Here is a 231,543-nt window from a genome sequence, read left to right on the forward strand (position 1 = left end):
TGGCCAAGGGGGCCATGTTCCAGCCCCACCACACAGAAGAACTGGGCGGCTTTGGCCATGTGGTTCTGGCATTAGAGTAAAGAATACAAGAAGCAGGGTTGGGGATTTAGCTCAGTGGTAGAGCGCTTGCCTAGCAAGCGCAAGGCCCTGGGTTCGGTCCTCAGCTCCAGGGGGGAAAAAAAAAAAAAAAAGAATACAAGGAGCTCTAGAAGCTGCTGTCCGAAAACACCCGGGAACTGGAATATCCACTGTTCTGCAGTGTTCCTCATTAGACCCACTATAGCCATGGCTGCATTTGAGGCCACTTTCATGGCTCAAGAAAAAGGAAATAAGAAATTTAGAGGGTGGAAGGCTTAACAAAGACCTGAGACTCTAAATGGCATGGTTTCTTCTGCCTGCCCCCTCTGCAGCCAGACATTAAGCAAATATGTATTTCTCTATACAACAGAGAGAACTTTCTAAGTTTTACAGAGTACAGTCTCCTTACAACCTCAAAATACTTAAAGTAATTCCCCAGTTTTGCTTAATACAGCTTTGAATAGATTGCTGTTACCCATCACCAGAAAATATTCCTTTCATATTGTTTTTCAAAATTCTGTCCAACATTTAATCCTTTATATGGTTGGAGGGCGGTGCACTCCATGACAGGAGTGTTGAGGTCAGAGGACAATTTTCAGGAGTGGGTTTTCTTTCTGTCTGTCCCAGGATTAGACTCAAATCATCAGATTTGGTGGCAAAGCACATTTACCTACTAAGCCATCTTGCTGACCCAGAAAATGTTCTTAAATGGTATATATATATTTTTTATGATCCAAGCAAAGCAGTATATGCTTGTAATAGAAGCACTCTCAAGGCTAAGGTAAGAGGATTAATTCTGAGTTCAAGGCCAGCCTCACCTATAGAGGTTGTTTTTGTCTTTGTTTTTGCTTTGTTTTTTAAGGTATGCATTCCACATAGCAACTACACAGACTAGAACATCAGAGCATAGCAGAGTAACAGGACCTACCTGATCCTGATAAGTCAGGGGTGCCTGCAGTGGAGGAATGAAGAAATGCTCTGGTACCCACTGAAGGCAAAAGCTAGTCTGACACGAATGGATTCAGTAGTCAGCCATTTTGTCATTGGCTGTATGAAGAGAAATCCTTTTCCTCAGCTAAGAACTGGAGTTATGGTTACCAATGTTCTTCACACCCATGCTCCTAACAATTTCCTATTAGGGCGAAGACAAACCAGTTTGAGTTTGTTTTAATGCAGTCAGAATCCTAGACGCTGAGATCTTGTTAACAGCATGTTTCAAGGTCAAGGGCTTTGGGGAACTAAAGAACTCTCTCAGGCCTTACTTATCCAAACACACAAGGGACCCAAGAGAATATGCTTTCATGCCGTTCTAATGAGATAGCAGAAAAGACTGAACTTGGAACAACAGTTAGGGAAGGGGGTGGGGGGAGTTTTAGGACGTGAAGAATGCTAAGCTTAAATAAGTCATGTGGATTGAGCCCAGAGCTCAATGGAATTATAGATTCTGAAGACTTATCCTATTTCTGTAGAAATAGAGTCCAAATTTCAGAAGTGACATTTTCTAACGAACGTAAACCCTACTTTAAGTTTCTGCAGCTGCTCTTGGTACAAAAACCTCAACGTGTGTTTGAGTCACCAAGCGCCTCTCTGATGGGCGCATAAACAGTTGCAAAAGGAATCTCATCTCAAGAATCTGAAAAGAGACTAAAAGTTGAATTGGAATTTGAGAACTGGAATATGATGGACGAAATTGTCCTAAATGTTAGCCTGCAAGGATTTCTTTCATAACAATACTGAAATTCAGGCAGAAAAGAATCATGCTGTCAGTAACAACAACAACAGAAAGTCTAAATTCAGCTACCCACCACCCAAACACAGTTCAGACCCCTCAACAACTGTTCAGTTGGGTCCATAACTACAGTGCCCCAAACACAATACATCAGCCGAAAGGTTCTGATTTATGATAATGTTTTTCAGGATCGGAAGTGCTCTGCGCTCCGTCATTAACCCTGTGAAAAGAGTTCTTTCCAGATAAGCAGACACTTGGGGCTGTGGGGAGTGGATACTGGTCCCAGTTTGCTACCAGCAATCCCAACTCAAGACACAGGTGAGCCACAGAATTCTAGAGTCTGGGCTCGAGGGAAGATGTGGGGAATAGTTAAACATTGGGAAGCCTAGTATTTTATAAGGAGTAAACAGGTAATAGAAGCATACTTGATCCATCCTTTGGGACCCTGTAATTTTCAATGTATGTTGCGGTATAATTAAAAATTACTAGGCTCCAAGTAAGAGCTAGCCCAAAGTATGATTTAACATTGCTACACCATGTTTTTAGAAACATGGTCAACAAGCCATTTTGAAAGACTTTTTATTTTACTCTAAAAAGTCTGTAATTCTGAGTAGGATACTAAGGAGAAATTTAGGCTGCATGCATGTAGATTTCTAATTTTTCCTAAAATACAGACACCACTACTCTGAAGAATTATAGAGGAGTCACGGCATGAAAATGTCAGGGTGCCTTACTACCCCTCTGTCCATATTTGGAAATCATTTAAGAGAGGGGGAGAAAAAAAAAAAAAACAACTCCCGTCCCTTGAGATCAGGAAACATTTCTCTTTTCTCTTGCAAACTAGGACACCAGCATACTGCCCAGCTTCCAAAACACGTATGAATGTTGACAAAATCAGCTGAAGTTTAAATAAAGCTGTGTGGGAGAAAGGAGAGAGCAAAGACTCCCTCAACAGCAAGAAGATTCGCTGGAGAACACAAGCCAGTGTAACTCCTGGCTGGGAGTTTGGCTTGATAGAGAAATGCCCACTAAGCAAATTCAAGGCCTGGGGTCTATATCTGCACTACAAAATAAAATAAAATAAAATAAAATAAAATACAGAACAAGTATAAAGCCTCAAGGATAAGAGACATCTTGAGGGGTTGGGGATTTAGCTCAGTGGTAGAGCGCTTGCTAGGCAAGGCCCTGGGTTCGGTCCCCAGCTCGGGGGGGGGGGGGGGGGGGGGGGGGGAGCATCTTGAGGTATAGAGCTCAATTCTCCTATTACCCAGGGCTGCAGGAGTTCCGGCTCATGCTGGAAACTCCTGCAAAGAGCGGGTGTAAGAAAACTCAGTTGGTTTGATGATGAGAAATAGAAGGTAATGCAAATATATAAAGATACTTGGAGGAAAGGACCTGGTTCTGGTTTGACCGTGGTCCTCAGGTGGCCGCTCTGCTTCGATGAAGCAACTGTGGAACGGGCCCTCAGGAGGAAATGGGTCACTTTTACAGCTCTCTGCTCCCTGAATTGTCAAGCTGTGAGCAAGCACTTCCAAAGGCAAAGCCTCCCAGCCCCAGCGATGGCCGGCATCCCTGCAAACGGGGAGCAAGATAAACCTCTTTTCTCCAGATGCCTCCATCAGGTGTGCAGCCTCAAAAAGAGAAACCATGGCAGAGCAAAGCAACAGACAGGAGTGTTATCATCGGGAGCATTTTATGCAGCAGGATGAAATTTTTGAAAAATATCTGTCCCCAGGTTTGTGGGATTGGGGAGGTGGTGGGGAGGGGTGTAAGGAGATGAAGCAATCACTTCTATTAAAAGCCCACAAGGCATACTCAGCTATTAGAAACAATGACTTCATGAAATTCTTAGGCAAATGGATGGCACTTGAAAATATCATTCTGAGTGAGGTACCCAGTCACAAAAGAACACACATGGTATGCACTCACTGATAAGTGGATATTAGTCCAAAAGCTCAGATTATCCAAGATACATTGCACAGACCACATGATGCTCAAAAAGAAGGAAGCCAAAGTTGGGAAGCTTCAGTCCTTCTTAGAAGGGGGAACAAAAATATTCACAGGAGGAAATACAGAGACAAAGTGTGGAGCAAAGAGCTGAAGGAAAGGCCATCCAGAGACTGCCCCACCTGGGGATCTGTCCCACATGCAGTCACCAAACCCAGACAATGTTATGGATGCCAAGAAGTGCTTGCTGACAGGAGCTTGATATAGCTGTCTCTTGAGAGACTTTGCCAGAGCTTGACAAATAAAGAGGAGAATGCCCACAGCCAACCATTGGACTGAGCACGGGTTCCCTAATAGAGGAGTTAGAGAAAGGACTGAGGTGGTTGAAGGGGTTTGCAATCCCATAAGAAGAACAACATTATTAACCAACCAGAGCTCCCAGGGACTAAACTACCATTCCAAGAGAACACAGGGATGGACCTATGACTCAATCCGAGTATGTAGCAGATTACCTTGTCTGGCATCAATGAGAGGAGAAGCCCTTGGTCCTGCCAAGGCTCGATGCCCCAGTGTAGGGGAATGTCAGGGCAGGGAGGTGGGAAGGAGTAAGGGGGAGTGAGGGAGCACCCTCATAGAAGTGGAAGGGGTGGGGGAATAGCAGGTTTCTGGAAGGGAAACTGGGAAAGGGGATATTTAAAATGTAAATTTTAAAAATCCAATAAAAGGGGAAAAAAGACCATAAAGCAGAAATGTAAGTCATGGAAACCATGATCAGATAACAGGGGATGGAGAAATGTAGATGAACAGATTCAAAAGAGTTGCAGTAGAAAAATATAAAACAAATAAAAATCACAGGAAAACAAAAACTAGAAGGGCGCTGTAAAAGGCTAAATACACACAGAAAACAGGTCAATGTCTTGTTTACTCTCCTAAATTGCTTACTGGACATGAATTTTATAAGTATCACTAAGGTTTAGCAGGAACAATGGTGCCAGGGGGAACTGCATGATGCATGCTGAGAGCCTCCGAGAGGCCCATGTGCCTGCAGATGTCATGCATCTCCCTGCACTCCAGCACTGGATTGGTGGCCCACTGGGCATCAGGATTTCTTCTGGTAGTCTGTGGAGTGGATGATTGAGGATAACCTTAGAATTTATATGTGGACGTTTCTCCAAAGGTTAAGGGTAGAAGACTCCGCCGGGTGGTGATGGCACATGCCTTTAATCCCACCACACCAGAAACAGAGGCAGGTGGATCTCTGTGAGTTTGAAGCTAGTTCTAGGACAGCCAGGGAAAGAATTCAAGACTCTCCTCACAGCAAATTGAAGGTTTCACCAGACTTTTTCTGGTTAATGCCGCAGTGAAGGGTATTGCCATAAATCGGAACTTGTAGTCACCACACTGAACAGGTATGCTTGGTATGATGACATAAGCTTGCTAGGCCTTGCCTCCCAGCCTGCATACATTATCCAGCCAGACGGGACAGGAAGCCCAGTGCAAGCCAGCATCGTACCCTGGGAAGAAAGCTACCACATGGGTAAGGCTGCTTCTTCCCCCATAGCTCTTGGATGTATTTGTATGCACTCATCACGGCAAGCATGAAGAAGCCTTTTCAAAAAAGGCCTTTGTATGGAACTTTAAATGATGCCCCAAAGAAAAATATCCAAAATCACAAAACAAACAAAAATATAATAGAAAAAACTCAATTAAAAAAATACATATCGGGGTTTGGGGATTTAGCTCAGTGGTAGAGCGCTTGCCTAGGAAGCGCAAGGCCCTGGGTTCGGTCCCCAGCTCCGAAAAAAAAGAACCCCCCCCCCAAAAAAAAAAAACCATATCTCCACTGAAAGGACTGATACAATTAAGATACCTTTTATCTATTGCAGCTCCGGACCATGAGCAAATGCCTCTGGAGAGCTTGGACACAATCAAATCACTTTTCGAGGGGCACTGTAGGGATGGCGATAGATTTCTACACAGGAACGCTCATCCCAAGAAGGCACGGAGGCAGTATAAGGTGCAGGAAGGAAGTGGGCACGCTAGACAGAAAAGTCTCTCCGAACTTGTCTTCCCAGGAGAAAGGCTACAGGCTGAGTTTTAACTGCCCAACCATCCGGGCACCTTTGCTTCTGTTAACCCTTTAAAGCGAAGGAAACAAAACCTACTAAAGGATTAATTTTAGGCCACAAAAGGTAACTTGCCAAACAATCACAAAAGAACTGTTTGCAAGTGTTCTGTGTACCCTTCCTCTGTGCCCTCTGATGTTCAGCCAGCCACCCTGAAGCCACCAGAAGTCACGACCAGTGTACACACGCGCACACACACACAGACACCTTGTATGTGTGGGTCCCAATGCCAGGCCTCATTAATATTCAGACTTTTCCCATTCTTCTCCTGCAGAGCCCCATCTTTAATGCTCAGAGTAAGCGACTCAGAAATGTTTGATTTTTTCTATCATGTCGTGGCCCCTCTGCCAGATTTTAATATTTCTAAATTATAATCACCTACAGTCTGATAATCTCTCAGTTTAGTCATCTCAAAACTTCAATAAATATGGAAAGTGGTCTCTCTGTGCCTGCATGTTTGTGTGTGTGTGCATGTGTGTGTGTGAGTGTGTGTGTGTGTGTGTGTGTGTGTGTGTGTGTGTGTTGTCAAGGTCTCTTCATGCAGCCCTACTGACCTCCAACAGGGCTCATGATCCTCTTACCACAGATTTCTGAGTGCCAGTGTTATGGTATGTATCATGAAATCCAACAGATAGGAGATCCTCAAACAGCACACAGTCTTTTTCTTTCCAACCTCCCCCTCACAGTTTGCTGTCTTCACGTGTACTCTAGCTTTTCTTTCCCACTACCCTTGCCCTGGCAAATCTCATCTCTGAGAACGATAGGCATTTCATCTACTCCTGACCCAGCTCCTGTCCTGGAGCACGTGACCACAACACCCAACGTGAGGATTGTGACAATTGTTCACGTAGCACAAAGGATAGAGTTCTCCAATAAACTTCCCTTCCTGGACATTCCTTCCTGCAAAAGGTATTTAATCTGAGTAAGTTATATCCATCATTTTCCATTACCAATAAACAGTTTGGACAAGGACTGTCTCTCTAATCAGCAACTGCCATGGGGGGAAGAAAGCCTTCATCACACAGAGGTGAGACACCTGAGTCTCCTGCAGAATGCCCCTCCACCCTCCTGACATGGACCTCACCCCGGAGCTAAGCTGGATTCCCCTTCTCCCTGGCCCCCAGGCTTGTTGCTGGCCAGAGGGCCCTGTTCCCAGATGCCACAGGGAACCTCCCTGGAGGTTCCCTGTGGCATCTGGGTATTTAGGTGTCCAGGAATTTTGGAAACAGCCTCCGGGACCCCCACATATACACCTCCACATCCCCCTATCAACTAGATAGGGACCTGGTGTCAACTAAGAGACATGCCCCAGGGCAGCTCTGTGAGGGCATTCCGAGATAGAATGAACTGAGGAAAGAACGCCCGTTCTGGGAGTGGACTGCAGGAGAGATGGAGACAAAGACAGTGCTGCCTGTTGTCAGCCTTCCTCTTGCAGATGGATGCATCTGCTGCTGCTGCTGCTGCTGCTACAGTGACGGGGGCGGCAGCGGTGGCGGCGGGGGCGGCGGGGGCGGCGGCGGGGGCGGCGGGGGCGGCGGCGGGGGCGGCGGGGGCGGCGGTACCGCCACTTCTAACACCTTCCACCCTATCAGACTCAAGCCCTTCAGCTTTCTAGAATGAACTTAAAGATCACCTACTCTCAGGAATGCCTTTAGCAACAAACTGGAAAAGCTGAGGCGTCCAGTTTCATAGACTGAGAAGCTACAGGGTTGTAGGGCTCTCTGGGGTAGAAATGACTGCTGCTGGATTCCCCAATCCCTATCCTAACACACACACACACACACACACACACACACACACACACACACACACAGGTGGGGGCTGGGGGTGGGGGCTGGGGGTGGGGGCTGGGGGTGGGGGCTGGGGGTGGGGGCTGGGGGTGGGGGCTGGGGGTGGGGGCTGGGGGTGGGGACAGTTCTATTTCTTTAGTAAACACTGCCAAAAACAGATGGTGGTTTTTAAAGTTTTGGTTCTATGTTTATTTATGTATTTACATATGTGTGTGGTACGGGCAGATGTGTGCGCATGTGTGTGGGTGACCTGCTCGTGTGTGTAGGCTTGAAGACCTGTCAGGTGTCTCTCGTCACTCTCTACCTCAGTTTTGTAACATGTCTCACTAAACCTAAAGCTTACTGTCTCAGCTATCCTGGCTGGCCGTCACCTGCCTGCTTCTACCCCACCCTTCGCTCTGGAGTTACAGGTGAATCCTGGAGAACCTGGCTTTAAATGAATGCTGGGGCCTGAACCCAGGTCCTCAGGCATGCATAGCAAAAGCTTGACCTCCTAAACCATCTCCTCCATCCTCTCCTGTAAAAGATACAAATAACTCCAGAGTCTAAGAATACCAAAATTCTAAGCCTTTTAGATTTTTAAGCCTTTAATCCCAGGACTCAGGGGGCAGAGGCAGGTGGATTTCCATGAGCTTGAGGCCAGCCTGGTCTACAGAGTGAGTCCCAGGACAGCCAGAGTATGATGGTTTTTATATATGCTCAGCCTACAGAGTGACACTATTAGAAGGTGTGGCCTTGTTGGAGGAGGTGTGGCCTTATTGGAGTAGGTGTGGCCTTGTTGGAGTAGGTGTGTCACTGTGGGCGTGGGCTTTAAGCCCCTCACCCTAGCTGCCTGGAAGTCAGTATTTTGCTAGCAGCCTTCAGATGAAGATGTAGAACTCTCAGCTCCTCCTGCACCATGCCTGCCTGGATGCTGCCATGCTCCTGCCTTGATGATAATGGACTGAACTTCTGAACCTGTAAGCCAGCCCCAATTAAATGTTGTCCTTTATAAGAGTTGCCTTGATCATAGTGTCTGTTCATAGCAGCTAACGAAGACACAGGGCTATAAAGAGAAACCCTATATCAAAAAATAAACAAAATGATAATAAAAATTTAGGCAATCATTGAGCTCAGAGGGTACACTTTATAATCAGTGAAAAATAGGTCTAGGGGTGCAAATCAGTGGTGTAAGTTTTGCTCAGGTTACTTTCTGTGAAATTGTTCTACCATTCAAAAGCCACAAAATATATCTCCCAATATTGGAATGTTGTCATTAAAATATAAGTGTTAGAATTATAATTATAATGATAATTATAATTATCATTATAATTATAATGCTTTTAAGACTTCAGAAACATTCTCCAACTCATTGCACTCAGAGTCAAGCACCTTTCCAGGTTCGGTTACATTATAATTTTGGCCTCTTTATTTATACCAATCAATATATATTTGAAACAATTCTATGTAGAATTTTCTTTTCTGTCTCCACAGACCTACATGACTTAGGGTTTCAAATGCTGTTTGAGACACCATGACCACAGCAACTCCCATAAAGGAAAGCATTTCATTGCGTCTGACTTACAGTTCAGAGGTTTAGTCCATCATCATGATGGGAAGCACAGTGGTGGGCAGACTCTGTGCTGGAGAAGGAGCCAAGAGTCCTGCCTTCCAATCTGAAAGCAACAGGAAGAAAGAGTTCATCACTGGACCTGGCTTGAGCATCTGAAACCACAAAGCCCACCCAGAGTGACACACTTCCTCCAACAAGGCCACACCCACTCCAACAAGGCCACACCTCCTAATAGTGCCACTCCCCATGGGCCTATGGGGGCCATTTTCATTCAAACCTCACTAAAAAAAAAAGTTATTAAACTTTTCTGGGTAAAAGAGTCAGAAGCAGGGGTTGGGGATTTAGCTCAGCGGTAGAGCGCTTGCCTAGCGAGCCCAAGGCCCTGGGTTTCAGTCCCCAGCTCCGGAAAAAAAAAAGAAAAAAAAAAAAAAAAGAGTCAGAAGCACACTAGAATGAAGACTTTTTTTTTATTTATAACAATTACTCTCTGACATCAGTTGAGTTTTAAAGTGAGGGTAGTTACTAACATTAGGGGAAAGGTGCAAAAGAAGAGAAAAGGTAGGCAGTGAACCCAAGGGGAGCAGGTTTTGAAGACTGAGGAGAAAGTGATGTCTAGAAAACAGGAAAATCAAGTAGGACTTCTGTTGCTCTCCATCAGGGGTCAAAAAATTTGAAACTGTCAAAAATGTCAGGGCTTTAACAAGAAGCAAACACAAGATTCAAAAACCAAACATTCTTCCTGAAACCTGTAGGGTTTTTCTTTACAAATGAACACTGTCTGGAAAAGCACACTGTCACCTGCCTCCCGACCTCGTCCCCACCACTCTGACTAATTTCATCCCCCTAGATGATAAAGCTCCCAAACTCAGTCAGGGAAGTCAGAATTCACCGTTCATCTCTTTACTTAGGTAAGATCATTATTCGCCGACAAAATAACTCAAATGGAAAGGCTGAGCATATGCAAAAAAAAACAAAAACAAAACAAAAAAAACCCCAAAAAACAAAAAACAAAAAACAGGGAAAAAATAAATAATCTCTCCAAGTTGGAAGCCTCCTGGGAGCGAAGTGAGTCCTTATCAAAGTTACAGACCTCCATTTGGAAAACTCAAACTGCCAGCCCTCCCGCAGGGTGCAGTGGTGCATAATTAACGCAGTCCCAGACACAGGTCACTTCTCCCCCCCCCAACCCCCTAACCCCTACTCCCACCCCCCACCCCCAACTCCCCTACCCAACCCCCATCCCCCCACCCCCGTGTATGTCTGGTTTTCAGTAAGGCCAGTCCTTTGGATCTCCGCTTAGGACTTTGTATTTGTTCTCCAGGAAGCCTTTGCACAACCGGGAGAATTCAGAAGAAGAATCTGAATGCCTATCACTAGAAAAAGGCAAGTGTTTGGAATCCTAGGTATTTGGTAAAAAGAAGCAAGCTTGGTCACAAGATACTGGTATAGTTGTAGCTGATGTTGGTTTGGTTTGGTTTTGCCTTTTCATCAGGAAAGCAAATAGAACAAGGTTCATAATGTTCCAATTCTGCAAAACTTCCATGTTTCAAATAAGTCTTTGTCCTGAAGGTCACACCAATGCCCTCCTCATACCCTCGCTGCAGTACGCGCTTTGCGGAGTTCCCTGAGCAGGCTGCAGTTTGAGTTTGAACCCTGGGCCTACGGGTGCACGGATGCTATCAGCGTTGATATGTCCCTCCCACTTCCAGATTTAGGTGAAATGCCACACAGTGGAGCGCAGTGACTGTCCAAGGGCTGTTAATATGAGGAGGTACCTCGTGCCCGCAACCCCCACATCCTGAGCGCGCCCTCTGGCGGGGAAGAGTCTTGACCCTAGGAGAGATCAGAAGCAGAAGAAACCCAAGAAAACGCCCCTCCCTCTGTGCTTGAGGAGACCTACTCTGAAGTGGGATTTCTTCTTGCAAGCTTTTCTAGAAGAATCCTGCATGGGAAGTGGACACACCTACTGAAACTGGCAAACACAGCGGCGCAGCCCAGCACTTCACGTCTTGCTTGCATCACTTCCGGGTGTTGTTGTTGTTGTTGTTGTTGTTGATGATGATGATGATGATGATGATGATGTTTTTAACTCTTTCACCAACCTCGCTTGTTTTTTCCCAGATAAAATGGAGCCCAGTAGTCCTTGCTGTTCCCTCATTCTTCAACCTCGATGAGCCAGGCTAAGACCGAAAGCAAACTAAGAACTGAGGCTGTTTATAACGGTGAGTGGGTGCCTATGGGAACCCTTAAGCCTTTGTAAGCCTGCAGAAACGTGAGGGGCACCAACACGCCTAACAGTGCCTGCCTTTGCTGCCTTCTTTTTTTTTGTTTTAATGAATATGCTTTGTTTTGTGTATTTTATTAAACAGTGGTAGTTAAATGCCTTTGCAGTAAGCCTCACACGGTGTATTTCTCATGTGTGTGCTTTGAACCTTAAACATTGCATGCCTCAGGTGAAATTGTGAAATTGAGACTTTAGGGGTCTCTGAGACCCCTAAACTCTTCCGTCCGGGTATGGCAGTGGCTCTTGCTCGCCCGCCCGCGCGCGCGCGCGCACACACACACACACACACACACACGGATGCACACTCATGCCTCTCACGCATGTGAACACACAGCCTTCTTCCTTGCTAGAAACCCCAGTTTTGTTTGAATTCGCTCTTTCCCTTTGCCGTCTTGGGATTGTAGGGGAAAATTCAAAAGAAATAGAACCATGATATATTAGGTAACTGTGGGGATTCCTACATCCAAAGGTTTGGCTTCTAAGATTGTAAATATGTTCACACTTTAAGTTAGCTGTTATATTAGTTGTCTTCAAAGACTCCTGACAACGCACACATACATCAATCTATTCACTGGAGTGTGGAGTGTGAATAATTCCTTGTGTCATGTGTGTCACTGGAGATTGACAATAATCATCTCACCTTCGTAGTCCCAACTCCTAACATTCATACACAGTAGGATCTCAACGAACACCACCTGGATTGGTTCATTCATCTCAACCTGCAATTTACATATTATATGTATTACACACCTAGTAGGGGGCTAAGTAAAGGAGTGTCAAAAGGGACCAGAAAATACGGCTGGACTTACTTATGACCCAAAAAACTGAAGGCTGTAAAGAAAGTTAGCAAGCAAAACGGACCGTCAAACCGATTAAATCCCCATGGTGTTCTCGGACCACAAGACGGCACGCAAGTGCCGTCAGAGCTGATAGATTCTTCTGCACTGTGCTGCATCTCCGTGCAAGCGTGCACGAGAGAAAGTATAATCTGTTCTTGGTAGACTATGCCTTGGAAGGAAGAGTGCCAGCTAGACGTCAAACTCCGCAGCAGACTTCAACAAGTCACCAGTGGAGACTGGCAGGGGTGGGATGGGCTGGAGAGGAGCAGTTGCGGCCATTCTTGGCCCCTCTACCTCGATGTCTTAAGCCCACGGTCTAACTCTACATAAGAAGGTTCAAAACTTAGCATGAAGTCTTGGGGGTGTTAAGTAATTTACCTAAACTCAGTTTGGAGCCAGGACTTCGCCCAGCCTACCTTTATTCCAATTCCTCTTATTTTTACAGACAAAGGATGATTTCCCTTAAGTGGGGAACACTTCTGGCAGCTCTCATAGTTTCCCAGTCAGTAGCTCTAGTCATACCAGCAATTATCTTCCTCAGCGGCTGTCTGTGTAGGGAACACATGAAGGAAGGTTCTAGAAACCTAGTGCGTTCAAGACATCCAAACAGGAGCATGCAAAGTCAGGTAATCATGGCTAGTGCGGGATGAGAGCCCCTGTAAGCTGACGTTACTGCAGATGGCCCCTCAGAGGATATGGACCAAAACTGACCTTAATGGGGTGAGTTTCAACAGGTCTGTCTGCAGCGGGCCCAGCAAACAACCCTGGTGTCCTAATGATTCCTTAGGAAAGTGTCGAAGCAGACTTAAGTATTAGAAGCTGCAGAGAATGGGGACATGGAAAAGCTGGGACCAGAAGGTACAGACATCTCTAGAAATTCTGGATTATAATTTAGCTTTCAAACAAATAATTAGTGTGTAAAGAGAAAAAAAAATCCTCCTCACATAACCCCGTTGGAAATTTTTCTGCAACCTTCTAGTTTTTTCTTCTCAGTAATTCTAACCACTTATATATTTATTCTTCCTTTATTAAAGGTGGTTTGCAGAAATTTTGAGGGAAAAATAAAGTCTAGCCACCCCACTTGGAATTCACAAATCTATTTTTCAGAGCTCTCCCGGATGACTCTGATGATCAGACAGCCTGTTTCTACCTGCCCCTCCCTGCCACCAGCCATCCACACACTTCCTTTGTGTCAGCTCACCCAGAACTTGCTCACTGCATTCCAAGATGGCGCTTCGAGCTCGAGTTTATGTGTGATTTATTTTAATGACTTCATAGTACTGAGCGTGAGATGTTTGTGGGGTTTACAGACCATTTTCCCGTGTGGTGACCAAATGAGACAGGTGGGCCAGGTTCTATTCTCCTTTGCTTCCGAAAAGACTAACCCTTTAAAAAAGGGACATCTTTTGTCCAGGGTGGCCAAACTAGTATGAGCAGCCTTGACAACTTAACAACTCTCTCTCTCTCTCTCTCTCTCTCTCTCTCTCTCTCTCTCTCTCTCTCTCTCTCTCTCCCTCCCCCTCCCTTCCCCCTCCCCCTCTCCCTCCCCCTCTGCTTGGGAGTGCTGCTGCTTCCTTGAATGTTTGAGCTATTATTGTCTCCAGGTATTTTTAAAATGTTTAATTTAACGGCGACAGTGGAAAGGCTGGGCTCCTGCACAGAGCAGTGAAAAACATCTCCCAGGACAGGTGGGTCTTGGGTATCGAATGCACCAGATCGACTTTCTTTTCCACCTTCAGACAGAGCCAATGCTGTCAGAATCAGTCTTGGGTAACTGATAAGAACACAGATTAACTCAAGGTAACACAGCCGCTGGGCCCAAGCATATTGGCATCCAGGGTGCTTTCTGTCCCTTCCAGGCCAATTGCTCCTCCACTCCGTACACAGGCTGCTAGGAGCCCACTGGCCCTCATGCCTACCAGTCACGCCTTCGCTCATGAGGCAGCATCCAGATCAGACTCTGCCTGATACTGTCGAAGCAGCCATAGACCTTGCAGTCTAAACCAGAATCATCCAAGACAAACGAGAGGAATACTGGACGACCAGTATGGGTCAGCATGGGAGTCCTGAGCAAGCTCAGAACTGGCTATTACTCCAAAAATAAGAGATTTACAAATACTTTTTAATTAATTAACTAATTAATTAAATTTTAGTATGCTTTTCTTTCTTTTTTTTTTTTTCCCCCGGAGCTGGGGACCGAACCCAGAGCCTTGCGCTTGCTAGGCAAGCGCTCCACCACTGAGCTAAATCCCCATTTCTATGCTTTTCTTTCTTGATGGGTCCTTGGTAAAAAGTATCAGTGTGCATTAATGTATGGTACTCCATACAGAAGAAGTCCTGAGAAGTTGTGTAATGCAATTTCACTTGCATGGTGAAGCTAGCTAACAACATTGCCCAAGGAAAGGAAAGAAAATGTTTTGGTTAAAGAAATCCTTTCAGAGGTGCGGCAGCATGGCTCAAGAGCTAAGGGAATTTGCCACCCTAGGTCTGATGACCTAGGTCTGAACCTGGAACCAAACTGTTGAGGGGGAAAATACCAGAATGGAGTTACATGGGTTGTTCTCTGACTTACACACACACACACTCTGGCAATCACCCACATGTGACTGTACAAACACACACACACACACACACACACACACCCTCACAGGAGTTGTCCTCTGACTTCCACACCCATGCTATGACACTCACTTTCCTGTGAGTGTACACACACACACAGACCTGTGAACACACACATGTACACACACACACACACACACACACACACACACCTCACTAAAGTTGTTCTCTAACTTCCACACACATGTATGGCGCTCACCCTCCCCTAAGTGTATACACACACACACACACACACACACACACAGCACACCAATAAATTAATAAAATGTTTTTAAAAAAAGAAAGAAATGTAATCATTTCCTAAAACAGCTTCTCATCTTTTATGTAAGGCATTAACATTTTGTAACAGTTTCTTAACATATGGAAATACATTGGCCATCCTTACAAACAATACAAGCTTAGTATTCTCATAAACCCTGTAAAGCAGCGAAGTGTGGACTTATGCTCAGACAGAAGCTGCCTTAGCAGAGCAGACGTGGGGGAGACGCTTGCAACAGACTCCTTATTCCCAGCGAGGTACTGCCCTTTTCACATTGTAAAATAACATAGGCTCATTATGGAAAAAGTTTAAATATAGAGAAACAGCAAAACAAATTTACCCACAGTCATCAGCTCCTCAGGGTTCAACTGGCTTTTTTTCCCCTGTCCTTCCCTTTTTGCTGTGTTTGTCAGAACCTCAAACAGGCTTCCAGCATTCTTGTGCATTTTTTCCCCAAAATATTTGTATTCAAATGATTTTTTTACTTAGTTAGTAGGGTGGATATTTGTTTTATTTTTATGTTGTTGAGACAAGGCCTTGCTGTGTAACCCTGGCTGGCCTGTAGCTTGCTGTAAACTAGGTTAAACTCAATCACAGAGCTCGGCCTGCCTCTGCCTCCAGAGTCCTGGGATTAAAAGTGTGCACCACAATAGGCTCACACTTAATTGTGATCATGTTCTATAAGAAATATATTCCATTTTCTACTTGTTATGAAATATGCATTTCCACATAACATTATACATATCTGTATTTATTAATTATAGGGAGAATTTTAAGTGACTGTGCGATAATTATTACATAGGAGATGTCTTGTTTACTTAGTGGTTCTCAGGTTAGTGCATCTAGAGTTTCCTAGCTTCAAAGAGTTCTCAGTGAGCAATGGAACATCCATGCTGAACAATTCCATACTGAAATTCCTTTCAAAGGTTTATTTTATCTCCTGAAGCTGGATCCCAAACTGAAACTCTCTTACAACATTAGAACATCTTTAAAAGGTTCGTTACATATTAAAAGTTTGCCTTCCAACAGGTTCAGCTCATATGTAATTACGATCCTGTCCAGTCTAGATGCTTTCAGATGAGAAACGTAGTATACATCTGTAACATGCATGGCTTGATTTCTAGGGAAATCAGCTGTTGCTACCAAAAGTATAAATCGTATCTGTGAAAAAAAAAATTGGAGAGAGGGAGGGAGGGAAGTGTGAGAGGACAATAGACCTTGCAAGTTCATGGGACAAAACGGGAGCTGTCAGATGCCCAGGTGCCCCAATTAGATGTAGGTTGGAAGTACTAGTCGGGATATATGATTGCCCCAGGTTGGACCTGATGGAAAATATGTTATCCCTGTTGTTCTGTCCTTTTTAATTAAGCCTCTGCAAACAGTGACTTGTGGCCATTTCCAGGGGACCCAGGAGTGGACACAGACAGACTCCATCATCCTGGTCATTTTTTAATTAAAGCTTGCTTCAGACTTGGCTCAAAACTATGGAACTTTTTTTCTCATAAACCTCAGGATTCAAAGAAGACAGGATTGGAGAGATGTCTCAATGCCCAGGAGCACTCGTTTGTGTAGAGGACCCAAGTTCAGTTCCCAGCACCCACAGGTAACTTACAACAGTCTGTAACTCCAGTTCCAGAGAATCAGCTGTGTCCCCGTGGGTACAGCACACGTGTGGTGCATAGACATACATGCAGTTAAAAAAAAAAAAGAAAGAAAGAAACCACTCATACATATAAAACAAAAATAGATCTTCCCACATTCAGCATGGCTCTAAAGACTTACCCCTGACTGAAGCAGCAAAGAAATGAAAGAAAGACAGGCAGACATATGGACAGACAGACAGAGAGCTGGGTCTGGGTGGGCTTAGCTCTGATGGTAGCTTGGTTATTATATAGAGTGGAACAGAACGGTCGGGCTATTGCACACAGTTGTACAAAAAGGTAGGGTCATTGCATCCAGGCAGACAAGGAGGTGGGATTATTACTTGTAGATAAACAAAGAGGCCAGGTTTACTGGATCAGGCAGGGTTAGCTAATCTCAGTAGGGTCGGTCTCTGTAGGGGAGCAGTTTTTATGTTGTGTATCTAGGGGGAGAAAGCTACAGTGACGTTCTGAAAACACTATCACCGTGTGCACATGGACCAGAGGAAGGCTTTGTGGATGCCTTTTGAGCCTCACCATCGCCGCCCCTCCGCCCCCCGCACACACAGCCGAGGGGCTTGGCAAAGGCTTTGCTGTTCCCTCATTGGTCTGATGCTCTGAGGTCCTTGGAATGCCCACGCCTGTGCCAGCACCACACATTCTCTCAGGATTTCCCTCACACAGGCCTCCTCTGTTCTCCACAAAATCTTTTTTAATAAAAGAAGGAAGGAAAAGAAGGAAATGGGGAAATGGTTCAGTGGTTAAATGCCTGCCACAGAAGCCTGCAGGGAAAACAGGAGACAGGAGAGTCCCCTGAAGCTGGGGGGCCAGTTGGCCTGGTTTACACAGCACTGAGGAGACCTGGCCCCGGACAAGGCAGAAAGGCAAGAATCATCACATCACAGAGGCTGTCTTCCTCCACAATATGGCCTCAGTGGCCTCGATAAATGTGCTGTGGCATGTGAACACCCACACGGAAACATACATCGATTAAAAAAAAAGAAAGAAAAATTCAAGCACATGCTTTCTATCTTTTAAATTTAATTTTGATGTTTGCACACATTTAATCATTAAGTTACTCTGTGGTGCTGGGATAGAACCCGGGGCCTCACACACTGAGCAAGTGCTCTCTGCACTGAAATGTCCACCAGCTAAATTATAAATATCCCCAACAGCTGGGTTCAGTCCCCACCACAAGCAGAGGTGACACATACCTACCTAGAGTCCCAGTACCTGGGGAAGTAGAGGCAGGAGGATCTCAAACTCTAGAAGGGCCTCAATTACTCCCTTAGGTACTTAGTTACTTAGGTCCCGTTGCTACAGTGAGACATCTGACAGAAACAGCTCAGGGGAGGAAAGGTTTCTTTTGGCTCACAGCTCAGGGTCTTTCATGGTGGCAGAGGCTTGAGGCAGCTGCTAACATGGGACTCACGGTCCAGAAGCAGAAAGCAGTGCTTCCTGGGGCTCGCCTCTCTTCCCCCTTCTTACTCAGTCCAGGACCCCAGCCCATGAACCGATGTTTGCTACACCCCAACCTTCCCACCACAGTCTAACCTGCTTAGACTGGCTCAGAGATCTGTTCACATGGTGACAAATCCCATCCGATTGACACAATTAGGCATCACAGCTACTTAACAAGGTCTGCGCTAGCCCAGGCTGCATGAGACTATTTCAAAAACAAAAGCAAATTCTTAAGGCGTTCTTCATATTTCAGCTTGATCTTTTTTTTAAAGTCTACTAAAGAGTGTCACGTGGGCTATAGAATGAGGACAAGGCCCAAATGTCTAAAGACAGAAGCTATAAACAAATTAACAGAGCCATTCTGTAAGTTTCTGCTATGAATTTCCATCCTCACTGAGAACTGTCAAAACCCCAAACCTGGGAGACAGCTAATGGATCGATCCTCCTGCTCAGTGTGGGTCACATGCTGTGGTCATGGCCTGAGTCCCCTAATTTCCGAGTCTGTGCTACAATGTACAGGCTTGTCAAGCCTTTGACAGATGCAGAAACAGTTCTCAGTACCAACTAAACAGGCAAGGGACCCAGCCTGGCAAAGACCTAAGAGTTACTCAGGGTCACACAGGTAGTAAGGAACTGAACCCTTTCAATTTCAAACACCTCAGCTTTCCTTATTTGGTGCCTTTTCCTGAAGCTAGACATCTAAAACCAGTGAAAGGAAGAAGTTGATTCAAACAGCACCTGTGGGGGTAAGGGATGCCTCAGAGGGCTGCACGGACCTCCAGCAACATGAAAGCATTTGTTTTCTAAGCCGATTTTTTACTTTTAGACTTTTAAAAGAACACCTACTTACCCACAACCTGGTTCTTCCAGGCTCTCTTATGCCTGAGATGCTACAGCAGAGTGGGTGAGCATGCAGGCTCCCGAATCCGCCGGTCTGGATTTTAAATAGCCCATGCACAAAGCACACAATACCATTGTCTGTATCTGCCTGCTTTTCATGACAACCTACTCCCATACCCCCTTAGTAATGAGAAAACTAAGGACACACTAATTAGGAAGACATAAGACACTCTTCAACCCTTTAAAAAAAATGTGATCTCCAGCTATAGACATAAACCAAACTTAAAAACCGTGATGCTTCAGTGAGATATAAAAAAGTTAAGGGAGCACTCAGGAAGCAGAGGGACAAGGATCTCAGCCTGATCTATAGAGAGAGTTCCAGGTCAGCCAGGGCTACACAGAGAAACCCTATCTTGAAACACACACACACACACACACACACACACACACACACACACACACACACCCCTGCAAAAAGAAGTTAAGGGAGATAGGCCATATTTTATATTCGAAAAACAAAATTAAGTAAGTACTTTAGACACAAAAAGGTTTAACAGCACCAAGTGAAATATATATTTTTTAAATGAACTCCTTTGTACCCGGAAGCAGTCTTTGGGAAAATGAGCACCTGTCCTAGAACTCTCGGGGATGCTAGCAGATGACACAGCTGCTCTTTGTGCTGCTTACGAGGCACTGAGTCTGTTCCTGACAGCTCGAGGCCTTGGCTCTGGATGCCCTGTGACTTACTGAGAATTAATATTGTATTAAATGATATTTCATATTATCAGCCTACCTTTCTTTTTAAAAGGGCACATACTCTGCATATTTTTCTCTTAAATCAATCTTTCCTGGGGAAGATTGCACCAGAATCCTAGGGGAAATCAATATAACTAGAATGCTTTCTCGAGCACCGCCCTTAAGAAATAAGATGGCTGGGGGTGGGGGGAGAATTTTATCTTCCTCTTCCCAAGTACAAGAGGAAAACTTAGCTAAACGGTGGTCTTGTGGAGGGTCCCAGGAACCTGGGTCAGCAATGCAGGAGGCAGAAATCAGAGATTATCACAAATGCGGAGAAATTCAGAGATCTAGAAAAATGTTCCCGGCGGAGAGCAACCCAGAGGCGAGATGTTCGGACAATTAAGAGACAGACAGGCAGGAAAGAGGAACAGGCAGAGCTGTGGGAAGACGGAAGGGAGACAGGAGGGGCAGATTCACCTACTTCAAAAGGGGCCAAGCTACCGAGGAGACCCTTGGACTGTGGCCCGGATGAAAGAAGTGATTGATCTAGAAACACTGAACTTGGGTTAGGCTGAGTCAAACACTGTAGAATGTAACATTAATAACAATAATAATAATAATAATAATAATAATGATGATGATGATTATAATAATGGAAACAGTCACAATAGCAAGTTTCTGAGATAATCTACTCCCTTATAATCACAGTAATCACACCATCTCTCACACACACTTCTGCCATACATACACTTCTAACACACGTCTGACACACATACACTTTACACACATACATTTCACACACACAAACACTTCACACACACACACACACTTCTGACATACATACACTTCTAACACACATTTCTGACACACAAACATACACTTCACACACACACTTGACACATACACTTCATACACATACACATAAACTTCACACACACACTTCTGACATACATACACTTCTAACACATTTCTGACACCCACACACACATACACTTCAGACACACACACTTCACACATATATTTCATATACAGACACATACTTCACACACATACACACTTCACACCCACACACATACAATTCACACACACATATACACATACACTTCACACACACACACACACACACACACACACACACACACTCACACACTTCTGAAGGCAATCTGCTTATTTACATATGGAAGCGTGACCTGTCACTGGAATGAGTCATCGCTGAGATGTTTTTTGTTTCTAAACCTGAATGAGGATCACCCAACAGCCTATGTAGTACGTGGCACGGTGCAGTACGTGGCTCGCTCGGTGCAGTACGTGGCTCGGTGCAGTACGTGGCTCGGTGCAGTACCTGGCTCGGTGCAGTACGTGGCTCGGTGCAGTACATGGCTCGGTGCAGTACGTGGCTCGGTGCAGTACGTGGCTCGGTGCAGTACGTGGCTCGCTCGGTGCAGTACCTGGCTCGGTGCAGTATGTGGCTCGGTGCAGTACGTGGCTCCGTGTATTCTGAGGGCCTTTTCTTTTGAGAGGGGTATATTTGGATGGTTGGTTGGGTTTGGGTGCACATTAGCCTCCCGGATTCCTTTAAACTGTCCCAGAAAACTTGACTTTCAGGTTAGTCTTAGGACTTCCAAGAAACTGAACAGTGTGGAGGGAAGAGAAGATTGAAGTAAGTGTGGGATGGATGGCTGTGTGAGGGGCCGATTTACTAAGTCACCTCAGAGACGGTGTCTCCATGCACCTCACCCGCAGCCCCCACCTCACCCGCAGCCCTCACCTCACCCGCAGCGCCCATCTCACCCACGGCACCCACTCACCCTCAGCGCCCCCTGAATCCCTTTCTGTTTCCTGTTTCCCTGTTACTAACACTCATTCCAGCAGCCTGTGATCTCTCCCTGGCCAACAATGATTTCTTTGTGTACCTGTCTCCTCTAGAGACCAAATTCCTCGCAATCGGCGTAGACTCTCAGACTTCCGTAGATCTCGAGCTCCTAATGCCTGACTCCCTGTTACTCCGAATCTTTTGTTGAATTAATGGAGTCAGATACCTAACCTGACCCACCCCTTTATTTAACCTTATTAAATATCTTATCTAATAAGCCATATCGGCTTATAAAACTTTCTTAAAAGCTTTAAGACAATGAAGAATACATTGCTTTATGCTCCCACGTCTTTTCACCTCTGGGTAGTGATAATGGAAGTTTATATAATCTGATTATTTAATATTTATCATTAAACCCTTAGAATTGGCCATAAACTGGAGGATGGCACAGTAATTGAATGATCAGGAGATCATAAGGTGGGGGTTGGGGATTTAGCTCAGTGGTAGAGCGCTTGCCTAGCAAGCGCAAGGCCCTGGATTTGGTCCCCAGCTCCGAAAAAAAAGAAAAGGAAAAAAAAAAAAAAAAGAAGATCAAAAGGTACTTTGCACAAAAGAGCAACTAATACCAGTTAGTTTAATGGTGCTTAGAATTTCACACGTCTTGGAAGTTACCCTAAAGTAGAGGCTCTTAGGGTTCATGGATCCTTAGCAGGTCCAATGATGAACTCTGGGGTGGAGGTGGGGCACGTCAACCACAGCGAGGTTTGTGACTACGTACATGAAAGAGAAGTGACTATAACTGTCATTAGATCCTCAAGGAGTTCCAGAATGACTCAAAATAGCAAAATGACTTCAAAACCTTAAAAGAAATATGCACAAGACGCTTACCAAAGCATTGCTCAAGAGAGAGGAAAATGGGAGACAATCTGAGTAGACTCTAATGGGGCAGTTAGGGACCTACGGAAGACACGTAGAATGTGCAGCACACAGATCACAGTGTCCTGATGAATGACACTGCAGGTTGCCGCCACCTTCTCCCTTTTTCTACATGAAAAGGTCGTTTTCATTTATTAGACAATTCATCGAAATTGCTTCTAAAATCCCAAAAGGTCCTGTTCTTTCTTCCCATTGGTCCCTGCATTCCTTCCTGGTGTTTAGGTCATCTTCGTATTTATGTTAAGATAAAAACCCGACTGACTGATCATTCCCCCCTCCCTTGTAGACATGAGATTCTGTATCTACCAAGTCTTGGGCCTTGATGGCATCATCATCACACCTGAACAACGGATGCTTGAGAGCTTCCAGCCAGGCTCTTTGTTAACTTAGTGGTATTTTGTACTTAAAATCTAATGACCTGATTATCTTAATGTTTAGATTCTGAAATGTATTTCCTTGCCATCTCTTAATGCTACAAGAGCTGGTGATAGCAAAAGGCAGGAGATAATTGCAACTGAATACACATTACACTCAGATAGCATCTTTGAGAAGTAAGCAAGAAACCTTTTAGACTCTTAGGCAGCCAGATCTAATCTCTCTGTCTAGACTAAATAAAAATCTATAATTATAGAATTCATGTAAGCTAATTGTGATAAGAGGTACGGTTTGCTCTTGTTACCTTTCAAAAACTGGAAAACAGAAATAAGTATTTGTGTGAAGAAAGAGGAGGAAGGAGAGGAGGAGGAGAGGAGGAGGAGTCCCCATGTTGTGTAATGAGATCTTGTGGAAAATTTTTATCAAAACAGTAGCAGCATTTTTCAAGAATTGGAGAAGGTATTTGGAAAACCACAAAGAAAGCAAAGCCATTGGGAATCAAATGTCACTTGAAAGCTGTGAACCTTAGCATTGGCACCGTGGAGAGGACTCAGCTCTCTAGGTACTTAGCAGAGTGGAGACATCGTAAGGCTCCCTGAAGGGCAGCGTGTGGTCTGGTCCTACTTTTGACATGTTTAAAGGGAAGTCATGTCCGGCCTTGGAAGCTCCTAACTCCACCTAGCTTTTGTGAACTGGCTCATGTGTGAGGACACAGACCGTGAACAAGAATGAAGTCACACATATAAGACCTTGAGATAATTGTATATTGTCAGCAGTGGTTGTGCCTGTCAGCCCAGTATGTCCTATAACCAGTTCCAGGAAGCACTCAATTCTGCTCATCTGAAGCAAACTAGAACCATCTTTCCTCCTGGGTGGACAGAGACCCACTCTCAAGTACAAATGGGAATTGATTCATTATGAAACTCACACCCTTCTCAGGACAACTGTGTACTGTGCACATCCGCCAGGAGTGACCTCGGCTCTTCTCAATAATTCTTAGAGTACCCCCCCCCCAAACACCATGTCCTGTCACAGTAATCCAAAAAGCTATGTGTTTTCCAAGTCGGTTGGTGCCACCAAGATTTCATACCCCAGATTACAGAAAATGAGTGAGAAGCAAGTTTTCCTTTTGTCAAGTGGGAGAAGGGCACTTTGGGAAGGAGAGAAGGCACACTGGGTCTGAAAGAGAACACAGATCTGTCTGAAACCCCACTTAAAGTAAACCCATCCTCACATACCCTTAGACACAGCATCATATGTGTGTACCGTGGGTCCTAGCATCAGCCTGGGAGCATCAGATGAATGGATAGAGTGTGCTATATCTACACACGATGGATTTTAATCCAGCCACAGGGAGGAAAGAAAGCACATCGGTTACAGGGCAACAAATAGAATTGGAGATGGCTGTGTTAGTGAAATGTTCCAGACCAAGAAAGATAAATGTGGAACCTGAGTGTTGTGTGCGACTCTGTGTGTGTGTGTGTGTGTGTGTGTGTGTGCATGTAGTGTGCATGTGTGCACAGAAGGGGGTCAATGGAGAATGAATATGATCAAAGTCCATGGCATGGTTACCCCAAAGCATCATTATGAAACTCTGCTTCCTACAATATACACTAATAAAGATCTTTAAAAAAAAGTAGGGGTTGGGGATTTAGCTCAGTGGTAGAGCGCTTGCCTAGGAAGCGCAAGGCCCTGGGTTCGGTCCCCAGCTCCGAAAAAAAGAACCAAAAAAAAAAGAAGTAATCATATCTACCCAGAAGAAAGGAAGCACCAGTCTTAGGCCACCCCATTGACTAGTATGGAATTTGAGGCCCTGTTATTGGCCTGGTCAACTCAAGAACCTAGGTCTTCCCACAAGCAAACCAGTGAGTGTCAACTTTACCAAACTGCTCTTCTTGTGCTCTTGGATGAATTTCAGATGCTCATTTCCATTTATAAAGTGAGAAAAGTCAGGTGGACGGTGCTTTCCTTGGTCCCTCCGCATACACTCTCCCGCCTGCTCTGCACGCGGTAGGCCCTGAGGTAGACAAGTTTAAACCAACATCTCACTTCCGGTTGGTCAATGGAAGGCCCTAGCAAGAGCTCCGGAGGTCTGAGGCAGTGGTTTTCAGTCCCTTCACAGAGGCCGCATAAGACCTCCAGGAAACACTGATTTTATATTATGATTCGTAAGGTGCAAACTCACAGCTGTGGAGTAGCAGTGACCATAGCTGTATGGTTCAGGGTCACCGAAACTTGAACTTTATTAAAGGGTCAGAGCATTAGGTGTGGTAGAGCAGGTGAATTTATTCAACTGGCTCCCCGTCTGGTTTCTGTGGGTAGATGTATCCTGCCCCTGATGCCTCCGACCCTGCCTAACATTCATTTGCCTTCTCCAGGTACTGGTAATTTCCTCTTTGGCTGGAATGGAATTTCCAGATAACCTCGCCCCACTTCATGGTAGACCAAATTGCAAGCTGAAATAAATCCTTTCCTCCTCAACTTGCTTTTCTGGTCACGACTAAGAAAACAGTCAAATTTTCGAGAGGTTTTGGGGGGGTTCGATAGATTGTAGAAAAATAAGGTTGAGGCATTGTTAGAGGAAAAAAAACTTATTATGTCTTGAACTTAGTATTAAGGCATTTTAAGACAGAAATGTTACAAAAAAAAAAGCACATAGTTCACAAAGATTCTTAACCTGATTTCACATACTGTTGATATCTTACCAACTGGTGCTATGATCAAAGGCAGGAAGCTAGCTTTGATGGTATGGTGTTTGACTCTCTATTTGACAGTGCTGGGGTTGGAACCTAGGCTCTCACACATGCTAGGCGTATGCTCTACCAGTAAGCTGCAGCTCTCTACTGGCCGGGTTTTATGTGTCAATTGACACAAGCTGGAGTTATCACAGAGAAAGGAGCCTCCCTTAAGGAAACGCCTCCATGAGATCCAGCTGTAAGGCATTTTCTCAATTAGTGATCAAGGGTGGGTGGACCCAGGCACTTGTGGGTGGAGCCATCCCTGGGCTGGTAGTTTTGGATTCTATAAGAAAGCAAGCTGAGGGGGTTGGGGATTTAGCTCAGTGGTAGAGCGCTTGCCTAGCAAGCGCAAGGCCCTGAGTTCGGTCCCCAGCTCTGAAAAAAAGAAAAAAAAAAAAAAAAAAGGCAAGCTGAGCAAGGCAGGGGAAGCAAGCCAGTAAGCAGCAACCCTCCATGGCCTCTGCATCAGTTCCTGCTTCATGGCCTGCTTGAGTTTCTGTCCTGACTTCCTTTGGTGATGAAGTAATATGGAGGTGTAAGCTGAATAAACCCTTTCCTCCCCACTGGCTTCTTGGTCATGATGTTTGTGCAAGAATAGAAATTCTGACTAAGCCTGACCTGGAGCTAAGCCTGCACCTGGAGCTGACCCTGTGCCACAACTCTCTCTACCCAGATCCCTCTGAGAGAGAGCTGGTCTCCCAGTAGTGCTTACACACAGGTAACAGGAGCATCAAGTCACTCTCAGAGACAGAGTTAACACTAGAGAGAAGCAGATGGTGAGAGGCAAGTGTAAGAACCTAAGCAACAGAAACCAAGGCCACTTGGCATCATCAGAACCCAGTTCTCCCACCACAGCAAGCCCTGGATACCCCAACACACTGGAAAAGCAAAACTTTGATTTAAAATCACAACTCATGATGATGTTAGGGGACTTTAAGAAGGACATAAATAACTCTCTTAAAGAAATACAGGACAACACAGGTGAACAGGTAGAAGCCCTTAAAGAGGAAACACAAAAATCAACCAAACAGGTAAAGGAATTGAACAAAACCATCCACGGGCTAAAAATGTCAATAGAAACAATAAAGAAATCACCAAGGGAGACAACCCTGGAGATAGAAAACCTAGGGAAGAGATCAGGAGTCATAGATGCATTACCAACAGAATACAAGAGATAGAAGAGAGAATCTCAGGGGCAGAAGATACCATAGAAAACATTGACACAACCGACAAAGACAATGCAAAAGAAATCCTGACTAAGACGACCCCCAACCCTGATTGACTCTGTTAATTAACCTGCAAACATTATCAGTTCTACCACTTATCTCATAAGTGCCCTAGCTAGACCAAGATCCAGTTGTCATACTCCTTCCTGTCCTCCTTTCTTCAACATCCCATAGACTTTCTTTGCTTGACTCTCAAAAGCTACTGGCCTAACATTCTGCCAACTCTAGAACGCGCTATTTTGATAATATAACCCAATCAACATATAAAAGAAGTGCACGAAAACTATAATCTAGCCAGCTAGCTCTCCACAGAGGTTATTGGTTCTGTAACTACTTTACACATATCCCAGGACCGAGCAGATAAATCCTTTGGAGAAGTGGTGATTCCAAGGAAATCAAATATTTTTTTGTTGCTGTCGTTGCCAGAAAACAAAGCGTCTAAGAGTCTGTCGCCATAGCAGAAGGTCAGACTGGGTGCGTCATAAAGAAAAAGGTCTATCAGGAAGGTGTGAAGCTTAAGGGGATGGTGCTGGCACTTGGCAAGGGCCTTTGTGCCGTGGCACACTTCGTGGCAGCAGGACAAGCCAACTCATGCAAGGGAGAAACCCTAAGGAGTCGGGCTTGGTTTTCTAATGACTCTCTTTCATAGCTACACTAAGCCACTCAGAAGGGCTCTGCCACCCGACACTCTGACAGTGAGGACTAAGTAGGCAGCTTGCAATGTTGGGAGGCATGACAAACTGTAGAGTAAGGAAGGGGGGAGCAAAAGCATCTGCTTATGTATTTAACTGTGCATTATTAGGACTCAGTCTAATACTGTGTCCATTTAGCAGAATTATAGCAATAGTTCTCCTCTAGGACCTATGACCTGTCTCACCATAGGTTCTTTGCCTGATAATGGCATTGGGCCTGGGTTTTGTCTTGAAGTAAGATTTAAATTCAATCAAAAAGTGGTCGGTTCTGGCCACTGTTGCACCGGTGGACATGTCTTGCCAGCCCAGTAACTTTCCTAGGCCACAATGTTCACAGCATGTTATGACTGGTGGTTACTTTCCTTGTCTGTTAGTATATACAAAGTATCTTCTAGCACTATAAAAGCTAGCCAATAGGGATGAGGCATCCTGGTGAGTATCAGTTCGATTTCTTACCCTCAAGTTCTTGACTGAAACCAAAAAACAAGGTCAACAGCCTATAATGCCTTAGCGTCTATGAAACCTCACTGTTCCTGGGGCCATAGGGTGATCTTTAACTTTCTGAGGAACCACCAATACGTTCTCTACAGTGATTATGCCAGCATTTGCATTCTTGCTAGCAAAAATATAAGGATTTCAATTTCTACTTATCCTCACCTGTACCTGTCTGGCCAGTATGAAGTCAAACAGTCATCTGAGGCGGGGAGTGAGGCTGACGATAGGAAAGGTAGAAAAAAATACAAGAGACAGGTGTGGGAGGGCAGCAGGTCGTTACCACATCAGCAGCGAGTGCTCTCTCTCATGGCCGTCTTATACTACCGTACTGTGGGGAACGAAGCCACAAGTTGACAGAAGCAGTTTCTATACACATAAGATATTTGCTCTCACCCAAAAAACCTCCCTGTTCCTTCCACCAAGGTCAATAAAATCTCCAGCCCCTCGCCTTGAGCCGCAGATCCAGCTCCTTTTATGGTTCCATGCTTCGGCAGGCCAGGAAATCTGCTAACAGACCCTGACCTGCCGTGGCTCTGCTTCCATTGATTTTTTTTCCTGGAGTGGACTAAAGTTTGGTGATTGTCCTTTGGTCATGGGCAAGATTTCAAAAGGTGTTTTCCTTCGTGTACACAAGTATTCTAGCCTTGAGATTTGTGGGCCAGTGGGTAGTCTACTTCACCGAGGAGACGGTGACGTACATAATCCTCCTGACCTTGCAGTAAGGTTGAAGGACTCTCCAGGTGCCTGAGCTGCTAAGAACGCACTAGGGCAAACGTAAAAGAAGTGATACCAGCTTTAACAGGTGACAAGCCCAGCTTACCCTGTGTTTTATATTTTTCAATGTATTGAACATTTTTCAATGATCATGAAGAGAAGAGTCCAATGTGGCCCAAAATTTAAGGGGACAGATACAATTTGGGGACAGAAATGCCACACATTTTATTTCATTTCAGTGCCTATGAGATATAAGTAGGTATCAGTGAGGAGTGAGTGAGTGTGTATGTTGTGTGTGTTTGTGCTTGTGTGTGGGAGTGTGTGTGCGTGAGTGTGTGTAAGATTCATTGACTTTTGCTTTATGTGCGTGAGGATTTTGCCTGCATGTGCATGCAGTACCCAGAGGGGCCAGAAAAGGGCATCAGATCCAGTGCTGGGAACCAACTTCAGGTCCTCTGCAAGAGCACTAAGTGCTTTCTCTCTCTGGACCCCAAAGTAAGAGGAGTTTTTGTTGTTGGTGGTGGTGGTGGTGATTTGGTTTTTGTGTGTGTGTGTGTGTGTGTGTGTGTGTGTGTGTGTGTTTGTTTGTTTGTTTGTTTGTTTTTTAGCAAAAACAGTTTTGGGGAAACTGGAAAGATGGCTCAGCCAGTTGAAGGCAAGGCTCACAAAACAGCTTTCTAATTTCTACAAAGTAACCTAGGCAACTGTTAGAGATGTCCCACGAGGTCCCATGAGCTATCTGCAGCAGAGCTGGGATGCAAACAGAGTAGGACACAACTGCGTGACCCCCCAAACCCCGTGATTTTTTAAAACACATCTGCAAGCAACAGTCAAGGTTTTCCTTTGATAGACTGTCTGTCCTCTGAGTTGATTCTTAGAGCTTCTCCAGAGCATTTCTGAGGCTTTCCATAGTGACAGTCTCCCCTAGCCTGTGTGTCATGTATGTGGCCACATCAGATGTTTTGTGGCAAGGCCACTAAGACCACACATTGACTAGTAACAGGTTAAAGACCAAAGTCAAAGGGGTCGGGGATTTAGCTCAGTGGTCCGAAAAAAAAGAAAAGAAAAAAAAAAAAAGACCAAAGTCAATTTGCCTTTTGGCCCCTGAGGGGGTCCTTACCCATCTCATTCAGGGGCATACTTTACAGAAAATGGAATTGCCAAGGGCAAAATATAAATCTATATGTGATTTCATTACATATTAATAAAGTTACCAAGGAACATTCCTGATCCTCCTAAACCATCTAATGGTCATCCCTACTTAGCTTATAATAAGATCACTCTGCTGTGTGTCAAAATAAACTGAATGGAGCAAGTATGGAGCAGGGGGCCAATTGGAAAGCCACGAGTAGAGCCCAGGAGGATGAAATGGCAGCTCTTGGGAGGTGGAGGCAGGTGTGTGGGGAAGAGCGGGTGGGGGGGGGGTAGAGTAAATTTTGAAGGTGGCACCAATAAGAGTTGAAGAGTTGGTAAAAGGTTGGGCTGTGGTGTAAAGGGATTATGTTTGGGACCTTTTGTAAGGGAGGAATGCTTATCAGTTATGATGTACACTAGCAGGTAGGGCATTCTTCAGGAAAAAGATAGATCATACAGCACATTTACAGGAGTATCAACTTGAGTTGGACTTGTCATTATTTTTCTATTGCTGTGGTAAGACACCATGACCTAGGCAACTTATTTTTAAAAGGCATGTATTGGGGCTTATAGTTTCAGAGGGTTAGAGGGTTAGAGCCTATGATTATCCTGGTGGGGGAGCATGGCTCTGGGACAGTAGCTAAGAGCTTATTATATCCTGATCTGTAAGCACCGGGCAGAGAGAAGGGAGCAAAGGGGGGGAGGTTGGAGAAGAAGTGGAGAAGGGGAGGGGGATGAAAGGGGGAGGGGGAGGGGAAGGGGAAAGGAAGAAGAAGGGAAGGGAAAGGAGGAGGGGAAGAAGAGGGGGAAGGGGAAGGAGGAGGGGAAGAAGAAGGGGGAGAGAGAAGGGGAAGGAGATGGGGTGGGGGAAGGGGAGGGCGGGGGAGGAGAGAGTCTGTGAATGGCAAGAATCTTTTGAAAACTTAAAGTCCCCCCCCCACAATGATACATTTCCTTCAGCAAGACCACACTAACCCTTCCCAAACAGTTCCAACTGAGACCAAGTATCCAAACATGTGAACCTAAGGAGGCCGTTCTCATTCAAGCCACCACAGAGTTGGGCTGAGCTGACAGTATCAACCTGGAAGAGGTGATAGTTAACTGTTTCAGCTTCATGGGGTTTAGAATCAGGGTAGAGACAAACCTCCAGCCCCATTTGTGAGACGATTTCTAGAAATAAGTTACTGAGGCCAGAGGACCTACTCCCAGAGTGAATGGTACAGTTCTGTGGGCCGGCGTCCTAGGCTGCAGAAAAGAAGAACACGGAATTCTGGGATTCAGGGTTCACTACTTCCTGACGGAGGGTGAAACTGACCAGCTGCTTCCTGCCCCTGCTGTCGTGGCTTCCCTGCCGAGATGGACTATATCTGTGGAACTGTGCGCCAAAATCAACACTTCCTTCCTGGGGAGTCTGGTCAGAGCACCGAGCAGTGGAAGTGGACACAAAGTCCTACCCCTGGTGGAGAAGCCATTTCCCACGGATACCTGCTGGTTTGGGGAGTGACAGTTTACCAATCACGCTCCATGTCAGGCCCCAAGCTCGGGCGTGGTTGGCTAACACAAAGCAGACTCCATGTTTTTGTGTGTGCTTTTGCTTTGTTTTGACTTTAAGGGTTTCTTTTCTTTGTTATCATTTTGTTTTTGTTGTTGTTGTTGTTGTTTGTTTGTTTGTTTTTCTGAAATAGAAAAAAAAACACAAAGTGGATTCAGGGAGACTCTAGGAGAAGTTTCGGGGAAGAGAAAGAATTTAATGAAAACATATTGTATGAGGGGAAAAGCCAATAAAATGTTTTTAAAATATAGATAAAGGGTTGGGGATTTAGCTCAGTGGTAGAGCGCTTGCCTAGCAAGCACAAGGCCCTGGGCTCAATCCTCAGCTCCGGAAAAAAAAAAGACAAAAATAAAATATAGATAAAATAAGAATGTTACCTTAAAAATAGAGTTTATATGAGGCAAAACCCCAAATTTTCTCTTTTACTCCCTTAGTCCAAATCCAGTACTCTCCTGGGCAGGCTTAGGTTCGAGAGCTACTATAAGCTACAAAATTTAAAAAGATGTCTGAGAACTGTTCAGTCAACCAAATTGGGGGACCAGAAGCTATGGGTGCCTCTCATTTCCACCTGAATTCCATCCACCACCTTTGAAACAGGGTCAAATGTATCTCAGACTGGTCTTGAACTCACTACGTGACCATGACCCAGACGACAGACCTTGGACCTTCAATCCTCAGGCTTCTAAATACTGAAACTATGTGTGTGCCACCACACCTGGCTTATCCCACTATTTAAGGGTAAAATTTCCCTGAATCTTCCCCTTTACCCACACGATAATATGATTTACAACCATGGGCTGTCAAGGAACAGAATTTCACGGCTGTTTGAAATGAGCAATGTATTTGAATTTACTTGATTTTGGTGAAACTGGACAGATTTCAATTCTTTTTCCCTCTAGCAGTCCGGACTGTGAGCGGATTGGTGTCATCTACTTAGGAAACGTCATTGATTATTGAGCACAGAGTACGCTGTCAGCACTGCCTTCATAATTCTCCAGACTCAGAGCTTTCATTTCTAAAATAGAACCAAGTTTCCACGGCGTCCATTTCAAAAAAGATCACCTTCAGAACCTGAGCTAATGCACTTCCGTTTTGTTGAGTTGGCGTTTTGTCTCAGCTCAGAAAGGATGATGACTTCTCAAATATCCCATCTCCTCTGGGTTTAAAGCTGACCCTTTTGTAAAACAAACTATGTTTCTAGTTCTCCGGGTTCACGACTGCTCCCCGAAATCAAAGAAAGCCTAATTGAGGGAGTTTCCCACAGCCTTTGGCTTAGTAAGGGGCAGAGTTCTCCATCCAGTGCCATGCATCAAACCTTACACTCCTGAAATCTGTGTGGCTTACCCAGCCAGCTGCCTGGTTTGGAGCCATAGACGCCATCACAGAAGCCCTAAGCTGGCTTATTCCACCAGAGATGGACAAAAAGGTCTGGGTTCTCAGGACACTTAACCATCTGGGTGGTCAGGAAGACTTTATCCGTAGGGTAAGAATCACTGTGAGTGTCGTTCACAAATCGACAGAATTGAGAGAATCTGAGGTTGAGAAATGATGAGCTAATGGAGCCTGGGGAGACACTCAGTCAGTAGACCGCTTGCCTCGGAGACTCTGAGTCCAATCCCAAGCCTCCACATGGAAAGCGCTCAGTGTGGCGTCTCGAATTTGTGATCCTAGTGGTGCTAGAGAGGCAGAGACAGGTGGATCGCTGGGGCTCACTGGTGGGCTAGCCTGGCCTACTAGGAGAGTTTTAGCCCAATGAAAAGTTCTGTCTCAAAACCAAACAACGGATGCTATGCACAATAACGCATTTGAGATTTTAGGCTTTAGAGTTTTGTTTATGCTACATAAGCTTTGACCTTAGTCGTGTCTTCTTCTGTCTCTAACGGCTTGTTCGTGTAGAGATTGTCTACCACATCTTTTCTTCATGTTTCGTAGCAGAAAAAGAACACTACGGGATATCTGATGGCGCTCGCCTAGGCTTAAAAGTGAGACCGATCCGCAATGCTTATACCGTGCCCGCAAAGCATGCTGGTCTCCTGGTTCTCTGTTAAGACCGCTGCAAAATACACTGTTTGGGGGGCCGCCACACATCCAGTCAGAGAAGGGAGGTATAGAGCCTGCACGGTTTCTCTTTTGTACACACAAGGGCTTATAGAAGCTCAAACTCCACAGCGTTCACCAGCCCTGAAAACCTTTCACAACATTGCTGGTCTATGCGGCCACTCTCACCGCAGCACAGATGTAAGATGTGGCATCCTGTGTTTGCATTCGGCATGTTCACAACTCCCCACGGTGCTCACAGCTGTGGAAGCCAGGAAGACGTGTGATAACCAAATAGTAACATGAGCCAGTATCTGTTAATGGGGCCCAGGGGTGCGATCAGTTAGCACACAATTACTAAGTGAATATTCATTATTTACAGGGCTCTGACCTGAAGTTAAGAACAAGAACGGGGCAGAAGAGTCAGCAACACCTTAAACTCTGTCAGGACTCTAAAGCACTTGCAGTTTGCCCAAGTCAGCAGCACGCACATAAAATTTAATAATTCTCTAGAAATTTCATTTTCATGTATTCCTTTTTATTTTATGTATTCTTAAGGGCTTTTGGGGGGAAGTATCCATTTGCTTATTTGTTTTGACGCTATCCTAGAACTTACTGAATTTCCCAGGCTAGCCTTGAATTCATAGCAAGTCTCCTGCTTCAACTTTCCAAGAGATAGGAATATAGTCATGACCCACCAGGCATAGCCTTGATTTTTATATTTTATTCTACACGTTTCTCTACAAAAACCTCTTTTTGTTGTTGTTCTTCTCTTTAAGTCTGTGGTGCAATGGCTGGTGCAGAAACTACTTCAGAAAGTTAGAAGTGTTTGAGGAAATGATCCTCAGAATAATTACTCTATCTCCTACAGAACTCAGATAAGCAGTCTCCTTTAAGAAAGAAAATATCTACTATTATAAACCTGAAAGAAACCATCTTGAATAACTTAAGTTTCCCTAGTCAACCAGGCAAGAAACATAATAAGTTGGGGTGTTATGACTTTTTACTACGTCACATTATCACATGCCAGAATTCTCTGTGCACTTCTAAAACACACACCACACACATATACACCACACACACATACACCACACACACACATATACCACATGCACACGTTCACTCCATACTTACCATACATGCACACAAATATATGCACATCCTAGACACACATGCATGCACACACATGTGTACATACACACATATACACTACACACATGTACACATAACTATATACTTCACACATATACACCACATATACTACATACATAGTACACATGTACATAAATATACTCATATCCTAGACTCACACACACATGCACACATGGTGTGTGTGCACACACACATATATACTATATACACACACACACACCTATTTACCACACACATGCACACACATATACCTATACGCTACTTACAAATACATACACATACAATATATACTACATATGCATTTGCATACAAATATACTCACATCCTAGACACACATGCATGCACACACACACAAATGCACACACATATCCATAAGCGCACACACACACATACACTTGCTGCTTTTAATGGAAGAGCATTCTCAATTCCTCTCAGAAGAGCAGGATTCTTGTTTCTATTCCTGTCTGCCCCAGTGTATGGCTTCATAAGAATTTATTCTTCATTTCATGCACAAAAAGACTACCCTAATCCCCTCTTTGGCTACTGGAGTATGTCCAGACCTTTTCAGTAGAAAAGGGCCTTTCTTCCTTGATCCAGGCTAGAGTTGAAATGTATCTTAACTGGACTTAAATGGCCTAACATCCTCACGTCACCACCGACTTCTTGTTCAAAGGGGTACTTTGGGCGGCAGGTGGAGTTATAATTATAGATTAGAGAAAAGCAGCATCAGCAGCTGTCACTTCTGTTTGTCCCCAGCTATAACTGTCATCAGTGGGCAAACTGGCACAGACAGGCCTCTGCAAGTGGAAAAACATTTAACCCTGGGCTCGCTCGCTACTCGCCGGATTGTCACAGCAGCCGGAGAACAGGAGGAAACCCGCCTGGACACGGGTGAAAGGTGGAAGCCGGAGTGCCTCTTTGGGAACATTCAGACGAATGAAGATTTTTCTTCCCTTGGGAGACTCCATAGAAATAGGTTAGTGCACAAATCGGCTTCCGCACTTGAACATGACCTCAGTGCTTGGTGGGTGTAAGGTTTCTGACAGCCTAAATAGAGGGTGAAGGAGTAAAGGGAAGAAAGGGGAATTGGTTAGAGACTGTCACTTAGCACGAGAACAGCTTATGACACTGCTATGCTCCTCTCCCATGTCCACTGAGTTCTCCTGAGGCAGAGAGACAAGGTGGGGATGGAAAAGTGAAGCCTGTTTTAGGGCAGGCACCCCACCCTTCCGTAGTGCCATCTACTAACTTAGGCAAAAGGCCCTGGTGTGTTTAATTGAAATCATAACCTTGGAGGATAAATCAGTGATTTGTTGTAGTTGCTGCAAATATCTGCCAGCCCTTACTTCCTTAGAGAAAACGGACAGATGACAGTCGGATGTTTGCCCGTCTAAATGGAACATTTTCTTACTTGCGATAGAATGTGTGATATAGATTTCTCTACAGGGAAAAACTATGCTCTACGGTTTGTGTGTGTGTGTGTGTGGAGGGAGGGGGCATTATAATTTGTGTCTGTGGGGGGGATATGATAATTTGATATAAAAACTACATGTTTTCATTCTAAGTCACTCTGTGAGAAGCTCTTTGTGGTTCCTTTGGAGAAAAGTTACCATTTTAAAGAGATCTCATTTTGTTTACGTGTGACCTATCCTATCCGATTAACTGAGTAAGATTTCCAAACAAAGGTCAGTGTTGAGCTATCTATCTGAAGTCCAAAGGCACACCTCAGGGAGAGGCAGAGGTATTCCAGAGAGCTCAATGAAAATTCAGATTAGGCCCCATTCTCATCCTGTGCACATCTGTGGAACGAATCTAGAACAAGGAGTTCTAAATAACCAACACACACGGGATGTAGCCCACTTGGGAGAGTGCTTGCCTAGCATACACAAGACTCCATGCCAAGTAAAACTAGGTACCGTGGCCGGTGGCGCAGTCCTACAATTCTGGCGTTCACTGGAGATTGAACAAAAGTTCAAGGTCATTCTTGGTCAGATCAGGTTCAAGGTCAATATGGGATGACCTTGTCTTACAAACAAACAAACAAACAAACAAACAAACCAAAAGACTCATTTTGTTCATCTCTGAGTATTTCGGAGACTTTCCAAGGGGGAAGTGTAGCTTTCTATGGCTCCTTTCGAGAGGTACAGAACGCCAACTGTGCACCCCGAGAGCTACTGAGAGAGGCTCACATCCCAGTAAGAGCCCACTCCCCAGATAACCCATCCGTTAAACTGCTCTGGGTGGGTGGGTGGGGCTGGCTTCTTCCTGACAATAGCTCTGGTTCCCAAGAAGGGATCAATAACTTTTTCCTCTTAGGAAGTTTAAAGGTGAAATCGATACCTCTTTAAGGATTTTAGTAGACACTGATCCAAACAATGAGTATGGCCACTGCTTTTATAAACATCATCAGTTCAGCAAACCAACTTCCTAAATCCTCCTGCAACTAAGAAGTGGCACGACAAAGTGTCTAGTATGTCTCGTGTGTTAATGTTGATCATTTAATGAGCAAGAGAGCTACAGACTGAAGCAATGCTTATCAAATACAGACATTTCGGGGCTTCTAAAAACAGTCTTCGGGGAGACCATCTTCTTCCCCTTCTGAGATTCTAAATAGTGATACAGTGTTATCTACAAGGTCTAAGCTGTAAAGAGAGGCGGGTAACGCATGGGGGTGGATCAGTTGATTAGGTTTTGGCTTTAGTTTCTTTCGGTTAAGAGGAAAAAAAGTGTATGCCTATGTTGACATCCAACTTTATTTTTCACCCAGGTTTTGTCTTCTTGCTCTTCTAGAACAAAACTATCCAAGATGACTGTCACTTACTCCAGTAAAGTAGCAAATGCGACTTTTTTTGGATTTCATAGGTTGCTCCTCAAGTGGAGAGGCAGCATCTACAAACTGCTGTACAGGGAATTTATTGTTTTTGCTGTTCTTTACACAGCAATCAGTCTGGTGTACAGGTACTTCTGTTTTGCATGTCTCCTCAAATGGCCCTCAGGCGTTATGTAAGAATACAGTCTCAAAAACTGGATCCCCTTGGTTGCTGCTAGCCTCCGCATTACGTAACCTCTCCCTCTGCATGAACCTCTCCGGCGTCCTCTCTTCAGGATAGGGTATTTTAATCCACACCTAGCCACGTATTTGGAGCAATCAACAGCCACTGTTCAGACAACGGGCTCCAATTCCAGTCCCACAGAGACTGATCCAGATGCGGTGTCGGCCTCGTTGCTTTAGGCATATTATACTTACATCCTTATCTGTGTGCCAGCGAATGGCAGAGCCCACAGACAAATGCTTTTGTGCTTCTCTCAGTGGTGTCATTGGAGTTTGAACTTGTGATCTCACAGCTTGCTGCAACTCCATATGGAGTTAACATATGGGTGAATAGAATTTACCAGACAGCTTTTCTTCCTTTAGTCTGGATGGTAAGCTCTGACCAGGGATGGTGTCCTCCAACCAGTGCCTCCACCAAAGAATTATGGCCAGAAGAATAATTCGTTCTCTTTATGTCTTCTGATTTCAGGATATCATGTTTACAAAAGGAGGGAACCCTTTGTAACATGGGGACCCATCAGGTTCATACTTTGAAAGCTGGCATATACACCTCTCACAATTGAAAATTACAGTCTTAGCAACATTTCACCAGTGTGACTAAAGAAAAAAAAAGAGAAACTTTATGAATCAATAAACTAAAATTGAATCACACTGAAGGAAGCTAAAAGGAAAGCCTAAGGTTTTTGAGGCTGTGTTTCCACCTTAGCTAGGTATAAAATTTTTTCTTCCACTGGAGATGAACTAACTGTGAGTCACCATCTCACCTACATCCTTCCACTTGGTAGAGAGGGATATTCATTTAGTTGGCTGATCATTATCAAAAGCAAACTGTGAACAACTATCCATCAGAACTTCCAGCCTAAGGCTGAGGGTGTAGCTCAGTTGGTAGAGTTCCTGCCTAGCAAGCACAAAACCTGAACTCAGTCCCCAGCACCACCAAAAATGGGCACGGATGGCATACACCTGTAATCCCAGTAAGGGGGCAATGGAGACAGGAGGATCCTGTCTAAGATAAAACACTACCATTCCTTACCAGAGTACATGTTAGAATAGATTTTGTGGGACTAAGAAATTAGCTCAGTTGTAGAATGTTTCCTAGCAAGTGGTGGGCCCTGGGTTTAGTCCCCAGCTCAAAAAAATCAGAACGAAAAACACCAAGGTAAAAATCACAAGAATAGGTTTTTGTCAAATATTCTTAGAGACTTCTATTATCAGATATCTTCTATAGTACCTTAACAGCTGACTTATGTGTCCCTTGAACATTCAGAGTATGAAATGGTGGCAGATTAGTGGTGTTCCAGGACAGCTGTCTCATTAGTTTGTTTTTTTTTTTTACTAATGTGGGTTTACTGCTGCTACTGCCACTTAGAATATTAAAGTCCCTAGAGCAGCTGCTGTTATTCCGGGAAATGGTCCAATATCAAACTTATACCCCAAAACTCTACACAGCCTTTTGTCTTTCCAAAGATCAAAGTGCGTATACATTCATGGCCATCACTTTAACTTGCTTTCTCCTTCTTTTTAAGTCTCATTGTAAATTCTTATAAAAGTAGATCCTTTTTATCTTAAATATTTACCAAGAGCTGTTGGATTAATAGGTCACAAAAAATCAAGCAGACCTGGAAATATAACTGGAGTTTGAGCTTTGCCTGGTATCGTTTTCAAGTTCATCTCTTCCAATTTGGAGGAATTTGACAAAATACTCCCTGTGGTATTTTCTAACTAAGAAGATTCATATTTATTTGGCCAATTAACATTAATGCCACCCATCTGGGTGCTATGTCTGAAGATATTCAGTTGCTTTACGGTTATCTATGTAATTGATTTTTTGGTTTTTACAATACCATAAACTAAAAATAAACCTGAAACTCCTAGAGATTTGACAATATACTCAGTCTAAATCTAGGGCGGATCTGGTCTATACCTTGACCTGGCCTAACTGATCCTAAGAGCTGTGCTTTCTACATTAAATACTTTGTGTATAATTAAATACTTTGCATATCAGAAAGCCGCTCTGTGACTTGTCATCAACAGGGCCCTCCCTGATTCCATGAACTTGGCTGCCTTGTCCAAAGCTGACACACAAACTTCCACACCCCTACCCCAAGTTCTGTATTCACCAATACCAGCTCCCGACAGTACTCTATCTGCAGCCCCTGCGGCTGGACACTGCTCCCCTGCTTCTCCATCAAAGCTCCACTCACCCAAGGGAACTCCTGGCACCTGCTCTGAGGGATCTTTCCTCGGGCTTATTACTCTTTAGATGAACTGCACTATTGATCTATGCAAATTCGTATGTGGCTCCTCTTCCCACATTTTAGTAATTATCACTAACGTGTCTCTAGATTTCTCCTGGCTTTGAATTCCCTCCCTGAAACATAATAATGATCTCATTATGGGCAGGTGTGTTTAGCAATCTCAGAAAATAAGTTTGGGGAGGTAAAGTCGGACCTACAAGAAAAGTTTTGAGCCCGTGGCCAAATGTAACAATGAAAGTTTCTGCCTTTTGGATTAAATCAGCTTTATTTATGTTCCAAGTAATTTCCAAGTATTAAAGTAAACAATTACAATATTGCCTGACATGTAATATACGCATGATCTAGAATGCATTAATTGGCCTGGTTAAATTAGTATGTCCTGGATTAAGGTCAAGACGTTTAATGTTATTCAATAATGACTTAATAATGCTTACCCACAAAATCAATGCTCTCATTCTTTTAAGTATTCCTAATGAATAATTTAAAAATGGAAACTAAGCCTAGTGGTGAAGGCCTATAACCTCAGCTAATCGAGTGGTTGAGGCAGGAGAATTACAAGTTCAAGGCCTGCTTGGTCAACAGCAGTGGTTCTCAACCTTCCTAATGCTGCAATCCTTTAATACAGTTCCTCATGTTATGGTGATCCCCAACCATAACATTATTCTGGTTACTACGTCATAACTTGCTACTATTGTGAATTGTAATGTAAATATTTTTGGAGCTAGAGGTTTTCCAAAGGGATCACAGCCCACAGGTTGAGAACCACCGGTCTATAGAGTGAGCTCAAGCCAATCTGGGCAACTTAAATGAGTGAGACCCTGTCTCAAAAAAGGAAAGAGTGAACTGCTGGTGGAATTCAGTGACTGGCACACGTATGGCCCTGGCTTTAATTCTCAGAAAGAAAAATAAAAGTCTTTTGTAACACGTCTTTCTCTAAAATCCAATGAGCCAGTTATATAAAACTTTAGAACTATAAAGCTTTAAGAAACAAAGTGGTGACCACCAGATTTATGGGCTAAAAGCTTTAATACTTGAAGCACAAAGCATTTTTTTAAAACTTTAGAGGCACATTAGTTTAAGGAAAAAGAAAGTAAAAAAAAAAATTAGAGCTCCTTAAAACAAAACAAAACAAAACCCAACTGAGGTTAAGATTTGTGCTTACTTGTTTGCACTTGATGTCTTCTGCTGAGCAGGGGCAGAAGTACCGTATCATAAAGGGCTATGCGTTTTATTTTTGCTCCAGATTGTTACTTACAGGAGCCCAAAAACGTTACTTTGAAAAATTATCAATTTACTGTGACAGATATGCTGAACAAATTCCAGTAACCTTTGTGCTTGGTAAGTATAGGTCACACGCAAAATGCAGCCACACAGCTGTCTCCGTTAGATGACACAGATGACTGCATGAGAGTGCTTCCGGGCTGTGAGGCATGCCGGGAAAGCCGCTGCTTGCAATAGCACACAGCGGACCCTAAAGTTCGCCTTCAGGGATGCTTCTGCTAAGTTAACACGGAATAGTTTGAGGTCATAATCCGCTGTTGGACAATTAAGCTTTCTCTTCACTAACCCTCCATATTTGCAGTCAGTATTTGAGTTCTAATACCCACTTACTGGGTGCCCTGCCCTTGTCAAGGCATATATTTTCTCCCCTCCTGGAGGGCAAGATCGTAAGGTATGGAGGATAACATACTTTCATATCTCGAACCCCTAAGAAAGCTAAAATCCTGCTAAAAGTGTGTCCGTTGAGATATCTGCTGCAAGAAACTGCACGATGACGTCTGGTTATCCCAACAGGGTTTTACGTTACTCTGGTAGTGAACCGATGGTGGAACCAGTTTGTGAATCTGCCTTGGCCAGACAGGCTGATGTTCCTCATCTCCAGCAGTGTCCACGGGAGCGACCAGCATGGGCGCCTGCTCAGAAGGACGCTGATGCGCTACGTCAATCTCACGTCCTTGCTCATCTTCCGCTCGGTGAGCACAGCGGTGTACAAAAGATTCCCCACCATGGACCACGTGGTCGAAGCAGGTACGTGCGTGAGTGCGTGTGTGCATGAGTGTGTATGTGTGTGTGCGCACACATGCTTTTTCTCATGGACTCTTGTCAAGATAGGGTTGATGTAGGAGCCACCAAAATGCGTTTGAAAGTACCTAAGCGTATTTATTCAAGAAACAAGGCGGAAGCGTTCTTAAAGGGCAAAGATAGGAACGTTAGATAGGATTCCTACCCTCAAGAAGTTTACTTAGGAGGTAAGAGGACAGAAGTAGCTGAAAGCCAAGGTGCCTTGAGATAAATACACTGATGATGATCAGTCATTAAACAAATTGCTTGTTTTTTGTTTTGTTTTTTGCTTTGATATTGGTGTTTGTTTGTTTTGCTTTGCTATGGCTTTGATTTTTGAGACAGGTTATCACTGTGTAGCCCAGGCTAGCCCTGAACTCACTGCTATCCTCCTGCCTTAGCCTCCCTGGAGGTGGGATTACAGATGTGAGCTACTGAGTCTACTTTATAGCTATTTCCGTTAGGTCTCAAGACGTCCTGAAAACAGTAGAGGGTTAATTTTAAGAGATTGCAAGCTATCCTGAATCGCTAGTTGCAGTGTGGACGGAATGGAATTAAAATTCAGGCTCAGAAACACTATAATAAAATATGTCTTGAAGCCAAGTCAGTTCTGGAAGGAGGTGGCTTGCTGTCAGTTTTCATCCAGGTGAATTGGCTGAAACCCTCCTCCCCGGATGTGGTAGTGAAAGGTTCTTTCAGGGTGGACCTGTTGTCTCTCCTGTGTTTCATGAGACTGTAGACATAACTATTCTATGTAGGTTCCTGGGTCATTTGGGGGTCTAGAATGCTGAAAATGAGTCACTCGTGAGGTATGGTGCTCTCTGGTATGCAAACATTTATTGAAGAAGCTGTTAAACCAGCCTTCAGTGGAGCAAGGGTTGAGTGAGGTCATTCCCTGGCCCACACCAATGATCCAGGAGCTCAATTCTGCCTCATTTAGGCTGCAAAGTAAGCAAGTCAAATTGTAATCTCCATTTTCCTTTTTCCCCCAAGAATACTGGAGGGTTTTGTTTGGTTTAGTTTGGTTTGCCTTTTAATTTTGTTGTCTTTCTTCTTGTTTTGAGGTGGGTGTTGTTGTTGTTGTTGTTGTTGTTGTTGTTGTTGTTGTTTTGGGATTTTTTGGGTTCCTTTTTTTGTTTTTTTGGATGGATGATATAAATAATATCAAAGAGTACACAGCACCAGGGTTGAAATTCTGACTCCACTACTCACAAGTCACATGACAATGTTTAGGTACTTAGCCTTTCTGTGCCTCTGTCTCCACAGCTATAAAATGGGCTTATGCTAGCACGTATAGGTTGTACACCTTGTAGATTCAGTATGAAGACTCCTTGTGTCCACAACATCCCAGATCTTCCAGATCTATTTTCCGCATGTGATTGAGAAAGTTGGGGTGGGGAAAGGAAGCAAGGATGTATGTATGTGATAGGCCATTTCTCTGCCTGTGAAAGGAGCCAATTCAAGCCACACTAGAGCTTAAAGGCAGATTTATTGGGAAGCTGCTGTAGGGGGAGTTCACTAGGCCCAAGGACTAAGATCAATGAAGTCACCATGGGGAGGGGGCAGGGGAGAAAAAGAGAGAAAGGGAGAAAGGGTGTATGTACAGAGAGAAGACAAAGAGAGAGAGGAGGAGGAGGAGAGGGACAGAGGAAGAGAGAAAGGGGAGAGAGAGAGAAAGAGAGAGAGAGAGAGAGAGAGAGAGAGAGAGAGAGAGAGAGAGAGGTCTGGATTATATAGGGAAAAGCCTTTAGAGGAAGGGCAGCCCAGCCCCTAGGCTAGAAAGTTCAGGATTGAGGGCAAGGTATGTGAGGTAGGGACTAAGGGATGCTGGGAGAATCTGGAGGCCAGATCTACCTTGGTATGTAAAATATGCAGTCCCTTGTCCCAGGGTCTGAAATCAAACTGTAAGAAAGTTGTGGGGTACAAAGAATTAGTGAAGGTTCCAGGCAGAAGGTTGCCACCTGACAAACGCAAGTGTGTGATGCCTGGACCCAAAACCGAATTAACTGCCGCTGTCCTCCAGCGTAGGACAGCTTCAGAATGACTAACCTGAACTGCTCCTAGGCAACTTCCGTTTCTTACCCTACTACCTCAGTTGTTCATCTAAAGTACACCGGCCTGGACCCCACTTTGAATCTACTGACCGTAACAAACCTAAACCTTTAGATGTAATGCTTAGATCCCTCAGTTAGACATGCTTCCATGTCTCTCCCTCTGTCTTTGAGACAGGCTTGTCACCTAGCCCAGACTTGTCTCACATGAGATCAAAATGGATATCCCCATTCCCTGCTCTGTTGTGTGTAATATTAAAAAACCAGTCCACGGTAACTCCGGCTACGCTCTGGCTCCGGCTACGCTCTGGCACCAGCGATCGATCTCATTGCATCCCTGGCTAACCCCATGCAGTGGCTGCCCACCTAGAGGACTTGCTGCAGAACCTGCTCACACTCCCAGCCATCCGCCCTGTGGTTAGCTGTCACAAATCCCCAAAACCCAGTGAAATCAAAACTCTAGAGGCTTGTAACTTATCAGTCAGATTTATACATCAGTAAATTCTCAACCCACAAAACGCCCACACAATGAACTCAGAGCCAACTGATACCGACACAAGCTGCCCACCTAGACTGGACAAATTGTCCTATATTATTCTATCCCTTCTAAGATACTCATAGCTACCTGTGGATCAGAGTCGTCCCCTTCTTCCCCCTCTTTCTCCTCTCTCTGTCCCTATCGGTCCTGGATCTGCCACCTGGACTAACAGCCTCCAGCCTACCTCATGTCTGCCTTGCTCCTGCAGCCCAAAACACAAGTTCCTCTCTCCGGTGTTCCCTCTTCCTCCTTGGGCCCGGAAGTCCCACCTCCTCCTAGCCCAGTGATTGGCTTCTTTTCGGTAGTCCCTATTATCTAGTCAATTAGGGGGAAATTCTGCTACATTTCTAGGTCATTTTTTCACCCATGGAAGTTGAGAGTACTTAATCTTTAAAGGGACACTGTCAAAGCAAACAACAACAACAGAACTCTTTTTCTGATTCCTGGGCAAAAACCAAGAAAGGAGAGGGCATAGGAGTTATTACCACTAACAAAGTACCAACAAAGAAGACAGTAGATTCAGACCATAGCCTTCCCGGGGACTGAAGAGTTCTAGGTCGTGCCCTCAGGCAGTGAGTCTGAGTGACTTGTTTGTGCATAGCTAGCATAGTTCTTGGTTTTAAATGGTTAGTTTCTTAGGACTGGCTGAGCAACAAAAACTGAGAGATTAGATGGAGCCAAATCTTTCTTAGAGCTCATGAACCCATGATTCATAACAGCCATAAAAAGGTCCCATTGATCTTGGGAGAGCAGGGAATACTGGAGGTTGCAGCAAAATGGTTGTCCCAAGTCCAAGGCCAACCTGAGCTACAGAGTAAATACCTGGCCAGATAGGACCACATAGCAAGACCGGTCCTCAAAGGGAAAAACAGAAATAAAGGGCAGGGTGTGTTTTATAAAAGGGGCAGAGGACACAGCTCGCCTCTGAGGAGTGTAAAGTGTGTGCACAGCTTGTGTGCAGTGTAGAGTCCCTGTGCTGGTTGGAAGAGCAAAGGCTCCAAGCTCCTGAGCTGCAGGACCAGCCTCAGGCCAGCACTTCCTGCTAGCCCAGCCAGCACCCTCTGTCCATGGCAGCGCTGACTCATGCAGCCTCTGGCTCCTTCCCCCATAGAGAGGGCTGACTCAGAGTCTCACTCAGGCTCTGTTCCCAAGGTGTCCCAACTGGACACGTGCCTCTGCCACTCCCTGACTGTCCTTTGCCTGCTTGCGCCAAGGATTCTGGGAAGAATAGGAAGTTGGAGATAGTGGAAAATATTTGGCAGATGTCCTGAGTCTAGAGCCAGGACACCTACTCCTGCCTGAGGGGATAGAACACTGGTAACTATGCCACTATGCTGTACTGTGGGGGCAAAATAAGTGTGTAATAACAATTACAGAAGCACAGCCACACACACACATATACATATGTAAATACACACATATAAACATATATACACACATACACATACATATACATACACACATATAAACACACACATACACCCATCCACACACATACATAAATACACATATATAAACACACATACACACATACATATACATACACACATATAAATACACACATGCATGCATAAATACACACATATAAACACACACATTCCTATACATACACACACAAACTTACATACCCATATACATAACATACAAACACATACATATACACATGTATACATACACCTACACACATATACAAACACACATATACATAGTCAGACATAGTCACATATACTCACAGAAACATACAAACACACACACACAGACACTTTATCTATCGACTACCCTACTTAAAATCACCTGTAAGAAAAAAGTATATATTTCAAATTTGAGTGTCCCTCAGCTAATGTAAAATCCAATGTTGAAAGATGTCTGTATCTAACAAGGTCCTAGGGGTAGTGGTAAATGGTCCCTGAATCACAGGCCGAGAGATACTGAGAGCTAAGCTTGCTTCCTCAGAAGCTCTTCTCCCCACTGCTTCGTGGAGGGCTCTGGCTTGCAGGCCTCCCTGAGGGGCAAGAGGAGAGGGTGGGAGAATGGAGACCAGCGACCTCCTCTGAATGTTCAGCTAAGTCAGACAAGCCAGGCCTTCCTGCCACTCTCGGAATTTTCTTTTTTTTTTTTTTTTAAACGAACCAGTCAAGTTTTTATTATTCTGAGGAGTAGTCAGACCACCCTGCATTCTGCCAGAAAGTTATATCTGATTTGTTATCACAGGTTAAATTTCTCAAACTAAAAATAAAAAGCTTCTATTTCTGCTTATGCTAAAATCGAACTAAAACCGCACTCAATTATGCTACAAAGTCCCTGAAGTGTGGGGAGGCAGTTATTTATCAGAGACTACAATAGACTCTGCTACTTTTCCTGTTGACTCTGAACTTGTTCTGGAAAATTCTAGTCATTCCAATCACCTGCCCTGGAAAATGTCACTCGTCCTAAGCCAAGTGCATAATCCTGGTTTTTTGCTAACTCCGGTCATGACCTTAACTAAGTGTTCATATTTTAGAACCAAGCTGAATTCAAATCTTTACCTAATACTTCACAAGTCTCAGAGGACAAAATAGTTCTCTGCAAAATAACGCATCAGAATCGGAAAGATGGAAATAGAAAATTACCAACATACTCTTGAAAGAATAAACTATGAAGCTGGCAACAGTCACCAGGCACTTGCTCATTCGATAAAATTTCATCGGGGTGGGAATGGAGTTGGTTGGTAGAGAGCCTGTCCGGCATGCACAAAGCTCTGGATCTAACCCCTGCCCTCCTCGCCCCCCCCTCTTTCCCCCCTGCACTTAGGAAAGCCAGACGTGGAGGCTCGTGCCTCTAATCTCAACACTGGGCAAGTAGAGACTATTGGAGCAGGAGTTCAAGGTTATCTTTAACTACATAGTGAGTTTGAGGCCCACTTTGGGCATATTGAGAGTCTGTTTTAGAGTTGATTAATTAATTAATTTACAAATAAGAGGATGGAAAGATGGCTCGGTGATTCAAAGTGCTTGCTAATCTTTTGAATTTGATTTGGCCTGGGTTTGATTCTTGGCGCCACATGGGAGCTCACAACGGCCAGAACCCCAGTTCTAGGAGATCCAATACCATCCCTGTGGATCAGTAGCAATTATTACAGCTTTTGTTCTACACTAATCATCGTCCAGGGCGAGACACATTTACAGCTGAATTTCATGTCTCTACCTTGCGGTTCCTCTCTCTCTCTCTTCCCCTAAAGCGAGTGTTTTCCTCTTGTGCCCAGCTAATAAGAACATTTAAACATGATCACCTTTAAAGAAAAGTTCCCCATTACTTTTCTTGAAGCCCTGGGACCTTAAATAAAGTTCTCAGAGCTTCTCCTGGGACTAGTGGAGGGCTGGTGAGTCTCCTCCAGAGTTTTCAGCCTCTGACTCACATGATATAAATGCCAGTGAGCACTGGGCCTCCTGGTAACTGCTTGGTAGAAACCTAAGGTAAGATGCACCAGCTGCAAGACCAGCCCTATTTGTGTTTCTGGCTTAGCCAGATCATGTAATCCAGGATCTCTCCCTGAGAAAAGCACTTGGATTTTGTATATTTATTCCTGCCCCTCAGGTGGCTGTCATTTGCTTGGGTGTGTTCCTGGTTCTCAGGCACCTTGGGCCTCTTTAAGTGCCTAAGTGCCCTTGGAGGAGAGATGGCCAGAGGGAGCGTGGTATTCACACCTTGCCAGCTTCCTCCGCTGGCTGAACTTTTAGAGGCTGAGTCAGTTATTCCTATATTCTCACATGACGAGCCCGGACTGACAGAATGTCATCCTGTGAGGGAAACCTGGCTCGCTGTGTGCACTCCACACGGGAGGCAAAGCGCAAGGCAGAACTGGCCCTCCTTGAACTCACTGTAGGCCAGTAGGCAGCCCCCCGGTCAATGAGTAGAGCGGACATCTGTTCACTCAATATTTCTGGAAGTATGACTATTCGAAGTCATTGAATTGTAGAGGGACTTTCTTTTCTTTTCTTTTTGTTTTTTGTTAAGACAGGTTTTTTGCTATGTGTCCCGGCTGTATGCCACCATGCCAAGCCAGGTTCCTTTTGTATTCGTTGTCTGTCTGTCTGTTTTCTTTGTTTGTTTGGAAACAGAATCCTACAGTGTGGTCAGGGTTAGCTTGGAACTCACTGTGTAGCCTAAGCTGACCTGAAACTCAAGGCCATCCTCCTGCTTCAGCCTCTGAATCTAGCAAGAGAACCCTTACACTTTGCAGGATCACAGGCAGCCTAGGGAGTATGATGCTCTGGGGCTTAGGCACAGTATTCCAGAGATTCCGCTCAAGGAAGTGAGCCAGAACACTGCAGGACGTCTGGCTTCCAAAACACTGAGCCCCCGGCCTCCAGACCATTTCCCCCTAACTCTGCTGCATGTTTTGATCACTGAAGAACTACTGAGTTCTGACGTCAGAAAGATGCTTGATACCGGAAGCCGACGGCCCGGATTTGATCCCTTGTTCTCACAGGTCAGAAGGGAAATAGTTCCCACAATTATTCTCTGACCTCGTCATGTAAGTCATGTATGCTGTGGCATGTGCAAGCTTAAAACTAAAACTAAAAGCATTACTGATGGCCAGTTCCCACTCTCAGACACGATTCAGTGCCAGTTTAACATGCAGCGAACCTTAGGGAATGCTATACATTAGTTCTTCCCGTTGCAAATTGGCTCAGACCTGTTCAGTGAAGGTAAATGAAATCCAGAGCATCCACTTAGACAAGGAGCTAAAAGCACCATTGTGTGTATGTCATTTCTTGCATGCATGTCATTGCATAGAGTGCAGTGACTTGCCAAATGGGGTGGAGAGATGGATGACCACAGATACTTTTGGTTATGTAAGGATACAAAAGGATAACTCTCTTCAACATTACCACCTCTGATGCTGACTTTACTCTCCTGTATCCTATTCAAGACTTTATGCACTGTAACTCATGGTTGGATTCTTAAATCATTTTAAAAGCTACCAAGAGCCATTGTTAGTGGGATTAAGTGCAAACGCAGGATAAACTAGAAACAATGCTATCCTGTGTGGCAGTCAGAGACACACAATGTAGAAGAAATGGCAATTACTTTTTAAACCATGTATGTCTCCTGCTGTGCTGCCCTGCAACACTGCCTCCGTATGTCCCCTCTCTGTCTCACTTTTCAGCTTCTGAATACCCACTGTTGACAGGGGTCCTAAGCCCCTCCCACTGTTGACAGGGCTCATAAGCCCCTCCCACTGTTGACAGGGGTCCTAAGCCCCTCCCACTGTTGACAGGGCTCATAAGCCCCTCCCACTGTTGACAGGACTCATAAGCCCCTCCCACTGTTGACAGGGCTCATAAGCCCCTCCCACTGTTGACAGCCCCTCCCGTTATATTTAAAGAGCATCCCCAGTTGAAGTGGTGGCTCTGTTGTTTGTATGCATTTGGAAATGAGCCAGGGACATCAAACTCCTCTTGAAAACACTGTCCCGAGAAGGCTCAGGCACTGATGGCACAGCTTTCTCTTAGAGGAAGAAATGGTGTCAAACCCACTCTGCCTTTGAGGTTGGAGCTGCACAGTAGTGGTCGTCCTGCTAACAGTCTCTCTGGAAGGCCAAAGACACCTGCCTCTGCTTGAAGCCAAGGGAAACCAGGCCAACTACACAGCAGACAGATCTGTGACGGCAGAGATCTTGCCTGGCAATGGATTTAATTAATCCTTTGGCTTAAGGGCATGACACATTTGCCTTCCAGTAGCAAATCCCAGTCCATAGAACTACAATGAAATTTAAGTCAGTGCTAGCATCCATCTCTAAGGATAGGAATGTGGATATCTTACCCTGATTAGACATCGTAAAGAATGCTGTTTTCCTGACAACCGACATAGGCATCACTGGCAGAGCTGAGCCAACCAGAAGAAAAGGAGACATTGAGAGTCATTCGAGGCATAAGCAGATACGCAGTAGCCTGCCAAACCACAGGTGGGGCCCGACAGAGAGAGGGATGTGGCCACAGGGTGGAGGCAGACCAGCCAAACTGCAGCCCATCCGTAACTATAATTAATTTGCCTTAGAGATGAGGATAAGGAAACATTTTTAAATTTTAAAGCGTTGATGTCTGGGTATAGTGATGTGAGATGCTAATGGAGATAATTTCTCTCCATAACTAGTGCCCCCTCGATGGGTTTGACCCCCCACTCTAGAGATTTTCTTTCAATTGATCATCAGCTTGATTTCCAAAGTAGGGTTACTTGAGATGTTTAGGCCAGCAGGGATGCTGCCATCATTCTGACCGTATCCTCCTGAACGATGCCTTAAGTTCTGCCGTGTCTCTCCTCTCTCTCAGCACCTATTAAATTATCAACAGTTTTGGGCTGAAAACTTGAAAATCACCAGCTTTCTTCACTCCATGTGACCCCTCTAATCAATAACTATCCTTCCCAGAGAGCAGGACCCAGCTCTGGTTTTAGCATTGGCACTAAACAAACCCTTGCACTGTGCATTTGCTCTCTGCTCAGATGCCAAGAAAGGACTTGCTTAAACAACTTGATCTACACTCCTGAGTAAATAATCACAACAGCAACAACAACACAACAACAACAACCAGATACAAGGTTGTTCTGTGGCCAAGTCACAGAAATTGCAGCCAGTAGGGACCCAGTGGGGTCTTTTTTTTTTAAGACTTGCACTCTAAATCCCAAGATTCTAAGTGTTAGACAATCTATATGGAACAGCTGAGCTAGACTTCCAGCTAATGGAGGGACACAGGTGTGTCTTCCCACCTCAAGCTCTGGGTCAAAAGTCTGTGTCTTCCCACCTCAAGATCTGGGTCAAAAGTCTGTGTCTTCCCACCTGAAGATCTAAGTCAAAAGTCTGTGTCTTCCCACCTCAAGATCTGGGTCAAAAGTCTGTGTCTTCCCACCTCAAGATCTGGTCACAGGTGTATCTTCCCACCTTAAAGGTTTGACCTCAAAGTGGATTCACCCACCAAGCAGAAAAATCTCTCACAGGCATGCCCTCCATTTCTGGATTGTAGTTCATTCCTGATATAGTCAATCAAGAATAGCCATCACGGGGTTGGGGATTTAGCTCAGTGGTAGAGCGCTTGCCTAGCAAATGCAAGGCCCTGGGTTCGGTCCCCAGCTCCAGAAAAAAAAAAAAAAAAAAGAATAGCCATCACATGCAACGACTTTGAGTTTTATTGAGAGACAAGCACATAATCATCGGCCTTCTTTAACTTCCAGAAGTCCCGTTCCCCAGGCTTGAGCAGAACCTTCTAAGCTGTATGAACAACGTGATGTAATTCTAACCCGGTGTCTGGAAGGAAAGTGTTGGTTCTGCAACCATCACTATGAGTTTTTCACACACTGGATGGACAGAACCTTCTTCCACAGGGCGGTGCTCTTCAAGCCTTGTTTTATGTTAGAATTTCCTGCAGGTCTTTGTAATCATGCAGCTGCCTGGTCCCTGTTTCAGTAGGTCACCCAGGAAGAGCTAGAGGGCCCCTAACCGTCCCCACTCAGACCAGCTGAAGCAGAATATCTGGGGACGAGGTGGTGACATTTCTAAAAGTATCCAAGGGACACTAGCAGCAGACCCGACTTGGGAACTCCTGCCTGCAGGTGGGGCCAGACCTACCCAACTTTTCTAGGCACCAGGAACAGATTCTGAGATCAAGGGCTTCTGTCTGGGACCTCACTCTTGAGAACACTGGCCTACGTCATACCAGACCTAGGAGACCTAGAGAGCTCCACTCTCTGAGGAGTCAATGACTAGCAAGTCATGTGTCTTACTTCCTCTTTGGCATATTTTTCTATTATAATTTCACCTCTTAAATCTTACATGATAAGGAGGGATAATAACTTGAAGTAGAAAAACCAAGTTTGTAAGCAGGCTATAGACCAAGATGTTACATTAAGGCCAAGTTGGTTTTTACTGGAATGTCATCAGCACTTCACTAGCAAATGATTACAATTCAGAGACAAAGATATAAACCACGGGACTGGAGAGATGGCTCAGCGGTTAGAGCACTGACTGCTCTTCCAGAGGTCCTGAGTTCAATTCCCAGCAACCACATGGTGGCTCACAACCGTCTGTAATGGGATCCGATGCCCTCTTCTGGTGTGTCTGAAGACAGCGACAGTGGACTACTCATATACATAAAAAGTAAATAATTCTTAGACTAGAGAGCTTAAAAATATTTTTAGAAATAAACCACAATTAATATCTAACAAAATTAGTTGCACAGATAATATTTCATTCAGAAAATATAATTTACACTAAATCAAACATTTAGAAGCCACTCAGAGAGTTAAAGGGCTAGGAACACAGCGTCATTGTGATATTGTCTTCACTAACAGAACATTAGAACCAGGGCTGAGCATTTAGCTGAAGAGGGAGAGAACTCACCCAGCATGCACAAGGCCCTAGGTTCGGCCCCTAGAACCACAGTAAAGAAGGCCACTATGGTTAAAGGTTAGACACAGCCTTCAATATCTATTCAAAGTGGAACTAATTAACATTGTAAACAACTACCAATTAATGTTAGTAGAGAGCAGTCATTTAAAGCAGCCTGCTGTCCTCTGTCTATTAATTTTTAAATCTGTAATATACAAATATAAAATAGAAGTCAATTATAAATATATATACAAATAAAAATAATGTGTGTTTAACAAGCAAGTACATACAAAATTCCGTGTATGTACAAATTCCATATATCATGTAACTGTACAGTTACATGATCACAGTTTGATTGGAGCAAGGTGGTTAGGGAAGAAACGAGGGCTATTTTCTCCATTAATATCCATTTGGATTTTTTGAATATTGGTTCTGTTCGAGTTAGTTAGCCATCTTTTTAAAAAAAAAAAAAAAAAAAAAAAAAAAAAAAAAAAGGTAAAACCCAAGCATAAAACGTAAGCTCTTAAGATACACTTCTTTACAGGCAGATATTAAGAAAATGGAGAGATGGTCAGCAGTTACCGGCACGCGCTGCTCTTGTAGAGGTCCTGTGTTCAGTTCTCAGCTCTCAACCAAACGCCTCTGGCTTCCAAGGACCCCCACACACGTGTGCACAAACACGTAACTCAAATAGCCCAGCAGCGGTGGTAATGTCTTTAACCCCAGCGTTCAGCAAGTAGGGGCAGATGGACCTTTGTGAGTTCAAGGCCAACATGGTCTACATAGTGAGTTCCGGGACAGCCATGTCTCCATAGACTCTGCAAATAATAATAATAATAATAATAATAATAATAATAATAATAATAATAATAAACCTCTTTCGATGTTTATTAAATAAGCCTACCACCCTGTTCCCCTTCATCCCTTGTGTGGGGAGAGATGAAGGTGAAAGAAGAAGCCAGAGGAAGTGTCCACCATGCTTTATTCCTTAGCACTGAACTCTTCCTGTACATTTAGCATCTCAGGTAACACACTCCCTCCCTCGTGGGCCTCTCTGATGGGCAGTGCTGGCTTCCAACACGATAGGCAAGCACTTCCCACCGAGCTGTATCCCCAGGACCATCCTTGTAAAGCAGATATTAATTCCAGAGGAAACCCCCAAGGCTCAGGGGGAGGTCACTGCAAACTCAAGCTAACTGCATTTTATACACACGCATTTCAGAAATTTGTGCAAAATAGTGTGGGGACTAAAAAGAGTAAGGTAGTCTTTGTATTTCATTATGTATAATATCACTCCACTACAAGTCGAGACAGCACCAGATGGTAACTCTAAATTATAGCAGTCCCTGGGAGGGAGAAGTAAGAAATAAAAGGCTGCACCACAGAAGCAGTCGTGAGCAAGCAGGAGGTTGACAGGAGAAGGTGGGAGGCACAGAGGAGTTGAATTGTGTTCAACTCTTAACCCTAACAATCTAAGTATTATTGTGCTAAATCTATAAAGGAAAACTCCTCTAGACAGTCTAGATCAGGGATCTTAAACTCTTTCCACTCACCAACCCTCTTTTATGGGAGAAATGTTTATGAAAACTTAGGCAATATGAAGTACGTAGAAAATCAAAGAGCCACACCTGTGTCGTTAACGGACTCACTCTGGCCTTGGTGCACTCTGCACTGAGCATAGCTTGTCGCCACGCAACACCTCTGATTCATGGTGTGCTTGATTTCAAATTGATCTTTGCCCATTGTACGTTCAGAATTTGTACGTTACCATTGTACATTACCAATAGTTGTGATCCACATTTAGCTATGCTACCCCATACAGGGCTGTGCCTCACGTTTTAAGACCCTGTGTCCCGGGCTCATGTGTCTCTCTTATCTTCCCTATCAGATCACCAAGATGGTGAACTGCTTCACATATCAGTGTATGTGTGTGCACCTTGTGTGTGTACATGCACACACATATACTTGTGTGCAAAACTCCTCTTCGCTAACACAAATATAAACCACCGGAGACAAGAATCTTTGCTTCTTTAGCATCCTCCCCTAGCTGAGTATTCTTGCATAGACTATGTAAAAATATGGTGACGCGTCAGTGCTCCACTACGTGTGTATGAGATCCCCATTGCTCTTTTGCATGAAGGTTTTATGACGGCAGATGAGAGGAAGTTATTCGACCACCTCAAGTCGCCTCATCTGAAATACTGGGTTCCGTTCATTTGGTTTGGAAATCTTGCAACCAAAGCCCGGAATGAAGGCAGAATCAGAGACAGCGTCGATCTACAATCACTGATGACCGTAAGTGTGCGTGAACCATGAGAAAAGGGCGCTAATCAGAGATCAAGAGGGCCCTGATGTAAGGGGTCAGACCAAAAAGTCTGCTCTATTCTCTTCAGACTCCAAGGAGCCAGAAAGCCATCACCAAAACCAGTGTGTGCAGGACAAAGAGCAGGACTCCCTCAGGCCCCTTGGAAGCGTTTGCTGCCTGCACAGCACACTCTGTGAGAGGCTTATGGGAAAGTGTTAAGTCAGCTTAATGTGTCTGAAGAGACACATTGCCCTCAGGCATTTGCTAGCCCTTGCTTATGAATTCTAGAGTAAAATCCTCCTTTTCTTTCTTTCTTTCTTTTTTTCTTTTTAGTGATGGGATGAAACCCAGAGGGCCTTTTGCACACTAGGCAAGCAGTCTTCCTCTGAGCTTCAACTCCACCCGACCCCCTGCCCAAATTTGAATAGTTTAAACTTAAATCAGCCTTTAGTTACTCCAGGGAGTAAAGCAGTGTCTGGGTAAACAAAGGAGATCAGGATTCACCGGAGAGATTTATGCAGGGACTAGATAATCACCAGAGAGATTTATGCAGGGACTAGATAATCTCCCACGATAGCTCTGATGGTCTCATGTGTGGACGAGGCTAAAGTGGCTAACGGTTTTCACAGGTAATATTAGACTCCTGTCTCATACGGATAAAGATAGGAATCGATGACCCTCCGGCCTTCCTGTTACAGATATTTGCTGTTAATATGGACACTTTAAAGTTCCAGATTGTTGGGCAGAAAGCTAAGCATTTCTATGTCTTTTCTAATATCTATAGCAAGAATGTTTTTAAGGAGAGAAAAAGTGCTTGCCAATTTTTTTCCTACCAAAATAACCAGTATTCACTTATTTAAAATATTAAGGTTCTTGGCTTCTCATAAGCACCTGGGGCCAGTCTATACATTGAAGATTCTGCGTTAGGAAAATGGGTTTTATCCTTCCCTAAAACATTCCATCTTCTCTTAATATTTATAAAATGATATCTAGACATCCTCGACATTTATTGTTTTCTTTTTACAAACTGCTCCATGGAACCTTCAGTTTCTCAGAACTTTCTATTCACAGGAACCTCTGGGGCCAGCTTACCAGTCTCACAAAGGTGGCCTCAGAATTTACCAACGCACTCATCAGCGGCGTGTGTGTGTGTGTGTGTGCGTGTGTGTGCGTGTGTGTGTGTGTGTGTGTGTGTGTGTGTGTGTGTAGAGGGGGTTGTTCTGAATCACAGCTAATGTTCATTACAGTGGTTGTCATTTTAGTAAAGTATGTTTTTTTGTTTTTTTGTTTCTTTTTTTTATCTGTTTTTGGCTTAGGAAATGAATCGGTACCGCTCTTGGTGCAGCCTCTTATTTGGTTACGACTGGGTTGGCATTCCACTGGTTTACACACAGGTACCAAATACTGTGCATGGGACTGCAGTGGGGATGGGGACAGGAGATTAGGAACCCAAGGTCAACCTTGGGTGTCCATCCCCAGGAGCCCTGGGAGCCATCCACTTTATGCTTTCAGATAAGATCTCTGAGACCTAGAACTTTCCATCTTTCATTTAAACTTGCTGGCCAGTGAGGACAGCGATCTACCTATGTCCACCCCTTGCCCAGCACTGGACCTGCTGTTCTGTCATTTTACCAGGGTGCTTGGACTCGAACTCAGATCCTCACGCTGGTGCTGTAAGCACTTTATTGACTGAGCCATAGCCCCAGGCCCATGCATGCGGGGGTTGGGGGGTGCGGGGTTTGTTTGTTTGTTTTGTTTTTGTTTTCCCACCCACACACTTTGCACCCGTGGATGCCAGCACTGTGCTCTCACCCTGCCTTCTCTGTCCCAGGTCGTCACTCTCGCCGTCTACACGTTCTTCTTTGCATGCCTGATCGGACGGCAGTTCCTGGATCCCACCAAAGGCTACGCGGGACACGACTTGGACCTGTACATTCCCATCTTCACCCTCCTCCAGTTCTTCTTCTACGCAGGATGGCTCAAGGTAGTCCACAACCTCAGTGCCCAGACACTGCAACAACCCCCTGCCTTTCAGACTGTCCACACAGACCCTCCTCTGAGTGTTTGACAAATAATCAATAACCCAGGGGTAGACTTAATGCACACTGGCTCAAAGACGTGAGTGCTTTTCCACCAAGATAGAAATGGTGAGTTCAGAGGCTGGACTGCAGTGGTCCGAGGCAGTTCATTATGCAGAGAGATGAGAACACTCCTCTTACCGCTGTGGATTTTTCTCCAAGCCTCTGTGCGCTCCCACTAGGATTGCGGTAATGTAATTAAAGTGGGAACTGCACCTGTGTGGGTCTCCAGGCACAACTGGGCAGAGGAAATGACTGTGAAAGCACCAAGCCTTTGAGAGCGGACCTGAGCTTAAATGCTGTGACGGATGCTGGGTTCTGCTCCACTCCGTAAATTATTATCTGTAGCCCCCTAAGTTCCACTAGCTGCCACACGGGGGGAGGGGAGGACACATTCCATTTTCAAAACAACTCATCTGGATTAAAAGCAGAAACATCAGGATTAGCGATGACATTTCCTTTTGCCTAAAAGCTAAAAGCGTGTCAGAGCAGTGAGAGAAGTTTGCCCAGTCATGAGTGTGGAATTGTGTCTGTCCCCACCACCACCACCCCCACCACCTCCGCCCCTCCCCAGATGTAAGTCTGTAAACATCAGGAGCCTGATGTGCCATCACTCTCAGGATGTGACAGAAAAAAAAAAAAAAAAAAAAGCCAAAGGCAACAGTTCCCTCAGTACATTGACACCCAGTAATACTTTCAGGGAGATTAAAGAAACAAAGTTTCCAAATACTTGGCCTTTCAAAGGTCACACAGGTGTGGTCAGGCCTTTGGGTTGGGACAGACTCCTTTCAAGTAGTGCTTCTTTCATTGGCTTGGATCTTCATAAGTATGTTGGCATTTCTTTTTTTTTTAAAGATTTATTTATTTATTAAATATGAGTACACTGTAGCTGTCTTCAGACACACCAGAAGAGGGCATCAGATCTCATTACAGATGGCTGTGAGCCTCCATGTGGTTGCTGGGAATTGAACTCAGGACCTCTGAAAGAGCAGCCGGTGCTTTTAACCACTGAGTCATCTCTCCAGCCCAGGCTGGCATTTCAAATCGGACTCCAGTGACAAGTAGCATGTCCTTCAAATGGCAACAATGTTTTTAACCAGATGGTCATGATTACTAATAACATTTACTCACTTTCTTGGAGTGAGAGAGAGCAAGAGAGAGGGATGGTTCTGTTAGACAGAAAAGTGGGCTTTACCCTTTTCAGCGTAGTCACCACAGCTGACCCCAGTGCTCAACCACACCATCATCACCCTGTTCCATTGTTTGGTTTGTCCTTTGTCATTGTGCCAAGCTTAATTGTCTGTGTGTGTGTGTTGGTAGTAAGTGTTCAGTGGAACCACAAAGAGGTTAATGGCTCCTTTTTCTGGTGAGATGTCTAAGTCCCTTTCTTCTACAAACCATTTTTAGAAACACACAAGTGTGGCTCTGTTCAAGATAAGCCAGTGAAATAAAAGTGTAGTTCCCACACCTGTAGACTGTGTCTCTGTTTCCAAAGAACCGCTCTATCCAAAGTGTAGGAAGCACACCTCGATCTTTCTTACTGCAAATGGTGCTCTCTAGGAAAGTAACCCTCATGACCTACTCAATGCACAGATGGGTCATTTTGACTCTGAAATATAGTCTGCAATAACATATATAAGACTGATGTATGAAACTGAGAAATAGGAATAGAACAAAAATATTCATAGGGCTGAAATAATGGCCCATTTAATTTAAGCAAAACCTTGAGCAAGCAGAGGAAGACAGCCCTCACAACACAATGAAGGACTCTCACAGTCTCTATGATGAGACATCCTCTGCCCAAGTGGTCTCTGCTCTAGCTCTCTGCTTCCCCACCCTGGCCATGCTCTGAGAACGTCTGAGAGCTTTATTCAGGGCTGTTGCCTGGGTCCGCCCTCACTGAGAGTAAATTAGAGTATTTGGGGGAGGGACCCAGGCATCTGTTTGCTGGAGTGTGTTTTGTTTTGCTGATTTTTGTTGAACTTCAGGGAGGGTGATTCCCATGAACAATGGAGATTGGGGATAGCAGCTAGGTGTTTTAGCTTAAATGCTGAAAGCCAAGAAGATACAGTTTCTTATTTTTTAGTGTGTGTGTGTGTGTGTGTGTGTGTGTGTGTGTGTGTGTGTATGAGTGTGTGTATGTGTGTATGTGTGTGTATGTGTGTATGTGTGTGTGAGTGTGTGTGTGTGTGTGTGTGTAGTGTGGTACATGCATGTGAGTGTGCAGAAGTGTGCACCGTACTTAATGCATGTGGAGGCCAGAGCACAGGTTGAGTGTCTGCCTCTTCCTCTGTCTCTCTCTACCCTATTGCCTTGAAAGATTTCTCACTCCATGGCCAGCTTAGCATTCTACTAGGCTGGCTGGCCAGAGAACTCTCAGAATAGAACCCTCTTCATCCCTCCGTTGCTGGTGTTACAAGTTTGCTCAGTCAAATCTGGCTTTTCACACGGGTGCTGGGAGGTTGAACTCAGGATCCTGGGTTTGCAGCTTAAGCACTCTTATCCAGCGAGTCAACTCCCTGACCCCAAGTGGGTAGAGTTTCTACCAAATGGTCTCAGAATCTAGAAATTAATGAAACACTCTCCTCTCTCTCTCTCTCTCTCTCTCTCTCTCTCTCTCTCTCTCTCACACACACACACACACACACACACGTAAAAAAAATCAAAGAAAACTGTTGAAAAAGGTTATATTTGACATCTAAGGCTCATGTTTAAAAGGCCATTCCATTCAGGAACGTGGTAAGAATAGTTACTATTGACCCAATATTAGATGATATATCTAACCAGAAACCAGCTAGATGTCTCCCAGAAGGACAGCTAATGTATTAGACACAGTTAAATCTCCACCCTGTTTCCATCTTGCCTCTGGCTCTCAGGTGCGGTCTAAACGGAGCAGTTGTGTCTCACAACAGATACTGTATTTCTATTGCTTTAATGTGATTTACCTTTCATTGCTGTCCGACCACACATTATCAACTGGGGCTCCCCGGAGCTCCTGGCTTCCCTGGGGTAGGACAGCACCATCAAATAAGCAGTCAGGTCCATTTGCAGAGAAGGGCCTATGAAGAGGCTTGCCCACTGGTAAACATCTGTAGAATAGCCCACTACCCATAGGCTCCATATTTTAAAACCGACAGTGAGCAATCACCTGGGGTGGGGTGAACCGCAAGCTCCTCAGTCTTCTCCCGAGCTGCTTCCAATCACCCCGTGTTGTCAACTGCAGGTTGCCGAGCAGCTGATCAACCCTTTCGGGGAAGACGACGACGACTTCGAAACAAACTGGTGCATTGACAGAAACCTGCAGGTTAGAGGGACTCCTCCATCCTCTGTGAACAGTAACCATAAATCACGCGTGAACAGACCACACGCAGGTCCCCTGGCTTGAGAGCGCTAGGCAAACACTGCATGCACTGGATGTTCCTGTGGGAACCTGGAAAGTCCCGGACCTCATCTCCATTGCAATTAAGTCGCTTTTCCCTGTGAGAAACTGTCTGCATAATCTGCCCTCTTCCATCCAGTACAGAGCAACGTCTTAACTCATCTCCTTGCCGTCTCTGACTTGTCATCTAGAGAGATTAGCAGCGACACAGACTGATATACAGACATGATCTGTGTGAATTCATGAACGTAACCCACCAGCCCCCAGTCATCAGATGTGCAGGGTGCAGCCTGAGCTGCACTAGCCTCTTTCTCACGTGTGCGGTCATGGTGGAGCTCCTTAGCCCACCCCGCTGCTCACGAAGGCTGGAGGCCATTCTCTTTCTATGGAGGGCTCCCTTCAGAACCTCTGTCTGAAGCCTCCACCCATCCATCTGTTTGAGGCCCTGCCAGTCTGTCAGGGAGGAAGCATACTGTTTCCCTCTCTGTCAAAACCGGATTCCCAGAGGCTTAATAGTTTATCTGTCACTCTGTCTAAGCCAAGGCAGAGAGGCCGTTACTGCTGCACGGGTCTGCTGATACACTGCTTTTCCAAGTACACGAATGGAGCCAGGTCCAGTGGCATATGCCTGCAACCTCAGGACTGGCTAGGCTGAGAAAGGAGATTTGCAAGTTCAAAAGTAGCTGGGGACACAGGCCGAGACCCTGTTTCAAAGAAAGAGAGAGGGGCTGGGGCCGAAGATAGGACATATAGGAAGCAGAAGAAGGTAGAGGTGGTTTGTGGGGTCGCAGAGGGAAGGACATTGAATGTTCATCTCTATACTGCCTGGAGTTGAATGGTGGCTGTCAGGGAGCCACTGAGACAGTACTGTATCTGGGGAAAGAACAATGAGAAAGGAATCTTGCAGGTGACATGAAGTGCCACGCATGTGGACAGAGGGTGAACAGGAGCTTCCACAGCTCCATTCACACCGGTGCCCGGCATTCATAAACAGGAAAGAACATGCACACCTTCCCGCAGAGACCTGCGTGCAGCAAGTCTGTCTTTGGGCTTTCTGATTTTCCCTCAGACCCTGCCCTGTTCTCCAACTCCAGCTCGAAACTCCTCCCGCCTAGGCTGCTCTAACAATCCGACAACAATTCCAGGTCTCTCTTCTGGCTGTGGATGAAATGCACATGAGTTTACCCAAGATGAAGAAGGACATTTACTGGGACGACTCTGCTGCTCGGCCACCGTACACGCTGGCAGCGGCTGACTACTGTATACCTTCCTTCCTGGGCTCAACAATCCAAATGGGGTAAGCATGGTTTTAAAACCTTGGCTACTCTGGAGAATTTAAATTTTTACTGTATGTATATATGCATGTATGCATGTATGTATGTATGATGTGATAGGCACATGCCATGTTGTGTGTGTGGAGGTCAGAGGGCAAGTCTGTAGGGTCAGCTCTCTCCACACACGTCCATATGGATTCCAGAGACACTGGGATCATCAGGTTTACGTACCCACATGATACAGACATGTTCCCAAGGCCATCTCTAAGCTGAGTTCCATACATATATGCAGTGAAATATGATCTTATCCACCCCCAACTTCCCCTCAACTTCCCCAATATCTTCCCCAAAACATCTGCCTTTTAACTTCATTGTTTCTTTTTCTTTCTTTCTTCTCGTCCTCCTGCTCTTCCTCCTCTTTTTCCTCCCTTCAAAATCTGATTAATGCTGTCAATATATGTGCTAAATATGGGAAACACATCAGGGGCTCAAAAAAGGATGATTCTCCCCCCAACACACACAGCTCAACAGTAAGGGGTGGGGCCTTAGAAGCAACTACCACCCCACCCCCACCCTGGCCATCGCTGCTGCAATTCAGGCCGGCTTTATGCTATGCAGGTCTAGTGATTTTGAAGCAAGTTGCTAGTGTGCGTTCTCCTGCTCCAGCAGTGTCCTGGCCCCGACTCCCCATGCTCAGGTATCTAGTTTCTGTCCTCTACCTGTAAAGTTTTGCTTCATCTCAGACACCTCCAAATCCGAGTTCGTAATGGGCCCCTGTTCCAAAAGGGCCTCTGAAGCCAAAAGCCCTTTGAAACCCAAAGCAAAGGTTGGCCGTGGGAAGTGGCATTTCAGGAGCTGAGGTAAACAGTGAGAGAGATCCAGGCAGCAGGACAGTGAGGTAGGTGCCCTCTTTACAGAAGGTTGCTCACAACAACACAGACTTGTTTCCAAGGCTGGTCTCTTCCATTGGTCCAGGCCAGCATGCTCCTCCTCCTTCCCAGCATGCTCCTCCTACTTCCCCCAGACTACCGCTCAGTCCTGAGGAGGAGCAGCGGCCTGTTGCTGGCCCTCCTCAGCAAATCCAGTTCCTTCTCAGTCACAGAGTGTCACCGCCATCTAGCAAGCCTCTCAGTTTCCAAAATCAATAACACGTTTTTCTGTGAGCTTGCTTTTAGCTAATTAAATATGCTCTGTCCTTTCCCCAGCTCCCTCCACGGAAGAACACAATGTATCTGAAGCTCTACCTCACAGAGTAAAGGAGACAGACACTAGAGCCAGAGTCTGGGAATCTGCTCCACACTCTGTGCCCCTTTCTAATGACCATTCAGTTGTTTCTGCACAACGGTTAAAGTTATTGAAGGGAATGCAAGAATTTTGTATGATCTACATATTTGCTCTGATCATAATTTTGCCAACTCCTCAAAAGGAATTAAATTGTTTTTCCTATTCCTAAATTTGGAAACATAGACAGTTGACAAGATCTTTGAGACGATGTCTGCTCCAGCAGATGATGGGGAATAATAAATGAGATTACAACTATAAAATACTGTAGACATGGTTACAGAATACTATTGTTATTATCAGTCAGGCCTCTGACTTGTGGGTTCCAGACTAAGTCACAGAAAGACTAAATAACTCTTAAGTTCTTTTTCCTATTAAATCAACTGTAGGGACAGAAAATAAAACAAATGGGAGAAAAGCAAAAGATGTAATATTTAAAACTGTAGAAAAATATCAGTTGTCAAAGAGAAGGCCTCTCATCAAAATGACTGACTTATCTGCCTTGTGGAGAGGGGCACAAGGGAAAGCCAGCAGAAGCAAGCACAGTAGAGTGGGAGGAGGACAGTAGATACCAGACTGTAAAAGATCCAGCTGGACTCCGCTAGAACCGACTAATCAGAGAAACCATTAGACAACGGCTCACCTGCTCTGGCTTTCTGCAAGAGTGAGGGCCGTGGAAGGAAAACTTCACACTCCAGAGAATTTCCCTGTGGGAACACAGGCTACAGGAGGTCAGGCCTTCACAGAACCACATTTGTGCGCCATGATTGCCGATGCTTCCTGTGGTTGTGGTACTTAATGTTTCTAGTCACCTGAGACAGAGAAAAGTGCAAATCAATGGACATAAAAGGGGACACTCTCGGGTCCCACCTAGAAACTAGCCGGTTTGGGGGAATGACTTACTCCAGAGGTTTGGGGGATGTGAGGGGTTTAAGGTTGTCTAATCTTTCTCTTCCTGTTCAGGGTCTCTCTACCAAGGCTCGGTTTTCAGGCAGCCTCTCCTCAAGAAGGCAGCTAGCTGCTCCAAGCCTGTAACCCCCACAATCCCACGGAAAGGGTACACGATTCTTTCCAACTTTCCAAACTCAAGTGCTGGTTCACCACGGTTGACTGGGCTCGACTAGCATATCCATTCTCAAACGAACAATAGACAGAGGGAAGGCACAGTGATTTAGGTAGCCCAGGCTGGCTCATGAGTCCCTGCAGATGAGTATATGAAATCCATTCTTCAATGAGGAAAATTTTAATCAGATTCTGTTAAAAGCAGCGGTTCTTGACCTTCCTAACACTTTGACCCTTTAATATAAGTCTTCATGCTGTGCTGACCCCCAACCATCAGATTATTACGTTACTACTTCATAACTGTAATTTTGCTACTGTGAATTATAATATAAATATCTGCTGTACAGGATGTATTTTCATTGTTACGAACTGATCCAAAGGGACTGAAACCCACAGGTTGAGGAGTACAGTCCAGATACATTTAATTCAGAATTCAAATTTGGCTTACCTCTTTATATCACCTTTTCAGACGTGTAGTCACAATTCCCGTGAGCCAGAAATTCTAAAATCAAGAAAATGTCCTTGAACGCGGAGCCAAAGTACCACACAAGGGCAGGCTGGGGAACTGTTCTGCTCCTCTTCAACACAGTCAGAATGACTTCCGCATTCACACATTACGCACCTCCACATGAAAAAGAGTTCCCTTTGTTGTCGGTGTTAAACACATTCAGACCACAGGTTTTCTTCCTCCGTGCTAGCTATGCGTAATGAAATGCCACCCCCTTAAATCCGCAGTACAAACTCACACTATGCATTTGCTTGTACCATCCCATATAGAATGCATTCATTCATTTACCCAAGTAAGTTTTTTTTCCAGATTCCTACTAGGTAGTAAATTGTGTGCCAGATGCTAATCATAGGCGTAAGAAAGAGTAGGGAAGAAATCGGGAGGGGATGTGTTAAATGTCATCCAAAGACATGAAGTCCTAGGAGAGTGGAAAGGGGGTCGGGCTGGCCTAGGAGGGGCGAGGTTGGGTGCCATGAAGGAGGACCGGGTGGTGCCTGAAAGGCTCACATCGTCCAGCACCATGCTGTTTTAATCCAGAGGCAGCCTTGGCAAAGCCCATCTGCCTCTTTTCAACCAGATCTAAAAAGTACTCTTTAAAAATCCTGTTTCGAAGATTCTAATATCAAATCAGTCCTGATGTTCTATCTTCCAACTCTGTATAAATCGTGTTTCTTAAGAAGCTTCAAAATCAAAACTTGTAAGTCCGAAAAAAAGAACCAAAAAAAAAAAAAAAAAAAAAAAAACTCGGAAAGGAGGACTGGGGATGGGGAGACGGATCAGAAGTAGCTAAAGCTCTTACCGTGCAAGCAGAAGGACCCAATGTAGGGTCCCCAGCACCCAAAGACACGTAAAGACACCTGCAGTACACACACCTATGATCCCAGTGTTCCCACGGCAAAACAGGAAACACACAGAAGGATCTCTGGCAGCTCCAGAGCCAGCTGGACTGATGGACACGGCCGTGAGGGACAGTCTCAAGGACTGGAAGGACCAACACTAGGTTGTCCTCTGATCTACACACACACATACACACACACACACACACACAGCGGCACTTATACACATGAACACACACATACCCAGAATCTGAATGAAATACCCAAATTAGAAATGATTGTTATATTTAATAACTCTTCATAATTGTCATATAACCACCAATCTCTATTTGGCAAGCCACCCCGTGAACTAACTGAACAATGACACAGTCCTTTTCCATGTTTGAAATCTCTCCATTATCTCACCTGAGGTCAGTTTAGTTAAGTTCTTAGTTTGCTCTTTTGTCCTGATAGGAGAAGTTTCTATTTTAATGAAGGCATCTTTGTTAGTTTAACCACAAAGACACTATCAACCAAGATGAAGAAAACTTCTGAAACCAGCCAAAAGAAGAACTGTCCACAAAATGCACAAGAACACACACCCAAACCCTAAGTGAACAGTGGTCTTGGCAGGGCAGTAATAAAGACTGACAAGCCATGTCTGCAATCCCAGCACATGAGGAGTTAAGGCCAGCCTAGGGCTATAGAGTGAGGAGACCCAGTTTCAAAACTAACCAACTAGTTAATGAGAAAATAAAACAAGATCTGTCCCTAGTGTGATGCTTAAATATAAACACTGTTTGTTTATATATATATGTATATATATGTATATATATATATATGTGGAGAATGCTTTTATCGTCATGTGACAGCATCATGGATCACTCTAGATTTCCATTTTTATTTACTTGACGTTACCCATTACACAAATATTGGAGATAATGAGGAATATAGTGTACGGAAATTGAAATATGAGACCTTAAGTCTCATAACTCCCTTTAATCCTTTCATGAAAATCAAAACAACAGAAAAAAAGAACCAGTAATCCCTCAAGAGTTTTAGAAGAACACCAACGAGCTGTCCACTGTGACAGATGGCTCCAGCCTTGTGGAGTGGAGCCCACAGCGTATCAGCAGTGGTTGTTTTCCTTGCAACTGACCTAAAGTATGCTCATGCATATGCATGCAGACTGCTCACAGCTCTCATTTAAATAATATGCCACTCCTCCAAACATTTGTAGTAATTTTCTAGAAGGATCCATGTGGTAAAAGGACCTACTTAGTAAAGGGGAAAAATAGCCCAGTCTGCTAAGAATTCCTTCTAGTTAGGAACTTATTTTGGAAAACCTCATCATTTGTATTGAAAATGATGACTCATTTATCTGTCTTTCTGGCAAAACTTCTAAGCATGTTTCCCATGCCATAATCCCCACCTTATAGTTATACAAACTTACACTCAATGTATACAAAGTGTTCAGGCTGGTACAACAGATACTAATTCTCACACCAGAAAATGCATATTGTAGCAGGCAAAGGTCTTGCTAAAGTTCCTTAAATGCATTTCTTTTAATTTTTTTCTTTTCAATAATTGTATTTCTAGACTGGTATTTTCAGTAATCATTTCTTAGCCAATATGTTCAAATGGTTTCTTTTAGCTTTATAAGAAAATACATAGTCTGGTAGATACAATTTCATGCTTATGTTATAAACCACTAAAAATAGCTCAAGTTCCAAATCACTAACTTCCTCAAAAATGTGCTCTTGGCTCATTGATTTCCTTCCCCCAATGGACCAGAGAGGATGGAGTGGCCTTCCAAAGAGTATGAATGTGCACTGTTCACCATTGCCATGGGGACTCTTCCGCCTGCCAACACGGGGTCACCTTGGGCGCTCAGTTCTCACCTTTAAATAGTATCAGGTGTGCACGGCTGAATTATCTTTGCCAAGAGGACATCTGCAGAATACAATAGTGTTAGGGGGTGAGGGGGCTGGGCTGTAGTGCTTCCATCAAGCCGTGGGGCCTGTGACGTCATAACCGAGGTAGTATCATGCAGTTAGATATGCCTCAGGAAAGGTTTGGAAGACCAAATTTGACATAACTCTTGGTCTGAACTCTTAAATAGATCACAAAGAGGTGGTGGGAAGGTCGAGGCTCTAGGACAGTTTCCAACCTGAGTGACTCCCAAGATGCTCCACACACAGGAACTGTCCACCAGAAGGCTGGGTATTCACAACATTGTGGTCATTAACTTTTCCTCATAACCCTTAGCCCCTTGTCTCCCAGTTCAGCATGAGGGTTACTGGTCCATTTGTAAATCTGTAGTTACAGCTTTGGCCGTCATTCTACCATGCATGAGTGCTACAGCCCACCCAGAGGAGTGTGTCAGCAGAGGGACCAAGGCTTGGATTTCAGGTAGAGAACAGATTGAGCGCGACAGACAGACACAAACTTGAGGTGTGTGTTGCTGCAAAAAGCTTTACTTCTTGGCACAGATTTAAGCAGTTAGAACAGGTACATCATAATGGGCAATCATCCAGCTCTTATTCATCACCCCACCAAATGTCCCTTGCAAGGAGGAAAGCTGAACGTACAGTTCAGGAAACAATTCTCAGCTGCAAACAATAGTTTAGAAAACTGCAGTTATGGGGTTGGGGATTTGGCTCAGTGGTAGAGCGCTTGCCTAGCAAGCGCAAGGCCCTGGGTTTGATCCCCAGCTCCGAAAAAAAGAATAGAAAGAAAAAAAAGAAAACTGCAGTTATACTGCCAGACTTGTGGGCACCAGATATGCATTCAACATTTACCTTTATTTTAATAAAGTTTAAAGTCTATGTTTATGGCCCCCCAAGATAATATGGAAACTTTTGTAACCATTCTATAATTTCTTTTATTTCTTGCTCAATGTTAGTTTCTTTTTTCCTTCTAGTTAACTCTTGATGTTTGCTCAACTTGTTGGGACTTATCCATGATCTTTCTAAAAGAGTCACTACTGTTCTGAATCATGCTAAGCAAAACTTTCCCAAAGTGGGGGAAAGGCTTTTCTGGAACAGTCATGTTCTTAATAGCTGCAATTTCTCTCCTATTCGCTGGGAACTAATGGGTGCAGCCGTTGAGTTTATCAGGATCATGATGGTGTGAGACGTTTCCGTCTCTGAACTTTCAGTTCCTGAGACATCTAAAGGTACATGGCCATCTTCTCACACTGCTATTTTTTTTTTTTTTCGGAGCTGGGGACTGAACCCAGGGCCTTGCCCTCGCTAGGCAAGCGCTCTACCGCTGAGCTAAATCCCCAACCCCTATATTCTTAAAATCAGATATTGTTGACAGGCTTAAAGTTGCTAAGATCACCAAGGCTACAACACAGAAGGCACCTCCACTGCAAGCGTAGACCCTAGTCATCGTCTTTTTGTAGGGAGACTGCCAGGACCTCCAGGAGGCCAAGCCATTCCAGGCACAGGCCTCTGTTCTGGATAGAAACGAAGCACAAGAGCTTCCTCACACAGACTCCACTGGAGTGGGTGTTCCGGTCGCTCTGTTGCCTGGGTCTGACTGCTCCCCTGCATGTGCCTGGCAGGTTCTCGGGCTCCTCCCCAGAACTTGCCGGTGGTGTAGCCTCCCCAACATTGAGAGCGCCACAGTTTCAAAACAGTCAAGCTGACAGGAGAAACGGAACTCCACCTATTAAGTCCCACTCTCCTAACCTCCGAGTTTCAATTATGTTAAGAGGACTTTTTATTATTTGAATTCTAATCGTCAAAACACCACTCCAAAAGTGGAAAAAGGAAGGCCAGTGAGGTGGGGTTTGTCTCTCAACTTCCCAAAGCTCTGTAATTACACCATGACGATAGTGAGGACAGACCTGCTTTGAAAACAGAACAGAAGACATGAAGTCTTCCAGGTCATTTGCAGGGGCCTGCTCTGGTCTTTATACCCTGCACACACACTAAGAAACGGGCACTGTGCCGTGGCCTTTGGAAGCCAGGCTCTTGTGTCTTCATTGTTAAAGTAACATGGGATGGAACTTATTCTGCACCGTGAACAGACTTTTCTAGAGTCGACACTGCTCATGCCCTTAGTGCTTGTGTCTGACGGTTTTGTAGGTGTTCAACAGACATTTTTAAATGCCAGGTCTTGTTATCCTTTTTCAACATTGAATATGAAATCAGCTCCCACTGAGACATCTCCCTGCTTTGCCCTTTGCTTTCCTTTTATGCTTCTTTCAAAAGTGTCCATATGGGACAACCTTGCTCATTCCCATGTGTCCTGTACCTGTGTATGGGTGACTCACAGAAGTAGCAATGTATAGCTACTGGCAGAGACAAATAATCCTGAAAGGCCAGGGCAGGACAGAGAGGTCTCCTAGCTCATGTAGTCAGCACTGGCTTCCTGCCCTGAATTTCCCAGCTTCTGCCAGCCCTTGTACATCCTCTCCACACCCAGCCAGTGCCCCAGTCTGTTAACTAGCTGCTAAGTCATCCTATCTAAGGTTTTCAACTATCTGGGGAAGCTCCCAACTGCAGTGACAGTTTTTAAAGAACTCTTTCAAAGAAGAAAAAGGCCTTTACTGGCAAGTGTTTTTGCCACTTGCTCTGGCCCCTGGGGACCGCTTCTAAGAGTTCCCAGTGACTGACAATCCCTTTCACACCCTTTGTTCTTCAAAGTTCTCTGATGTGTGCCACCCTTTCAACTCCAAGAAACATAAAAGGCAGGTAAAAATGTCACAGCTACCAGTTTGCCCTGTGTGGTGTTAAGTCACAGAGAGCCATGCGAGTCTCCCAACATGGCAGGGCTAGTGTCCATCCTCCCCCTCAAATTCCCAGAGTTGTTTGTCCTACATGAAATGACTCTTTCTCTCCACCTCTCTAAACTGGTGGCTTCGTGGCACCTCCTGGGAATGTCCTCCTGTCTTGAATTGCCTGCCTATCTTGATTCAAATGAGTTCTGAAATAACTGGCTGTTTCAGGTGATCCTCCCTAACAGTGGGAATGTTTCTGCCCTAGCATGTAATGCTTTGGCTGTGGTTGCTTAAATGCTATCATACCAGGGCCTCTGGCGAGTACTAAAAATACACTTTAAAAGTTAAATGTAGCTGCTGGTATGCTCAATCCCCAACATCTCACCAACCAGGTATGTACTGCAGTATCCCGGTACTAGGGAAGTGGAAACAATGGATACATCTGAACAAGCAGATACATCTGAAGTCTCTCTGCATAATGAGATCAAGAACAACTTAAGTGGGGCTGGGGATTTAGCTCAGTGGTAGAGCGCTTACCTAGGAAGCGCAAGGCCCTGGGTTCGGTCCCCAGCTCCGAAAAAAAGAACCAAAAAAAAAAGAACAACTTAAGTACACTGGACTTTGTCTCAATGTTTTTACCTACCCTCTAATCTTCAGGCCATTCTGGTTTTTTGTTTTTTTTTTTAAGATTTATTTACTTATTTTATGTATGTGAGTACACTGTAGCTGTCTTCAGACACACCAGAAGAGGGCATCAGATCCCATTACAGATGATTGTAGCCACCATGTGGTTGCTGGGAATTGAACTCAGGATTTCTGGAAGGGCTGTCAGTGCTCTTAACCACTGAGCCATCTCTCCAGCCCCCATTCTGTTCTTAAACCGAGTTTCTGCATATCAGAACATCAAAGCACATTGTACATACACACACACACACACACACACACACACACACACACACACACACACAACATACAGACACAGGTCATGGCTTTTAGAGAAAGGAAAGGGTAGGCATTGAGTGTCAGCAAAATTCTTTGGTGCAGCCCGCACTTAGAAGAAAGATCACTCTTCTAGAATAATGGAGACTTGTGCTGTGGCTCAGGCCTGGCACACGGACCTCAAGGACACCCCTCATTACTCTATCATGAGATCCGTGAGACCCCTGGTGTCCCACTAAAGGCCCAGTTTCAGGCCAATGGTGTGAGTCCCCTCCAAGGCGTTTTTTCTACCCTATGAGCTCATCAACATCGCTGTCCATGTAGCCTTTTCAGTGCAGGCAATAGCAAAACCAGACAGTTTCAGCCTGAGAGACAAAGCCCGGACCCTCACAGCACACCTGAAGACTGTCATCCCGGCCAGGACTAACACCATCTGTTTCACACCACCTCAAACGCAGGCTAATTCCCGCACCCTTGTTCATCTAAGTCACTGCTTTCTCGGGAAATGTCTCATGTCTTCTTCATCTACGCAGGTCTAATTCTTTGTTGAAAAAAAATCGCTGGGGTTGGGGATTTAGCTCAGTGGTAGAGCGCTTGCCTAGGAAGCGCAAGGCCCTGGGTTCAGTCCCCAGCTCCGAAAAAAAAGAACCAAAAAAAAAAAAAATTGCTGGCACAAAAACTTAATTTCAAGCGTAGATGTTTGTATCTATGCCTTCTTCCTCCTTGAAAATTGTAATAAGGCATATGATGTAACAAATTGTTCATGGCTGAGGCTTGATAACGTTAGCCATAAAACTTAGCAGGTAAATCCTGTATCAACACCACAGTCTTAGGAGGCAGGGAAGTGTCACCCAGCGGGTCTCCTCAGCAGGGCTCTGCTTGCTTGAACTCAGGATTTCTGGAAGGGCAGTCAGTGCTCTTAACCACTGAGCCATCTCTCCAGCCCCCATTCTGTTCTTAAACTGAGTTTCTGCATATCAGAACATCAAAGCACATTGTACATACACACACACACACACATACACACACACACACACACACACAACATACAGACACAGGTCATGGCTTTTAGAGAAAGGAAAGGGTAGGCATTGAGTGTCAGCAAAATTCTTTGGTGCAGCCCGCACTTAGAAGAAAGATCACTCGTTCTAGAATACTGGAGACTTGTGCTGTGGCTCAGGCCTGGCACACGGACCTCAAGGACACCCCTCATTACTCTATCATGAGATCCGTGAGAACCCTGGCGCAAGGCCCTGGGTTCAGTCCCCAGCTCCGAAAAAAAGAACCAAAAAAAAAAAAAATTGCTGGCACAAAAACTTAATTTCAAGCGTAGATGTTTGTATCTATGCCTTCTTCCTCCTTGAAAATTGTAATAAGGCATATGATGTAACAAATTGTTCATGGCTGAGGCTTGATAACGTTAGCCATAAAACTTAGCAGGTAAATCCTGTATCAACACCACAGTCTTAGGAAGCAGGGAAGTGTCACCCAGCGGGTCTCCTCAGCAGGGCTCCCCACTGTGGGTCTGCTTGCTTATCTGTGCCCCCCCCCCCCCCCCCGTCTGACTTAGGAGCTTATTGTGATTGCTGTAGGTCAGTGTACCTCTCCACCACACTAGTGTTCAGGTGGAGTTTTTAATCCTTTTTCACACTTACTTGGAGTGTGTGTGTGAATGTATGTGTATAAAGTGTATATATGTGTGTTTGTATGTCTAGTGTGTATAGTATATATGTGTATTTGTGTGTTTGTATGTGTATGAATGTGTATATATGGGTATATGGGTGTGTTTCTGTATGTATTTGTGTCTATACATGTGTGTGAATGTATGTGTATAAAGTGTGTATATGTGTGTTTGTATGTCTAGTGTGTATAGTGTATATGTTTATGAATGTGTATATATATATGTGTGTATATATGTGTTTGTGTTTATATTTGTGTGTGTATATGTGTGTATACGTGTGTGTGTGTGTGTGTGTGTGTGTTGAGCGTAACAGGCCTTTGTGTATATATGGAGTCAGAGGATAACTTACCAATACCTACCTGTTCTCCCCTTCCACCATGTGGGTTCCAGAGATCAAACTCCACCCATCAATGTAGGTGGCAAATGCCCTTATCTTGCTGGTCCATTTTGTTTTGTCTTGTTTTGTTTATTTGATTTTTCCTTTTGAGTCACGAAGTTCCAAATCAATATTAATACAGAGTTTTGTTCTAGAAGACAAACTCTTGAGAGTTAGGGTACCTTGGATGTAGTTAAAGGGAAACAAACCAAATGAATTGTCAATGTCCCAAGAAGAGAGTATATGCCGGCCTGTAAAGAGTATGCTAGCATGACCTCCTGTCCTCAGAGCACCTCCGGTTGTAGGGAGCGACTGTATTTTCCACTCCTCTGGTCCTCCCCAGCTAAGTAGATTGCTGTAAAGTGTGACTAATTAGGTCCTGTGAGCTGACCTAATGAAACCCAAGGAGCAGGGTCACTGGGGCCACCAAAGCATGAGTCTGCATCTCCCCAGGAGATGTAACAGGATCCACACTGGCTCCAAGAGAGGGCCAGTAGACTATCCGGTGGCCAAGGACACTGCTGGGACTTCAGAATAACAGCACAAGGCTGTAATCAAGCACCATCCCGGGGCATTTAGCTGGGCGATCCTCTCCTCCATCTTTTATTCATAAACGCAGGAGCACACTTTCTCTGGCAGTTCCCTCCGCACTCTCACCTGCATCCTTTTCCTTCACACACAGAAAACACACCTGGCATAAGGCATGTTGTCACCGTGTGATCAGCGGCCCTGGACTGGGACGGCTGGGTGGCTGCTGCTCCCTGAGCCAGTGCAAGCCACTGGCACATCAGGGCAAGTGTTTAAGTTGCCCTTCAAACCCAATTAAGGCCGAAGCTGACAGAGGTGAGGGACAACCCTGGGCTTCCTTGCTTCATTTGCAAATCTTATTTAACCCTTGAAGGGGATCCAAAAGCATTCCCATGAGAAATTCTTGGCCGTGGCAAATCCATCAAACCTACCTGGGGAACCCCAACCACAGAGAGAGCCCACCCCACCTCCACATATCCTATCTGTGTTCTGGCTCCTCCTGGCTGAGCCCTAACCCAGTAGCTGAAGTGTCAAGCACTTACCAGACATTTCTCAGCTCCTTCCGAGGAGGACTGCGTTTTACTCTATACTGTGTGGCTCTAGGGCCTTTTGACACCTGGGTGGCAGGCTTTATGTCAAAGGAAACAGTAGCAAAAGCATTGGAGTAAGACTTACATTTGAGCTGCACCAGGTCCTCAGACATGATTCTCCTCCTGGGCCTCACTCAGGCCTCTAGCGTTGGTAACAGTAGCAATATGAAGGGACATCCTCATCCTGATACTTAAATGAGCTTTAGCTGTGTGCATTCCCGCCCTCTTGTTTAAATTTATCTGGGGGAGGGGCCACACGAGCGCACACAGGCAGTATGAAGGCCAGAAGACAACCTCGTAGGGTCCTTTCCTGTGGGTTCTTGGGATGAAGCTCAGGTTGTCAGACTTAGGCGGCACTATGCACTGAGCCATCCCACCAGTCCTTGAAGTCTCTTAAGTTTAGCCATGACCCATTATTGTTTTTATAAAGTCGAGGGGAATGATGGGTCCTGGGGGACAAATTTTGAACAGTATACATTAACATTCAAGTTGCTAGGTCAGTAATTTTCAAAGTGCAATCTGGAAACCCCCGGAGGTCACCAAGACTCCGGAAGGGAGTCCATGTGGCTAAAACTATTTTCATCCTAACACCATGGTGCCGTTCCTTCCCACCCACGCTTTTATAAGTACATGAAAAGCCTTTCTGGTCTGCCATTTTGCCTCCACTAGTTTCAGTTACACAGAGTCAACCACAGCCCAAAGATATTAAATGGGAGGTTATGGAAACAACTCACAGATAGCGAATTGCACGCCACTCTGACCGTGTGACAATATGTGGAGCTCTGACAGCACCTCATCTGGCTGTGAACCCCTCGGTCTGGTGTACACGCCCTACCTGCCCCTAACTTCCGATCCAACTCAGTTCTCACATTGACGATGGTACCTGCATTGCAGTACTTGTGGTCAGAAAGATACCTTAATTTATTTTTCTGCTTAACAATAGCCCACAAGAGTAACAACACTGATAGTTTTGGGCTCTGTCTAAGAGAGGTTGTGAGATGTGTCCCTTGCTCGTGAAAAGTGAACATTCTTGATTAATGAAAAAATGCCATTTATTAATATGGACAAGAATGCATCAGCCCATGATATCATTAAGAATGTGAAGAGAGGGCTGGAGAGATGGCTCAGCGGTTAAGAGCACTGACTGCTCTTCCAGAGGACCTGAGTTCAATTCCCAGCAACCACATCCCAGTTCACAACCATCTGTAATGAGATCTGATGCCCTCTTCTGGTGTGTCTGAAAACAGCTACAATGTACTTATAAATAAATAAATAAATAAATAAATAAATAAATAAATAAATCTTTAAAAAAAAAGGAATGGAAAGAGAACCCAAGAACCCATGATACTTTTGCTGCCACGCTCAATGCTGCAGAAGTTATGGAAGGATAGACCAGATGGCTGTGCTGGTAAAAATAAACTTGCCACAGAAGCCTGATGTCCTGAGCTGGATCCCTGGAACCCACACTGGAAGGAAAGAATTGACTCCCAAAAGCTGTCCTCATTGGAGGCCACTCCACTGTCGCTCCATGACATGCATGTGCCCATACTCATACACATGCACCATACAGAGATGCATAGTTATAATATCTTTTTAACGTAAGTTATTTAGCCACATAGCCACGTATGGCAGCACATGTCTGTAATCCCAAAACTTGGGAAGTGGAGGTAGCAGGATTAGACGTTCAAACCCTCCTAGGCAGTATAGCAAGCTTGAGGCAAGCCTGGGATAAGCGAGACTCTAATAAGTAAGTTATAGCCATGAGTGGTACGTGTTTAGATAATATAGGAAAGGCGCTCCCATCCACACTCTGGTACCACTATCTGGAAATCCACCAGGGACCTTGGAATGTAGCTCCCAGAGAAGGGGAGACGTCTATTCAGTGGAATTTCCCAGAGGTGACTAGATATAAAATGATGTCATCCCTTGGTTCTTAATGGACCATGTGCTCATATATTCTTGCCTTCTACATTTCCTCAGTTATCGTTTTGGATGTGTAAGTAGCAGTTGCTATGACTCACCTCTTAACTCTGTAACCTCCCCACCTTAGTCCTGCAGCTACTCTGTCTTCTGTCCTGTGCTTCCTTCAGGCTGTCCGGGTCCGACTTTCCCGCGGAGGATTGGCTGTGGAACTATGAGAAGCAAGGCCACCGGCACTCGGTGATGAGGAGGGTCAAGCGTTTCCTGAGTACCCACGAGCACCCCGGCAGTCCCAAGAGGAGGAGGAGTTTCGGCAGGCAGGCCAGTGACAGCTCCATGTTCTTCCCCCCAAGCCCAGCTCGGGATCTGCTGAATGTGCCCTCAAGGAACCCCCACCGAGGCTCACCTACCCGGAAGCAATCCCACTCCCAGGAGGGCAGCCCTAAGCTTCACTCCAGCATGGGAGAATTGTCCACCATCAGGGAGACCAGCCGCACCAGCACTCTGCAGAGCCTGAGCCAGCAGTCCAGTGTGAGGGCCTCCCCTACCAAAATGCCCCAGGTCCCCGAGGTCCTAATCACTGCAGCCGAAGCCCCGGAGGCGGCGTTCGCATCAGACAACCATCAGCGTGACTCCACTACCTCCATCTTGAGCCTCGAGTTCACTGGGGTGCAGGCGAGCGGGACTGAGCAGCAGGAAGACCCCTCGGGGAAGGTGACACCTCCTGGGGACCCCGAACCCCAGACTATTTCAGCCGGGACTGAAAAAGACTTGTTCAAGTTTGAGGAAGATCTAGATGATGACATATTCCCCAAAAGGTGGAGCCTACCAGTGTTTCGGGAGTCCAGGCACACCTCCCTAGGAAACTTAGGTCCGGATCCTGTGAGTCCAGAGAATGCTCTTTTACTTGACACAGAAACATCCTCAGAGACCAACGGAGTCCATCCTGGGGCTGGCTCTGCCGTCTCTCCCGACATCCTGTATTTAATGGAAAGTTTGGATAAGGAAACGGACATCCTGGAGTTTAACAACGAGCACACTGAAGAACCCCTTAAGGGAACACCGCCGCGCCCCAGGACCTGGTTCTAGCCTAGCTTCCTACTTTATATAAAGCTGTGCGCACTGACCCAGGGGGAACAGCCCCCAGGAACTGGCCAGCATTTAGAGAAATGATCCTACTATACAGGCTACTTCGAACTCCTTAGGGCATTATGTTGCTGCAAAGCTCAAACGCATCCACATCGTCTAGCACAAAGGGGCTTTCGTGAAAATTATACAGCCCAAAGTGGATTACTGTAACCAAATGAGGGACAGCATACAAATGTATACACCTACATCTGATTAGCTTTGGAGAGAGCCATAACAGATCATAGTCCAATCCCATAGAAAGCCCAGAAACAAAGGGCCCTGTTCCTTTTCCGGCTCCTTCCTGTACCGCTCTTTTTTTTTTTTTCCTTTAGCTACAGAGACAAGAAATAGGCCATACCATGCCCAGAGGCCTTTTTCTTATAGTTGTTCCACTGACTTCCTGACCATCTCACACCCACCTTCTATAACTGGTGTTTCTGTAACTCTTAAATTCCCTCAGCACCAGAAAGTTCCTTTTCTCTTCAAGAACGATCTCACTGTCTGATCTTCATTTTTCTCTCTCCCTCTTTACTTTCTTCCTCCATTTTTCCTCGTCCCTCCTCCCTCGTCTAGCTCCTCCCATGACTCTAATCTGTCCCCCTTTCCAGGTTACAACATTTTTCTCTTTCCAACTCGGTTGCTCATTGCTTGTCACATGTGCAAACTCTGGGATACTGGGAGGGGAGACTGACACACCCAGCCTTTCATGCTTCCAGCCCTGCTGTAAGAGGTGTATGTGGGTTGATGGTGTGTATGTGCGCTGACGGTGTCCGCCACTATCGCAAACACTCCGTTCCTGTTCCTTCACCTTAGAAACCGGAGAAGAAGGAGCTGGGGATTTAGCTCAGTGGTAGAGCGCTTACCTAGGAAGCGCAAGGCCCTGGGTTCGGTCCCCAGCTCCGGGGAAAAAAAAAAGAACCAAAAAAAAAAAAAAAAAAAAAAAAGAAACCGGAGAAGAACGAAGCTAAGAGGATAGGAGTACAGCATAGCCGCGTGCTACACCACCGAAGGACGACATGGTTTAGATCTGCTGAACGCAGTCCTAAGCAAAACCATCCCAATTGTATCAAAGCATGGAACCACTTACTGTTTCTATGGGGTTGTTTTATAAGAAGACATCAGAGCTGCGTAGATTACAGGGTCCAGAACCGCACAGTGAAAACAGAGTTGCCAACCACCTTTTCAGAAGCCCGCAGGTTATATTTTGCAAGCTCGCAGCTTTGAAAAGCTTTGCTTCCTGAGCGCTTAGCCTTTCCACCTGACAGGTCACGGAGCTTGAGAGGGTGGCTTCGGAAACAAGAAACTCTAATAGCAGTGACACTGATCGGGTGTCTCCGTGCTCCTTGCAGTCACGTCTAAAGTCCACAGATGAGCTCAGAATCCTTGAAGAGGCTGAGGAGACCGACGTACCATTAGCTCCACTTTAAAGATGACAACAGACGCATCAGAGAGCTCATTTTCCTGAACTCACACAGCCAGTCATATCTGGCTCACGAGCCCACACTTCCTTACTATACCATGCTGTCTGTGAAGCCCTGAATCGGCTAGCACTTTGCCCCATCTTCTAGAGGATGCCCCAAGGCAGCTAGTCACAGGTTTGTGCCAATCCTCTCCAGCCCTGGAGACCTCTCTGGATCTTCCCTGCTCAGGACAATCTTCAGCCACAGAGGAGAGCAGAGTTTCTGCCTTTGAGCCTTAGCCACTGTCTTTTTCATGTGTCATTATAGAAGAAAGCTGGTAAGAATCCCTATTCCTTCTGCTGTCACACAGTCCTGATGTGCTGCGTTATAAGGGGCGCATTCCCAGAAGACCCCAAATCGCAACAGGCCTCGAAAGGGGCAAAAAGCAACAACCCCTCCCTTAACCGGCTTTTCTTAAAGGACTGAGATGATAGGCTGTTAGAAGAAATGCTGTGTACAGATGGTTCTCTACGTTGCTCCTCACCGTTAGCTCCCAGGAAAGGACTGTAATCCCCAAAGCATTACAGACAGGCTTTGGGGCTCAAACCCCATTACTTTGCTAAAAGGCCAGAGCCCCAACCTTTCCCAGTCACCACCGCCCTCAGACACTTTCCTTGAGTACACATCTGGAGGGGGATGATAAGTCCCCTCATCTTCTTCTCTTTAGTTCCACCTATTGTTTAGATACAAGTAACTTTCTACTTTGAAGGGTAATCAGTTTTCATTCTTAAATCCAAAGCTATCAGCTGCATGCAGAAGAGTAGCTTTATGAAGAGATGGGAGGTGTTCATTTATCTCTATTCCTGTGTATCTCTTACACAGCTTTATCACTGAGAATTCGTTAAGTTCCTCAATATTTCCTCAAATTGTGAGACTGTCTCTGCTTTAGTTAAAGTTCCTATTGCTGTGCTGAAACACCGTGACCAAAGAGTAAGCTGGGGAGGAGAGGGTTTCTTCAGCTCACACTTCCAAATCAATAGTCCATCAATGGAGGAAGTCAGGGCCAGAACTCAAGCAAGGCTGGAACCTGGAGGCAGGCGCTGATGCAGAGGCCACGAAGGGGATGCTGCTTACTACTGGCTTGCTCCACATGGCTTGTTCAGCCTGTTTTCTTGTAGAACCCAGGACTACTCTTCAAGGATGGCCCCACCCACCATGGGCTGGGCCCTCTCCCATTGATCACTAATGCCTTACAGCTGGATCTCATGGAGGCATTTCCTCAACTGTAGCTCCCTCCTTTCTGATGACTCTTGGTGTTGACACACAAAGCCAGCCAGGACAACTGACCCCATGTCAACTTGACACACAAACACTCACTCTTAAGCCACAACTCTCCCTTTCTTATTCATCCCCAAGATCTATAACTTTAAAAGTCTCACAGTCTCTACGAATTCAAACACATTAAAATTTCAGTCCCTTTAAAATATCTAATCTCCTAAATCCAAAGTCTCTTAACTGTAAGCTCCAGTAAAATACTTTGCTTCAAGAGGGGGAAAAAAATCAGGGCACAGTCACAATCAGAGCAAAGCAAAATCAAACTCCAACCAACCAATATCTGGGATCCACTCATGCTCTCCCGACTCCTTCCAAGGACTTGGTCACTTCTCCAGCTCTGCCCTCCGTAGCACAGAGCTTATCTTCTAGGCTCCGACTGGCTCCAATCCGCTGCTGCTGCTGTTCTTGGTGGTTGTCCCATGGTACCGGCATCTCCAAAACCACCGAGATCACAGGCTACACGTTCACCAATAGCCTGTCATAGGCTTTCTTCCTGGTCCCAAGCCTCAGCTTCTCGGCATAACCTTTTCAGTCCCAGGCTCTCAACTGCCACTGAGGCTGCATCTTCCAATGGGCTCTCCCGACCGCCCCCTGTGCCAACCCTCAGTGGCTCCCCATGACCCCTTCATCCCTGCAAAACCAGTACCACCCGGGTGACTCTTACGCACACCAAGTGTGGTTGCCAGCATGAGTTGCTGTCTTGGCTGCCTCTGGAACACAGCTTCTCTGTGCTCTCAGGAAACACTTCCCGGAAGATTTCACCTCAGTGATGCTGGTCTCTTTTTAAACCCTGGTAATTTCTTAGCTCCCGCTGACCCAGCATTAATAGTCCTAGTTATGCAAAGGTTTCCCTTCAGTAGTTCTGGTCTTGTTAATCACAGCTGATTCTTCAGCCCCAGCTAACCAAAACCACAGAATCTTAAATCAAAACCGCAAACATTCTGGATTGAGTCTTTAATCTTCCCTCTGAAATGTCACAACCCAGGCCTCCATCTTCTGCACTGCTCTCACCATTCTTATCTTCCAAGCTCCCACAGAGCACCCCACTGAGTTCTCAACTCTCAATGGGTTTTCCAGCACAAAGTTCCAAAGTCCTTCCACATGCTTCCCTAAAGGATAGTGGGGTCTGTCACAGTGATACCCCACTACACTGGTACCAACTTGTCTTAGTCAGGGTTCCTATTGCTGCGATGAAACACCACCATCAAAAAGCAAGCTGGGGAGGAAAGGGTTATTGGGCTTACAATTCTAGATCATAGTCCATCAATGGGGGAAATTAGGACAGGAACTCACACAGGGCAGGAACCCAGAGGCAGGAGCTGATGCAGAGGCCATGGAGGGGTGCTGCTTACTGACTTGCTCCCTGTGGTTTGCTCAGCCTGCTTTCATATAGAACCCAGGAGCCCCAGCCCAGGGATGACACCACCCACAGTGGGCTGGACCCTCCCACATTGATCAATAATTGTGAAAATGCCTTACAGCTGGATCTCATGGAGGCATTTCCTCAACTGTAGCTCCTTCCTCCCTGATCACTCTAGCTTGTGTCCAACTGACACACAAAGCCAGGCAATACAGCCTCCCATTTGGTCCTCACACTTAAAACCGAATCGTGAAGTGCTCGATGAACCCAAACGAGGAAAGTCTCCATCCTAAAATGAGTCTTTATCCCGCATGGCCAGGGCTCCAAAAATAAAGGATTTATCCTCTCTGCCTGATTTTCACCTGTCTAGATTGTTTTCTCCCAAGCTCTACCTCATAGACAAATAGTCCAATGTCCCCGTGCTGTGACCAATCAAGAACAGGCTTAGCCTAGTTGTGTTTTGACATAATCTGCATATCAGAGCGGTAGTGAGGCCAAGCCTTTGTTTTCCTCCAGATCCGAGAGACAGCACTCCCCTGACTCTGAGGTTCAATCTCCGTTAAACACCCATTGACTTTTCCTCTCCTGTCCAAGTCTTTAAGAGCCACCCGCTCTTTCTCCTTCATTGTCCCATCCGCCCAGTCCGTTGCTTCCATTTCTCCGGCGTTCACTTTCAGCCTCCTCCAGCCAAAGGATAGAGAGCATGGATGACTGCAATGGGGAGATACAAAACCTACCATCTGTACGAAGAAGAATCAGTGAATCACCTCAGAACAACTTCAAAAACTTGAACGAAGCCATGCATGGCGGCACATGCCTATAACCCCAGCACCCAAGAGGCTGAGGCAGGAGCATTGAAAGTTCAAAGTCAACTAGGTCTATGTGATGTGTCTAGCCTGGGCTATATAGCAAGATCTTACTTACCTCTAAAATCTAAACCAAAACAAGCAAACAACAGCAAGACGTTGAGAAAGAAAAGGGCAGGCAGGAAATTGAACAAATACATGTCCTTGCAAACATAGATTCTCGTCTAGAAAATGGACTGCTCACTAGGCTCCACAGCCCCTCTTAGCCATTGTGAGCATCCAAGGAAAAGGCTAGGAGCCTCAGATTGTCCTGTGTGACCGGCAAGCATGACTGTGACTGTGTTCCAGGGACTTAGCACAAAGCTCTCTTCTCACTATGGCGATCTGTTCTTTGGGTCCCCCCTTCCCCTTGGGATTCTCATCCCTGTTGTTTAGAAAGAGTTCCTTCTGTCATTCACAGCATTAAGCCTCTGACTTAACTGTCTTGTCAGTCTCTTCCTTCCTTGATACTAGTGCTAAAGTTGATATCCATCCGCATGGTCCTTGGACCTTACAAATCCCAAAGGGAAATAACTTTTCAGGATGAGAAAACACTTTCAACAAAGATTCAGCTCTTCTGTTCCCCAAATTAAAAAGGAGTTGTGATTATTTTCGTATAAAGAACGTGGCAAATTTCTGAATGGCACATTCATTTATCCGCCTTCAGTCTGATGTTTTCCAGCTGGCCTCAGTTCAGAGGTCTGTGTCCACTGCACCCTGAAAGAAGAGAAGGGGGATAATGCCCTCCCCGTGAGTGTGGTGGGATTCGGACTTCTGCTTCCCTGTTTTGGGGATAGCCAGCCCCCTTCTATTGGGGCATAACTTGCATTCCCTGTCATTTTCAAGTTGTGTGTCGAATGCTCAAAAGAGCACTTGACCCATTAAGACAGACAGACAGACAGACAGAGAATGAAAATAAAAGAAAGATAAATAAAAGCAAGTTAGATCTACACCCAAAGCACAGAGCCTTCAAGTCTCAATCTAATGTGGCCACACACCTAGCTGTGTGGTTTCAGTCAAGCTACCTGAGTATCCAGGACACCGGTGTGCTCCGTCCCACAGAGAATGGTCAGCACTGCCCTCAGAAGCAAGCGATGCACTTGCAATGATGCATAGAAAAGTAGCGTGTGTGCAGAGGGGGCACACACAAAATCATAAATAACACGGCATGGATGCTTGAATGGAATGAGTCTCGGCAACATCTCTGGAGATCCTGCGCACGAGGGAGGGGATATCCAATGAGCACCAAAGAAGCAGGTTCAAGTAGAGAGGTCACCGGAATAACAAGGCTATACAGTACTTGGCATATGTCGGGCATGCTAAATGCTTCGTTTCCATTGGTCTTCCATGTGTCCATCTCGGAGGAGGACTGGAGAAGCTCATCAGTTCACACACTCTCTAACAATTAGCATAGCAATTAAAGTCTTAACTGGGATTGAAAAGCATGACTCTTGGGTCCATCCAAAAGGACAACTAGGATTGAGAATGCAATGGGCGAGCACCTACCAGCACAGCGCGCCGGAGCCACTCGACCTCCTCCACTGACTTACCTTCAAATGTGCTCTGGGAGCCGGGAAAGAGGCATTCACTGGATGTCTGCTGACTGTGCACCCAACGCTATGGTACATGGTAGCCGTTCGTTATCCCACTCAGTTCCCAAGTGGGCATGCCCCTGTCTGTGTTTGCTTTACACAGGAGCAAGCTCCGGTCCAGAGGTGAAGAGGCATGTCTAAGTCACAGAGCAAATGGGCAGCCACATCAGGAATCACCATCAGTCAGGAATCACAGCAGCTGAGTCTCACGCCAAGCCCTTGGCAAAGATACTGTCTCCACATTGGATGCTCCAAATGGACAGCCCGTTTCTCCATAAATACACATGTGACCAAGTGCTCTTTGCAGTTCCGTCCTCAGGAGCCCTTCTCCCCAGGAGCCTCCATCAGCAACAGCCTCGGCTTTTGATTACTGTGAAGGACTCTGTCATTAGGCAAAGCTGGTTTGGATGCCGAAGCAATCCTTTGGGCCCTGCCTGTGATCTCCCATCCTCTCTTCCTTGCACAGATATGAAGTTTTAGGATTAACTGCCATCCTTTGAAATAATAGAAACAATATTAAATGTGTGGTGAGTCATGTGAACTTCAGTAGGGCACTCTGGCAAAGGAAGGGAAAATGTGTAAGCATTGTACCTATTTCCAAAGAAGAAAGGAAGAGAGGAAGGAAAGAAGGAAGGAGGAAAGAAGAGGGAGGGAGGAAAGAAGGAAGGAAGAGAAAGGGAGGGAGGGAGGGAGGGAGGGAGGGAGGGAGGGAGGGAGGAAGGTAGGAAGAGGGAGGGAGGAAGGGAGGGAAGGAGTTCTCAGTTCTGCCCCGCTTCTGAGTGAATGGATGGAAGGTGTAATCCCCATTCAATCAGCCTTAAATGCGAAATGCTGAGCGATTTTGACATCTAACGTAGACTAGAACTTTTCAAATAATATGGCGTCTGAGCAGAAGTCATCCATTTCATCCGCTGCCCAGTGGAAAAGTTCATAGCTGAGCAGCATCCAAAACGGGGAACCCTGAAAGGAGACACTTTGTCAGTGCTCAACACGGTGCCTCTCCAAGAGGGTCACACTGGTGGTTTTCACTCTACCAGTTTTCTCCTGCATGGTGATTTTAGGGACCAGCCATTGCAAAAGGTCAACATTCAGCAGCCAAGACCTTTGTCTTAGTTAGGGTTTCATTGCTGTGAAGCGACACCATGACCAAGACAACTCCTATAAAGAAAAACATTTCGGGCTGGGGATTTAGCTCAGTGGTAGAGCGCTTACCTAGGAAGCGCAAGACCCTGGGTTCGGTCCCCAGCTCCGAAAAAAAAGAACCAAAAAAAAAAAAAAAAGAAAAACATTTCATTGGGGCTGGCTTGCAGTTTCAAAGCTCTGGTCCATTATCATCGTGGCAGAAGATGTGGCAGAGTCTAGGCAGACATGGTGCTGGAGAAGGAGCTGGGAGTTCTATTCTACATCTTGATCCACAGGCAGCCAGGAGGAGGCTCTGGTTCCACGCTAGGCAGAGCTTAAGCCCGCCTACATAGTGACGCACTTCCTCCAACGAAGCCACACCCACTCCAAGAGGCGACACCTCCTAATAGTGCCACTCCCCATGGGCCAAGCATTTAAACACATGAGTCTATGGGGGCCAAACCAATTCAAACCACCACAGCTTTCTACTAGGGGACCCCAGAAGTGTAAGTTCCTACGAAGGAAAGTGTAACAGAAGAATTGAAGGCAATCTTACTCACCCTGAATTTGTCTTGTTGTGTTGTGGTTTCTTGATTGGATTTTGTCTTTTGTCTTTTTTTCCCCCCTAACTAAGCAAAACAGTGTTTGCTAGGAATCTGAACCACAGACACACAGCCCTGTTCTGCAGTGAGTTAACTGGTGGCTCCCAGCATGCGTCTGAGTTCAGCATCCCCCAGTTTACCACAGCCTCAACCGCTCCCCATCGCTCTCCCCACACAGGAGAGCACTTCTTTATTGCTGGCATGGCCCTAGTTGTTATTTTGAGTTTGCAACCCCATTATTTGAAATACCAGTAGCTTCATACAGACGTCAGTTGCTGGGAGTCATGCATACATAGGAAGAAGGAAGAAGAAAATACAGAAGCTTGTACAGTGCCCACATAAAAAAGAGTGAGGCTACAGAGTATGGTTCAGTGGGTAAGAGCGTGTACTGCTCTTACAGAGGATCCACTTGGTTCCCAGCACCCGTATCAGGAGGCTCACAGCTGCTTTTTACTCAGCTCCTTGGGCATCCAGTACCTCTGGCCTCCTTGGTCACAAACCCATACACAGAGCCAGGCAATGCCTGAGTTCCCTGGCCGGCCAGCCTAGCCAAGTCAATGAGCTTCAGGTTCAGTGAGAGAAAATGAAAGTTGGAAGCAGGGATGGAGTCTGGCTTATGGGATATGAACACTGGTCGCTCTTCTGGAGGATCCAGGTTCAATTCCCAGCAACCACACGGGGATTTAGTCTGTAATACCAGTCCCGAGAGATCTGTCACCTTCTCTTGGCCTCCGTAGGCACTGCATACACACAGACACACAGGCAGGCAAAACACCCATAGAAATAAAATAGTAAGTAAATAAAGATGGCGGCGATTGAGAAAAGACACCCAATGTAGAAAATCTCTTTCCTCCAGACACATGTGCACATGCTAACAAGTACACACACACACACACACACACACACACACACACACACACACGTCGAAGCCCAACAGTCTTAGATCATCATCTCTGTTCGTGACTGTGAGTCCCTCGCAGCCCATGACACCACTTAGACATGTTCCCCTCTCTGACCTGCCTTTCCCAGGGTGCTTTATGACACTGTGACATCTACAGTCTTAGCACTGGCTCGAGGACAGTGCGTATCACTCCTGACCAGGCCTATTGGCAGCAGGCCTTGCAGGGACACCAGATCAAAGACAACCCAGGAGCGGGGTGTCACGGCTGTGTCACTGTGGTTAGAGAAACTTGAACCTTCTCACTCAAGCTAGCTGGGCCACGCTGCTGCTTGTGGTACCCGACAGGCTGGCTGACTCTTGCCTTGGACCAGGGCAGCCATTGTACTATTGACACCCAAGGCTCTGAGGTCAGCTCTAGAGCACCTGGCACTGAAAATGGAGACAATGCCAAAGGGGGGGGGCATGAAATGCTCTGGGACTTTTGAAGTCAGCCCTACTTCTAAGAAAACACACAGCTCAGTTCGCAAAGGAAAAACAAACAGCTGAGCCAAGGCTGGTAAAATGTTAGGAGAGAAGGTAGGGAAAAGCTCTGACTCATTCACTTCTCAGGAGACAGTTTCTGAAAGAGGCAGCAGGGAGCTGGAGGCTGGTGAGAGGCTGCAGGTCACCAAGTACCAAGCAGAAGAGGCAGGGCTCTTTCTTGAGGGACACTGGCTTAGTGTAGAGCTATCAGGAAGGCCAATCCCTGTCCTCAGAATGAGACCCAAGGGATACTCAGAAAGCCAGTGGTAAGAGCCCTAAATGAACACAGAAATCCCCACATGTGCTTGGTAATCTCTTCAGCTGTCTCATGGGGTCCTGAGATTTGGCCTCCTTGCAATTCTCTCTAGCGTCCCAGCTTCCATTACCTAAGGTGAAAGTGATCAATACCACCTGTTCGTGCAATGCTTGAATGTCATACTCGGCTATGCATCTGTGATGGCTTGTATATTCTTGCCCCAGGGAGTGGCACTATTAGACGGTGTGGCCTTGTTGGAGTGGGCGTGGCCTTGTTGGAGTGGGCGTGGCCTTGTTGGAGTGGGCGTGGCCTTGTTGGAGTAGGTGCGTCACTGTGGACATGGGCTTAGCTGCCTGGAAGCCAGTCCTCTGCAGCAGCCTTCAGATGACGTTCCTCCTGCATCATGCCTGCCTGGATGCTGCCATGCTCCTGTCATGATGATAATGGACTGAACCTCTGAACCTGAAAGACAGCCCCAATTAAATGTGACCCTTATAAGACTTGGTCATGGTGTCTGTTCACAGCAGTAAAACCCTAAGACAGCATCCCAATGAAGCATGCATTCAAAACGTGCATTAACATACAGACGAACCCTAAGGATCAGATCCAGGGCTGTCCAGTGTTGCCAGAGACATCGTGAAAACACACACTCACACACACACACACACACACACACACACACACACACACTGAGTGCACACAAGTCCATCCCCCACCTAAAAGAGCTGCAAGGGTTTTACATAGGCAACATGACACAAATGGACCACTGAGGGTCTAGTCTGGAGGGAGCATGAGGCGAAGATAGGAATGTAGTCAAGGATCAGCATGACTGTCCTAAAGGCATGGGTCAGGGAGGGTGCTAAATGGAGACCTCTTAAGTAAATGGTCAGTTACTCAGCTGTTACAGATGCTAGGAAAGGAGTAACATTCCTCTCAGAGAGAGCAGGTGAGGAAATGTCCACTGGATATGTGGGCTCAGGTGCTTTACTATAAAGTGGTTTTCTTTTTAGATTTATTGTTTTCTTTTTTAAATTATGTGTATGTGGGTATGTGCATATGAGTGCAGTGCCCAGTCAGGCCAGAAGAGGGCGCTAGATCCCCTGGAGCTTGAGTAACCGGGGATTCTAAATCTGGGTGCTGGGATCTGATCTCACAGCTTGTGAAAGGCGATCTCCCACACGTGCTTCCAACATGTGCTCTCAACATCTGAACCTTTTCTCCAGCCACTATAATAACACTCGTGGGAAAAGAAGTGGCAGTCATATACACCAAACCCATCCTGGCTCAAGGACCACAAGAAGCCCTTGAAGAGACAGCCTCGCTACTTTTTTGTTTGGTTTTAGAAGCACAACATGATGCAGCCTGGCTGGAACGTCTGCATGGAAAAGGAACGTGGAGCTGGGTTTTTCTTTCTCTTTTTGTTTTTTTTTTTTTGGTTCTTTTTTTCGGAGCTGGGGACCGAACCCAGGGCCTTGCGCTTCCTAGGTAAGTGCTCTACCACTGAGCTAAATCCTCAGCCCCTTTCTTTCTCTTTGTTGACTGTCTTGACACTGAATTAAATGGATAAGCAACATAGGAGGGAATGGTGTCAACTGGAGCCTAACCAAAGATCAGGGGTGAGGCCCTGTCTGGGCCCATTGCAGGCCCTCAGCCTCACCTGGCCCTCTCTTTTAAATCCATGGCAAATTACAAGTTCCCCACCTGCAGGACATCACGGTCTTGACCCCTGAGCTGCTGACACCACTGACCTGGGTGGGCCACTGACTGGAACTGTCCTCAGAGCATTGAGGTAAGCAGGCAGTGTTGGTACCAAGTTAAGAACTTCATGCATGACATGATTCCCCCGATGGTGTCCTTGTGAAATTCATCCACTGCAAGGCAACTCATCCTTCCCCCAGGAAACCCACTGCAGGCTGGGATATCAGATGGCCTTCTCCATCGTGGGCCAAAATCAGCCAGAGACCCCTCTAGCAACCAAATCACACTCTTTCTCCCTTCATCTGGTGCCTCCTTCTCCACTGTCACTGGCTTCCATACATGCATCAGAGACAGACAGACAGACAGACAGACTCGTAGTTAGAGCTGCAACAAAACACCATGACCAAAAAGCTAGTTGGAGAGGAAAGAGTTTATTTGACTTACACTTCCATAGCACTGTTCATGGAAGAAAGACAGGACTAGAACTCAAACACCAAGATTCTGGAGGCAGGAGCTGATTCAGAGGCCACGGAGGGACGCTGTTTAGTGGTTTGCTCAGCCTGCCTTCTTATAGAACTCAGGACCACCAGCCCAGGGATGGCCCCACACACCATGGGCTGGGCCCTCCCCCACTGATTGAGAAAATGTCCTACAGCGGGATCTCATGGAGGCATGTCCTCCTTTCTCTGTGACGAGTCTAGCTTGGGTCAAGTTGACACAAAAAGCAGCCAGTACAGAGACAGACAGACAAAGAGACAGAGAGAGACAGAGACAAAGGAACAGGGAGACACAGAGACACAGAGTCAGAGACACAGAGGCACAGATAGAGACTGAGAGACAAAGACAGAGAGATCTTTTTATGTGTACCATATATGCAGAGAGAGAGAGAGAGAGAGAGAGAGAGAGAGAGAGAGAGAGAGAGAGAGACTTTCACAGAGACCAAATCTTGCCAAGCCAAGAACCAAATTATTCTTCACATCTCTTCATGAGGTCCCCCAAACAACCTGTACCCAGAAGCAAGCACAGTTCCTTCCGTCCATCTGTCTGTCTATTGTTTGCTCAGATGTTGATGCTGGGGTTTGCCAGTGCACAGAACAATGCATGTTACAGACATCCAACTTCTACACAAGAGGCCGGTCCATGATGCCAGGGGGAGGACTGCTCCACTGAATACAGTGCCACCCAGAGAGCAGTCTACAGGGCAACATGGGATAGGAGGCGGGGTGGGTGGGGATGGGGTGCAACGTGGGACAGGGCGGGGAGGAGGAAGAGCAGTGTCTCATGGGATGGTGGGCACTAGAGGAAGTCAGTTTGATACAGTTTCACTCTTAATTTGTTTCTCATGTGGTTGTAGTGAATAACTGTTGTTACTATTAACAGTCAAAAGGAACGCAGGGACTTTGCAATCTGGCATGAGTCTGTGGGATTCGTTGCTGGCCACCTCTGGCAGGGCCAGTTCATTGTTCCCCCCAGGATTCCTAGGGGTGGACACATAAGGCAAACAATTGAAATGAAAAAATATGAATGACCCTCCAGAGACCCCTTTTTCTCTCTTAAATTTTTTTATTATGTTTGTATTTATTTATTTAATTCTTTATTCATTTTGTGTGGAGATGGAGGGTACACATGTGGCGTTCAGAGGAAGACGTACTGGAATCAACTCGCTCCTCCCACCACGTGGATCCTGGAGATCCAACTCAAGCCTCTAGGCTTGGCAGCAAGCACCCTCACCCACTGAGCCGTCTCGCTGGCCCATCACAGTGTCAGCCTCGGCCACGCTGCCTTTACAGTGATATCCAGAGCCTGCTGTCAGCACCGACATCACGCTAAGGCCTCTTGGCACCTCAGCGAGAACCCTGAGCACCAATGTCAGCCTCTCTGCTGACATTGGGAACATCGACAGTTTGCCATCCTAAAGAACTCCAAGGCTTGAGGCCCCAGAAGTCCAAGGCCGCACCAGACTATCCAATGAGACTATAATTTAAATTTAAAAAAAAAAAAGCAGAGGAGATGTTTCAGTGGAGAGAAAGAGTAGCCACAAAGGCCCAGATACCACAGAAAAAGCTGGAGAGATGGCTTAGAGGTTAAGAGCACTGGCAGCTCTTCCAGAGGTCCTGAGTTCAAATCCCAGCAACCACATGGTGGCTCAAGACCACCATAATGAGATCTGGTGCCCTCGCCTGACCTGCAGGCAGGCACACACACAGGCAGAACACTGTATACATTAAAAAATAAATAAATCAGGGGTTGGGGATTTAGCTCAGTGGTAGAGCGCTTGCCTAGCAAGCGCAAGGCCCTGGGTTCGGTCCCCAGCTCCGAAAAAAAATAAATAAATAAATAAATAAATAAATAAATAAATAAATAAATAAATAAATCGGTGTAGCCGGGAGCTATCGCTAGCTCGCCGCCACCATGAGTCGTAACTACAACGATGATCTACAGTTCTTGGACAAGATCAATAAGAACTGCTGGAGGATCAAGAAGGGCTTTGTGCCCAACATGCAGGTTGAAGGGGTGTTTTATGTGAATGATGCTCTGGAAAAGCTCATGTTTGAGGAGTTACGGAATGCCTGTCGAGGTGGTGGTATTGGTGGCTTCCTGCCAGCCATGAACAGATTGGCAATGTGGCAGCCCTGCCTGGAATAGTTCATCGGTCTATTGGGCTTCCTGATGTCCACTCAGGCTACGGGTTTGCCATAGGGAACATGGCTGCCTTTGATATGAATGACCCTGAGGCAGTTGTATCCCCAGGTGGTGTCGGATTTGATATTAACTGTGGTGTCCGCTTGTTAAGAACCAATTTAGATGAGAGCGATGTACAGCCTGTGAAGGAACAACTTGCCCAAGCTATGTTTGACCACATCCCTGTCGGGGTGGGATCGAAAGGTGTCATTCCAATGAATGCCAAAGACTTGGAGGAGGCATTGGAGATGGGTGTGGACTGGTCCCTGAGAGAAGGCTATGCCTGGGCTGAGGACAAGGAGCACTGTGAGGAGTATGGAAGGATGCTCCAAGCCGACCCCAATAAGGTCTCACCCAGGGCAAAGAAAAGGGGCCTTCCTCAGTTGGGGACCCTGGGAGCAGGCAACCACTATGCAGAGATCCAGGTTGTAGATGAGATTTTCAACGAGTATGCTGCCAAGAAGATGGGCATCGACCATAAGGGACAGGTGTGCGTGATGATCCACAGCGGGAGCAGAGGCTTGGGCCACCAAATAGCTACAGACGCACTGGTAGCTATGGAGAAAGCCATGAAGAGAGACAAGATTATAGTCAATGACCGGCAGCTGGCGTGTGCTCGGATTGCATCCCCAGAGGGACAAGACTATCTAAAGGGAATGGCTGCCGCTGGAAACTATGCCTGGGTTAACCGCTCGTCTATGACCTTCTTAACCCGTCAGGCTTTTGCCAAAGTCTTCAACACAACCCCTGACGACCTGGACCTGCATGTGATTTATGATGTTTCTCACAACATTGCCAAAGTGGAGCAGCACGTGGTAGACGGAAAGGAGCGGACGCTGTTGGTGCACAGGAAAGGGTCCACCCGCGCTTTCCCTCCTCACCATCCCCTCATTGCTGTTGATTACCAGCTCACTGGACAACCAGTGCTTATCGGTGGCACCATGGGGACCTGTAGTTATGTTCTGACTGGCACTGAACAAGGCATGACTGAGACCTTTGGAACAACCTGTCATGGAGCAGGTCGTGCTTTGTCCAGAGCAAAATCACGTCGTAATTTAGATTTCCAAGATGTCTTAGACAAGCTGGGAGACATGGGAATCGCCATCCGGGTTGCGTCCCCCAAGCTGGTTATGGAAGAGGCTCCAGAATCATATAAGAATGTGACAGACGTCATGAACACTTGCCATGATGCTGCGATCAGCAAGAAGGCCATTAAACTGAGATCAATTGCTGTTATTAAAGGATTGACCCGAGACTGTCAGCATCTCTGAGGTGCCCATGGACTGAGATCCCTAAGACACCCACTCGAGGCCTGACAAGATCCGAATGGCAGAGCTGTCACTATGCACACCACAATGGCTGGTGGAGAGGCTGCCGTCACACACAGGTTGGAAGATAGCCTTCCAGAAGACATGTATCTCTGTTGGGAACAGTCAAGTGAGCCTGTCCCACGGGGTTCTGTGACTCTTGGGGTGTGGGAAGGGATCAAGAAATGCCCTACGTGGGGCTGGGGATTTAGCTCAGTGGTAGAGCGCTTACCTAGGAAGCGCAAGGCCCTGGGTTCGGTCCCCAGCTCCGAAAAAAAGAACCTAAAAAAAAAAAAAAAAAAAAAAAAAAAAAAAAAAAGAAATGCCCTACTTGGTCATACAAGTCTGTAATCAGCAGAGTGGACTTCTTTACACCAAGCTCTGTAGCCCAGTAGGTATCATGAAAACATTCTATTAAATAGGTTTTTGAATGTTAAAATAAATAAATAAATAAATCCTTAAAAAGTCTGGATTCAGTTGTGCACAGATGTAATCCCAGCATTGCTCTGTCAAGATAAGAGGTAGACAGGAACCCTCCTGTCTGCCTGGAAGCACATGGGCCAGTTAGCCTGAAGAGGTTTTTGGCCTTCCTAATGCTGTGACCTTTAATACAGTTCCTCCTGTTATGGTGACCCCAGCCATAAAATTATTTTCATTGACACCTCATAACTGTAACTTTGGTACTTGTCTCAGTCAGGGTTTCTATTCCTGCACAAACATCATGACCAAGAAGCAAGCTGGGGAGGAAAGGGTTTACTCAGCTTACACTTCCACATTGCTGTTCATCACCAAAGTAAGTCAGGACAGGAACTCAAGCAGGTCAGGAAGCAGGAGCTGATGCAGAGGCCATGGAGGGATGTTACTTACTGGTTTGCTTCCCCTGGCTTGCTCAGCTTTCTCTCTTATAGAACCAAGTTGACACACAAAATCAGCCCAGTACAGTACTGTTATGAATTGTAATGTAAATGTCTGTGTTTGTCTTAGGTGATCCCTGTGAAATGGTCCTTCAATCCCTAGAGGGGTCGAGGCCCACAGGTTGAGAACCACTGCTTTAAACACATGAGGTCCACGTGGGCTGCAAGGTTCAGACTCCATTTCAATCCCTCTCACACTAATCACAAACGGTTTCTTCCTTGGACTCTTTTCCTTCTGTCCTATTTTATTTATTCTTTGTTTTGTCCTATTCTGATGTGTCTGTCTTGTCTTAATTATATTTTATTATATTATTATTTCTTAGAAGCCTGTTAGCTTTCCAATGAGAAAGAAAGGAAGCAGATCTGAGTAGGAGGGAAGGTAGGGAGAAGTGGGAAGTGTAGAGAGAGGGGAAACTGGATTCAGGATATATTATTTGAGGAAAAATATATTTTCAATAAAAGGCCATTCCCCTCACGTTAACATGTCCAAGATTGGGGGGGGTCTACCAATAAATTATGTCTTAGAAATAAAAATAAATAAAACACATCGCAGGAATTAGTGGCATTGCCCTTCAGGGAGAAGGCAGGACTATCTGGTTTAAATGGAATTGCCCTTCTACAAGTGGTCGGGTCAGCTTCTGCTCCGCCAGGGAAACCAGCCAGTTCCAGCTCTAAAGATGATTTCTTTTTCAACACTTAATTGGAGGCTTCCAGATCCGCAAGCTTTCTCACATCTGTCTACCCATGAATCATAAAGGCCCATGCCCGTGTGGACTCCCAGGGCCAGGAGCGCCCCCTGGTGGCCATATGACTAACGTAGTTCTCTTCTACCGGGGACTAAAGCTAGTAGGCATTCCCAGCAAGCTGTCTGGTGAGCTACATGACTATCTCCCCCGCCCAAATGATGATGACTAGTAAGCGTTTACCATGATCTAAATGTGTCATCAAAATGTTACTCAGACTGTCCCCTTTAAGGCTCGCACAAATTCTATGAAGTCTGTTATCCTGCAGTTCACAATTCAGATTGCTCAACTCTGGGACACCCAGTCCCCTCTTAAATATTTTAAAGATATTTTATTTATGTGTATGAGTATTTCACCCATATATACATATGTGCACCACGTTTGTGTTTGATACCTGCAGAAGAGGGTTCTGGATGCCCTGGGACTAGAGCTACAATTTGTGAGCTGCCATGTGGGTACTGGGAATTGAATCCTGGTCCTCTGGGAAAGCAGCTGAGTCAACTCTCCAGCCCAGGAATATTCTTAAAGATACTTTCCACCAAACACTCTCTACCTTCCATTCTGACCCACGGTTCATCTCTGATTTCTACAGATTTGCGTTTCCAGCAACAGGTGTTTGTTTCTTAGGACATCCAGGTCAGCCAGACCTGAAGTTTACGCCAGCATTTCATTCATGTCCCAGAATGCCTCAGGGCACTTCCCAGAAAGAGCCAGGGTTTCTAAGGAATAGGTCGTGTTGGACAGGTCAGGTGGGGGTGGGAGGACAGTCTGAATGCACTGCTCTCCCAGCAGGAAATCTAGAAGGAGCAACTGGGGACTTGGGGCTTACAGAACTTGTTATTACAGAGCCTGGCCTTAGGCTCAGAGCTTGGTGAACCCCAAACGGCCAGAAACCAGGCCTGAGATTCTGGGTAAGTTTTGCTACGGACACCAGAGGATGTGACTCTCTCCATAAATCTTTCCACTTTTCTTCAGGTTCTTCAAAAGCATCTCCCTCTTGTTGAAGTCTCTGGGCCTCACATCCGGACTGAGACACCTGCGGAGGCAGCCACTGTCCGTACAGCTGGTAACGCGGAGACCTCGGCCGAGAGCCCACTCATCTAGAGTGCCCAGCTGCGGCTTACCTCAGAACTTGCAAATGAATAAAAAAACTAATGAAATAAAAGGAGAAGGACATGTCTACTTCTCACTATGGAAAATATTTGTATTGTATATATAAAGGAGAAAGTAGGCCAGTCTCTGTGGTGTTCCAGTTTAACGTCTGCTGCGGATGTTAACACAGGATAGCCACTTTGGAAGACAGTTTGGGAGATGGGTAGGTTCTTCAAAATCCAAGTGTATTCCTACTGTATAATGAGCAATCTGTGTTCATTGGTATTTATCCAAATAAATCAAACACTGACATTCACACACACACACACACACACACACACACACACACACACACACAACTGCAAACGAGTGCTTATGTTTGCAACAGCTTTGTTCATGACTACCACGATTTGCAAGTAGCCAGGGTGTTGCTCAATAGGTAAGAGAGTAAATAGCCCACAACATCCCAACAGTTTCCATTCAGCGTGAAACAGAAATGGGTTGGCAAGCTGGGAGCTCTTGCACCAGGGGTGTGGGGGCATAAATCACATATCCGAGAGAAAGGGGCAGTCTGAACAACCCATACGATTCTAACCGTATGATGTTCTTAGAAGGGTGATACTATGGAGATAGAGAAAAAACATCAGGGTCACTATTGTCCTGATGGAAGAAACAAAAGCAGCTTGAGGAGGAAAGGGTTCGTTTGGCTCCCGTTTCCACATCGCTCACTGTTCATCATTGAAGGAGTCAGGACAGGAATTCAAACAGGCAGACACTTGGAGGCAGGAGGCAATGCAGAGGCCATGGAGGGTGCTGCTTACTGGCTTGCTCAGCCTGCTTTCTTATAGAACCCAGAACCACCAGCCCAGGGACAGCCCCACCCACAGTGGGCTGGGTCCTTTCACATCAATCACCAGTTTTAAAAATGCCCTACCGGCTTGCCAACAGCCCAATCTGTGGAGGCATTTTCCCAGTTGGGGCTCCCTCCTTTCCAAGGACTCCAGCTTGTGTTAAGTTGACATAAAACTGACCGGCAGAACTGACATTTCCGATAAAATATACCTAGCATTTGTTAAAGCTAAAGTCCCAGCAGGAAATGCATGCTTCCTAGCTTGATGGACTGTTAGGGACACAACCCTCTTCTTTCCAGATGAGGAGAAAGAGATCTCAGAAAGAAAGCAAGCCAATAGAGTTTAATGAGACCTGCAGAGTCCAAGCCTAGGACCCTTCTAACCACATTACCCCACACATGGAGTTCAAGTGGGCAGTGTCCAGCGAAGATCAGAACCAACAGACTCCTGAAGCAGAATGATACTGAACCGATGCCAAATCTCCCCTCCCCCTGAGTAAATGAAACCGAGAAAAACAGCTAACTCACCCTGAAGCTCTGAAGGGGCCAAGTTTATCTGTGACACTTGTGAGCCCGATGTGCCCAGACAGCTTATAGTCTCTTATAACCTGCTCACGACAGTCACACAAACGCCCTCTGGTCATCCTGCTTTGTAACACACCTTCTAAGGGGAAGCAACAAGGACATCTCCAGCTGGTAAGACTCCATGAGCTGCTCCTGCTTCATAACGGTTACCTCAGTGGGGACATGCTTCAGTATGGGAAACCATAAGAATGCCTTCTAGATAGAAATCGTATCAAATAAATCCTGAAAAAAAAAATAGAGAAAATATCAACTGTAGTGGTAGAGCACTTGCCTGGCGTGTATGAAGCCTGGAGTTCAGTTCCTGAAGAAGAGGGAGGAAAAACACAGACAGACAGACAGACAGACAGACAGACGTGTGAGTTCATGAGGTTGGTCTCAATTCACGTGGATTTCATTCGGTTCATCCCAATATCAACCCAGCCGTGTATCGTCACAGGACATTTGAACCTGTTTCTTCAGTCCTTGGCACATACCTTTAATTTCTCTGGCTAGAATAAAGACACATCTCTAATCCCAAACAATGAAGGTAAAGTCAGTTTGTAGAAGGAAGCACCCATGTTTGAAAGTGGTGTCTAATTGAGTGGCAGACAAAGTGACGAATCAGAGAAAGATTTGACAAAATAGGATACGCCCAGCTCTCAGGAGAAAAGAGAGGAAAGGGAAGCTACTTAAGGGAGAGACAGACAGTACAGGAAGGAGAGAGTCCAATACAGGAATAGAGCAGAGTTTGTGGAGAGCAGCACTGTAGAGTTGAGAGGGAGAGTGGAGCAGCACAGTGAGGGAGAAGGAGGCTCAGGAGAGTTTTTACAGGAGAGTTTTACAAAGGCAGACAAAGAGAGAACAAGCTACAGATAGGTGAAAACAGAGTGAACCAGCAAACCAAGAAGAACCAAAAGATTAGAACATGTCGCCAAAGTTAGCATGAGGCTAAGCAGAGCAGTTCAGAAAAGGCTAGAAGAGAAAGGCCAGATTGAACCAGTTAGCTTGAACCGTAACAGCTGAATCCAGAAAGGGTGAGCTTATTCAGCAGTAAGCCTCAGAGGCTGCAAGCATTCTAGGCCTGGATTAGGTTGTTGGAGGCTAGAAACGTCTAGGCTTAGGCTAGCAGATGGAGATAGTAAGCCTCTCAGACAACAATTACACCAGAAAAATAAAAGTTACTGTTACAATGTATGCAGGCTGAAAGGTGACAACCAAGGAGATACACTGGCAGAAACTAAGAGCGTGCCAACTGTTCTACCAAGGAAGAGTTCTCATACCCCAATAGACCAGTCAGGAGCCGATCTGATGCAATCACACCAGGGTCTTTATTCACAAGCTCAAGATTGGGCGCCCCACCTGCCAGCTCTGACACAGCAGGATGGCTTTGATGGAAGAGTCCCCGAACATCTATGGAGTAAGGTTTTATAGAAAGCAGCAAGTGGCGTGTGAGTGTGTGTGCGTGTGTGCCCGCACGCTTCTAGCCTGCTGAGCATTTAATTGGAGAGCTACTATGGCCTTTAGCATAATTGGTGGTGCTGGGAGTCAAACCATAAACTTAACTTCTATTTCCCTCTGCATTGGTGGTTGTTAGATAGAAGGCGGGCCTTTGGGGTGTTATCATGGTAAGTCCAAACTAGTTGGGGGAGATTAACCTGGAGATGCTGGTCTTGTTGGGGATTAGCCTAGAAACTGGAGCTAGGCTTGTGTTTTGTTGGGGAAGAGGCGGCAGTAACTTGGAAACCAATGCTAGGTACCAGCCTGTTAGTTAACCTGAGTACAAATTCTCTAAAATGGAATCTGAATTTAAAAGATTTGGCCTCTCACAACCTCCCCTGATGTCCCCTCATCTGCAACCATCTAGAAACACACCAGCCCCAAAGATCTGCTTCACTGTTTAAAATTTGCAACCTCTTCCCACACACTCGAGGTTGCAATGGTTCAGTGACTCCCAAAGTTTCAAGGCTGCTCCGTGAATTCCAGGAGGTTCTAAGTTGCTGGGAGTTCTGTCGATGTGATTCAAGCTGCTTTCCGACTACAGCAAACGTCTGCATCCCAGAGAGACTCAGACACGCCTGACAGAGAAGGCTTGGAGGGCCGAGCGCAAACTCCTGATGACGGAGGTTGGTGCTGAAGTCATGTGGTGTTTCACACGAGGATTTCTCTCCTAACCCTGTCACCAAGATGAAGAGAGGAAGAACGGGTAAAGAAGGGACAGAGGGAGGGGGTGGGAGAGAAAGAAAGAGGTGGGGAGAGGGAGGAGGAGGGGGAGGGGAAGGGAGAGAGACTGAAGAAAGCTTGGCTTGGTGAGTCCTTCGTAAAACACAGTCAATTCGGGGTTGGGGATTTGGTTCAGTGGTAGAGCGCTTGCCTAGCAAGCGCAAGGTCCTGGGTTCGGTCCCCAGCTCTGAAAAAAAGAAAAACAAAACAAAACAAAACAAAAAAAACAGTCAATTCAAACTTCACAGGTTCAAATCCAAAACTTCCTTTACAAATTTAACCTATCAACCCACAGTTCATTAGGACGTTTCAGAAATATCAAGACTGCCAAAGGAAAGCCTTCTTTCTTAAACTCCAACCCCAGACCCCTGAGCACTGGTTGCTGGGACCAAATGCATGCACAACTACAATCAACTTCAACAAATAAGATTATTGTGATGTGGCTCTTGTTTATTTTTTTAAAGACTTATTTATTATATGAATACACTGTGTCTGTCTTCAGACACACCAGAAGAGAGCATCAGATCCCATCACAGATGGTTGTGAGCCACCATGTGGTTGCTGGGAATTGAACTCAGGACCTCTGGAAGTGTAGTCAGTGCTCTTTTTTTTTTTTTTCCTATATTTTTTTTTTTATTAACTTGAGTATTTCTTATATACATTTCAAGTGTTATTCCCTTTCCCGGTATCCGGGCAAACATCCCCCTCCCCCTTCCCCTTCCTTATGGGTGTTCCCCTCCCAACCCTCCCCCCATTGCCGCCCTCCCCCCACCAGTCTAGTTCACTGGGGGTTCAGTCTTAGCAGGACCCAGGGCTTCCCCTTCCACTGGTGCTCTTACTAGGATATGCATTGCTACCTATGAGGTCAGAGTCCAGGGTCAGTCCATGTATAGTCTTTGGGTAGGGGCTTAGTCCCTGGAAGCTCTGGTTGCTTGGCATTGTTGTACATATGGAGTCTCGAGCCCCTTCAAGCTCTTCCAGTTCTTTCTCTGATTCCTTCAACGGGGGTCCTATTCTCAGTTCAGTGGTTTGCTGCTGGCATTCGCCTCTGTATTTGCTGTATTCTGGCTGTGTCTCTTAGGAGCAATCTACATCCGGCTCCTGTCGGTCTGCATTTCTTCGCTTCATCCATCTTGTCTAATTGGGTGGCTATATATGTATGGGCCACATGTGGGGCAGACTCTGAATGGGTGTTCCTTCAGTCTCTGTTTTAATCTTTGCCTCTCTCTTCCCTGCCAAGGGTATTCTTGTTCCCCTTTTAAAGAAGGAGTGAAGCATTCACATTTTGATCATCCGTCTTGAGTTTCATTTGCTCTAGGCATCTAGAGTAATTCAAGCATTTGGGCTAATAGCCACTTATCAGTGAGTGCATACCATGTATGTCTTTCTGTGATTGGGTTAGCTCACTCAGGATGATGTTTTCCAGTTCCAACCATTTGCCTACGAATTTCATAAAGTCGTTGTTTTTGATAGCTGAGTAATATTCCATTGTGTAGATGTACCACATTTTCTGTATCCATTCCTCTGTTGAAGGGCATCTGGGTTCTTTCCAGCTTCTGGCTATTATAAATAAGGCTGCAATGAACATAGTGGAGCACGTGTCTTTTTTATATGTTGGGGCATCTTTTGGGTATATGCCCAAGAGAGGTATAGCTGGATCCTCAGGCAGTTCAATGTACAATTTTCTGAGGATTCTCCAGACTGATTTCCAGAATGGTTGTACCAGTTTGCAATCCCACCAACAATGGAGGAGTGTTTCTCTTCCTCCACATCCTCGCCAGCATCTGTTGTCCCCTGAGTTTTTGATCTTAGCCATTCTCACTGGTGTGAGGTAAAATCTCAGGGTTGTTTTGATTTGCATTTCCCTTATGACTAAAGATGTTGAACATTTTTTTAGGTGTTTCTCAGCCATTCGGCATTCCTCAGCTGTGAATTCTTTGTTTAGCTCTGAACCCCATTTTTTAATAGGGTTATTTGTTTCCCTGCGGTCTAACTTCTTGAGTTCTTTGTATATTTTGGATATAAGGCCTCTATCTGTTGTAGGATTGGTAAAGATCTTTTCCCAATCTGTTGGTTGCCGTTTTGTCCTAACCACCGTGTCCTTTGCCTTACAGAAGCTTTGTAGTTTTATGAGATCCCATTTGTCGATTCTTGATCTTAGAGCGTAAGCCATTGGTGTTTTGTTTAGGAAATTTTTTCCAGTGCCCATGTGTTCCAGATGCTTCCCTAGTTTTTCTTCTATTAGTTTGAGTGTGTCTGGTTTGATGTGGAGGTCCTTGATCCACTTGGACTTAAGCTTTGTACAGGGTGATAAGCATGGATCGATCTGCATTCTTCTACATGTTGACCTCCAGTTGAACCAGCACCATTTGCTGAAAATGCTATCTTTTTTCCATTTGATGGTTTTGGCTCCTTTGTCAAAAATCAAGTGACCATAGGTGTGTGGGTTCATTTCTGGGTCTTCAATTCTATTCCATTGGTCTATCTGTCTGTCTCTGTACCAATACCATGCAGTTTTTATCACTATTGCTCTGTAATACTGCTTGAGTTCAGGGATAGTGATTCCCCCTGAAGTCCTTTTATTGTTGAGGATAGCTTTAGCTATCCTGGTTTTTTTGTTACTCCAGATGAATTTGCAAATTGTTCTGTCTAACTCTTTGAAGAATTGGATTGGTATTTTGATGGGGATTGCATTGAATCTGTAGATTGCTTTTGGAAAATGGCCATTTTTACTATATTAATCCTGCCAATCCATGAGCATGGGAGATCTTTCCATCTTCTGAGGTCTTCTTCAATTTCTTTCCTCAGTGTCTTGAAGTTCTTATTGTACAGGTCTTTTACTTGCTTGGTTAAAGTCACACCGAGGTACTTTATATTATTTGGGTCTATTATGAAGGGTGTCGTTTCCCTAATTTCTCTCTCGGCTTGTTTCTCTTTTGTATAGAGGAAGGCAACTGATTTATTTGAGTTAATTTTATACCCAGCCACTTTGCTGAAGTTGTTTATCAGCTTTAGTAGTTCTCTGGTGGAACTTTTGGGATCACTTAAATACACTATCATATCATCTGCAAACAGTGATATTTTGACTTCTTCTTTTCCGATCTGTATCCCCTTGACCTCCTTTTGTTGTCTGATTGCTCTGGCTAGAACTTCAAGAACTATATTGAATAAGTAGGGAGAGAGTGGGCAGCCTTGTCTAGTCCCTGATTTTAGTGGGATTGCTTCGAGTTTCTCTCCATTTAGTTTAATGTTAGCAACTGGTTTGCTGTATATGGCTTTTACTATGTTTAGGTATGGGCCTTGAATTCCTATTCTCTCCAGGACTTTTATCATGAAGGGGTGTTGAATTTTGTCAAATGCTTTCTCAGCGTCTAATGAAATGATCATGTGGTTTTGTTCTTTCAGTTTGTTTATATAATGGATCACGTTGATGGTTTTCCGTATATTAAGCCATCCCTGCATGCCTGGGATGAAGCCTACTTGGTCATGGTGGATGATTGTTTTGATGTGCTCTTGGATTCGGTTTGCCAGAATTTTGTTGAGTATTTTTGCATCGATATTCATAAGGGAAATTGGTCTGAAGTTCTCTTTCTTTGTTGTGTCTTTGTGTGGTTTAGGTATAAGAGTAATTGTGGCTTCGTAGAAGGTATTCGGTAGTGATCCATCTGTTTCAATTTTGTGGTAGTCAGTGCTCTTAACCGCTGAGCCATCTCTCCAGCCCTGTGATGTTGCTTTTATTATCATCATTATCTTTATATTCTAGATGTGGGGTGGTCATGAAGTTCTGTAGCATATATGTAGATATCAAAGAACAACTTGGTCCTTTCCTTATATCCTGACAAGGGTTCCAGAAACCAAAGTCAGGTCAGCAGGCTTTTGCAGCAGGCAGCCTTATCCACTGAGCTATCTTCCTGACCCAGAATCCATAAAAGGCTGGTTGTATGTAGAGTATTTCAATACTAGCCCACCCACTGTATTAAATTGAAAGAAAATCTTCCCCAAGACTACAAACAATTTGCTCCACTTGAAAAATAAGATCCTAGCTGTTTAATATGCTGGGTGATTCGGTGATACAGACCCCAGCAAGAAAAGTGACTGGTGTTGGGGATTTAGCTCAGTGGTAGAGCGCTTGCCTAGCAAGCACAAGGCCCTGGGTTCGGTCCCCAGCTCCGAAAAAAAAAGGAAAAGAAAAGTGACTGGCTCACACTGGCACAAACAGCTAAGGATTCCTCAACCTTGGAACGAGATACTGGGGGGTAGATAATTCTTAGTTGAGGGGAGGGTCTGTCCCACACGCTGTAGACTATTCAGCAGTACTCAGCTCTCCCCACTAAACACTGCTGTCTCTCTCTCAGGTACGACAGTCTCCTCTCTGTGCGAGGTTGACCACAAGGAGCAGTTCAACTTAGGCATTTTGCTCCAGCGTATACAGCAAAGGTGTTTCTGTATCAAAACCAGACAAATAAAGTATTCAAATGTTACCAACCATCTCCTGGAGGAGGGAAATTACTATTAAGAGCAACCGGAATGAGACTGCCTCGTGTGGCTCTTGTTGAGGACCCAAATTTGGTTCCCAGAATCGCATAAGGTGGCTCAAAATTAACTCCCAAAGCTCAAAGAAATATACAAGGTCTGTTTTCCAAGGGTGTTAACGTCTCCTTAGCTGTTTACTGTTGAACCAGTAAAGTTTGTAAATCTTAAAATGGAAGCGTGGGGAGGAGGAGAGGACGAAGAAAGTCAGACAGGCAAAAGGTCCAGATTCAGATATCAAATGGTCTCCTTAACAGCCGTCTTTGCTCTCAATAATAAACTCTACCGCCACCTTGTGGACTGAGGGTGGTAGGAACCCTCTGAACTCCTCAAAATCTAACATAGAATATTGTAAAGCAGAAAATCTTTTAATTTTTTTTTAACTTTTAAAATCGTGGAATCAGATGTGTAGCGGTGGCGCACGCCTTTGATCCCTGCATTCCGGATGCACCTGCTCTTCAAGGGAGAGTTCCAGGACAGCCAGGGCTACACTGAGAAATCGTGTCAATAAATAAATAAATAAATAAATAAATAAATAAATAAATAAATAATAAATAAATGAATGAATGAATAAAGGAATCAAGCTAACCAAATGCCGCTCTGGCAGTGGCTGTTTTGGTGGATGGCTCTGGTTTCGGTCTTTACTGGTGGTATTTAAACTGACAGCTGATGTGTGTGAGTTGTACTTTTGTTTTTTCTTTCTTTCTTTTTCTTTTTTTCGGAGCTGGGGACTGAACCCAGGGCCTTGCGCTTGCTAGGCAAGTGCTCTACCACTGAGCTAAATCCCCAACCCCGTGAGTTGTACTTCTAACACGATTACAGTTGTGGCTCTGAACAAAACTGGATGCTTTTGGAGTCTTAACATTATAGACCTCCCACTGAAGACCTCTTCATACCTCGTGATTGTTCAGAAAACCACTCGGGTCCCAGCTCTGGGGAGTGGCACACATCCCATCCTAATTAACTCTGCTTGAATACACTGTTCACAACAATCACAGAGACACAGGCCGAGAAACCACCCTGCAGGATCCGGCAGCCAAGGGAGGAAGGGGGAACCCCAGGCCAGTTCTGGAGGCACTTGTAGTTCTTTTTGGCTGTGGGCACACAACTCGCCTTTGTATTTAACTCACCTTATCTTTAGGGAGCCCCTCGAATTGTGAATCTTGGAGCTGGAAAATACCTACTCCCCGCGATTGAATCAGAGACCTCAACTCCAACCACCCGTTTCAGCTGGGGTGGGACAAGAACAAGTGACTCCTCTCTCTGTGCCCCATTCTGCTGCTAGTGATGCAGGAAAGCAGGTCCCACCTCTGCAGAAGAGATAACCGGGGGCCAGGGCAGCAATGAGTACCACAGGTCAGAGACACAAGTCAGCAGAAAACGACTTCCAAATCGTGAGACTCGTGTCAACTACCCACCTTCACTTGGGGGTGGGGTGGGAGCAGTGGTAAAGTGCTGATTGGAAGTCCTGTGTATTGGAGCAAAGATTAAGGAAGTGCTCTACTCTCCCAGTCCCCGAGCATTCCCAGCCGGGGTGAAATGGTGTCCTCTGTTACCTGGTGGCTCCGTTGTTAACTGTGATCAGTAAGTATGTGACGTCATTATAAAGGCTCCCTGAGCCCCTTGTTTCTCGTAGAAGAAACGGAGTAAAACACTTATCTCTGTGTACGAATTTTAGTACGCGGCTCCGGGTTTAGCACTTAGCAGGCGCTCAGGAAATAACAGCCAGAAGCAATACCTCTATTGTTATCATTTCTAGGGACAAGGAGGGCACTGCTTTGTGACCATTTGTGGTCACCGCTGACTAGGTTAAATATAGAGCGCTTGTTACAAAACACAAACACCCAAAGCAAGGAGCGAGCTCAAGATAGTAGCCCTTGACACTCAAAGTCTAGCAAAGCCCAAGCCACCAGCTTTGGTTACAATCCCCTGAGTAGGGAATGAGCGGTGACAGGTTCTGCAGGCCACTCCAGGTCTCCCGGATGCTCCTGGCCTGTGGCTCTGCAGTGTCTCTTACAGGGAAGGTGTTGGAGAAGGACACCAAGCCAGGCCGCTGTTTCCAAACAGCAAGCAAGCGCGTGTGGGCCAGCTTCCTTGTTTGTCGGCTTAGTTTTACATTGTATTTTATTATCTTCCTTTTGTTTAGACAGGGTCTCACTCTGCAGGCCAAGCTGACTGGAAACTTACTTACTCAGGCTGGCCCTTAAATTTGCAGCAATTCTTCTGCTTCACGGTGTCAAGGACTAGGATTATGAGTACACAGGTACATCATGCCCGGCCGAGTTTTAATTTTAAAATAATATATGCCCTTAAAAAAAAAATTCTAACAGCACGAAAGAGTGCAAACGGAAAGTTAACATCCCCCATGTCATCCTAAATCTCCAGGAAGATTTCTTATAAACAATCACCATTACTTCTTAACAGAAATACTTACTCTACACAAGGATGTACGTGAAACTTTTCATAGATGGAAATCATGAAATCGTTCTGAATGTGGCTTGTGTTTTTACAGACTTCTAAGTATCTTCTCAAGTCCATATATAGATTTATCTGCTTCTCTTTAACAATTATCTATACTCTAACAAGGTACTGTAAGGAGGGGATCTAAAACAAGGTAATACAGGAGAGCTAAAGGCTAACACAGTAACAGGAGGACACTCATGACTTGGTCAATTAACTTTTCACCTACCCAGATTCCGAGGGGTGTTGGATGAGGCACGGGAGCTGTGAGGAGGGAGATGTCTGTTCAGAATTTATTCAGGCATCCAGGATGATCCAAAGTGCTGCCAGTTTCAGCATGTGATTTCCACATACTCCCCTGATTTGTAAAGTCACCTCAGGTGACAATACGCGCCAGCAAGTGGGGAAGAGCATGGAGGAGGGGGAGGGGCCAGTTTCCTGCCATATAGCAAAGAGCAGAGAGACAGTAAACACTTCTGCTTCCATTTCCAGTGGATAGATTTTAAAATTAACAGTTATATTTATTTGTGTGTGTGTGTGTGTGCATATGTGTAGACACACAAGTATGCAAGTCCCCACAGAGGCCAGAAGAGGGTGCTGGATCATCACCCCCCTCCCACCAACACACACACAAAGCTGCAGTTAAAGGCAGTTGTGAGCCGTCAGATATGGCTGGCACGGAACAAGTGCTCTTAACCTTTGAGCCATCTCTCTAACCCCCAGTGGTCAGACCTTGAAGGCCCTCGTTCTTGAGCAGTCCTTAGAATGTTCTGGCAGATCGTTGCTTTCTGGACTGGACACTATTACAGAAGAGAAGCACAGAGCTTTGATGGTGTTTAAATGCATCTGGCACAGCTGCCCCCTAGAGTTACAATGTAATTATCCATGCTTTAGAAGACGAGTTCAGGGGCTGGGGATTTAGCTCAGTGGTAGAGCGCTTACCTAGGAAGCGCAAGGCCCTGGGTTCGGTCCCCAGCTCCGAAAAAAAGAACCAAAAAATAAAAAATAAAAAAAAATAAAAGAAGACGAGTTCACATGGTGGCTCGAAACCATCTGTAATGAGATCAGATGCCTTCTTCTGGTGTGTCTGAAGACAGCTAGTCTGCTTCCCATTTCCTTCTTGTCCTTCGTCAGAGAAGGGTTTTTTGTGTCTGTTTTGGCAGAAATGGAAATGGATCACAGGACCTCACTTCTACCTCTAAGCTACACTTCCAGCTCAAACGCACCCTTTTAAAGTGTGGCAGGATGTTAGCTGGTAACAATGCAAGAACGTACAAACCGGAAGCCATTGCTTCTGATTATATATTGGCTCAGGCTTGTTGGAACTGTGGCGAAAATCTGTAAAGGACGTAAGCCTTTGGTAACACTTTCTTTTCTTTTTTTCGGAGCTGGGGACCGAACCCAGGGCCTTGCGCTTGCTAGGCAAGCGCGCTACCACTGAGCTAAATCCCCAACCTCTGGTAACACTTTCAAGGATGTGTCCTGAAAAACCTAGGGCATGTGTGGTTGTTGCTTTGTGCCACACTCAGAATTGAAGCAGGACCTTGCTTGGGTTGAGTGAGCCCTCTGCCACTGAGCTATGTCCCAGCCCCCACTGCTCTCACATGTGTGTATGAGGGTGTTTAGAACAGCCACACATTACAAGTAACTGACTGGTCCAGTGTGCAAAACTGTGTAAATCATTGTGCATATATGCAGAATGCTATTTGAGGACTTAAAGTAATTGCATATTTTATAGCTGCAAGTACACGGTCACAGTGTGACTTTTTAAATTCACATGTAAGTAAAAAAAATTAATCATTTGTAACAAAAGGAGACAGCTATACATTCAAATATTTACAGTGTTACCTACATAGTACAAATATAGATATTTTTCTTTTTTACTTCTCTACATGTGTTACAGTATTTTATCATTAGGGGAAAAAAATCAGGAAAGAATAGATAAGTGATTAAAGACAAATATGTGAGTTGGACATGATGTCCCAGACCCTGCCTGTCGGGCCTGTCACCAGACACTCGAGCTGCTATCAGGAGCACTTTATTCTGTCAAAGTGACTGGCTTTTGTCACAGAATTCCAGGTTATAAAGAGAGGGTAGAAGGGATCCTGAGCAGTGGGCAGAGCCAGCCTACGCCCTGACAGAGTTGGTGGGCAGGGGCTCGCCGCGCAGCCAGCTTCACATGGGAAACATCATCCGGGCCCTCGTGGCTTTCATCCCCACCGACCGCTGCCAGAGTTATGTGGTGGGAGACCTCCGAGAGATGCCTCTGGACAGGATGGTGGATCTGAGTGGGAGCCAGCTCCGTCGCTTCCCACTGCACGTGTGCTCCTTCACCGAGCTGGTAAAGCTCTACCTCAGCGACAACCACCTTCACAGCCTGCCTCCCGACCTGGCACAGCTGCAGAACCTGCAGATCCTGGCCTTGGATTTCAACAACTTCAAAGCTCTTCCCCAGGCGGTGTGTACCTTGAAACAGCTCTGCATCCTCTACCTGGGCAATAATAAACTCTGTGACCTCCCGGATGAGCTCAGCCTGCTCCAGAACCTCAGGACCCTGTGGCTTGAGTCTAACTGCCTCACCCGGCTCCCGGATGTGGTCTGTGAACTGAGTCTTCTTAAAACCCTGCATGCAGGTTCCAACGCTCTACGTCTGCTGCCCGGCCAGCTCCGGCGCCTGCGCGAGCTCAGAACCATCTGGCTCTCAGGCAATCAGCTCGCTGACTTCCCCTCAGTGTTGCTTCACATGCCCTTCCTGGAGGTGATAGACGTGGATCGGAACAGTATCCGCTACTTCCCCAGCCTGGCCCACTTGACAAATCTGAAGCTGGTCATCTATGATCACAATCCTTGCAGAAATGCCCCGAAGGTGGGCAAAGGTGTTCGCCGCGTTGGGAGATGGGCAGAGGAGACCCCAGAACCTGACCGCAGAAAAACTAGGAGATCCGCACTGGCCAAGGAAGAGAACCAAGAGCCGCCTCCCCTTCTTCCTCCCAGCTCTTGAGCAGCTGCTGTTGAAGAGCAATTCAGAGGACCCATCTGTTCCGAAGGCATCTCTTTGGAGCAGAAGGCATAGTCCTGGTTCATCCCAGGGCTGATGGAGAGCCAGTCGAGGTTATACAGGACTATTGAGAAGAAAGCATTTCCAGTCCACAGCACCTCTTCCTAAGGGGAAGGTGTGTGCTGTTGCTGACCTGGAACCCAGAGTGACTGTCACTCCTGTGCCAGAAGCAGCTCCTTCAGATGAGCTACTTGGAAACACTGGAGAGCAAGAAGGGCCACACACCACACCAGCCTTTTCCACTCTGCAGAAGTGGCTGGTCACAAGGCTAGTGAGTGCTTCGTATATGGTGTTTGTTAAAATAAAGAATGCTATCAAATGCTCGGGTGGTCTGTCTCTCGCTCTCATACCTACCTATTTCCTTACCATGAAGTTCCGTGTAGTATCAATGTACTGGTGTTACTAACTTGGCTCCTGAAAGGGACAACTCTACCTTGTCAGGCTTGTTTTAAAGGAAAAAACTGTGGTTACACAGGCCTGAGCGTCCCAGCACTTTAGCCCCTGCTGTAAACACCACAAAGCAGTCTTTCAGTGGAGCTGGGCCTTCTAACTTTACAGTGGCTCAAGCTGGTTCCACTCACTTTCCCTTGTAAGGTTTGAACTAAAGTCGGCTGAGTTCACTGTCATCTGAAAAACCAAACCTTTCTTCTCCTAGGCAGCCTCCTGATTCCTCGGGGGTGGGGGTGGGGGTGGGGGTCCAACCTGCCCTCCAGAACAGTCATGCTCCCCGAGAGTCATTCTTTGTTAAAGGTAGAATGTAAAAATCAGTTCGCCTAAAACAAGCATTTGAAGTTTGAAGTGGAAGTTTCAGCTTTTACCTTGACTTTTGTCATCATTTGTTTGGGTTTTTGTTCATAGGGTCTGTTGACAGTCTACAAATCTAGGTATTTGGGGCATTATTTATGAAAGAACATATCACAAATGCATAAATTCTAAAACGCTGTCAGTATATGATTTAATAACCTTTTCAAAACACAAGGACACAAATTGTCATCTTACTAAGACGAACTATATGAAGGTTTTATAAAGAACCATGGGAGGACTGACCATGGGAGGACAAGCACGGTTCTGGACTGTCAGAATCCTTTCAGAAATACTGCTGCTAAGTCAGAGGAGGTCCTGGAATATCACATAATACTGTCACCACCTCTCTGGTGCAGAGCACTTGCAGTCCAGTGACCAGACCGCCGCCAAAGATGCCCTTAATCATTAAATGTAGTATGTTTATACCCAGAGGGATAGATTTCTTCTTATAGCAATGAGCCCACATTTCTACTAGATTGCTAGAATGCTTTTTTTTTTCCAGTCTATTCTTATTCAAGGTGACTGACTCTAAACACAATTTGCAAACAAGAATTTGCCTTCCAAAGAAGCTTCTGCGGGGTTGGGGGTTTAGCTCAGCGGTAGAGCGCTTGCCTAAGGCCCTGGGTTCGGTCCCCAGCTCGGGGGGGGGGGGGGGGGGGGGGGGGGGGGGGGAAGGGAACAAAGAAGCTTCTGCTACAGTCTTCCCTCTCAAGATGAACAGGCGTGTCTTCTCTAGCATAAGCTGGTCTATAGCCCTGAGCTGAAGCTAACTAACATTTGGTGTATAGCCAAATTGTTTTTTTCTAAATCAGTAAGCTTGCAACATACTTTTCTCAAATGTATGCCAAAAAAAAAAAAAAAAAAAAAGCCTCTTTTAATGACGTCTATATGGCATTTACATTTCTTCTAGTTCAGTGGTTCTCAACCTTCCTAATGCTTGCGACCTTTTAATACAGTTCATGTTGTGGTGACCCTCAACTATAAAATTTTTTTGTTGCTACTTCATAACTTATTTTGCTGCTATGTATTATAATGTAGATATTCCTGGAAATGGAGGTTTACCAAAGGGGTCGTGAGCTGAGAGGCATCTTCTGGTGGTCTTGGAGATACTAAGATCTCGTTGCAAATAAGGAAGAAAGGCTGAAGCACCAAGTATTATTTCTTCCCTGGGTTTTCAGTCTGGAAACCTAAAGGACTGAGGGAAATCTGCAGACCATCCCAGGTAGGAATGAAGGCAAACTTTACCTACTGACCTCCCCTCAGTTTTTAGAGATGAGTAGTATTAACTTGTACCAGCTACATAGACGTCATCTTGACACAAGCTAGAAATCATTTGGGAAGAGGGAACCTCAACTAAGAAAATGCCTCCACCAGATTAGCCTGTGGACAAACTTGTGTGGCATTCTCTTGATTCATAGTTGAAGCGGAAGGGTCCAGTTCACTTAGGGAAGGTGCCGCTCCTGGGGTGGTTCTGGGTCCTGTGGGGAAGTGAAGGCAGCCATGAGAAGGAAGCCAGTCAGCACCTCCTCTCCATGGCTTCTGCTTCTGGTTCTTCTCTGACTTCCCTCCCTGGGGGACAGAGTTACTTTCTGGAAACTTAAGATGAATTAAATCCTTCTTGGGTTATGTCTTACCGCAGCAATTAAAACTCCAGGACACAGCTAACTTGTTTTCTTTTGAGACAGCCTCAACTGGTACCTCAGCTGAACTCAAACACTGTACTCATGCACTCATCTTTACCATATGGTAGAAAAACAGACCACCAACCTTTTCTATTTTGCCCTATGTGGCAACCACTGTAATTTGTAATTTTGCACTCAAAAGGCAGGGTTTGCCAGGATAATAGCACATGCCTGCAACCCCTGCACTCAGGAGGCTAAGGCAGGGTCAGTCTCAAAATCTCAGGGCTGGGCAAGGATGGCTTCTGCGTTCAAGTCAGTGAAAACAACTTAAGAGCACAGGTCACTGGGGTTGGGGATTTAGCTCAGTGGTAGAGCGCTTGCCTAGGAAGCGCAAGGCCCTGGGTTCGATCCCCAGCTGGGGGGGAGGGGGGAAGCACAGGTCACAGCCATCAGAGAACACTGCAGTACCCTGGCTGAGGGAAGAACCCTCCTCACTATCTGGACTCAATCCCCACCTCTGCCACTTAGTAACCTGTGTGCCTGGGTTCCACTTTCAGCAACACAAGGTAAAACCAAGATCTAAATCCAGCTTTCCTTTATTGCTCATGCTAGGGGTTTTAAAGTTCTATAGCAATTGTGATCCACAGAAAAGTTCCCACTTCTAAAGACATTAAAACACAGGAACCCGGCAAGCTCACAAATCCTGCATCGACACGTGAGTGCAATGGCAGGCTTACGAAGCATGACCAAAGAGGATGGAGAAAGGGCCACAGGAATGGAGATGGACCAACAGCAGCAGGCTGTGAGCCTTAGGGCTGAGTTCACAGGGAAATGCCGCTCACATCCACTTGACAGCCATGGTAGAACGGCCACTGGAAACACAGCTCAGTGATTAGGGGGCTAAGTTTGGTTCCCAGAACCCAAGTCAACTACTTTAGCTCCTGGGGGACCCAACTCCTCCAAGGATACCTGCACTCAGCACAAATGCCCACCCGAGACACAATTCAAAATACAGCTTTAAAAAAAAAAAGAAGAGAAATTAGAGCCAGATCTTGCAGAGTTGAAGTTACTCTGAGAATTGGGAAGAGAACAGATTCCCTCCCACATCCTGTTAGCACCTCCCAAGTCAAACAATAGCAGTCTAGTCCTCACGGAGGAGTCACACCCGAGAGACCAGTGCAGCCTTTACTGGATCCTAGAATCCTGCAGTTTTCTACGCAGTGACACTAGTCATTAATAGCTAGTAGCAATTTGTACTTTTACATGTATTCAATTGGTGTTTGGATCTGGACACCACTTACATATGAAAGTCAGAGGAAAACTTAGAGGAGCCGGTTCTCTCCTGCCATGTGGATTCCAGGGATTAAACTCAAGTCCTCCAGCTTGACAGCAAGCACCTGACCACTGAACCATCCTACCAGCCCCTAGTAAATTCCTGGTATTGAAATAGAGAGGCTAAAAAGATGAGTAAGTGACCAGTGCTCTGACAGAGAAACTGCGTTCAGTTCTAACATCCACATGGTGGCTGACGACCACTCTACTCCCGTTTCAAGGAATCACATGCCCTCTTCTGACCTCAGGCATGGAGCACACATGGCACAGACAGGCAAAGCACTCACACACATATATCTAAGCACAGGATCCTTTTCACTGAACCTGAAGCCCATGCACGTCAGTAACAAGGCTAGCTGTGACTAGCAACCCCAGGCACCCTCCTGACTTAGCCCTTCCATGATGGAGTCAGGTGTGTATCGTGAGCTAGGGATCACGCTGTGTGACAAACATGCTGCTGACTGAATGGCTCTTAGCCCTGTTACCAACTTTCACAGCCCCCCTTTCCCTGAGGGCACCCTGATGCTCTGGCAGCCAGTAAATCTAAGCTTTTCGGCAATCTTCAATTCTGTGCACTCTGCAATATTCTGATTAACTTTCGCATCTATGTCAAGTGTAAATTAAGCCCAATACATTTCAGTTCTCTACCTAACAAAACAGTCATACTATCATCTAAACAAACGCACTATCTTAGGAAGAAGTTATCTTCTTAAGGCACCAGAGAGAGGTGGACAGTTAAATGTCACTTTTCCAAACTTGAACAGTGTTGTCTAACGTAAATAAGAAAGGGCACTTATATTAAACTAAATCAGAACTGTACCTTATGGTACTTCTACTCTAAATTAATGTTCAGTAAAAGCTATGCATGACTGAGTGTGTGTGTATGCATAATCAATTACTTTATAAAAGGATAAAGTCAGGAATTGATTAGGCTGAAACAACTCTTCACCGAGGAATGATTGCTTCCATAAGTAGATTTCAAATAGGATATGATATATACAGATCACTAAGACATTAAGGACTAAGTAACTGATTTTTTATTTTAATACACAGTATGAGAAATGAACCTGTAAATCAACTGAACTGTATGGAAAATGAAATAGCAAATAAATTAGACCCATGTTTAACACAGAAGGTCAGCTAAATGTTCAAACTTAAGGCTGTCATGGACACAGCAATTCCATAGTCTTCTTTAAAGGGTGAAGTCTTTCAAATACAGCTTTGCTATGAACTGGTCCAGAGTTCAACAGCAAATGGGAATGCTTAACAGGGGTGGTGATCAGGGACACGTTTCCTATAAGAAAAAAAATCACATTAACAAAAAGTAAAAAAATGAGAAGTCTGATTTCAACTAGATTCTCAATGACTACAAATACAAGAACCTTTGTCTCACTAAAGTCACTGTGGGTCCACTTCCCATAAGGACGTAACACCACTCAATCAGTCACACTTTAAGAGGACACAGGAAAACTCATGCATCATGTAGGCCTGTACCCAACAGTTCTGTGTCTGACCCAAACAACCTACTTACTAAACAATATACCTCCCCCAAAAGGCTAACCTGGTTTTTGCTTTACTATATACCCTAAGACTAGACTTGAACTTGCAATCCTTCTGTCTCAGTTTCTAAGGAATATACTACTATACTTGGCTTACTTCATGTTTTTGAATGTCAGGATTAGGAAAGTTTACCAAATTCATCAGACAGATACATCAAATCAAAGCCAAACAACGACACAGGGGTCCTGGACGACAATCTACTCAGGAGCACAGGACTGCCCACAGATCCGCTAGAGCAGAGAACACACTGTGCCATAATCATCCCTCATGCCTAATTCTCCAGTGACCGCACGCACAGTGACGGAGACATAACGAACTGTTGCAAAGGGACGGCAGGCATATCAGTGAAATTTTAACTTTATATTTGTTTTAAAATGCTTTTAAACATTTTCGAATTATACAGTGTGAGAAAAAGTGAGAATTTTAAAAATCCACATATGTGAGATTCTGGGACAATTAGCGAGCACCCCCAGGAACTCTCCGAAGTTTCAAAGTTAAAGAATTTTAAACTTGCATCTAACAATCTTCCACTTAAGATATTTGGGCTTCCTTTAATGGCAGCTTCTCTGTTCACTTACAGAACACTTCAAAACTGCAACCTGCACTTCAATTTCCCCTTTCTGAGGGAGACTGTACTTTGAGTTTTCTTTTTTGAACCTTCTATAGGATTAAGTTTATCCCCACCACTCCACTAACACTGCATGTCAAACCAATGTTGCTAAGGCCCAGGTTCTAAGTAAACTGTCGCCACCTTCTTTTCACTTGGCATCCTGGGCACACTCTTTTCCTTTTCCTCAGTGGCAACTATTCTACCCCAAGGCAGTAGGAACTGAAACATCTAAATCTGTGAACCCAAATAAATCCTTCCGTCGTCACAATTTGACACAGCAACATGAAGCAGACGGATGCACTTAATTTAACCACTTCTGTGTGACAGCATTTTAAAGAGAACTTAGTTACTTTCTACAATATGAACCTGGAAAGGACTTGTCAATGGGTACTTGAGAATGTTTATGAGCCATGCATGTGTAGGGCACCTGCCGTCTTAGTGCTTGAAGCTCAGACACTCACAGCTCCCTGATCCTTGACTTTCATAAGCCTGGCTCTTTAGTCCTTCCAAGATGAGTGGGCCCCTGGCTACCCAAACCACTTTCTTCCTAAGCCTTTCTAATCTTAAGAACTATGACTACATATTTTAGATAGCTTATGTAACAGTCTACTAAAATAACTGTCCCGTTAAATACAACTATCAAGCTCCCTGGACTCTGTCTCAGTACACTGTCCCAGGAGTGCAAGCGCTCTAGTACCTTGGTGCCGCTTTGATGATGTTGTCCACTCGTAGAATCACCTCTGCTGCTTCCGCCGCACTCAAAAGAACCTGCCGCTTCACTTGAAAGCTCTCGGTTATACCCAGTACTGCCATATCACCAATGCTGCCTTCCTTCATATCTGAAAAGGCAGTTATTAAAGTAATAACAAAAGGCATTAAAACATCTTACCTGATGATTTGTAATAAAACTAAAGCTGTTACTGCACCTAAGTGCCTGATTTAACTAGGTCATCTATAAAAGCACTATTAAAAACCATGGCAAGAACAACTGTTAAGCCTGGCAGCAGAGCTGCAGGTCTAGAGGGCTAGGTTCATATGCTCAGAGTGGGGCTGCCTTGCTCAGAGAAGCTGCAGCAGACAGAGTCCGTGGGGAGCCTTGTGACTGGGGAAAGTACAGGAAACAAATGCCTGAGTGCTCGGCCCTCAACAGGTCTCTGAGAACACTGCAGTGTAGGGTAGAAGGAACAAAGAGTTGGAGGAGGAGGATGCTCTGGAGTGCTACCTTCTGGACCTGAGAGGCCCATTAACATTCCATCTATCATTGAGAAGAAAGGGGCTCCTACAGGCCCATCCTCACTGACAAGCTACTATGGCTGCTGGGGAAGGATGAGTCATATTCCTCAGGGTACAGCCTTGAGAAGGCACCTTTATCCAAGTAAATAACCTTCCGCCCATGTGAGCAGGAGAGGGATCTGGAAACAAAGGGTTCAGTGATGGAGAAAGGTGTTATGAGAACAAAGGGAAGGGGATATGACCAAAGTGCATCGTGTGTGTGTGTGTGTGTGTGTGTGTGTGTGTGTGTGTCAATAGAAATGCATATGTATAAAGTCCAAATATGCAGAAGTCCATTTGATTTCTTACCCAGTCCAGCAGTTATACGGCCTTCACTGTGAGCAGCTCGGAGCTGTGCCACCAGATCTGCACTGTCATAGCCTGCATTGTCAGCTATGATCGTTGGCAACTGCAATTTGAAAATGACAAATAACCACCAAGGACTACACTGTCTGTAACCTAGAAAGCCAGCTAAATGTATAGCCTTGAAGAACCTGACGAGCTCTTCCTATGCACACAGGGCTGGTCTCACATTTGAAATCCTGGCCTCGGGGTTGGGGATTTAGCTCAGTGGTAGAGCACTTGCCTAGCAAGCGCAAGGCCCTGGGTTCGGTCCCCAGCTCCGAAAAAAAGAAAAAAAAAAAAAAAAAAAAAAAAAGAAAGAAAAAAAGAAATCCTGGCCTCAACCTCCCAAGTGATGGGATTATAGGCAAACACCGTGCCTGGATGTCTGTTTCTTAATAACTACTCATGATTAGGTATAAAATGTGCATTCAAAATATAAAACATTGTGAACTACTGCATTTTTGTAAAGGCAAGGAGAAAAACACATTTAGTTTATATAAATGCCCATGAAGTGTTCATGGCTTCTCTTCCCAGCTTACCATTCTCAGGGCCTTAGCAAATGACTCCATTGCTACGGCTTCTTTTCCTGGGGTTCTACTGGCAAGCATTGTCACAGCATGAGCCATCAGCATCTCAGAACAACCTACAAATTTAACCCAAAAACTTGTTATGCACCCAGCTGTCTCTGTTTCTGTAGGAGCCAATACCTTCATATGTAAGTCAGACATAGTGTATGACAAGAGCAAAGTATGTAACATTCTCCAAATGCTTACCTCCTCCATAAACTGTTCTAGGATCTTTTACAGTTTGGGCAAGAACACAAAGGGCATCATGCAGAGATCTTTCAGCCTCATCCAAAATTTGCTGAGTGGCACCACGAAGTACAATGGTACAAGCCTCACCTAAAGGTAAGTGTAATACTTATCAACCAGTTACCATCTAGCCATCTACACAAAAGCATCTGCCTTCCAGTATCCATATGAGCGACTATTATTGGGTTTTCCTTCCAATGCTTTCTCTGCAAAAATCCATGCTCAAATATGTTCTGAATGATCAAGAAAAATTCATGCTAAATATACTCAATTCAAAAGGCAGCAAATATCAACCTGACTTCAACACACTGAAACAAAACATAAAATAGGGACTCTCAAAATTTACATTTGCCCTTGTAGGACACATCTATCCAGTCCACTTATTAATCCTTAGTCATGTGTGTATGTATGTGTGTGGATGTATGTATGCATGGAAGTCAGTGGTGAGATGGGTCTCTCCTTCTACCATGATGGTCCCAGAAAGGGAACTTAGGTCTTCAGGCTTCAAGCACTTCTACCCACAGGGCCATCTCAACAAGCTCACAGGATATAGATTTCAGCACTATAGCAACCATTAAAAAAAAAAAAATTATGTATAGGACTACACTATAGCTGTCTTCAGACACACCAGAAGAGGGCATCAGATCCCATTACAGATCATTGTGAGCCACCATGTGGTTGCTGGAAATTAAACTTAGGACCTGTGGAAGAAGAGTCAGTGCTCATAACTGCTGAGCCATCTCTCTAACACTACAACTTTTTTTCCACTTCCAGAGGCCAGCAAGGACTTAGGTACCTAATCCAAGAGTTACATAGTCACTCACCAAGGGCAACCCCAGAAAAGTGAATGAGTTTATCTTCCCCAATCATAACTTCTTCAATAAGTTTGCAACTTCCAAGCTTCACAAGTTCTGGATGATCAAAGGTAGAGGCAATTTCACCACCTATGAACATTAACACATCTGTGAGTTAGAGGCTGTTACTAAATTGATTCACTCTTTAAACATTTTTACCATTTGGGAAATAAAAAACTTAGAAAAGTTATGTTTAAATTCAAGCACAAGATACATACTTGACCCACTCTGAAGGACACAAAGTCGCCATTAAAGATTACTGTTAATTTTAACTCACATGGGGCACAAGGAACTAGTATTCAGCAAAACAAACTAGTTAAGACTTAATACTTCTCTTTTAAGCTCAAATTGGTTTATGCCTAGAAATTCAAGTCTTTATTTTTGTAAGAAAGAATGAGTTGTCTTGAAATGCCAAGAAAGGGGGTTGGGGATTTAGCTCAGTGGTAGAGCGCTTGCCTAGCAAGCAGAAGGCCCTGGGTTCGGTCCCCAGCGCTGAAAAAAAAAAAAAAAAGAAAGAAAGAAAAGAAAAAGAAGGGGCTGGGGATTTAGCTCAGTGGTAGAGCGCTTACCTAGGAAGCGCAAGGCCCTGGGTTCGGTCCCCAGCTCCGGGGAAAAAAAAAAAAAAAAAAAAAGAAAAGAAAAAGAAAAACCAAGAAAGAAGTCTATAGTTATGGTAAACTGTGTGTGTGTGTGTGTGTGTGTGTGTGTGTGTGTGTGTGTGTGTGTGTGTGTAAAATCTGGTGCACACTTTAAGCATCCCTAAGCTGAAACCCCAAATGTGCAACTTTAAGAATGAAAATGGCCCAGGTGGAAAAGTGAGTAAAAATGCAAGTCAAAAACACTGCATAAACTATTTCCCTGTGTAAGGTGTACACACCTAACATAAATACATTTCATATTTAGACTTGGTTCCTACCATATGTCATTTCACTGTACACTGTCAAACACTTTACACCCCCAAAAACCACAGTCTGAGAAACTTCTGAGTACTGAGTATTTTAAGTAAGAGAAAGTTGCATACAATAATAGAGGGACCAGTGAGACAGTGCAGCGGATAAAGGCACTTGCCAGAGAGCCTAGTAACCTGAGTTTAACACCCAAGACAAACACGGTGAAGAGGAGAGAGCATCAATGCTATGACCTCCACAAGCAAACCAGAGCACATATACACACGCACAATCAATCAATGAACGTAACTCTTCAAACAATGTTAAGTAAACTAAAGGGCATAATTCAAAGTATATACTCTTAGCTCCTTAAGAGGTTTCTTCAGATCCTTAATGCATTGCACAGTAACTTACTAGAAACTACTACGGTGTACACTTTTTCATACCTGTGACAAGAGCTAGGCGTTCCACACCTGCAAAATCTGCATGCTCAATAGCCATGACGCCAGCAGCACCGAAGAGTTGTTCAGGGTAATTATAAATTAACTGTCTGCAAATAAAATACACACTATGCTCAAAATGGCTACCTCTCAAAGTGAATCACATTAGAATGCAAAACCTGCAAGCATTTTTACTTCATCAGAAATAAAAATATCCAGCCTCATGATCTATGCTCAATCCTTGGGTCTCAAATGATAGAGAATGCACTCCCCGACAAGTTGTCCTCTGACCTCTATAGCATAAGCAAAAACAGAAATTGAAACCCCACAATATGTTCTACCTGTCTAGTAGTCAGTCACTCTCCATTAGATCAACGTTACCTCACTGCTGGTGTTCAACATTAACAGGGCTTTACACTAAAGCACAATACCCAACTAATATAGCCTTACTTCATACTACAGCAAGCACTGTATCCTTGTATGAGCACACGAAAGGTGAGTACAATAAAAATGTGTATAAAAGTACTGAGAAGAGCGCAATAAAAACGGAGGAACCCCAGAGCACACAAAACTTGCCTGGAAGCTAAGAGTCCACTGAGTGTCCTGACCCAATCAACTGCCTCCATCTGCAATCTTACGTAAAACCATGTGCAGCAGTTCCTAACAATAAGTAACTTGATAGGAAATACAACTTTTATAAGAAAAAATAACTTTAGATTACACAGACCTGTTAATAAAGCAGTTTATTCCATGCTTAAGAATACGTTCAACTTTCTCCTTCATCTTCTCCTTTTCTGCATGTTCTATCTCTGCAACCTTGGCTGTGGAATCAACTCTTACCCGAGAGCCAAATATCTAAGAATGAAGACAGAAAGGCAGTGTTAGGCTTCAGTCCCTTAGAAACAAAGCTCTAGCCACACTGTACTGCAGTGTTTCTACAGACAGACACTTCAAAGTATTATGGGGGTGTTATCTGTACATGGATTGAAGTTATTTACTTTGACTGACTCCTAAAAGTTAACAGCAACAGCATTTTCAGAACTGTAGTCACATACCTTTATTTTGTCTGTATCCATGCCAGTATTCGCAATAAGAATTTTAGCATTTTCAATTCTCTTTGGTTGATTTACTCCAATTTTTTTATCCAAGAGAAAACCTACAATAAACAAAGATGTGATAAATACTTTTAGGACGCATGTGTAAACCTGCAGTCGTCTGTTCACAAATTAGTAATCCAAATAGCGTACTTTAAAGTTCAATGTACCATGAATCTAAGAAGTATGTCATTATAGTAGTGATTCCAAACATTACCCTAGTATCTAAAATATACTTGACAAACAGAACCCATGGAGCTGGACACACAGTTCAGTGGTTTAGAGCACCTGTTGGCTCTTGCAAAGGACCTGGGTTCATTTCCCAGTACCCACATGTTGGCTGACAACACTCAGTAATGCCAGTTCTAGAGGATCCAACGTTCTAGGGGATCCGCAGGCACCAGGCACACACGGCAGACATATATGTAGGCAAAAATACCCATAAACATTATAAAGCAAATGACTAAAAGAAGAGAGTACACACAGGCAATCCTACAGCATTAGCACAGAAATAAAACACATCACCCTGAAACTTTTGATTGATATATGACTAGAGTCTATGGATTACAGTGTAGTAGCATTACGTTCATTTTTACTAGTTTAAAACCTGCAGGACAAAACAAGCAGTGAGAACTCGAAGTCTCTCAGAGACAGAGGCCACCTGTTGTACACAGCAAGTTCCAGGACAGCTAGGGCAACATAACAGAGACCCCAAAATAAACAAGACAGCTCGGCCTAGCAGTAACATGGACCACCATGGACAACACAACACATAAACCTGGTCCCAATCATGCTCTGCCCTCATGGCCAAGGCTAGTGTCAACCAGATACTCATGTAAATCATGTACAACTAAAGGCAGAGATGCTAATTTCCAGCCTTGTTGATTTGGTGCCATCCTACGGTCTGGAATTGACCGTCTGGAAAGACTTCTTCCAGACATGTAACAAACAACGGGCTTATTAAGCCTACCTTGTGCTTTCTGCTCTAGTCAGCTTGTTATCACTTAGCAGATGATCGGGAGTACTACGGGGCTAAGGCTCCATTATAATTCCTGGCATAGAGCACATATACAGGAATGGGAGCAGTATGAGCCACTGTTACAAGGCTTCCCCTACTTGGCAGACCACTAGAAACACTACAGAGCCTTTGCATATCAATGTAACCAAAATATTTTCAGAATTGTGAAATACAAATGGCATATGACACACATGAGAACCAGGATTTCAAATCACTTGTAGAAACAAGGTTACACAACATAACTTGCTTCTTTTGAACACTTTAAGAAAATGCCTACAAGGTCCACAGCTCGTTTGAAAGTAAATACAATGTGAAGAACTGAAAAACACATGCCCTACAAATTACACTAAGAAAAGAGCATCACTCAGTCCTTAAAAACTACATCTCTATACCTTAATAATTATTTGTCAACTAAAGAAACTTCAAAAATATTTTTTTCTCAAAAACAACCTGGAGAGATGGCTCAGATGTTAAGAGTGCTTATATTGCTGCAGAGGCCCTGATTTGGCTCCCTGCACCTCACCCCAGGGTGCTTACACCAGTCTGTAACTCCAGCTGAGTGGAGCTGCTACCTCTGGCCACTGACATGCACACACCCACAGAGACACAAACTTGCACAATTACTTAGCATTCGCAAAGCCCTGGACAGATCCCTCAGCACTACATAATCAAGAGTTTGGGAGACAACAGAAGGAACAGAGATGTTTAAGGTCATCCACCCCCCCCCCCCGTTTGTCTGTCTGTCTCTCATTCACTCAAGGCCACCACTAGCTAGACAAAACTCTTTAAAAACAACAGGGCCTGAAGAGATGGCTCAGCAATTAAGAGCACTTGCTGCTCTTGGTTCCCAGAACCCAAATGGTGGTGGCTCATAGTCATCTTTCTTTGCTTCAGTTCTAGGGGTTCTGGTACCTTCTTCTGACCTCCATGGGCAACAGTTATGAAAATAAGTCTAAATTTTTTTAAGTAAAAAAAAAAAAAAAAAAAAAAAAGCAAATGCCACACAAAAGTCAATAAAATATCAATCACGAAAACTCCTTATAACAACCTGCTAATTAAGTGATTTGACTTAAGAGATTGTTTGGAAAACACACATAATCCTAAAGAGTAGCACTAGGGATCAGCTTTGGGCAAAGCTAGAGTTTCTCCATCATCAGTAAGACTTCACCCTGTGTGAAATCGAGAAACTAAAACATGTTTAAGTAGTGTTAAAGAGGATTCATTCTGTCAACACAACAAATTGTTAAAATGACAAAAGCAGCTGAGTGGTCCTAACAGACAAGCTCTCTGATCAGTGGTTATGCTTGGCACACACATACCTTCATCAAGGTAGGAGTCTGCCAGGCTCCCACCTAGCTTCTTGATGACGTGGATCGCCTCCAGATTGCCAGAGCCTTTCAGTCTGAGCACAGCTTCTACAGCTAATTTAGTAAAGTGGTCCTTGTGGTGAGTAAGGAGTTTTGAGGATAATGTTGTTCCTGCAATATTCATTAAATCTTGCCAGAATTTGACTTCATCAGAACTAATAAAACCAATCAGACAGAAGAAAACGTACTTGTTATTAATTCATTAAGTATACTTTACTTTTCAAAGATTCATCTAAGTACCTGATCCTACTCAGGCCTTTAAGGTCATCAAAATCAAGAAAAAGAAAACAATGGGATCCTGTCTTCCCACCAAACTCCCAAACTCCCAGAGGCCTGAGCACGCAAGCCTATTAAATACTGTCACAGTGGGGAAGCTACTGTCTGCAACACACTCAGCACAAATAAAAATCGTCTCCGGAGGTTTATTTAGTAATACACATCGAAGTAAACTAAAATAGGTGGACTTTTGGACTCAGCAATTCCACTCATAGAAATATTTCTTGAGTAGCAAATTTCCTATATTATAAAGCTAAAACTTCTCAAAAATACAATATAGCTTAAAGAAAATTCATCAGTCCCGTATTAAAGCACCTCAGGACTAATGTCGCAGAGAACCTATCAATACCCAGAAACACACTGGCTAAGAATCATGTTAAAGGGATTAATAAAGCAGGTATGGAAACAGGCTTGTACTCCCAGCACTTGGGCAGTGAACTTGAGGCTAGTGAGAGCTAACTCTAGAGACCGGAGGCCGAGGGGAAGTGAAGGCCTAGCCAAGGTTCTTGGGTGGGTGGCATGGGTTTTAGCTGCTAGGATAGAGCAAGGTACCAAGATAATGCTCAGGGTTCTCTAGATTTCTTTCCCAAGGGGATTGCGTTATACCAACCCATGATCCACAGCTGAGCTCAGCAGGGCCTCTCTTGCTGCCTTTGTGGCTTCCCTCCAACCCGCAATGATGGTCTGTGGATGGATCTTTTTTGCAATTAAAGATTCCGCTTCCTGCCAATAAACAAGGCACATAAGAGTAACCGAGGATTTGACTACTGCTCAAACCACAGTCCCAGTACTAAGGTGGAATTGCCAGCCGCTCTTACCCGGAGTAGCTCTGCAGCTAAGACAGTAACAGAGGTGGTGCCGTCACCAACTTCATCATCCTGAACTCTTGACATATCTAGGAAAAAAAGCAAAATTATGCCTCCTTATCACTAAATTCTTTTACAACTTCCACAGCAAACCTACACTCCATTTATAGTATGTTCCAGATCTGACTTAAAGCTCTAAATACTTTAGCTTGAATGTACCTCACGAGTTCATGGAAACTAATCCCTGATCTTTTTTTGTCTCAGCACATTATGTCTTTTGTCACATTATGACAGAAAAAAAGACCTCACCAGAAAAGGGCCCACCGATCTTGGACTTGGCAGTTCAGCCAAAGACTCTTGTACCATTTAAAAACTACCTAGTCTGTGGTTGTAGCAGCCATACGGACTATGGATGACAATACTTCTGAATTTCATTTTAATACTGATAAATGCCAATATCTCTCATTTAAATAGTTAACACAACCTGCCGGGAAATAAATTATTAGAAAAGAATAAGAGTAAGTTTCAGACTCACCAACTAGAACTTTGGCTGCTGGGTTGTCAACACCGATGTTTTTGAGAATGGTGGCACCGTCATTGGTCACCATCAGAGAGGCATCCCGTCCACTGCTTAGAAGAATTTTATCCTGAAAGGAAATTTGTGTCAAACTAAGTACTTCCTGAAGAATACCTGCTGACACAGAAACCTCTGAAAGGTTCTTTGGCTACCACGTGCTTTGTAAACCTCACTGTGTAAAATCTTAGAAGTTCAGACAATACAAACTAGCTTTGCTACACCACAAGACTACGAAGCAGACAAATGTCCATCAGCAAAGTTCAAAGCACATCCCACAACATTATACGATAGTTAAAGTATAGCATACTAAAGAAAAAAAAATCACAATGGAACCCTTTCTGTATTAACCAAAAGATCAGTTAAAAACATTAGTACCAAGGCTATAAAAATCTGTTCACATAAAAGGAGGTAGCATGAACTCTGAAAACAGCACACTAAAAGCACATAGACATAAACAAAAAAATGGTATCTGTTATTTAAAAAAATGCATTGCAAAAAAAATGTAACATGACAAACTTATCTGTAAGTGAACCATTGCTACCAGGTTTTGCAAACGGTAACTCTTGCTGCCACTGGAGAGAGATGTGTGATTGGGGATGGTAATACAAAAGGACTTTTTCTAATTTAAAGTTTTAGATTCCAAAACATAAGGGGAAAAAATTATTACTAAATTTACACCAAAAGCTTTAAACCATTATTAAAACTTGTATTTTGGGGGGGTTGGGATTTAGCTCAGTGGTAAAGCGCTTGCCTAGCAAGCGCAAGGCCCTAGGTTCGGTTCCCCAGCTCCGAAAAAAAGGAAAAAAAACAAAAAACAAAAAAACGTACTTTTTGGCCAGCCACTACAACACAAGACCACAGGAAAAGCAAACAAAACTAGAAACAAAAGAAACTTCTAAAAATTTCTTATTTTTCTTACCATGCCCTTCGGTCCCAAAGTGCTCTTCACCAAGTCTCCAATGGCAATGGCACCAATAAAGGATGACTTAAAAAAGAAAAATCAGAAAAGGCGGTCAAAATTTACACTCACAAAGAGTTGGATCTTTCATTTAAAAGAAGCAGACGGGCTTACCAGGCGAGCTGTCTCTGCCCTCTCTTCATCAGCTCCAGCCTTGAAGATATTAACAGGTGCAAGGGAAAGGGAGGCCTAGAAGGAGAAAGTAACACACGCCGTTTGAACGCCAGTACTCGATAAGACACATCTAGGGCCTCTCACTAGATCGGTAAGGTTATCTAAAGGAAAACTGGTTTCCGATATAATTTCAGGAGTCAGTCGTCGGAGTGGGTATTTATTTAAATGGCGAGAGGGACGTTCTTGTAGGCGCCAGGAATAAGCCATCACATCAACCCACTAGTGTTTATGACAAAACTAAAGGCAACATTAAGGATGGGCAAGCACCAACCACCAGTTAGCTACCCTCCATCTTCCACAGGCCTGCACTGCCGCTCGCCCTTCAAGACCCGCCCCGAAGAGGGCGGGGCCGACAAGAGTAGCTAGAAACTTCTCCGCTAGGGCTAAGGCCGGGGGCTGGTCGAGGTACCCTAGATGAGAAGCTCTCATCTTACAAAGAGATGCTGGCTTAGGGCGCGCTCTCCCTTCCAGCCCCACGCAGAGAGCTTGGTCAGCGGGTCCCACGCAGGCCTCATGCCCGGTCCGTGCCATGTGCCGAGGGTCCATGAGACGGCCGCAGGAAGCCTGCGACTCCGGTTAGACAAGAGGAGCAGCGGGGAGGCGGGACACAGCAGGACCCGGGCAGGAGCCGAAGGCCTGGGCCGAAAGCTAGGCTCACCATGGTTCCGACGAATTCAGAGTAGAGGATAATCCCTCACAAGCCGCGCCGGGAAGCCAGCAGGGGGAAAGGAAGGCGGAAGTGACGACACGATCTGCCGCAGGGGGCGGAGCCGACCTGCGCGGGTTTCCGCCTCCTGCGTGGCGGGCTGCTCTCTGTAGAAGGGGCGGGGCCTCGGCTCGTGTTAGCCCAGTAGCGGAAATCATTGAGATGTGGGCGGGGCTAGGGGCGAGCTGATTTAGAATAGAACTGGAGAACAAAGAGACTTTGTACCGCGCGGGTTGCCACGGAAACGAAGTTCCTGCTTAACATACATTTTTAAAATTTAATCTTTCAAAATTTGTTTTAAGGTCAGTTGTACATTTTCAAGTGTTGCACACTAATCATTTCCATTATTTACTCGTCCCGGTAGCAACCATTCCATTTTTCGTGCTTTTTATTTTACTTTGGCAGGGTTATTTATCAATAGACTTCTAAATAATAATTTTTAGCATTATTATTATAAAGGAATCTTCATTTAACTTCTTAGACATGGTCTTACTGTGTAACTCTAGCTTAGCTTGGCCATCTGAGATCCTTCTACCCTGCCTCCACAGTGCAGGTATAAAAGGTGGGCGCCACTACTCCTGCAGTTCATTTAATTTTAAGACACTAATTGGATTTTAACTGCTCAGGACAAGCGCTAGTGAGTCTTAGCTGAGACATTGGCTCTAGTAGTCCAGTTCAGGTTTTCCTCATTTGTTTTCCCTCGGGGTAGGGGAGAGCCCATTATAACTCTTACATGACTTCTCAAAGATCAAGTCCGAAATATTTCAGCTTATTACAAATAGTTTTCTCGGCGCTGGTGAGATGGCTCGGCGCTTAAGAGCAGTATCTGCTCTTCCTGGGGTGCAGAGTTCAATTCCCAGCAACTACATGGAGACTCACAACCATCTGATGCCCTTCTGGCATGCAGGTAGGTGTACATGCATACAGAGCACTCATACATAAACTACATAATAAATCAGTTTTTAAAAAGTTTTCTCTTGGGGCTGGAGAGATGGCTCAGTGGCTAAGAGCATTGACTGTTCTTCCTGAGCAGAGGTCCGAGTTCAAATCCCAACAACCACATGGTGGCTCACAACCATCTGTAATGGGATCTGATGCCCTCTTCTGGTGTGTCTGAAGACAGCAACAGTGAGTGTACTCTTACACATAAAATAAATAATTCTTTTAAAAATATTAAAATGTTTTTCTCTTTGCTCTTGATACCTAAGGCAAAGCCCCAAATGATTGAAAAGAATGTTAGTTTTTCTTTTATCCATTGGTAACATTTCTCTCTTTGATCACTTAGTAAGTACCTAAATTTCTGATACTTGCCAACACTAAGGCATTTTCAATGTTTAGTTATATTTACCCTTAGATATAGTAAGTTCGGGCTGGCGAGCTATGGACAGTCAAATCTAGTTATCAACTGGTTTTTAAACATTATTTGTGAATGAGTACCTTGTTGCTGTGTTCTGACACACCAGAAGAGGGCATCAGATCTCACTACAGATGGTTGTGAGCCACCAAGTGGTGCTGGGAATTGAACTCAGGACCTCTTTAGAAGAGCAGTCAACCACTGAGCCATCTCTCCAGTCCTCCCTCAACAGCTTTTAAAGTCATAGGCACTTAAAATATATATATATTTTTTTTCTGAAGCTGAGGACCGAACCTCAGCTAGACAAGCGCTCTACCACTGAGCTAAATCCCCAACCCCATCACTTAAAATAATTATGTGTGCATATGTATGTGTACAAATGTAAAAAGCCAGAGGACAGCGCTGAGAAACCAGTTTTGTCCTGCCATCACATAGGTCCCGAGGACTAAACTCAGGTTGTCAGGCTCAATAGCAAATCCCTTTGCCCACGGAGACTTTTTTCTCTGTGTGTCTGTGTATTCACATATACATGTAGGTGCCGGGAAGGGGTAAAAAGAGGCATCAGAGCCTCTGGAGCTGAAATAGTAAGCAACCTAACCCTGTTGCTAGAAATTTGACTCAGGTCCTTTGCAAGAGCAGCAAGGGCTCTTAACCACTCAACAATCCTCCCAGCCCCCCATCAAATGTTGTTTATGCTACATGGGTCCACAGAGCCCACAACAGTCATTCTTTTAAATAAGTCTGCGTAACCCTGGTTTACACTATCCTAAGATCCAATAACAAGGAGTGTGTTCAGGACCAAGAACTTGGTTTTTTAAAATTAACCAGTCTTCTGTCACAGGGAAATTTTTCTGAGGAAACGGTCGTGTGTGTGTGTGTGTGTGTGTGTGTGTGTGTGTGTGTGTGTGTGTGTTTTGTTTTTTTCAAGACAAAGTTTCTTTGTGTAGCCCTAGCTGTCCTGGAACTAGTTCTGTAGACCAGGCTGGCCTCCAACTCATGGATATCTGCCTGCCTCTGTCCCCTGAAAAGTATTTTAATGGGTATATCCCAGGTGGTATTTGGAAGCAAGTCACACTAAGAAGCTAACATACCTGCCATTTTTTTTCTTTTTTTCTTTTGTTTTTCTTTTTTTCGGAGCTGGGGACCGAACCCAGGGCCTTGTGCTTGCTAGGCAAGCGCTTTACCACTGAGCTGAATCCCCAACCCCCATACCTGCCATTTTTAAAGGCTGCTGTTTTTATTGTGCACCAAGTCTACAGTGTCCAGTGGGTGGCAAGCTGGAGGATTGTGGGTGAAGGGTTACCAATGTCCCCTCCCTGTCAGACTTTAGAAAGATAGGCGAACATAAAGGCTTTGAACAGAACAGGGAGACAGGCCTGCCCTCCTGTAGATCTGAGCTGAGAGGCAGCCAGGAGTCAGTCCCCTGGAATGGGGCTCTAGAGACTGTCTTCTCCCCTGCGTCTTAGGTCTCCTCCTCTTACCACTCCCTTCACCTGGAATTTTGCTAAATGTACTTGAATGGCAGCTTGTTTTTAAGATGAGTTTTGTAATCTTGGGCTTCCACAGACGTTCTGAATTGACTGAAAGCTATTCCAAAAGTCCCACTGGCTGAATGTATTATCACTTTCCCCCACAAAATGTTTTATAACCTGTGCAGCAGTTTTGAACTGGGCATGTTACAGGGTCCAGGGACCCTGCTTATTCCTCTCTTTTACTCCTCAGGTTGTTTCTCTTGGCTCTCTTCATCCTGTCTTGTGACACACCTCCCCACCAACCCCCATCTAACCACCCTCAGTCTTTCTTCTCTATGGTTGGAATCCCTTTTGGTGAATTAACTGACTACCTCTAGCTACATTACTTCTGTGCCTCAATTTCCTGGTGTATGGATGTAATCAGAATATATAATCTCACAAAAGCAAGACTATCTTTCTTAGAGGGTGCCTGGGCTCTAGCAAGCTCTACTCAGCTTAGGTGTAACTTCAGTGTGGTTTGGAAAACATTGTTTCTGCAGTTGGTGTACTTGGATTGACATGCAAAAGCTCCGAAGTATATTTGCTAAGAGGTGACTTGGGGGAAAGAACAGTCATTGTCTAGAGCAGTGGCTCTCAGCCTTCCTAATGCTGCGACCCTTTAATACAGTTCCTCATGCTGTGGTGCCCCCCAGCCATAAAATGACTTTTATTGCTACTCCATATCTGTACCTTTGCTGTTCCGAATCATAATGTAAATATCTGTTTTCTGATCTTTGGAGACCCCTGTGAAAGGGTTGTTCAATCCCCATGACCATGGGTTGAGAATTGCTAGTCTGGAGAGATATAACTGAAATAACAAACAACCAGAACACAGGTAATGAGACTTCTTGAAATTCCTCAAGAACTTTCATAATTCTTATAGGGTAGTAGGACTCCAGAATCCACACCTACTCGGATTCTTACTGTGTGACACGACACTATCCTATCGTTCACCATACAGGGTGCTACTGCTTAATAGTCTGCCAATGGGGACAGGAAGCCTGCAAGATTAGCTGGGATCATCTTTTCTTTGTTTTGTTTTATTATTTATTTAAAGTGTAGGAGTGCTGCCTGCATATACACCTATATGCCAGAAGAGGGCATCAGATCTCTTTGTAGATGGTTGCCAGCCATCATGTGGTTGCTGGGAATTGAACTCAGGACCTCTGGAAGAGCAGTCAGTGTAGTTGAGCCATGTCGCCAGCAGCAGCCAGGATCATCTTTAAAGTACTCACTGGGGTGGGGGTGGGGCCGGAGAGATGGCTCTGCAGTTCCGAGAGCTGGTTCTCGCTGCAGAGGGCAGGAGTTTGGTTTTCAGCACCCGGATCTGGCGTTCACGATTGCGTGTGACTCCAGATCTGGAGCGTCAGGTCCTCTCTCAGGCTTCCAAGGATAGTTGTGGATACATATGCACACGCATACAAATACACACACAAATCAACATTTAAAAGTTTTTAAGTTAAGCAAGCTACCATTTGTGATGGTACCTGGTAATTAAGGTATTTTACAAGTCAAAATTCTAATTTCTATGGAAAAAAAAAACTTGTCAGTACTGAAAGAATATACTACATCGCGGTTGCTTTTGCTGTCTGTTTTTATAGGTAGCTTCTGGGCCCTGTGGTTTTTCGGTGGGGACAGTACTGACTTCTTTTGTAGTCAGTAGGGAAATTCTTTCTCAATATGTGGGACCTCTCTAAAAGAACCATCATTATACTTTTTTAGATATATTTATTTATTCATGTATATGAGTACACTGTCGCTGTCTTCAGACACACCAGAAGAGGACATCAGATCCCACTGTAGATGGTTGTGAGCCACCACGTGGTTGCTGGGAATTGAACTCAGGACCTCTGGAAGAGCAGTCAGTGCTCTTAACTCCTGAGCCATCTCTCCAGAGATGGGACATATTTAAGGAAATCTTGATAGGCTTCAGTACACAAGAAATGCTTTTTCCATAACCTATGTGCATTTTCTAGAATGCACTACTATTTATTAACTACATACCTGAAGAAAATATTCATAAGTAAACCTCCAGAACCTAAGTTCGTTACACACACACACACACACACACACACACACACACACACACCATTTAAAACAAAAATTACACCTTCCTCTATTTTGTGGAATTTGGCTACTGTCATTCTAAAGTTATAGAAGTCATTTGTAATATGCAATCTATGTCTTAGTGCTTAGTTCTTTGGAAGGAAAGGGACTGTCTTCTATTACTAGTGACAGCCTAACTGTAGATTCTTTTGAGAATGAAGGTCACTGTCGGTGACTAGCACAGGGCCAAATTTAAGCCCATCTGTTAAATAAGAACATGTGACCAGTTACTGTCCCCAAAAGCTCTTTGAAGGAGAAATGCATAAATAATCCAAAGAAGCTTTCATAGTCTGAGCACTGACACCCTAGTCTTCAAAGATGCTCAGCACACCATAACCAATTCCAGCATTCTCTAATGTGGCCCATGTACACACCCAACCATTGTGGCTTTGGCTAACCCCAATACTGCTTAAATGATTTCACCCCCATGTCTGCTATACTAGACAAGACTTGGCAATCTCATTCAGTGGCTAAAATAAGGGTTGAGTTCCCAGAACTGAGTGAGATAAACTGGAATGACCACGCACATTAGATACTAAAGAGTCTGCCAAATCAATGTGCAATCTTTAACGCAGTCTGTGTTCTCCTTGAAGACAGTCTGGCTGGGATGGCTCAGTGGGATGGCACATACTGGTCTTGCAGACGGAGGGCCACAGTTTCCCACCAGCCAGTCTATAGGGGATCGACTCCCTCTGCTGGTCTACATGGGCACTGCATACACTTGTACAGCAGCACTCCTCAACTTAAGGTGAATTAACACCTTTATCATAAGGTGTCAAGAAATATGTGGGATATCAATACAGTAAAACTTTACATAAGTATTCAAACTTTTATTTGGGTTTTATTGCAATCTACTTTTGGCAATAAGGGGAAAGTGACCATAAGAACTCATCAGATTTTTATTCAACAAAGCAGTTTTTCATGAATGCTTAAGGTCAGTGTATGGTCAGCTCAGCTTCCAGTATCAACTTGAGTACCTCATCATGGGTATTTATGCCAGAATGGTAACAGTATGGCACTGCATGATGCTACATAGTCCAAGATGAAACCACAGTTTACACATTGTAATTTCAGGATAGTGAAGTATACTAAGACAATAAATAAGAACATTTTAAAGTGTTGCTTAGCCCTTGTTGAACAAAATCCCATCACTAGCTTATTCTTTAAGTACTCCAGTTAATAAAGTCTTGATTGTACTTCAAGGACTTTGATTTTTCCAAAGATTAAAAACTAGTTATAACTGTTACATCAAGAACAAAGCTTTCGAGCACAGCCACACTTGTCCTTAGAGCATGTTTACATCATATATAACTTCTCACGCCTGACAACATGGCTTATATGGCAAAAGAGCCCCACACCGGGACGACGGCTATGGGTGGGCAGGCGGGCCTCCCACCCCCGTGCCCTGAACAGAGCCACGCTCTGCCTCAGTGTAAAAGGTCTGCTTTATTGCCATGCTACAGAACGTCTGACATTGGCACTGATGGGGGAGTGAGAACAAGGACAGGGGTGAGAGGGCCAGCGACGCCGTTATACACACAAGGTTTTATTGTAATTAACAGTGGTTACGTTTGCCAACCCAAAATTAAACTGCTGATATACAACAGCACTAAAACACAATTTATGCATAGTACAGTATCACGTCTTTCATTAGAGAAATATGGAATGTTTAGAAAAGAAATTAACCATAGGGGAAGATTTGTATCTCATATACAATTTGGCAATGGTAGTCCCACTGTAGACAACTTTTATAAAAGAAAAATTTAAATCTAATAAGCTACCTTTATACAAAGTTGCTATATTTATGCCTTTATGTAGGAAAAAAACATTTATAATGCAAATTAGAACATACAATAATCTTACATTATTATACAATGTAATGAAAATAGAAACATAACACAAAGTCTGTCCTTTATAAAACATCTATTTTGCATTTACTAATGCAAATGCGGCACCTGGTGACTACTGTACTATCTATACCAGCCTGTTTCCACATTGTCATTGTCCAATTGCCAGAGAATTTCAACAACAGGATGCTATGAAAGAATTGTGTTACACCCTGAAAATCAAGGACACAGGGATGGGAACTGGGCAGCGAGACGGCAGGGCGCTGGTCTGCGCGGAGCACACTGACAGGGTGAAAGGATCTGCTAACTTTTCAAGCCAAAATGTTTCCTACACATGCTGAAATTTTGTACCAATGCCTTGATTCAAATTTGGCAAACATTAAGGAAAAAGTAAATAGTACCATATATTTCACATCAGAAATATGAATGAGATGCCAATACATTACTTCTGAATGGTGTCTCTAAAGAATATATATATATAATATGTATATATTTATACATACGCACTACACATTGCACAAACACTTGGGTATTGTGGGTAGAAGACAGCACATGGGAGCTGGGAAGTACTTGTTAGCTCGTTAAACCTCTGCCTTGAGGCAAATACATGGTGGCACATTGCTGGGAGTTATGAGAACGTAAGGCCCCTGTCCCATTTTTAACAGAACTTTAGTGAGGTACATTTTATACGCTGTGCCACAGATTCGGGTGGGTGCAGTGGGAGCATAAACAAACACGTTTGACTTATAACACAGTGCACAGTGGAGGGGGCAGCATTAATATCTGTAATGGCAAAGATTGCCTGGCAAATGCCCTAAGTCGGAAATGCAGCCTATTGTGGAGATACTGAGAAGTGAAAAGCTTAGCATTTGCTGAGTCTTCAAGAGTAAAGTGCATGTCTCATCACCTCCACAGCAGCAGGAGATAAAGGAACGGCTTTCCAATCTTCTTGGAGAGAGGGAGGAAGGGAGGAAGGAGGAAAGGAGGAAAGGCACCATATTTTCACTTTTCAAAGGAAGATGAAACTGGGAAACACAACATTCAGAAAACACTAGTGATACCCATCAGTTTCCAGCCCTGGTCTGGAAAAGAAATGTTAAGATCTATATGGACTAAAAAAGGATTTTATATGGGGAGAAAAAAGGGAGCAGGGATTTTATTTCCAAAACCAAAAAGTGGGGTCACATGATCTAATCAACAAAACCAATTATCTAAAATTAGGTTTGCTTCAGAAAATCTGAGACATATGGCTACAAATACATGCCAGTGAAATGTCTCACTCTAAAGTTTACCAAATAGTAGCAGGTACATTCTTCCAGGGCCGAGCTCAATGTCACTGTGAGACGACTGTAAAGGATACAGGTATTCTGCATGACTGACTAAACAGAAACAAAGGTGGTTTCCAGAAGACATCTAGAAATTAACATCCCTGTTTACCTCTTCCTAATATTCATGCTGTACCCTAAAATCAAATTCTTAGCAGATGAAGCGGTCCCATTTGCACTCTTAGGCCATATACTACTTGAAGCACAAGTTGTAATGGTGGTATTGGTCAGCTAAAAACTATGACTCTAAGTTCAATCGGAAGGGAAGCCAGGAGCACAAAGGAAGAACAGAGCATCCAGCCCAGAGATAAGAGTCCTCTGAGGTGGAGAGTTACTCCTGTCTGGCTGCTCGTTACAGAGGAAGTCGTACGCTGTTCCCGTCAGTGTCCTTACCCCACGCCACCAAAACCACCAGTGAAATTTGGCACAACTAGCAAACTACTCAGGAGAAGGACAAACTACTCAGGAGAAGGACGAGTGGGGAACAGTGTATTAACCATGGAAACAGCACATGTAGCCACTACTCTCTTGAAGAGAACAGTCAACATTTTAGTTCACAGAGGGAAAAGGAAAAGGAAACGCCTGCTATGCTATAAACCAATGGCACTAAAGATGAGCACATGTAATTCGCTTCTCATGGCCTCAGTCCTATTCTGCTAATCCAGGCACTGTTCTGTGCTGAGTTCCTAAATATACTGAACGTCGGATGACTGAAACCTTTTTTTCAGTCACATCTGGTATAACCAGATCATAACACGAAACGTCCTCAACTTTAGAGAAAACAAGTAAACTATTTCATAAGGCTGCCTAACCTTCCATTTACTATACAGTGGTTTGGGAGTGTTCTTGATTTCCAAGAGTTCAAAATCTGGGATCACATCAGTTTATATAAACTTTATTCATTTCACATTCACGATTATGATATAATCGAACTGCTTCAAGACTTCCCTGTACCTGCTGTGCTGGCAACATTATCAGCTCGCCAACATCATGGATAAGAAGAGCCCAGCCCCACATGAGAGGACAGCAGAGCCGGCAGAGTGGGACTGCGGCCGTGGAGCTGGGACAACCCCTGCTAACATGCTGCACAGGGTATCCCAGAGAGGACAGGACCCTTGGTGGGGACCCAAACCTTTAAGAGTATCTTCCTTTTCTTCTCAGCTACTAAAGAGATTACCCATGGACACAAATGAAATTCAAAATCCAAATGATGCTTTTGTCAGCAACTTGGAAAGTAAACAGCAGATGAATAAATACTGGACAAGGGTAACCCTGTCAGAGAACAGCTCCAAATGGACCTTCAAGACCATAACTGAAAATTCAGACTAAGTAGTGAGAGCAAACACACAATCCCATTCCAAAATGGTGCACAAACATTGTGTTGTAACTAAAAGATATTCTATAACAAGGCAAGACAGCTGCAAGATGGAAGGGGCTAAAACTGAAGCTCGTGGGATTCAATGGCACAGATGTCTCCAGAAACAATGTGTCAATAACCTATCACAAAGAAACACCAATAGATCATGGTGTAGACTTTCAAATGTTTTTGGGTAAAGTGACCTGAGACTGATTCCTAAACCCATTGTAACTCTGAGTTAGATGCTATCTGCCTTCAAATGACACCAGGAGGCGAGAACACGGCGCTGTCTCCCTTCTGCCTTCCGATACACAACTAGACTGGGTTCTTTCTAGTGACAGTGAGGACAGAGGAACTAACTGGCACAGAAGGAAGTGTGGCTCTCTTTGTTTCTTTTACACAAGTGTGGCCCAGGTCAAAAAGCCTTTAACTGATGAAATAAATCCTCACCTTGCATGCTGGAGACCATAACCTGTGAACAGTGACCTACAGGATTCCTCTCAGGGCCTAGCGTTATGTTAGCGATGTGCACTGTCAAGAGACTTTATAAAAGGTTCAAATGCAACCACAACTTCAACATGAAAGATGCACACACCCAGAACACTGAGTCTACGTCAGCCAGTATGCACTCCCTTCCCTTCTCATGGTAAATAGGCACTGTAAAAACGAGGACGCTGCTGTACAGCGATGAGCACAACATCATGAATTAGTGAAGTACCTGCTCTGCATTAATTCCCTTTAAAGATGCACAGGAAATACTCAGGGAAAACAGATCAGTCTACAAAAGGAGTTAGTGTAGAAAGGAGAACAAGCGCTGCCTCTTCCTGGTGGAAAGCTCGCGAAGGTGCAGACGCCGACATAATGTGTCCGGCTCACATGGGCAGGTCAGTACTATTGTGTCTAGTCTTCCTGGACGTGCCGTCATCCCGAGGCAGCGCTTTCTGCAAGTTGGACATAGCAGCAGTTCTCTCAATGTCTATCACGGCATACAGCTCTGTGCGCCGGGTGGGGGTCTGTGGGAGGGGAGTGGTCGGTGTTTTTGGGGTCTGAGGGTTGTCAGAGTCACTGCCCCCTTCCAAGTCCACCTGTATATAATTGAGTTGCCTGTGTTCTAAACTAGGGCGCCTGATATCAAAGTTAAAGACTGTGGGTGTGCAATCCCTACGCCTTGAACAGTCTATTTTGTGAGCACTTGCCGGCACTGTTACATTCTCTGTATTAACATAGTTATGCATTGGATCTAGATTATTATGGTAGCCATTTAGAGATGGGGTCTTTGGTCCTAAATTGTCGTCTTCATCCCTACTGAGCTTGCGGGCTTCCCACACAGGAGGCAAAGATGGTAAATTTTCATAGTTTAATAGTGCAGGTCTTCTCTGCGCTGAGTTGTTGATATTCTGGGTGTCTGAGGTGCTGGTAGATGTCAGACGACCTCTCCTGACCCCTGAGGCACTAGGGATAGACAGCCCGTTTATATTTTCATACACCAGTTTGTTAACAGGGGGCACATCTCTGCGTTCATCGCTGTCATAGCCAGTGTCCCATTCCGTGCTACTCGCACCACTCCCACTGACTTGGTCTTTTCCAAGCTGCTCCAGTTTCTCCTTTTCCATTAACTGCTTCTGAACAGGGGTTGGTCCTAAAACAAACTTGACGCCTTCAGGCTTAAGAAGCACGTGCGGGTCCCTGTCTTCAGTATTACTTGGCTCTTCTTTTGGTGTGTTGCTTTCGGCATTAGAAACTCTTGCCTCTGGGGGAATGTGCACACTGGCACGGTTTTTCCGTTCTTCTTGTACACCTGTAGTGTTTACATAAGTATGTACCTAAAAAGAAACAGGGCAAATCAGTCCAGTTGTAAAGCACAAAACAAACGCAGGCTTACTAGTCGGAGCTGGAGAGGTGGCTCAATGGTAAGGAGCACTGGCTGCTCTTCTGAGGACCCAAGAGAGTTTACAGTTCTTAGCACCACATGGCAGCTCACAACGTTCTGTAACTCCAGTGCCCTCTTCTGGCCCCTACAGGCACTACACACATAAACACAGGCAAAACACCCATACACATAAAATGTTTAAATAGATACTGGTCATGTCAATTCATTCCATTTATTTATTGAAACGGGGTCTTACTATGTAGCCCAGGCTGGCGTCAAACTAGACTCAACTGTCTCTACTTCCCAAATGTTAGGATTATTGGTTTGTGCCACCATTCCTGGCTTACATATGTTAATTTTATCACTTCCTCTTTAAATGTACTGCTATCTCAAAATGTTTGCACCTATCTTTTTATCTTTTTATCTAATCAAAAGACTGGAGGTAGGGAAAGTACGGAGAAATCTCTTAAGTTATAAAAAGAATAACTACATGCAGCATTATATTGAAACAGAACTGCATTCATTAGGCAGGAAGTCAGCTGACCATGGTGACACATACCTGTAATCCCGGTATTCTGCAGGCAGAGGCAGGAAGATAGAGAAGTTTGAGGCTATCATAGGCTACATGAGACCCTGTCTCAAACGGAGAGGGAGAGAGAGAGGGAGAGAGAGAGGGAGAGAGAGGGAGAGGGGGAGAGAGGAAGGGAGGGAAGGGAGAGGAAAGAAGAGAGGAGGGGAGGGGGGAGGGGAGGGGAGGGGGGAGGGGAGGGGAGGGGAAGGGAAGGGGAAGAAGAAGTCAGAACCAAATAGGCTCTTCTTTTTGCAGCTCTCAGGTATTAATTACCACATGACTCAGAAGTAAGAAACACAAACACAAAAGGAAAAAGCAGCTCTGTCACTATCTCCTCATGATCTCACTCAACAAAATGGAAAGTCCTATGTAAGAGTTCTATACAATTTATAGATGCAAAGTAGCTGCGACCTAGTAAGGTTGTCGCTGCTTAGAAAGGTCTGACGGTATTGGAGCAGACAATCTACAAGTATCTGAAAGACACTAAGAATTTTAGGATTCAAAATGAAATGTAAAACTCAAGTAGATATAATTAAAGTAATATAAATATGTCTAATATGTCTCTTAATTATGAATGATCATACATTTTACAAAAGATAAACATATCTGATAATATATATGTTCAAATACTTGGATACACATAGAACTAGTGAGAAACACCAAAGAGCTCCAAACAACTGGACAGCAACATCTACCTTTCCCTCTGTTGTTCGATGGTTACAAAGACTAAGACATCAAAAGCAGCATACAGTCTTGACCCACTGAGGGTTACTCTATTTTTTTTTTTATTCTTTTTTTCGGAGCTGGGGACCAAACCCATAGTTTGTCTTTCTTCATTGACAGATGCACCTCTCTAGGTACTGAAAAACTACTTGAAAGTTTCTTCAATCCCAACACTCAGGATGCAGAGGCAGGGGGATCTCTGTGAGTCCAAGACCACAGAGTGAGTTCCAGGACAGCCAGGGCTGCATAGGGAAACCCTTACTCTGAAAGAAAAAGGAAAGTGAAGCTGCCCCAGCAGCTGTGCATGCTAGCAAATGCATGGAGCAAATGCATGGCACTTGTTCAACTGTTGATGCAGAAGTAATTCACAGGGAGGTTAAATCCCGTACTGAATAACAGCTTCAAGCACTAACACAGTATACTTTAACACACACAATCAGCTTCACTCACACAGTTAGACCTTACTTGTTCCTCAGCCACCAGCAAAGGGTGTGTGGACTCTTCGCCGACTGAAGGTAAGCGGGCACTTCCCACAGAAGGATGCCGGCTTGAGGGGTGGGATGAAGCGTCTCCGAACGAGGGGTATCGAGGATACCCATTAGGTAGGCTCTGAGCACCAAGCCCTGGAGCTGTGGTTTGTTTATTGTGTTGAGAAGAAAGGCAGGACATGGAGTAGAACAGAGAATAAAAATGAGTGAGACTAACACACACTGGGAGTTGGTGAGCCTTCCTGTCAAGAGCTAGAGCACAGAAAGCAGCCCGTGCAGTCTGACCTCGTCGACTGGCTGTTCATTCTGTAGAGCTGGTGCTAAAGCCCCCCTCGGCCCCCCAACACACAGGCAAGGCAAGCATTCTGATACTGACCTATACTCCTACCTTTAACTCACATTCTAGACAATGTGAGCTGTTTAATGTTTTCATTTTTAAAGTGTTTGTAACTAAAGCTAGTAGAGATTTGGTGGCTGTTCACCATTTCCAATTGCTCTAGATTAAATATCCATAATCTATATCTCATAAATGTCTGACTGACATGCACCATGAAAGGAAAACGGGCTACTTACTTGTAGGTGTTCGAGGTGTTCTAGGGACTTCCAATTCTGTCTGATGACTATTCCTTTCTACAACGGGCTCTTCCACCACATTTATACTATTATTTTGCATAATCTCTTGCAACATGTTAAATAATTCTTCTGCACGGGCACATTTAAAAGCAAAAATTCCTACAAATATAAATCAAGAGCATAACATGGTAACCATGCCTTTAAAAAGCTATAGGAACTTTGGTCAAAAGAATTTCCTTTTGTTCTAGTCAGCAACAACTGCACAGGCTGATTCAAAGGACCAAAAACAAATGACTATTGAACATTTGGTCATATTTGAGACCCCTCCAAGGCTCAAGAAACAATATAGTAAGGAAAAAAAATGTCAGACCCAGAGACAGGGCAAGGAGCGGTCTGGAATGCTGACTTCCAGACATGACCGTAGCTGTTACATGAGAACTGAACTTAGTCGACCCATCAACAAACCCTATCATCAAGTAAAAGAGCTGGCTCAAGGGGCTTTAGGATTTATAACTAGTTAATGGCTATGTAGGAAGGAAAGACACACTTATCAATGGTGTAGCCTGTACTCCTGAACAAACCTTCACACGTTCCTATAGGTAACTCTAATGAGACTCATTGAATTTCCCCAAGTTGTCGTCCCCAGCTCTTGCACACCAAACGACATGAAAGTAGATGGGGGACTAGCTGGGAAGAGAAGGGGATTAGCAAGAGTGGGAGGTGGGTGTGGTCAAACTTTACTATGTGCATGCATGAACATGCCAAAGAAGCCCATTTTATGTATAATGAATATGTGGTAATAAGACTTTTGCTAAGTTGTAAGAACACTCAGAGGGGGCTGCAGAGATGGCTCAGTAGTTAAGAGCACTGACTGCTCTTTCAGAGGTCCTAAGTTCAAATCCCAGCAACCACATGGAGGCTAATTATCTGTAATGGGATCTGATGCCCTCTTCTGATGTGTCTGAAGACAGCTACAGTGTACTCACATATAATAAATAAATAAATCTTTAAAAAAAAAAAAAAAAGAACACTCAGAGAGGAAGACATTATGAAGTAGGGGTCCTGTTGGTCTGAATGCAAATGGCTCCCACAGGCTCATATTTCAATGAGTAGTCCCTATGAGCAGAACTAGGAGGTTTGGTCTTACATGAGGACATGGAGTGGGAGTGGGTTTTAAGGTTTCAAAAGCACAGGCCAGGCCAACACTCTCTGCCTGTTGCCTGAGGATGAGGATGTGAAGCTCTCAGCTACTGCACCACTTCACTGCTCACATTCTTTGCCCAAGAAGTTAGAACCAAAAAAAACCAATTACTTTATTTCTACCGAGGGCAAAGTGTTTAGTGCGTGCTTGGTAAATGAATTCATAATTTATGTTTATTAACCATCCATCCTTTTGGGAGTTTTGTGTGGTATTTATTGGCATAGTGTCTTCCTTTTTAACCCTGGCTTGCCAGGAATTTGCTATGTAGAATTTACAACAATCCTCCTGCTTCTACCTCCCAAGTGCTAGGTGTACAAGCATGGGTCTCCATGCCCAGGCTTTTATGCAAAGAGTAACCGGAAGTGCAGTGCTTTGAATATGTATCATCTGGAGAAATAAAGGCTTTACCTACCTTGTCCAGTTTGACACCTTCGACCACTTTCAAAAGAAAATAGATTTGAGTCATAGCCATATCGTCGTAGGCAGAGGTAGTGCCACTTCACCGAGTCGCGTTTCCGGGTATACAGAATCAGCTCCGTGTCTGTGAGCTCCATTACACCAGAGCCTAGCTCATTCCCATCGTCATCCACATTAATGACCTAAAGAGATGGGAGTAACTCAGCACTTCACTGCCTCTCAGAAAACAACGCACTGCAGATGACTCGTCAGCCTCTCCTGCACTTGCTACTCCATCCACCGCCAGTGTGTGTAGGGCATGGACTATGTACAATAATACCCATATACATGCGAAAAGAATTTACATTCCCACTTAGTAAGACACAAACACAAAGTCAGACTGTTGACAAACGAATGCAACGGAGCCTATGCAAGGGGGCAATGGTAGCCTAAGGTGCCTGAAGAAAACAAGGGTCCTTCCTTGTAGGCCTGAGTAGGATTAACTTCATAGAGGAAATCTGGTGGCTCACACGATGACAACACAATATGAAGGCACGGTGCTGAAACAACAAAGAAATCACCTTTCAAAGAGAACAAATTAAGGCAGGTACGAAGTCTGTCTAAAGAGAGGACTGCTCTGAGCTTCAGAAAATGCCCAGGAGGCTGGTGTGGTCCAGTGTTGGAGCAGGTGACTAGCATGCCTGAGGCCCTGGGCTCCACTCCCACTGTCACAGCAAAGAAAATGGCCAAGGACTAAGAGTAAAGGGTGCCATCCGGGAGAACATTATCCCTGGGGCATGGACAGGGGAGCTACATGGACTTCCCCACTTAGTCTTCCTAACACTCTAGACTACAGGCTTCCATTGCACTAGTGGAGCTAAGACTTCCTAACCACACAAACTGCCCAAGACAGCAGAATGGGCAGGGAACAGGGGTTGAACTTCCACAGAAACAGATACGTGTCATCAAGAGGTGAGGGCTCCCAGCACAGCGAGGTACGATTGCTAAGTGACATTAAACAGCTCTGGGAGTAGCCAGCCTATTTTAGCATAGGTTACTGAGAGACGAAAGAGGACTAACTTATGCCAACCTCAGGATGGATCACGGTGACTGCAAGCACAGTGCACTCAGGAAATCAAGCCAGACACAGTGGCGTGTGCACGCAGTCCCAAATAGAGGAAAGAGGAGGACTGGGCCTGCACAAAGCCTTGGATACACAGTGAGACCCTCTTGTTAAGAAAAAAACAATCTAAGCATGCGTGAAGGTGTCTCAGAGCTTAAGAGAAGGGTCTTCCGGTCACTGTGCCCTGATGCGCTATCACATCTGTATCCTACAGCAGTGGGCTAACAGACCATGTACTGAAACCTCTAAGACTGACCCAAAATAAAATTATTCTTTGATGTAAGATTTTTGTTATAGCAATAGAAAGCTCACAAGTACTAAACTTGTAGTCACAAGAAAACTGTAAAATGACATTTAAAAAATTATTACCAGGGCTGGGGATTTAGCTCAGCGGTAGAGCGCTTACCTAGGAAACGCAAGGCCCTGGGTTCGGTCCCCAGCTCCGAAAAAAAGAACCAAAAAAAAAAAAAAAAAAAAATTATTACCAAAACTAACTGAACAAAAAGGACCAAATGAAAACTAAAATAGGATTCCTATTATGGTCTGTCCGCATTAACAGCTCATGTGTCGGAGGCTTGGTCATCACTGTGGCAGTGCTGAAGTGGTAGAACCTTAAAGAGCTGAGGCATAGTGGGAGATCCTTAGGCCACTGGGGGTGTGCCCTCAAAAGGAATCAATACAGATCCTGTGAGACTTCAGGCAGTCCACAGTCTCTCAGGATTCTGGTCTTTTTTTTTTTTTTTTTTTTTTTTTTTTTGGTTCTTTTTTTTTGGAGCTGGGGACCGAACCCAGGGCCTTGCGCTTCCTAGGCAAGCGCTCTACCACTGAGCTAAATCCCCAGCCCCGAGGATTCTGGTCTTATAAACTAGTAAGATATTCTCCCACAAGGAGGCAGTCTAGTAAAGGGGTCCCTGGGTAAGGTCAGCTTGTTATGCTGACTTTTCAGAACTGTGAACTGAACAAACCTCTCTGCTTTGTAAGTATTTAGCTTTAGGTAATTGCTGTAGCAGTAAAGAACAGAGGAACAATCCATATGGTCAGTAAGAAAGCTCCATATTTACTCAAATACAAAAAGGCACTCTGTGGGGGGAAAGGGGGATTTTTTTAAAAAGGCAACAAAGATCAAGTGTTGGAGTACATCCAGGGAGGTAGAAGGAGAAACATAGCTCTGCTGGTTTTACTGACCTTAAACTTGTTCCGATGGTTATCTGGGACAGTGTCTTTCTCTGGACAGCTACAACAGCTACCCATGGCTTCTTCAGAAGACCATGTGAGCACTACACAGAAAAGAATTTGAAGAAAATTATTATAGACAGGATACAAAAGATCTCAAACAGGAAAAGATTACACAGCATTCTGTACAAGCATGATTCTTTGGTGCAGAAAATAAAGCCCAACAACGCTAATGTCTAGGACTAAATTTCATTCAACTAGTTGACCAACTAGTTGGTCAATTCTGCTTTTGATAAGAGTAAATTGTACATGCCACAGAAACACATCTCCAGTTTATAACAGTCTGCTTATTCTAAAACCTTATACCAGTATCTAACTAATAGCTTACAGTTATTCAACAGTTAATCAAGAAACTAATCCTTTATGGCTTATCAGAAATTTCATGTCCTTCCTTTTAAAAGAAAGTTGGGCATGTGGTACATGCCTTTAATCCTAGCAGAGACAGGCAGCTCTCTGTGAGCTGGAGGTCAGCCTGATTTACATAACAAGTCCCAGGCTAGCCGGGCTACATAGTGAAAACAAACAAACAAACAGACAGACAGACAAACCCCAAAACAATTTTTAAAAAAGGATGCTGGGTTGGGGATTTAGCTCAGTGGAGAGCGCTTGCCTAGCAAGCGGAAGGCCCTGGGTTCGGTCCTCAGCTCTGGGGGGAAAAAAAAAAGGATGCTATACTTTTAACTAGTCATTGTAGTACCTTTTCTATATTCTATTAGATAAGAGTTCATTGGCAACATCGAAGAGTTCATACAATAGCAAATCTTAAACAGTACATTAATTCTTTGCCACAGAAGGTCAGACAGGAAAGGTTAAAGAGGTGAGAATACACTCAAGAACATTCCAAGTAAGCACAGGAGAATGCCAACGCATTACTTCTAAACAGAGGAGAAGGGTGGGATACACTTGCTATTTGCTATACGGAGACTGAAAAGCACACAGGAGCCTCACAGGAGCCACAGCATCACAAGCACAGATCTGACTGAAACCAAGACACTTCTTTACCACTTTCAGGTTTAACAAGCAAACCCTCCTGTCCCTCTGCTGAACTGCCTACCTTACCTCAGTTATAGTGACAAACCACCTTTCCCCACATTAGCCTGTCAGCTCACATCTGTCCTTCCACAGAGCTTTCTGTGGCTTCCCTGTCACAAGATGAAACTTTCCTGGCCCAAGCCAATTAGGCTGATTTAGACTTTACACTTCTCCTACATCCCCATCTAAGCTCCCCAGGCTGTCCGATAGCAAAGCACCCACCACGCTTTGTACACAGCAGAGACTGGTGCTGGCTATCTGTTCTCCCTCCATTATGAGCCCCTTCCCAGTAGAAGCACACCTCACTCATCCTTGCATCCTAGTGTTCAGCACACAGTAGGTACTTTAGGCCATCTGTGATCTGCCGGGCAGTTATAACTAAGATGAAAAGTCATAATAGTATATAAGCCCCAAGAAGGACCACCTCCACTGTTCCCACACTGGACTGTCATGGCCTTTTACCATGTTCTGTTGCAGTGGTTCTGCCTGCACTGACTCAGTCCACTGTGTTCTCTCTAGAGATAGGCCCCTGGTCGCCTTCACTCCCTAGGGCACTAGCATACCGTCTAACAGAGTCATGGTCCATACATGTTACACTCCTTACCAACAAGGGCTAAATTACTAAATGGGAAAAAATACTTTTTAAGTTTACAAAAAAGAGGCAATTCATAGAAACATTTTGAAAATCTTAAAATTATATAGCATTCTTTCTCCAACCTCCTTAAAACTCATTCATTTTAACCACAAAAGGGAGATACTCAGATGTGTGTTTAAAATTTATTTGCCTACAGGATACATTTGTGTGAGATTAACTCAAAAATCAACAGAAACCTGAACTAGGATAAAGACCCAATAGCACAGCAGCAGTAGGCACAAGAAGAGAGAGATGACTTAGAGACACAGTCCGCAGTGCTGAATGGCTAGACTGGTACAAAGGAGCAAGAAGTTAAGGGTCCGCTGTGTGGATGGCCAGTACTGGTTCCATGGCCAGACCCTCCTGGTGGAAGTGATGACGGACTCAGCTTCAACTAGCCTAACCTGAGGCTACAAACGGAGATGTACCAAAGAGCTAACTATGTGAATATGGGTCTGAGGGAGGAGCTTAGATCGGCAGATTGCATGGACACTGAAGCTATTCAGTGTCTCTGGGGCAGGGACAGCTTAGCACTTAAGAGCACTCACTCCTCTTGCCTAGGACCTAGGTTTGGTTGCCAGCACTCAGATGATGGCCCACAATCACATGTAACTCCAGTTCCAGGGGATCCACTGCCCCCTGCCCTCTGCCGGCTCATGCACACACACACATATATGTATGTACATACATACACTCAAGCCCACACACATTAAAAAAAAAGGTAGGAGGAGGCCTCAAACTTATAACTGTCCTGTCTCAAGTTTTCTCAGTACTGAGGTTATACTAAGTCCTGAGAGAACCATATGCTTATCGTTCCTTAAGGTGTCACAGAATTAAAGAAACAGATTTATAATCAACGGGTCAGAAAAAGGTTTTTTCTTCTATTAAAACATGGAGGGGAAGTGTGTGTGGGGAACCTAAATGACAGAGTGAGCTGAAGAGCTAAAGGTGAGTTAGGTACAGGGGCCAGACTTTGGGGCCTACTAAGAGGTAGTAGACTGCCTTGTACTCTGAGGCAAAAGAAAAATAAGAATGGAAGGGACTAGAGAGGTAACTTCGGGCCCAAAGGATAGATGCCTTCTTCTGGCCCTACAGTTTACCTGTACAGCACACACGCATGCACACATGTGTACATACATACATGTATGTACAAAAACACATGTTCTCTCTCTGTCTGTCTGTCTCTGTCTCTCTCTCTCTCTCCCTCTCTCTCTCCCTCTCTCTCAAGGACAGGCAGATAATAGCGAATAAGCTGAAGTTGATGACATCTCCCATCTTATAAAATACAAGACAAAGGTTGCAAACTGAGGGTGCTGAAGAGATTGGCAAGTGAGTGAGTGACCACGAAGACTTTTAGGTAAGAGGACCTGAGCAAAAGATGAGAGTCAAAACTATGCACTCGGCAGTCAGAGGGCTTGACTGATCTAGAGTCTGAGGGTAAAGGAGACAGAGAAATTACAGGATGTTTTGGTCAGGAAAAAAGCAAAGAAGAGGGATGAAGGACAAGGATTTTGGCATGAAAGCAGAGACTTAGCCCTAGTGAGAAACTGCAGCTGGCAGTTGTGGCACAAATTCTATCGGTAACAAACAGTTCTGCAATGGAAGGTGGGTGCCCTGAGCGCCTCCCTCATGTGTGCCTGCCTGCTGCTGAATCTGTTCTCATGTGCGTATTGGAAGGTGCTGAGTGGTCCTGATTATAATGGCTGTGTGTTGCCTAAAAGATGAGGAATTTGCACTCATGTTTCTGCACTCTCCTCAGAATCACACTGTCCTAGGCAAGGGGAAAGGCAGGGTGCTGGACAGCCTGCATTTCTGAACAGCAGACTAGTATCTGGAGGCCACATCTGTGTGACAGCTCAAAATAAGCACTGGCATTTTAAATTCTGGACAGAGCTCATTAGCACATTTCTTCAAACCAGAACTCAGCATGTATGTATGTAAGGGGTCTTATGCTCCCCTAGAACACACATATCTGAGTGCATTTAATAGCCAGAGGGAGCTTTGGTCTGCGGTAAAAAATCCCACAAATCAGCTGGACATTCTATATTAGTAAACACTGTTGAATAAAAGCCAATTTTCTGGGGAGAGGGGAGTCGGTAAATCAACACACATAATTGCATTCAGCAAAATTAAATTGATCAGTCCTTTCTTTTAAGGCAAATCTCAACTTACCTAGATCTGGCCATTAATGTTGTTAGCCTCTGAAGCTGCATCAGGAGGTTAATCATATTTCAAAACACGATGTCCCTGTTTGTTACCTTAACCTAGAAATAACAGAAAAAAAAAAATCAATCTCTTCCTGGCAGTTGAGCCCAGAGCATCATCATGCTGAGTGCAATACTTAACTGAAGGAAGCATCCAGCCCTGAGACGTCACCTCCTTTATGACAACAGTTTTCAATGTTAGGCTTCTGGATGCACCACTAGTTCATCTCACTACATAAACTCAAATACCTAAAATAGTCATTTAAACTTGGTATCGAAGCTGGATTTTTAAATATCAAGCAATGACATACCAACTCAAGTTCTACGGGGCTTCTACTTCTCCATTACAGCTTTGATTCTGCCTGCTCACGTCTTTATATGTATGACCTTGGTTATTAACACGACTCCTTTCCAGGCCTAAAGTCCTGTCTAAGGCTGGAGTGTACTGACTCTGCATTCTTAGTGATTTGTCCCGAAACTCAAGACTCCTTTAAATATACCCTCTATATCTTTATTCCCTAAGACCTCCAGACGAGCCAGGTATTAGTCAATCTAAAAACTGATAGGAAAAACATTCCAAAGAGTCATGATAATGACATTCTAGCAATAAATTAGTCTGTAGTCCTAGGAGATACATCACTGTACTTTTGGAAATTTCTGGTCAATTTGTTTACAACAGAGGGAAGGGTACCAAATGCACTCAAGCAGAGAGGTGTTTGCTGGACACCTAGACCGTATCTATCAGGCACTTTATCAGAGCTTCCAGAACTTCCCATTAGACCTACACACTAACCAGAGTTCACAAGTGGATGATAGTTCAAAATAACCACTTCCAAAAGCATGTACTTAAGATAATCAATATAATTTCATCTCCTACTACAAATACCTGAACATAAACAAGCACATCAGGTACTTGCTCATATCTCCTCCATGGGTACCATGTCTGCATCTCTTTTAGCACAGCTTCTTGCTTGTCTCTCTATAAAGATGGGGACCTTACTAGATAGTCTAAGGCTTAGACTTAACATAGGTGACAAATGAACTTTCCCAAGGGCTGCACATCAGATATGCTGCATATCAGATACTAAATTACAATTCATTGCACTAGCAGAATTACAGTTATGAAGTAGCTATAAAATAATTTTATGGTCGGGGATCACCACAACATGAGAAACTGTTTTAAAGGGTTGCAGCATCTAAGCTTCTACTACGTAGGGAGGCTGGCCTCAAATTGATGGTCTTCCTACCCTAGCCTCCCCCTAGTGCTGGGATTACGAGCACATACTACCATATCTGGATAATATGGCTTTTTAAAAACTATAGGTCTTGGGGCTGGAGAGATGGCTCAGTGGTTAAAGCGCTGACTGCTCTTCCAGAGGTCCTGAGTTCAATTCCCAGCAACCCCATGGTGGCTCACAGCCATCTGTCATGGAATCTGATGCTCTCTTCTGGTGTGAACTTCTGTGAACTCATAACTAAAATAAATAAATCTTAAAAACAAACAAACAAAAATACCCCTATAGGTCTCAAAAAAAATTGACAACAATAAAAGGGAATTTACTTTGAGTTTTTAAAATATATTTTTAATTAATTCTTTGAGAATTTCATACAATTTTTATTTTTAGTGTATATTCACATATCTTACATACATGTATGTCTGTGCACCATGTGTACACATGGAGCCTGTGGAAGCCAAGCCACGGCATCAAATCTCCTGGAACTGGAGTTACAGACAGCTGTGGGTATGCGGACTCAAACCTGGGTCCTCTGGAGGAGCAACAAGTGCTCTTAACTGCTACAACATCTCTCCACCACACTTTTGTTTTTAAAATTTATTTTTATTTTATATGTATGAATTTTGCCTGCATGTACATCTGTGTTCCACAAACATGTCTGGTGCTCAGTCAGAGAGGGTGCTGGATCCCATGTAACTGCAATTGGCCAGCTGTGAGCTGTCAGAGGACTGAACTCTGGGTCTTCTGCAGGAACAGCACGTGCTCTTAACTACTCGCCATCTCTCCAGTCCCAGTCAAAAGTTTGTGAATGTTCAATGATCAAAAATAAATGTAGTATCAATGGGCAATAAATTGATAGTAGTCCATAGCACTGCAATACGTGACTTCCCCCTCCATGTCCCATCCCCAACATCAATGGATACAGTTTAGAACGCCTTGGCTCAGACAGGGGAATGTAAGTGCTGTGACTGCAGCATTTACATTGTACATACAGTTCTCTGCTCTGGCACCATCATAAAGGCCTAACTATAGAAAACAAAGACAATACTTCCTATTCCTCTACAGGTAAGTACCCAACCAGTCTGCCTCTGACTTGTGCACATCAGAAGGCTTGATTTTAGAAAGCACTGTTCGAGCTGCTCGCTTGAGTGCCATAAAAGTTGTTCAGTCAATTTTGGTTTGGGCCTACGACAGAAATGGTTCTAAACATACTTCTGACATCTTCTCATACCAAGTGTGAGTACTCTCAACACTTATTACAAAATATTAACCATCTATGAAGATGCTTGATAGTCTTGTCCTACAGTTTTACATATTCACCCAACACTTAATTTTTTATGTAGAAATAAGCATGCAAAGTTGCTTTTGGTAAAACTGTATATATATATATCAAAAATGTTTTAAATAAAAACATCATGATTTATTATCAATGATTATTTCCATTGTATACTTACTTTATAAACATACACCTATAGTTATAAAAAACTTTCTCACACAAATGGGTCATGAATGAAAAAGGTGTAAGACGTCCCATTCTCCACCTCCTCTCCATTCTCCAGTGACCCAAGAGCATTAGTGTGAGCACACATACCCAAGAGAGACTCTGTATAATATGCCCACAGCTAAACAGAGTCTACCACTGACCACTTACCTCAGTTGAGGCTCTGCTCCCACTGCCTACCTCTCTTCTCACAGTGTCAACTAATTAATCAGAGAAACCTTTCACCCTTGCTTTCTCTGTGGGGGCTCTCAGCATCTGCCCACTTTCACACTGGGTAAGTTTACAGTTAGTAAACAGGCTGAAGAGAAATAAGAGTGGCAAAAACAAAAACAGAAAAATCCATTTTGAAGATGAACTCATTACAGAATCAGTATGCTAACCTGAAAGGACTTAAGAACAATTCAGATTCTATTTTAAATCTTTGAAAAACATCCATTCTGTCCTCTTTTTTTGTCTGTTTTTCTGAGACAGGTCTCACTATATAGACATGGTTATCTTGGAACTTACAATGTAGAGCAGGTTGGCCTGAACTCAGAGACATCAGCCTGCCTGTGCTAGGTTTAAAGGCTATTGTAGAGGGCCGCAATAACATTCGCCACCACAAGATGGCGCTGGCTTCCACTGCGCCCCACGTGGAAAGCCAGGATAGCTTTGCCATTACAAGATGGCGCTGGCCTCCGCCGCGCCAGCTGACTTCCTTTCAGGAAGTTAACTGTGTGCGCATGTGCAAGAGTGCCTTCGTGCCAGGTCTTTGCCCACTCTGGGGCATGCCTAATGAGATCATGGGTAAGCGACCAATCAGGTGTGGATGCGCCGCGCTAGGGTGTATATAAGCCGCGCCATGCCGGCGCCCCTGGCCCTCTCTTTAAGATTCAATAAACGTTTTAGCTGCAGTAGGATTCGTGTGTCCCCGCGTGTTCTTGCTGGCGAGATAGCACAGGACATCTGGTGCCGAGAACCCGGGATAGAAACGCCACACCATTGCCAGGCGCCGAGAGAGAGAGGTCCTCCGTCCGCAGAGAGAATCCAAAAGCTGCAGGACGCGGGTAAGGCTCTGAGAGATATGTTTGGTCTTGATCTGTTCCACTTCACTCCCCCGCTAGAAGATGCGGCGGAAGTTTTTGTTATCATTTTAGCAACCTTCATGCTTTCTCTTTTGGTTTTTGATTTTGTGGCTGCCGCTAGGCACCGTCAGAGGTCGCGCCTAGAAGATGGGAAATGCCGCCCAACTGTGGTGGCGGGACGGAGAGTGCTAGGGAAGATACAAGGCAGCATGTCAGAAATAGAGTGGGATAAAAAATTAAAGAGCTCAAGGAGAAAAGATAAATATAAGCGGACAGGCCCTTCCAAAGACTCCAGATCTGAGGAAGCGAGAGGTTGGGGAAAAAACGCCCCAGGAGAGATGAAACAGAGAAAGGAGAAAAAAGTCTTGAAAAGGAGAAGTCTTTATCCGGTAAAGGAATTAAAGGCTTCAGAGCTTGATAGCTCAGAGACAGACAAGCTTGGCTCCTCTGAGGAAGAGGATTTAGAAGATGAGGCAGCTCGCTATGAAGAAGAGCTTCACAGAGTCATACTGATCAGATTTGATAGAGGTAGACCGCCTGAAAATTTATTCAGGAGAATCAAACAAAAGGACATCTCAACGCCCATGCACAGCTTGATGGAGTTAATGTAATTGGGTTGTGAGTGGAAATATTCAGGACTGTGTTTCACTTCCATACCATTTGTGAATGTCAGTCGTGCTGCTCAGATATCCCATAATATATCTCAGTATCTTACAGGAATTTGGTTTCAACAGGCTGATGGACTAGTCCAGGAATTGAGACAATCCATCGTCCATATCAACTCCACTCGAGTGGATGGTCACCGTGGAAGTGGTGGGAAAGGGGAAATCCTACCTCTCTGCTGACTCCTATTGGAATCTGGGTTCCCTTTCGTGGAACACCATCTGGTTTTTTCCCTCTTTGTCTATTGTCTGTCCTTGGTGCACCAAGCTGTCCGTGTATGTCAGTTTATGTCTGTGGTTTTTGTTTCTTGTTGCTTAAATGTTTTATGTTTCATGTTCAAAAGAGAAAATGGTAAAAACTTTATCTGCTGGTTGTTCACATCTTGATTTGGTTTTAACTCGTTTCAAAAAAGGAACAAATGAATAAAAAGCAGTTTCAATCAGGCCTTTAGAGCCCTGTACCTGTAGCCAGGAGCATAGGTCAGCTGGAGAAGCTGCCCGGGGGCTGAGCGTCTGCACGAGCTGATCTTAAAGGCGCCAGCAGCTCCTCTGCTTCTTTGGTACAGGAGCTGATAGCTGTTTCTCTTAGAAAAATCCCTGACTTATTATTTGACTCAACAGGTGACAAGGTGCTTCTCTTAAAATCATAGCTAAAAAGGTAAAAATGGTGCTTGGTCTAAATATTAAAGACATGTGTAGCCACTTCACTTTTGTTTCTCATTGGTTTTAAATGTATAAATATGCTCTACTTGCCTTGGTCATGGATTGTTGGTTTTTAAGTTATTGGATATGGTTAAAAAGGTATAATATTGGTAACAGAAAGTTGACATAAAACTGGTAATTTTTTGATGGAGTCATTCTAGACAACATGTGGCATGAGCCAACCTAGGGAAACAGGTCTAAATTGAGATAATATTTTTATGGAATTCTTATTCTAGAAACCAGGCTTCTAAAAGATTTTAGGACAATGTCTCTTTGTTGAGGTATTGGAGACCACACCATCGTGCATTCATTTGTGGGAACTGACAGTCAAACTTTGTAAGTGTTTTGGAGACTGGATTTTAGAGGCTAGTTTGTTAGAAGTTGAGTTTTGCTTTCCAAAGTTGTGGTTTGCCTTAAAGTTATCTATATTTTGATGCTAATTCCACTGCCCCAAGAACAGCTGCCTCATCACATACTCAGAACTCAGGTGACTTTCCAAAGTTGTGGCTGTGCTCTGGTGTTACAAGGAGAACTTAAGGATTGTGATTAAGGATTGCCAGTGTTACATTGACTAACTCAAACTTATTTGTAATTAAGAAAAATCAAACAGGTAGAGATTGTTACAGGATTTATGAAGGATTGATGAGGTTTTAGAACTTGTGAGAGCATTATAGCCTGTTTGCTTACTCCAATTGCCATTTCAAGATAGATTTAGAGGATTGTTTTTATACAATTTATTTACGTCCTGGCGATTGTGAGTTTTCATTTCGAGCTTGCTTATAATTTTAGAGAGCCCATAAAGTGATATCATTAGGAATGGCTAACAGCCTTATATTATGTAATTTTGTTGCTTCTTCAATGTAAAAAGTTAGAACTTTAAATCTTTCAGTGTATATGGAAATTTTTACTACAGACCTTTGCTCTCAAAATGAGCTTTAATATTTGGAGAGTAGCTGTTACACTACTCCAGAAAAGAATATTTGAAACTAATTTTAAGCTTCTAAGGATATGTTAATTGGCTAAGTACCTCACCTTGCCAGAGGACTTAGGTCTTTGTTATCCACATTGGAGATAAAGCTTCACTTGTGTTAATACAAAATTGTAGGCTAGAGTCATGGAAGTATTTTAAAAAGAAACCTGGTGAAACTTACCTTATTCCAAACAACAGTAAATTGGTTATTACAAAATACTGATATTTGGCCTATTACATATACAAATTTTTCAGGCAAAATTGATAATTTTACTCTTTACATGCTTTTGTACTGCCTGTATATTTGTACATACAACCCATAGGAAATGCGCTTACTGTATTTATAGGTGGTTCATCTAATGAAAAGGCTACATGTATGATTGGATCACCTGTTTATTCTCTTGAGTTTCTGTTGCTTTAGCACAGATTATTAAATTCCGTGCTTTAGCCACTGTTTTTAAATCAAGCTTTCAATTCACATACTGATAGCCAATGTGTTGCTTGTGGTTTACAATTGATTTCAATTACTTAATGCTTTACTAGAGACAGGTTTTCTACATAAAATCAATGAGTGATTTCAGTGTGAATTGTCTGACAACTCACTGTCCTTTCAGTGCTCTGGCTCAGACAACTAAATTAAACCTTAGACTCATACCTAACTTTAAAAATGGTAATGGAGTTAATATGAAAAGAGGAAGACTCCATTTGCTTACTTTCAATTCCCAGCCTTGCCCTGCCAGCTCAGGGATTTCTAGTAAGACTGAAATTGGACAATATTTACAGATTTTGACATTTCTAATTAATGCTTATGTTTAGGTAAATAAAGTTTGTGAGGTGCTAGAGAAATGGCTTACTGGTTAAGAACACTAAATACTGTTACTTTATAGGACATTAAGAACTCAAACTGGATTGCCTAGACTCCTTAACAAGGGAGGACAATGATACCAGACAGATTATAGGCCTTACATAAGAACAATTAGTCAAAAAATCTCATTCTTTATATATCCAAAACAATAATGCTGGAGACAATAATTTGGTATACAAGTCAATTTATAAATACAAGTGCTCAGTGTCCTCAATTTAATCCTCGAGGACTTACCTTAATAAATAATATCTTTACTATATCTTAATAAATAAAAAGGGGGAGTTATCCCTGTATGCTAAATAATGTTCCTTTTATTTCAATTTTAAAATTTGGATGCTCTGGCTTCCTTTTGAAGTCAGTGTGTACAGTGTCTGTTATTGTCTGCCCTTGGGGTTTGAGACAGGGGTTTGTTCAGCTCAGGGTACTGTCACACTTGTGGTCCTCCTCTGTCCTGCTCCTGAGCACTAAGGTGGCAGCTGTGTACCACTACAGTCCATTCTATCACTCTATGTGTGAACTGTTCTGACTGTTAGCACTGCCAAAGTATTGTGGTGGACTTGCTTCCTTTTCAGACGAGGAGAGGAGAGGGACACTGGGGGAAGAGAATATGGGGGAGGGGGAAAACAGGGATAGGGATGTAAATTCAATTAAAAAAAAACTTTCAGTACAAATACCTACCATATAAGATATATTGGGTAGTAAAGATTTTGTGCTTCCTTTAAAAGCATACTTTGTACATGAAAATATATTCTCAAAGTAAGTACTTCCAATAGAAGAAAAATAACTTACTGGACCATGGGTGTTCTGGGTATTTGATTCAGATCTTCTATGTGCCTTTTTTTTTTTTAACATTTATTTATTGTATGTAAGTATTGTTGCTGTCTTCAGACACAACAGAAGAGAGTGTCAGATTGTTACAGATGGTTGTGAGCCACCATGTGGTTGCTGGGAATTGAATTCATGACCTCTGGAAGGGCAGTCAGTGCTCTTAACTGTTGAGCCATCTCTCCAGCCTTCTGTGTGACTTCTTAAACCTCTTTGGTTTCTCTCCATTACTGAATGACTCAGAACTGAATGCAATGCACGCACAGTGAAAAGGAAGTGACTATATATAAAATGCAGCTTTGCTTTTACTGCTCCTGGAAATCCAACGGTGGGAGAACCACTGCCTGTAAGTTTTCCTCTGACCCACAGACATGTGAGAGCATGCGCATGCACACACACATGTGCGCACACACACACACAAACAATAAACTATGTTGAATTAAGAAAAATATGGGGCTGGAGAGATGGCTCAGAGGTTAAGAGCACTGACTGCTCTTCCAGAGGTCCTGAGTTCACTTCCCAGCAACCATATGGTGGCTCACAACCATCTGTAATGGGATCCAGTGCCCTCTTCTGGTGTGTCTGAAGACAGCTACAGTGTACTCATACATAATAAATAAATAAATCTTTCTTTTTTTTTTAAATGCCTTTAAGCTGTAGCAGGGAACTACATCCATGAAATCTCAACAACATGGATGGCTGCCTAAACAAGGCCTGGACAATTTCAACAATAATTGAAATTCCAGTTGAGATAGGAGAAGTCTCATGGAGCCCCACGCTAGATGAAGAGCCACAGGCTACTGACAATGCTGAGAGAAGGACAATCAGCCTGCCTTGCCCAGGTTTGAGGCCCTGAGAGTTATTTAAACCAGGTGCTCAGTCCTAGAAACATGTGCATGTGTACATCGGCAATGCCCAATGAGTAAGCAGGCTCCAATTACATGTTGATTTGTGTGTATCTGTCTTCTGTCCTGGTAAGGGACATGGTTAAAAGAGAAGAAAGTCACGAATGGGGAAGGGGCAAGACATGGGAAGGGTAGAAGAGAAGAGGGGTACAGAAAAAGTGGTGTGCTTATATTTTAAACCTCAGGAAAAGATAAGGGCTAGAGAGCTCCCTCAGTAGCTGAGGGCAGATACTGTTCTTATAGAGAATCTGGTTAGGTTCCCAGCATCCACACAGTGGCTCATAACCATCTGTAACTCCAGTTCCAGGGGATCCAACAACCATTGACCAATGCAGGCACCAAGTAACACCATACCCAGCTCATATTTAATCCTAGTACTCAGAAGGCAGAGGCAAGAGGGTCTCTATGAGTTCAAAGCCAGCCTGGTCTACACAGTGATAACCTTTGGTGTATTGAAAAGTTACTTAGCTAAAACAGTAATACTTGTACAAATAGTGTAAAAAAAATGTAACTTTAAAACCTCAAAAACTACTGAAGTAATGGTTTAGGAATATTAATTTCTTCCAATTAGTTTTCTTTCTACTAATTCACTCAAAAATTAAAAAAGAAAATCAGTGAGTAAACAGTTTGTCTTCTTTAAGCTTAAGGGTAAAGTCACTGTAAAGATTTACAGTCACTCCTATTACTAAGACTGGGGTTGTTTAGGACTGGAATTGGCAGCATATGTGTTTTCACACTTTAATTAAAATGCCAGAAATGAGTGTGTTTATCTTGTCAATACTAAGAAAATCTTGTGGTAAAGGAAAGTATTCAGAACACTTCCTCTCCCCGACACACAAGTTAGGAAGCAGTGAGCACTGTGTCCTCTACTAGAGCTCTGATGATATTTGCATTATTAACACAAGAGTCATTAGATCGTTCAACTTGTTATGCAAAATTATTCTGAAAAATAAATGTTACTCATGGGCAACCAGTATCTCTCTTTAAATTACTAAAACTATGTTAAAACTATTGCTAGGAAGAAAAAACATTTGTACAAAAAAATTATTGTAGATTAAGGCCCAAACTACTCTGAATTTCAACAGTGCTGCTTTTATAATACTAAAGTAGACTTAGCAACATTAATAATAACATTAATGTTGCAATGTTGCAGCCTTTCTTTTTTTTTTTTTTTTTTTTTTTTTTTTTTTTGGTTCTTTTTTTCGGAGCTGGGGACCGAACCCAGGGCCTTGCGCTTCCTAGGTAAGCGCTCTACCACTGAGCTAAATCCCCAGCCCCTGCAGCCTTTCTTTTACAAGTCAAGCTAAACAGAAACTCAATATAAAAACAGGCAAAAAATTAGTCTAAAGTATAGTCAGTATTTTATAAGAATTTTGGTTAACCTGAAGATAAAAAAACACTTGAAATGTTCTAAAGGAGTTAAGACTTAAAAAAAATAACAACTAACACTCATATCTTCAGAGGGCCTCTCTAAAAGAACCATTCACCAGGACCCTCAGGCAAAGTACTCCCTTTCTGTTATTTATAGATTTTAAAATAAAATAAAATAAAAACATGGACTGCTCGACAGCATGGTATTATTAAAAATATGGCTTTCAAAAAAGTCTGAGGTACATATTTTCTGGAAGAAAACAATACTTGAAAAGGCTTAGTTTACTAAGATTTAGAGAAACACTGAGAAGACCCTGTGCCCACGTCTACTATTAACATCGTAGTTCTATTACATGGCTCATTTGTTGATGTAAGAAACAACATTATTAACAACTAAAATACACATTTATGGAAGCTTAAGCCTGTATCCCAACATCTAAGAGGCCGAGGCAGGAGGGCTGTCATGAGTTTGAGGCCAACCTAGGCTATTTCACTATGTTCCAGGCCTGCCTTGCTATAGTATGACATCCTGTCTCAAAAACAAAACATAATTAATAAAATTTTTTAAAGTATACTTATTTAGTTTTACTTAGTTTTTACATAAGTTTTTCATTCACCCCAAGATACTTGTATTATATGCAATCTTAAAATCTCTTAAGGCTTCTCTTGGCTATAACATTTTCTCCTAATGTTCCTTATTTCCGTGACGCCTCCAATTCTGAGCAATATTAGGTTAAATACTTTATAAAGGTCTTTGCTAGAATTTGTTTCAATTTTTTTTGTTTGTTTGTTTGTTTTTTCTTTTCTTTTTTTTTTTTTCGGAGCTGGGGACCGAACCCAGGACCTTGTGCTTGCTAGGCAAGCGCTCTACCATTGAGCTAAATCCCCAACCCCTCATGTTTTTCTTATAATAAGATGAGGATTGTGAGGTTGGGAAAAGCCAGAGATAAAATTTTACAGCCCTTGAAACACTATCAACGTGACTATGGCTGATGTTAATGACTATGGCCTGGTCACCTGGTTGGGGCTGTGCCTGCCATTTTCTCCACTAGAAGCTATTCCACTCCAACTCTTTCACACAGTATGTTTTAGAAAGAAGGCTGGAACTCACAAGCATGGTGCTGCAGGCCTACCATTCTTCAGGGTACCCAAGAGGCTAAGGCAGAGTTCGAAGCCTAAGGTGAGCCTGGGCATGGAAAGAGGTGGTGTGAGCTAGAAGGCATCTCCACAAGTGCACTTGCCAGCATTCAAGAGGCTGAGTTCAAATGCAGTCCTGGCGGTGGGAGGGCAGAGAAAGCTCTGATCTACTGTATGTAAGATCCTGGTTCCATTCCCAGAATAACATACCCACAAAGGAGAGGGTATGGGGGGCAGTTTCAACTCACTCTGAATGTAAAACACTGCTCAGCTGTTTGGTGTGCTGGGCTGGCAGTCTCTTTGCTGAGCTTTATCTGTGACACTCACCAATCATTTGGAATTCTTCTGCGCAAGAGAGTGGTTTTCCCTGCTTCTATTCTATTCAGGCACGTATTTATACCACTATCGGCCATGGGCATTTCTTCTACACTGAGTTTTTCATTGACCTTGTTTTTCAAGTGATTTCAATTTTGGCCACAGGGAGCTTTCATTGGTTCCTGTGCTCCTTTTACATATCCCTATCTTTGGAGGGTTTACTCCTTTGCTTCTGGCTTGTTTGCCCCAGTCCTAGAATCCACCTTGTTCCTAAAGGACTGGTGCGTCTCTCTCCTACAGGACAGTGCTATTTAAAGCCCACCTCCAATCCAAACAATACTTGTTCAGTCTGTGTCTACACATATACCTTACTTCAGTATGAGTGACAGTGCTCCTGGCAGAATCCAAAGGTGTGTCAGAATTGAAGCATGAGGATGTACCTTTCTCTCTGCATAAGCTTGTGTCTGTAAGGATGAATGTCATTTGTATATGAGCGCCTGCAGAGGTCAAGAGAAGTCACTGGATCTCCTGGAGCTCTGGTCAGTACGGGTGGCTATCATCTGACCTGAGTGCTTGGAACTCAACTGGACCTCTCTGGAAAAAGAGTCAGGTGCTCCTAACTGTAGGTCGTCTTTCCAGCTCACTTTAAATCACTACATTTTTTACTAGATACAAACGCCAGAACCGATCTGTAGATGCATTAGAGGATGAATGATGCCTGAGGATCTCACAGGGCTGGGACGGTTCGACGGGTAAAGTGCTTGCCACACAAGGATGGAGGCCTGATCAGATCCCCAGCTCCAACTTAAAAAGCTGGGAATGAAAGCTTGTGGCTACAGCCACAGCACTGGGGAGACACAAACAGATAGATCCCAAGGACCTGTGGGTAAGCCAGCCTAGCCCAAATGGCAAGTCCCAGGCTCAGTGAGAGACTGTCTCAAACACACATGCAGAGATAATCTGTCCGTATTGACACATAGACAAAGATAAGCTCGCCTTAGCACTCAGGAGCAGAGGCTGGGGAGACAGGAGCTTGAGGCAAGCCTATAAACTCCAAAGGAAGGTCCATGCTCAAAAGAGAAAAATAAAAAACAAGTAGACAAACAACAAAACCAGGTAAGCCCTTCCTTGGAAACAGTAGGAGCAGAGGTGGGCAGATGGAGGCAACAACTAAGCCAGGCACAACAGGGCAAGCCTGTTGTCAGACCTACTGTCAGAAAGGCTGAGGTCTGAGGACTGTCTTAGAAGAGTAAAGATGGGGGAGGGGACTTTCCAAATAATCCTGATTAAAGTGTCAAGTCAAAGAATTGCAAAGAACACATCATTACTGGGAACTTATCCACAATGCATTCACAAGTAAAAAGGACGAGATGGAATAAGTATACACTTGTGTCAAATACGTTTTAAAAATTAGATATAATGAATGTTTATGTCATCAAGCAAAAGAAATTCACTCTTATTTCATAGGCAGGCAGGCAGGCAGACATTTCCCCTGTGAACTGAGTTTCTGGCTGCACACAGCATGGGCGCTCCCCTGCGTCTCCGGCTGCCCACATAGCACTCTGTGATTAGGAATGATGCACAGTCACACCACATTCTTTCCCTCAGCTCACACAGTAAGAACTTGCCCTCTCAGCTGCATTCTGCTGCAAACAGCGTGGTCACCTTAGCAACCCTATGTTCCCAATATGGACAGCTGGTCCACTTAAAGTCAGTCCTCGTTGGCAAGGAAAGTGCTTGTTCTTCCAAGTGGGGGAGAGAAGAGGTTTGCCTTTCAGTCCACATCACAGGCTCGATTCATCTTCATCAGCACTTTTGTTCTGGGGTAGCAATTTGTGTGCAGTGTCAACCAACTCTGAGTTTTTGGCCTTTGTTTTTCAAATCTAAAAGCAAGTAACTAAAAAAGTAAAATTCAGCTAGATCTTACAAGACTCCATGAGCAGAATATGAAACAAAAAATTACCTATAACAAGCATACACTTTTATTAAAATTTAAAACTCTCAAGTTTCAAAAATAAAGTTCAGTTTCAATTAAATTTAACACCTGAAGCCTTGACCCACGCATGAAAAAGAATCTGAATCAGAAAGTGCTAACTTTTCAGAATCACAGACTGTCTCTGACTCTCAGACACAAAACCTACAGAAGGCACTTTCCTAGCAGGTAAGAGACCCTGGGGTGGACTTCCAGCACCACTGAGCTGCTAAACTTCAAGTTCCACAAGAATTTAACCAATGTACTACTATCAGTCAATCTGCATTCGTTATTCTACCACCTACATGGACAATTTCTTAATGTTTCCAGATGTTCAAATAAAATCAAGTAATAAGTATATCTGAAGACCTAAGATCTAGACTGACATAGATAACATAAACTACTCAAAACCAATCTTGATCTCTGCCTGTACCTGGGTCTGAAGCAAAATGAACCTTTCAGAATAAAAGAAACAGTTTTACAATGCATTATACATGAACTCCATACTATAAAACAGGCAGAGAAAACTGTGACACTGAAATATATTCAATCAAACTGTTCATTACATAACCTACAATGGCATTTAAAATATCCTACCCGACAAAACCAGACACCTAACCTTTAAAGAAACCAAAAAAAATATTCTAAACTGAAAGTTTGTGGTATTAGTGATAAATTAGAAACATTAATGAAATGTTTTTATATATAACAGAGGTAAACCAAATTCTATTAATTCAATAAATGCTGCTTTAGTGGAACTCAAAATATGCATATTTAAATAAAAAATAAAAGCACTTGGGGCTAGAAAGATGGCTCAGCAGTTAAGAGCACTGGCTGCTCTTCCAGAAGACCCAGGCTTGATTTTTAATACCTACATGGTGATCTACAACCGTCTGTAATTCCAGTTTCGGAAGATCCAACACCCACATCTGACCTCCATGAACACTAAGTGAACACTCAGTACATAGACATTCATGCAGGCAAAACATTCATACACATAAAATAAAATTTAAAAACATTAAAAATAACTAAAAACTAAATTATTCACTGATTTCTTTCATTCTCTTTTTTAACTGCATACATGTGCTTTTTAACATCTGTGTTATGAGGTTCTTCCTGGTCAAAAAATTCTTTAGGGGGCTGGCAAGAGAGTTCAATGGGTACAGGTGCCTGCCATGAGGCCTGACCCCGTGCTCACGCGCGCACACACACACACACATACACCCACACATACACAAATAAAAAAAAACTTCTTTAAGACTTAACCTATAACCTAGCTATTTATATCTTTTTCACGCAGCAAAGTATTAACTGACAGGACAGGCATACAGTAAGGAGAAAGACCCCCAAATCCATTTTAAAAAGAAAAAAAACAGGGGTTGGGGATTTAGCTCAGTGGTAGAGTGCTTGCCTAGCAAGCGCAAGACCCTGGGTTCGGTCCCCAGCTCCGAAAAAAAAAACCCAAAAAAAGAAAAACAAAAAAACCTGGCTTCCATTTGTAAAAGCAGAAACATTAGGGTTTTATCTGTGCAGTATACCAGGTGAAAATAATGAAATTAGTATGTTGTATAAAAAGACTTAAGAACAAAAGTTACTCAGAAAGGACTCTGCCGCATGTTCAATTTAAAGGGCAACACTTGACAATCTATGGAATGTGACAATCATTATCAACCACAAAGGTTCTGGTCTTCTCACCAAAATTTTTATAAATGCATCATTACTGACATTTAAAAAAAAAACTGAAATTTGTTGCGGGGGTGGGGGGGAGAGACAGGGACTGCAGAGATGGCTCAGTGGTTAAGAGCACTGACTGCTCTTCCAGAGGTCCTGAGTTCAAACCCCAGCAACCGCCTGGTGACTCCCAACCATCTGTAATGAGATCTGATGCCCTCTTCTGGTGTGTCTGAAGACAGCTACAGTGTACTTATAATAAACAAACAAACACACTAGCCAGCCAGGCACTTTCAAAAGGCTTCCTCCACCTTGCCACATGTACCCCTGCCTTTCCTACACAGTATGAATATGCCTTTCCTACCTAGTGTGAATATGCCTTTCCTACACAGTGTGAATATGCCCCTCCAAAGCTGAGGAGCTGGCACTGGCTGGCTGGTTGGGGGGTGGGAGGATGGGAGGAAAGAGGTGACCAGGCCACGCAGCTCCTCTCTGTGAATGGGATTAAAGTTCTCACAGAAGAGGCTTCTCAGGATCTTTCTCCATCACCTGGTCCAGCACTCCTGTCTGTACTCAGCAGACCAGACCCCGCCAGTACGCTATCTTACAACTTCTCAGCATCCACAATAGTGAGCAATGAACTTCTTCTTGTAAGTTGCCCAGTCTGTGGTGTGCTATTATTATAGAGATATACACAGAGACACCGGCCCCATGGCTTTCCACCTTGGGTCAGTTCCCTAACCCCAGAAACAGAGCCTAGAAGACCCTCACCTCATAGGAAGATCTGCCCTCCTAAGGAGGCACCGTTGGCCTTTTCCAACCACATCTGGTTCCAGCACCTACATCAGCAGCTCACAGCCACTTTTAACTCCAGCTCCAGAGATCTCATGCTTCTTTGGTGGATCACTGAACACATGCGCCCACGACCACCCATATACACAAAGTAAATCAATAAATAAGCAAGTCTTAGGCAGAGAAACGAAGGAGAGTGGAAGCCATCTTCTGGCCTCTACACATTTGTCCACAAATGCATGTATTCATTTACTTACACACAGACAAAATAACTATTTTGTAAAACTTTATGATTTAAATAAAATATGCACAACAAACATTAAAGTTTTACATGGAAACCTGATATAGGAGAAAACAGATGTGTGATGAGTAGAAGAGAAAGCAAAGACCATTCTAGCACCGACACTCCTGCACTCAAGTCAAGTGCTGATGCATCAGACCTGCAGCCTACATAGAGTATTTAAAATGTGTAATCACTTTGAAGGTTGCCACTATCCCTTTACTACATTTAATTACACAGTAGTGATATTGTGTGTGTGTGTGTAAATAATGTGCTAATTTTCTACACTAAATATAAGACTATCTGGGTGCTGGAGAGGTGGATAAGTTAGTAAAGTGCATGCCTTGCAGACGACCGGAGGTGGGAAAAGCTGGGTGCACTGGCGCATTTGTAATCCAGCTCTGTGGAGAAAGTCAGACAAGATCCCCTGGGCTCCTGGCCAGCCAGCCAGCCTATCTGGCAAGTTCCAAGCAAGTAAGAGATCCCGTCTCCAGAGAAAAAAGTGACAAATGAAAAAGACAGCCAACGGGCTGGAGAGATGACTCAGTGGTTAAGAGCACCCGACTGCTCTTCCAGAGGTCCTGAGTTCAATTCCCAGCAACCACATGGTGACTCACAACCATCTGTAAAGAGATCCGATGCCCTCTTCTGGTGTATCTGAAGACAGCTACAGTGTACTTATATATAATAAATAAAATAAATCTTAAAAAAAAAAAAAAAAAGACAGCCAACGTTCTCCTATGGCTTCTACATACACATGCACAGACATGCAACTGCATAGTTATATACATATGCATACATGTACCAAGTAATGCATACACATAAACACAAAATAAAAATACTGGAATTTAGGCATAGCTCACTAAGAGGCGCGTGCCTACCACATTTGAGACCCTAGGTTCAATGCCCAGTATCAATTAATAAATATAAATTAAAAATCATAAGAGTAACCATTTACCACTGTAGATGGGAGCCCTAAAAGTACCAGACCATATGATTCATTATCACATCACGAATCATACATTTGACTAATGTAGAAAATTTAAATTTCATTTTCCAAAAGAAGATGGTGAAGATGATCAGACTAAGAACAGTGAGAGATTAAACCTTTTAAACTTTGTACTTTTAACCAGGAGGTAGTGGTGCAAGCCATTAATCCCAGCACTTGGAAGGCAGAGGCAGATGGAGCTCTGGGTTTGAGGTCTACATAGTGAGTTCTAGGTCAGCCAGGGCTACGAAGAGAAACCCCTGTCTCAAACAACAAACAAACAAACACCAAAATACAAAAAAAAAAAATTCTTTTGCTTTAAGCATTATAGTCTAGGAAAAGAACATTCTAGATTTCTACTAAAGTACTTCCTCAATGCCTTGAACAGCTCCCTGGAAGATCTGAACACGCTATTTACATCCCAACACCTTCTGACATCTTGGAAGTAGGAGGCACACTAATGAGAGCAGCCTGCTGACCCTAGCTCCTGCTGCTCTCCCTCAGCCTCAGCCGGTGGGTCCCAAGACCAGGATTAAATCTGCAGTAGTTTCAACAATGGGGAAAGGATGTTCCAGAATATGTGCATCCCTTAAAGCATATGATACTGGAATTTTTAACAGGAATTGGTTATTGATCTGAAAAAAAAATCACTTTAAAAGCTTTCCTTCAGAAAGTCTAAAGAATATTGCTAAAACTATTTTTCTTAAAATCCATTGGAAAGGTGATCCATACAGAATTAAAAACTATTTTTTTTTTTTTGAGTTCTTTTTTTCGGAGCTGGGGACCGAACCCAGGGCCTTGCGCTTCCTAGGTAAGCGCTCTACCACTGAGCTAAATCCCCAGCCCCTAAAAACTATTTTTTAATTGGCACTTAGTTGGCAGGTAGAACTAATCTACAATAATCACTACTACCCACCTCCAATGTTCCTGAGAAAATATGACCACAGTAACTTTTTAAAGCTGCCCAGCAAGTGAATCCAAGTACTCACTACACAGTTAACAAAGATTATCATAATTTCTATCACTTCATGATGTCTTCCTTCAAAAGTCCAAAGAATTAAAAAAAAAAATATTGTTAAAAATCCACTGGGGGTGGGGGCCTGGAGAGATGGCTCAGTGGTTAAGAGCACTGTCTGCTCTTCCAGAGGTCCTGAGTTCAAATCCCAGCAACCACATGGTGGTTCACAACCATCTGTAATGAGATCCGATGCCCTATTCTGGTGTGTCTGAAGATAGCTACAGTGTACTTATATATAATAAATAAATTAAAAAAAAATCCACTGGAATGGTGTGCCGGCCTTTTGGCTAAGATCAAAACATAAAAAAATCCACTGGAAAGGATGGTCCATAAGGAATGTTTTAAAGATATCTATTAGGGGGGTTGGGGATTTAGCTCAGCGGAAGAGCGCTTGCCTAGGAAGCGCAAGGCCCTGGGTTCAGTCCCCAGCTCCGAAAAAAAGAACCAAAAAAAAAAAAAAAAAAAAAAAAGATATCTATTAGGGCTGAAACCCTAATAACACCATTTATCACGGTGGCTATAATTCAAGCAGTAGGCCAAAGCAGTCTTAGCTAGCTAGTTACACAGTGAATCTGACATAGCCTGGCTACATGAGACCCTGTTTTTAAAAAGTCAAAAACAGCCAGGCATGCTGACATACAACTTAGATCTCCATGCTGGAAGGAGACTAGGGCAGGGTCTCTGTGAATTATTGGCCAAACTGATCTACATAGTAAGGAACCCCATCTTTAAAAAACTAAAATAAACAAAAGACAACCACCAAAACAGGGTGGTGAGATGACTCAAAGGGCTAGGCAAGCCCAGTCACCTAGCTCAGTCTCCGGGACCCACAAAAGAAAGGATGTTATTTATCTTTCAGTAGAAAGCACTCTACTTTTTCCATTTAGTTTACTATTTTGCAAATGATTTCTTATCTTTTGGAATTCTTTTCTGACAAAAAAAAAAAACAGATATAATTTTGTCCCCTAAAAATATTCAGGTAAGAAAGAATTAGTTTCAAAATAGTTTCTTGAAAATGAAAATTTTCAAAATCAAATTCAGTTACAACTGACTTCTTTTTAAGGCAGATCTCACTATGTAATCCTGACTGGCCTTAAACTCACGTGAGTTCTGGGATTAAAAGTGTACACCATCATGCCCAAATGACAGTAATTTCTTAATAATAAAAGTAATTTTAGGGGCTGGGGATTTAGCTCAGTGGTAGAGCGCTTACCTAGGAAGCGCAAGGCCCTGGGTTCGGTCCCCAGCTCCGAAAAAAAGAACCAAAAAAAAAAAAAGTAATTTTAGCAAAAATATAAAATCCACTCCTATTATAAAACTGCCATTTAAAGGGTCAGTGGTTAAGAGCACTTGTTGCTCTTGTAGAGGTCCAGGGTTTCATTCCCAACACATGGTTGTAAGTTCAGTTCTAGGGGATCTGACACCCTCTCTGGTTTCCAATGAAACCAGGTGTGCATGTGATAAACAGATATGGGGACCAAACACTCACACACATAAAATTTAAAAAGTAAATCTTAAAAAAAATGATAAAAAACACTGAAATCAAATCATTTTTGTCAGGCACAAAATCTGAGACATACTTTCATATTCTAAAACACCAGAAACTCAAGTGACACTTGTTTCTCCAAGACATGATATTCTGTAGGATGATTTTTTTAAGGTACAAAAATATTATAAAGTTAACTTATTTCAACAGAAGTATTTATATTCATAAAATATTATATTTTGATATTATATAAACATTAGGATCATCTAATTGTAGAATATTTTATTGCCCCACTAAGAAACCCCAAATTAAATACTGAAGGGCAAGTTTTTAATTCAAAGAAGAAGTATCTGAAATAAATCTAACTCAAAGAAGGGTTTTTTGTTTTGTTTTGTCTTGGTTTTTTGGTTTTTTGGTCATTTGGTCATTTGTTGAGACTGAGTCTCTCTGGATCCCAGGCTGGCCTTGAACTCACTACATAACTCAAGGTGGCCTTAGATATACAATCATCCTGACTTAGCCACTTCAGTGTTTGGATTTTAGGCCTGTGGCACCATACCCAGATTAGAAGCACAGCCTGTCTACACAACACTATGATCAAACTATATCTTTATAATAAGAACAAAGACTGGGATGAAAAACAGACCTCCAAAAACAACAAGGACGCTGTACTAGGCGGAGGTAACTCTTTTCAATACATCTTTCTAAAGCTGTAATTCAGTAATACTACATGCACTGTTGTTTTAAGAAAACTAGCAGACATATTTTGTAGAACGAATCTGAACTCCACAGTAAAACCAGAAATGTACGCAACTCTTTCAATGCCCACATTCTTATGAAATGTTTCCAGCATATATAACTGTTACGGTAAAGGAGAGCGACTTGGTTACTTACTAATCTGGATGGATGCTATGCTGCATCTTACTTCATGGCACGTGGAGTACCGTGGATTTCCTCACCATTACGCCTGGGCATCTACTTCTTGGTAGCCATTTCTGAAATAAGGGTACAGTAATTGAGAATATGGCATATATTATAAATAATAAAAATGTTAAGAACAATTAATTACATTATTGTGACCATAAGCAAACTCCTAATAGAAACCATGAACAAAGCTAAGAGTTATAGAGGATTTAAAAAGAAAAAGCTGGCCCTGTTCCCCAGGGCCAGAATGCTTGAGTCCTCAACACCTTTGCTGCTGCTAGGCCTTACAGTCCTGACTGTGACTTACAAACTGGGACAAAACAGACAAACAGAGGAAAGCATGAATTGCACATTCTGACCACCATGAAGCACTTGCCCATTATACCTGAACTGAAAGCCCAAGAGAGGGATTTCTGTCCACTTTATATATTTATTTTAGACACCTGAAGCAATGGCTGTGGTACCAATGAGTCCTACACACGTTTATACAGAGAATGAAGAAACTGATTATTAGTTAACCCCAACTGATGAAGTGCTTAAGTACTTTAGATCTCAAACACCTTTCTTCCACAGAACACCACGATACTAACTACCCCGCCATCATCTTTTCTCCATAAGCAAAAGCCATAAAAGACAAAGATGACACACCCCGAACACAGAATGAACAAACCTAGGCCACATTGGCTCTTCATCAGCTCCACCTTTGGTAAAGACTCTGAGAAGGAGAGAGTTGAATATGTGGTTTCTGCCAGGTACCAGGACATGGGGTGGGCAGATGTTTTATTAAACATTCATGGTCTTTAATGTATAGTAAAGAGCATTAGGAATACAGGTCTTCTATAGGGAATGGAATGTTGCTACTCTGACAGAACTCAAGACAAACCCAACAATTTTGGCAGTCCCTACTTCTCAGGCTGTAACTGAATGATTACCCACAAAATGCTATTTGTGGCTGGGCATAGTGGTGAGGCAGAGACAGGCAGCTCTCTGTGAGATTGAGGCCAGCCTGGTCTACAGAGAGTTCCACAGTGAGTACACCTAGAACTACATAGTGAGACCCTATCTCATAAAAAAAAATAATAATAATAAATGCTATTTATATGTGAGTCTATGTGCATGTGAAAACTTAGAAGAAGTTTGGATGGTCTCTTCCGCTTCAACAAATCCAAATCATTCTCAGATGATATTAGAGAAAAGGAGTAAGATAAACCAGGCACTGCTGAAAACTACAGCGCAAATTATCTTGTGCTGCCATGGTTGGTTAGGGAGGTCTGGCTGGCTGCTCCGGTGGTTGGTTAAATGCCAGAGTCTTGTAGGTAGCCTAGGTTCATCTGGATCTCAAGATCCTCCTACCTCACCTTCCTGTGCAATGTGTAACACATACCATTAAACCAGGCTTTAGAAACATATTTAAGATAATTAAAAATACAAGACAGGTTGATGAGACACTTAGCTAGGCCTGATAACCTGAGTTTGATCCCCAGGACCAAACGGTTCCATGTGCGTATGTCCATTTAGTGTTGTTTGCATGGATATGGCTTTAGGATTCATCACTGTAAGACAACTTTTCCTGGGAGACACTACATACTCACTCAAGAGTGGGAGCCAAAACAAGCCAAAGTATGGATACCACCAAAGTCCAACTTTGTGGACCATGAGTTTTATTGAGGTTATTTACAGGAGTATGGGTGAGGAGTTACTGACAAGAGCTGAAGTAGCTCAAAGACAGCTGCTCACAAACCTGGAAACGTAGAGCACACTGCTCGCAGGCACTCAACAGGCTGGAGAGCAACCTTTCCAAGTGCCTTGGTCCAAACCTCTTCCAGCCAGTTCAGCTAGTCTCTGCTTCTCCCAGGCAGCAGGTCTGCTCTCCCTGGTCTTCTGTAGCTTATCTCTGTTTAACTGAGAGGGACTCTTGGCTTTTATTGCTCACTCTAATGACCCTAGTCAGTTTCAGGGACTTTCTGAGTTTATTCTGAGTTGTTTACCATGCTGCTTAAGGAGGTTTCCCTGTAGGATGAGACGTTTCAATCTCTAAGGAAAATGTCACGCACCACCATCATGTGGTACTGTGTAACCTATCCCTAGAAAAGACTAATTCTCCCTCGCTGGGCTGTTCTGAATTGCCAGTACTCTGTAGGGTGGGGCCTGTGAGATTTCTCCCTGCCAAAGTTTGTTCAGGATTTGCTTAGGTAGACATGCTGTTCAATTCTCATGGCAATACCTTCTTTGTCTCAAAAAATCTTCAACTTGGGGCCAGAGAAATGTTTCAGGGAGTCAAGGCATTTGCCAACAACTCTGATAGCTGGGATCAATCCCCAGAAAGTATATGGTGGGAAAAAGTGAACCAAGTTTGTTCTCTGACCAGCACATGTACATCCTGGCACAGTCACCCAACCTAACTCCCTCCACACTAAGAAATAATTTTATGTGTTTTAAAAAGAAATTTAAACTACATTGAGTAGTACTGTTACAAATATTGACAAATAGGTAATATTTCTCATCAAGATTAAATAAAAATCACAGAAGTAAAAACTCAATAATTATATAAAATTTAGAGTATCCATAAAGATTCATGATTCATTTCATAAGTATCTATTACTTGCTCTTTCCCCTTAAAAAAAGCCTTAAAGCAATTATGACTCCACCACACACCATAATATAATAATCACCATGAACTAGGGCATTAAATACATAAACTTCATGGTCATCTTTAGAAGGTGCTTACCCATAAATTTCCTATGTAAGGTAAGAAAGCAGTCAGTGCGAAGAGAGATAGTCAGACAAATGACAGACAGACATCGTGTTGACATTCTAGAGAACCAACCCCAGAGTTCCACAAAGCCTGAGCAGGCAATTCTAACCCTAAACTATATCAACCTCTCTAGTCACACTCATCACAAAATCTACGCCATGCTTACTTCATAGTTCTGTTACTGTACTGGTTCCTCAGAGCCCCTTGCTGGCTTCGAGAATCAGTGAGATTAGCTGTTTTCAAAAGAAGGTCAGAGCATATCATCCTTCTCTTAAACCCTTCAAGGAAATACTCTTACTAAATAAATAACAAACCTTTACAAACAATCCTTTCCATCTCCCTGATCTCTTACCACTCACCCACCTCGGTTCCTAGTCTTGAGCCACAATGGCCTCTGTGCTCTCCTTAAACACATTACGCCATGTTCCCACTTCAAAGCTTTCTAACTCATTTTCTCTGTGCACCCCTCCCACCTGCCGCCCTGGCTTGTTTCTCTCTCCTTTTCCTTTACAGTCTGGTTTTTACAAGTCACTTCATCAAAGATAGCTCCTGTCTGGGAAAGCACTCCCCACCCCCAATAAATACTTCTTTCTTGTTATCTGGTAGGGAATATTTACAAAAAATAAGTTGCTCATTTTAGATGAGCTGATTTCCAAATATACCATCCTCAATTTTCAGAGTTTAGTGTCTAAACATCTACAGGTCCATACTGACGCTTTTTAAAAGAGTTGTGGGGCTGGAGAGATGCTCAGCAGTTAAGAGCACTGCTGCCCTTCCAGAGGAGCCTGGTTTGATTCCCAGCTTGGAGCTCATAGCTGTGAATAACTACAGTTCCAAGGATCCAACCGTTCTGGTGTCAGAGCAGCAGGCAGGCATGCAGTGCATACATACACATGCACTCACAGCATTATACACATAAAATAAAAAATAGCAAAAAATAATTTAAAGATTCTTATGTATGTTCAACAATTAATAAAGTTGTATGTATCACACTGTTATTCTTAGTGTTCTGTTTTTAAATAATCTGCAGCACAGCTCCACAAATGAGCACCACTAGGACAACTCCCAAAAGAAATGACACTGCCTTTCTCCTGCCTTTTTTTTTTTTTTTAAGTATTTCTGTTTGTGGTTATAAAGTTTCAAGTTTTCTCAGAAGTTCAACTATTTCAAATTTATTTGTTATCTTTAGGCATCACAGGCGCTAGAAAGAATCAGAAGAGTCTAAGAACCCTTAACATGACTAAATTAGATGTAACACAGTAGGGTGTTTGAACTTAATTTCTTCTTCTTTAAATAAACAAACGCCCTCTGGGCTGAGGCCTACTTGCCTTTTATGTATCACATGCCTGGCAAACTGCAGGGTTTTCACAGAGATTAGCCAGGGGACAGAGGACCCACCAAGTATGACTCAGTGATCGCCCTCAAGACCAAAGCAAACATCCAATCTCTAGAGCTGTCCCAAACTTCTGCCAACATACCTTTCATCTAAACAATCTATTTTCATTTAAAGTTCACAAAGTTATTCTCATATAGTCCAATATGTAAAAAATAAATCCAGACTACCAGAAATCAGAATACCAGAATATCAGCAGGGCCTTCAAGAGCTAGACAATGAATCTGGCATGAAAAGCTAAGTAGGGGGAAGGAGGTGGGGAGAACCCTTTGAAGACTTTAAACAGAATAGTCTCAGTTATCTGAAAATCAGACTAACAAATTCAACTATCTGCAAGATGAGAGACAGGACCAGCAAAATGGCTAAGCAGGCACTTGTCTTCCTGACACCTGTGTACACTCTCTCTGACCCACACGGAGGAAACAGACCTGGCTCCTCAGAGCTGCCTTCTCATGGCCCCATGTACAGTCTCACACAAACAATAAATAAGTGTCAAAAATTTTTCAAAGACTTTTAATAACTTAGCTTTGTTATACCAATGCCTTTAATTATCTAGAAAATGAAAATTGTCACATGACTAAACATCATGTGCCTTTAAACATCAATACAGCTTAGCTCTTGGCACAGAGGATAATGCTACGGAGTTACCAACTTAAAGTTCCAAATGACTAAATATAGATGCTAACTTTCAAAACACTTTTGTCCAGAATTGTCAAGAAAAACTAACACTTAAGGCTGCCCCTTAAGTCAGGGTATCGATGACTAAAAATGAAATTGAAAAGTAAAATAACCAAGACATAATTGAAAAGTAAAATAACCAAGATTCAGTGTTTTTCAACAAAACATGTTCAACACAAACCTTCAAATCAAATGAAGATAACAGAGTGGTCTGTGTGGTTTCAAAGTCAGTAGGCATCCTTAGGAGTGTTTGCTTTTACACCTTGTTTCAGGATTAAGAAAGGAAAATGAAAGCTGGAGAGATGGCTCAGTGGTTAGGAGCACCGACTGCTCTTCCACAGGTCCTGAGTTCAAATCCCAGCAACCACATGGTGGCTCACAACCATCTGTAATGAGATCCGATGCCCTCTTCTGTCTGAAGACAGCGACAGTGTACTCACATACATAAAATAAAGAAATAAATCTTTAAAAACAAAAGGGGGGGGTGGTAGCATATATCGTGTACATGGTCTCTAAAGTTCTGTGTGTAATCTTTACAGTCAGTAACTGTCTCATCTTCCTTCCAATGTACACTCCTCAAAACGAGGAATGTCCTATTTTAAAACCATTATTTTGGTGTCACATATATAAAACAAATAAACTGTTTTTTTAAAAAAACCTGTTTTATATAGACATCCTGCCCATATTCTAGGCACTACACAAAATGTATTTCTAAATATTACATTTTTCATTGTGATCTATTTAGAATATCAAAGTAGAAACTTCACTAATTTCTTCTAGATCTTTATCACATGCAAAAGATGTATACAGACCTAAATAAGCATCACCAATCTATGACATTTATTATCATTTATTTATTATATATGAGTACACTGTAGCTGCCTTTAGACACACCAGACAAGGGCATCAGATCTCATTACAGATGGTTGTGAGCCACCATGTGGTTGCTGGGATTTGAACTCAGGACCTTGGGAAGAGCAGTCGGTGCTCTTAACCACTGAGCCATCTCTCCAGCCCCTGACATTTATTATCATAATAAAATTAAATGCAATGCCTAAAACCTTCACTAGACAGAAAACCTGGTCTTAAAACAGGCTTGCCTTTTAAATCATCCAGGGAGCTGAGTTACCTGAATTCAGTTTTTACATGTGTCTTACAGACCATCATTAGTTTTTCATTATTTTAAAATTAATTAATTAAATGGAACTTATGACCCGGCTGGCCTCAAACTCAAGAGACCCACCTGCCTCTGTCCTCCAGGTGCTGGGATTAAGGGAGTGAGCACCATGCTTGGAGGGTGGGCTGTGTTTTAAGACCTAAATAAAGCTCATCACCTTGAAGACTGAAACCCTAACAGCATGGAGCAGGCTCTAGTGAGCATCTCCAGGGAGACATCACAACAAAGAAAAAGATTACATGGCCCCCGCAAACAACAAGTAGTCAATCCTGCTCTTTCAGTACAGTCTGGAGAGAATGTCCAGGGTCCCACATTCTAAAGACAGCAAAGGCTAGAACTTAAATTATCTTGTGTTGAGCCCTACCCCTTTTAAGTCACACCACCTGCCCACACTACCACACGGAGCACTAACTCCCAACTATGGCTCACTGGCCACACAGACCAAGAGCACAAGCTATCTATACCTGAAATACTTTTGCTTTTATATTCCCTAAAGGTAATCACAGAAATTCCACGGATCTCCCTACCATATACATCCTTCATTATGTATCAGTAATCTACTTACTAGTGTCTGTTTAAAAGACATACTGACACACACAAGGGAATGGAGAGATGGCTCAGCAGTTAGGAGCAATGGCTGCTCTTGCAGAAGACAGGGCTCCTGCCCAGGTACCTACATGGTGGCTAACAGACAACCATAACTCCAGTTCCAGAGGATCTGACATATTCTTCTGACTTCAAGGAGCACCAGACATCTGTGCGGCATACCTACATACATGCAGGCAAACCATTTGTACACATAAAAAACAACTGTCACACAAGGAGAAATGATAGAAAAAATAAAAACGACACACTCCATAAAATGGTCATCATTAGAAATACCAGAAGAGATTTTGGGAGTGACAAGAAAAACAAAACAAAATCAATAAAAACCTAATACAAACCTAAAATATGACCTCAGGTTTTACAACTGAAGGAAGCAACTTTGAAGTAAGGAAATTTCACATGACAGTGGTTATTGTTTTCCCACAATTACCCAGCCCAACAGACATTTAGCAAACAAACACACACACACACACACACACACACACACACACACACACACACAGAGAGAGAGAGAGAGAGAGACAGAGAGAGAGAGAGAGTCAGTATCATGATCATGATACTAAAGACTCTTACATCATTAGAAACTAGATGGATGGCGTGCTGGTTAAGAGCACGGGCTGCTCTTACAGAGGACCCAGACTTTGGTTCTTCACACCCACACCAGATGGCTCACAACTACCTGGAAGTCCAGTTCCAGGGGACCTGACACCCTCTTCCGGCCTCTGAGAAGACCACATACTTGATGTAATCAAACACATAAAAATGAATAAATCTTTTTAAAAGTTAAGTACTTTTAAAACAAACTGAATAAATTCATGAATCCTGAATATGATAACATATATGTTAAGGACATTAGAAATGGTCTGTATATACTTTAGGAAATATAGAGTTCCAAACAATTCTGATAAGTCATTACATTTACAAATAGCTAATGCTCCTAAAGGTAGGAAATGGCATCGGCCATGCAAAACCTTGTTTTCAGCTTAGTTGTCTAAAAGGACTACAGATTATTTCAAGATGGCTGGCTTAATACAAGAGGCATGAGCTTAAAAATTCAAAGATGTCCCAATAATTTATACACACACACCCCCATTCTTTACAGCTTTGACTGGACCCAAAACAAAAACTTTATGAAGAACTAACAGCTCTCAAATTAAAATATATCACCTAAAAACTGAGCAGGTGAGGACGAGCTGACAGCAGAGTGCCCAGTGTGAATGCCCTCGGTGTGGTGTGAATGCCCTTGGTGGGAATGTTAATTTAATCTCATGGACACTTTCCTTACATCACCATTTCTCTAACACCCAGCCTGCATCTGAGGCTCCACAAGTGCTATGTAGAAGACAGTCAAATTATTCAGTTTTACAAAAATTATGCTATTTTACCACAAGTTCAAACACTGATTAAAATGCAAAGTGAATGGAAGTCAGCCGTGTAGTGCACACCTGCCATCAGGGCACTCTAACAGTGAAGAAGGAACAGGAAACTCAAGGCTAGCCCAGGGTACATACAGAGTTCTGTGACAGCTTGGACTGCACAGCAAAGCTTCATCATAAAGGAAATCAAAGCCACCAATTTTCAAATTTAAAATTCACAAGCACACACACCATACATTATATATGTGAATAAACTTATCAGGTTCAGCCTATAGGCTTACAGAATTTATTTGAAACAGCTTACTAAGTTTTTTTTAGTTTTTTTTTACACGCATGAGTATGTATGTGCACCACAGAAGAAGGTGTTGATAGTTATGAGCCACCCTGTGGATACTGGGAATCAATGTTGGGTTCCTTTGCAAGAGGAGTAAGTGTGCTCTTAAAAACTGAGCCATTTTTCTGTCCTCGATTGAACTGTTTTTGATATGTGTATACACGTGTGCCTGGTGTGTGGGTACATACACATGAGTACAGGTGCCCTTGGAAGACAGAAGTGTCGCATTTCACCAGGAGCTGAAGTTACAGGTAGTTATGGGTAGACTGATGTAGGTGCTGCCAAGTGAACTCTGGAGTATATGATGAGCTCACAAGTGCTCGTCAAGAGATTTTAATATCCATTTTAAGCATGTTCATTACAAAAAAGGTGTTCAAGAAAATAAGACAGACAGGTGAAAACATGGGCTTTGGAGTCACGGCTTTGAATGTACGTTGTAACGCTGAATGCTATGGCATCAACAAGTATATGATCTTTCTCTTCTCCTCTAAAATGATTAGCTAATTTGCTGCTGTGTAATGATGACATAGAAAAGTGCTTGTAAAATGCTGAGCCTGGCCCCGGCACACAGTGAGAGAGCAGCGAGCATCCAAAGCACCAGACACCATGGACCATTGTCATTCTTTCTGTCTGCTCTGCAATTCCCTGTATAATTTTAAAAGATCAAACACTTCCCACTTTGAGAATTTTCCCCATATTGTATCACACATATATCTAATGTAGAATAGGAGGGGGGCCAAGTGAACACGAGATAAAGCAGAGAGAAACAACTTGTTCTCATACTAAAGTCAGTACAACTATAGCAAGGTCAAGTCTGGGGTAGAGGTGGCAGCATTTCATTGTCCAGAGCCAGCAGTGCCCCTGGAGCAGGCTGTGGCGTCTGCCTGTCTCTATAGTTGACACTGGCATCCTCAAAGGGACCCTTGTGCAGTATGATTCTGAGAACTGTTCCTGGCTACTTGCCCTGAACCCGATTCGCTAACCTTTGCAACAATATGAACCCTGAGTTCTCCCCTTTAAACTATAAGATACACTTAAATTGGTTTTTACTACTCGAGAAATTCAGCACAGAGTGAGTAGAGACACCATTTATTCTCACCTTGCCTAGCCCTGAGCAGCCAGAAGAGAGAGGGAGGGTGGTGGGGAGAGGGAGAGAGAGAGTGTATGTTTGTGTGTGGTGCGTGCTTGTGCATGTGCACATAGTATGTACGCTATTTTCAATTTTTTTAACAAAAATAAATAGACAAATAACCACAGAAAAGATATTGACAAGTCTCAACCTATGTTTTATCCTGGGAATTCTTGAAAGCTTGTTTTAATAAAATATGAGCAATTGTTTTTCTAATTTAGAAAATGATCCATTTCTAAGGATTATCAGGAACACAAACACACACCAAAACAAAACATAACAAAACAAACAAACCTAACAAAAGTTATTCCAGGGCAGGTGAGAAGGATCGGTGGGTAAGGGCTTTTGCTGCCAAGCCTGACAACCTAAATTGAATCCCCAGAACTTACATGGTAGGAGAGACTAAAATTGTCTTGTGATCTCCTTGTCCTGTTAAGTAAGCAAATAAACAAACTGTAGGGATTTCAAAGAAAACGGTCCCAGTAGGCCTACAGGGAGTGGCACTATTAGGAGGAGTGGCTTTGTTGGGGGGGGTGTGTGCAAGACTAAAGGGTGGGCTTTGAGGTCTCAGAAGCTCAAACCAGTTCTTTCCTGCTGCCTATAGATTCAGATGTAGAGCTCTCAGCTCCTTCTCCAGCACCATGTATGCCTGCACATTGCTACATTTCCCACCATGACGACAATGGACTAAACCTCTGAACTGTAACCCAGCCCCAATTAAATGTCTTCCTTTATAAAAGTTAGCAATAGAAACCCCAAGACACAAACAAACAAAGTGAAGCAAATTATTCCAGCATGTCCAGCACTGATCTATGAAGTCCAACAGGAGTTTCTTTTTTTACCTAAGTATCTATAACCAAAACGCCATTCTTGCTTATGACCCATGAATGGCAAAACTGAAAAGGTATCATAGAGTAAAATTACAGACAGACAGACAGACGGACACACACACACACACACACACACACATATACACACACACAGAGCTTTAACCATTTGTTTTAACAAATAACTCAGTAAAACATCTATATAGCAAAACAATTCACCCTTCTGTAAGCCATGCACAATAAGTCAGTGCCCCATAGAGATGGCTGATATTTACTTTTTTTTTTTTGTTTTGTTTTTTTTTTTTTTTTTGTTCTTTTTTTTTTTCGGAGCTGGGGACCGAACCCAGGGCCTTGCGCTTCCTAGGTAAGCGCTCTACCACTGAGCTAAATCCCCAGCCCTTGGCTGATATTTACTTTTTCTGTTCTCCACCACTCCTCACGCCAGGTCTCTACTGTATTTCATGATGTTTTCCCCAGTGTCTAAAAACTCAAATCTGTTTATTACTTGGCTGCATGGATCAAAGTGCAGACAGAGGACTAATCTCAACAAAATCAAACAAAGCTTTCTTAATTAGTCTTTTTAAATTAAACATTTAGAAATCAATATTGATTATAAATGTATATCTAATATACCGAAATTATAGGTAAAAATCTTAGATTTTGACAGATTTGGTGTCTCAAATCTTAGAGCTCACAACCCATATATATTCAGGCTATGAGGACTGAAGTAGTTGAGGCTTTGAGACATAGGCAGCATATTTGAGTAACCTACCTCCTGATCCCAAGCTGTCACACCACTAAAACAAGTCACTCTCCAAGTAAGTCAAAATGAAATTAACTGAATGCCACATTATGTAAAAATTTAAAGTAAACAAAAAAAAAATTCGAACAAGCCTCTCTACCCCCCACCCCCCCAACCCAGGGCAAGAAAATTCAAAACTCAACTCAAACTGTTTTAACTTTTCTAATTTGTGGTAATTCGTAAATACTATGGAGTTATCAATAGAGAAAAATGGTCAAAGAGAGTAAGAACTGTCCATGAGGTTTATCCCATAATACCTAGGAAAAAGTAAAAGTCACACTCTGATGAGTCAGGTACTCTCTCTCTGGCGACCAATTAGGAAGAGTTGGTTACCATTTATTTCACCTAAATGTCACTTAAAACCTTGACTTTAAGCTAAAGGCAACAAAAGTCTTTCTGTTCATAATTTATCTACCATATACAAAAAGTCACCACTATCAGAAAAATCACTTTTTGTTAAAAATAGTAGTTTTTACTAAGGGACCACAAGGGAAACAGTTACAAACTCTCTTTTTTTAATGAGATATGACTGGAGAGATGGCTCAGTGGTTAAGAGCGCTGACTACTCTTCCCGAGGTCCTGAGTTCAATTTCCAGCAACCACATGGTGGCTCACAACCATCTGTAATGGGATCTGATGCCCTCTTCTGGTGTGTCTGAAGACAGCAACAGTGTGCTCACATATAGAATAAATAAATCTTGGGAGAAAAAAAGAGAAGAGCTAACAGTTCTAAATGAAATAAGGTACAGAAACAAAAGGGGCATGGAACACAAGAACATAGTGTGTGCACAAAGAACCAAAAGACGTTGAGAGAAAGAATGACAAGCCAGAGACACATGCTGTTATTTCCCCTTTTCCAAGGCTAATAAATGGAGGTACAGCTGACAATTCTGTAGTCTACATGGCTGGAGGGACTTTGAGATAGCTAAAACAAAGCCATGAGCATTGCTCAAACTAAGTAAAAGCACACTGTCCCTGATATAGTCTGGCAGCAACACGGCCGTGGAGGAAGCTCACAAGGAGGGGATGAGTAAAGAAAGAACAGCAAATACTTACACACTGCTTCACTAACTCCAGAACAAACTCCCTGGCTACTAATGCTGTGCCTGTTTTATAGACATAGTACCTCAGAGTTACAGAAAGCTTACACATGTGAAATCAGAAAGTGATAGGTACCATACTGCCTATTTCTTCTCTCAATCTAAGCTACTACTATCTATGATGTTGAATCTGCTACTGCCAATGAACATCATTCCAGAACAGGAAAGCTTAAAGCTGCTAAATAAACACTAGTAAGATTTGGCATTTCACTTGTATTTTTACTCAGACTGTAATACTGCCACAGCAGACTTTATTCCCATAAAGCTAAAGCAAACTAACCAGAAGACACTGCGTAGAGCATCAGTCAGCATGTTAGATATATTCACCTCGGGATCACAACACTACTTAGTAGACATTGTTTTTAGAGGTAAGTAAACTGAAGCACAGATAGGCTTCACAGAGAGACAACGCAAGCTATGTTCCTGCTGTGTCCCTGATCCCAACATGGTCTAGATGCAAGGTTTGCACACCTTTCTATAATCACTAGTGATTATAAACACAATGACAAAATGCTTCCAGAATATAGGCTATTCAATCAATAAAGTTGCATATTTTATTCATTTAGCAAATATTTAATGTCATAAGCTAAAAATTATATCACAATGTAGCAGTGTTATCCAAATCTTTAGAACACAGTCCAATTAATTATATAATGTAGACATCCAGCATAGATTGTAACATCAAAAAAATAAAGGCGAAATAAATGTTCTCAGGGAGCTAGACCCAGAAGACGGAATTAGTTTAGCCTCAGGTATTCAAAAATGTCTGAAAGGGAAACTGTAACCATATCTTTCTTTTTCTACCATGTGTATATGTGGTATGCATTCACATTTATATTTGTATTGTGGGGTGCATTTGGATGTGTGGAGGCCTGAGGGATAACACTGGAAGTCGTCCTTAACTGTTCTCCATCTTAACTCATTGGAGCAGGATCACTCAAACCTGAACTCACGGACATAGCCAGTCTGCTAGGCAGCTTTCAGTGGATCCTGCCCCAGCTCACCACACCTACCCCTTAACTACATGGAAGCTGGAACCTAAACTCAGTCCCTATACTCAGTGGTAAACACTTTAACCACTGGACTGCCATCTCCCAAGTGCCTCAACAGAAACTTAAAACAAATGAACAAGCACAACAACAAAAAAGACTCTTATGGAAGGTTCAGCAAGTCTTTTCCAAAGTCATTCCCCATAGAAAGGCCAGGTTCTCTCTATGACGACTGTTGTGGCGGAAGAACAGTCTGTGTTAGCACAGTCGCACCATCTTAGATGTGCAGGAAACTCAGAAGGGAATGGTGCTAAGGTGGGTCAGGGATATCAAACCCCTGCAAACAAGATGGGAAGCAATGGCAAAGGCCAGTCTACTTGTCCGTCTTCATTTCACAGCTAATGTGGCAGTGAGTTTCTGTTTGGCATACCTATAAATTTCTTTAGAAGTTCTTCTAAGGGGCTGGGGATTTAGCTCAGTGGTAGAGCGCTTACCTAGGAAGCGCAAGGCCCTGGGTTCGGTCCCCAGCTCCGAAAAAAGGAACCCCCCCCCAAAAAAAAAAAAAGTTCTTCTAAAGAGAGCATGGTAGCACACACTTTTAATCCCAGAGTTTGGAAGGCAAAGGCCGAAGGATCTCTGAGTTTGAGGCCAGCCTACTCTACATAGCCAGTTCCAAGCCAGTTGAGGGTCACAGTAAGTCAAAAACACATATATTCCTAAAGGACCTAAAGAAGGGGATGGCAGGCCTTTGTCAAGCATGACCGACCTTAGCACTTTTCCTGAAACTTCACCTTACGAAAATAAAAGGAGGGCTGTGGGAGAAAAGGTAAAGACACTTGGTGCAGGCCTGACAACCTGACCACATCTCAGGACCCTACAAAGTGGCAGAACACTGTCTGCCTGTCCCTCCCCCCACCCCACCTCCACCCCCACACTCTTAAAGTGGGACAATTACCTGAGAAATTATGGGTAACTCGGTCAAAGAAACATTTTTGACATTTTGTGTTGTTAAGGCTTTATTTAAATGTGAATGTCACATGACACAACTGAAGGATTCCTCATGGAAAATATACAAATACTAAATATGAAAAAGAAAGCAGGAAATAATCTTATCTGCATGAACTATAGCAACTTGCAACTTTTAAAAGTCACATTTTTGTGGTACAAATTCACCAACTGAATATAATCTAATTAGCATACTTCTACAGTCTAAACCAAGAACCTGACTCCAAAAAAAGAAAGCACCTCAAAGCACAAGATTAAAACCACAAACTACATCAGAATTTAATTTTTTCTAGCTAACAAAGCTCTTTTCATATAGCAATAGAAGCTGTGTGCCTAGGTTTGACTTTGACAGCAGCATTAACCGAGGACAGTGATCCATGACAGACTTCACTTACCAACTGCACAACAACGGTGCAAAAATCATCAAGCAATTATTACACATGTTAAGGGCATCGGTAATATTTTATATCATGTTTATTGTGACAAGAAACACTGTCAGAGAATAGCAAGCAAAGAAAATCCCAGGCTGGAGAGATGGCTCAGTGGTTAAGAGCACTGACTGCTCTTCCTGAGGTCCTGAGTTCAATTCCCAGCAACCACATGGTGGTTGACAACCATCTGTAATGGGATCTGATTCTCTCTTCTGGTGTGGCTGAAGACAGCTACAGTGTACTCACATACATTAAATAAATTAAATTAAAAAAATTTAAAAAAGAAAAGAAAACTCAAAGTGTCCAGCACCAAATGTCCATCCCGTAGGAACATGTGGGAGAAAGGCAGGAGAAAGGAATCTACATCCAAATATCTTCAAGTTTAGCAGTACAGGAGGACAGGAACTGTGTGGTGAGCTGAGTGTGCAGGTCAGCCTGGAGCACTGTCTAATACAGCAAGGTTATAGGTTCTATTTCCAGACCAGAACCAGAGGAAGAAGGAAGAAAAAAAGGAAAGGGGAGGGGTGAGAGAAAGAGAAGGAGGGAGGAGGAAGAAGAGGAAGGAGGAAAGAGGAAGAAGGAAGAGAAAGGAGGTAGAAAGAGGAGGAAGGAAGGAAGAAGGAAGAGGAAGGAGGAAAGAGGAAGAAGGAAGAAAGAAGGAGGAAGAAGAAAAGAATAAGGAAGGAGGAAGGAAGAGGACGAAGGAGGAAGAGGAGGAAGGGAAGAAGGGAGGAAAAGGAGGGGAAGGAGGAAGAGGGGGAGGAAGAGGAAGAGGAGGGAGGGGAAAGAGGGAGGAGGAAGGAGGTCCAGCAGAGACAATGGTAGCATAAATCCAACACAGTGGCTTGAGGCAGAAGTGGCACCTACCTATAATTCTAGCACTAGTGTCTTGAGGACTGCTCCAAGTTCAAGGCCAGCGTGGCCTATACAGGGAGAGCAAGGCCAGCCAGGCATACACAGCAAAACCCTGTTTCAAAAGTAATAAACAAGTGCCTGGTAGAGCTGCCAAGTCTAGGACATAAAAATAACCCGCAAGCATTACAAAACAGGAAAACAACTGAGACCTAAACTACAGACATACACTTAAGGGGGAATCCCGATTATAAGTGTAAAACAGACAGAGACCATACTCAGCCCCAAATTTACCATAAACGCAGAGATGAGAATAAAAGTCAAGTCAGCTCTCTCCCTCTTGCTTTTGCTCTATGAATTTTTTCACAGTGAAAAATACTGGGAAGAACATGAATGCAAAAAAAATCAAAAATTAAAAGGGAAATACATAAAAATAAAATCATCAGGGAGCTAGGGCTGGGGCTGAGGGTGATACCCAGAGGGGGCTCCCCCTTCTCAGAGAAGGAGAGGGAGAAATGAAGGGAGGATCTGAGTGAGGGGAGGACTGATATTGGGATGTAAATCGAGTGAGTGAGTAAATAAATAAATAAATCCATACTTTTAAAAGTGTTTTAACTAAACAGTAATAGCATGTACTTCAATAAAGGTTCACAGTATTGTTAACTGACCTAATTCCATTATTTGAAAGTGAACAAGAGCATACAAGTATTGTAATCCCCTTTCCACAGTGACAGGCTCACAAAAAGGTCAGTCACTGCAACAAACTTGTATGAGAGACAAGACCCCTGGTCCTCATGCGGTGACAGCCCTTCAGAAGCACTGACTGCCAACACATGGTCTTGCTTTATTAGCAACCCCAGTCTCCACCAGAAACACCAGCATAATATTTTTAAAAAAGCTAGCCTTATCTATACTGCTAGCACAGGGACAGCCTACGCTACAGGAAACCGTTCCAAAACAAAACAAACCATTTATTTAAAAATAACTATCCTGCAACACATCCATCTCAAATCAAGAAGACGTGTGCAAATATATGTTAGTTCATGTACCGTGCACACACATGTTGAGAACAGAGGTTAGCGTGGAATATCTTCCTCTATCACTTTCTACCTTATTATTTATTATTTGTGTAGTTACATGTGTGTACGTGTGCCTATGTATGTACTCCAGCAAATGTGTGGCAGTCAGGTGACAACTTATGACTAGGTTGCTTCCTTCCTCCATGGGTTCCAGGAACCAAACTCAAGTCATCTTGTTTTTGTAGTCTCCGATTTACCTGCTCTGCCATACAACCAGCACCAGCCCTCAATCTTATTTTTTTGAGACAGGGTTTCTCAATAATCCTGTAAGTCACCAATTCAGCAAGCAGTCAGCAAGCTCCAAATCCACTTGTCTCTGTCTCCCCAATACTAGGATTCCAGGTGCACACCACCACTTCAAGTTCCTGTGGGTGCTGGGAAACTGAATTCAGCCCCTCACATGTGCACAGTAAGCACTTAACAAGCTGAGTCATTTCCCCACCTGGCGATGTTTTCATTCGTGATTATTTGTGCCTGCTGCAGGAGGGCTAAAGAGTTTGAAATGAGCCACAAGCATGCCCTTCAGCCTTCTGATCTTCGGAGTGATCTTCCTCCCAGACCATCCAAATTACTTCACTTAGCCTCCAAAGTCACATGTTGGAAAGTCCTCAAACTTTGTGATCTTTAGTGGTGGTGGTGGCGGCGGCAGTGCAATGCAATGGTGGGGCATGAGTGAGCAAGACCAGAGTGAAGGAGGGCCTCGGCAGCCACAGCACTGCTTAGGCAGAAGTGCAGAGTGGAATGGGGTGGTGGCCATACTGATTCCACAGCTGAGCACTGGGGGAGCTCCCACACAGGTCTTCCTGTGACTGCAGTAAGAACCCAGGGGAAGGATACGCACTGCTCTACAGAGGCTCACCTCAATGCATTTAGTTAACCAACACTTCCACAGGACTTATCGTGCCAGCGACTGTCTGAGGCATTCTGCAAAGGATTCATTTAATCTTTATGGCATAGGTACACAATATATCGGACAGAGGAAAATATGAAGGCTCAGAGGATCTCTTACCCCTGTCACACATCTAATTAAGTAGTAGAAACAGGAGGAATTGGGGCTGGGGATTTAGCTCAGTGGTAGAGCGCTTACCTAGGAAGCGCAAGGCCCTGGGTTCGGTCCCCAGCTCCAAAAAAAAAAAAAAAAAAAAAAAAGAAACAGGAGGAATCACATACAGGAACCTGACCTCTATCTAAATCCATGCTCTTACTCACTGCTGAGCAGTCATGTAATGTGGACTGTGAGTTTCAGGGTTCACCATTCTGACTATGTGCTAGACAAATATCTAAAATTTCATTATCAGAACAATTATATTTGGTAGTAAGAACAATCAGCACCCATTGGTTACCCAACACCAAGTGGTCAGTCCTGAAAACAAATACATACAAGAAACAGTATACTAAGGTTATAGTTAATATATTTAAGAACACACACACACGCAAATAATTAGAGAAAAAAAAAGCCATGAATTTGAAAGAGTGCAAGGGAGTTACATGGAAGAACTTGGAGAGAAGAAAGTGAAGAGGGAAATTAGGTAACTATTTTATAATCTCACAAAACGTTATAAAAATATATGAAACAATCAAATATTTGGAAGTGTTCACTGCCCACATTCATAAAATCATCAATAACATTCACTGAGATGCCTCAGAGATCAGCAGGCCTTTATCACTCTTTTTAACTTTTGAAAAAATTGTATCTATTTATGTATTTTTTTTAAATGTAGGAGTGCTGTCTGCACGCCAGAAGAGGGCATCAGATCCCATTACAGATGGTTGTGAGCCATCATGCGGGTGCTGGGAATTGAACTCAGGACCTCTGGAAGAGCAGCCAGTGCTCTTAATCTCTGAGCCATCTCTCCAACCCTCTTTATCATTTTAACTCTGTGAAATCCACACATATATGACAGGCTATTATATATGAAATTATTAAAATGAGCAATGTAATAATATATGCTAAATGTAACTGTAAAAAGAGGCTATACCAACACCTGCTTATTATAAAATTTTATGCACTAGATCACAACTCTTGGTGCTGCCACCAAGCTTTACCCTAAAAGCTGGTTACAGTACTAACAGTTATTTAACAGCCTTCTATTTAACATAAATATGTTTATGTTACTAATAGTATTTAATATTTTCCACTAAAGCGCATGTATCAGTTCTTCCCAAATTTATCAGCATAATTTTATGTGCAGCACTATTTTAAAATCTTTAACAGCCTGGAGACACTATAAAAAATTGATTATAATTTTATGGAGGATCTGAGATCACACCAATTCAATGTTTCAGGAACCAATTAAAATGACAAAAGCAAATAGCCTCTGGGGTTACAGAAAGAAGAGCCTTCAAGACTTCTGGAACTCTTACTACAAGTATGACAATAAGTTAAGTTTTGAAATAATTTCCAGACGTGTTAATACTAAAAGTAACTTCTCCATGAAGAGAAAATTACGAAAAATAAGTATGTCTTACCAGCCAATTCAAACAGTGTTGAGATGAAATAAAAGACATCTGAAGACAACTTTATTGTCTTATAATTTCTTAAAGTACTAAGGGGAATTTTATGTTCACATAAAAACACTAAAGAAAATATAAAAATAAGGAAAACGTTAAGAGACACTTCTCAAACCAGAAGGTAACTGGAAGAGAGAAGCTCAAATTAACCAAAGATGGAGGATGCTGGAGTCAAGTGCAGAAGCAGCCTTGGAATCCACAGTAAGAATTAATCAGCTAGGATAATCATAAAACAAGGGTCTATCTACTGTGCTCAGTGTGCAATGGGTTTACAGCATTTTTTTCTGTGCAAACACAATGAAGATTTTCTTTCCATTATAAATACATAAACGGTTTTGTTGGTACCCTTTAGTATGTCTATTCTCAGCCCTAGGATATTTTTGTACCAATCTCAAATTGGAACTGGGATGCTGCTATCTGTCTTCAAAGTGTTGAGTCTTTGGCAGAAGCGCAGCTCCACGTCTAACAGAACTTTTTTGTCCACTACAAGTCTTTTTAAGTGGTGTTCTTATTTAGATGTAACTAAAACCACCTGTACATTTAAAAGGACAGATCAAGACCTACTAGACACACTTCACTGGTACAATGGATCAAAACTTGTCTCTAGTATGGAGAACGGTCCTGGTGTGTATTCAGCAATTTATCTTATGGTCAAACAGATTAATGCCTATTATTTATATACTTTATTTTAAGGAACTAACATTCAAAAGTTAGCTACATAAATAATGCTATTTTCCCACCACAGGAAAATCTGAGAAAGTTACACGAAATTCTACTTTCCAAAACATTATGCCTAAACTGTCTACCACTAAATGTAGCCATCCTGCCTATCAGACCACCATGGCATCACAAACGGTATGTCCACAGAGCTCTTAGGTAGCAATCTAACATACCAAAATGCCCACATAATTCATTCCATTTCATTATGCAGTAACTCAGTAATTTCCCATCATCACGAGTACAGTTCTGTAAGGTGCTTTGGAGGACCAGGAATGGTGGTGCATGGATGCAAGTCTACCATTTAGGAGGCTGAGACAGGAGTGGGGATAATGCCATCTATCTCAGTATCTGCCAAACAGAGTAAACAGCACAAGCACACTCTCTTTCTCCCTCAATCCCTCCATCTCTTCCTCCCTCCCTCTCACCTCTCTCCCTGACTTAGGCTGAGAAGAACTTTCAGGTAATAATACCCAGCTAAAATACCATTATTTTGCTATTTTCTCTTTAATTTTGACACTACCAACTATTAAAGTAAGTTTATTAGTTTTCCACTTATGGTACCTTGTTCTGTTGCTGTTCTTCTTGATTTTTTACAAAATAGGGTAACTTTCTTTTAAAAGACAAGGTCTCTTATATATAGTCCTGGATGTCCTAGAACTCACTGTGTAGATCAGGCTGGCCTTGAACACAGAAATCCAGTTGCCTCTGCTGAGATTTAAAGGCATGTACTGCCAGATCTGCCTTTAGCCTTTTCCTTATTCTCATATTCTCTCTCCTCCTTTCCCCCACCCTCCTCCCTGTCTGTGTGTGTGTGTGTGTATACATGTGGAAATCCAAAAGCTTGAGATAGTGGGCTCTCTCCTGCCATGTGGGCTCAAGGGACTGATCTTAAGTCACTAGACTTGGCAGCAAACATCTTTACTAAGCCATTCTGACACCTATTCCTATTCTTACTATTTAACAAAATGAACTTAACTAAAAGAGTGGTTTAAGGGCTAGTAGTATGGAGATGACTTTTTCCTCCATGTCTCCTAGAATCTCTGATGACTCCAAATCCTAAAGTAAACTCTTGTGCTTTCAACTTAGGAAAGAGTACTCACATATCAAATCCTCTAAATTAATAAACTCATGCTGTTTGAGTCCTCACACCCACCCTCAGCCCACTGGCAGCCTCCCATCAAAAGTCAGCCAAGGGGCTGGCAACACAGCTGTGTAAAGGTGCCTGCAGCAACGTGGGCCTGGTGAGCTGAGGTCTGAGTTCCATTACCAGAGCCCACATGGCAGAGGGACAGAACTTAGAACCATTACCACTGCCCACTCTGCAAACTTCTCAAGAGCTTCTATAGTTTAGACCCAATCCAGCTAATATTTCTGTGACACTTCTGTGATATCTAGAATCAAACTGTTCAAACAGTAGCTCCATTACTGACCAGCTTGGGCCTTACTGGAGTTACCTAACCACTAGACACTTCAGCAAGGCATTTGTAACAACACATACCTCATAAAGGTGCTATACATATCTCATGTAATAAAAGGGCTGGTTCATGTTGGAGATCAATAAATAATGGTGCTGTTAATCATTTACAATCCTACACTCAATCTTTGTTTGATTCCAGTTTGTTGACTGTCAAAAATACGCGTAGAGGCTGGAGAGATGGCTCAGCAGTTAAGCACACATATTGTTTTTCCAGAGGCTCAAGAGTTCAATTCTCAGCACACATCAAGCAAGTCAAATTCCATCTCCAAAGGACCTGACACCTCTGGTCTCCTCAGGCAAGCGTGCAAACACACAGACACAGTTTTAAATAAATAAATAAAATGTTAAAACTATAAATAACTCCAAGCTGAATTGGCTCTAAAATATTTGATCTTTGAATTTTTTTAAATGCTATCTAGGGGACTCAAAGATCCTAAGGGTACCTCTGCCCTCATCACAAGCCTGACGTAGCCAAGAGTTCTACTCGAAATCCTACAATGTGTAGGACAGAGTCTGTCTGTCTCTGTGTTTCTGTATGTGTGTCTCTGTCTCCCTCCTTCTCTCCCTTCCTCTTCCAAATATATTTTTCAAATGTCGAAATAGTGATTAAGGTAAGAAGATCTAGTTCAAAATCAAAAATGCTAAGAAGTGGGTTTAGCTCAGTTGGCAGACTGTCTGTCTAGAATGCTAGAGGCTTGAGTTTGAATCCCAGAACTATATAGACTAAGCATGGTGATCAGAAGTTCAAGGGTGTCCACAGCCATTACGTATCAAGTTCGAGCCAGCCTGGGTTATCTGTCTCAACAAACAATAATTCCAGTTCTCTAAGATATTAGCTAAGTGAACTTCGTATTATAACCCTTCTCTGAGGGGACATAAAAGATGCATTGTGTTTCACAGAAAGACTGTTAGGGAGAAGAAGAAAAAGCACAGAAAGACTAAGAGCAGTAAGCTAAAAAGTCAGTTTATATGCTTCAAAGTAAGATTTCTGTCAGAAACAGAACTCTGGACTTCTCAAAGATAATTTAAAACTATAAATCACTCATGGCATTGAAACTGATTTATTTTCTGTACCATATTAAAAGTTCAAGGAACTTGAATGCAGAGTTTTTACCTACTTGGACTTTTGAATGCTTAACTTACATAGAGAGAGTTCTTCAGTGTCTGCTTATCACAATAGGAACATCCACCACAGTATGAAAATGACCAAACAAATTAAGAAAACTTACTTTGTGCCCTAAGAAATGTTTAAATGTTAAGAGCTGTCTGAGAGTAAAACAAAACACACAAACATGTTTAACCCAGGAGGCAAAAAAGCCCATGAATTGGGCAAAATTCATACAAATTGCTGGGGCCACAAACACACACTAACAGGATTTAAATGAAACAAAATTAGATAAATCTGAGAGACAAATCATTGTTTAATTAACAGGACCCTAGGGCTGGAGAGATGGCTCAGCGGTTAAGAGCACTGACTGCTCTTCCAAAGGTCCGGAGTTCAATTCCCAGCAACCACATGGTGGCTCACAACCATCTACAATGAGATCTGGGGTCATCTTCTGGCCTGCAGGCACACATGCAGACAGAAAGCTGTATGATGTATACATAATAAATATTTGAAAAAAAATCAACAGGACCCTAGCTATGCAATAGGGCCATCACACGAGGTTTATGACTTGTTACTTTAGCAATGCTTGGCTAAGTTTCTAGTTGAGATGGTGGCAATGTATTTGAACAAGTTTAAGGATTATTTAAGTGGTACTTTAAATGCATGTGATGTTTAATGGAAGTTTACTGAATTCTTGACTTCTGCAAGCCACTTTAATTACCTTAGTGCTGTAAGGCAGACTAGGGCCAAAAAGACTGATACCCAAATGTCTGAAAAGGCTGAGCCCCAGCACCCCCAGGGATGTTACATCCAACTTTTAAAGTACACACATGTAGCCATTAAACTTTTAAGTCAACAACTTAAAGAAATGAGCAATTCCTATCTAAAGCTTATATAAATATAAGATACAAGTTTTGCAAATGTCAGCAGGTTTAAGATCCTTTTCTAGGGGCTGGGGATTTAGCTCAGTGGTAGAGCGCTTACCTAGGAAGCGCAAGGCCCTGGGTTCGGTCCCCAGCTCCAAAAAAAAAAAAAGATCCTTTTCTAAAAGAACTGTATCTCTTTGTTTTGATTAGTATCTTAATTTGCCTTTAGTTTCAAAATTCAGTTTGCCAACACTCTTCCTCTCAAAACCTCAGGAATTCCATTCCTAGTTTTAAGCTACATTAAAGGAAAATAAATTCATGCAAACCAAGGGAGAAATGTGCATGAAGTGCTTGTTGATGCTCACAGATAGAAATTTTGATACATCTGATGATCAATTCTGGTTTGCTCCACCATGGAACTAGATAGAAAGAAAAGTATTAGTACTTCAGTAAGATCAACACTGGACATCTTTAACAGACTACAACAGAGAACACTGTCTAACTGTGTGTTTTCACGTCAGAGAAAACTGGCCAGAGTACTCTTTAAAAGGCTATATGACATGGCCAGGCAAGGTGGCACACGTCTCTGATCCTAGCACTCCAGAGGCAGAGGCAAGCAGATACCTGAATTTCTAAGCCAGCCTGGTCTACATTGCAAATTTCAGGACTGCCAAGACTACATTAGGGACGGAGTCTCAAAATATAAACAAGAGTCCATATAACATACAGATGTTACTGTTCTCTTTCTCAGAACAATCCTTAAAAAGAACTTCTCCAGCAGTGAGTGAGTGAGTGAGTGAGAGAGAGAGAGAGAGAGAGAGAGAGAGAGACAGAGAGAGAGAGAGAGAGAGAGAGAGAGAGAGAGCGCGCGCATATACCCTTATATACTCTTACCCCTAGAAATCTTTCCCCTCCCATCTTCCTTATCCTCGGACTCAATCAATCAGACAATTATAGTCCCTCTCATTTGTCCCTGCTTCTCTACCACCTCCTTTAAGACTTCACTTAGCCCATGGCAATCCAGAAATTGGGGTTCCCTAGATAGAACTAATGACATGTTTCCCATCTCTCACTTCCTCCCTGGCTTGTATCATTAATGCAAATCAACTAGAATGGGAAAAAAACCACCCCTACTCTGCTGCCACTCTCAGTCCTTAGCCCTAACACACTTCTCCCCAGGTTTTCTGTTCCACAGGCTTTGTTGCCCCAATCATGGGTCAGAAAACTCACAATGGCTCACTAGGTAAGGGTGCTTGCAACCATGCCTGATGACCTGAGCTCAATTCCCAGAATTCACAAGGTGGAAAACCGACCCCTCAACCTCCAGCCTCCATGTGAGTACATGTTAAACATGGTCTTACAGGTTTTGAATATAAGTTAGAAAACAAAAGCTATTAGCTGGGATATAAAAAAGAAATCAAGGGCTGGAGAGATGGCTCAGCAGTTAAGAGCACCCGACTGCTCTTCCAGAGGTCATGAGTTCAATTCCCAGCAACCACATGGTGGCTCACAACCATCTGTAAAGAGATCCGATGCCCTCTTCTGGTGTATCTGAAGACAGCTACAGTGTACTTATATATAATAAATAAATAAATAAATCTTTAAAAAAAAAAAAAAAGAAATCAAGGGGTTGGGGATTTAGCTCAGTGGTAGAGCGCTTGCCTAGGAAGCGCAAGGCCCTGGGTTCGGTCCTCAGCTCCGAAAAAAAGAACCAAAAAAAAAAAAAAAAAAAATCAAGACCCCCCCAACCCTTTGTGAGATTAATGACACCCGTCCACAAAGACTCATGAATACTTAAAACAAGTGGTGCCACATAATTATATGTTTGTGTATCATGATATTTACAAAGAGAGTAAACCTTCAGAATTTACCAACTGCTATTTTTTTAATTTTACTAATTATAGCTCAAGAAACCTCAAGTACAGAATATGATCAGAACACTGTTAATTATATTAATTATAAGCGCATGTAAGGGATTAATATGTACACATACACAAAGAAGCACTAAAGTTCATATGTATGGACTATGGTTTTTCAATCACAACTTGAAGAACACCTAAATTAAAAAAACAAATTTTTAAGGCTGGAGAGATGGCTCAGAGGTTAAGTGCACTGGCTGCTCTTCCAGAGGTCCTGAGTGCAAATCCCAGCAACCATCACGACCATCTGTAATGAAATCTGATGCCCTCTTCTGGTGTATCTGAAGACAGCTACAGTGTGCTGGTAGAAATAAAATAAAGAAATCTTTAAAAAACAAAAATGAAATGTGGAAGACTTTGGACTAGGAAAGTGTTTGTACACTGCAAGTGGTGCTTAATAGACCATCCTAGTGCCTGAGCTTGGAAGGCAGTACTGCTAAGAACTACAGAGACTGTGAAGGCCAACTCTAGAAGTTCCGGAGGGCAACAATAGGAGCACCTGCTACAGGCCATTCTTGTGCTGTTCTGACAAAGAATGAGGCTGCTTTCTGTGGTATCCTAAGAACTTGCCTGGGGCTAAATTTTGAAGTAATAGACTGTCTCTTTGGCAGAGATTTCAAGACAGCCTAACACTGACTCTGTTACATGGTTGTTTATAATTACTCTGAGGCAGGTTTACAATGAAAAACACCAACTGGGGCAGGAAGAAATGCAACATGGACAGTTTGAAGAGGAGAAAACACCAGGAACATATTGCAGCTAAATGTGGCAAAGTGACAAGGATATTAAGGGAAGGCCTGATCTGCACTGAGATAAAGGAAAGGTTGCCCTTAGGGCAAGACCTCATCCAGTTAAACTCAAGAATGGGGGTTGGAGATTTAGCTCAGTGGTAGAGTGCTTGCCTAGCAAGCGCAAGGCCCTTGGTTCGGTCCCCAGCGCTGAAAAAAAAAAAAAAAAAAAAAAAAAAAAGAAAGCAGTCTTGAGACTGTGAAAGGCTACTCGAACTTCTGAAACTGGACTAAACCATGTAGTGGACTGTGGTGGTCTGATCGAGACCCCCAACCCTACCTCAAAGTCTTAGGCATCTGCATTCCTGTTCTTAGTTGATGACCCTTTTGTACAGCTTAGGAGATCTGACCTTGCTGAAGAAGTGCATCAATGGGGCAGGCTTTGAGGTTTCAAAACTCACATGCCATTTCTGGTTTGCACTCTCTGCTTCATGTTTGTGGTGCCCTCAACTTGGAGCTTCCAGTTCCAGTTGCCATGTCTGCCTGCTGCCATGTTCCCCGCCTTCATGGCAATGCACTCTAACCTTCTGGGACTGGAAGGTAGTTGTAAGTATCAGCTAGGGTCATGTGACCAGTTGTAGACATGATTGACATTATGTTTCTGCTCTGTTTTGTACATGTATATATACACACACACTCACACATATAATATATATACATTAAGCAGATGTTTGTGTTTCTTTTCCTATTTATCATTAATGTAACATCAATTATAGTGGTTGCTGTGTTTCTTATGAGACACTAAAAGACTAAGCATTCCTCAAGGTACATTGCCATCTATTCTAAAATACATGTGAGTTTGTGATTATACATAAGATAGGTATTTCATGTTAGGAAGAATTATGACCTGGTTATTGTTTTCATTTGGAAAAATAGTATGGCATAAGGAAAAATGATTGTGTATCAAGTTGATAAGGAATAAATTTGTGATAGCTAATCACAGTTGTCACTGGAGTCAACTAAAACCCAAGTTTCGGGGCATGTCTGTAAGGAACTTTCTTGATCAGATCATTTGAGGTAGGAAGCCCCACCCTAAGCCAGGGCCGGCCACACCTTCTAGTGGCAGCCCAATCAAATGACATTAAAGGAGGAAGCTTTTGTTTTTTGCCTGCTTGCCCTCACTCTTGCTGGCAAGTTCATTCCCCCTGTTGCTGAGGCACCTCTTCACCAGTATTACAACTTCCTTCTTCCAGATTCCAGCATGAGCGGCTGCAGACCAGCTGCTCTCCAGGAGTTCTTTGGGACTCCAGTGCCAGACTGGCACTGCTCAGACATCCAGCTTCACGAACTGAACAACTTTCAGACTCTCAGCCTCTCCAAAATCTCTATTAACGCCTTTAGAAACCCCTGACTTAATGCAATAACTAGGTTTATTGTTTTTTATTTGAATTAAAACTCAAGGTAGCAACACCAGTTATCTCATGACCAGAAACCTCTGATAGTTACAGTCCTCAAGAAAAATAATAAAAAGCCGGAGCCAGAGAGATGGTCCAGCAGTAGAAGCATAGCTAAGCAGGCCTAAATTGATACCTACAGCTGACAATTCGAAGTCACCAAACTGTCCTCTGACCTCTACACATGCACTATGGCACTTATGCACCACCAATAATCACATAAACAACACTCTTTTCCAAATAGAAAATCTGGGAGCCGTAGATATGTCTTGGTGATTTAGAGCCCCTGTTGCCCTTACAGAGGACTTGGGATTGAATCCCAGCATGTACATGGTAACTCACAATCATCTTTAACTCTAACTCCAGGGCATCTGATAGCCTCTTCTGACCTTCACAGGCATCAGGCACAAGCATGGTGTCCACACACACAGGCAGGCAAAACATTCATATGCATAAAATTAATAAATTTGAAAAAAAAAAGTCTTAAGGGATGTAAAGTTGACTCACAGGTTAAAAACACGTGTTGCTCTTACAAGAACCAGGTTCAATTCCCAATACACACATGGCAGCTCACAACTGTCTGTGACTCCAGTTCCAACAGGTCTGACTTCTGGCTTCCCTGGGTACCGGGCATGCATACATTATACATATATCCATGCAGGCAAAATACTCATAAACATAAAGTAACAAAATACTCATACACATAAAATAATAAAATACTCATGCACATAAAGTGACAAAATATAAAATAGAAGTTTTAAATAGAAAATCTATTTTGTAAAAAAATAGATTATTTCTGAATCTCAACTCAAGGTTAATAAAACAAGAATGATTTACTTTTTTAAATGTTCTAGAAAATTATAATGCAAACTGAAACTACAGATTGGGCTCTAACTATTGAAAATGGCTAGCGTGTGCCAGATGAGGATGGCAACATACTAAGAACAGATATGTACACGTCTATAGCCATAGCTCTCTTAAAGCCTAAATTAACCATGCTTAGGAAATAAACCAAGATGAAAACAGATAAAGGAAACTGATTAGAACCCAAACCACTAAGGAATTTCAATGGAAAAATGTTTCTTCTTTTACTCCAATGGTTTCCATACCCAGCTCCCTTACAAGGTCTTTAAGCTATAGTCCCCCATACACCATGTCCAACATAATCGGGGAGATTGGGGGGTGGAAGGTCAAGACAGGATTTTTCTGTGCAGCTCTGGCTAACCTGAAACTTGCTTTGTAGACCAGGCTGGCCTCAAGGTCAGAGATCTGCCTGCCTGGTGGTGGTACAAACACCACCATCACCTGACCATTATTTTTAAAAATAATTATGTTTAACTTTTACCCCACAATATACCCTTGCTTTAAAAAGACAAAAACAGGGGCTGGAGAGATGGCTCAGCAGTTAAGAGCACCCGACTGCTCTTTCAGAGGTCATGAGTTCAATTCCCAGCAACCACATGGTGGCTCACAACCATCTGTAAAGAGATCCGATACCCTCTTCTGGTGTATCTGAAGACAGCTACAGTGTACTTATATATATATAATAAATAAATTAAAAAAAAAGAGTTAAAAAAAAAGACAAAAACAAAAACAAAAAACAAATCGGACTTCAAGACAAGATCTAAGGAATAAAATAATAGGGAATCAAGGATACAGGTCAAGTGTAAGCCACCTTTTAAACACTCAAGATTATTTAATGACTGAATAAAGCAGGTGACCTAAATGGCATCCAGCACCTCTGTAGTATGTAAAACCTTACACGGATTATGAACCTATGCAGATCTAGGTACAAATCCTAGTTGATTATTATGTACTTGACTTTGGGGTTACTGGGCTCCAGACAACATCTCAGCAGTCTCAAATGTAAGATGTAAATCAGAATAATAATTCAGTAGGAATCCTCTTAAATCCCCAACCTGACCCCTCTGCAGAAAGAAAGGTCTGCAGCTGCTGCTTGACTCCCTGCACTGGTGCGGTCTTCTAAGTAAACACTTTCTTAGTGCCCCACCTTCTGCTCTTACCAAATGAAAAGGTGCTTAATAAGAGCCAGTTTCTTGTTCCCATCCCCATTCCCTGTCAACTTGTTACTCTAACTAGGTAAACTGATGAGTTCTAAGTAAAGACTTCTTTATGCAAAGTTCAAAAAGACTCAAAAGACTAACTTTAAAAAAAAATTATCGTGTGTGTGTATGATATAGAAGTCAGAAGACAACTCAACAGCAGTAGGTCCTCTCCTAGCATATGCATCAGGCCTAGGGCATAAGACCTGGTAGCAGTACCTTCCACTGGCTGAGCCATCCTGCTGGTTCCCTGCCTATGTGTTACAGTTACTTCGAAGTTCGGCTCCTAGGACCCACAGCAGGTGGCTTACAACTGCAGTTACAATTCCCACTCCAGAGGATCCAACACCCTCTTCTGGTTCCCATAGACATACACATAAATAAAAACAACCTTTTAAAAATAGAATAGAAAAGAGAAAATAAAAGTACTCAGAAGCAGGGACAGCGGTACAAGCCAATAGTCAAAGTGACTCAGAGGACCTCAGGACAGTGGTGCATGCCAATAGTCAGAGTCAAAAGTCAGAAGATTCATCTCAAAACAAATGCCTACAGGAAGAGTTTGTATTTTACAGTATAATACACAAAAGTTACTCATGTTCTCTCCTATAATAAGAAAGAATACTATTAGGATACTTAGTTGATAATGCCCCATGGGTATGTATTATGCTAAAAAAGAAAGGGCACATCCACAAAGAAAACCCTTGACCTATGTGAGGAAACTAGTAAGAGGATATAGCTTTCCATTCAATTTTTAAATTTGGTTAGGCCCAATGATAGGTGCTGATACTCCCAGCTACTCCATAGTTGAGACAAAATGTTTGAGCTCAATCTCAGCAATACAGAAAAATTTCGTCATAAAATAAGTCTGCATATGATTTCCCACAAATTATTTTTTCAATTATATACTCAAAATATCATATATAAAATCTTTGTAACACTCAGAGTTTTCTGTTATTGTGAAGGCTAAATAAAACTATGTACTTAATTACATACAATGACTACTACTTATTAAACACTAAATTTAAATTCTGTTTCAAGGTCGGAGATGTACCTCAACGGTTATCATGCTTATCATGAACATGGCCCTGGGTTTATCTCTAGCATTGTTTTTTTAAACCCTGTTGCACTTTTGGAGTTCTGTTCTCTTTTGTTGTGATCTGATGACCAGTTAGATGGTTATGTGATTGCCTCGCATGTCCAAAGCCTGGTGTTCAATCCCCAACACTATATTAACAGACATTATGCACATGTGCTATGTACTATGCATGGTGGTACATACCTGTAATCCCAGCCTTGAGAGGTGGAAGTGGGACAATCAGAAGCTCAAGCAAAGTCAGGTCAGGAAGGTGGCTCAGTGAGTTAAAGTACTTGCTGCCACCCTTAACAGCCTGAGTCCCATCCACAGGACACACACGGTACAGACAGATGCAATTTTCTTAAAGTAGTTGTTCAAGGTATTCCCAGATATATAGTGAGTTCAGAGCCAGTCTGACCTCATGAGACATTCTCAAATGAGCAAAAAGCAAAAGGAGTACTGCTCTCTCCTAAAACGTGCATAAAAATAAAAAGGCACCTAACTTCCTTGTTTTCTACTACTTCTGTATAGACACATCCGAACATACTTCCTATGTCATTAGAAATGTAACTTCTATGGTGACCACCAGGACAGTACGGTGTAATAGCTGAGTGCTGGGAGACAGTGGTCCTTCTCTGCAAGGATAAGATTACAGTGTTGTGTTGCCCGGGTATTTGAAGATGACAGGAACAAGAAAGAATGAGGTGCTGGTGCAATCAGGGAGAAAGCAGGAGCTCCTGACCAAGAAACAGACAGTGGGGCAGGTAAGGATTCAGACTGAGGAGATAAGAGCAAAGACAGAGGTAAACGAAGCAGAAGTATCTGGCAATCTGACCTCTAAATTAGAATGGCTGGACACTGGCACAGACTGGAAAAAGCTTTTCCAGTCACTTAAAGGAAAAACCATATTTTGAAAGATCGTGACCAACTTTACTTTCATGAAAAACTGACATAAAGAAATGCAGTCTGTAATCAAAGCAGTGAGGTGAGTCAGAAGGGGAGGAGCGCTAGTAATCTAACAAGGACAGGCAACATTAATAATACCATTCTTATGAAAAGCAACTTAATCAAATGTCCCAAATATTGATATCCTTTTATCTAAAAATTAAAACATACCTGGGAATATGGCCTAAAGTAACAGTAAAAACATGAAGAAACTTTTATATCAACTATATTTTCCTTAAATTTTCCTGTAACAGCAAAAATTAAAAATGACAAACTGTCTTATGAAAATATTTAATATAGGCACAAGGTAAAGCTCAGTGGTGTAGTATTTATCTAGCAGGTACAAAGGCTAGAGGTTCAATCTTTAGAATGCAAAAAAGAAATTACTACTTTTTTTTAATGCAGTAAACAAAACTAAGCACAGACTATAGTCAGGCTTCTTAAATTGATTCTGCTCACGGCCCCTTTTTGCCCAAGAAATTTTAATGTGATCTCAGGTATGTTTCATATATAAAGTCGGAATGAAAACCAAATAGCTGCTGATAATATAACTCCAAAACAATTCTTTGTTATACCGATTTTATCTTACTCAAAGCAAAAGCAATGAGATGAATGAGCTTGTTTAGTTTTACATAAATAACTAATTAAATTTTGGCTGAAGAGTTCACGCTGCCAATGTAGAGCCTCTTCAATGTTTCTAGAGTTGACTGATATTTTAATCTTATAACCACCAAAATGGAGAGCAAATGAAGTCCTGAGTCAATGTGTATTGCTGCTATGAGCACAGCATGTTAAGAACCCTGACACCTTAGACCCATGGGAATGGCAAGGATCCCAAGTCAGAGTACTACAGATGTTGACAGTGGTGCAAAAATTGTCAGGCACAGTTCCTCCTCCAGATGACTGCGACCTGAGGCTGCTCCACTTGAGAGACCCTCACCAAGATTAGCTAACCACCTGCTCATACAATAAACACTCTCTTCATTCAGACGGACACTACCCCACCCACTCGGATGAGCGCTGAATGCACTGACGTCCCAGGCTTTCTGGTCCACCTCCATCAGTGCTCAGTCCACCCAAGCCCGTCTTTTCTGTACGTGTTTCTGCCGTGTCTGTTCATCCCCTATGGCGCTAGCCAAGTCAATCCCAGAGCTTTGCAGCCGCTTCAAACTGTGTAGAATGGCAGCAGTGTGCTGCTGTTGTGTATGTGTAGGCCACCGTTTTATTTCTCAGACTTTCTGCCATTAATATATTTAGTCCATTTCAGAATTTGTTGGGGGGGGGGGTGCTACTCCCAAACCAAAATTCATTTAACTATCTTTAAAGGATTTATTTATTTTCATTTTATGTGTATGCTCTGTCTGCATGTACGTGTACCATATGTGTCTAGTACTCTTGAAGGCCAGGAAAGGGCATCGAATCCCTTGGAACTGGACAATGACTCTTAGCTACCACGTGTGCTACAAACTGAACCCAGGTCCTATAGAAGGGCACCAAGCGGGGCTGGGGATTTAGCTCAGTGGTAGAGCGCTTACCTAGGAAGCGCAAGGCCCTGGGTTCAGTCCCCAGCTCCGGAAAAAAAAGAACCAAAAAAAAAAAAAAAAAAAGGGGGGGGGGGCACCAAGCACTCTCCAGCCCTAGATTTTTTTTTTTTTAATTTAAGCATTCTAACTCAATACAACATCTTTGTTCTAATTTGATGCATTCTGAAGAATGAAGGTTGGAAAGTGGTAAAAGTCTATACTCTATAATGAGCCCATTTTGTGTCTATAAGAGCAGAACCGTCTACAGGGGCAGCCAAAGCCCTGCGACTGTTGACAGCAGCAGTTTGGAATCTGAGCCAAGGTGTTTTAGGAAGTACTCGTTGGTATAACAGCACACACATTGTAAAGTGAACATGTTACATGATCAGAGCAAAGGCAGCACGGAGGTGTGCCACAGCTCGTGGACATGTACCACCAGACACACCTCAGGGTCATTACATGCTTTGTTCTGAATTAACTTTTGGATGCTGCATATTCAGAAACCTTTTGCTGTTTCCAAATCTTTTGCAAAATCCATAGTTATGTGATCCCATATAAAGTTATTCTGGGGGTTGGGGATTTAGCTCAGTGGTAGAGCGCTTGCCTAGCAAGCGCAAGGCCCTGGGTTCGGTCCCCAACTCCGAAAAAAAGAAAAAGAAAAAAAAAAAAAGATTTTAAAGTTATTCTGTTCCATATTGCTTTTACTTAAAATGACAGTTGAAAAACTGTCATTGGTTATGGCTGGAAAGATGGCTCAGTGGTTAAGAAAACTGTCTGTTCTTCCAGAGTTCAATCCCAGCACCCACATGGTGGCTTACAATGATCTGTAAATGTAGTCCCCTGGGTTTAATACCCTCTTCTGGAGTATAGGTATATGTGTGGACAAAACACTCATATACATAAATAAATATATCTTAAAAGAAGTTGGGTTAAAAATAACATGAAATCATTATTTAAAAAGAAAAAAGAAATACACCTCCAAGCCTGGGGTGTCTGGATGAGTAGCACAGCTCTCACTTGTCATAAGGGTACCCATGGATTTTACCACCAGGACCAAAGGAAAAAACCCCTTCAAAATAATTATTTTATTCAGAAGAGCAATATTTGGTGTATTTTCTAAATCTACTCTGTCTTCATCTATTTCCATCTATTATTACCCTATGTCCTGACCAATTTTCCCTGAGTTAGAGTGGAACTCCCTCTGCCTCCAGAACACTTCAGTTCACTCCAGAAGGCATGATTGGTCATGTCCCCCAACACCACTAGTTTTTACACGATATTCCATCCTTAACTACTTCTCCTGTTGCAGTAATGAAATACCCTGGCAAAAACAACTTAGGGGAGAAAGAGTTTGTGTGTGTCAGAGCTCAACATTACAGTCCAAGAAGTGGGGAGTCACAGCTGCAGAGCTGCAGAGCACTGGGCACACTGGACGCACTGCCAAGAAGCCGAGAATGAACCTCACTCACTTTCTCCTTAGACAGTCAGGATCCTAGGCTGGGGAAGGACGCCACCCTCAAAGGGCAGTAATCAATCTAATCAAAATAATTCCCCACAGATAAACCCAATTCTAGACAGCTGACAATAATAATTAGCCTTCACACTACAAGAAACATTACAATTCCACGTCAACGAGTTTGGCTTTGTATACCTCAGGCCCTCTAGTTCACCAGACATAGTAGCACTAACTATCCTTACAAGTTCTGGGGCCAAATGTGTTCTTCTCTTTGGATGACACACCCCCACCCCATCTGCCCATTCCTAATCTTCTAGGATATCATTTTTTTCTTAACCCCTTAACCCCTCCCTCCTAACCTCGATGAGCAACTGCCCCCAATGAAACTTCTTATGAATCTTCCAAACAAGATGTTAAATACCCACTGACAAGTTTAATGGCCAGCTTTTTTCAAACTTTGTATTTAATTTTCAGAGGGGTTAGGGGATAGAGTCTACGCCACATAGAGCTTCAGGCAGTTGTGAGCTGCCTGATGTGGCTGCTGGGAATCAAACTCAAGACCTCTGGAAGAACAGGAAGTGCTCTTGACCACTGAGCCATCTTTCTAGCCCCCAACCTTTACTGTTGAGAAATTAAGATAATGAGACCCCGATTTAAAAAAAAAAAAAAAAAAAAAAAGCCAAGCAGAGTGCCACAGGCCTTTAATCCCAGCGCTTGGGAGTCAGAGACAGGAGGATGTCTTTGCATTTTAAACCAGCCTGGTCTGCATGGTGAATTCCAGGACAGTTGGGGCTATGAAAAGAAACCACATCTCAAAAAAACAAACAAAGCAAAAACAGTTTATAAAGAAAATAATGGGGAAGGAGAGAGGAAGAAGGGAAGAAAAAGAAAAATCGTGTATGAATTCATTTTATACCCCATGACTAGCATGGCTCTTGAAACCTAGTACTGTCCAAGAACCACTTACTGCATCAATCAGTAGATGGACTCATGGTCTAACTTGTTCATCACCCAAGCCCTTCTAGCACTAACTCAGAATAAAAGGTAGTGGTGGCAGAGCCCTATAAATCTTAGCTAGTCAAAAGGATCAAGACTATCAGTGCAACAGTGGGAGACAGAAATCCTAAGAAAGAAAAAGGATGAATCTGGATAAGGGCCCAGCTTCTACTAATTCATTAACCCAAAGGAAAATACTAACCAGTATTACACCCTAATATCAACATGATATCAATATAATTAAGTCAACTCCTCTGATTATCCAACCTTTTAGATGTATTTATTTGGTTTTATGTATGTGAGTGTTTTGCTTGCACTGTGTATGCCTGCAATGCTTACACCCATGGAACTCAGAAGAGACTATTAGATGCCTGAAGTTCCACGGACAGTTGTCAGCCATCATGTAAGTGCTAGGGATCAAACCCGGGTCCTCTACAAGATCAACAAGTGCTCTTAACAGCTGAGCCATCTCTCCATCCAATTATCCAGATCCTGAGGGCTTGTTTAACAACCAGAAAAAGAACTGAACTAATTCCAGAAAATCTTCCTCACTAACTTCTGTCACTTGTTGCAGATTTTCTTTGCTATATAAAAGTTCCTTATGAGAAGAACTAAAATTATGCAAAATAGCAGAAACTCCTTCCATATTAAGCCCTAAGGTCTCAACAATTATATACAATTATATCTATTATACAGATGTGCACATTGTATCTACATTCACATAAATATATATTAATTATACATATATATATATATATAATTACACTGGAATTACCTTTTCAGTAATATATTTTAGCCAGCAATCATGGATATATGTACACCTAATAGTACAAGTATATAAACATTAACAGCAATTTCAAAAGCAACTGTAGCTGATAAAAAGAATCTCACACATACTTGTGTTTGAATTTCACTGCTACCTTTTATCAACTCTCTGAGTCTTCATTTCCAAAACTTTAAAATAGTTACAACTGCCACAAAGATTAAAATAAAATCATGAAAGTCAGACAGGGTGGTTCATGCCCATAATCACCACCTGAGAGGTTGAGGCAGAAGGACTACCGCAAGTTTTCCAGCCAGCTGGGATAGCACACGAGTAACACAAGGAGAGAACCAACGTTCATCATATGACCTGAACATACACACGCACTGGCACACACAACCATGAATGCACAGTCACAAAGAACTCAAGAGGGAGAACATGAGAATCATGAATTCAAAGGATCATGAACTACATAGCAGGAATCAATTTAAAAACAAACAAAACACAGAGACTCTCAACTTAGAAAATGTTCTAAGGACTTGCAAGATGGCTCAGTAGGTAAAACCTGGCAAGACAAGTTTAATCCATGTGACACATTATTAAATATTATATATTATATATAAAAATTATATAATATAAAATATATATAATTGTGTGAGTTTGTGTGTGCGCACACGTGCACTTGTGTGTGTTGTGTATTCACAAATTAAGTAATTACTATTACAATGTACAAAGCCCTGGGTTCAATCCCTAGCTCCACCAATACAGAGAGATGGGGAGGCGAGGAAATGTTCCTTTCAGGTTCTCAGATGGAAACTGAGCCCAAGCTAGGTAGTGAAACACACCTATCATCCAAGCACAGGGTCTGCTGAGATACCAGGGGAAGAGTTCAGGCAGTAGAGCGCTTTCCAGGCCAGGCATATATATGGCCATAGGTTCAATACACACACACACACACACACACACACACACACAGTAAAACAGAAAAAAAAAAACCAGCTCTTACTAAACTCTAAGATAAAGCAAGTCATCAACAAGATCAATTTTAGCTGAAAGTACTTTGTATACTGTTTACATACATGAAGAGACAAATGTAAAACCCCTGCTAATTTAAAAAATAAGACTATAGACATCAAAGACTTCTCAACTTATAAAAGGAATATTTTGGGCTATTTCCCCTACATTTTTTAGGATATTTACCCAACTTACTTGCCGCTGGGAATGCTCGGTAGAAAAAAAATCTCAACATCATTAAAATAAATGAATTACATATGATTTATTTTTTTTAGTTTTCCACAAACAATTATACACAGGAAAAGTCTACACCAACACCATTTTGAATATCTAGGACAGCAAAACCTGAAAGGCACTTGGGCTGCTTCAACTTAATGTCAACACTTATTCTAGGTATCTCAATACAAACTCAAAGATTTCAACAGATCACCCAATGTTTTAATTACCCAAGCTAAAGCACTCAAAGAAAAGTTAAGATGTTAGCATCTTAACTCAGTAGCCTAAAGTAAGTTTGTGCCTTAAAGCCCTGTGCTCTCCCGACCCTAAGTGAGCAAGACTGAGGTAAGCGTCATCTAGACATCTATTGATACCTGCTGTATATCCTAAGGAGGGCTTCTGTGGCTCTGCTTGCATGACCCACTATGCATAGTGCTTCACATCCCTCCCCTTCACTAGCGACCATTTTGATTACTAATATTTTATTTGCATAGGATTTACTTGCTATAGTGAGTAAAAAGGTTCTCCTCACTCTAGCTTCAGCCATCTATCTTTCCTGCATAAGGAGAAAGGAAAGCCAGTTTCTGCTATTTCACTATGTCAAAGATTAGCTACTTGTTGGCTGATAAAGAGTGATGACTTAAAGCAGCACCCCAACAGCATCCCCATCCCTGAGCCCACCAACACCTCGGATGGTCTGCTCTGCTCCTTGAGCAAGCACCTCAAGTACTAATTGGGAAAGGAGCAGGTTCATGCACTCCTCCAGGGGAGCAGCGTAGAATGTGCCCTGAATCTAACTTGAATGTGCATAAATATATAAGATGAACTGAACAGTCTTCTCCAGCACTACTAAGCCAAGACTTTCAGTTTTCACTGAACCAACATCTTTTAAAGGAGGGTAGAGAGACCAACAGAGCACTGCCAACTCTTATTCTGCCAAAAATTCACTCACCCACCCTCCCAATCCGTCCATCCATCTGTCTGTCTCTCCTGCCAGGAACAGTAGCTCACTCCTGTAAAATAAGCAACTGAGAGATGAGGCAAAGAGTCACATGTTTCAGGACAATCTAGGCTAGTAGAGGGTTCAAGACCAGCCTATACTACATAAGGGGCTACCTGAAAACAAAAACAAAAAAGCCAACTAAACAATCATTATTATTTCATCAAAGAACTAATTTGTTTCCTTCAAAATTATTAAACAATTTTAGGAGAAAAAAGGATTATCTTTTAAATTCAATAAATTTATTCTTAAAAAGCAGACTACATTTCTCCTCTCATGCAGCAAGTGGCAACAGTGTCACAGACTGACATGGCTCTATTACAGCTTATGAGAACCACAGGTGTATTGGCTAGGGCCCCAAGAGGAAAGCAGCAGAAGTACATGCTAAGAACAATTATTAACCTCTCCAATAATATGGAGTAGAAGCTAGAGGAAGTCTGGGGACTCCCAAAGTCACAGATCAAGAATTTTAACTCAGATTTGTACATCCCAGAGTCAGTTCCCAACAATCAAGCTACACTTTGCCAGTGGCATAAAGTCCCACCTTCATCTAGCCACTTTTGAAACCGATGACAACCAAACCATTCCCAGACAGCTGGTAGGAGTGAGAGGTATAGTCTTGGCCATTACTCAGACTAAAGCGAAATGGAACACCTGACCTTTGCCTCATTAATACCAAGCTCAGTGAAAGTAAACCAGCCATCCCAGACAAAGCACGAGTGCACGCACGCACACACATCCAGATACACTGCTGTAGGTCTCTTCGGACATCTCCTAGCACCTGTGATACAGTGAAAACCGTATTCTTGAAAAGCTAAAGATGTTAATTCTTAAGAGGAAAATAAATGCTTCTACAGCAACTCTAACTAAAAACAAGCCTGTCTGTGAAAGTTACAACCCTGAGCCTCATTCTGCAAACTATTACAATCTTTTACATGTTAAAATACAATTTCTTCCTATTTAACTATCCAAAAAAGCAAAAGACATGAAATTCCACAAATTTGTAGCTCTTAAAAAATTTTAGGGGCTGGAGAGATGGCTCAGCGGTTAAGAGCATTGACTGTTCTTCCAGAAGTCCTGAGTTCAATTCCCAGCAACCACATGGTGGCTCACAACCACCTGTAATGAGGTCTGATGCCCTCTTTTGGTCTGTAGGCATACATGCAGGCAGAAAGCTGTATGATGTATACATAATAAATAAATATAAAAAAGAAATTTTAAAGTAAAAGCATAATCTTCGCATATAATCAGAGCATTTGAATAAAATCAATCATGTTAATCAAAAGTACTTCTATTGGGTTGGAAACAAGCTTGGTGGTACATCACCTGAGATGCTGAAGTCTTGTCTTGGGCTTGACTCCCACATCATAAAAAGGGTATTATAGAAGAGCCAGAGGGAAAAAAATATATACATACCATTTTACAAAAGGCAATATTAATAGTCACTAGAATGAGGCACATTTGTCTTTGAATGTCAGAAGTTCTTAATATCAAAATAAAAATGAAACTCATACACACAAAAAATAAATGAAATACCACAATTACTTCTAAATCCGCACACAGCACTCAGTAGACAAACACCCAAAGGACTCCAAAAGAGCTCAAGCTCCCTGGAACAATGACACAACAGTCTTGCCAGAAAAGTCAAGACATTTCTATTTCTTGACTCTGTTGTAAGTTGTTGTGGGGAGGGGAGACTGTTCTCTCTCTCTCTCTCTCTCTCTCTCTCTCTCTCTCTCTCTCTCTCTCTGTGTGTGTGTGTGTGTGTGTGTGTGTGTGTGTGTGTGTGTGTGTGTTATGGAAACCAGTTTCACAAAGCCTTCAATGCTTCAACTCCAGTGTAGCTGAGGATGACCTCAAACTTGTGTCCCTTGTGCCTGTGCTTAAGTGCTGGCATTATAGGTGCACCTGGTGTGAAATGCTGGGGATGTAACCCACAACCCAGAGTCTCAAGCATACTAGGTAAAAATTCTACCAGTTTAACTACATTCCCAGCCTGCCATCAATGAATTTTTTAATTTTTGTTTTTAGGGTTTCTGTTATTGTTGTTTTTAAGACAGGGATTCACAAAGATCTGCTGTGCCTCTGCCTCCTGAGTGCTGAGATTAAAGGTGGGCACTACAACAGCCCACTGGGCTCTTTTTAACTAGATGTGTTTGTTTGTCTGTTTGTTTGTTTGTGCAGAGAGAGAGAATGTGTGTCAGGACAGGGTGAGTCGCTGTGGCCTGCATGTGGAGCTCGGAGAACACCTTGCAGAGCTGGTGCTCTCCTCCAACCTCGTGGATGGCAGGAACAGAACCTGGGTCCTGAGACATGGCAACAGCACCTTCGCCTGCTGAATCATGGCAACAGCACCTTCACCTGCTGAGTCATGGCAACAGCCCCTCCACAGGAATTTTAATGAACAGATTTCTTTCTCCTCCATCTGAATTTATAGTTCAAGGAACTATAAACCCAGATTACCAAATTCCTTATCCATTGTATACAAGGGTCTACTTACTTGCTTTTCATTTTAAGCAGATACATTTAAATGTAGGCTTGGTTCTGTGGCTGCTGTTCTAATTTTCTTTTCCCTCTACACACTTCCTTGGCACTTTCACCTCCTTACAAATTCAACTAGTATATCTATCTAAATAATCTGTTTGTATTTTCTCTATATACAAAATAGCTCTGACCTCTCTCTTGAACTGAAAACCTACATTGCCAAAAGCTTCTAAATAGTTCCTGTGTGTGAGTATATTAAAAATAATAATAAAACAAACCTTGGCACGCCTGGCCCGACAGCACACACTGGTAATCACAGTTTCTCTGGAGATTAGGCAGAACCGAGTTTAAGGCTACCCTATCTTAAAAAATGAAACCTAATTATGCAGCCCTTGCTCATATTCCTAGCTAACAGTACAACTATCAACATCCACAGTTAGAAATGTGGCTTTTCACTGCTGCCTCCTACAGCTCTCCTCTCCAGCCTGCTGGGCTCTTGTCCTCGCTCCACCAGCATCACTCACAGTGTGCACAGTAGTCTATTAGTAGCTTACTATAACAAATCACTCCGCATACTAAACTGCTGCAAGGTACACACTTCTTGTTTTCTTCAAAGTGTTGAGCTTCAAATATAGCATCTAAACATGCTCCACAATCCAGCCTTGACTTAAATTGCAAACTTCATCTCTAATTCCAAAATAAACCATCCAGGTCATCTGAGACACTTTTCTCCACATCATGAGCCTTCTCATCTCTAAATTGTCGTTCTCTTAATATGAAAGGCCTTCCTTATCCACAAATCCTACTCCTGAATATTTGTTTCAGTAGAGTTTAACCCTCAGTCACCAATTAATTTAAGATTGCCAGTTTAAGAGCAAGGTAGAGTAGGACATGCCTGTACTCCCAAACAGACGCAGGAGGGCTAGGCTGCAGATGACAAGTTCAAGTTCATCCCTAGGCCTACTTGAGATGTAGGAGGCCCTGTCTCAGAAACCACAATAAATAAAAAGAATACAAGCTTGTTGGGAAGTAGCACCATGAAGTAGAAATACCAGCTCTCTGACAAGGCAGATGTGGCTTCAAATACAGACAGTTCTGCTAGTCACATAACTGTAGGGGGAGTTACTAGACATAGTTGAGATGATGGTATCCTGACTATTCAGAGCGATGCCTACACAGGGAGACCCCTGTCTCAAAAGAAAGAAGCTTCTATATTGTTAAGAAAACACAACTATGGGGTTGGGGATTTAGCTCAGTGGTAGAGCGCTTGCCTAGGAAGCGCAAGGCCCTCGGTTCAGTCCCCAGCTCCGAAAAAAAGAACCAAAAAAAAAAAAAAAGAAAAAAGAAAAAAGAAAACACAACTATAACAGAACTAAGCACCCAATAAATCATTGCACTGACCTACCCTAACAAGTGTTGCCGTGCCTTTGTGTTGTAAAGTATGACTTACACTATAGAACAAACATTTTGCTTTTATAGAAGCCCAAACTTTAGATAAACCCATCTATGCGGTTAAGTGTTTACATACGCTTTTTGTTTTCAGTCTTCATTTGTTGTAAACAGGGTCAGCCTAACTAGTAGCTTACCATCCATCATCTTGCCTGTGACTCCTTTGGCACCGCTCGCATGCCACCATCTCCAGACACATATTTATTTATACTGTAAACTTCTATACCAGTATCTTACATCCCCACTAGATTCAAATTCCTAAAGGCCAAACTTAACCTTGTGATTCAAGAGTGCCTAGCACAGTATGCTTCATAAAGCGATCAACAGCCCCCTCCAAATTAAGTCCCAATTCAGAGGAGGGTGAATATTCCTAGACAGTACAATTCAATTCTTCACGATTTCAACACACCTTGGAAGATTATCAAAACATGAATCTGAAATTATAATGGCTTTGTCTTTGTTTTTCCCTACATGGTTCACTAAAAGAGTCTGATGCATAGAAAATGCTCAGTATCATTTGAATTGACTTGAGCAATAGTTAAAAGTTACAATGCCTAGGGCTGGAGAGATGGCTCAGCGGTTAAGAATACTGACTGCTCTTCCAGAAGTCCTGAGTTCAAATCTCAGCCACCACATGGTAGCTCACAACCATTTGTAATGAGATCCGATGCCCTCTTCCAGTGTGTCTGAAGAGAGTGACAGTGTACTTACATACATAAAATAAATAGGTCTTTTAAAAAAAGTTACAATGCCTGAAAGTATCTGCTTTTCACCTATTTCTTATGCTTTCATTAACTCCTATAGTGTTTTCCTTCAAAATACACTATATGCAGAATAGAAATACATAACTTGACTCATTTCCCAGACTTTAATTCAACATCCCAACCTTGGGCTCTGAACAACTGAGTACCTCATATACTAAGAGGCTGACACATCTATCCGAGTCTAAACACTGTGCAACTTATCCTCACATTTTCCCACACGCATAAAAAATGCATCCCCTTTGTTTTCTGTCAACAACCTTGACACAGATTTGGGGGTTCTGGAGAGATTGCTTGCATGCAAAGAGCTTGCTGAACAAGCATGAGGACCCAGATTGGCATCTACAGCACCCACATAAAAACTAGATGCTGGGGTCATGTGCCTATAACCGCTAGACCTGGACTGGGCACACGGGGTAAACACAGGAGGGCCCCTGGGGCTTGCTGGCTCTAGCCAAAAGGACAAGCTCCAAGCTCAGGAAACCCTCTCTCAAAATGATGATGAGGATGATCATGATAATGATCACAACGATGGGTTATTCTATGGAGACAGCCAATGTGAACCTCTGGCATTACACACAGAGAACTTTTTTAATGAAATAAATTTTCTTTTGCATAAGACAGTTTATGGAACTTGTCACTTCAGATCATTCCCCTCATTCATAATACTATCTTCCCTTCCAGTAGTGCAAGGAGAGAGAATAAGTACAAGAAAGAGAGAGACACAGACAAGACAAAAACAAAACAGTATGAACGCTAACGTCAGCACAATAAGAAGTACAGATAATGTCACTGCTTTCATGAAGATGACTTGTGTATACGTGACACTACAAGGTCATCTGCAACAAATAAACTATCTGATTATAATTTAAAACTCAAAAAAAAAGCGAAAAATAGCTCCATTATTTCCTATAAACCTTTCATCGGTAGTTTATCACCTAAACTTCGTTTATTAACAGTGCCTACAAGATTTTCAAACTGGGGTAGAAAAGGATACCATTTTCCAGCCCTTCGCAGTCAACTTGTGCAAGGTCCCGACTGAACTCTTAAAACTGTGTCTTCGGATGAGCGCAGGAATTCGGAAGGCTGATTAGAGAATAGCATCTTTTTTTCCCCTTTACGTAAGCAAGAACACGGGGAAACTCATATGAATCTACGATTCTCCTCAAACCTTTGTTTTTAAGAAGTAACTCCCAACAGTTTCAACTTTCAAGTGAGCGAAAAACCCTTCGAGGAACCATACAGTCTCAATGACCGACCCTATGCAGGCATCCAGACTCTGTTATGTTTCGAGTCCAAATCGAACCCTGGCGACCCTGACGCAGATCTAGATGAAAAGCCCCGCACGAGATTGCCAGCATCCACAGAGGGAGCGCCCCACCCTCGGATTGAGACTACACCCCTGGGAGACACACGATAATTACTGAGCCGGGAAGGGAGGACAGACCCAAGCCAAGAGGCGACGAAAGTCGGGCACTGATGTCCGGGACAGTCTTGCTGTTCAGGTCCCCAGCGCCCGGGTGCACAGACCCCACAGCGGAGGCACCGAGCCTACTTGCCCGAGCAAAGAGGTGGTAGCAGAGCGGACGGCCCGGCCCCACTCAGGAGTCCCCTTAGCGGCCGGGGCTCCGGGAACCCGCTCCTGCTGCGCCCCGCCCACTCCGCGGCCCCGCAACGCGCCTCTTCCCGGCCCGCGGGCCGCGCGCGCTCCGCGGTGGCCGACGACCCCCTTTTCGGACCCCGACAGCTGAACCTGCTGTGGACAGCCGGGTCCGAGGCTCGCCCGCCCGGCGCAGGCCCCGCTCGGCTTCCCCGGCTACTCACCGTCGGCGCGAAGGCGCTGCGAGGGCGCGGGGTAGCGGCCGCAGAGCTCCTCACTCTCTCCGCGACCCGACCCCCTACTCCGAGCCGACGGAGCCTCGGCGCCTGTATCTACCAGGCCTTTCTCCAGCCCGAACCCTAGGCAAGCACTTCCGGGGGAGCGGGGGAGGGCAGGGTTTTGGCACCGGAACTGCTCCCAGGCTGGAGCTGCCAGCCCTCCCGGGAGGGGCGGAGCCTCCGTTCCCAGCGCCAGCGGACCCGCCCCCGGGCTCCTTGCTAACCCGTGGTCCCGCGGGCCCCAGGCTACGGCTGACACCCCTTATTTTAACGGCTGTTAGGATCTTTCCCTTCCAGCCACCTAGTTTTACAGAAGCTCGGAGAATCTAGTTTAGCCCAATGCATTCACCCGGCTTGCCAACTGGCCCGCGGTGTTATCCTTACTCGCTTCTGTCCCGCTTGAAAATGCAGTTGACATTTATGGAAGGAAGGCTTACGGCGTGGTAGAGAGTACAATCATTACGCGCTTCGGCGGCATTAACTCTTTTAATAACCTTCAAACTCCTGGAAATTGGTGCTTTTATTCTCTATGCCTTACCAGGAAGGAAACCGGCCAGGTATCAAACGTTACCACATATGCTGGCTCTTGGTTTTACTTTAATTTGTGGTATTCGTAGAAATCTCATTTGCCCCAAACAAGACTTTTTCGAATTATTCTAAGACAGGAGCCAAACTGTATTTCCCTATATCGGTCATCCTTTGCACCTTCAACAAAGTCTGAGATGATGAGCTCTACAATCTTAAGGCCAGAATCCTGTTACTTTACATTTCACCCTGGGGTATGTTCATCTCTGGATCGTAGAAGTTAAAAATAATATAATGCATGGTAAACATTTCAGAGTACCCAGGACTGAATAAGTCCACACAATTCTTAGACCTAACCAGTAACAAGCAATAGAGAAGACCTGGGCACTTTTGAAACTGACCAAAGACAGTATGAGAGCCAGATGTCAGGCAGGGAAGAGAGACCATCTTAAAAGATGATTTCCTCTGCCACAAAATCAAGAAATGCATCAAATATTGAAGGCAGGTTTTCAGTCTGAAGTGAAACCCGACAAAGAAGAAAAGGGCCCAAGCCTGGCGAGGTAATTTGTTTCTGTATTTCCAGCAGTCTAAAAAGGCTGAGGCAGGGAGAGTTCGGAGAGTTTCTGGCCAGCCTAGGCTTTACAGTGAGTTTCCAGAAAAAAGGGTCCAGGACTATGTAGCAAAATTCTTGTCCAAAAAGACATGGGGGTGGGGGGGAAGAAGGAAGAAAAAGTTATTTTAGCATGCATAGTGTCTGTTCAATACTGCAGGGAACAGTTTTAAAACATTCTGTTTTGAGAAAGGCAGGGTAAAAGAAAACCCCTTATTACAAATTCAAGATGCAAACAATCCCATCACTATTGCTTTATTTAAAGCACTGCCTTGTGTTTTATGTAATTGCAGAAATGTTTGTAAATACGTCCAGAATTCTCAAGTTCAAGCAGCCTCCTAGTAGACTGAAGGAAAAAAAAAAAAATTGAGCCTGCACAGGCAAAACTTCGGCTGTCTCCAGCCATTTACCATACCCATACCCACCCCCAATCCCAGGCACAAGCACACGTGCGGGGGCGCGCGTGTACACACACACACACACACACACACACACACACACACACACACACACACACACACACACGGCCTAGAGACCTAGAGAAGGGAACCCTCAATCACAGACTGTCATATAACTGGTAAGTGGTGAAGCCTGGATTTAAAAGTGAATCTGTGTTCTCAGATGCTTTTCGCCACGCTGCCAGCCAATTCTCAAGCTTGAAAGTGCATGGCAATCACCTGGAGGGCTTGTTAAACAAATTGCTGGGCCCCATCCCCAACCTTTCACTTACCCAGGGTAGTGCCTCTCAAGGTGTGTCCCTGGTCTGGCAGCTCAACATCACCTGGGAACTTATTAAAGATGCAAATTACCAGGCCCCGCCCACACCTTGTAAAGCTGTAACTCTAGGATTAGACGCAACAATCCTAGTTTAAAACTAGTTTAAAAAAGTCCCTCCTCCCCAACCAGGGCATCTGATAAAAGGTGGAGTTAAAGAACTACAGCATTCTAGTAGCCTATCTTTTGCATATTCTTTTCTTAGTTGTGGCAAATCTACAGCTTGGGATCCTTCTTGTTGCGGGGAGAGGAGTGTTAGTTTTGTAGTGTTGGGGATTCAAGTCTGTCTCTAAGCCCATTGGAAGCAAATGCCGCTGAGCTACACTCGTAGTCAGGAGAAAAAAAAAAAAAGAAAGAAAGAAAGGAAGAAAGAGAAGAGAAAACAAGGCTTCCCGTTAACTAAATGACATTTTAGAGCAGTCTTATTCATTCTTTTCTTTCCACATGAGATAAAAATGGGGAAAATGAGTTTTAATGGGAGACTTCTTTTCGATTTGTACTGACACCAAACCAGATGATTCTGAGGTGGGGGTGGGGTGAAACAAACCTTACTTGAGACCTGCTTGGTGGTGTCGGAGGCTTTACGTGCGTTTTTCTAAATTAATCTTCGATGTGCTGTGAGGTTTTATGGTCTCACTTTTACAAATGGGAATAGCTGAGACCGAGGTGAAGTAATTGACTTAAGGCCACATTCTTGTTCCGGGGTAGAAACGGGATTGCTCAAAGATCCCCCTAATTCCAAAGCTCTTGCGCTTTCCACTTTGTGGCTGGAGCCCGGAGAAGCAAATTCCAGCGGCTCCACCACCCAGCCACGCAGCATTGAGTAAGCGATTTAATCTCTATTTTCAATTTCTCCATCTATAAATAATGCTATCATAAATCTGCCCTTCCCACACTAGAATGTCAGAAGAAATGAGGGAATAAAAATGTTTTTAGCTCTTTGAAGAAAAACAGTAAAAAAAAAAAAAAAAGGCAAATTATAGTGTTGTGGATTTAGACACACATCGCTCACATTTGTGAGCTTGGGCTTTGGAGTTTTTGTGTTTCTTCCCTGATTCTTATAGAAAACCGCCCCACTCCCCTTCCCCCCCAAAAAAATGTTTTTAGGAGACATTTACCTGTGTCCCCTAAAGGATAGGAGCTGATGGAGGATCTCACGTGTTGCTGCTGCTGTTGTTGTTGCTGTTGTTGTTGTTGTTAACGACACGGCAGGATGAGGTAGTCCACATGTGTATTTGTTTAGCAAGTGGAGGTTCGAGGCCAGCCTAAACCATATACAGTAAGTCCCTGACTAAAAATTAAGGAGCTGGGGTATACCTCAATGACAGTAGCCTTAACATGCCCAACACCCTGGGTTTCATTCTCCTGCCACCCTGTCAAATCTGTAATCTAAATAACCCAAATTTCTTACAAGGTTCACAGGACCCCACTTCGGTACCAAGTGCTAGCCCACCGTCATCCTAAACACACATTTAAACCAACGCTTTTGTTTCCCCTTTCCATTCCAAGTACCTCTCCACCCTCCAGCCGCCACCCAACCCCCTCCTCCCCAAAGAAGACTTAAAATTCCAATTATTTTATTATGTAGAAGGATTTAGGTCTTAACCTTTATCTCAGGCCAGACTCCAGGCCATCCTTACTGACTTAATAGCCATGTTGCACAACCCCGGGGGGTACTGTTCACAAAGAACACAGCGAGAGTGTTGCTCAAGGGGGTGCCAGTCACACAGACCCCATGCCTCGTGCAACTCTGGGAGGCAAGGACCCAGTCTGGCCGAGCACCTCTTCCCAGATCCATTAAGGCAGTTTGTTAAACAAAAAAGCTGTGCACTTCAGTGTTCACCCTCCGCCAGGCCTGGAGATAATGCTGGTCTTTGTTTATGTTTCGTTTGTTTTAACGTGGGCCTGGTCTCTTACCACCCAGCTTACCTCTTGGGCTCCACACTCCCCTGTGACATTTTTCACTGCCTGCTCAGATATGGCCAAATCTCCCCAAACTTAAGAGCTTTTAGCTGTTTTACTGTTACTTTCAGACAGGATCTTCCTATGTAGTTCAGGCTAACTTCCAATTCTTTTTTTTTTTTTTTTTTTGCTTTACAGTAGTGTTTCAATTTATTTTTTTTCCTCCATCTTTATTAAATTAAATTGACTAATTCTTATTTACATTTCAATTGTTATTCCCTTTCTCGGTTTCCGAGTCAACATCTCCCTAACCCCTCCTCCTCCCCTTCTATATGGGTGTTACCCTCCCCACCCTCCCCCCATTACCGCCCTCCCCCCAAGAATCCTGTTTCCTGGGTGTCCAGCCTTGGCAGGACCAAGGGCTTCCCCTTCCACTGGTGCTCTTACTAGGTTATTCATTGCTACCTATGAGGTTGGAGCCCAGGGTCAGTCCATGTATAGTCCTTAGGTAGTGGCTTAGTCCCTGGAAGCTCTGGTTGCTTGGCATTGTTGTTCATATGGGGTCTCGAGCCCCTTCAAGCTCTTCCAGTTCTTTCTCTGATTCCTTCAACGGGGGTCCGTTCTCAGTTCCGTGGTTTGCCTATGTATTTGCTGTATTCTGGCTAACTTCTAATTCTTGATCCTCCTGCCTCCACCTCCCAAGGCTTGGGATTACAGATGAGTGTCATTACACCTATGTCACTAGAGGGTTTTTTTTGTTTTGTTTTGTTTTTGTTTTTGTTTTAGTCTAAAGATGGTCACACTTTGTTTATCTCAACTTTGATCCCTTCTTTGGCACAAATGCTTGAAATGCACGCACGTGCTTTGGATGCTAGCGCGGTGTGTTTTATTCTAGGTGGGTGCAGAAGGATTTGAAAACGGCTCTGGAATGTATGTGTCCCATAGTTTTGTACCAATAAATAAATATGTAAAAACGAAATAAGTTCAAAGTGTTTTTAAAAGGTTTTTTCCCCTTTTAATTTTTTTTTTTTAACGTGTGTATGAACGTTTTCCCTTTGCCCACAGAAGTCGGAAGAGGATGCTGGATCTTCTGAAACTGGTTGTAAGCCACCATGCGTGTACTGAGAATTGAACCCAGAGCCTCTTGTAAGATCATCCTTTGCTCCTAACCATTAACCCATTTCTCCACCCACAAGATTTATTTTATTTTTAATAACATGTGTAGGCATGTGTCTGTGTGTGACTATGTAGATTTGCGAGAGCCTCCCATGGAGTTCAGAGGCCTTAGATGCCTTGGGACTTAAGTTCCTTTTGATGGTGAACCACCCAATTATAGGGAACACTTAGGGTCCCTGGGACACTTGGTGGTCCCTGAGAAAGCAGCGCACATCCTCTTTGCTGTTACTGGTGGTCGTGGCAGTTTTTATCATTTGTGGGTCTGTTGTGGTTGTTGTTTTGTTCGGTTGGTTGTTTTTATGTGGCTGAGTGTTTTGCCTCCATGAATTTCTGTGCACCATATGCGCATTCACTGCGAAGGGCAGAAGAAGGCATCCAGCCCCCTGTAACGGAAGTTACAACAGTTGCGAGCTGCCACGTGAGTGCTGGGAACCAATCCCAGTCCTCCAAAAAAAGCAGCCAGTGCCTTTTAACCACTCTCCCATCTCTTGTTTTTGAGTCTCACTATGTCTCCGTAGCTGGCCTGGCTCGACTGTATCTGACTGTGTAGACAGGCTGGCCTCAAACTCAAAGAGACCTGCTGGTCTACGCCTCTCAGGCGCTGGTATTGAAGACATCTACCATGTTCAGCAAAGAACCATGCACGCTCTTAATTTCAGAGCCACCTCTCCAGCTTTATAAATTCAAAGCTTTAAAATTGAGGATGGGGGTGTAGCTCAATCTGAAGTGTGCTTGACTGCCATTTACAAGTTTCTGGGTTTGACTTCCAGGCGCACATTAAAGGTATAGTTGCTATTGTTGCTGTTTTAAAGCACAGAAGTGCTGGCGCATGTCTATAACCCCAGAATTTGGGAAGGAGAGGCAGGACAGGATGGCCAGGGGTTCAAGACCCTGTCTCAAAAAAATTTTTTTTCTTGCCAACTCTTGAAACAAGCTAGCCCAGGAAACATCTAGCACACATCTGGCACAAGGCGCCATTGTCTTTGGTTTAGATGCCTTCCTTATCGAGGTTAGTGAGTAAAGTGTTCACTGTAGACACTAAGTCTGGGGCCGACATGACAAAAAAGAATATAGTTATTTTGAAAGAATCAGGTATAGACTCTTGTCATAACCATTTGATAGTATTTTTCTTTCTTGGGTACCACCAACTCTTGAGATACCAAAAAGGCAAGTATAGATAACAAACTAGTCAATACCAATGGATTTTGTTTTGGTGTGTGTGTGTGTGTGTGTGTGTGTGTGTGTGTGTGTGTGTGAATGTGTGTGAGGGTGTGTGTGAGAGTGTATATGTGTGTGTGAGTGTGTGTGTGAATGTGTGTGAGTGTGTGTGTGAATGTGTGTGAGGGTGTTTGTGAGAGTGTATATGTGTGTGAGTGTGTGTGCGAGTGTGAATGTGTGTGAATGTGTGTGTGAATGTGTGTGTGAGTGTGTATGTGTGAGTGAGTGTGTGTATGTGAATGTGTGTGTGAATGTTTGTGAGTGTGAGTGTATATGTGTGTGAGTGTGTGTATGTGTGTGAGTGTGTGTGAGTGTGTATGTGTGAACATGTGTGAGTGTGTGTGCGTGTGTGCGTGTGTGTGTGTGTGTGTGTGTGTGTGTTTTAACAAAATATGTAACCCAGACTGGCCTTGAACTCACTATATAGCAAAAGATGATTTGAACCTGAGTTTATAAGATGCAGGAGCCAGACAGATGGCTTTATGCATTTTAGGCAAATCCTGGAACAACTGAGTTAACATCCCCAGATCCGTACCACCAATGACTTAAGGAGGTTGTAGATACTAGTTATCAATTGTATGGAAAGAGAAAAGACAATATCAGATACTCAGAAGCAACTCTGTAAGATTGAGATCTGACCATTCTGTCCCCTCTGTTCTGAGTGGAGAGCGGCCCCGTCGCTGGTTAAGGTAGATAGCAAGGAACAAAACCAGGATAAGAATACAGACAGTCTGTCTCCAGAGGCACAGTCTTAACCACTAAACTAAGATTTATTGAGTCTTCCCCATGTGACGCAGCCATGATTGCCTCCCACCCGAAAGACAGTCGGTTTATGGAAGATTGCACCTATATGCTCCAGGGCCACCGAGAGGGATCCGGAATAAACCCACAAGATGCCCCTCATTCTGTTACCCACAAGACACTGACGTGTTTGTCCTCTTCATTCCGAAGCATACAAATCGCCAGATACCTCAAATTTTCTGAAATTCTCATATAATGTTTGTGCGAAGTTTGTCTCTAATTGAAAGTTATCACGGAATCCTATGCCTATAATGAGAAAATCCGAGAGAATGGTTGCAAACCAATGCAACACAAGACTGCCACTGGAAAACCAGTATCTGTACTCAAATCATGCTGGGGTGGGGAAATGAGAGAGAAATTGAATATGTGTCACCTGGACACATATGTAGCAAAACCTCAAAAGTAACCTCAAAGGGGATGGGCATCAATTTTTAACATATTTTGCATTTTACTTTTAATTAAATATTAAGAAAACATATTAGAACTTGTAATGTTTTTCAAAAGGGTTAAATGAATTGACTGCCTAGATGATGAGTGTGAAGGAGGAAGAGTTACATTTCACCTTTACTGTTTTTTGTTTGTTTGTTTGTTTGTTTTGTTTTTTAAAATTGAAGGTTGGCCCAGGGCCAGGAAGATGGCTCAGCGGGAATAGGGTGCTTGCCCGATCACCAGAGTTTGATAACCAGAACCCACATGGTGTGAGGGCTGTCCTCTGATCCCAGCTTCCCCCCACCCACCACCCACATAAACACGTACATAAACTATATCTCTCACTTTATTTTTAAAATGGTTGTTCATCTCTCTCTGCCTCGGCTCCTCCTCCTGCAAAATACACAGGATAAATTCATCTTTATATCATAGAGATGTTTTGAGACATGGCTAATAAATGACTATAAAGCACATGTCTTTGAAGTATAAAGCCTTGCATAATTACTAAATACTATAATAATCATCCTCATAATAATAGTAATTTTCAACCAACACATCAACCAGCCCCAGATGCCTTTAGTCACCTCCCAATTAGACAAAAGTGTATATGCCAACTATGAAATAAAGTCAAAATCTTAAACCACAGACAAGTTCCATTCTCTCCCTCTTTCCTCTGCAGAGTCCAAAGTTACACTGCCAGAGAGGGATGGCTTAGCCCTGTGTGACCCTAGCTGTGTGACCAGTTTGTGCGAGGCAAACTTCTCCGGCCTGTTTCTTTTATTTTTAAATCACATTTATTTAGTTAGTTGTTGGAAGTAGGCATTTTGTGTCCCAGTGCACATGAGGAGACCAAAGAACAATTTGAGAAAGTTAGTGCCTCTTCCAGGCACCGTGTGGGGCCCAGGGATAGAACTTAGATCTGCAGTCTTCATGGGGCAGGAACCCTTACCACTGAGCCACCTCACCAGCCCATGGTCTGTTTCTTGGTTCTTTTTTTTTTTTTTTTTTTCCAGAGCTGGGGACCGAACCCAGGGCCTTGTGCTTCCTAGGCAAGCGCTCTACCACTGAGCTAAATCCCCAACCCCTCCATGGTCTGTTTCTTTAACTGTGAAAGGACAACTGAAAATGCCTAACTTGTGTTTCTGCCACAGTTTGACAAAGTAACACTAATAGAGGAGTGCTGGAAGAGCCCAGTGAATGTCAGCTGTGACAGTGACTGGACACAGTGTATGGAAAAACAACTAACAAAGGATGGTAAGCTATACCAAGAGAAAGTAAGGTCAACACATGCAACTTGAAAAATAGTTTCTGCTCTCCTTCTAGACCACCACGCCAGCCAGCATTTACCTAATACAAGCACTGCGGTGTGAAATTTAGATAGCACAGGAAACCGTGAACCATTTAGTTTTCTGTTTGATGGCTGCTTGTGGAATAAATGACTTTGTTTTCATTGTGTGGGATGGGTGTGCGGGTGAAATGTGAAAGTACCCCTTTACCATTGGTGATCCCAGTTCCCTAGCTCCTTCCTCTCCATAGACACGACGAGGGCAAATGACCTGTTGTACTGTCCTCGGAGCCCTTGGAAGATCACTTACACTCCTACAAACAAAACCCAATATGCAGGCAACGAGTGTGATTACAACATATATGCACGCTTAAGGCCCTAGAAGAACAGGACCCTCAAAAAAATTTTTAAGAATTTAGCATTTTTATGGGTGAGATGCTCAGTGGATAAAGGCACTTGTAGTAACAAGTTACCAGCCTGACAACCTGAACTCGATCCCAAGGATGCCATGGGAGATAGAGAGAACTAGTTCCCACAAGTTGTCCTCAGACTCCACCCACACAAATAAATAAGTAAACATAAAGTTTAAAAGAATCTAGTATTTCCACAAATACATAAAAGTGAAAACCAGAGTTCATTTGGACTTCCTTGTACTTAATTTTAGTAAAACTTTAATACTAAAAGAATATATTTTCAATTACTTTGAGACAGGGTTTCTTTCCATAGCTCTGGCTCCCACCTGTAACTCACTACATAGACAAGGCTAGCCTCCAATTCACAGGAATAGCCTGCCTCTGCCTCCCATGCTGGGATTAAAGGGATATGCTACCACGCCTGGCAAAACAAAATGAAATTATTTAATGGATGCCATAAACTCTTTAGAGATTAGGATCATTCTTCAGATCTTAGTGCCAGCTTGCTCTGAGGGCTGGAGATAGAACACTTGCCTAGCATATGCGAGTCCCAAGTTTAATCTACAGTACTTAAAAAACACACACACGGCAAGTCACAAATACTTGCTTTGTGAGTGGAACATACACAATCATATTTATAACTATAAATATAATTGTTTACACATGCTTATCTTCTGATAAATATTTTTGCTTTGTTTTGGGAGTTAGTGTCTTGTTTTATAGCCCAACCTGACATCAAACTCTTGATCCTCCTGCCTCAACTTCCTGCATGCTGGGATTACAAGCATATACCTCCAAACCTGGCATGTATATAAGATAATATGTACTGTAATATTACATATAATGTAATAATATATACCATATATTATATGTGTTATTTTATATAATATATAATAATATAAACTATGATTTTCACTTTTATATATTTGTAAAAATACTATTATTTATTAATTTGTATGGGTGGGAGTCAGGACAACTTGTGGTCCTAGGGATCAAAATATTATAATATATTATAGATTATATATGTTATACATATATAACACATAACATATAACATATAATATGACATACGATATGATATATGATATGTGATGTATGGTATGTGATATGTGATATATGATATATGGTATATGATGATATATTATGATATATGATATATGTATATGGTATAGGGTATAATCATATATAACTATATAGTATAATAAAATATATAATATATATGTATTTATTATATATTATATTTATATGTTATATATTATATATAACAAATATATAATATACCACTATGTTTATTTATATATTTATATTATATATAATATCTGTGTATATAAATATATGTATATTATATAATGTATTTATATTATGTATAATATATAAATATATTTAAATACATGTATACACTGTCAGTCTTGAAGCATTAAGTTAGTAGTTATGTCAGGGGTGTAACTCAGTGGTAGAGTGCCTACCTGCTGTATCCAGAGCCCTAGGTTTGATGCCCAGCACACACATACACACACACACACACACACACACACACACACACACACACAGAGTCAACCCTAGTTTACTGCGCTCTAGAACACTGCACTTCCATATCCATTAGTGTGTGAGTGACTGTAAGCACTGTGATCTATGTCAGGAACTTGCACCCTCTTTGCCTCACTAAAACTATGCCTCCTTAAGACTCCTGATGGAATAATTCGCATTTCAAATACTTCCTTTCTTGGTAAAGCGAAAGTCATTTTCCATCATATTTCCAAGGCAGTGTAATAGAATTCTCTTGTAATTTCCACAGAGTGTATGAGGCTGAGGAATCCAGCAGACCAGGAGCTTTCTAAATGGTGACTGTGGAGAGATGCCAAGGATGTAGAGTAATGTCAAGTGCAGAATTCTCAAGTTGCTCTAAAGCAGCAGAAACTCACATTCGAACTCCCCTTCACCAAGGCAGAGCGTCTCGCTGACAAAGATAGAGCACATGTGGGGATGACATTGGGGCACAGAGACTAGAGTGTTTCAGGAGACAGCAGGAGAATGTTCCCTGAAGAAAAAGCCGACCTTTGGAGAAAAAAGAAAGGAAACTTAAGTAATCAGTCCTAGCTACACGTATTTAAAATGTTTCTCTTCTAGTAAATTAACAGCTGAACTTCCCTTTCTCCTACAGCAAGTTCAATGCACTTAAAACTACATACACAGGTATGTAGAAACCCCAGGTTATTTCTAGTTTTTAAAATGTTTATTTGCAATATCCCCAGATCTAAACCACTGCAAAAGTTTATTGCACGATTATGGTGAACAAGGCACGGGACGTTACAGAGAACACCAAGAACTCCGAGTCCCAGGAGAGAAGAAAAATGCCAGCCGGGGAGATGAGTTGTGGGCGCATAGAAAAAGAGCCTTAAGGCTGCATCTTGTGACAGTGCAGAGCAGGGAGCAGAGTCGTTAACTTGGAGAGACTGCTTCCATCAGTCTCAGATGGGACTTTTAAAGGATTTGTGAAGTATAGAAAACATGGGGACATCAAAGAATCCCAGCATTTTTTTTTTTTAAAGTATGGCTATAGGAAAGCTCAAAGCTCATCTAGAAAACCCCCTGCCCCAGGCTTCCAAGACCTGGGATTATGGGGACAATTCACCACGCGGGGCTTCAACAGGGCTGTTACTTCAAAGAGTGGTGCAAGTCCTTATGGACCACAAGGAAAGATCTTCCAAGGCGCTTTTTCTCCTACTTCCCCTCAATCTCTTAAGACTGATGTACCCAGAACTCGATCCTTTCTCTTCTCGTTCATCTTCACTTCCTCCATTGCTGATATCATCCAGCTTCAAAGACATAAATGCCTTCTATACTGTAAATGCTCGGACAGATTTGCTAAAAAAAAAAAAAAAAAAAAAAAAAACGAACAAAGAAGCATTTAAAATGTTAAGCTGAAAATGTCTCCTCTACTCCAATGGTATCCAAGAGGAGAAACTACTGCCCCAGGGCTGGTGTCACACCCTGAAGACAGGCTTGCAAGTGAAGGCTCTTAAAGTTTAGTAGGTGCTACAGCCTGAGGTAAAAACCCGGGGACAGAGCGGAATGGTGTGGTGGGAACAAGGAAGCAGGCGCCATTATAAAATGAGGGTGTGGGGGATCCCTGGTCAATCTCTTTTACCTCTCATTCATCCCAATGTTTATAGGATTAAGAACCTACCGTCGTCATTTGATTTAGGTTTCAAATGAACGGCCCACAGACACTGGGATAGATGACGGAGGGCTCTACAGATTGAGGTTGGGAGCAACTGTACGCAACTCCGTGTTTCCAACACGTTCGTTTCTGTGACACACTCTGCTTTTCACGAAGCACCCCCTTCCTAAGTAAAATTCGCAAAGAATTCTCTCTCCATATTAGAAAGACCAGGGCTACTTTTATATGATTGCAGTTCGACCTCCATTCTGCGTGAACGTAAACACATAAAATATTTATACATCCCTTCAATCTATAGAGAAATCACTTTGGGGACTGGAAAACAGACTCTTTACAGATGGGGAGGATATGAGGGAAATGCCCTCAGTGTGCTGGCTCGCAACGGCAATGTCTACCCAGGACTGTGCCTCCTGTCAGAACGGGATGCTCTGCTGAATGAGCCCTTGTGTGTCCAGATTCAAAACGGTCTTGTTTGCTCCGGTCGAACAAAGCTCTCACAGACAGTGGGATCTGCAAGGGCAACCACCAAGTGTATTAAGCCAATGTTCCCTCTGCCACACTGCGGATAGTTTATCGTAATGGCAGTTCACACCTTCATGTATAGAGAGGCTGGTGTGCGAGTCTCCGGGCCGTCCTGCACAGAGCCCCACTGACTTCAAAGGAAATGACGTAGAACAGAACCCCCCAGGTATAAGGAGACGCCAGAGCGCTCCTCAGAAACTGGACCATTCTCTCTGTTTACTCTCATTCTCTCTGCAGAAATGGCTAAATTTATATACCAAATATCCAAAAGGCAGCTTTTCATTTCAACGACTTGTGAGTTGTCAGGTATATGAATATTTATTGGGAAACTGGAAACTGAACTGGTCTTTTTTTTTTTTTTTTTTTTTTTTTTAATGAAAGCGGGAAAGGGGGTTGTAGTATAAAGTAACTCATCCTAAGGGGCTGGGGACTTAGCTCAGTGGTAGAGCGCTTACCTAGGAAGCGCAAGGCCCTGGGTTCGGTCCCCAGCTCCGGAAAAAAAAAAAAAAAAAAAAAGAACCAAAAAAAAAAAGTAACTCATCCTAATCCCACAGTTTTCTTGCTCTATAAGCCCCCCAAGAGGCAGAAGTGATTTGAGGCAAGCTTAGTGGTTCTGTTGTATTGAAAGCCGCCTGGATGCAAACTCTAAGGAAAGAGAAAGCGAAGTAAAGAGAGAAGGAAGAATCGGGAAAAAAAAAAAAAAAGAGAGAAACAGAAAATATGAGCGTATATTAAATCTCTAGATAGGGAGTCCTTTCTAAGCTAAAAACCAAGGAGAAATCACTCAAGATTCATTGACCTAGCTACCAAAAATGTAACATTTCTATGTGTGCAAAATCAAAATAAGACAGAGTCAAATGGGAAATAAAAAGCTGTGGCAGTTTTGGAAGGCATGAGAATAATATTTCTAATGCATTAGGGAATCCTGCGCATTGGCTAAGGACAAAGTCAAATAAGTTCCAGACGGATGGAGTTAAAGTAAAACTTTAAAAAACTCTTTAACAAAAATAAGGTACAAGTAATATCAAGCTCATGGACACAGAAGGGAGCTTTAAGCCTAAAATCTATAAAAAACTGTAAAGAAACATATCAATATATTTAAGCATATAAAATTTAATTTCAAAAATTAAAAAAACAAAAACCCTACTAGAGCCTTACATACAGCCCAGTCCTAAGACATGTACTTAGGGTTTTAAGTTCTGGGTTTGGCTCTGTTATATCATGAAAGGGAAAAAAATGATGAAAAACACTTTAAGTTAACTTAGAAAAATTTGCAACAAGCAATTCCTCTAAATTGATGAAAAACTCAATAAAACTGATCTTTAATAAAATATATATGTATATATATATGTATATACATAGTCTTTTTTAAAATTTCATGTGTGTAGGTGTTTAGTCTGCATGTATGTCTGCAGACCATGTTCCTGCCTTATGCCCACACGGGTCAGAAGAAAGCATCAGATCCCCTGGAACTGGAGTTACAAAGGAACTACCATATGGGGTTTAGGAATTGAACCCTGGTCATCTTAGAGAGCAGAAAATGTCCCTAGCTGCTGAGATATATTTCCAGCTTGTTTGTGTGTGTGTGTGTGTGTGTGTGTGTGTGTGTGTGTGTGTGTGTGTTAGTTTATAGCACTGAAGCCATTCGTTTATAATCTTAGCACTCAGGAGGCAGAGGTCAGAGGATTGCAAGTCGAAGGTCAGTTTAAACTAAACGGTGAGAACCTATGTAGGAAAGAAAAAGATAAAAGGAAAAATTGAAAGAACAAGAGTTTCCATAGGAGAAACAAAGATTTCAAACGAATTACAAAGATATAGACTTCAGGGGCTGGTTAACAAAGGTTTGAAAATGTTCAGTTACTCATAACCAACAAAATTAATGGGGTACTCTTTTTTTTTTAAACTTCATATTAGTTATAGCAAAGATGAAGTCTGTGTGCTGTAGTCCTCTCCAGTACAAGTAAGTTGAAAATGTTATGAAAAGTAACTTCAAAATATCAACAAAACAAAGAGCCGGGGAGATGGCCTGAAGGAGAGTGCTAGCCATGAATGCGTGAAGATGTGAACGCGGATCACCAGGACCTGCGCTCAAACAAACAAAAAAGTGTGTTGATATAGACCTGAATTCCCAGGGCTGGAGAGGTGAAGACAGGAGGATGCCCAGTGATCATGGCCACTCTGTCTAGCCAATCGATATGCTCCAGGTTCAGGGAGAAACCCTGTCTGAGGATGTGGCTTAGTTGACAATGCTTGCAGAGCATGCGCAAAGCCCAGGTCTCGCCGCCAGGACACACAAATTGATGGCGCCCACCTGTAGTATCAGTGGGCAGGAAGTGGCAACAGAACTGGTTATCCTTAGCGAGGATCGCCTGGGTTAAGTAAGACTCTGTCTTAAAAAATAAAATATGGTGGAGAAAAGATTGAGGAAGGTTCCCAAGCTGCCCGCAAGATCTGTGCCTGCCTAAATGGCTTCAGTGCTATAAACAAACACAAATACAGGAGCAAGCTGGAAATGTGTCTCAGCAGCTAGGGGCATCTTCCCTGCCCACACCATCCCCGACTCCATGTACAGAACAGAAAAGACAGGATCACGGGACCACGGGCATGCACAGACTTGGCTGATCTGGGACGCAGGGACTTAAAGCAAACTGCTAGAATATTGAGGATACGAGGGGTGTCAGTGAAGGAACAAAACTGGCTGGGAACGTGGAGTTGTAGTAACGGATTAACATTGATGTGATCAGCATGAATGTAAGATTTGCTTTATCTCACCCGACATGGTGGCCCACACCTTCCATTCCAGCACTTGGGAGGCAGAGGCAGGAAGATTTCTGTGAGGTTGAGGTCACCCTGGTCTGCAGAACCAGTTCTAGAAGACCCAGGGCTATACCGAGAAACCCTGTCTTGAAAAACCCAAACAAACAAAAAAATTTTTTTCTTTATCTTTAAATCTTCACTTATATATATTTTATTGTATGTGTGGCAAGAATCTGTGAGGTCACCGCAGCGTATATGTAGGGTCAAGAGACAACTTTTGGTATGAGACTGCAGAGCAAACTCTGGTCATCACGACCAGTAGGATTCTCCCTAACACAAACGACACAGTGTCTGCCATGTATTCCTTGTAGTTGATGTTTTTGATGAATTAAAAAAAATCCACAGAATATATATGACTATATGCCAATGAAAAACATTTTAAAATATATATGAAAGTATTTACATAATTTTACTATGTGTGGGAGGGGAAGGAACATTTGCCTAGCACTTGGGAGACCAACCCTGGTCAAGCTCCAACCCCAGGGAATAAACAAACTAACAGACTGACTGCATTCTCAGTACTCGGGATTAAAGAGTAGAACATAAGATTCTATTTTACAGGGTTTTCATTGTCGTTGTTTTAATAACATTTCTATTTTGTGGTGAGAGGTGGTGGCGAGGTACAGGGCGGTTATGTGGGTGTCAGGATGTGCAATTTGCCAAAGTCTTTTCTTTCCTTCCACAAGTAGGTCCTAGGGACCAAACTCAGGTTACCAGGCTTGGGCCATCTTTCCTGACTTAAGAAACAAACAAACACACAAAAATCCCTACTTTTACTTTTAAAACAGTGTCTCTTAGAGCCCAGAGTAGGCTCAAACTCTCTATGGGAAGGGTGTGAATTGTTGGTCTCTGTCTCTATCTCCCAAGCCCTAGCATTACATGTTGTGGACCACTGTTCTGGTTGCTATGATAAACACTCTCAGAGAAAGCAATGAAGGGTTTATTTAGCTCATACTTCTCAGTCACAGTCTACCATTGAGGGCAGTCAGGTCGGAAACTAGAGCTGGAACTCGAGGGCCGCTGTGCTTGCTGTCCCGTGAAGCACTACTTTTAACCAGGCACATTCACGGCAAGAAATGCAGCAGAAGCCACCAAGGAGAACTGTCTGATGACTCATACACACGCAGGCTCAGCCAGCTTCATTACACAACCCAGAACCACCTGCCCGGGGACCACCCACAGCTGCCTCTGCCCGCCTCCCTCAACTAACAATCAAGGCAACCCCCTACAGGCATGGCCACAGGTCAGTCTAATGTATTCAGTTCATTAACTGAGGCTCCTCTCCTGGATGACTCTAGGCTGTGTTAACTGACAAGTAAAACTAACCTAGACAGTCACTAAGCGGGTGTTCTCACACCATTTACAACCTAGAAGAGAGGCAAATAAGACATTGCAACTCTGCACAATTAGAGCTACGGTGGAGAAGCATATGCGGGGGTGGGGTGGGGGTGAGGGAGGGTGAGGGGTGA

General features: G+C 43.4%; 4 protein-coding genes, 4 long non-coding RNA genes and 1 pseudogene across 17 annotated transcripts; 4 read left to right on the forward strand and 5 right to left on the reverse strand.

Annotated features, from left to right (window-relative positions):
* Window positions 1-7,793: 7,793 nt before the first annotated feature.
* Window positions 7,794-84,741, forward strand: Best3 (bestrophin 3). Of its 7 annotated transcripts, XM_039079123.2 has the most exons (11): window positions 7,794-11,444; window positions 35,523-35,742; window positions 37,629-37,724; window positions 41,320-41,414; window positions 41,871-42,104; window positions 55,229-55,383; window positions 56,710-56,787; window positions 57,225-57,377; window positions 60,695-60,775; window positions 61,996-62,147; window positions 76,727-84,741. In XM_039079123.2, the coding sequence occupies exons 1-11, from the start codon at window positions 11,393-11,395 to the stop codon at window positions 77,643-77,645; spliced, it is 2,235 nt and encodes a 744-aa protein (XP_038935051.1). In that variant the 5' UTR covers window positions 7,794-11,392; the 3' UTR covers window positions 77,646-84,741. The 7 variants fall into 7 exon arrangements, with proteins under 7 accessions (XP_038935051.1, XP_063119556.1, XP_063119555.1 ...); XM_017594849.3 differs by lacking the exon at window positions 7,794-11,444 and having other exon boundaries at window positions 35,609-35,742; window positions 37,534-37,724; XM_063263485.1 differs by lacking the exons at window positions 7,794-11,444; window positions 41,320-41,414 and having other exon boundaries at window positions 35,557-35,742.
* On the reverse strand, window positions 37,244-41,909 carry LOC134479874 (uncharacterized). Its single transcript, XR_010053704.1, has 2 exons — window positions 41,239-41,909; window positions 37,244-38,415 (listed from the first exon to the last, which is right to left on the reverse strand). It is a non-coding gene; the product is annotated as an uncharacterized LOC134479874 (long non-coding RNA).
* LOC120093598 (uncharacterized) lies at window positions 58,309-61,999 on the reverse strand. Its single transcript, XR_010053705.1, has 2 exons — window positions 60,417-61,999; window positions 58,309-58,542 (listed from the first exon to the last, which is right to left on the reverse strand). It is a non-coding gene; the product is annotated as an uncharacterized LOC120093598 (long non-coding RNA).
* A 6,933-nt stretch (window positions 84,742-91,674) lies between the features above and the next one.
* Window positions 91,675-93,761, forward strand: Rtcb-ps1 (RNA 2',3'-cyclic phosphate and 5'-OH ligase, pseudogene 1; annotated as a pseudogene).
* A 5,014-nt stretch (window positions 93,762-98,775) lies between these two features.
* LOC120093599 (uncharacterized) lies at window positions 98,776-106,897 on the reverse strand. The gene is made up of 2 exons (XR_005486954.1): window positions 105,350-106,897; window positions 98,776-99,876 (listed from the first exon to the last, which is right to left on the reverse strand). It is a non-coding gene; the product is annotated as an uncharacterized LOC120093599 (long non-coding RNA).
* A 1,893-nt stretch (window positions 106,898-108,790) lies between these two features.
* Lrrc10 (leucine-rich repeat-containing 10) lies at window positions 108,791-110,188 on the forward strand. Its single transcript, NM_001108096.1, has one exon. The coding sequence runs from the start codon at window positions 108,859-108,861 to the stop codon at window positions 109,678-109,680; it is 822 nt and encodes a 273-aa protein (NP_001101566.1). The 5' UTR covers window positions 108,791-108,858; the 3' UTR covers window positions 109,681-110,188.
* A 4,321-nt stretch (window positions 110,189-114,509) lies between these two features.
* Window positions 114,510-127,284, reverse strand: Cct2 (chaperonin containing TCP1 subunit 2). 2 transcript variants are annotated; one of them, XM_039078736.2, is made up of 16 exons: window positions 126,980-127,284; window positions 126,486-126,560; window positions 126,333-126,398; window positions 125,372-125,483; window positions 124,849-124,925; window positions 124,641-124,753; window positions 123,707-123,909; window positions 121,331-121,431; window positions 121,003-121,130; window positions 120,282-120,385; window positions 118,919-119,038; window positions 118,056-118,184; window positions 117,822-117,925; window positions 117,247-117,346; window positions 116,363-116,504; window positions 114,510-114,789 (listed from the first exon to the last, which is right to left on the reverse strand). In XM_039078736.2, exons 1-16 carry the CDS (start codon window positions 127,058-127,060, stop codon window positions 114,759-114,761), a joined length of 1,686 nt encoding a protein of 561 aa, XP_038934664.1. In that variant the 5' UTR covers window positions 127,061-127,284; the 3' UTR covers window positions 114,510-114,758. The 2 variants fall into 2 exon arrangements, with proteins under 2 accessions (XP_038934664.1, NP_001005905.1); NM_001005905.1 differs by having other exon boundaries at window positions 114,518-114,789; window positions 127,204-127,261.
* Window positions 127,285-133,037: 5,753 nt separating this feature from the next.
* Window positions 133,038-214,512, reverse strand: Frs2 (fibroblast growth factor receptor substrate 2). 2 transcript variants are annotated; one of them, NM_001108097.4, is made up of 8 exons: window positions 214,368-214,512; window positions 169,453-169,553; window positions 148,768-148,859; window positions 144,882-144,973; window positions 142,590-142,776; window positions 140,977-141,135; window positions 140,381-140,544; window positions 133,038-138,574 (listed from the first exon to the last, which is right to left on the reverse strand). In NM_001108097.4, the coding sequence occupies exons 4-8, from the start codon at window positions 144,945-144,947 to the stop codon at window positions 137,624-137,626; spliced, it is 1,527 nt and encodes a 508-aa protein (NP_001101567.2). In that variant the 5' UTR covers window positions 144,948-144,973; window positions 148,768-148,859; window positions 169,453-169,553; window positions 214,368-214,512; the 3' UTR covers window positions 133,038-137,623. The 2 variants fall into 2 exon arrangements, with proteins under 2 accessions (NP_001101567.2, XP_038935053.1); XM_039079125.2 differs by lacking the exon at window positions 214,368-214,512 and adding an exon at window positions 213,991-214,204.
* Window positions 214,513-214,608: 96 nt separating this feature from the next.
* Window positions 214,609-226,470, forward strand: LOC120093600 (uncharacterized). 2 transcript variants are annotated; one of them, XR_010053706.1, is made up of 4 exons: window positions 214,609-215,200; window positions 219,298-220,191; window positions 223,008-223,110; window positions 225,807-226,470. It is a non-coding gene; the product is annotated as an uncharacterized LOC120093600 (long non-coding RNA). The 2 variants fall into 2 exon arrangements; XR_005486956.2 differs by having other exon boundaries at window positions 219,298-219,378.
* Window positions 226,471-231,543: the final 5,073 nt, after the last annotated feature.

This window comes from Rattus norvegicus, chromosome 7, assembly GCF_036323735.1.
Source record: "Rattus norvegicus strain BN/NHsdMcwi chromosome 7, GRCr8, whole genome shotgun sequence".
NCBI lineage: Eukaryota > Metazoa > Chordata > Mammalia > Rodentia > Muridae > Rattus > Rattus norvegicus.

Bases quoted from the DNA above. Each gene is read 5' to 3' on its own strand.
- Cct2 (XM_039078736.2), bottom strand. From the start codon at position 127,060: ATGAGGCCTGCGTGGGACCCGCTGACCAAGCTCTCTGCGTGGGGCTGG. The intron at 126,399-126,485 runs GTAAGCCCGTCT...TTCTTTTTTAAG, and splicing joins GGGCAGAGACAGCTCGCCTG to TCATCCTTTATTGGTGCCAT. The intron at 124,754-124,848 runs GTAAGAGCGGCT...GTTTATTGGCAG, and splicing joins TAGCTGCAGAGCTACTCCGG to GAAGCGGAATCTTTAATTGC.
- Frs2 (NM_001108097.4), bottom strand. From the start codon at position 144,947: ATGGGTAGCTGTTGTAGCTGTCCAGAGAAAGACACTGTCCCAGATAAC. The intron at 140,545-140,976 runs GTAAGTAGCCCG...AACAAACCACAG, and splicing joins AACACCTCGAACACCTACAA to CTCCAGGGCTTGGTGCTCAG. The intron at 138,575-140,380 runs GTAAGGTCTAAC...GTTTCTTTTTAG, and splicing joins TGCTGGTGGCTGAGGAACAA to GTACATACTTATGTAAACAC.
- Lrrc10 (NM_001108096.1), top strand. From the start codon at position 108,859: ATGGGAAACATCATCCGGGCCCTCGTGGCTTTCATCCCCACCGACCGC.
- Best3 (XM_039079123.2), top strand. From the start codon at position 11,393: ATGAGCCAGGCTAAGACCGAAAGCAAACTAAGAACTGAGGCTGTTTAT. The intron at 11,445-35,522 runs GTGAGTGGGTGC...GTTTGTCCCCAG, and splicing joins AACTGAGGCTGTTTATAACG to CTATAACTGTCATCAGTGGG. The intron at 62,148-76,726 runs GTAAGCATGGTT...TGCTTCCTTCAG, and splicing joins GGCTCAACAATCCAAATGGG to GCTGTCCGGGTCCGACTTTC.